Below are 238855 nucleotides of genomic sequence, written 5' to 3'. Positions count from 1 at the left end.
AATGCAATAATAATAATAATTATTATTATATACAGATGAAAGGGTCGCTAAAATGTTCATTTTCTATGATTTAAACAAGAATTAAATCTTTTCACATTTGTAACGTGGAATACTAAGCGGGGTTTTCCAGGGACCCCAAGCGCATTTTTAATTTCTAATTTTTTTTTTTGTAGAATATTCTATAAATCTAATAAATATTTTTTATCATAAGGTGGTGCGGGACACATACAAAAATTAAGAAAACAATTGTTCTTATAGTTAAAGCAGGATCACTAGAAATGTCACTCTGGGGTCCTTCGAAGACCCCGCTTAGTGTGTTAAGGGATAAACAAATACTTTTGTGCCAAATTTTTGAGACATAAAATGATTACCACATCGTGACTGCGGTTCGATGGGTTGCCATAACTAACTTGGCGTAACTAACGTGGACATAATTATACCGAAAAAAATACGCAAACTTGACGATAATCCCGAATCATGTCTTTTGTTATTGAACTTCGGCCAGGGATCACTGGACACTTCGCGAACTGGCTGGGTCAATATTTAACGAAATTGGCCAATTCGCGAAGTGGTCGGCCCCATCGCGAATTGGCTAATTTCGGGCTTTAGCAGTAACACATAAACTGTAGTAATTTCTGTTTCTTTATGGGAGGAGGAGACTTTTTTAATGGAGGAAAAGCCCTGCCCTGGATCTCCTCAAAGTGTGTAAATGTGTGTGGAAAAAGAATTTAAAAATAATCGTACAGTAATGAACAAGTTTTTGTTTCCAATGCAAATTTTTTTTCCGGAAAAAAAAAAGTAAAATAATTTCGGAACCCTCAAAATATATGAGGACATAAGGGAAAAATTTCGAAACGTATGAGGATGATGGAAAACAGTGATTCCCAACGTGGGCGATGAAATGTTTCAGGGGGACGGTAGAAGCTACGGGTATAACATAGGATCCCATGGGTTAGATTGCGATGGGGGAAAAAGGTTGGGAAACTATGATGTAAATGAATCAATGATGTAAAAAATTAAGACATCTAGCAATCCCCTAGTTGTAGAAGACAATAAAAGCGAACAGAATAAAAAAAAATCGCGTGATTATATATATATATATACAGAATGTGCAGGAACACACACGAGAAATACTTGGACAAAATACAGTCGTCCCTGCTTAATCGGAAACGGATACCCCGCTTAAACGAATAAAATCCTCCGGCATTAAAATTTCTCCCATAGAGACAATGTTGAAATTCCCCGCTTGTATTTTAATTTCTAGATAGATAGATATAGATAATTTCTACTTTTCCTCTTTTAATCGAATATTACGCTTCACATATCAACTTTAAATATATATCAACTACTATACTTACCATGATTTTATTGAACAAAAGACTTAGTATTAATGGGAAATATGTTACTAAGTTAAGATAAATGCATTTAAAAGTAAATACTAACTTCCAAAAGTTGTCTTCAATACGTACATATAATTACTTTATTTTTTGGCTTTTTCTAAGCCAATAGGTGGCGTTAACTTTATAATGAAAAGTAAAAAAACTGGTGGCGTGTGATCATTGTATTGTAATAAAATATAATTTTCATTTCATTTTTATGTCTGATTTATTCGAGAAGCTTTATTAATATTCATCCTTTTCATCAGTTTTCAATGTACAAACTTTGCAAGATGGCAATTGAATTGTTCCCCGCATAATCGAATATTGAGTGATGGAATCGTTGATATACGACTGAAGAGGAAATGTTCGAAAAATTAGAATTGATGAAAGAAATAAAATTTAGAATAAATTATTAGAACATTTCCAGTGTAAATAAATGGAATTTATTACGGCGTAAATGAATAAAACAATTCAAGAATAAATGAATGAAATACAGAATATAATGATGCGTATTTTACAGCCATCAATATTCTCTACAGAAGAAAACACGTGTAACTTGATAATAAATAATGCTTCAGAACCGAAGATAATTCAGAAAAAGGTAACCAGACCTGCCCTCTAATTTATGAGAACATGTCTTCATTTTTAGTCATCTTAAGCATTCTCGTGTTATCGAAATTTCTTCCTAATTCTCAAAATTCAATTTTTTTTTTTTTTTCCAGAAACAAAAGTCTGTCTATCAGCGTGTATTTGTTTGGTTTTTTTCCCCTCAAACATTTATGCCCTTTTTGGGTAAACCCGGGGCTGTACTTACCAAGATTTTTTTATGCATGGTGGCGTCATCTGTTGTGAACAAATGTAAATGAATCGTTACTAAGGCGGCACACACGTGCGTCCTCATTTTGGAGTTTCCGAACCTGGTAACCCTATTCTAAAATAAATGAAAAGTCAGACTAATTATAGAATTATTCCTCGTGCCGCCATCTGTTTTCTTTGATCAACACTCAAAAATTCAGCTCACTTTTATTTGCTCTCAACTGATTTCTGATTTCTTGCATTGATTCTGGATTGAGTATAAGTCTAATTTTTTTCATCAAATTTGAATTCACTTGAATTCCGAATTCTGAAATTATTTATTTTGAAAATAATGAATTTTTATTAATACTGAAGCTAATATTTTACATTAATTCTGGATTCTCGATGATTTCGAAGTTATTTGTTTCATTGATTATGAATTGTAAATAATTCTGAAATTACATCTTTCATTAAATCTGAATTCCCTGAATTCATTAATTTTGAAATTATTTAGTTTGAAAATTATGGATTTTAATCAATTCTTCTATAAATTTTTACACTATTTCACCATTGTCAATAATCCTAAAATTAACTCTTTCATTAATTCTGGATTGTCAATCACTCTAACAATGTCTCTCATTGATTCTAAATTTGTCGTTAATTCTAAAATTATGTGTCTATCATTAAATCTGAATTCCCTCAGAAAATTAGTCCTGAAATCACTCAATTCTGATATTATTTATTTTAAAAAGGATAAATTTTCATTAATTTCAAAATTATCATTAATTATAAAATTATTATTTTCATTAAATCTGCATTATATCAAATAATCAATTATGAAACTTATTATTTTAATAAGTTTTGAATTTTCATTTATTTCGAAATTTATTTTTGAATTAATTCGGAACTGTTCTTCATTAATTCTGAAATTATATTTTTGACTAATTCTGGAACTACATTTTTTTTTTCATTTTTTCTGAAATTCTATTTCTTAAATTAATTCTGAGTTATTATTTTTTCATTAATTCTGAAATTTTCCCTCTCATTTATTCTGAAATTGTCCCTCTCATTTATTCTGAAATTATTATATTTTCATTAACTCTGAAATTATTATATTTTCATTAACTCTGAAATTATTATATTTTCATTAACTCTGAAATTATTATATTTTCATTAACTCTGAAATTATTATATTTTCATTAACTCTGAAATTATTATATTTTCATTAACTCTGAAATTATTATATTTTCATTAACTCTGAAATTATTATATTTTCATTAACTCTGAAATTATTATATTTTCATTAACTCTGAAATTATTATATTTTCATTAACTCTGAAATTATTATATTTTCATTAACTCTGAAATTATTATATTTTCATTAACTCTGAAATTATTATATTTTCATTAACTCTGAAATTTTCTTTCATTTATTCTGAAATTTTCTTTCATTTATTCTGAAATCATTATTTTTTTTTGTAAATTCTAAAATATTTTTTTTTAATAATTCGCAAAAATAATTTTTTTTTATTGATTTAAATTTTCTCTTTTAATTCACAAATAATTTTTTTCATCAATATTGAAATTTTTTTTTCCATCAATTTCGAAATTGTTATTTTTCATTAATTTCTAAATTATTTTTTTTGAAATTATTAATTTTCTACTTTTTTATTACTTACAGTAATTTATTTATTTAAATATACCAAGCTACAGAAAACAATCCAATTAAAGCAAGGTAAGACATAGAAATGTAAATACTTTACAATTAAATAAGACTGCATAAAATTCAATACACAGATATGAAATAAAAAAATAAGAACAAATACAAGTCAACACAAAATAAGTAAAATGAAGGTCTGAAAAATCACCGGATCAATTAAAAATAAATAAACAAAAACCGAAATATTTTAACGATTTATAACAAATCATTGAAAGAAGAAAAAATCGCTCATCTCGGAGAGAAGAAACTTCTTGAATTTACCAATAAGTGATGCAAATATACCAAATTCGTCAGGTAAACTATTATACAAAATACAAAATCTGTTCACAGCACAAGAAAGACCAATCGAGGTCCTAAAGTGAGCTACATGAAATAATTTATTTGACCTAGTGTTGTACTGTGTGACCAAAAATTCTATTTTAGATAACAGAAAAGAACAATCGCAATTACCATTAAGTAACCGCCAGAAAATTTTCAAAAGAAAATTTCTTCTCTTTTGGAGACTGGTGATTAAAACAGTTTTTCGAAGGAAATTTGTTGAAACTGTAATGTCACACACGTTCTAAATTTCTTAAAATACAAATATCGCATAAATAAATTTTGTACAATTTCAACACCATCATTAGCATTATTGTAATAAGAATTCCAAACAACAGATGCATATTCAAGTTTTGATCGTATTATAGAGGTAAAAAGAACAATCATTGTATGCAAATTGGTGAAATCTTTGGTTATTCCTTTAACCCAACCCAGTTTGCGATATGAATTAGTACAAATGTAGTTAATATATATGATCATTATAATATATATAACATATTAATTCTTAAATCATTACTTTTTCATTCATTCTGAATTATCCTCTATTCTTAAATAAATTTTTAATAAATCTATAAATTCCCCGTTTCAATAACACCGAATTTTATAAACTCTGAAATTTTCTATTTCATTAATTCTGAAATTTTAATTTTCAGTGACTATATCTGGAATTTTGCCTTTCAATAATTAATTCTGAAATTTCCTTTTCCAATAATTAATTCTGGAATTTTCCCTTTCATCAATTCTGAAATTGTTTCTTTAATCAGTTTCAAACTTCCATTAGTTTTTGAATTATTTGTTCCGTTAATTGTGAATTTTTCGAAGAAAGGAAGTGAAGCCGGGATTATAATATAAAAGATCTTATATAAAACTTGAGAAATACCATCAATAAGTGCATCGGTTATGTTCGAATGAATGGGAACGATACGCTTATGGGATGTTTTTCCAAGTTTTATAAAAGGACTTTTATCAAACTTAGACAGTGCGATGAAATTCGATACGCATCCAATTCACAGCATAATCAACATGATTGAAAAACCATAATGAATGGGAAGACATATAAGTACTTTAGTGACATAATACTACTTCAAGCATCCTAATTCATTTCGCGCTATTCATAAAATCATAAAAGTTCAAAGTTCATATATACAGTATATATGTTACCGACATTATCCCAAGCTTTTCATGCAATAAATGACGAGTTTTTACACACTCTGCGGCTGCGATTTTAATCAACGAAATAACTCTAGAATAAGAATATCATCACAGACACCATTGAGATATTTACATCGTATTTTTTCGAGCGAAACCGAATAAAAATCGCTATAAAAGAGTGTAAAAGTGTTTTTTTTTAAGTAATTTCGAAATTTTTATCTACATTCGTCTCGGTACGTAGAACATAGAAATCACACATTCGCGTGTGATGAGCCTTAAAAGTGATATTTTAGGGGTGGAGATATCTGGATTTTCCTTTAGAAAAAGCTTCTTTCCTCTTTCTTAAAATTTCCCACGTGTTTGAATGACGGTATTAAGGATACTTTTGCTATTGACATCTCTAAAAACAACATTTATTGCGTTTTTCTTTTGGTCAACTCTCATCACTGATACATATAAATACTACTTTCTAATGTGAGGAAAATCATGTATAGTCACGGAGAATAAAAAAGAAATCGGTTTCCTTGAATTGGACGTTTTGGAAAACGAAAATTGATTAAATTTAAGGAAAACGTAAAAAAAAAAGTAGAAGAGAACTGTGCATTTTTGTATTATTTATCTCATTTCTGAAATTACTTTTTTCATTTCATTTTTTTTTTCTGAAATTCTTTTTTTTTATTATTTCTGAGTCATTTTTTTCATTTAATTTTGAGAGATTATTTTTTTCATTTAATTTTGAGAGATTATTTTTTCAACAATTCTGAAATTTTTTTCTCATTTATTTTGATTTTTTTTTTTCTTATTTATTTTTAAATTTTTTCTTTCATTTATTCCGAAGTTATTATTTTTCATTCCTTATGAAATTTTCTCTTTCATTCATTATGAAATCATTCTTTTCTAGTCTAAAATTATTTTTTCGTCCTGAAATTTTAAAATTATTTTTTCCATGAAATTCTAAAAAAATTTTTCACATGAAATTCTAAAATTATTTTTGCATGCAATTAATTCTAAAATTATTTTTTTCATGAAATTCTGAAAGTATTTTTTTCATGAAATTCGGAAAGTATTTCTTTTATTAATTCTCAAAGAATTTTTTTCATTAGTTCTGAAATTATTATTATTCATTAATTATGAAATTATTATTCTTCATTAATTATGAAATTATTATTTTTCACTGATTCTGAATTATCACTAATTTTGAAATAATTTATTTTCCATAAAAATTCTTATATATCATCAATTCTTAATCACAGACACCAAATATTTACATCGTAATTTTTAATTAATTTATAATTTTCATCTACATCCACCACTGTACGTAGAACTTATTATACTCAGTTCGTAGGTTATGATTTTTAAAAGTGATGTTTTAGGAGTAAGATTTCTGGATGTTTTTCCCTTTAAAAAAAAAAATCTTCTTTCCTCTTTCTTAAAATTTCCCATGTGTTTAAATGACGGTATTAAGGATAACTTTTGTGTGACATCACTAAAAATCCCATTCATTGCGTTTTTATTTTTGGTCAAATCTCGTCACTGATACATATAAATACTATTTTCTAATGTGAGGAAAATCATGTATAGTCACGGAGAATAAGGAAGAATTCGGTTTCCATGAATATTTCTTTTTTGAAAACGAAAATTTATTAAATTTAAGGAAAACGTAAAAAAAAAAAATTACAACTCTACTTTCGTGTATTAAACTTTCTTCGTATCATATCTCTCTGTAAATATTTGGTTTCAATAAACTTCCTTTATAGATTGATAGATCGATTAGTGCCACAAATGTCTAAATTTTCTGCTTACCGAGATCTTCCACAGAAATCTAAGATACTCGTCTAAAGTACCAAAGGATGTTTAGAGGTGTCGCGAGTTCGATACCCGATTCGTCCTTGTCAGAAAACTTTCCTGACACAGGGGTACAACAGAAACGGCGACATAACCACAGAAAAGATTGCTACCGCAGGGAGTCCCTCATCGAGGGGTTAGCGCACCAACCCCTCGACGAGTATAAAAAACAAGCCTGCCGTTCGGAATCGGCAATGAATCGTAGGTCCCGGTCTAATTAGCCCTCGTGTGCAGAAAATGACCGTGGTGCGATACAAATGATGAAATGATCCACAGAAATCCAGAAGTTGTTATTCAAAGTTAAAGATAACAGGACAGGGGTTCTTCACCTTTTTCAGCCACGACCTAATATTAACTACGCGATTGACTTCGTGAGCCATTGGTTTATTTTTAGTTCGAAAAATCTTGTTGAATATATATTTCTAATTAAAAAAAAACATTTCGAAATCAGTGAAACTAATCAATGTCGTCTCCCCACGGTGATGATCGGCTGAAGTTGGTTTTCTGCGGTTCCCAACTTCAGGACGCGAATGCGAGCCGATCTCCCCCACATTAAAAAGTCTCGCCACAAACATTTCACTTCCTTTTCATACCGTACACCGCCCAGGCTCCATCGACAATTGTCAATTTTAGCCATTGCCATGGATGAGGGGCTTTACGTGTTATTCATGTATAAATTACAAATGTGTTACATGCACGACGATGAAACCTATTTGAAAAAAAGAGATGGCAAGAGAAAATTACAAATAACAGAAAAATTTACAATAGGGGTCATTCAAATATTAAGTCATCATCGATGGGGGAGGGATTTCCGATTTGATGACTTTTGATGACGAGGAGGGAGGGGGGGTTTGGATAATGTTTACGTCATCAACCACCCTTTATGAAAATATGAGTTAGGATTCAGGGGGGCAGAGCGGATTACGAAATTTCGCTGACAAAAGGGGGGGGGGCTAAAAATTTGCTTACGTAATACTTGAACGGCCCCATACCAATAAGTTTACAAAAATTTACAAAACAGCTCTGATATCGCCACCACAAACAGGCCCCTCATTCAGCTCGGTTGTATGATTTTCAGTCATGTCTACACGTTGCCGACTGACCCAAGTGCTAGCCTTTGGGACTTTGTGTTGCGGGCTCCTAGCTGAGGCCCCCAGCGCTTGGTTGAGCTTTTGCTGCTATATTTCGGAGTTGCCGACTGGCCCAGACAACCGCAGGTTTCCATTTAAGCCTTAAGTGCCCTGTTAAGCTTTTTACTGTCTCGACGGTGCCGACTGACCCAGATGGCGACCATCAAGACTTTATGTTTCCTGCTCCCAGCTGAGCCCTCAGCAGTCGGTTGAGCTTTTGCCACCATATTTCGGAGTTGCCAGCCAACGGGACTTGCACGATCATGCAACAACAGGCCTACAGCGTACAAATCTCCAATCACTACACTTCACTATAGTTCGAAAAATAAATGGCAGATGGCAGCAAAATTTATAATCTTAGTATCAAAGCCCACAAAATCTCTGCTTCCAACGATATCTTTCCGCAAAATGTACTTCAAGCCAAATTGATGGCTCTGTATGACACTGATGCCAAGCTTTGTAAATAAAAAGATCTATGAAATGTAGGATAATAAAATAATGTTTTCAGAAATTACTGACTTAGTTCCATGTCAAATATTACTACAAAACGTATCTAAAAAAGTTTTCTCCAGAGATTCATGAAGTTTGAAATGGCTTGCTGATCCGTGGGCTGGATAAAAGGAGCCGTATTTGGGGGGGACTTTACTCTGCTGATGAAATCACGGCCGTAACTGGAGCACTGCCCCTCGGCAGAGAGCCGAATAAGGGGCCAAAAAAAGAATTCACTTATTTTGCATAATAACAACTCTTTCAAGAAGGCCCCAAGGAAAAGTCTGCTCAGGGGGCCCCGAAAAGGCACACTATGGCCCTGGCTGAAATATAATGCTTCAATCAAATTGCCTGTTAAAAAAAATGGTTATCTGAGACGTCTGTGAAGTGCTTCTTTCGGGATTTACACCATTTTGCCAGTTCTTAAACAAGAATAGTTCATGAGCCAAATTGTTCACAAACCGAGACTTTCGTAAACCGAGAGTTGACTGTAGTACAGTTTATACGTCGTTTATACGTCGTTAAGTTATACGACTTTCACGTGTAAACGACGTGTGGCTTCGTTCGCAATTGGTTCCTATGCATTTTAATGTAGAAATTATTCATTTATTTGACGTTTAGACTTCAACTCGAGCTCTGAAACACTTACATCCATCAAATGCGCACAATTTGTGTATGCAATGAAAACGCGTTGCTGCAACAGTTTTTCTAGCATACTGTCAGCGCAAATACCATAAATTTTTGGGTGATTGCTGACGTATACAAAAAACAGCGAGTCAGTTGGCTGATTAGAGTGGACACTTAAGTGATTTGTTTATTGCTTGTTTCGCAAAATACGCAGAAGCGGCGAGCCCCAAAGAAACGGGTTTCAATTGTTCTGACGGTTACGTCAAATTCACCGTTCGTGATGTCGAGAAAACGAAAAACGCTTTCTGTAAGAGCCAACTTCATGGCTGCGGAACTAATATAATTATAACTTAATTAAAATCATTAATTATTCCGGAGAACCTCACGTACCATGTGACAAAAAAAAATGTTTCTGTTCATGAAAGAAAATTCCATATCGATAATCAGGACAAAGTTTCTGAAAATGTTATTTTTTTTAAATGTAGGGTTCGGATTTCTATGACCTAAAAACATAAAAATATGGCCTTATCATTTTCCCGTTATTTTATATCTTCTTTTGCAGATATTGCTTCTTACCTTGTTAAATTCAAAAAATAGCTAAAACTCCATCTACATATACATATATGTATATTTCGTTATAATGGAATTTCAGGTTTTTGCATTGTTCCTACGTAAACTTATCTAAGAGATCAGAAAAGGGTTCATTAAAACGAGATGAGATTTTCGCTGTAACAGTATTCGTTAAAACAGGATTCGACTGTATATATATATATATATATATATATTAATTTCTATATAAAAAAGTAAAAAACTCACTTAGCCCGGAGGCCCATGATGTTTTTAAGACGGCCCTGACACAAACAGCTAAAGCAGCGGTTCTCAACCTTTTTTTGACTCGGGGGAGCCCTTTTTAGTAAAAAAGGAAAATTTTTTAATTATTCATCAAAAAGTTACTGATTTATTTTTACTATTTAAAAATATTTATATATTTTTTTCAATTTTACTGATTCTTTTTTTTTTCCTCGAGCGGCCGCGGAGCCCCAAGGGCACCCCGGAGCACCGGTTGAGAACCGCTGAGCTAGAGGATCCTCCAATAACGAGAAAGTGGCCAACTGGGAATACAAAAAAAGTTTCCCAAAAAAAAAAAGGAAGACCCAAGAATTCATTGTAAATAGGGTTGGAAATCGATTAAAATTTTTAACTGATTAATCAAAAATTCTTAATCGATTAATCAGTCGATTATGAATCACATATGACAGGCATAAAAGACAGCATTTTCTATAAAGAGCGAAACACTACAACGAATGAAGTTGGAATTCGGGTTTTTTTGGCCGACGTGATGTATACATCCCACCCCCGTCGGATAAAAAACACGAACACTTTAAAATTGAATTGTAATTTACATGATGACTACGAAAGCTTTTTAGTTTTATCAAATAATTTTATTATTATTTTTCTTCTAATGTTTTCTTCTTAAAATTTTTATCCAATTTCCCGGCCGTTTATTCCGTACATTGTGACCCACAAAATACATTTATAATAGATAAAAAATTGCCGGAAATCGAAAAATATACCGTATTATATATTTTTTTTCTGATCTGTATATGAAGTTCAACGGCCTAGAGAGAGAGAGAGAGACTATTTTTAAACACTTTGCCGGTAGATGGCACTGAAAAACTCAGTTAGAGGGATGGGGGAAAAGAAAAGTTTTGATAGAACGGGCGGGAAATAGTGGAAAATATAGCTTGTGTGTGATTGAGGTTTCAACAGTTCGTCAACAAACGTCACAGCGTACGTACGGTTTAACGTCAGCTGCAGTCAAAAAAACCAGCTTTTCTCTGAAGATTTCACCAAGGAATATCACTGTTTCTTCCGAGACATTACATCATAATATTGATGGTGTAATACTACTCTTATACATCCCCTAAAGGTATGAGATATCAATATTTATCATCGTGACTTTTATTTTGATGTAATATTCACTGTGATCACAATTTAACTACTAGAATTCACCAGTATTTTCACCACATTATAATTTTACCATCTACATTTCAACTTAATTATTCATAACACAGTATTTTATTAATTCATAATTTTATATTTTAATTAAATGAAATTGTTTATTTATTAATCGTAATTTTCGTTAATATTTTAATAATCTCCAAGTTTAATTGCAATTGAAACTGATTGAATTCAAATTATTTATAATTTTGAAACAGTTATTTATTCAATTTTATATGTATTTTATTTATCGATTGTGTGTGTAAAAAATTATCTTATATCGGAATTATTATAGTACAGATTCCGGAAATGAATTCCAAAGAAATGATAATAATGTGTGAACGGTTTTATCATACTATCTCATTTCCGGAATCTGTACTATAATAATTCCGATATAAGATAATTCCGAGCAGCAGAGAAATCAGTAATAAAACTTAAAAAATATATTAATTTTTAAATAATTTGATGTTATTCTATAAAATTATTTGATTTTTAAATAAATATATTTCATAAATTACGGGATAACAAAAAAATTCATTTTATTTTACGAAATTCCATTTCAAATAATCGTAAAAATACGTAGTTTAAAATTTTGATAATTTGGTGGAAAAATAATTTGTAAAAAATATATCAGTACACACTTTTGAAGTCTTTACACACACAATCGATAAATAAAATACATATAAAATTGAATAAATAACTGTTTCAAAATTATAAATAATTTGAATTCAATCAGTTTCAATTGCAATTAAACTTGGAGATTATTAAAATATTAACGAAAATTACGATTAATTTTCTATCTCCTCTCCGTTTCCGCTTCAGTGGAAAATATAACACTAATATGAATTTATTAGAACTAAAATTTGCGTTTGGGAGATAGCAAATTCACTGAAACGAATGAATTGCTTCAAGCAATGATGAATTAAGCGATTATTACCGAAAGATGTACCGCAGCACTTAGTAGTACCGTGATATCAACCAAGGATGCAACGAGTATTCAGGGGATAATAATTATATTGCAATTGAACGCTGATTACCAATCGATGTGTCACAGCATCACAGCGTTTTAGGATACTATGAGATCAGATGTGTCGTGGGGGTAGTATTTTGAATTCCGCTATCATTTCCGCGAATTCAAGGGCGTAAGCAAAATCGACCTTCGATATTTCAATTTTTTATCGAAATATTAAAAAAAAAATCTAATATTAGGAGGGGGAGCACGAAGCTTCTGTGTGCCCCCCCCCCTCCGCCTCTGCACGGTTTTTTTAGTGAATACTATATAGTGACAGAGAATGCAGGTGATATATCTTCAATAGATTTAAATTCTTGGATGAAGACTTGAATAAAAATAAGTAACAAGTCTTCCTACAGTATGACCTTAAAAACAGGCGCACATTCTAACTCATCACTTTTAACAAATATTGAATACACATTTGTCGTGGCATTAGTTTTTTATGCAACGTCTCAACACTTTTTTTTTCAAATAAATTACCATGTATGTTTTACTAAGATGCTTGGTGCATGCGGGGAGGAATCAAATGGTTATTTAGATTCCTTTCTATGAAATTCCAAGGATTTCGATTGGATTTATAAAGGGACTTGGTAAATGGCAATCCAGTAGTCCAATTGATAACTTTTGCCGTTTCAACCAATTTATCTACTTACTGTTTGAGACAAATATATTTTGTCATCGTCATTTTTCAACATGTCATCGTCTTTAAGGAATCACCCAGGAAGAGGGGGTTCTTAACCCATGGATCAGGACGCAAACTTGGATCTCAGGGACTCCTGAGATGGGTCGTAAGAACCCATTTAAAATCCGGATCAGCGAAAATGATTCTAGAATTGAAGAGAAATATTTCTAATGTTAATGAAAAATGATTAAAAATGAAAGAGAGAAATAATTCCAGAATTGATGAAAAAAATAATTCCAGAATTGATGAAAAAAATAATTCCAGAATTGATGAAAAAAATAATTCCAGAATTGATGAAAAAAATAATTCCAGAATTGATGAAAAAAATAATTCCAGAATTGATGAAAAAATAATTGAAAAATAACTGATGAAAAATAATTCTGGAATAATTGAAAATTAAGAGAAAATATTCCAGAATTTACGAAAAATAATTCTGAAATTAATGAAAGGTAATTGAAAATCAAAGAGAGAAATAGTTTCAGAATTTATGACAAAAATAATTTCAGGATTATTGAAGGCTTTCAATAACCTGGAGGTCCCCTGTTTGTTTCAGGTCCTTGGGTTCGGGCCCTCTTGGCCTGCCTACCCGTTAAGAAATCGTGGACTGGGTTTCACTAGGTTCAAAAACTTTTTTTTTATAATCAGAAATATTTACCACACAAAAAGTTTTAAATTAAAAATAACCAATGGGTCGCGAATTTGATCACGTTGTTGATTTTAAGTTGCGGCAAAAAAAAGGTTAAGAACCCCTGGAATAACCTATTGATTGGTGAGTAAATATGATCAATAAGCAGATCAACTCTGTTTTAATCAGACTTCATTTGTTGGGGTAAATCGAGAAGCTATCCATACTTAGAATAAGACAACCATAATATTCTTTATGGGCATTGTATAATATTTTATCATGTGTATATATTGTTTATAATTTTTGTGATTGTGTGTGTTTAATTGGGTTGCTGTATTTTTGAAATATATGACATCCATATTTGTTATGGGCATCTTTTTCTCAGCCACCTCGTTGGGTATTTTGTTTGTTGTGACGTTTTATTTGTATTTGTATTTTATTGCTGGCCCTTGTCCACAAAGAACAGGAACAATCCCAGGTTGTAACGCTTCTTCTTGAGTCTTGCACAGTATAGATGCAGTGTAATACATTACACTTTTTTTTCTTCATTTATCAAATTTGCAGTTTTCGTTTCAGAGATTTTCTACTTTTCACAAGATTCCGAACGTAACACGAGATTTTTTTTTCTAAGAATATTTTAAAGCTGCAATATCCTTAACACGCAAAATTAATTTATAATAATCAAATTAAAATCATTTCCAATTAAAAAAAAAGTTTATTCTCAGATTTAATGAGATTTATTTCTATATTAACGCCGCCTGGCAGTCGAGTGGTTAGGGAACTAGCTTCTCACTGTGCAGGTCTGGGTTTGAATCCAGGTCCGAGCATGGATGTTTATTAACACTAACAAATTCCCTGGACGGATCATGCTGATCCCTTGGGAATACGTGAGGATCACGCTATTAAATAAAAAAAAAATTACCTAAAACATGTGTCAAACCATCACTTACGAATTCATACTTTTCTTTACGTTGCTAACTTTTCTCAACATAAATTTCCAAGCATAATTTTGCATCGATAAAGCTGTTGCGAATAAAGTTTTATCTCGATATTTAAAATTCAGTTAAAACCCGTAATGACGAATAAGGCTTATAACGATAACCACGCTATTACGAGTGATTTTTGAGTGATTGGTAAAAAGCTAATGTTGAAGATGCAGAAAAATGTTCGTTTATAGCGACTTGAAAATTAGGAAGCTTCCGTAATAATATCAACAAAATTCTAATATACATACTAAGAAAAATATAAGTCTGTCCAAAGCGTATATTTTTGCAGACATATTTTTTCTTTCCGCTGAGCAACCGAAAGTTAAGATTTGGTAACCAATCCAAGTGGGATCTTGGGTCAGCGTGATATTTTTCATTCGTTGAAGACGATACCCATAGCGTGTCGAAATGCATAAGGAGTTTTATGTTTTCCTTGTATTTGCATTTTTCGTTGGTGATTTTTCTGAGTATTATTAAGCAAAGTTTGCCTACTCTTCCCCATTTTTTCACTGCTAGGGTTTATTTGACAGTAACTTATGTTGTTTACGAATTGATAGACATATAATGTTTAAAAAAAACAAAAACTTCTAATAGGCGCAAAGATTATAGAGTCCGTAAAATTGTCATGGAATTTAAAATAAAATTTTTTAAAAAATCTTCCGATAGGTTATAACGAATCTATAAATCATGGAATTGAGCAATGAGACAATAATTGAGAATCTCCATTGTTCGGTTGTTGGGTCAAATGGTTTTGGTAACACGAAATTGTGTGAAAAATAAGTTATATATATATATATAATCAACTTCTCTATGAGCCAAAGATTAGTTTCACGATTGGAATCTTGCTCATTCGCCAAGAACTCTGTTGTAACGACAATTTTTCCCGTTATTGTGAGTTGTCATTAAAACGGATTTTTACTGTACTGATATTACAAACAGTTGATATTTATAAAAAAAATTAAATAATTTCTAAAAAAATAATTAATTTCCCAAAGTTTAATTTTTAATTTCAAGAAAGTAATTTTATTATCATTATTTGAAAAATAGCAGCAAAAATGGAAAGAAAACAAATTCAGTGACTTTTAATGCACATTAAATGCAACTCAATTTGCACTCAACGCTGCTAAATTGATGGGTTTCTTTTCTACACTGTCTATTTCAAATAACAGTATACTTTAAAATAACATGTCGTAAAATCTATCATTGAAGCGTAAAAAGTTTTCTTAATGACTAAAGGAAGAAGATAGAGTTTTTTTTCTCTCTCTCTTGACGCCATTTCCTTATAAATAAAAACGTGAAAAAGAAAAAAACCGACCGATTTTCAATATTAACCGAAGCTAATAATTGTGGAGAGAGTGGGCAGAACAGGGATAAAAACTTTCTCCAACTCTCGCATTATGGTAGTTAGTTTTGCTTTTAGCAGACTTTCTAACCGAATGTACGTACGTCTCGTCCATAAAAAGATTTTTTTTAAACCGTTGAATGCGGTCTAAAAAAATAACTAAAACCTAATGAAGCCATTTCTAGATAATTTTAGAGTATTTTCAGTGGGAGGGAAAAGAAATGTTTACTTTTTGGATAATGTAGAGAAAGGGCAAATGGGATAGAATTGGAGCAAAAAAAAAAGCGTTGATAATCCTAGAGTTCGTGTAAATAATAATTTAAAAAAATTATTACGCATTCGATAGAAAGCCTTATATATAATCATTCAACTTTTATTGGTTGCCAAACACAGGTTGATGTATCCGCTGCGTACACACGCGCAAGCACGAGCAATAGCGTATCTCGATCTCAGAGTGACGGTTTTTCGAAAATTTCGAAAAATGTATTTACAGTATTACAGCATATAGCTGATTATGCACATCTGAACAGAATTGGAGCAGCGCTATCTGTCTATTAAATTTTAACTGAATTTGGAAAAAAAAGAGGGGAAATTGCCAATTAAATTCTAGTCAAAATAGAAATCACGCTTAAAAAATTTCGTTAAAAAATTTCCGCTGCGTACACACGCGCAAGCACGAGCAATAGCGTATCTCGATCTCAGAGTGACGGTTTTTCGAAAATTTCGAAAAATGTATTTACAGTATTACAGCATATAGCTGATTATGCACATCTGAACAGAATTGGAGCAGCGCTATCTGTCTATTAAATTTTAACTGAATTTGGAAAAAAAAGAGGGGAAATTGCCAATTAAATTCTAGTCAAAATAGAAATCACGCTTAAAAAATTTCGTTAAAAAATTTCCGCTGCGTACACACGCGCAAGCACGAGCAATAGCGTATCTCGATCTCAGAGTGACGGTTTTTCGAAAATTTCGAAAAATGTATTTACAGTATTACAGCATATAGCTGATTATGCACATCTGAACAGAATTGGAGCAGCGCTATCTGTCTATTAAATTTTAACTGAATTTGGAAAAAAAAGAGGGGAAATTGCCAATTAAATTCTAGTCAAAATAGAAATCACGCTTAAAAAATTTCGTTAAAAAATTTACTTAGTTTTTACTAGTTATTTTAATTATGGTAAGATTTTATTAAACTTGAAAAATTAGCAATATTTTTATTTTTTTTCAAATATAATTAGCTGTCATCATCATTTGAAAACGTAATTTCTACCGAGCTGTTCAGTATAGATCAGTGGGGTACCCAAAGTGTCAGTGAACTTGGGGGGGGGGGTTGAGATTCACCAAAATGGAAACAAAATAATGTCCAAATACATTCATTTTCATTTTAAAAATACATGTATGTAAAAACTAAAAAATGTCTTTTTCCTCACCTGAACTATTTACCATGTATCATACAATGATATTTTATCGATTATTATGCAAGTAGAATTGATTACTAGTAATAATAAATATATCAAGTTAATACTTACACTATTTCAAAATTGTATATTTCTTAAAAATTAAAAACACAGAATGTGTGATAAGTATATATGAATATAAGGGAGAAAATTTTCACGTTTTATGAACAATTTTTAATGGTCGATTTTTGAAGTGTAGAAATATTTTGAAATCGGATGATTCTTTCTTAATCACCCTGTATACGAAAATATACGAAAATCAAGGACCACACACACCTCTTTACACTTCCACTTTGCATAAAAAACGCAGTGCATAAATTTATTTATTTTTTAAATTGAAAAGCGTTAAAAGTCAATATCGTCCAATTAAAACCGAAACAGGCGTTCCGAAAAGTGCTTTCGGGACAGCAAACAATCGGAATGTTCCGGGACATACAGTAAGAGCATATGTGGAGGGTTTCCGATAAATTTGTTCGGTCAAAAGGGAGTCGCGCTTCAAAAAGTTTGGGAACCACTGGTCTAGTCTATCATTTACCGGTTTTGATTCTAGTGTGGATGTTTTCTTTCCTGAAGAGCGCTTTCCATGATAGGCTGATAACTCTTTTTAATGAAACAGTCGAGATTCGGCTGACAAAAAAAAAAGCAACATTCTTTGTCTCTCTATAAAAACTTTAGCTTTTTTAGAAAACTACTATAAAACTTCCGCATATTTCTCGAAAATATGAAAATTCTAGTTTCACTGATACCGCTTTTTCTCGATTAAATTTCTTATGGGATTGTCAATGTGTTACCAAACGTTGTTCAGTGAGATCTGATGAGTTGTATCTGAGAATTTCTCTAATATTTGGTCTCAGCTACATCAGATAATGTAACGAATTTCATCGTCAAAGGATTTGACTATGTTATATCTTCAATTTACAATCACATTTCCAGGATTAAAGTTGAACTCCAAGTCGAATTTGGTAGGTTGGAATTCCTAAAATCAACTTTTAAAAATTGCGTTATAGCGAAATTACGTAAAGTGGAACCCGGGCTAAAGCGAGGGATACCTGTACTACACACGTTACTAAGGAGATCGGGAGCTATGTGTGGAAGAACTCTGCTTTAAATACTCCTTAGAATTCAGATAATTTCGTGAGACTAGTGGGAAAGAAAACAATATGGACCGAGATATATTGGGTATCTGATGTGATTTTGAAAACAACAGAAAAGAGCCATTTATATATAAATGACCTTTTTTTCCCCAAATAAATTCTATGGCATAGGTTGGGATGTTTTAGCTCATCCATCATTCAGATTAGACATCGCACCGTCTATTTTCTTTGTCAACGTGAAAAATCATTCTTTGGTGGGGAGATACTGCCAAAAAGCCACATGATTAGTTTTTTATCTCCAAAGCAGCTAAATTCCATGAAAACGGGGTTTCAAAATTTCCGACAAACAGCTCAGATTTGCGAGAAAAGAAATTTATGTATTTCAAAAAATACACGTAGTCTCGCTAAAGAAAAATGCGTAAACTATTTATTTTCGGATGATAAAATTATCTAAAAATGTCGAAAAAAGAGCTTTGTCTCCAAACCAGCTAAATTCTACGAAGACGGAGTTTTGAAAATGACCGGGAAAAAAAGACTTAATTTGTCAAAAAAAATTATATATACTTTTGAAAAATACACGTAAAGCATTGCTCAAGAATACGCAAAAAGTGCTCAGTATTTATTTTTGGGACGATAAAATTGTTAAAAGTGTGGGAGAAAAATCCTTAATTTCATTAAAAAAAAAGAGCAATAAATTCATTTTTTCAGAAGAATTTGAGCGTATTCAAGAAAATGTCTAGACATTTTAATGATATTTTGTTTTCTCTTTCGGAAGTTAATGGTACTTACGCACAAGGAAAGTTTCACAAAGGGCGGTAGTTATCATAATTCAGTCACGGAAATGATTTTCTGTTTCTGAGTCCAAATCGGAAATTTTCAAATTCCAAACCCATGTACTACGAGTACCATTGGAATATCTAACTAGCGATTAACTTTAGAAATTTCCGAATTTCATAAGAAATTGGAATTCACGCAAGAAAAGGGAGAAAAACGAAATACTTTTCCATTGGAAATTGATCGTTTTTTCAGGCTCCAATGGCTTCGAAAAGAGCTAATAATGCTGCTATCCTGTATTCGAATATTCTTCCGTGGGAAATAGCGATGTTTTATTCTCACGACTGATTAGGAAGTGAATACTTCCACTTTTTTGTGGCTGTGACATGTCGTTAGTCGTCCGAAAAATAAAATGTCGGAAAATGTACTTTTTTTTCTTTCCCCTTCTGAGAATGAATAAAATCCATGGATGTGAAATTTTACGTATCATCGTTATTATCATTGCTAATCTACTGATCGTGTAAGAGAAGTTCAACTGACTTGTAATGTATTGGAAAAGCATGAGAAAGAATTTTACACGGAAAAAAAGAGTTTTTCCATTCGGAAAGATACATTAAGTTAAGTCTAGCATATGATTCTGTAAATTATCATTTCCTTCACCGAGAATATTTCCTACACGCCTCTTTCTAAAAATATGTTAATGTTATTTCTGAGATAATGATTAAAAAAACCTCCGCATAAATTCGTTTTCGATTCTAGATTAAAAAAAAATCGTGTTATTTCGGTCAGAGTTCAATATATAAAGTCTATCATTTTCAACATCACCCCGCACAAAGTCGGTTTCTTAAGATTCTACAGGACCACTACAGTGATACCTCGGCTTACGAATTTTTCGGCTAACGAAGACTTTTTCCACAATTTTATTGCTTCTGCTAACGAATACGGATTGGATTTGGCTAACGAACATTTTTATTGATATGTATGCACGTGCTAACCTAACACAGCCACGTCTCTCGTGAGCTAGATTTCTGCACCAATCATCAACAAAATTACAGTCACTCGAGCCCAATTAATTTATGTCCACCCCCATAATCATTTTCCAAATATATCTTCACTTGTCTTTTATAACGTTTTTGAATCATTTCATGTAAAATAAGAGATCGAGTTAAAAGAAAACGCATTAAAAAAACGGATGCCTGGACTTTTGAATGCTTTCAGTGCACACGGTAAGATTTGTTACTCCAAACTGAACGGTCTGGATAAAAGACTCGTAGCATCACACTGAATGGTCTGGATCAAACGCTTTGGTCTGGACTTCCTAGGAACTTGTCTTTTCCTTTTGCATGTATGACGCACGGAAATGAGCTGATCCAACCACAAATGCATGGGGTACTATGAACTCAATTGTGTGTATAGTGTAATATGAAAAGATCTTCAGTTCGTCAGCTTCTCGTAAATTTTCAAATATCCAATTTCAGATAATGACTCATAATCCTGACTATAGTCAGTTTCAGTCATATTGGTCAAGTTTTATTTATTTATTCTTCGTTTGTTTTATGAAATTCTACTTTAAATTTTGGGCAATGCCTGGAACGAATTAAACGATTTTCCTTAGAAACCTACACGAAATCACGTTTCGGCTAACGAAAATTTCGGCTCATAAATGCAGTTTCGGAACGAATCATCTTCGTTAGCCGAGGTATCACAGTAATGTACTTGGGTTACTGCTCATCAAGGCACCTTGCTTAGGGGCCGTTCAAGTATTACGTCATCATCGATGGGGGGGGGGGGTTCCGATTTGCTGACTTTTGATGACAGGGGGGGGAGGGGAGGTTTGGATAATGTTTATGTCATCAACCACCCTTTATGAAAATATGAGTTGGATTCAGAGGGGCAGCGCTGATGACGAAATTTTGCCGACAAGGAAGGGGGGGGGGGTCAGCGTTTTGCTGACTAGGGGGGGGGTCAAAAATGGCTAAAAATTTGCTTACGTAATACTTGAACGGGCCCTTATGAGGTAATTTTTACAAAATATCCGGGAGGAGAACTTTGTATCGAGATCTGACTGTATGAAGTTATAACGTCAAGACTTTTTTAATTGATATACAGTATGCATATACAGTACCTATTAAAAAAAAATAGTCAAGCGTAGACGGTCAGGGTCGTGATGGTTATCGAAACTCTTCCTTGTCAATTTCATCATGAATACAAATTTCAGAAATGTGTTCTGCCCCTTAAAATAGTCATGATAGCACCTAATTAAACTTTCGTATAAGTATTTGAAAATCCTCAACGAGTTTAATGACACAATCAATTTCGCGTCACTCAAATATCGTTACAACCAAATTAGGCTATTTTTATCATGGTGATTCGATTCCATAAAAATAACTGATTACTTAACCAAATACGGAAATAACCAAAAAAGTCAATCAACAGGAGTAGATAATTTGAATATTGTTTTTTCTTACGAGACCTTTCTCGTTCACGTGAGTGACCTTTTTCTTTTTTCTCCTAAGCAATTCCGATACCGTGTAATTTCGTGCGTAAAGTTATGTCACCGCTTGGCCTAATCAATATCGTAAATCAGTTCCTGGTTTGTTCCGTCTTCTCTCGATCGATCGCTTCTCTTGTTCTTTTCAATCAAGTATATACATAGTCATTTCGACCTGTCCGTCTCGTTTCCTCTCTCATCTTTTTCTTTTTTTTTTTTTCCTTACGCTGACCCCCACGCGGGTCACTCATTCACGTGGTGCTCGTCCTCGCCCGTTGCATGAGTTGATCATTACCGGCTTCTCGTACGGAAAACGGAGTTTACTTCATCGCCAATTTTCTTTTCTTCCCCTCTTTCTTACTTGTCGTAATAAGAAATACAAGAAAGAACTGGAACTATCAATATCATCAACAATACGAAGCTGCTCGATATTCCAGTAGCGAACTTTAGCTGTGATAAATATTCCGAATACACGACCGACTACTTCATTTGGCATGTATGTCAGACACTATTTTTCTTCTTTGCCCTGAAGAAGATTTAACAAAGCAAAGACAAAGATTCAGTGACGGATTCACTAAGAAAACAGAATTAATAGAGTCACTAAGAAAACAATTTCGAATAGTAGAGGAGCTGAATGATTTCCTTCCTCAATTAATATGCTTGAATTTTATCAGGAAAGAGAGTCAACTTTTCAAATTGTTCCTTTAAAAATAAGAGAAAAGCGGGTTGTTGTCTTATGTAATGCAGTTATTACAGTTGCAGTGATACTGGAGGAAAATAATTCCCACACCATTCGTCATGAATTACATCGGAACTTACGAGCTGCCCACCGTTCTTCAAATTACGTCCAATATTCAATTTCAAATCGCAAGAAATGTGGAAATGTTGCAACCAAGGCCGTTTCAAAAGCGTCATGTTCCTCCTAGACAAAGGATATTCTCCATCTTCTCCCCCTCTCGATTTCCTGAAATTGCCACTCACTAATTTACATGTCATGGTCCAAAGGGTTCCACACCACCGAAAGACAAACGGTCAGTCCACTTCCTAGTGGTTGCCTCCAAGTTTGTAAAGTGGAAAAGTTCAGGAGTGAATGTTATTAATTTTCTCCTGAATGTTGATCCGGTAAGAAAGTATAAAGCGCTAGATGGTTCCGTGGGTTTAGAATCTGTATCTAATCAGGAGATGTCTGTGTAGGAAAATAAGATATGGGCACCATATCTCGAATTAGTGCTCCGTCGACTATCGACTTGGGGGTTTCCTATTCCAGTTTCGCCTGGTCAGTTTTGTACAGAATTTGCAGCGTTCGGTTCTCGGTAATTTCATCCCGTATACTCTAAGTCTAGGTCAGAAAATGTATTATGAGCCTTACATACTTATTCTTTAAAAATAATATAACCAGATCTAATTATCATGGAGGGCCCTATGCACGTGAGGCGTCCGGGTCATGCATTAAGACGGCTCTGGGACACGACTGCTCTAGTGTATTATTTCCAGATCTCGGAAATGTATCGTCCAAACCGATTGAGCAATCAGAATCTACTAAGTCAGGATCCCTAACTGTTTGGTGTTTTACGAACCTGCTTTCACCAATAAGAGAGAAGTCACGGACTCGTTTCGTGATATTCAGTAGCTTTATACGAGAATAATAAGTTGATTTTTGTATCATCCAAGCTCTCCTCCCAAGGAATTCATGCACTTAATCTTTCTCTCACTTTTTCCATATTTCTAATGGAATAGAGACGTGAATTAGAGCACATGTTGCAAAGCAAAGGTCTTCGACTTTCTTCTACCTCTCATCATCAGAAGAAGAGCACTCATATAGCAACTCTGGAAAATGCTTAAATCCAAAACAACGCCCATTTTGGTATTGAATGTAACTTTAATTGGAAGGAATCGATCGATTTCTTGCGCGAGTCCGGAATTTATATTCGAGAGTAATTTAACGAGTTTAATATGATTATATTTACAGGATGAATGAATAGTTATCTGCCACAGGTCAAAGTAACATAGCATGTCAATGAAAATAATAGCTTACCGTATATACGACATTCAGCAGTTATTTTTCTCACTCGAAATTTCTATTAAAATTGAAAAAAAATGTCTTCAATTTAAAAGTTTATCTAAAAATCGGAATATTTCTCTATGTTCGTATGTCCTCCAATTTTTTATACAAATATAAAAATATCACTAGATTTTTTAGTTCGAAATATTTAAGATGCAATTTTTTAATAATACAATGTATTTTTAGGTTGTGAAAATCAGTAAAAACCCGATTCCCCATCGTTTTTTTTTTTTTTGCTCGAATTTATTTTACTTAACTATTCATTAACTATTTATGCAAGTTGCAGTAAATAACGCAAGATTCAGTGAAGAACAGTGACGCCTCTTCACCAATCAGTAGCACACAGAAAAGGGAAAGAAGAAAAATTAAATCACTTTCTATCATCGTTTCTGGTTCTTAAAGGTTCATTCGCCTCTTACGAATCCATTCAAATGCTTCTTTTCTGATGAAATGATTTTAAAGAAATAATAGATAAAACGAGGCAAAAAAGAAATAAAAAAAATTACATCGGAAAAGAAGAAGTAAAAGGATTATCTATAAGACTTCATTCATCAATAGAAGAAATTTTGGGAAATATATTTTTTTTTGTTCATTTTTTAGAAGGAAAAAAACCTGAAGCCATTTCAAGAAACATGTCGAATGAATAGAAGAACGGACGTAAAAATAACCTGTACATAAAAAGGCTTAAAAAACATGAATATTTTGTCGGTCGAAAATGGATGTGAGTTATATGGAAAGTAATTTTGATTTATTAGCATTATAAACTCGTCATCGTTTATTGTTAGTTAGTTCTGTGCTTCTTATAGCGGCGCTTGCATTTTCTAAAATATAATTTTAGACCAGTGGTTCTTAACCGGAGGTGCCCGTGTGGGAAGGCAGTTTTGAGGGTGATGAGGAAAAAAATTACATGTTGGCCATATGATTATATTCAGAGAAATTGAAACGATTGTAAAAATTGAATTTTTCTATTCTCAAAAAAAAAAAATGAATCTTGCAGATATTTTGGCACCTCTCGTCTCTTGGCTTTCACTTGCAGAAATGTGTCACTTGAAATTTGCTTCGTAAATGTTTCTTTTTCGATTAGCGATCGAGCTTATTTTCCAATACGATTGAGGAAAAATATTGTTAACACCTAAAATATGTCTGTTTGCATTTGTATCTTTGTGTTATGCTGCTCTTGGATTTGTTGCTGTTGTGAGCGTGACTCAAGAAAAACGGGAAAAAATTTAATCAAGTGCCAAACAAACATTTATTTTTCGTTATTCCTGCTGGAATCAATAAGGGTAAGAGGGTAATAATAATAATACGAGACTCTACTAGTACAGTAGAGTCTCGAAAATTCTCGAGCCCCCCGAGAATTCGAGTTTCCAGATAATCCGAGGCACTGAAAATTTTCGAATTGCCTTCTTGAGACCCCCACTCCTCTTTCTCTCGTTGCCCCTCGTTTCCCCCAAGAACCCAACTTCTTTATATTTTTTTAGCAGGAACACTACGTAGTACGTTACATATATATATATTTTTAATGAAAGTCATGTATTCCCAAGAGATCTTTACGATCTGTCCAGGGAATTACAGATTGTATAAATTGTATAGCAATGTCAGTTTGAAAGGGGCTAAGCAACTTTCCAGCCCTATAACGGGTAACTGGTTTAAGAAGATATTAGATCAGTGGTCTGTCCAGCTAAAATTTTGGTCCGGTTTCCGGACCCTTCACAATATCCGGAACCGAAAAACGGACCTTTTTACAAAATAAAAATTAATGAAACCATGAATTTGGAATTTCATTTCTTTTGTGATAGATTAAATACATTACTTCCCTTCCCACAAAATTACTTATTTTTCGCAAAATTAATGGTCACAAAATTAACTATTAAAAAATTAATGAATTTTTACAAAAATAAAAAAAAATTCCACAAAAACAGGATCCTACAAACAAATTTTAGACAGACCCCTGTAGACGCCCCTGAATGGACGGAGACCGTTTTAACTTGCGGGGGGCGTTGAGAAAGAGGAGCATTTGACCGTTTTCGTCTTTACGGTGGACAGTGGCGCGGTTCCAAATCAATCAAGTATAATTCGAGACACATTCAATAAGCTATGACTTAAACAGACCGCGGCACATTTCCAAATCACTTAAGTGACCCGCGGCGCTTTTCCATATCATTGAAGCACCTGCAGCACATTTCCACACCAATCACTAAAGTGGTCCGCAGCACATTTTCAGATCAATTAAGTGACCCGCGGCACAGTTCCAGATCAGTTAAGTGGCCCGCGACACGTTTTCAATCTAACGAAAAGGACCCGCACCCTCCAAAAGGTTGAGCACCCTTTCTGTAAGGCACTGCGCATGTCCAAAATCCGAACTAGCGCTCTTCAAAAAAAAAAACGTTACTAAACGGTCGTTACTCGAAAAATCGCCCTCGCACAATCCAAATGTGTGAACTTTCAGGTTATAATATGACCTTCTCTCGTATTATGTTTCATGTGTGACACGTGTGAATAACACATGCGTAACATCGTGAACTTCCTACTTCGGTTGATTTATATTATGTCCAGCGCGTTGCCACCAATACTTTCAGAAATAACTTTATAGAACAAGATGGTGGTAGAGCGTGTTATGGCAACGGGTAAAAAGTGAGATCTATATTATCATCGTGATAGATCCGCGCTTCCGATGGTGGGGAGAGATATATTTCGTTTTTATATGAAACAGAGAGATTTATTTCTATACGGTATAAATCAGTTATGAGAGATATACAGCTATCATAACGGTACCGACGGATTCTTTGGAAAACTGTCAGAGCGCGAAAAGGTCAACCGTCACACTCAAAGTATTTTAAAGCGGATGGACTCGCCTCTTTACGATTGGCTACTAGTCTGTGCTGTAGCTTTTGGGATTTATCTTATCGTTACAAAGTCCCACATAAAGATGACCATCATTGCGATTATTGCTTTTCTGATGATGGTTATGATGTTGTTGTTGTTACTACGGCTGGACGAGGACAGTCCCATATATTGTCCCGTAAAATAACCGTACTACGATGATGTCCTTGTTGAATACAAGGTAATGGAGAGACAATGACCGTGTTTAATGTTGTTGAAACAGAAATGAGCTGAAACATATCTGGACATTTTACTCAAAGTAAATTACTCTTTTCTTTCTGTTTTGAATCGAAGGATATAAAGTAGTAACTAACCTACATATTTTGGTGCAATTCATTTAACCTCTTTTCTTGTATTATTATCACGTCATTTAGAAGACATCCACGATATACTTTTTTGTATGTAGTATAATGTCTTATGGCAGCTTCGTGATGGTTCTATTATCCACAGTCGAGTGGATTTTGCACGGTGAGCCGTCATTTTTGTAGTCTCGGAGACGCGTAATTGTTCATGCAGACGCCATATTTTTTTTCCTATTATATTAAATTGGGAATCTCGTTCTCCCCGTTAATGTATATGATTAGTAACTATGATAGAATTTGTTTTCATCGATATCAGACTGAAATATATCTGAAGGATACATTTTCTTCGTTATCGGGTCACTGAAAAGTGTAAGCTTAAAGGCTCAAATATTTTTCAGGGGCACTTTCAGCTACCGTAAAAAAGCACTAAAATGCCCGGTCAATAATAAAGTGCAATGTTGCAGCAATAAGCATTTAAAAAAAATTATGAATCTTCAATGATTTTAGCGGGGCGCACTGGACAAAGCCCCGTCTGCCCACCCTTAAGACTTTTATACTCTATGACGGCTGGACAACTGTATCGGCCGAAATTCCCGGGGCATGTGAAATTTTGACCGAACACGCATTTTTTTTTCGATCTCATGCTCGACGTGACAACGATGCCTGTCAAACGAAAAATTTAAACATTTACGAGAAACTTCAGTGGAAATATACAAATCAGATACATAAGGTCAGTATAAGGTCATACACGGTTATAACAACTTGCGCTCCTAATCCACAGTTAGTTCACCATTATAAATTGTGTATGTGAACCTGCTGCACTCTGCCGCAGGATTTGTGAATCGCCTGCAATGTGTGTTATCCCCTGTGGTGGTACTTGTGTACGTCAGTGCCACCTATCGGCTGTTTTTTGAGTTTTTCCCTTAAAAAATGTCCCCTGACGTAGTTATGCAAACCCTGCAAACCGTTTTTTATTCCGGTTTTTATAAATTTTTTAGAGTTTTTACGAACTTTTTGCCCACTCTGTATAACTAGTCAGAAGGTTGGGAAATTTTCCTTCTAATATTTTTTTCTCCATAATTAAATTATTTTTATTTACGGCAGTTCGCAAAAGTGTTCGCTTAATTTTTTAGCGGTCATTGGTGACCTTTTCCGACGCCAATAGTGCGGAAAATTATAATTAGCGATTTGAATAATTTAAGACGTTTAATTGGTGACCACATTCCTTCTGGATTTTCGTATTTCTTTCAAAATTTTGATTTTAAAAAAGTGCACCCTTTTTCGATATTTTTTACGCAAATAAATCAATTCTTATAAATCATTTTTTTCTTTTTCACGTAAATCCAGTGATAATATTTTTCGGGCATCTATTATTTCAAGTTACATGCCCGACCGTGCACGTACATTCTTGGAGATTTGTCCAGCACTGTTGCGTACCCCCCTTGAAAATACTGTAAGAGACAAAAGCATGATTCTAAAAATGTAGCAAGGCAATACCACATCCCTAGATTTGTGGGAGAAGTGTGCGTAGCCCTTGAAATACTCCAGAGGTAGAATTACGCAGATGTTCGTATCATCAGTATCCTCATGATAAACTCCCCAGAGGAATGTTCATGAATTTCAAGTACGGTTAAGTAGTAGTAATGTTATCACCAGTATCCAGGGTATACTTGTAGAATGTGGGCATATTCCTAAGAATACGTACAAAGCTTACGCTTCCCCTAAAAATTCGGAAGAGACTTGGTTCATGTAAAAAATACGCAAAAGATCGTGTAGCACTCTTGAAATGAGCAGAAAACTACCGTATATCTAGATTTGTGTGTTAAATGTGCTTACACCTTGAATTGCTTTTCGGGGGAAGGAATTGCACAGATGTTCGTAGTAAGTGAGGTTACCACTGTGTAAAGTAGTAAGCAATATTGTTAGTAGACGTTTACAATAGTGTATCGAGACGTTCAAAATTAGGATATACTTATAGAATATGAGCGCACCATTGTGAGAAATGCGTATAAAGCGTGCGTATCCTTCGGAAATGCTTACGATGCTTGCATATTCCTAGAAATCCATAAAACCCCTCGAAATATTCTCCCAAATGCTCACATCGCATATCCCTTGAAATGCGCAAGAGGCTTTCGTAGTTTTAGAAAGTCTAGGAAACTTGCGTGCTCTGTTTCAACCGCTGTGCGGTCGTGTGGGCATCGTGCTGGTCTATCATCGTGAGAATCCAGGTTCGAACTACGTTAGCGGCAGAGTGGTGGTGGTCTTCGGCGGAACTTGATTTCCTCCGGTTTTCCAACTTCGAAACACGAATGTGCAGGCCAGGCCGGTCTTTCAATATAAAAAGTCTCTCTGCATGCATTATCAAAGTTGCCGTGAAGGTTCATGGGTTCGAATACAGCCAATAGAACATCAGAAGCCAGTTCTTTACCATCCGAGAATGGGGTGATCACCGCTAGATGGCGTCTTCATTTCCCGCCCAACTCCATTTGTTGAAAATTTCCGTATGGCGATATATGACCGGAGTTGCTGCATATGGTAAAGTAGTAGAGCAAGCAGACTTTCAACTTGATACTTACATAACATGAAAAATTCAAGAATTTACCATCTCCCCTTCAAAATATGGAAGACAGGTGACAGCACCATCAATAGCCCGAGTGGCGCAGTGGTAAAAATGCTCGTCTTCCACTATGAAGGTTGCTATCAAGGTCCATATGTTCGAATCCAGGCATAGAACATCAGAAGAGGTTCTTTACCTACCGAGTCTAGGGCGACCACCGATGGATGGAGGTTCTCCACTAACCCAATTCCACTGGTTTGAAATTGCCGTATGGCGATATATGACCAGAGTTGGTGTGCGGTCAAGTTGCACCATCAATAACACGAATCAAGTACAACGCTGACAATATAAAAACGTTAGGACATGGACACACATTCCAGCACGTACCGAATTATTAGAAATTCCGCAGAGGAATATGTACGAGGTGTATGGTTGACTCTACTAGGTACTACTCTACTTTGCCACTTGACGGTCGTCGTGGCCATCGTTTTGGTCTCTCGTCGTGAGCATCCAGGTTCGAACCCCGTTGATGCACAGTGGTGGTAACCTGAAATTGGTCTTCTGTAGTTTTCCACGTTCCAGTTGTGCCGGTCAAGTTCAAGCCGGTTCCCATTTGAAAAAGTCTCTACGCATAGAACAGGCAGACCTTCAATATGACACTTACATAACATGAAAATTCAAACACATTTGCCGTCTTTACTTCAAAATATGGAACACAAATGGCAGCACTAGTAAGAACGGGGGCTCAACTCTAACAACATGAATACGTTAGGGCCATGCATATGCATACACTGACACAACACGTACCGATTCGTTAGAAATTCCTCAGAGGAATGTGTACGAGGTGCATGGTCGTTAAGAATAAATACTATCTTTTAAAGGGGGGTTGGCTTCACATGCTTTCTTATGGGAAAAATTTATTTTCTTTAAAAAATATTTAAAAATTTTCTGTTCACTTTAGGCACTTAATTTTTCTTTCTCAAATATTATGGATATTTTTATACAATTTAACACTATCTTTTAGGATTTTAATTGTTGGTTATTTTTCCTCGAATTTTAATTTCAACAACATTTTCGAAAATCACCAAAATTTACCCATATTTTGCGCCATAAAATTTTTTAAAAATCATTTTAATAAAAAAATTTTAGCTTTAAAGTATGTAACGCCATAGTGTTCAGAGACACAAAGTTTCACGACACTCGAAGGAGTGGTGTTCGAAAAAACGTTCCTTATCTGACAAAAAGAACAACTTCGTTTGAGAAAATAGTGTTTTTTAGTAAATGGTAGAACAAAAACTCGAACACAATTAGACGCAGAAAATCTCATAGTGCGTGAAAACTGAAAAAGTGGAGAAAATGCGTTTTTTTAGAAAACTTGCTTGCTCCAACCCTTCCCTTAACTCATGTATAAAAAAAAACTCATTGAATTAGAAAACAAACGTAGGAGAAAAAAAAAAAAGCTCATCAATCCGTCACTAACTTGTGTCAAGTACTTCATTGCGTATGGCACGTGGTGTAGTAGTTAGACCCATGCCTTTCTGTCGTGCCATTGAAAGAAAAAAAAACAAGAAAGAGCGAATGTAGTATTCGAGACCGACTCGAAACCGTCGTTTTGGTTTTGCTTTCCACAATCTTCGGGGGCGCGCAGGAAAGAAAATCTTTCCTTTCTTAATGCTTTTTTAACGTGTTCCAAAAACAACTGAAGTCGAACCGAAAAAACTCCATTATGAAGTAAGGAAGCGAAAACTTCTCTCTCGCGTCATCATCTTATTTTCTTCCGTCTTTTTTCTTTAGCCTGTAGGTATTGAAACCGTTCTTAAGAGAGAGAGAGAGACGACGGAATCCACCCCCTTGATGATAATAATAAGAGACATGGTCCAGAACACATCTGAAACAGTTTAAACGGTTACTTATACGGTTAACTATGGAACTTGTTACCAGAAAAAAAATGTATATATATTCTGGGATTTTTCTTTTTATTCTTCTTAACCCTCAGAATCCTTTTTTTTTTACGGTTGAGTTCAGCATTTCTAGAACTTTTTCTTATTCTTATCATGTGTGCGTGTGCGTGTATTCAAAAAAGTATTCATTCTGTGAATACAACAACATTCTTGACAGTGTTTGGGAAATTCGCTGAATCGTATTTTTTTTAGAAGATAATGAGTTTTCTCTGTTCTGTTGTTGATATGCCCAAAAATACTCGGGATTTTTTTGTTTTTTTTTTTATCTTTCTAATGTTAACCGATACATGTGCATATCTTGTCGTTGGGAAATATTTCACCGTCCGGAACGCGTGTCCGTATCTGAACCCGGTAGTGTGTTTACGAAATTGAATTTTTCTTACGTCCTCCGTGAACCAGAGTTTTTTGAGCTGAAGCTCTTTTTTCTATCTTTTAGAGAGAAATTTCGAAGGAAAATGACTGTGACATCGAGATATTTTCGGATTACTATGAAAATTTTAAAAATAGAGTCGTGAATTGGTATTGCAAAAGTGCTTTCTGAGTAAGATAGTGAATATAGAGTTTCCCAAATATGACTGACCGTTTGTCGTACCACGATCATTTTCTGCACACGAGGGATAATTAGACTGGGACCTACAATTTATTGCCGATTACGAACGACAGCATTTATATACTCACCGAGAGCTTGGTGCGCTAACTCCTCGATGTGGACTCCCTGCGGTAACAATCTTTCCTGTGGTCATGTCGCCGTTTCTGTACCTCCACGTCAGGAAAGTTTCTGACAAGGGCGGACCAGGAAACCAGGAATCGAACTTGCGACACCTCTAAACATCGTTCATTACTTTAGGCGAGTATCTTATCGACCTGGGCTACAGCGCCCTTCAAATATGGAATTAGAATTTTATCAAAATGAGTAAAAAACTGTACCGGGTATCAGTACCGAAGTACACAACCTCTGACAGGTGTTCTGGTAAAAAAGTATCAATACACACCTCGCAATAAATACATAAGATGACCGCATTTTTCCTTCACAGAAATACGGAAAATCGGGAATCATACTATATTGGCTATAGTATCAATTATTATGGCCAAAAATTGTCAGAGGCAAGCAAAGTTTTCAATTATAGCAAAAACAAATTGTGGAAAGTAAAGTAGCTAGTCATAGCCAAAAAGTAGTCTAAGACAAGCGAGGTTGCTAAATTACGCCAAAAAATTGTCCAAGACAAGCGAGGTTGCGAATTACGCCAAAAAATTGTCAAAGGTAATAAAAGTGCGAATTATGGCCAAAAATTGTCAAACGCGAGTAAAGTTTCCAATCACAGCTAAAAAACAGTGAAATGCAAGTATCAATCATCGCCAAAAAATTGCGAAATGCACACATGTAAAGTTGCCAGTTATAACCAAAACGTTGTCAAAGTCAAGTAATTCACCAAAAAGAAGCGTATGTTTGGCAAATATGTGAAATGAATATATTCATATGACTAATTAATTATGCTAAAATCACAATTTTTATAGTTTAGTTAAAACTTAGTTGAATTTTGCAAATTTTAAATAAATTTAGTTAAAATTTTCATACAAATTTTAAGACAATCATAATTTTTTGACATAATTTAAGTCATAAAAATTAACCTAATTCTTGATTTCAAAAATTCAACTAAGCATCGTTGAAAATAAGGGAAAGAACGGGACACATTTTTCATAAAAAAGTTGGGATGCCGAAAATTACGGGAATGTCCCATTAAATATGGGTCATATGGTCACCAATTATATACAAGTATCTGGCCCCGCGAGTTAAAGAAATGCCGCATACCTGGCCCGCGAACGAAAAAAAGTTGTGCACCCCTGCTGAACATAGTCAAACACAGTTATAACGAAAAAATATAAATAACTTATAGTTAATTACTCCGAAATATCTCGGAGCACCTATCCCTCAGCCGCACTCGCGGCATAGGACTACTATCTGGGAATTAATTTCTGTTTATGTATAACAAAAAATTATTAACTAATGGATATAAGGCTTTTGGAGCTTATAATTCATTGATAATTATGTGTATTTTTTTCATGGAAATAGATAATTTATATCAGCTTACCAGCCTATGGTTTGCGAACCAGTCTACAGGCGGATTTGATTCTAATAAATTGAAAATTATTCAATTGTATGCATGTACTTTAACCCGGCAGTTCTCAACCTGCTCGAAAATAATAAAATAAATCAGTAAATTTAGTAAATAAATAGTAGAAGAGGACTATGGGGCTCTCTCCACCATTGAAATTATGTACCAAAAAGTGCTCGGTGAGTCAAAAAAAGGTTGAGAACCGCTGCTTTTTTTTAAGGTAACCGACTACCTTTCTTGGCACTTTTCTGTAAAATAGTACTGGAGTGAACATTAATAATATTTCTTGATAGAAAGCGTCCGAAAATGGTGAAAAATAATAAAAATTCAAGTAATATTCGAAACATGATTGTAAAAAAAATTCCATGAAGGGAATGTTTTGTTGTTTTCACAGTACATTCAGCCAGTGTTGGTGCAGGTTGTGAACAATTTAAATGGATTCTAAGGTTCATAAGTAACACTCAAATCTGTTAACGTAGGTGCGAATTTTTTGAAATTTTTTCTATACATTGTGTGTAAAACACTGTAATTAAACAAAAATACGCAATAGACCTTACATTTTGTGATTCATAACCTAACCTAACAAATAACCTTACCAACCTGCAAATCTTATATAGAAAAATATAATATATTGAAATATCGCAATACAATACAATTAATAGATTTTTAGAAATCTTCTCTCAAACACTCAAGTGAAATTCCAAAATAGTTTTCCTTCGTAAAAAACACGTTTCTTCCGCAGATTTTTTTGTATGTGAAAACGCAACACTGAAGTGGGAGTAACTTCGGTTTTTAGCGTCACATAAACAAAACAAAGCCTGTTTTGGAATCACAAAAAAAAAAATACAGCTTTTATAAAAAAGTAAAATATAAAATAAGATATTTTCCTCCAAATAGAAAAACAAAATTCTAATTTTTCTGCGTTTCTATGCGTAGTCGGATAGCTTAAGAGAGAGAAATTAAAATTGAAAATAGAAAAATTATTATATCAAAATATGTATTAAAATTTAAAAAGGAATTATACTCAGGGCCGGAACTAGAGGGGGGGAGGGGGTAACTGCCCGGGCGGAAAAATTTAGGGAGCGGCAGTTTTAGGTGGGAACAAAGAGCACCGTTATAGAATTATCAAATTTTAAAGTCGTGGGGGCGGCAAAATAATGTTTGTCCCAGGCAGCAAAAATCCTAATTATGGGTACAAAAATATTTGTACTCAACTTGAAAACAGCCTCCCACTCCCCTAAAATTTATGGGCCCAAAGCTTCCGAATTCGTTGATATGGTTCTGGATATATTTCAAGTAAAATGAAAAAGTGAAAAAAAAATGATGTTTCAGATAAATTAGGCAATTTTTCGCAAGTTTATAACGGTATAAAGCTACTGTGACTGTCAAATATCTATCTCTCTCTCTCCTCTGTATATATTCTTATAACTATTGTGGAATTTGAAAGCTTAATTGTAAATGTGAACTTTTAAAATTCTTATTTTAGTTTGTCGTATTTTTTAGGACATTTTACAGGTCCTTGGGTCTAAAAAGGTTGAGAGAAACGCTAATCTGCATCATCACGTATGATAAAATTTTTTACCCATTGAAATGTCTCTCACTAGACATTTATAAAAGTCAGACTGAAGGAGCATTAGGAATTACACAATAGCATAAATGCGCTTTATTCCAACATTAGTACAATAGCTACGGAGAAACACAACCGACCGCCATGGCCGCTAGAACTCGAATCCCACAGACAATCGAACGACGCGCGCTCATTTAAGCTCGCGCTATGCGCTGTTGCCAAGTCATACATATAAATATAACACATATATAACACCCATTATAACCCAATACATATTACAGCCATATTTCGCATGATGTTATATAATCAACATTAACATCTAGCGGGTAGATAGCGATTAAACCAGGTCAAAATCTGCGATTAACGGTGTCGATGATTCTATATCCAGTCTATACATGGATACGAATCCTCATAAACAATTACGGGAAAGAAAAATATTTTGAAATACAAATTATATATTATTACGATACCTGATTGTAGTTTAAACCACGTGAGAAAACAAAGAACGATATGTGATCATTGTGTGTTTGTGTGTAGCCAGCTCTCAATGTGTAATGATTCCTGCCAAAGAGAGAGAGAGATAATTTAGATCATCACATCACTGGGAAAATTATTACCCGTATCGAGAGAACTGCAATCATACGTATGGTCGTTACTCTGTATTCGCTGGCTTGAAACAGTGGAAAAAATATGATCATAAAAGGATTAATGAGCGATGAATATATTGTAGACATCCTCTTGGGGCGTGGTGTAATAAGGCGTTGAGTGTTAATGATTCGATTAGATGGATGGATCCCAGTGACTCAGATTCAACGGTGACTTTTTTGACAGAAGTTCTCACCTCGAATGTTGCCGTTCCTCTCGCGTATACATGTGTAATCATTATCTCACCTCACCATAACTTCGTAAGTAACGCTCTTTATTTGGTTCATCTCTTTTTAATGCGTTTAATTGATCCTCATTTCCATTCATTGGAGCATTAATAAGGATTGCCGCATTGCCCTCAAAGTTCTTTCGGCTAAGTAATGTAAATCGTATTCCATAAAGTGAGGCTGATATAGGAGGACACGTTAGTGATATCTCTTCATCTATCAATATGAAATTGAGTGGGCGGTTTTTTTTTGTTGATCACGTGTTTTATCAAAGCGTTTACTGTAATAAATTTTATAAAACTTGCTTATTGTACGAGTTTGAGATAAAACATTGAAGCCACCTTTATGATTCCCAAATACTTCCCGAAGGAAAAATATGGCATTAGGCCAATGTTATGAAAGTCGTGCTCTTACAGTCTCTCGTTTTGTTTTACAGTAATTCTTAAGTATCATTTAAAGAACTCGACGAAAACAGTAAGTAGATATTCTCATCTCGAAATCGTTGTTAGATTGAATGATACCTTTTAGCAGAATCGCATAATCTGCGTACGAAAGGATAACGAAATAAAAATAAAATAAATGAATAAATAACAATAATACCAATTGTAATTACTTATTGAACTACTTCGACATATGTAACCCTCCTCACGCTATACACGTTTTGGAGAACTCATGGTTTCTGAAATGTTCTGTAAAACTCGTTGGCTAAAGCATTATGTAGGAGTTACTCTGAAAAGAGCCAAATCTTGCTCATTTCATATTCAGTCACATTTTTAGAAACAAAATATTCTTGAAATGGTAGGTGCCCCCCCCCCTCCCCATTTCCTTTTGGCAACATCAGCACTTGAAAACTTCTGTTCTTACTGATAATTAGCACTTTAGCAATTCATCTAGCGGTCGAATGAAATCACAGCGCACGTTTTTAAAAATGTTCACCGTGGCACTTCCTTCTACTCGAAAATCCCCCTACATTGTCACTCGTCTTCAGGAAACTAGTGACCATCTTTCAGGTGTCAATAAATCTAAAAAAAGTTGTATGAAATAAACAATCATATCCACATGGGCTAGCTTTATCAATTCATAAGTTTTCAATACCAAAATCCTCGGTTTCAATAAAATTTGATGCAGCGCTCGCTCTCTCTCTCTCTCTCGTCAAAAAAGTCACGGGGCGAAAGTTCTCAAAAAGAAAAAAATGATTAATATTTTACCACGGAATGAAACAATCGAATTAATAAAAGGGATCTTCGATGAGACGATTTTCCGTTTTTAGCTCCATCTATGTTTTATATACTGTATATCACCACAAACATGACCTCCGAAAATGCAGTCCAAGACACTTTATCGTACATATGGAATACGTGTGCATACAGTAGAGTTTCGATAATCCGGCACATATCAAATCAGTGTGTGTCGGATTACTGGAAGTTAATTGAAAAATCCTATTTTAATAGTATAAACTTCAGCGCGCAGACATGCAGTGACATGTTTTCCTCTCAATAGGCTCGAAGAAACCCCTTACTTTTGACGGGCCGAAATAGCGGAAGGCCGGATAATCGAGAGTCTACTTTTTTGTATAATGAATCATTTCTCGGACACAGAATTACACCAGGATTACATTACAAAAGTTTGATAAACGATCTTTTACAAAACTTGAAAAAAAAAAATCAATAAGTTTATTGGTTAACATTCACTCGAATGTAACCGATACGCTTATTGATTGCATTTTTTAAATTTTTATCAAAAAAGCTTTTACAAAACTTTTATAGTGTAATCCCGGCCTTACATTCGTATGCGAAAAGGAAATAAATTATGTATTGTGAATGCAGTGGAAAAAAAGCCCTGGTGACACAGTCATTCACTAAAACAAAAACCACACACACTTTGATAGAGAACAAACAAAAAAGTCGCTGCCCTTCTCTCGATATCACGGTCGAATTTATTTCTCTTAATTAATGAAACAAACATTTACAATGACAAAAAAAAACCTGTTGTAAACAATATCTCTGGTGTGAAAAGTTTTAATTGGATACACGATAATCTTTGGCATTAACGTCGTCCTTCAATCACAGACACGCAAAACCGAGTATTTTTTATCATATCCCGTTTTCGGTATATAATAATGTCAGCCGCGCGTCACAGTTCTTTTCAATAATTACTGATCTGGTAAACTCAGTGTCACACCTTATCAATATTCCTTTAGCTGATCGTTCCCACGCACTTGTGGCACTACTCATTCATGGTTTCTATGTCCTTTTTTTTCATTGTGTATTTTTAGTGTAGAAGGTCGTAAATAAAATTGAAAGACCTGTAGGTTCGAAGGGGAAAAAAACGTCATCGGTCTGAAATCGATGAGAACAAGAGATTTTTGTGGAAACTATTGTTTTTCGAATTTACGGAATGTGTTTTCTCCGTCAAATGGTTGTTATTTATCGAAGGACGGAAAACGGCCATAAATTCGTGGTAACAGTTTGGAAATTGATTATTTCTACTTTCGGTTGTGGTTTCCATTCGACGTGAAGTTATTGCGAGGAAAATAGTTCCACTCGTGTTATCGAAGATACGGTTTCGTATCCGTCACAGGTATGTGGAAGTTATTTAGATATTATCGCAACAAACTCTCTAGATAATTTTCTTTTCATACGATGAATTGTATTCGAATTAATAGCTAGTGTTTTTTTTTATTTTGATCGATGCCTGAAACGGAACTAGTTGATAGGAGTGATTGATGATCTCTGGAAACGCGGAAAAAAATTGCATTTTGATCAATAGTCGGAAATTATATGAAATTATGAAAAAACGAAAGTTTTCATAGATTTTTTTCAATATGTGATAAATCTGTAATTATTCATAATCAACTATTATTTCAATTCATTAATTTCATTTCTTACAAAAATTCGAAATGAGAAGAAAAAAATAGGCCAAGATATAGGCAGAGATACACGTGGAAGTCTAGAGGGCACGGTCATTATTGCTGGGGGGAGCACGATGATTATGATGTCAATTCATCTATACATTAGATCAGTCAACTTCACCTTTGATGCCGTATCTCCGCCCATGGGCCAAGGAATCAAGAGACTGGTTCACGCGCACATTGCAAATTTATAACGAATGGAACGAACAAAAAGTACATATTAATGAACGCCTTGTTGGGCATTTTGCCTGTTGTGTACTTGTATTTGTATTTAAACAAAATAATTAACAAATGAAAAAATAAGACAATCAATTTTTACGAGAGAAATAAAAAAAGTAAGTAAAGTATAATATACAAGAAAAAAAATCAAATGTCTGTGTGTATAATACTTTCACAGCATTTTTGGCAACAGGAGGGGAAGTGCAGTTACACGAAATACACATCGCGGGATACTCGTGATTGGTACTAATAATAAAAATCAGAATAATAATGCAATGTGTACGACTGAATTGATCAATAATTCAACTGATTCTAAAGAGTGTAGAAAAAAGTCAAAAGAGAAACTCTCTCGATGTCATTGATTGAAAATAGATATTATCTAGTTGATATTAGTCATTAACAGTCTCGGTAAGTTTGATAAATTTTCTTACATTAAATTATTTTACCTGTGATTATCATAATTCCCGAATGAAGTTGGGGTTTAAGTTTGACAAATATGAAAGAAATCATACTGATTTATCAGTTATCTCTCGTACGCTCCGCAGAGAGTAGGCAGACCTTCAGCACATATATAGACATGATACAGACATAACCTGAAAATTCAAGTATTTACCGTATTCACTTCATAATATGGAAGTAAAATGTCAGTCAGCACTAGCAAACACATGAAAGAAGCACAACACTGGGCCTACAGCTGGGGCTATACGTACACTCAGACAGAGCACACACATTCCGACATCTACCGATTCGTTGGAAATTCCAAAGAAATGTGCGCGGCATGCACGTACAGTTGAGTAGTAGTATCACTCGTACGGTGACGGACGAACTACATATATTATTTTGCTATAAAAACGTAATTAAAATAAGTGTTACAAGAATAAAAAAACATAAAAATGATAACCAGTATTGCAATGTTAGCTTTCTGCGCATTCATCAACATTTTTGGACATAATCATCAGCAATCGAATCCATCATCCTAGGGTGAATATTAATCGAAATTTCCTGGAATTTCAAGTAATTTATTGACGATTTATCATATTTATAAATACAAGATAATCGCATAATCACCGTAAAAAAAATAATAAATTCGCGAAATTTATGAATCTTAACGTCGGCGATTATACGTAATCGCCGGATTTATCACATTTACTTTAAGACATGCATAAATAGGAGATACTGTTACTGAAAGGAATGTAAAGAAATGAATTCTTCCTCTGAAAAAGTTCGGATGTTGAATTTGATGAACGGAATTCTTCGTTTCATGTATTTATTATGTCACTCGTTTTTCCTTCCCGAATGCACTCGTAGAATACAAATTAGGAGATTCTGTGATGGTAAGTAAAAGAAATGCAGAAGAAAAAAGGTCAAATATTTTATCAAAGAAACCATCGACGAAAATATTAGAAACAATGAAGTTCAAATCGATTCTCAATTCACAGCTCTTCCGGAAAGCGAATAACGGACGATTTCTTTTAGTAGAGCAGGGATTCCCAACCTGTGCTATGTCCACTTTCCCACGGGATCTGCCGATCACTCCAAAAACATTAAAATAAATCAGCAAATATGATAAATAAATAAAAACCTGCAGTGCTCCGTCATAGAAATTTGCAGCCTAAAAAGGGCTCAGTGGGTCAAGAGAAGTTGAGAACCACCGTAATAGAGCTTCTAGGACTGGAACCAAAATCTATTTTGGTTCGCTCATTATTTTATGTATAGAATTTTATTTTGGAGCGACACGTGTGCGGCGTTGTGCCGCTATACGTTAGAACTCATCTCAACTCTTATTACATTTAATTTTCAATTCATCGTACTGCAAGTAAACTCTGAGATAGGCTGATTAGATTGAGTTGCAAAATTCAAAGCAGATTCTGAACTGGGCATATTTTTTGGCCCAGATTCAGGAGAATGATCACTATTTTTGTTATGACAGTGGCTTCTAAACTTTTTGAAGCGCGCTCCCCTTTCGATAAAAATTTATGGGACACCACGTCTGACCATATGTCCCGGTCTTTTATTGCTGCCTTGCAAGCACATTTACCAACAAAAGACAATTTCTGGGGGACTGTTTCTCTGTCTTTTTTTCTTTTTTGCTTTATCAGAATGAAGAATGAAATCAATTTCTTTTTCATATTTATAGTTGACAGAACTGTTTTATTATGAAATTTCGAACTACCAAAACATATTTTTAGCTTTGAACCATCCTGTGCACGATGCCATCAACACAGTCGCAAGGACGGAATGCATGTGGTGCATTGTAATAGCTTAAAGGCAATTTGGTAACCAGACTTAGGGTCACCATTATTAGATGCAAGGCCAAGTACGAAAATATTCTCGGGTACCCTCGTGGGAAGAATTATATATGTTTTCGTTGATTTAATATCTTTTTCTAAGTATTCAAAACATTTTAATATGGCGCAGCCAACCTTGCTTTGCTATACATTTATTATTATTATTTTTTTTTTTTCAATTACAGTGATATTTTCTATCATAACGAGTACTCGGTGCAGCTTCACTTCTTGCGCACTTCTATGGGCGTCTCTACTCAAACTTGAACACATGTTCACACAATATGGTGCCGCTTGATTTGTCTATGTTTCTTGATATTTTTGAGCCAATTTCTCCAATAATTTCACACACCCAAATTCATAGCCCCACAAGGGGTGGGCTGGCAAGGCTCCAGCCCTGGGGCCCGGGACGATTTTCATTATTTTTTGTTTTTAACGCTATAATCCATCATAAAAGGGCCCGTGAAAGTCTGGTCGGGGGGCCCGCAAAAGATTCCAGCCTAGGGGCCCTACTCCAGGATGTGGGGGCCATGCCCAAAACATCTATAGATCAGATCCTATCTACAGTGATGTTAACAAGGCCCAGGTTTTATCACCAAAAAGCAATTTTTACCATTGCCCCGCAATTAGTCACTGAAATTCACTCTGGCACACGATCGTCATACATGAATTACTTAGTTGAACGTTTTCATTTTGAAGAATCTCTCGTGACCGTCCCCATCCTCCAGTGTTCATTGACGCGACCCTCGCTTTGGGAAACACTGCTTTATGGTGATTTGAGTGCTTCCATTCTTTACAGGGAGCATGGTCGTTTGCGAGATTTATTAAGAACTAAGAACATAACATTGCAGTGCCACATACGCGCACACACCGAGTGTCCCATAAATTCGTAAATGTTTAAAAATTCATAAAATATGGGGGAATTGATGCGGTTTGCGGAAAAGTTATTCTCACGAAGGGGATTTTTTTTTTCAGGGAAAAAATATAGTTTAAATTTTGTTGATAGAGAGCACTGCTCGAAAGCGAATCACAGGAAATATGCAAATCAGAGTCCCATAAAATGTAGGATATACGATTAACAACTCATTTCTGAAATTTCTTGTTACTACATATGGTTTTGTGACATTGGTAGATAAAGCACTATTGAAGTTGTTTTACCTTAGCCATGAATCACCTACTGATATTTCATGAACGTTTCGGACGCAGAAGAGATTGAAAAAATGTTCAAGTCCAATCACCAATAATCTGCTCCCTTGTAGCGCCCTCTATCGAAAAAAATTTGAAATAAATGCTTTTACCCCACCAAAAAAAAATCCCCCCTTCGGTTTTCACCCCGCGAGGCTCCGTAGCACCGGTAGCACAGAAGAGGGTAGCATCACGGTGGAGCACCAAGGGCTTCCGTGTGCAGTCTCCAGGGGCTCCACAGCCGCTTTAGGAAAATAAAAAAAAGCAAGAAAATTTCAGAAAAACAATTATAAATATTTTTAATCATAAAAATAAATCAGTAACTTTGATGAATAAATAAAAAGTAGTGACTACGGGGCTCTGCCATAAAAAATTTTCACCGAAAAGGGCTCCGCGAGTCAAAAAAGGTTGAGAACCACTGCTTTAGAAATTTATGGTATACCCTGTACGTACACCATTTGCGTGAATTTACTGACTTATAAAACATGTAAATTTGATTGAAATGTACAATATCTTGTAATAATTCTATATTTCGTGTTATGTACAAATCGAAAGTTGAAACAAAATTTAAGCAGACTATTTTGTTAGTGTATCTGCAGCAGAGCTTACCAAACTTTTTTTTTCACTGCGTTGCTTATTAACTAGAAACATCCCATGTGGGATCCTATGTAATACCCACAGCTTCTACGCTTCTACCAACCCCCTGCATCATTACATCGTACCCTTTGGGAAATACTGATCTATTGGCATGGGTATGGAAACTTTCCTGCTTGCGGGCCATATTCTACCCAGGATCACCCAGCCTAGCGGGCCGTATAAGGGCTGAATTATTCATCCGAAGACGGATTATAAATACAACACTGATAAAAATCAGTATGACCATATTCGTTTTGTTTAATGCAGGGATCTTTTCTGCATAGTTATCGCTAAGGGGTCATTCAAGTATTACGTCAGCATCGGGAGGGGGGTCGGATTTGCTGACTTTTGATGACAGGGGGGGGGGGGTGGGTGAAGGTTGCTTACGTCATCAATCACCCCTTTTTGAAGATATGAAATATTCTAAGCTGCTGACGTAATTTTGCTGATGGGGGGAGGGGGGTCAGTGTTTTGCTGACTTTTGCTGACAAGGGGTGGGGGGTCAAAAATTGCTTAAAATCTGCTTAAGTAATACTTGAATGGCCCCTAATAGGCTTTACACAGTATGAATGATGCACCTTTGCAATATCAACTCCACGACAAAATTATGCTTCAATGTGTCACATTCCTTTGTTCGATTAATCAACTTCACACATCTTTTTTACAGTAAAATGATTTATGAAGCGATGAATACAATATTTGCGTGTTTGAAATCCTCACATCTTTATGAAGATTCTGTCTATATATATAGCCTATACCCGATGCAAAACTTCATGCATCTTGCAAGCACTTTTTCAGACGAACCGCAGCAATTTTCTTTCTTGGTTCAGGTTGGTTCTAAATAACGTTAGAGGTTTAAAAGAGATGTTTCTGCAAATGTTGAGACAGCATTGAATCATCATTGGCAACATCACCATTATCAAACTGTGTTCTAGAGAAAGATCATTATTCTTATTAAAAAGGATAAAATCATCAGTTCGCTCAAGTCTTTTACAAGAAAAACTGTCATCTCTTCAGCTTTATTGTGTATTGAAGCCGAGATAACTCAGAAATTATAATTTGATGGCACTATCAATGATTTTGCTCACATGAGAATGTGAAAAATCATTTATTGTAAGATATTTCATGGAGGATTTTACATTACATTTCTCATTGAAAATAGTGCATATCTTTGATGTGTTTTACAAACAACGTGTATTGTATTTGCTGACGTACCAAACCTCTTCGACCCCAGTCTGGAAGGGGGGAGGAGGATCCAATACCTCTTTTTCCCAGTGCCCCATCAAGTCGGGTCTTGGTTGTAGGTAGGTCTGTTGCTCTCTGTGGCGGACTTATCGACTGCTCGTATTCGCACCTCGAAGATGGGATCCACGGAAAACCAACTTCAACCGATCGTTTTTGTAATCTAGTACAGTGTTTCTTAACCTTTTTCAGCTCATGGCCCCCCTATGGATCACATTTTTTTCTCGTGGCCCCCCCCCCTGTCCTATCCAGGGCCCCCCTCTACCCTCATTCAAGAGTGAGATACTTTCTATTTTTTTCTTATGAATGGAATTTTAATAAATCAGATCAATCTCTGGAATCCTGGATAGGCATAATTAGGATTTAAAAATGGTGGATTATCATCCCTCCCAGGAGTCAAATTATATGGTAAAAAATGGTCTGTGTAAAATACGGGACGATCCAACGAACCTGCACGATAAATCGACCCTCCCAGCACATCAAATGTTGCTCTGGCGACCCTCCATACTTAGCTGGAAATGACAGCTTACATATGAAAATCATAGTACCAAATCCCATATAATGCAGTCCCCTCCCATTATAGACATGAAGACACGTATCATGCCCACATAGACCCAAGGGTTAAGAAAGAACCCCTGGTTCTATGGACGGATCTGATGAATTCTGAAAGTAGTAATATTTTTCAACCATGTTTCACTTTTAAACAAATAACTTTTCTCATCACAGCTCTCTATAACTCCCTTCACCACCTGTCGTGGATCACCTTTCTTCTGATTTTCTCCCGTGGCCCCCCCCCTAGAATATCCCAGGACCGCAAGGGGGCCATACGGCCCCAGGTTGAGAACCACTGATCTAGTACATAGTATTTATTACTTCGATCACACGATACATTTTTATATAGACTATTTTAAGACATGAAATGATTAATCTTTATTATCGGAACGAAAAGAAACGCTGTCTTAAGCTTCATCGGTGTCTGACCACCTCAAACCCACGCCAGATTGGACACAAACAATCACGTGGTATATTTCCTTTCTTTGAAGTGACTCGAAACTCTTTATTATAAATAGCTTTTCTCTCGTTTGAAACCCACGCGGAGTAATACGCTAAAGCGAAATTTCTGCCATTAGACCAACGAAAAAAAAAGAAAAGAAAAAAAGAGTCCTTGAATGGTAGAAGAACCTTTGTATGGTTAAAAGAAGCTTTTACTTGCACGCAAACATTGGAAACTGTGTAGGAAATCTGCTCGGAGAGTTCAAAGGTTACAGGTAATGAAGCATGGAAGCTCTTCCGTGGACTATGGAAGAGTACAGACCTTCTTTACATATGATTCGACATGGGTAGGCGAACATAATAGGTACAGTGAACCCACGAAAAATTTTGCTGCCTTTGACAAGTTATCTCTCCCTCTCCCTGTGATAGACCAACATGAGCCAGCGGGTCATCGGGATGAGTTGTCTAAAGAAGAGCTTATCCGCATAATTCAGCAACACTGTGAAATCTCCTCGATTGTACTCATTGCATTCGCCATTCACGCGATTCGAATTGAATGATGAATGGTCAGGTGTCCTGCCATCGACCGAAAAGCCGATAAAGCCCTATCTCGTGATACGTGGGTTGTCTGAAAATCACTGCTAGAATTGACGCCAAACAAAAAAAAGAATTGTGTCAATAAAAGCTATCTTTACCGCCGCAGATCTGACATTGTCTCACTTCGAGGTGTGAAAATAATATTGCTATAGGAATAGGAAACGCACTCACATCTAAGAAGCTCGAGAAACAAATTAGATGAGTGTTTCCCAAAGTGGTCAATACTGCCACTTAAAAGAGGGGGGGGGGGGGGATAGAACAAAAAGTTTGCGAAACTATGGTTTAGAACGGAGGTCTTCAACGCATGGCTCGCGGGTCACATTTGGCCTTCGGAGACTTTTGTCTTGACCCGCCTATCACTTTCAGGAAAAGGATGAAAACATTGAAAAACGATTAATTCCAGAATACTGATGAAAATTCAGTATCAGTGAAAAAAAAACTTATGAATCGATGAGGGAAATTGTTACGTAATTTCTGATCGAAATCATTTGACAATCAATAAAAGAACGATTCCATAAATTATTGAAACAAATGATTTCAAGATATGTATTAAGAAGGAAAATAATTTCAGAATTACCGAAATAAATAATTAAAGAATCATTTAAAGTGATTCCAGATTAAAACTAATCTCAGAATTAGCCGCTCAGAATCACAGCCGCTGTGGTGGTCGAGTGGTTATAGTGACGGACTCGCGATGCGAGGATCCGGGTTCGAACCCCACAGTGGTGGTCGGCTGAAGTTGGTTTTCTGTGGTTCCCAACTTCAAGGCGCAAATGCGAGCCGATCTCCCCGTTAAAAAGTCTCGCCACAGAGAGCAACAGTCCTACAACGATAAATCATTCAATCATAACACTTCACTCATAGTTAGAAAAACTAGTGGCAGATGGCAGCACTACACATAACAAGCATTACAGAGAAACAACAAAACTTCACGTCAGGTTTCACTATACGTACACGCGCATTCTCGTATGTACCGATTCGTTGGGGGTTTCGGGGGGGGGGGGGTAGTGGGCGGGGCGCATGTGTGGTGTAGTAGTAGTAGGTAGGGCCTCCAAAAAATGGCTCGGGGATCCTTAAGTCAGCCACCTCGTGGGGCAATTTGCCTCTTGTGGCGTTGTATTTGTAAAAAAAAAAAAAAAAAAATTAATTAATTTCATCAGCTTTTAAAGTGGGGGGGGGTGAATTTCGACGATATACTCTCAGAATCTATAGAATTGCTCATATAGTTCTAGTGCCATTAAAGCGCACGAGCCCATCAAGGTGTATGGTCCGGTAGACTTATGTCTATTGGTTGCTGGGGAAGGGGGCTGCATGATGAGATCTGCAGGGCTCCCACTGGTCCTACTTTTTGGTGAAATGTCCTACTTCTGTCCTACTTGCTCGGTTTTTTTTGTCCTACTTTTCCTACTTTTTTACCACACACACAAATCCTATCAACAAAATTTTTGTAATTTATTCTAAGTGAGCAGGGAATCATTGATATATTGCCAAATATTACAAATGTTGGAGATTGCAATTAATGATTCTGTGAAAGCAGAAATTGTATAATTTTTAAGGTTATTTGGGGGACGGGGTGTATGTGGACCATTTGGTTTATTAATTTTTCATTTGCTTAGTTTGAAGGTTCAACAAGTATAGCAGTCATTAAAACTTCTGTCTGGATGGAAGAAATTATTTTGTATTTATTACTTCATATGGTCTTGGACAGTAACTAACATTCATCATTCAAAGTTATGGTGCAAATATAGGTGAAACAACAGTTTGCATTACAAAGCAGTTGGATACATAGGCTTATTCTAGATTTGGTGATTCTGATACTACCCAATAGCATTCAGTTGTCTTCTGTATTTTTAAGGCATGAAGAGGCATAAACAATATTTGCAATGTGTGCTCAGCAAAGAGCTAGAAATGAAAGTGCTTCATTTGTCAAAAACGATTACACTGGCATTGAACAGTAAAATGTAAATAAATCCCTTTAAAAAAGGATGGACAACGCGGTAAAACAGGTTCACCTTGCCTTATTTATATCGGATCTTGTAATCTACACATTTTGCACACTGTGCTTTTGAAAGTGATCTCGAAGGAACGTCATTCTTAAAAAACATACGTCTTCAAAGTTTGCTGTGCATTGTCAAAGAGGGTTGACAAACTCTGCACTTTGGAAGACTCCAAAAAAGAATGTAATATACATGAGGAGAAACAGAAAAGAATTATCTGTGGTTGCTAAGTACACTGTTTTGACCAAAAACTAGTTTTGTAACCAAGTCATTTGTCATTTTGCTTTGGCTTGAGTCAATGTTATAGGATACTGAAATAGTGCTATGAAAAAAAAAATTGAAAAAACATTTTTTTAGGGATTTTTTTTCATTATCCTATGATTATGTTATCTAAGGGGGTTACCCTCCCCCGTCCTACTTCTTAGTCCTGCGTTTTCATACTTTTCTAACTTTTTGAGTGGGAGTCCTGGAACTGGTACCGTTATCGAGAGGGAATATATGAAAATGAAAGCTGTGTTATAGTATCCAACGGAGGGGGGGGGGGGGGTTGAACATCACTTTGCCCTAGGACTATGATGTTGAAAAGACCTTGGATAGGATTCCCCAGAAGAGGGAAGTTCACTGGACAGTCTCTTCTTCCTCCGGGACCCGAAAATTAAACGTATTTACAAAATTTTTGTTTACTTTATAAATCTGATTTTTAAAAAATCAGTCCAATAAGAAGAAAGGGTCTCACTCCTGGATGAGTGTTTGGGCCGGGGGTGGGGGGGGGAGCACGAAAAGAAAATATTGTCCAAAGCAAAGCCATGGGCGTTAAGAAACATCGTTCTCAGATGGAACTGTAAGCACTTCAGACGCCACTGCATATAGGATCCCACTATGCCCATCTTGTGTCCTATTACCTCAGGTTCATTTCGGCGCCCTCCGGAAAGCATTATAAGCCACGTGTTGTTTAACCGTAGGTGTATTCTGAAGAGAAAAAAAAAAACCCCCACACCCGGAAGCGCATTTCACTAGAAATCTTTGCTTCTCTTCAGAAATAAATGCAGAAATTAAAAAATAAAATAGCCTCCCCGGCGGGGAATCGAACCCCGGTCTCCCGCGTGACAGGCGGGGATACTCACCACTATACTACCGAGGAATAGACCATTGCCGAAACCCGGGATCGAACCAGGGACCTTTAGATCTTCAGTCTAACGCTCTCCCAACTGAGCTATTTCGGCACGTCAACCCGAGCGATAACAGCTTTTGCAACTACAAATGGTGGAATTCTTATCTGATTTTTCTTCGTGGGTTTATCGCCATTCATTGTTAAGCCGGGATTATACTATGAAGACGTTTGATGAAATATCTTTTACAAAACTTGAAAAAAAAAACCAATATCGGTTACATTCGAACGAATTCAAGCGAAAAAAAGTTATTGGTTGCTCTCTTTCACGTTTTATTCAAGAACTTTCATAAAACTTTTGTAGTGTAATCCCGGCGTGAGAAGGATTAGTGTACACTATGTTTCCAAAAGTCTGTGTCCTTTTAAAGTTCAGACATCTCTTCTCGAATTTCTAGAAAAATACTGGGCGAATCGTTCTGAAATTTCGGTCATTTTTACTCTGCCAGATATATATAGTGCAACTTATATGAAAATTCCAGCTATGAATGTTGTGAAAATTCAGGAAGATATAGGCCTACGCGATATTGTGAGTTGTAATTTCGAAACACGCTGAAAGTACCTGAATACTAAGAGATTTAATAAAAATTGGTTTTCCACTGGAAATGGTGAGAACTAATAGAAAGTAAAAATGACCGAAATTTCAGAACGATTCGCCCAGTATTTTTCCTAGAAATTCGGGAAAATGTCTAAACTCCAAAAAGGACACAGACTTTTGGAAACATAGTGTATATTCTCTCGGAGAATCTTTTCTTCCAATTATAGAAACCCTACATATTCGTCAGTGTTGACATGAATGATTTAGGAAGAGTCCAAACGAGACCTACTTGTGCTAATTTTCTTTACGTCCCGTATTATAAAAAAAAAAGGATCTCACTGCAGGGCTGCTTCAACAAGTTTAAGCGTCCGGGGCCCAAACATTTTTTGGCAACACACTTTTTTGCGTATTTACATATTCTTTTTACATATTTTCTTACATATTTTTGAAAAGGGCATTGAAAAATACGTGCTGAAATTCTAATTGTATAGAATTAATGAAAGAGAAATATAATTTGAGAATTAGAAGAGAAATTATTTTAGGTAAATTCAGCATTCGTGAAAGAAATATTTTCTTTGATTAATGAGAGAATTATTTTCAGCATTAATGAGAAAAGCAGTGCAGTATGTAACCACAGTGAGGAAGGGTGTACAGATTTTAAAAGTTGGGAGATGTTGTTATACTAAAATAGCTCTTGCGCCCCTGATATAGACTACAAATTAAGTGTTACCGAACTTGCATTCGTGGCACCTCTGCCCGACGTCGATGCACTTCGGTGGCATCTTTATTGTGATACGTTGGTTGGAAATCACAGCCTTTCTATAAATTGAAAATAATTATTTTTTTCAAAATAGCTCGCTACATTCTCCACCGATCTAACAAAACGTTGTTCTGGAAATTACTACTGTGGATGAGAAAATTTACTGTATATACTACTACTACAATGGTAAACCACACATACACACCTCGTCCACATTCTTCTGCAGAAGTTCTAACGAACTGGTACATGTTGGAATGTGTTTTATGTACAGTACAGGAGGGCCATTGAAGGTGACCCTCAAAGTTCCCACCCTGGGTATCCAGACCCTGTATGTTGGAAGCACTACTGATATACCATATACAATATACAGGTATATGGTGTCCAGGGCCCTAACCAGGCTGGGGCAATCGAGGCACTGCCCCAGGGCCCCAAAATGGGGCCCCAAAAACGTACATTTATTTTGCATAATAACAACCCTTTCAAGAAGAGCCGCGAAAGTAAAAGTCTGCCCGGGGCCTCGAAGAGGCACACTATGAGTTACTTACCCCGACCCGGCGAATGTGATTCGCCATACGGGGGTTCCCCGAAGGGAGCTTCGTTCCGATAGGTCGGACAGTTCCCGATATATTCAATGAAAACTTGACCCAAAATCGCGTAACCCATTTCCGTAAGGCCGGTATTACTCTATAAAAGTTTGATAAAAATTATTTTATAAAATTTGAAAACGTAACCGCACATTTGAAAAACAAAATTTGAAAACGCACATGTGTTACATTCTAGCGAACTTAACTGATCCACCTATTGGTTGCATTTTTCAGGTTTTATAAACGAACTTTTACCAAACTTTTATAGTGTAATGCCGGCCTCACAGATAGAAACGGCTACAAAACGTTGCATTTTACGAGTTTATTATTTTGTATTATAGAGTATAAATATTTACGGTGTCATTATACGACAGCAAAAGCTTTCCGCATTCATCAATATGGTGATGGTGCTGGAGGAAGCCCTATATATGTATAAGTAGGCTACTTCAAAAAAAAAATTTGTTTAGATTGATAGTACACAAATATTTTAATTATCTCGATCGTATTATGTGTTCTTACAGTTTTTCTTTTTATTCAGGAAATCTAAGAGCGAATCACGCGGAAAATACGTTAAACAACACAGGATTTTAGAATAAGGACTCGATTATGGCTGTCGTTCATTGTACCCTGGGTCTACCTCTTCTGCCGACTTCATTGGTGAGTTAATTAACGTTTTCACGTTACCGATCTTATTTTGGTTACAGAAAAATAAGTATATAAAAAAACCATGAAGAGTATTAAAACACTTTTTTTTGTTACATTTAACGTCGTTTTTTATCTAAACGTTAACTTGTGAGAATCAGTCAATCCGCCAAAAAAAAAGAAAAAAGAACTGGCCAGAAAAGAATAGTTTACATCATTTTATTCATGCCACCGCCTTCACATCCTAGTAGCTCAAAACGAATTAGCTTCATTCAGTTTTATGCTCCTCCCTTTCGGTTGATTGTATGTTTCTGAAAATTGAAATAAAATAAAAAGTAATACGCGTCGTCATGAATTATTTCTTACATTAATTCATAAATTACTACCGATTCTCGATCGATTCCATTTTCTCTCACTGATCATGAAATTATTCCTTCCACCAATTTGAATTTTCAGCGAATCTGAAATTATTTCTTTCATTGATTCTGAAATTGTTTCTTTCATTAATTCTAAAATTATTTCTCTCATTAATTCTAAAATTATTTCCTTCATTAATTCGGAAATTATTTCTTTCATTAATTCTAAAATTATTTCTCTCATTAATCCTGAAATTATTTCTTTCATTAATTCGGAAATTATTTCTCTCATTGATTCTAAAATTATTTCTCTCATTCATCCTGAAATTATTTCTCTCATTAATTCTAAAATTATTTCTCTCATTGATTCTAAAATTATTTCTCTTATTGATTCTAAAATTATTTCTCTCATTCATCCTGAAATTATTTCTCTCATTAATTCTAAAATTATTTCTCTCATTAATTCTAAAATTATTTCTCTCATTGATTCTAAAATTATTTCTCTCATTAATCCTGAAATTATTCCCTTTATTAATCTGAAATTATTCCCTTTATTAATCTGAAATTATTTCTCTCATTAATTCTAAAATTATTTCTCTCATTAATTCTAAAATTATTTCTCTCATTGATTCTAAAATTATTTCTCTCATTAATCCTGAAATTATTTCTTTCATTAATTCGGAAATTATTTCTCTCATTAATCCTGAAATTATTTCTTTCATTAATTCGGAAATTATTTCTTTCATTAATTCTAAAATTATTTCTTTCATTAATTCTGAAATTATTTCTTTCATTAATTCTGAAATTATTTCTTTCATTAATTCTAAAATTATTTCTTCCATTGATTCGGAAATTATTTCTTTCATTAATTCGGAAATTATTTCTTTCATTAATTCAAAAATTATTTCTTTCATTAATTCTAAAATTATTTCTTTCATCAAGTCTTAATTTTTATTAATCCTGAAGTAATTTCTATCTTCAATGCTGAAATTGTACATATTTTTTGTCATTGATTCTTTACATTCAGGATTTCTTCCAGTCTTTTCCAATGCCCTTCTCCATAATCGGTGAAGAAAACAACACCAGCTGGTGTTGGTGGAAGGGATTTCCTAAATTCCTTAATATTTATTTGAATGACGTCTGGCAATCCTAGTTTATCGACATGAAACCTACTCAGAAAAATGTTCACCTTTCAACAAACAGAAAATCGATAAACAGTAACAATAAAAGTCCATTACAAAAAAAAAAAAAAAAAAGAATTTCGCCATTTGTAGTTGTGGACGCTGTTATCGCAAGGGAAGTCGTGCCGAAATAGCTCAGTTGGGAGAGCGTTAGACTAAAGGTCCTTGGTTCGATCCCGGGTTTCGGCAATGGCCTGTTCCTCGGTAGTATAGTGGTAAGTATCCCCGCCTGTCACGCGGGAGACCGGGGTTCGATTCCCCGCCGGGGAGGTCAAATATTTTTTTTAATTCAGTTCTTTTTTTTCTTCCATGAAGAAATATTTTCGGCGGTAGGGTGTATTTCTCTGAATGTTCTAAAAAAGGTGGGGTGATTTCCATTTCTTATCGCCATCTGGAGGGAGCCGAAATGGACCAGAAGAGTGCTGGAACGTATCGGGAGAATAACGTTGGATCCAATGCTGTGGTGTATGAAGTGCTTAGAACTTCCATTAAAAAAAACTGTATTTCCTCAACCTCTTTTCACCCGCGGCCCTCCTTTGGACCATATTTTCGTCTCGTGGGCAACGCCCACACCGGAGTGTGGCCCTTTCAATTCATTGAATTTTTTTAGTAAATTTATAAAGTGAACAAAAATTTTATCAGTGAGATTAATTTCCGAGCCATGCCCCTCCTCCACAGGGGGGGGGGCTCTAGCCCTGCGGTCCGGAACAGTTCTCATCATTTTTTGTTTTTTTCACGCTACAAATTAAATACAGAAGCGGCCAGTGAAAAGTCTGACCGCGGGGCCCCACAAAAGATCCCAGCCTAGGGGCCCCGCTCCAGGATGTGGGGGCCATGCTCCGAGTACATAGGCTAAAGTTCGTGAGCTCTCCCCCAGTCGGGGATTCAATGCAGGCCCGTCTCAACACCGTGGGCCTCTAAAAAAAAGATATGTTCTGGGGCCTTGTTGAAAATAACAACTTTCAATTTTATATATTTACTCTCGAGTACCAGACCTCATCTTGAAGATTATAGAAGCCAATAGTAGAGACCCCCTCTATAAACATAAGGCCCCCGTGAAGGACCATAGGCAGATAGGGGGGATAATTGGTGTTACGAGGGAGGAGACCAAAGTAACAGAACAATAGACACTTAACCCCATGTTATTCCATATAAATCAACCTTTTTCTCAAATTTCGGGGGATCTCCTCTCGATACGGCCCTGCTCCTGCAGATGGCTCTGGTTCTTCGGGCAGTCCTACTTGATTCTGAAAATATTCGCACTCTTTTTGCTCTTCCATATTTCACTTAAAAATTTCAATACTTCATCTGAATTTTTTTTTTTTCGTTTTACCTCATAGCTCTCTGTGGCCCCCTCGGCATATCTGAAGTTGAGAGCCACGGGTGTAAAACACTTCTTACGCCTTTTGATTCTATGGGTTCTATCAATGGGCAGAGCGTAAATTAGGGGTGCCCGGCAACTATGATCAAAGATTTCCCGTTTATTTCGCATAATTTTGAGGGCTTCAACATTTAAATGAAATATATATTCACCGAATTATGGGCCCTGCATGGTCCCCTCCAAACTTTGGAGGCAGGAGGAACCCTGACTGCATCGCCCATTTCCCTTAGTACCTCTGCAACATCTGCCCCCTCCATACTGCAGCAGGGACCCCGGGCTTGAATCTTAGGTGAGCCTCGATCAGATTTTTCACGGGCCCCATTACACAACATTAAAAGCGTGAAACCAAAAAAATATATATATATAAATCGTCTCGGGCTTCCGTGCTGGAGCCCTGTCAGCCCTATCCCTTTTTGGGACCATGAGCCCGCCCGTGGAACCCATTATCCCGTTGCCAATATCTCTTCCAGCCCATGAACAGAGTCTATAAGGGGAACCGTTGACGAACGATCCACTAGCGCATGCGGAAATCGAGGCCCGTATATAGTTCAATTTCTCGCAATTTAGCGTTCAAAAGCACCCGAACAACGGAAATTACTCCATGTCCCATGTATGTACCCGACTTTTTCACTTTCAATTTTCCTTTCCTGTACGATTTTAAACGCTATTTGTCGACGCGATAACAATCGTGTTCCGTCTTCCGGGTTCGCCCCAAACAAAGATTAGTATTTTTTAACCCAGAGTCACGCTATTCGGTGTTGACCGAGTTTCGAAAAAACCATTGTGAATTTTTTTTCATGACTATAATAATCATGTATATAACGTTTTCATTTTCTCTATTCCCTCTCTCGTCATTTTGTTGCTCTATTAAAAATAAAAATAAAGTATAAAAAAACCGAAACAAAACACACACCAAGTCATTTCTAACGTGGTTCAGAGAGGGCGCACGCGACGGATTTTTTTCATTTTATTCTGGAATTAAAAGCCTTTTGTTCGACGACAGGTAGCGCGTGACGACTGACCCCTGCGTTCCAGACTATATTCACATTTGCCGCAAGCCATGTGTATTTGGAAACAGAAACACGCAGATTTTAATTTTAATGACTCGTAAAACGGGATAGAAAATAAGCTGATTGCGTATATCATTATGATTTCAATTGTTCAGGAAATTCGTCGATCGAGCGAAAAATATGTTTCTTACGCTCAGGGCCCGTCTATGGCATGTGGGGACCTGGGCCGGGCTAGATTTAGGTTCGATGGGGGGGGGGACATTAGGCTAGTGCCCGTTACATGTCCAACTCCGGTTGTCTTTTGTCAAAGACAGATTGCCGCTGAATTTAGTGTTGAATATAACTATCCCCAAAGCAGAATATGCCGAAATCTGCGACGTATGTCGCAGAACAATCTGGAAGAGAAAGTGCATAAAACACCTTTATGGAAATTTTTACCGCAGAACATTTCTAGTCAGCCGAGGGATCGTTGCAGAACAATACAAAACATTCTGCTTTAAGAATAACTTTCATTCTATTAGGTAATTCACGGAACCATATATCAGCCAATAATATAACAACCAGATATATGAGGCATCTGTATAAGCAAAAAATCTGTAGTGAGGTAAAAAAATTCTTCCTACTTCAATGCACTAAAATTTGATCTTTGAGCAATTTCTCCAGAAAAATAACAGCTTGAGATTTTTGAGGTCCTCTGCAGTCCTCGGAGCCCCTCGGCACTGCCCTGGGGGGGAAAAGGAATCAGGGAAAACTGTGACTAGAGTCAAACATGTCAGCGAACATACGCAGGGCTTGTTCCTCATAAGCTGGGGGCCCCTGTACAAACACGACTTTTTTGAGACACAGGCGTACGAAGGGCTTGTTCCCCCCCCCCTTCACAAGACGATCAAAAATTAAAAGTTTTCTGTAAAATTAAAATATCGGAGGAAGATGACAATTTTGTAATAAGAATGGGACCCGAAAATTCGTGGGCCCTGGACAGGCGCCCGTTTGCCCATGCGAGAAACACTTCCTGAATATACATATTTTGTTGGAATCGCTGAACTCGTTAAGACGACCCAATGTATACGCACGGCCTGTAACGACCAAGCGCCACACCTCCCACGGTTTCTTTTTTTTTGTTTTTTTTGTAGCATGGGACTAAAAAACTCCGGGATTAATTTAGAAATCAAAATCTTCTACATCAACAGTGTTTCCCAAAGTGTGCAATATTTCCTTTCGGGGCAATGAAATTGTCCAAGGAGGAGGTATAAGGTACATATATAACACAAAGAGCCTTTAGTTTAAGTTGATTTGGGCGGATGGGGGGGGGGGGTTGTGAAAAAAAAATGATGTAATGAACTTTTACCCAAAACAAGCCGAGCTGCCCCAGGAATAAAACACTTCTGATCCCTCCCCCCTCCTGCAGCAGGACTTCTAAGCTGGGATCTTTGGCAGGCCCTCTGCCAGTTATTTCATTTGGCCTTGTCCATAGTGCATTAAATAATTGTGTGAAAATACAAATAATGGAAGTGGTATCAAGCCTCCAAGCCAAGCTAGGAGGGGGGAGGCAGGGCCATCTTAAGAGCATCATGGACAGGCCCGTCATTTAGGGGGGTGGCAGGGAGGGGGCCGTTGCCCCCCTGGCTTTTGAAAATACACTAAAAATGATATATATATATATATAAATACAAATATGTATATACAAATATATATATATACATGCATTGAGTACATGTGCTTTGCCCCCCCCCCCCCCGGAAAAAGTTGAAATGACGGCCCTCAGATCATGGACCCCCCGAGATAAGTGATTTTTCTGAATCTAGCTGGAAAATTCTCAAAAAATGCAACTACTTCTCGTTTTTCTGAGGCCCCTCTTTTCTTGAGACACCCGGGCAGCCGGGTGAGCCCATGAGTTAAGATTTCAGTGGGGGAAGGGCATGGGCGGAGATACGGGGGACGGGCATTACCCCCAGCGTCGAAAGTGGAGTAGACAGATCTAATCTATGTATATATGAATTGACATCATCACCATCATCGTGCCCCCCCCCCCAGACTTCCAAGTCTATATTCCCTTCCTATGGGGAAGGGTGCGTTGCACATTCATTAATTATTGGGTTGGGGGGTCCCCTCACGAAATTTATTGGGGGCTCTTAAATAGCCTCGGTCCTCAGGTTACAGGACATGTGGCCCTAATCCAGAATTTTTCACTTGCCCTCTCTGAAGTAAATTTTGTAAAGTGAAAACACATGGAAATAATATGGGATTCATAATTGTTCTCCCCCTCTCATGTGGGGAACATGGCAGACAGGGTTCTGGACAGTTGTCAAGTGTTAGCGAATACTATTTGGTGATAAAAAAATCACTCCCTCCCCTTTGTTGATGAATTTTGCGGCTACCGCGTAGTTCACAGGATTAAAGATCCGGCCCTGATGGAGGTGGGACCGCATCAGCAAAAAAAAATTAGTTAAGCGGGACCAGGGCCATGGGCGAAGATACGGGGGGGGGCGTCACGGGGGGAGTCGACTGATCTAATGTATATATGTATATATGAGCTAACATCATCATCGTGCCCCCCCCCCCAGATTTCCAAGTCAATCTCCGGGCAAAACATAGATACATACATACGCATCGAGCTTATGTACGCAATTAACCACTTTCCGTTAGAAATTGTGGTGCTGCCATCTGCTGTTTGAGACGAGAACCAGATTTATTTGTTATCAGTTCATATCCTAGATGGCAGCACTACAGTCAACGTATAGACAGCGCGTATTTCTGACAAAATCTTAAAGAATTTTAAGAAAGGAACGAATTAACGAAATAAATATCGGTTGATATTTGTATAGTTTATTTTTTTATCATTATATGATTTGGTACAGGTGCAGTATGATCCTACACCTGTTTCTATGATTTTGTTGTGTTGCTAGGCGTCTCATGTATATACGTGAGTGATGGAGGCGCCGACTTGAGGAAAACATTGGGGTTGCTAGTTGTCTCATATGAAGTGGTACGCAGGAGATCATGAAATTATTTAGGAGGGGGGGGGGTGTCTCAAATGACCTCATCCCCTAGGTTCCGACACCTATGCATGAAGGGTGAGGTGCATTACATAATAAACTCATAAATTATTTGAGTAGTCGAATTTTATAACGTCTACGCCTCTACGAACGATCCTAGGTTTACGAACGTACTACATGTAAAATTCGTTCCGGAAGTCCGTTCGTAAAACGAATTGTTCAGAAACCGAAATAGTTGTTGTTGTTTTTTTTTTCATAAGAATTAATGTTATAATTCGTTCTTAGGATTTCAAATATTTTTAGTGCGAATTTTCACAGCAATGCTTTGCGGTCAAATAGCGTTAAACCGATTGAAATTATTAGATTAACACTGAAAACGCTCTTCCCCAGGAGAGACAATCCCAGTTTCACGAGATGAAGGTCTTATACAGGACCATAACTAGGCTGGGGCCCCGAGCCAAATAGGGGCCTCACAAAAAATGTACACTTATTTTGTATATTTCTTTTTTCTTTTTAAGAGTCCCCCAAGAAAATGTCTACCCCGAAAAGGTACGCTACGGTCTTGGTCTTATATATCCCATATCGGAGCAAAAGCGGGGTCATGTCTGCTTTTTTAATACAGAAAAATTTCTCTTTTGCGGACATCGTCGGAACAAAAAAAAAATCGTCCGTAAAAGAGGGTGTGTTCGTCAGGGTCGTAACTAGGATTTTTGCCACCCGGGGCAAACATTATTTTGCCACCCCCACAGCTTTAAAATTCGATAATTTTGTAATGGTGTTCTTTGTTCCTATCTAAAACTGCCGCCACCCCTCTAAATTTTGTCGCCCACGGCAGTTCCCCCCCCCCCTCTAATTACGGCCCTGGTGTCCGTTAAAAGGGAGTTTTACTGTATCATCAAAATCTCAGTATCAAAGTTCTCTCTCTGCCTCAAACAATCTGGCCACAATTGCTTCAAAACTGAATTCACATTTCTGTAAGTCCCTTCCTGCAAATCAATATAATCAATAAGTATACTGCCGTATTGATAAGAGCTGTCAGCAATGTAGTGTACAATGTAGCGCAAGCAAAAACCGGGACATCTGGCCACCCTACGGAGGAGACACAGGACATGTCCTCGTTTTTCGGTGTCATTTTGAGCGTCCTCAAACGTTTGTGAAATTTCTCCCCTTTGTCTGCATTTTCAGGGTTCTGGAATTTCTTCCTTTTTCTCTGTGAAACAACCACTGACATTTTTCACTGTGAACACCCGGTGCCGTCTTAAGGCATGGGGCCCACTCAGGTACGGCCCGGGGGCCTCAAGAGAAAAGGGGAGCCTCACAAAAATGAGATCTGGTTGAAATTTTCAAGAATTTGCCTGGTAGGGCCTCAGAAAAATCACGTGGCCAGGGGCCCATGATGTTCTCAAGACGGTCTTGAACACCCTTCGAGGAAACCCTGGGCGGTTCTTACCCTCCATTAAAAAGCAACCCCCCCCCCCCCTGCAAAAACAAAACATTGAAATCTCGTCATGACGATACTCTGTGGACCACGAAACGATATTGTTGTGGAGACATTGTCTTTTATCGAGAGGAAGCTGTTCAATAATAGCCTCTATAAGGCCTATGCAATTCTAAACAAGATTTATAAAAAAATTTTTAGAACAGTAATTCAGAAAGTGGTCAATCACCCCCGGAGACGAATGATCCAGGTGGCGATAGAATCCATGGGTACAGCATAGGACCCTATGGGTAGGGGGGGGGGCACAGAAAGAGTTTGGAAACTACCGTATATACTCGTGTATAAGCCGACTCGTATATAAGCCAACCCCCCCCCCCCACTTCAGGACCACCAAAACCGCAATAAATTGAAAATCCTTGTATAAGCCGACCCCAAAAAAATTCGTGCATTTCAGAGAAAAAATTCTTACATTTTTTCGCAAAATGAATAGCTTACGGAAACTGACAATAGAAAATGATTCAAACTTTTTAATGCGCTTCTTCTGAGTCTCGAAGCTCATGGTAATCCATAAGATCATAATAGGCGGTGCGGCATCTTCGTTTTTATCTTCATCGCCCTTGTCACTTTCAAAGAGGATATCATCTTCAGTTCCGTCCATCGCATTGCTGATGCAACACTTTTTGAAGAATCGGATGATAATTTCGTGGGAACAGAATTCTACGCCTCATGTACCCTTTGGCACACTAGGCCAATGTCAGGTTTCTTCAAGGCACCACTTTTTGTAGTTTCTTTATCATCGGAATTCATCAAATAGTCTTTGAGAGGCTTGTTGATGCTCATATCTAAAGGCTGTAGTGTAAAATCAACATTAGCCACCACCAACCAATGATGTTTTCGATTTCTTTGCCTCGGCTTTGACATTATCAGTTCTGTGGGGTTTATCCCATACCAATAATGCCGGTTTCTCGAACACAGCTACAAAAATGACTAGTGATCGCGGGAGTCGATATTTTCTCATCAAAAACTGACCCGAGTATAAGCCAACCCCCCCCCCCCCCCCGAACGAATTGTTCCACAAAAAAACTCGGTTTATACACGAGCATATACGGTATGTTTTGGAGGAATATATCGTTGTATCGAGTGTCGTTTCGAGGTTTCAATGTACTATGTACTGTTACATAATATTATGTTTTCGTTTTATCTGGAACAAACAACTCTTGTTCGTCTTTGTTGGTACAGTGGCAAGAGCCATCTTTTAAGAAAGAGTTTAAGTTGCCAAGAATGCTCGTGTTTATCTGAATTTCTAAGTTTCGAAATCCGGTAACCCAAATGGACAAGGTCGTTGTGAGCGAAAAAGACCAGACATCTTAAATATAGCACTTTTATGAAATAACATGCTTAAATCTATTTTTCTGTTTCTTTGTCCTCCCCCCATAGGCGGAAATGCTGATCGTTCCCCCCCCCCTTCGGAATAAATAAATTTTTGGCTACGGACCGGAAGATGGAAGGCAGTAAATAAATAACAATAGTAGTTCTGTTTCAATCGGAAATTGGGGAAATATTATATTTTAAGTATGGGATAATTGAGTCGTTACCAAGGTAGCACAAGCGTGTCTTAATTCGGGAGTTTCCGAATCTGGTAACCATGACCCCCACATCCTGCAACAAGGCCCTTGGCTGGGGGCAAAGCATGGAAAGAGAATCGTCCCGGACTAAAGCCTTGCCAGCCTTACCCTTGTAGGGGCCATGCTGTAAGCCTACCCTAGTATGCATATTAAGATTAATCTTAAGATAAAAATCTTTTAATTACGAAAAGTCCTGCGCATCTTACTAATTTTAGTTTACCACATACCAACAGCAACGATTAAAATTTCAAAGCAAACTTGATAATTAGACTGATATTATTGATCAAAAAATATTTATCAATATCATGCTACATTGAATTTTTCTATGTGCTGCGTCAAAAACCGGTCATCTCGATTTCAATCGAAGAATCACAACAGTTGCATTTTTTATTGGATAGGTGGCAGCAGTTGTTCTAGTATTAGAGCCAAGCGCAGATCCAGAATAATAAGAGGGAAATATATCTGTCCCGTAAACATGAGATAAGCCGATGCACATAAGTAGCTTTTTCGATATGTCGCCCTGGATCCACCTTCCCTCATTTCATTCGCAGCTGAAAATGCTTGCCTCTACTCATGGGAGAAAATAGACTTGAAAGTCTGGGGGAGGCACAATGATGATTTCTGCGGGGGGGGGGGGGAGAGGCACATTATGATGATGATGATGATGTCAGTTCTTTTTCACCCATATACATAAGATCAGTCGGCTCCGCCATTGGCGCTGGGAAGGGGGACAATGCCTCCTATGAACCCCCCCCCCCCCGTATCTCCGCTCATGCCTCCACTCCATTCACACCTGAAGATGCCTGCCATTGTAGCTGAAAATGTCTGCCTTCGCTCAAGCGCGGATCCAGAGGGGTCGATAGAAACGACCGCCATCCCAAGAGCCGAATAACGCATAACATGGGAAAATGTAACTATCCGTAAAATACGGGACGATCAAACGAACCTATACAATTCACCCCCTCCCGACCCATAGTTCTCGATCCGCGCCTGATCAGAGCACCCCATTACAGCCACAAAATTTATTATTATCACGGCTCCTCCCATGGATGCACATTTCTTAAACATTCCTCGCCTTAAAACGTGTCGAAGTTCAAAAAAGCGTTAAAAGGTCAGTCACAATCACTTTGTCAGCCATAAATTCCACACCATTCATAACACCCTGTCATGTGCATACACGCGCAACATTCTTTCCGCGCATAAAAATAAAATATTCATACTCATAAAAATGTCAGGTGCTACAAACATGCGCAGTTATTATTCTATTCCTTTTTACATCTTTCACGCACACCAAATACATATGGGAATATTCACTTGGAGTGGAACCTCGTTTATACGTCACTCAGTTATACGACCTCCATGTTTATACGACGTCCGACTTCGGTCGCAATCGGTTCCTACACACACACACACATTTTAGTATTAAATAATTCATTTTCATTCGACGCAAAACCTTGATTAATCGTCGTTTTCACTTCAAAACAAAATCATTTATATTCATCAAACACATGCAATTGCTGTGGACAGTGAAAACGTGTTACTGCCGCAGTTCTTAATGCACATTGTCACCGCAAAAGCCATAAATTTAGGGTAATTGCTGACATATAAGAAAACATTCATTGAACTTGCTTATGGTCACTTGTGTGATTTGTATCTGAGAATACGCGGCAGGCCCCAAAGAAATGAGTTTTAATTATTTGAAAGACGGCCGTATGTCCTTTCAGTTTTTTTCTCTCTCTCAACGTTTTCCAACGTTATTCCCAGAGGGTGGAAAAGTCCATTGAAAGCGTTTGAAGGTCTTTCAAACCGAGCACAACTCAGGTCTGCCGCCATGGGCAATTTACTACCGAGTGAGTTGTGCCGGAAGTGTGAATGCGTGTGTACCTAATAGTCTGAGTGCGTATATAGTGTTGTGTCTGATTTTTCGGTGCTGCAATCTATATTTCAAATACAAATACAACGCCACAACAGGCAAAATGCCAAAAAGAGGTGGCTGAGAAAAAGATGCCCATAATAAGTATGGATGTCGTGTATTTCTAAAATACAGCATCCAATTAAAAATGCAATTACAAATAACATATACACACTCCATGATAAAATATTATACAATGCACATAAAGAATACTTATGGTTGTCTTATTCTAAGAATGGATAGCTTCTCGATTTACCCCAACATGTTTATCGTATTTCTTTTCAAACGTGTCAATTGTGTTAGAATTTACTACTTTCGGGTGTAAGCTATTCCATTTATTAACAACCCTGTTAGGGGCCATTCAAGCATTACGTAAGCAGATTTTCAGCCATTTTTGACCCCCCCCCCTCTCTTGTCAGCAAAACTCAGCAAAACACTGACCCCCCCTACCCCCTGTCAGCGAAATTTCATCAGCAGCTTAAAATATTTCATATCATCAAAAAGGGGTGGTTGATAACGTAAGCAACCTTCAAACCCCCTTCCTCCCCCGCCCCCAGTTATCAAAACTCAGCAAATCCGAAACCCCCCCCCCCTATGCTGACGTAATACTTGAGTGACCCCTTAGGGAAAAACTCCCTGTGACACCATAACCTAGAATTGTCCCTTTCCAATCTATACTAGTGTGCCCTTGTAAAAGCAGTCGATTGACGGTGTACTAATAATTCATGGTCCATCCTATCCATCCCGTTGAAAATTTTGAATACTTCGATCATATCTCCCCGACACCTTCCAATATAAACATATTTAAAAAATGAAGTCTCTCTCTTCATAACTCAGCATGGCCCAGCCCTCCAGCATGGCCCAGCCGCATGGTAGCCTGCTTATATTCCACAAGGGACAGAGCGGGGGCCATGTTTCGTGTTTGCATAACTCAAGCCCCGTGTGCCAACAAGGACACGCGTAGCTCTTTTCTGCACCCCTTCAACGAAGTCTATGTCTCTCTGTAGCTATGGTCTCCAAAACCTTACAGCGTACTCCAGTCCAGGACGAACTAAGCCTTGGAAAAGCGGAAGAATCACTTTAGGAGAACGGGAATAGACCTTTGAAAATGACACACCGAGCATTCTATTCGATTTTTTGACCTCCGCTGAACAATATTCAGAAAATGGTCTCTTCAATGGTCAATGAGAATTCCCAAATCGGCGACCCTAGTTGCCCACGGTTATCTTACGAATTGAATGGTGTCACTATCCCGGATTTGCATCCGGGTTGTTCGAATTGTCGATGTTTCGGTTGTTCCGTAATTTTGAAACGAAAACACAGCTGATACAGCGCGCAGGGCACCAAACACCCCCCCCCCGCCCATAGGTGCCGGAACCCAGAGGCTGAGGCCATTTGAGCCCCCACCAAATAAATTTTGTAAGAGGGCTGAGCCCCCCCCCCCCACCCACCATTAATTTCTGAAAAAACAATGCAAATGCACCCTTACTCATCTGCGTACGCGCATGAGAGAGTCCCGTATATAATAAACGACCAGTAACTTATCAGCCCCCCCCCCCTTAATGTTTTCTTCATGTCGGCCTCTGTTCCCCTGCCCACTCATAATTGCGGTCCTGCCAGGACCGGACCTTGAATCCTGCGAACTACGCAGCCGCATTAGGCGCCAACCGAAGCCGCTTGAACGTTTATGAGTACAGTCGAATCCCGTTTTAACGAATACCGTTATAGCGAAAAAATCTCGTTTTAGCGAACACTTTTCTAATTCCCCCAGATAAGTTTACATAGGAACAATTCCAAAACCTGTAATTATTTTAGAACGAAATTTCATTATAACGAAGTGAATTCTCCGGTCTCTTGGAGTTCGTTATAACGGGATTCGACTGTATTACTCTTAATGCAGCTTTGGCGCCAACTGAAGGGGGGACCGATGGAGGGAGGAGGGTGATTTTTTTATCACCAATATATCATTCGCTTACACTGATAAAATGTCCAGAACCGACGGTTGGTCCTTCTCTCACGAGTCCCATATATACGGGACGACCAGTAACTTATCAGCTCCCCCCCCCCCCAATGTTTTCTTTATGTCGGCGCCTGTGCCCTTGGTCCTTTTCTCAAGCGTCATTGAAATGACTTTTTTTTTTAAAACAGAATTTGAGATGCAATAAAACACATTAAATTACCATATTTTTGTATGTTTGTTGGGAGGTGGGGACATAGGCAGTGATAGACTCGGAAGGCTGGGGGGGGGGGGCACATTATTGCTGGGGGCACGATGATGATGATGTCAATTTATATATACATATAAGCATTAGAGCAGTCGACTGCACCTTTGATGCTGGGGCCCCCTTCCCCCCATGCTGGAGCGGGGCCTCCAGGCTGGAATGGTTTGCGGGCCCCCTGTCAGACTTTTCACGGGCCCCTTCTGCAGTTAAATTATAGGTACGATGAAAAAGCACAAAAAATGACGAGAACTGTCCCGGGCCCCAGAGCTAGAGCCCTGTCAGGCCCCCCCCCTTTGTAGGGTCCATGTCCCCCCCCCCCCTTCCCTGTATCTCCGTCCATGGTGGGGGATAAATTTTTTTGAAGTCTTCAGTTGATACGACGTAACTGGGCTCTTGAACGTCGTATAAACGAGGTTCCACTGTATAATAAAGAACATCAGCCAAGCAGAATAAACACCTGATCCGTGACGTCACTGACGACGTGTCCCTCCCTTTTACTTTGCACCCGCTCCCTATTCACATATCCAGAGAGAGAGAAGGAATCCCCCCCCCCCCTCCCAACTCTACAACCAATGAGATTTTTTCCCAACGGTGAAAAACCGGTTGTCCCACAACCAATAACAACAACTAAAAAAAAAGTTGTCGTCTGGCCTCCGCATAGCCCTCCATAGCTCGAGGGCCCTCTCTTCCATCAAAACTCTCTCTTGATGTTCATTCGTTCTTTACATGGATATCTATCGCAAAAAGTAATGCGTTCTTCTCCCGAACAAAACTTAATTTATTGTGTCTACAAGCTCTAGTGTCTGCGGTGTGTGGGCGACACGTGATTGTGCCAGTGTTTATCCTCGAGTGTCGTCTTCTAGGTCCGCCATAATAAGATCGCGTGACTGCTTGAAACGCTTCCAAAACAAATAACCGCATGCAAGTGGCCAAGCTCTGATTATAAAAAAGGATGCGTTATTTTCGTCTTTGGTGCTCCGAGAGTTCCGCATGGCCCTCTTCATACCTTTACCGAAGCAGAACTTGGAACTCTATTTTACCGCCCGTTGAAGTTCGTCAATGATTCCGGAGAGGAGGTGCCGTCTATCCGTCCACGTGTGCCAATTAATAATTTCTAGTCGCCGCAAAAAAAACAGTTATTAATTGATGAAGTCATCTTCGCTCTCAACGGGTGCTCTATCGCTGCGAGAAAGCATAATTATTAATTGATTGTGAAATTCATCTTTGTCCTCAAGGGGTGCTCTCCATCGGTGCAAGAAAGAAAATTATCAATTGATGTAAAATTCGTCTCGTTATCAAGGTGTGCTCTATCGCTGCGCGAAAGCGAAATATTAATTGATGCGGATTCATCTTTGTCCTCGAAGGGTGCTCCATCGCTGCATGAAAGCAAATTGCTAATCGATGTAAAAATCATCGTTCTCAAGAGGTGCTCCATCGCTGCTAGAAATAATTATCAATTTATGTAAAATCATCTTGTTATCAAGGCGTGCTGCATCGCTGCAAGGAAGCGAATTATTGATTGATGTAAAAGTCATCGTTATGTTTAAGAGGTGCTCTATCGCTGCACGAAAGCGAAATACTAATTGATGCGAATTCATATTTGTCCTCGAAGAGTGCTCCATCGCTGCATAAAAGCAAATTATTAATTGATGTGAAATTCATCTTTGTTTTCAAGGGGTGCTGCTTCTCTCAAAAGATTGTTGGTGTGTAAAAATAGAGGAGGAGGAATAGTGACGTGTTTGTGTGTGTAATCGCTTTATAGCATCCGGCCATCTGTTTTAGGGTGCCCGTAAAAATATATTTTCGTAAAAAGGGCATTTGTGCGCGCGTGTGTGTGTGTCGTGTTTCTACGCTGCAGAGAGAGAAACATCGCGTGGTTGTTCGCGAGACAGGTGGCAAGAAATAATAATCAAAAAATATATTTTGAAATCGCGTTGTTTTTTTTTCCTACGTGGAAAGAAAAATGGTATTTGTGTTGGATTGTGGATGGCGTTTTGAAGCGTTTTATTCTTGACTACGTCGTGGGGTCAAGCGGCAGTGAATTTCATCAACATCATAGTCTTGTGTTTATATACGTATTCCGCGCGTGTGTGTGTGTGTGAAGCAAACATGGGTAACAGTTCGACGACGGTATCGCTTCAACACCATAATGATGGCAAAAAGTCGGTATGTAGAACTTGAGTATTTCGTGGAAATTTTATTCATTTTGTTGTACGATCAGAAGCGTGGTTGTTTTAACATGTTTTTTTGAATGTGATGTCTAGAGCAGTGATTCTCAACCTTATTTTATTAGCTCCATAGTTCTCCTGTGGACCATATAATCATCTCGTGCCCCCCCCCCCCTTTTCTTATCCAGGGCTACCTACCCTCATCCAGGAGCGATGAATTAAATTTAGTCAAAACTAACAATTTATAAAATTTATAATAAACAAAAATTCTACAATTGAGGTTGATCTGGACCCCCAGGGTCAGAAGTGGATGCAGGGCGGATGCGATCATTGGCTTACGCAAAGTGGGGGGGGGGGTTCTAACCTCCTCCCCCCCCCCCCCCCCCCCGAGCCAAGATTATAAAGAAAACAATCTGAAAACCTCCCCTCGAGAAAATTCTGCGTACGCCCATGGGTGCGATCATCCTTTCGCAAAATTTAAATGGGGAAATTGGTCTGTTTCTTATGATATGGGATGACCTAACGAACGTACACAAAAAATCGCCGCCTCCCGACACATCACCCTGGACCTGTGACTACCCTGGGAGTTCTGAGAGATTTCTTGTGGAGGGGGGTGATTTCAGGGATGTCTCAACATCAGAAGTAGCAAAGTGGTGTTCTGGGACCCCATACTTAGCAGGAAGTAACTGTCAGTATATATTTGCCTAATTATAAAGATCATAGTGCCATACCAGATCTCATCTTGTAGGCCTTCTATGGGCGTGAGACCTCCATGCTCTATGACATTCTGAAAGTAGGCCTTTTTTCACACCATACCTCATTTGAATGTTTTTTTTCCATACCTCTGTGGCTCCAACTACCTTTCGTATCTCCCCTTTCACCTAATTTTAACCTGTGGCTCCCCATCATAATATTCCAGGACTGCAAGGGGTCCATATGGTCCCAGGTTGAGAACCGCTGCTCTAGAGCAGGGAGTGATAAATCGAAAAAAATATTTAGGCGCCTGCCTAACTTCTTAAGAGCCATATTTTGCTCAAGAAAAAACGGTCGTGAATTTTTTCTTCTACTTTTCCCATCCTGTGCTTGTAATACATAAGGCAGGCCCTGAAAATTTTGGGCCCAGCCTTCTTTGAGGCAGAGGAGACGAATACAGGAACAGAGGAGCCCACAGTGCGCGTGTTCGATTGCTTGCTCGCGAGCACTTGATCTGCTTTCTAATTAAACACCTTGTACATATTGCATTCAAAGATTAAATTCATCCTGCGTATTTCCTGTATTCGTATGTCAAACTTGATGTGAGGGTGCTCGCGACTAGAAAATGGTTGAAGACCCCCCTATGCTCTATGCCCTTCTTTGTTTACGCCACTGCTGTCGGCCTTTTTTCCGTGCAGGTAAGACAAAGGTCGACCTTTGGAGGAGGGCACGTGGAATCACTTCCAGAGAAATTTTGAGTTACTAACGTCTATAAAGCATTTTAAATCAATAGATATCGATTTTTGAGACACTTCCTTACGATATTCGAATTTTTCTTTAGTAAAAAAATATTTTTTGATCATTTTGGGAGGGGGACCCGCTTACGACTTTGCTCTGGTGGGTCCTCATTCGGGTAGTTCTATTTCCGACCCCCGTATTTCACTTTGATGCGTGCATAATTTTTTCACATCTATATTTTTTTGTTGGCCCTTTCACTACTGGGTGGGCCTGTCGTAACTGGTACACCAACGGAGGTCTAGATTCTCAGATTGCTGTTCTTCCTATTTTTTTTATGCATTTTCCATCATTTACGGTTTTTTTTTTTTTTTCGGCCTTTTGGCTAAGAGATCAAAGTATCATTTACCTTTACGATTACGCACGATACCCAAGTGTCGTTGGTAAACATGATAAATCGTACTGAATGCATCACATTTTGCCAGTTACTATGCATAATCGACATTTCGTATTGGTAAGTATGGTAAATCGTTCCCATGACAACATTTATTATTCAGACGATCGTACTTGCGAGCCAGAATCTGCATTGGATAAATGAACTCCGATTTAACGAATTTTCCGAACATCCCCGAAATAACTACGTAACGAATTCTACAATCCGACTCCGATGCAACGGACTCCTATTTAACAAATTCTACTATTGTACCCCGACGTAACAAGCCATTTTATAAGAAATTTTCAATGGTGAACCACTTGGGGGAAAAAGGGCACTGAAAGAGGAATCGTCTCTAGTCAGAGGCATATACTGGGGGGGGGGGCGGGCATAGAGTACCTAACATTCAACCCCCCACCTTAACCAATTTTTGTTAATTTAATACCATGCTTTTTGAAGATTATAAACCAAAATTCTTTGAAAGAGATTACTTGTGACCCCCTCCCCTCTGAATCCTGTGTGCCCTTCAGAAATCAATCTTACGTACACCCCTGACTCTATAGTAGTGTGTTCGCAAAAATATGGATATCGTGCCCAAATGACAAATTTTATGAATTTAACTTTTTCTGCGCTTACGTATTTAAATAAATATTATCATTGTACGATACTGATGTCCAAAAAACAATTTCCATTATTTGTCGAATCTCTACCGCCGAGGCTCTAGATACCTGTCAGCCATGGGTAAAAAAATGTTAAAAGCAGTCACTCTTTTTCTCGACATATGTTATAAAACATACCTATGAATTGTTGGAATAATTGTGTGCCTAGTTGGGCAGGTGAAGGAAGCATTAAATGATTTGATTCCATGGATTGATTTGGTTGCGATACATTTAAAATAATTGAGGATAAATAGTAAATATGAAACACTTTCAAGGTTTGGAACAATCGCTTTAGAATGTAAATAAATCCTTTAAAATAATAAATAAATCCAAGAAAAAATCCTCGAAATACCAGTCTGACTCATCTGCCATTTTCGAGCAAAAGAGTAGTGTCAGTATTATCGCTATGCTGTTCCCTATTTTGCTTCTTTTTAATGATTTCCGAGACATCACTCAGAGAAGCAAACTTGTTTTTTGCTCAAAGATGGATGACGAGTTCACTCATCTTTATATGGTAAGGGGGTATATCAAAGTATTTTATGGGGCATGAATTTGCTTTGAATATGGTGACGTAAAAAATACAACTAGTGTATGTCGTAGCGGCTTGCATGTTGAAAATTGGGTTATGAACGTCGTCGGTACCCGTGTTTCCCATAGTGGGCAGTATTAGAGGTGCCGACTTTTTCCGGGAGGGGGGGGGGGCAAAGAACACACGTGTGTGTGTGTACTCAATGTTATTTTTCATTTTATATATATATATATATATATATATATATATATATATATCATTTTTAGTGTATTTGCAAAAGCCAGGGGGTCCCTCCCCCTGACACCCCCCCCCCAAATGTCGGGCCTGTGCCGACATAAAGGGAACAATGAGCGGGCTGAAAGTCTAAAATTTTTCTGGGTATATGGGACTCCTTCGTATATATTTTAATGTTAAAATATTTCTTTTATTTCACGCACAACCTCAATTACGACATTTTCATTTCGACTCAAACCACGGAATTAGATAAAATTTAATTTTTTTTTTTCAGATAGCACACTTAGCACGTTTTTCACGCGTCAATTGAATTAATCTCTTGTGAATATTGTCGCCACAAAAGCCATAATTTTCAGTCTGATTGTCAACGGTCACTATACAGATTGTTTTCTTAATTTCGGAAAAAGAGGAAAATGCCCCCTTGTCTGGAATGTAAAATGAAAATTTCGACAATAATTTTAGATGTATGAAAAAGTGGAAACTTGTAATATGATGATGATTAAATATTCCCATAGGTGTAAGCATCTATCCTGCTTATGCCCCCCCCCCCCCCATAACATTTGCCACCATCTCTATACAATATGACGTTTGAGCCCCTCAATAATTCTGAACCGTTCCAATAACTTTACACCTATGAATATTCAGAGTTACTTTTGGAGACCGTTGTAAAAATAGTCTAATGAAAATAAATCTTTTAATAACAGTTATTACTTGCAGAAAATCTTAGAAATTTGTTTTTTAACACTTTTTTTCATTTTTGAAAAAAATATCGTAAGAATCCTCAAGATTGATGTAAAGGCAAAGCCATCTTCATTATGACATTTTGAGAAATTTAATTTTATGATTTTTTATCCCAAGTATTCTTTATAGGTTAGGGGGGGGGGGTTAGGTTACAGGTTCTTTATATTCAGGTTATTTTTAAGCGAAATCCGAATTTGGGATAAGTTGACTATAATTTAAACCTAGGCAGGGTTGGTAAAAAAACCGGGTTTTTTTGGTTTAAACCAGGTTTTTTTGGTTTAAACCAGGTTTTTTTGGTTTAAACCGGTTTTTTTGTTTTAAATAGTATTAACATTAAAAACAATGAAATTTCTGAAAAATCATTCAAACTTCTAATAATTAACTGAAATAAAATGGTTATTAATGTAATTAACACTATTCCCATACTAATTAATCAAAAAATATTTCTTACATTTTAACAAAAACCAACTTTTGCAATTTAATTATTTTTTGCTTAACTCAATTTTTGCTTAACTCACTCATTCTGTGTGTTTGAAAATTCTTTTAATGTTATTATTAATCATATAATATATAAAGGTTTTTCTCCAGTTACTTTCAGTATACTTAAATAGGAAGCTATTTTGCAAAAAGTAATAAAAATTAGGTGAATATAATGTCTTTAATGAAGCATAAATAATTCAGATTAATTAGCAATGATTTACGATATACAAGGTGATTATAACGAAGGTTCTGATTTCAAAACACTGTAAAAAAAGAATGATTGTCAGGATGACTTGAAAATTGACATGAATATTCCTGAAAAAATTCAACTTTATTTGATAAGGGGGAAAAAATACTTAAAAATGTAAAATTAATGACATCATCCAACATGTGGGAAATTTGCTCGCAGAATGGAAACAATAGCCAGTAATGGCAGAATACCTTAATTATAGCATTTCACGATTTCATAATTCATGGAAACATCACAAGAAACGAAGTAATTGAACAAATAACTACAACTTACTTAAGATGTAAATATGTTGTCCACCGCGTGTTCTGGCTATGAGGTTGAAAGCACAAAAATTCTTGTTCAACAGCAGAATCGGAGTATGCCATGGTCATAATGTGGATGTGCTTGCAATTCAGCTTTATTAAACCAAACGCGTTCCGCCCCCCGCCCCCCCCCCCCCCCGTTAATATTCCTGAGGAACTTATAACATATAGGGAATGTGCTGGACCCCAAAGCAGAATATGCCGAAATGTGCGACGTATGTCGCAGAACAACCAGTGCTGTTGCAGAACAATCTGGAAGAATTTTAAGAAAAGTGTAGAAAAGCGCTATTATGTATATGTGAATTTTTACCGCAGAACATTTTCAGTCAGCTGAGGGCTCGTTGCAGAACATCGCAAAACATTCTGCTTTGGGGGTGCTGGAGATTGCAATTCACCAAAGTTTGCAATCTGACCACTGTTCATAACATTTTGAGATGCCCCCACAGCCAGAAGTTGCAAGGGTTAAGGTGCATCCTGTCAAAATGGGTCTTCAGCAGCTTTGCTGGTATTGCAATGTGCATCTTGATAGAAGTTCTATCCACACACTGATGCTGTGGAAGTGCCGAAATGATGTGGTTGCACAAAATAGATTATACTGCTGGCCAAGTACAGCATCATCTACTTGCACATTTTGCACGTTTTTCTTTTGCGAAAGAAACTTCCATTGCTTCAGGAGTATCCATGCAAATTTTCAAGTCATTCCGATCAGTACTTATTGTATAGTTTTGGAATCAAAACTTAAATTATAATCACCCTGTATATAGCTGATTATTTTTCATAAATATGTTATTACTATACAGTAGAACCTTGATTAACTGGGCTTAACAGTGTGTGTGTGTGAAAGTATAAAAAAACAACTATTGAATATTAAGACTGGGAGATATACAGTAGGAGATGTGCAACTTCTTATGGGAAAGAAAATGAAAATGTAAGTGAGGTAATGTAACTACTAGTACACTAGTCTTTGTCCTTTAAGGACAGCTGGTGTCTTTATTGGATTATAGGACCACCTGCCCCTAGCATGATGGTGTCACTACTGTTGCTGCTTCTTTGTGGATAGAAAAAGAAACCCTGTGAGATAATACACCACTACATTTAGATGTGTGATGCACTCCTTATTCATGAATTTGCCAGAATGTAGCAGAATCAGAATGTAGCCAAAGGTTAAAAAATGTTGTAAGAATGAGAAATTTTGGGTTTTATATATAACTTTAAATGACTAAGATACTTCATATGAAAAATCTATATATATTCTGGCCACTTTTATGAGACTTTTTGAAAAAAAACCACTTATAAAATCTTATGTCATTTAAAGATATACCATCAGAATGTACCCCAAGGATATAAAATGTGGTAAAAATTAAACATTTTGGCTAATAATGAACCAATATGATATTTTTCAAGGAAAAAAATGATATTTAGGCAACTTTTATTTGATTTTTTGAAAAAAACCAAAGTGGTTAAAACCAAGGTTTAAACCAAACAACCCTGATAGGTGTTTTTATAGTTGTGCGTTTTTTCACGTTTATGGGATGGACGTTTCGACTTCGCGTCTTGAAAGTCCTATACGGGTCTCTCTCTCTCTACACTGTATTTTTTTTTTCAAACCCCTTTTTCTGGATCCTGAAACCATCGAATGTGGAATTTGAATGGCTTTGTACTACGCTGATTGATGTTTATATTGTTCTAAAATAGGATATTTTACATTCCTCGCATCTTGGTGACCAACTGGTTAACTGTGGGTTCTCTTTACTCCTATAGAGTTAGTTATATAACTAAATCTTTTTTGTACTTTAATGAGCATTGAAAAGAAAAATATATCAATGCTCGATATCCTTCACCTCAGTGGTACTCCATCTGTTCTTTGTATGATAGCAAAAGCTCTATCACAGGAAAGTTGGTCCACGCAGTACCTTTTCAGTTCATCTGTGTCTTCTTTCTGTTCCCTCAAACAAGGTAAAAATCGGCCTCGCAAATGGTGGGACAAAACCGTTTTGCTTAAGTTTTATCGTTGACTCCTGTCATATTAGTAAGGTTTAAAGTTGAAGCGACTTGAGAAAAACAGAAAGGCTTTGCCCCACCAGTGGCCATTTTTTATCTTCACTGGTGGGGCAAATCCCACCAGTTAACATGCATGTAAAATAAGGCTTACGAAATAATGAATTCTTATTTAACGAATGCCACGATCGTACTCCGAAATCACATTTCATCAAATTATCATTACGCGTAATTTTTTTTAGTATTTATTAGCGACACTTGGGCATTATGCACAATCGCCGGTAAAAGTGGAAACTTTTTCAAACTTATCGAGACAATTGGCGATCATGCATAATAACTTATCACATTCACAACAACATACACGGTACATTACATCTTGACTTTTATTTCAAAATATACAAGTTTTATCAGCGCTGATATTGAATGGCGAATACAAAACTTTTAAATTTCGATATTATGACTAATTTGTTTTTCAATTTTAGTGACTAATGAAGTACTCGTATATTTTGGGGGGGGGGGCGACACCATTATTTAGCAGCGTTTTTGTTTCGCAATGACTGACTGCGACTTACCGGATGGCCGAATGGGTATCATTAATTATCAGCGTGGATTTTGTGGTTCCGTATCCGATTCGTCTGAGTTATTTCTAGATAACTCTGTTCGCTTCCGGTGCGTAGACAGTACAAAAAAAAAAAAAAAACCGACCGTTTCAGTTAATTTAGATTTCCAGTAGCAACGATATAAAAGCATTTTCAGTTTTATCACAAAACAGCGATTCGCAATGGGTGTAGATATTTCAGAGAGATATTGCGATATATTTTAATTATAAAAATTACAATGCCTGTTGGTTGTAATAACTTCTTACAAAATAGGTGTGTGGATCACTTCCAAGAAAATGAAATGAATTTGAGTTGCCCAATAAAAGACAATCTTTCTCCTTCGCGCCGGAACTTGGAATTTTCTGAGGGCGGACGAGAATGATTTGACGCCCACAAAACGGTGAAATTCGATTATTTTAATGTTATTTTTGTTTCCTAAACCTTTCCGCCTGGGCCAGTTGCCACCCCCCTCCTCCAGGGTCACAGCCAGGGCCGTCATTTCAACTTTTTCCATGGTGGGGGGGGGGGAGGGCAAAGCAAATGTACTCAATGTGTGTGTGTGTGTGTGTATATATATATATATATATATATATATATATATTTGTATATATGTACCGTTTTTAGTGTATTTTCAAAATCCGGGGCCCCCCCCCCCTAAATGACGGGCCTGGTCACAGTTGTGACCCTGCTTTCCCTCCATGTGAGTCATGCTTCTGAGTACAGTATAAAACTTCGAAAAGTGTAAGCGGTTTTAGAATTTAAGTCGCGATAGCTTAACGCTGTAAAATTCAGCTAAGAAATCCTCTATTCTATTGACTCAGACTTTTTAATAGTGATTTTTTTAGTGGGCTGACGCTAATAACATAGACGCTATACCTAGGTCTTGCTGTATTGGCAATTCTTAACCCTTACAATTCCGAATTTGCAATTCCGAAATATCTCGAGCTCTTAAAACTTTCTCAAAACGGCCACCTCGAGCCCACATACTGTTTAAAGTTTTTCCCCCTCCTGGTAACATGTTTTCTTCCCCGCCCCATCAATGATTTGCCAGTGGGTGGAGTCAGCTTTTGTTCAAAGTCTGATAACAGAAGGGGGGGGAAAGAAACTGTTTTCATTTTCCCTTCGAAATAGTATAGTACTTCGTACAGCATAAATAACAGGAAACGATAGTTTTTTTCCTAATACTTCCTTGTTTTTTTATTCTTATTTTATATTGATGAGTAAGCATTTATCAGCTCGCAATCGAAAAAGAAATTCTTAAACAGGTAGCAATTTCTAGAAAGTTTAGTGATTTCCAATGCGGCAGGTGTAACGTGGATCAGGAAAGTTTTAGAAATTTCTCGAAGAGTTGATCTGTAACTAGATGAGATCGATTTGTAATTCATATGGACCAGGAATACACGGGCCCCTTGGGGAGATTTTTGAGGTTGGAGCGGTATCTGAGCTTGGATGAGAAAATAACTCATTGTTTTCACATTTCTATTCTGTATATTGTAAGGCTTGATAAATCTCATTGGCGACTAGAAAATCTGTATTTGGCGCCTAAAATTTTCTTTGCGTTGTTGCTGAATTGGAGTAAAGTCGACCGGAAGTTTCAATAAGTCCAGGAAAGGTTGAAAAAAACATAATTCAGGCCCATTTTTGTTGAGAATAAACTAACCTTGACTAAGGGAATTTGTCGAGCTTGGGGTATATTGAATATAATTTTGTAAAGGGGTTCGTGGCTCTCATCTCGTTGGCGCAAAATAGTGACGGTTCTCCAGTTTTATGAAAATTTTAGAAAGCCAAAAATAAGTTTTCAAATCGTAATTCTAAGTACCCCGCCTCTTCGAACAAAAACGTTTTAAAATTGGCAACGTGAGGTTGACTTTTTTTTGTTTTTATGAAATCAGTTTTTTATTGGTCGGATTTATCTCGTGTGAAATCCGGCTCACCATCCACTGCATTCATTGTGTCCAGTGTTTTGTAAAACCACATTTCACTTTGTCCGGCACACTTTCAAGCTAATCCTCTCACATCCTAATAATTTTCAGCTGTCTGACCCGGACCAGCCTCATTCTTGGCCCAGATGAACAAGATATCCAGCTTTACCGATTGAGAGATTAAGAAAACTAAAGGTTACAATAACAGTTATTGGAATTTTTTTTTTTTCAATTATTAATTTTTTTTTAGGATTTCCGATCGTTGTAAAAAATGTAAAAGTACTTCTTTCTCCCCATGCCAAAAAATACGATTTTACATTGTTATTAATGAGTGCGTCAAGTTTGAGTTTCTCTCCCCCATGTATTATGAAAATGCGCTTTTAAACGTGCGGTCAATACCCAATTAGAGCACGCGCAAAATCATTTTTGCGATTGACCTCATTCACGATCAATTTACTTATATCCTAATGAGCTGTTTCAAAATCAATTGATCTATGGCGTTTCGTAATTTCCCATATCTAATATGCCACGGGAGGAATAGTAGACAACTAATGATAAAGAGTTGTGTAAATATGTAAGAGATGTTGACTTCATATGCATTTATGATCATAATGATGTACATCAGCGTTTCTCAACTTTTTAACCTTGCAGGCTGCAAAATCCGGGGAATGATGTATCGAGGCTCGTTCACACGCGTTCAAGTGATTTAGCAAACTAAATTTTTTAGTTGTCAAGTAGTACTTTACAGATCTAGATTTTTGTGAAGGACCTATGGAAAATGGACCTATATCTTGGCTAGACAGACCCCTTGCGTTAAGGCCCGTTTGCTTTAGTTGGCAAGTGATTTAGTGGTGAAGTAGAATAGAGTCCGATCTATTTTTTTTCTATTAACCTGTGGGCGTTTTCTCGTATTATCCCTCCAATAAGTGTTCACTAACCAATGAGCGATGATGATTTAACAATTTAGTTAACTTAACGCATGTGTACGGGCCTTTAGAATCGAGAAGAAAAGTCTCAACCGGTGCTTACTCGTAAAATGTTGAAGACTACCCCCCTGCCAATTTTTCTTTTATAACTTTCAGTAGGCTATCTGTAACTCACGCTCCTAATGTTTTTTGCGCTCTCTATGAGGAACCAAATCTGGTATCTTAGAAATTCCACTTATCTAAGAACAGTGCAGCAAACAACACCACTCGAGCACGCCTGCTGGAAATAGGAAATACAGGCAGAACGCACAGAAGAGACAACTTTATAGCCATATTTATATCCCTGACAACCATTTTCACTTTCCTCCGACCACATGGCCCTTTTCACATTTCCCCAATTTTACGCATAAAAAGAAATTCCTATTAAAATTCCCATAACGCACTCTGTCTAGATCTAAACGAGACCCATTTAGATAGTCTACGTAACCCATTATGATGGCTTAATCAAAGCAGTAGAAACGAGGAAAATAATTTGCATAAACATCCGGTAAATATGCACTCGCGAAAAAGAAAAAACAAAAAAAACAGAACTCGTAATTAAAATCATTTCCGCATCCAATTCGTCCGAGTTATTTTAAGAAATGCTAATTCTCCAACGCACATTGATTGACAATTTAATCCGATGGCAAGAATATTGATCTATTTATTGGATTACAATTGAATGGAATGTCTGGAAGAACGGCATGTGGGATGGATGAAAAAGCTTGAAGTGGGGGAGGGGGCACAAAATTTTTCTTCCGTGAAATCTGAAGTTATCCTTGAAAAAGCATTTAAAAAATAACAAATTGGCTAAAATATACTAGGTGAAAGGTATTTTCTTTCGATATTTTAAAATTTTGTCTCATTTTTGGCCTACTTGAGGGGGGGGGGTGTTGCGAGCCCTCCTATGCCTCTCGCGTACACCTCTGTCCAAAACTACCGCAGAAGAGTAAGGGAGGTATGTGATTTTCCGCCGCGATTACGACCTCGAAATGAGATGCTTTTTGTTTTTGGCGTTTTCTGTAAAATTTGTAACGCATGCTACATGTTCTCCTTCCAGACACCCATTAAATTGGTGAGGTTATTTTAGGGGAATCTCAAATTTCGGCCGCAACTTGCGGTTAACTGTTCTTCTCGATCCTAAGTCTCCCCCCCCCCCCTCCTCTTTGAACGTCTTTGAATTTTTCACAGTAAGATTTTGAAAATACTATATAACATACTTCTAGAAATAGAACGTGATAAGATGAACCCAGACATGGAGGAACGGTTGATAGCGATGTAGGTCCGTGGGGAAAACGATGGGGGGGGGGGGGGTTCCCCTGTAATCTGCCTGGTTGTAACCGCACAGTAAATACATAGGTGCAACCAGCGCTCAGGAGTTTGTGGAGGGGGAGCTCAACTCTGGACACAGCTTATATTACTACCAAGAGAGTCGTGAATTAACATCAGCTCGCTGCTGTCGGGGAGCTGCAGATTAATACAGCAGAACCAAGGTTGGGTTTTTGACGTCGAAAACCTAAATGGATGCTTTTGGGTAATGTTTTGAATTCAATAGGTATGTAAATGATGAACTTATCTTTTTGCATATTGCAGTGCTTTATTTTTAAACACTAATTTATTACAATAATTAAAATACCGGGAGCCCTTTTTCCCTCCAATTTAGGAGCCCTTTTTAGTAAAATTCTATGGAGCCCCGTAGGTCAATTTTTTAATTATTCATCAGTTACTGATTTATTTTTACTATTTAAAAATATGTATATTTATTTTTTTAAATTTTTTTTCCCTCGAGCGGCCGCGGAGCACCGGTTGAGACCAACTGGTCTAGAGCAATGGTTCTTAACATTTATGCTTTCCCGCAGCCCCTTCAAAACCTTTTTTTGATAATGCATTTTCTATTTGTTTTTTTGTAATTACATTAATTATCCATGAATTAATGTCTATAAACTCTTTTACTGATTTAATGCCGTCTTCGGCTATGGTTAATATTTTTGGCTTTTTTTCATAATTAGTGCCAAATCTAAGTGAAGCAAGCTAATTACGAGTTACAAATGTAAACAAACCGATAAACGTTTTAGGTATTAATGGTACAGCATTGTTTTTTAATCGAAACAGAATAAGTACGATTGCTAATCGAAAAAGAAACTTTTGCAACGCAAATTTCGCGTGACATACAGCAAAACTATGCTATATCTGTAAGCGAAAGCTAAAGAAACGAGGTGTCGAAATGCCAGTACGATTCATATTTCTTGAAGAATAGAAAAATTCAATTTTAATCCCTCATTTCAATTTTCTGAATAATTAGTCTACATGTCCAACATTTTAGTAACTATAAATAGTCAACAATAATTAGTCAACATTTTTCATCTCGCACTCCCAAAAAAGGCTCCCCTGGTGCTGCTAGAGGGACACTCCCGCACTGCTCTAGAGGTTTCGGGGGGGGTGTGTGAGCTTGTATGAGAAAACAATTTAACGTTTATTGTTGTGTCTGCGAATATATGAGTGACTTTCGTTTTATTGAAAGGGGGAGGGGTCTCTGGTCGTCTTTTTTTGGGGCATGGATGCGTGGAACCCCCTATATATTGAAGCAAGGGAGACGTGTCAAAAGTATGAGAAGCTCCGAACGAAACGGGACAGTTTATTGACCACGATTAATCAGTCATTACTACTGTGCTCCCTGTAGCACAAGTTAAAGATGACGTCTAGTTTATAGTCTCTAAGCATTGGTGTCTAGTATTTGCTGAGGTTTTTCAAATATCTTCTGCAGGGCCGCCTTAAAAGCTGCTTAGGCCCCCTGGTGAAGTGATTTTTCTTAGGCCCTTTCTTTTTTGCCTATAAATGCCTGTCTACCAATCTGCATGCTTAGACTCGAAATTTTTTTTAATCAGATCTCATTTCAATGAGGGGCCCGGGTGTGCCCATGCGTTAAGACTTCACCGTTCTTCTGGAGAACCATGAAGAGCTAACTGTATTCAATGCCACTTCCGCGCACGTTATACGCCGTATACAATACAACGCGTATTTTACATCAGGAAATCGTATCACGAAGGGGGTATGTTATCGCTTTGTCAGCTCTTTTTCTGTTATTAAGGGTCTTTGACCCCTGTTGAATCGTGATTTTCCAAAGAATCACGACGCGTGTTGAAATTCGAAAATACCATATTTAGCGGGATATGGGGGGAAAAATGCCGCGAACTATCGATTATTCTTGTCTGAAATCATAAAATTATTTCTAATTATGGTAATAATTGTACGTCTGGGAACTGCGGGCGCAACTTACGTAATTTATAATCTTGTCATGGTTTCTGCGGATCTCTCACGGGGCCCTTTTCTTTTTTCCATTCTCAGAAGGGAAGAGAAAGGGTGGTTTTTATATTATATTCTGGTGCATCGTAAAAAGCCTCGACTTTTGACCGTCCTCTCACCCGTGCATATCGCCGTGAATACTAAAGTGACCGTTGAATGAAGAGTCTGAAGGTAAAAGAGACACGGTGAAAGTATCGAGAAACAAGTAAAGAGACAGGTCTTTAGTCACGATTGCCTGCATTCGGCCTCTCGGAGATCGACCAATCTGCTGATCCCTTCGAGACGAAATGGTGATGAATCGCTGATCTGGATGATCCCTAAACTGCAAGGGGGAGTATAGGGCTCTATCACACGCTATATTGAGCGACAGTAGAATCGCATTAGCTTCAGCATTAGATCGTTATGTGTGCATATACATATGGTAGAACTGAGCCGGACTCCCCTTTTCTAATTGCCCATCAAGACGACAGATTTCCCCCCCCCCCCATAACTGGTTCGCGTGATCGAAAAATTTGTGGACTGCATCGCCGCTGTCTTCGGCAGTGGCGTACGCAGTTGCTAGAAATGGAAGTTGAGTTATTCAAGTGGTTTTTTTTTTCGCAGTAGCCGTTTTAAATTGATGAGAAAAAAAAAATTAAAAATGCGTCGCCTACTTACCAGGATAACAGGATTAAAAATTACTAGGATAACCATTAGCTATGGGAACTGTGCCGATTTCACCCTCACCCTTTGTGCGACCGCTCGGTCAGCAATAATTGAATGGGTGCCTGAAATGCACGCTGCTACTACTTAACTGCACATGCACCTCTTCGCATTCTTCTGCGGAGTTTCTAACGAATCGGTACATGCCGGAAAGTATAAGTGGCTCCTGACGTAGCCTAATTGTTGTCAAATTTATGCTTGTTTCGTATTCTTGCCGGTGCATACTTGAATTTTCATGTTACGTAAGTATCATGTCGAAGGTCTGCTACTCTCTGGAGGGAGGATGAATGCAGGACTGACAGTATTACTTGCGGTCCTGCAATATACGCACAGTTTCTCCCATAGTTGGCGATGGTAGGATTCAGGGTAGTGATGAAAAACAATGATTAAGTATATAGGATGGGATTCTTTATGGGCCAGCTCAAGATGATGTGGGGGGGGGGGGAATGATGCGGAAAAAAAAGAGTACGGTAGAGATGACAATGTCTGCTAGCTAAATTATCACCTTTTCCACTCTCTGGATAAATACCACTCTTCGGAGGAGCCCAAGGACTCCATTTTGTTCAAGATATCTGATTTTCATCGTTGGGGGTTGCACAGCTGTATGCATGTTGGTAAGAGGTAGAGCACCTTAGAATACCAGGCTGACTCATTCGCCATGTTTGAGCAAAAGATTGACCTCGGGGACAGCGATTGGCTATAACAATCCTTTTTTAAACTATTTCCGAGACATCGCTTGGGTTTATTTAGAACGGTTTCGGCAAACCTGACCTCTGCTCAAAAATGGAAGACTAGTCCACTCCCCTTTATCCCCTGAACGAGATAAGTCGTCCTAACGCAAATGTAAGAAATTCATTTCAGCTCACCCAGTTTTTTTTAACCTTTTCTCATCGCGAAGCTTCGTTGTTCGTTCTTTTTTGTTCCTGTTTAGTGATTAACCCCCTCCCGTATGATGCGTACCTTTCTACTGTATACTTATGAGAGAGAGAACAAATGAGGGAGGGTGGACGGTGGAAGAGAAATCTACTATACTCTTCCCCCTATTTCTAACATGCGAACAAGATAACCAGTTTTTAGAGTTTCACCGATATTTCAAATACAGATCATCCAAATTTGTTGCCAAAATCTGTACGTGAAGGAGTTAAAGGCGCTGCAGGAAGAATTGCTGAATACAAAACTATATTATATATATATACATATCACTGACATTTTGCTGCGGGTATTTTTATTTCTTACGATCGAAAACAGGAACCGTTTTTTGTATAAAACGTCGTACGTTTTGAAAGAAATTCGTTGTGATGCAGAAATGTCTAGAAATAAGAAAGAACTGTCTTTTTCATCGATGTCGCACGATCTCGAACCATTTCTGAACATTAATGATCTCTAGACGATGTTTCGCATTTTGTTATTCACTATTGAAATCTTGGGATATAGTTCCAAGAAGATCACTCCATCTTCTATGGAGTTCCATAGAAGATGGAGAAAATTCAGTGAAAGGTTTACTGCCGATTTGTTTGTGACCTTCAATGCATGCTGGACTGATTTTCTTGGAGATTGTTCACCTGTAACGGTAGAGAAACGTGATCGGTCGCTTTTTTTTGTTGGATAGAACAACCATGTCGTAAATACACCAACGTGACAACGATAGCAGTATTTCGCGTGAAATGTCGTAGGTCTGTTTCCAGGCAGGCCAGATGAAGTTGAGTCAAACTTCCTATTACACTGCTTTATTAAGGTTGCGTCAAAAGTACTCGGTTAATCGCTCCCCCGACCTAAAAAAACTTTTTTTCTCAAATCGTGAGCACTGTTCATGTCCAGGATCAAAGGATGAGCACCTGGGAGTTTTACGCTACCCTAATCCATCAGAAACTAATTACATTGTTACAGGCGTTTGTACGACTTTCAAGAAGCCGGTTGAAAACGTCGAATAAATGCTAAAGTCTACTTTTAAAAGAAATGCCCCCCCCCCCAAACAGACATGCAATTTAAGCACATTGAATTTTATAATATTGTGTCGCCAATTCTATTATAATTGAAAAAATCATTTCAATCATACCGGAGGGAAAAATAAACGGAAAATTTAATTTCAAATCGCTTAGAACTGTGGTTCTTAATCTATGGGTCGCATTGGCTTTCAAGAGAAGGGTCGTTCAAATTCACTAACAGCCAAGGATTTTTGAGCTAGCGATCATGACCCAAACTTGATTCGCAAAGTTGTTGATTTCGGGTCTGAAAACATTTAAGAACCCCTCACTTAGAGAAATAAAATTAGCTGAATTCGAGAGATAAACCTGTTTTTATCTCGATTATTTATGCATTATTCCTTTCAAGATAAAAGAAAAAAACATTCGTTTAAACTTTTTTTGACACAGCCAGCAAGCGAAGCATCACAGCCAGGGTTCGTAAATATCGCGACATATCCGATATTTTGATATATATCTGATGTTTTCGATAGGTAGTCAGTATATTATTGTTGGTAATGAACGTTTTTAGGCCTGATGTAAACTAATAGTTAAAAATACCCATTAACCTTAAAAGCATTCATCTAATAATAATTTTACTTTTTTAACAACTTTTCGCATTCAACATCAAAATTGTGACCTGATATTCTTTTCGATGGAATATTCAAGCTATTGTAAATTGTTTTCACAAACGGTGTAAAAACTATAAAATTTAGAACATTTCCAACATAATATAAAGATTTACACTTGATAATTATTAGTAATAATATTTTGAATCTTTATTCACATTTAATTGGAGAAGCAGGTTTTGTAAATATATTTTTGAAAATATCCTATACTTGAATGAAAATATCAGCCCATTCTTGACTGGGGCCTCGAGTGCATAAAGGGTCTTGTGATAATGAGATTCTGTGCTATGATTTTCGAAAGAAAGCAAACTTATAAGCAGGTACTTTAAGCTAATTAGGGACCCCAGAATATTACTTTTCCCGAGGCCATATCATTTTCATGATATTAAGACTGCCCTTGTTCGTACCCTCCAAATGCTAACAATGGACTTTCCCAGCTTCTGCCATTTCACTTCCAATTAATGTTCATTTCAAAAAAAATTCATTAGCGTGATCTACTGTTGAGTTAAAACACTAATTTCTGAATTGACGCTGAGCTTAATTATACAGATTTAATGCAGTTAAATCTTTTTTTTTTGTGCATTTTTTTTTTGTTGTGGTGAATAAATTTGATTCAGATGTGGTTTCATTATTAGTGAGTGCCAGAACAAGTTTCGGTTTCAACTTCATCTAACTTTGACTTTTTATTTATATCACTGTCTGCCACGGTATCTCGATTCAAATCAGCTTGATTTAAATCACGATTTTTTTTTAAATCGGGTGCTTTTGATATTTCAAACAATTTTGAACAATGATTTTTTTTCAACTTGTATAATGTAATACAAAAATAAATAAGAGATAGTAAGTTTCATATTTTAATTATTTATACTAATTAGTATCTAAATAAATGCGACAAAGATATTTGTTTTTTGGGTGAAGAGTCAGGTGGGTAGAATTCTTAGAATATTTTAGAGAGGTTTCTAAGGTCTATTATAATAACTTTCTTTCCTATGGAGAAAGTGAAGTCGTTAAAAAGGGTATTAATTTTATACAGATTTTTATCCCTGGAATGGAATTTACTACAGGCTTTTTGCAGAAGTAGGCAATACACTATTTGTGGGAATAATTGTCACAGTTGGTAAACAAGATAAGTTTCTTTTCAAACGCAATAATGAAAACGTATAATATTTTCACACCTCTAATTTCAACAAATTTCTCATAGCTCGTAATGAACACTTTGTTCATAATACGAGGTGATTCTTTTTGAAAGAAAAGTTTACGGTGGGGGGGGGTATCGCTGTAATATTTTATTAAGATTTTTCTCCAGAATACTTAAATTCATTAAACTGACGAATGTTAGTTGCATAATATGACTATGTTCTTTTGGATTTTTTTTTTTATCAAGTTTCAGTCTGTTTAAACGTATAATGATTTGTTCTTGATGACATTGGTATGATAAATGGGATTTTTATTAGTTTAGTATGCCAGTGGGATTCTTTTATAAGCAACATCACTAGAGCTTCAATTCAATTTTATTCATATAGAAAATATAGAACAGCATAAGGGGGATAAATTGTTTGATGTTTTCCCTTCATTTTATTCCACAATTTTGTTGAATTGAACTTAAAGTCAAAAGAAAAATAAACAATAAATAAATAAATAAATATAATATATATATAATATAAGTTGAAAGGGTTATGTTAAGAAGGTAGTCAAAAAAAATTAAGGAAAGATAACCCGTGACAAATGGAAAGTAATTCGATTTAGAAAAGGGGTCAGTGAATGCAAATTTTTTTAAAAGAAATGCTCAGTGTTAGTAGTAGTAAAAAGATGTTTTTTCAAGATTTTGTTGAAAGTAGATAAAGATGATGTACTGTTAATCATTTCATTTTGTAAATTATTGTAAAAATTTGGAATCAGGTGAAATGTTTTTATCAACTGTTTTATTAAATATTTTGGAATCAAACAAAAATGATTAAATCTTGGGGAAGATCTAAAGCTATTAGTTGGTAAGGAAAATTGGGTTTTTTTTTTCAAAATAAGAATAGATTGTAGAAAGTATAAATGCCGCAAAGAGCTTATATAGTCTAAGTTAAAATGGGAGCTATAACTGTAATGAAAACTATTTAACACTCCTGATAAGTTAGTTTTTCAAACTTGGAATTAAAAAATGAGTAAATATAGAATTTGAATTAAAGTCTGATTCAAATAAAAGTAAGTCCAGGGTTAATAAAAATCAAATAAATTAATTTCTGCTAATTTTATACTTATAACAATTTTCCCTCTGTGCAATATATATAAATAAATGTCTATTTCATGTATGACTATGCATTTATTTTATCATTTATCAAGTTCAATATTATCTGAAAAATCGGTGTTGGTCTGATTTCTATACTTGAAAAGTATACTTATCTTTATAATTTAATATTCTTCGGTCATACTTTTAGACAATATTTAAACCACTAACTGTTAATAGAATAAAAATTGGATTTTTTTCTGCATAAGTTAATATTTTTAGGTGAAAATTAAAAACTAAATAAAAATCTCATTTAAATCAAACAAATCCGATATAAATGGAAAAAAAATCGTGATTTTTATCAACCCTGGTCCCCTAACATAGGGTAGATTGCCATAGGGTTTGCCATGTCCTGGAAATGTTGGAAGAAACATATTTGGGCATGTTTTTCTCTCGAAAGAAAGTGTTTAAAATTATCTGACGCCTCTAATCTTTTTGTGATTTGTCAAGCCCTACTCTAGCCTCGGGACGAGTTATTTTTGGATTTTATTTTTGCATTGTAAATGTACTACAAACGGTTAAATGCTCATGATGTTAAATAATCCTCTTGGAAAAGATGTTAAATAATCCTCTTGGAAAATTCAGACCTGGAATGGAGCCCATCAAAGAACCCAGTCTACGGGCCTTGATTAAAATCGTGGCACGTGGGAATTAAAAGTGACACTCTCTTTATTTGAAACTGAAATATGTGCTTAGATTCGGACTGGCTTACTTCTTATTTAATGCTCGAATTAAACTTGAATTTAAGTGAGATGATTTAGTCGTCAAAGTGCTCGCGAGCCCCGAAACCAGGCACCGAGCACTTGTGTGTTTCAGTGAACGCCAAGCAACAGGTTGAAGATGCGTGTTACAGGTCGTTGTTCGTGTTCGTTGAAACTTTTTCACTAAAGTCGTCATCTTCAGTTATTTGAAGTTTTTTCCGTGGTAAATTTGAAAAAGAAATATTGCCTTAATGACCGTAATCCACCCTCGCGGATCGATTTCGTGTCTCTTTTTTTTCCTGTCCGCATGACCGGTTACGGAGTGTAGACGTCCGGTACAAATAGAATAAGCTGCTGCCGAGGTTATTAATTATGCATGCGAAGGAGAAGAAAACGCGAAATCGACACGAAGATCAAAAAAAGGCAAAAAATAACTCTTCGGCCCTAGAAACTTTTCGGAGTTGTAGGGCGTCGTCGCGTTAGCAATGTTCCGTTCTTGTTATGTTATGGTCGGATTGATGATAACGTCATGTTTCGTTCAGATCGAGATCTCACCCGTTATTCTCTATTTCATCGTATGATGAACATCCTGAAATAGCAACGAGGCGTTGCCCAAGTTTACCTCCATGCCCTTATTTTGGATACTTCGGCATTTTACCTCTTGACCATTACGTATATGCGTGAGTTTCTCGTTTCGGTCACTCGAATGTGGATCCGCATGTGACCTGTTGGGCGTTATTTTTACTCGACCCGGTCGTGTTTTTTTTACCCCCACGAAATTTCGATACCTTTTTTTCCCCAAAAACATTTTGACAGTACGTACTCTTAAAGTCAATGTAGCCTATATGTAACGGTCAAAGTCCAATGTATTCGCAAAGTGGCCTGCCACCTTGGTATGGAGATCTGTTTGAATAGGAATGAACAGTCGGCCCGCTTAAAACGGATATCAACGATTCCGCAAAAAAAAAAAATCCGATTATGCGGGGAATAATTAGTAGTTTTATAAAGTAGTATAGATTTTTATATTGAAAAAAATATACTCCATATATAACTATCATATCAGAGCAGAATGAGTTAAATACCAGATTTTAAGTTTAATATTCATAATTAATGATATGCCAATATCAGTGCGAAAGGCAGAAATAGAATATATAGTATAATTATATACGTATGACGAATTCAAAAAGCAAACTAGCCCAATGCTGAGAGAATCAACTAAAATAAAGTTTCAAATTGAAATTATGATCATGCGTTTTTATATTTTCGGAGTTTTCAAAATGCTTGTCGATTTCCTCTGTTTTTTGCCTAATCATGGCGAGGTTGAGAGATGCATTTTTGGCTTTTAAGACTGAAACCCATCGCAATAGAAATTATTCAACACCGTCGAAATTAGATTTTCCTCTTCCGCTTTTTTTGATAAGCTTACGTTCTTTCGCAAATCTTCAATTTCATCCACATTTTTTTATAATGGTACACGAGCTCGAGAAATTCCATGATCTTTGGCAATTTCAGTTTGAACGTTTTGAATGTGATAATAATAAAACTCAATCTATTTCACATACAAAAATTCTTTCTATTCGCGTATTTTTTTCTAAATTTAAGACATTGCATGAAGCCATTGCGTTTGTGAAAATTTTTGTTTTTTTCCTTGATTTGAAAGTTAGCGCTCTCTATGGATTAAACAAAGAACCAAAATGAAATAAATGTACCGAAGATAACTTTGACATTACAAGGCAACAATTGAAGATTTTTCATAAATTTTAACTGTTTACGTATTTTACCTAATTTCTAAATGCTACATTCAATAAAAATATGTACATAATGGTTAATGTGTACTCAAGTTGTGTGAATTCCAATATGCGATTTATAAGCGAGGAAAGCATTAGAAATTATCACATTGAGTAGAAAACTTTTACATTGTCTCAAAAGGTACATCCACGCTAAGCAGTTGAGCAACATTTTGCGCAACTTTTTATATAAGTGTGGACGTGTTCTGCGACTTGTTACTCAACTTTACAAAGTTGCTGAACACTTTCCCACTCATATATAAAGTTTGTTTCTCAACTTGTTGCTGAGTGTGGACGTAACTTTAGCGAGAAATTTTGGTTCCAGAGGATTTTACTAGAAAATCGAGATCGACTCTCTTTCTTTTCTGTACTTCCGAAAATGTCTTACGCGAGACATAAATATACGCGAGAGAGAAAGCTGTGTACTATGCCCATATTTATCTTACATAGAATTTTTTCTTCTCAACCCACAACACATCTAGGAAATAGACTTTTCTGTGTGACGGGCACCAAAAAAAAAAAAGTATGCAGAGGCAAACTTGTTGGAAAGAAAAGTAGTGTTCTTAGGGAAATCGATCCCGAGTCCTCTTGCAATCAGGGAAAACACGCTAACCAATTCACCGGAGGTACAACTTTTCTTATAACGCGCATTAAACCCGTGATGCTCGGTTCACCAGAGGAATACGCATTCCTATATAACAAAGTATTCTGTTTTCATAATTTTTGAAACCAGTCTGTATCATGTTAATGGGTGTGGCGATGGATTCTGAGCCCACGGCCTCGAATCGAACAGGGTCCCCGAATTATAGAGAGCTTTCACTGTTCTGAAATTATTTTTCATAAATTTTTGTTCTGGAATTTTTTCATTCATTTTAAACTTTCAGTAATCCTGGAATTATGTAATTTTTTCCATCAAATTCGAAACAATTCTGAATAATCATTTTTGTTTGTGTGTTAATGTTTTTGTGTAGATATTTTTGATTTCATTTTCATTCCGTAACGATGTTATGTCTTTTTGGAGGCCGACCCCTCCTGCCTCTAAATTTATAAAGTCATGAATGAGGACGGGCACCAAAAAAAGTCCATTGGTCCTATCCCAGACCGCCGTAATCATTAAGATGCAACGGAGACAATGAATTTTGGTCTTGTCTTCTAGAACTTTCATCAAACTCAATTTGAAAATTAAATCATCAGTTTTCGATGAATCTACCCGCAATGCTGAAAAATTTTATTATATAATATTGATTCCATTTCACTTATTCAAAGCATAATATATATAGTCCGTGCGGTCCCGTAGAAATTCTGCCGCCTGAGGCGAATAATATTTTGCTGCCCTTATAAAATACCGAGTTTTCTTCCTTCACCTCTATTATCTTGATACAGTGGTTCCCGAAGTGTTGATCATGGGGGGGGGGGGGTGTAACGTTGATAATTTGAAATTTCACGAAAGAGTCAAAAGCGTTCTGATGAGAGGGTAAATACATGAAATCTATTTTGAAAGGCGGTGGTGGGGGATCTCCCATAGTGGGCGCATTTGTTTACCTTTTTTTCTGGGTTTTAGAAAATGTCTGCCTTTCAGAGGATTGAGCTATTTAATTTAGCATATATATCATATAACGCATTAAATTCTACATAAAATTTACAAAAATAATTTGAGGAGAAATTTTATTCAACCAAGTATATCACAAATGTGCTTTTGTGATTTGTTTTATAAGAAAACATGGAAATTAATAAATTAATAATTTATATTTTGGATGCAAAGACAAAATGCACTTTCTGAAAATCAAAGAATCGCTCTCCTCATTTCCTAGTTTTCAATAATCGTGATTCTCCTCATTATGCTGCATATACACGCTTAGCATACAGATAAGTTTTTTGTTATTTTATACGTTGCTGTGAAATTTTCTACTGAAGTGATATCCCCGAGTTAATACGTTTGTGTACCTGTACCGTTATATAAAAGTTACGCAGCTGTACCTTCCTTTCTATCTCTGTCCGCAAGTTATTTCAGGTCAAAGGAATTTTCTTGCGCACCCCCTTTTATGTTTTTATTCCTTTTTTAAGAAAAATATGGGATAGGAAGCTTGTGCAATCGATGTTCGCTAATTATTTCATTAAATCAGTTCGCCTGAAATATTCCTATTAACTTATAATCGTTCCAATAAAAAGTGTTACACTTCCTCCTTATCATTCCTTTTTTTTTTCAATTTCATGACTCATTAAATAAGAATAAAGGACTCGCTGGAGAAAATTTCCTGTTTCCTAGGTTCAACATCCTGCAACTCAAGGTGGAAAATGTTTCACATCGCGTTTCCGGAATTACACACATCTCAAATGCAGTAACAGTGAAAAGATGATTTTCCACGTAAATTTTTCCTTGAGTAGGTGGTGCCTATGCTCTTCCGCAGGAAACTATTCGTTTCACGGCGCTGATGATGATCTATCTTTTAAGCTTTTAAATACCGTTGAAGCCAATGGCTGAGAGAAAGACAAATACTCGATTTGATTGTTGTGCGTGTGTGAAAGTGAAGATGGGGTCGTTCGTTCTTCCTTGTTAGGAAAATTTCTCATTCGCCGTGAGAAAAGACCTATTCCGTGTGAATTTTGTGCTTTTGTAGGATTTAGAACGTTTCTCACGCAAAACTGAAAGAATTACCTCGAGATTCGTGAATTTCGATCTTTACGGATAAGATTATATCACTTGATGAAGTATCTTACGTTTTATTGTTCGATGTCTTCTTTGCATGCTGTGTAAAGCATGTCAGTTCTTCTAAGTGTCTTTAGAATTCTCTCGCGGAAGTAATTTTTTTACTAAGATTAAGAAAAGATGTGAAATATTCGAGTGTCTGGAAAATGCAAGTGAGCTTGTCGTGTGCAATATCAGATCGACATCATTTTTTTTTAATCAAAAATTACCTCTTAATTATGTGAGGAGCTTAGTTTCATAAATTTCCACTTTTTTTTCGAAATTCACTTTTCGATGGTTTTTGAATCTTGGCTCAGCTGTCGGATTAGGGAACGGGATTATTTCAAAGTGGAATGTTTTTGTAAAAATTACAATAACAGGTAGTGGTTTCTATCAAAAAAGGAATTTATACACCTTGTTCATTTAGTTCGGTTTTTTTTTTTAAATTCAAAAGGGAATATAGCAATGCAGTTTTCCGATATGTGTTAATTTTTTTTCAAAACGGCACATTTATCAGGAGCCTTGAGTGTCGCATTTTACTGTAGAACCTCTCAATAACTGACATCCATGGGATCGGAAATGAATGTCCGTCAGTGACTAGTAAAATACTCATTTACCGTCGACGTAATTCAGAAAGTGTCCGTTAGTGAAGTTGTCTCAACTGGACAGCTTCACTAACTGACATAAATTGGCGTAGAAATTTCCAATTTTTCAGACTTATCAAGCTTTTCCAAACATTTTCCAAAATTTAAATGCAGATGTTGATCAAGACACTTAGTATTTAAATATTTTTATACCTCTCCTATATGCTACCTGTTGGTTTGTTTTTAAACTTAATATTTTCGGCATAGGCGAGAGGGCAGAGTGGAGGAGGAGGCCTTCCGTTCACTTCATACACCCTCAGTGATTCTTTCCCCCCCCCCCCTCGTTCGAGGAGACTGTATCCGCTTATGCGAAGCAGCGATACCTATATAGTTCGCCTTTTCCTAATGCTTGTCGCGGGATATTTTAAGGTTAAAATTGTTAAACTTTGAAAGGGATTTAAAACCCTACTACTTTGTGTCACGGCAATTTAGGCTGCCGCCGAGTCGCTAGGGCTCCCGGAATCCCAGACTGATTCATCCGCCATCTTTCATCCACGAGTCAGTATTACCGCTGTAGCCAATCGTTAAAAAGAAAAAGATTGGAGAATTGCAATGGCTATGGTGATGTTACTGACATCATACTTTTGCTTAACCCTCTCAGCGCCAATCCCGACATATCTCGTCGTCTTAACCCTCCTATTTTGACAATTCCGAGCTGAGCTAGCTCTGTATAAAGAGAGTGCCTGATAACATGTATTTCTTCCCCCGTCCTGTCAATCAACTGCCAGTGGGTGGAGTCAGTTTTTGTTCAAAGTTAAAGATAACAAGACAGCCGGTGTCGTCGTCCCCCCCCCCCAAATCTCTTTCGGAGTTGTATAATAGACGTGTGCAGACTGATAGAAACGAGATGTATAGAGCAGCGGTTCTCAACCGGTACTTCGCGGATCACTTGGGGCTCCGTGTGCACTCTCCAGGGGCCACGCGGCCGCTCGAAAAAAATAAAAAATACTGTTAATTTGAAAAAAAATAATTACAAATATTTTTTAACAATAAAATAAATCAATAACTTTGAATGAATAAAAAATAGGCCTGCGGGGGGCTCCACCGTCGAAAGTTTTCCCCGAAAAGGGCTCTGCGAGTCAAAAACGGTTGAGAACCGCTGGTACAGAGTATCTTCCTTTTTTTTTATCATTCTTGATTTCGGGGGGGGGGGAAGGGGAATCATTTGTCACTGCACGAGATCGGAATAAAATATCCTACTTGAAAACAGGTAGCAATTTCTAGGTTTAATTTCCATTGTGGCAGCTACAATGCAGATCAGGAAAGTTTCAAAAAATCGCTTAAAGTGTTAAAGATGGTAGATGAGTCAACCTGGAGTTTGAAGGAGCACTAGCCAATCACTGTTCTATCCTTGTCTAATCGTTTCGCAAAAAAAAAAAAACGTTACTTAGATCGGCAGAACCTCTGTTTTTTTTTTTTTGTTCAAAGATGGCGGACCATGAGTCCGTCCTCCTTTCTAGACTCCTTCCTTATTCGAGACTATTCTCTCGTAGCACGGCTAAAATACAGCCCAAGTGAACACAAATGGTGCTGCAATCATTCTGTTGATGTCACCATATTCAAATTAGATTTGGCCTACTTTATTTCAATGAAAGTATGTACTATACCGAGGCAGACTTATCATAAAGTCATTTAATCATACAATAAATACTTTTATATAATATTTTTATTGAAATTTTCCGAATAAGAGCACCTGGTATCGACCGAGAACGCTTGAGTGAACACATGGATCAGTGATTTTGCAACCTGGAGGCCTTATGAAAACGTATTTCATTGCAAAAGAAATCATGCCCATCAGTATTCATGTGGAAATTGAATATTTTGTTCAGATTTTCAAAAAGGGCTTAAGTTTATCTGGAAATTTTTCTTCTATTTTGCTTGGCTCTTTATATAAATATTACTAAACTCGTACACATTATAGTATACGGAATTTCTAACGAATCGCACATCGCGGAATGCAAGTTCTGAGTGTATGTGTGTGTAGCCCTAACGTATTGATGTTGTCGAGTTGCGTTTCTTTCGTGTTGCCATCTGTCTTGCATTTCCTGAAGTAAAGATGGAAATGCTTGAATTTCCGTGCTATGTCAGTATCGTGATGTAGGTCTGCCTGCTCTCTGCGGGGAGACTTTTTCTAATGGGTGTATTTTCTTTTTTAAAGTTTTGTCACAAAAACCATCTCCCTATGCAATACACTCTACTATGGATCTAATTCTCCGTTTGAGGATCCATTTTCATTGTTTTTCTTGTAGCGTTAATTACAACTTGGCGTCAAAACGATCCGCTTCTTAACCTCTTTCTGTATTCAGAGACCTTGAATTGATTTTTTTATTTTATTTTTTGTTCACACACTTGGGGGGCCATTCAAGTATTACGTAAGCAGATTTTCAGCCATTTTGCCCCCCCCCCAAGCAAAATTTCGTCAGCAGCTTATGATATTTAATATTTTCAAAAAGGGGTGGTTGATGACGTAAGCAACATTCAAACCCCCCTTCCCCCCCGTCATCAAAAGTCAGCAAATCCGAACCCCCCCCCTCGATGCTGACGTAATACTTGAATTACCCCTTTTTTTTCTTTCTTTTTTCTTTCTAACCGAGCACAACTCAGGTCTATTGCCATAGGCAATTTACTACCTAGTGAGTTGTGCCGGAAGTGTAAGTGCGTGTACCTAACAGTCTGAATGCGTATCTAGTGTTGTGTATGATTTTTCAGTGCTGCCATCTATATCTCAGAAGTGAAGTGAGTGATGTGTAGTGACTGAATATTTGTACTGTTTGTAGGACTGTTGCTCTCTGTGGCGAGACTTTTTAACGGGGAGATCGGCTCGCATTTGCGCCTTGAAGCCCCTTAGTGGCAACAGCGACTTTGAAAATTTCACACGCGCACAATCGTTCTTCTGAGGTGAGAACGATGCGTATTCAGAATGGACACGATCGCTTTTGAATCTAGACGGCTGTTGAATGGGAACAACATACAACTAGGGATTAAGTAACTAGGTACTAACGGACATGCCCTCACGGTGCGTTTCGCGTGAAGAATCGAACTCTATCAATCGCGTTGTTTTTTCTAGACCATGATTTAATGCGCAGTACATACAGGCGCCATGTCGACTAAAAAATGTGTGTTAGCATCTAAAATTTTCTGTATGCGATTGCTAAATTGAAGTTTTTAGGCCGAAAGAAAATTTTCTGATTCCATTACAGCACCGTCTTTTAACATGGGAAGGAGTTATCAAGTCCGGAAAGTCGAAAATGCATTATTTAAAATCGTTTTTCTCCAAAAAAAAAAAAACCATAATCGGCTCCTGCGAAATTAATATTACATTTATATTCATTTATAATATTTTTTCGATTTATCAAGCCCTGACATACAGGATAGGAAAAACCAACCAAACATTAGGATCGTTGATAAGTTGCCAAGAGCACGGCAACAACGAGGGAAGCGGGGAACAGATTGGTCTAGTGCCGGACCAGAGGGGGTGTAAATTTCACCCTTTAACCTCTCCTTCATTGTAACATGGGTGCCCAAAACTCGTACTTGCCCCCCGGCTGATCAAGCAACTACTTGCGGTCCTGGCTAAGAGCAGTTTAATCCTCACAAAATCCAAGGCAGACAAAAACAAACCATTGTCCAACAAGCCTGTTATTGAAACAATTGGATATTTATCCTCCTATTTAATTAGATTAGACCTTAAATTATTTTTTGAAAAATGCATTGTAGATCTACATAAAGCAGAGCTGGACAAATCCCGGTTACCAGGGCGACTAAAGAATAGGTATTGGCGGCTAAAATTTTCTTTGTGTAGTTACTAAATTGCATGCTGAGAGAGAAGCACAAAATGTTTGGAATTTGTAACGGCATATCTGCCAACGTGAAAGAGGGTCGCTATGCCGTGAAGAAGTCAAAAGAAGCATTATTTTGGACCTTTTTCCAAAAGCAAAAATGTTTTGGCGCGTAGATTGTTTTTGCAATTTGTCCAGCCCTGCATAAAGAATTGGAAATACCGACCAGAGATCATTGTACATGCAAGCAAAAAGAAAAATTCCACGGACCAGCAGCATAGTGATTAATGTGATATTTTGCATGTGCTATGTTATATTGTTCTGCCACGAGTTCTTCTCCAGTTACATGTAACTAGAGAGCCGTGCTCTTTGATAAACAGAATTCCCCCTCCCTCCCTTTTATATATTCCTATTTGCTGTTGGAGTAGTGGCGTAGTTCTTATCCAGAAGCAGCAATTCACGTGATTAAAAGCTCTTAGAAAGCTTTAAAAAAATAAAAAGCAACCGAAAATAAGCCTCTCGGAGCACTGAAATAATATTCATCAAGTCGAGGCTTTGTCTTGACAGCTGGAGGGGATATTTTTTTCCCCTTCGACTCGCCCAGCTTCGATCTCGGTCAGTATCAAATATTGTATGCGCGCAATATTCGTTTTCTGTGTTTTTTCCTATATACATAATGCCACAATAAATTTCGGCTGTACTATTGGACACTATTATTTCCAGGTATTTAATAATTTATATCCGTTTCAGAGGAATATATTTTTACAGGGTTTTAATTTTAGTTCTTTGCTGAACTATTTTGCGAATAAAAGCACAACCTTTTTGATGTCCGGTATTTTTGCCGCTTGCGGGCCAGAAACTTGCAGTGGTGACCATAAGACCCGTATTTTATGGGACATTCCCGTAATTTTAACCATCCGAACTTTTTGTTCATTGGACAAAACACGTTACAAAAGACAGATGACAAAACAAAAATGGACATACACATAACAACCACTTTGTGACTGTCAAGGGACTGCTTGTCCTTCCAGAAGGTCAAAAATAATTTATATCAACTTTCTATTTATGCCAAAGCAGTCGTCATACCATTCTATTATCATATACTGTATTAATTTACACACGTGTATATGCACAGTAATTTCATTTTTATAATATGTCGCACAAAAAATGTATCATAAAAATTGCAAATTAAAATAATTATATTCTGTTCTTAGTATAATCTTCAAACTTTGATAAGTGATCATACATTTTTTTTTTTAAATACACATATTTTTGAAAAATATCACTATTTTCAAAAATGAAACGTGCATCATAAAAGGGGAAAAAAAATTTAAATGCAAATATATTTATTGTATTAGTGCAACGAAAACAATACACTTTGCGTAACAAAAAAATATTGCAATTTAATATTGTTATTAGTATACAGTATTTAGTGGCTTGATATTGATTCAGTATTTTTGGAGCAGTGTATCTAAAACGTTTTTAAATACTGTTTTATTTGTTTTTGGTACTTGATCATCTCAACTAGAATAAGAATTGAATATCTATTTTGATCATCAACCATTCTTCAAATTTTGTTATTCTGTATATATACAGTTAAACCTCGTTAGTACGTCACCCGGTTAACACGTCACTCCGCTTACCGGATCACTTTTTGGAAGTCCCAATTGTCCTCAGGCAGGAATTGGCAAGCTATGGCTTACTCCGTTTAACGAGTCACTCCGCTTACTAAGTCATATTTTTGCTCTCCCAAGAGTGACTCATTAACGAGGTTTGACTGTATATACAGTATATAGTTTTGTCTTACGGGTAATGCACTCAGTTTTGTTTTGGTTAGTTGGATTATTTTTTATTGCTGATGTCGGATCTGATTTTAGTATATACATTATCTAATTTATTTATGTTAGTATAGTGTTCACCTCCCCAAGCACAGATTCCATGTTATAATTGAGTATATCCATGCCTAAAGTATATCTTTCAAAAATACAATAGATGATATTTAAGTCTGTATAAAACTGCTGCGAAAGTTCGAATCTTTTTAGTTATTTTTTAAGGGTGCAAATTCCATTTGAGGTCGTTCTGTATTAATATGCCCAGATATTTAGTCGAAAACGGTTTATTTCTTGGCAGTTACAGAGGGATATGCTTTGACTAGGGGAATAGTTATGAATTTTTATATTTATAGTAAAATTATTTATGTTCCTTGCCTTTTAGCAAATATATTTAATTTTCTGAATATTTAATTGCAGTTTGTTTTTACCTAGCTAACTGTTTATTATGAAAAGGTCGTCTACTTTTTTTAATAAATAGTTTCCATTTCTTCTACATACATAACTGTGTCGTCAGCAAAAGATATTGTTTCCATTAATTTTGCGAAATTCGTTTATGTATATGAGAAAAAATACATGTCCTAGAATTGATCTAAGGTGGGTGCACTCTTTTTTGCTTCCAAAAAAATGTACTAATTTTTTCATTTATTTTAACTGCTTGTTGTCTTTTATAATTATGTTTCAAACCACCTCAATGGATTGCCCCGTATGCCAGCTGAGTAAAGTTTCTTAGTTAGGATATTTAACTTTTTATAAAATGCTTTTTCTCTCTCTCCCCGTATTTTCAACGAAGCTTGCTTCAATTTTTTTTAAACCGAAATCAAGAATTAAGATTACTTTAATGAATTTTGGATGATAATATTATGATATATTCTTGCTATCATAATGGTTTTAGCCATGCGAATACATTATATAGCGGATAACATATACGTCTTTTTGGTGAATTACGTCTTAGAGAGCTAGTTGTATGTGTGCGTGCAGGTTGTAATGGATTATTTACCGTCATTGGTGCTTTTTCAACAATTTTTTAGCGGTAGTTGCAACTTTTCAAACTTTTGACAATTTGGCTTGGTATAATTGACAACTTTTGGCTATAATCGGCAACTCGACTTCGACAAATTGTTTTGGTTTTAAATGGCAACTTATAATTTTTTGACTGTAATGGACATTATGTTTTGGAGGGGGGGGGCTGATAAAATGCCCATAAAAAAATGAGGTAAAATATAACTGAAATACAGCAACCCTATATATATATAAAGCATACAGTCGACGCTGGTTTTTACGAACCCGTACGGACTAGATAATTAGTTCGTAAAATCGAGTGTTTGTGAATGGGGCAGACGATGGAAAAAGTGCAGGAAATTAAAATCTGTTTTCCACGTTTAAAAATTAATGATTTCCCAAAAAATCTTTTTTTTTTCATCCCAAAATTTCTGTAAATACAAGATTCCATGGAATCGATGTAGGATAAAATTTGGCCCAAATTTTACTTCTCTGAAATATCTGCGGGATGGCTGGAACGCCACTGAAATCACTTGCTTGAAGAATTAGAGAACTGCTTTGATTAGAGAACTGGACGTAATTTTTGGAATTCCATAACTTAATGTAAGTATATAATATACAAATACACACACAAGCTCTTTGTGACCTTTTCCGACTTCTCATATAATGTGGTTTGGTAGATAAACGCTTAAGAAAATAAAATTTTTGCATATATTTGCAATGCATCGTTAACAAGCTAATGTTAATCATTTGTAATAGCGAGATCCTCTTATAAATTGCATTGTGATATCGAACATGGTTCTATGGTTTTCAAAAGATGGGTCCGCGGACCCACGAGAGATTGCCTTGGCGGCACGCGTTTTAGAGGTCAAGAGGCTCTCGGGTAAGTGCTGATTGTTAAAACACTAGCAGACATTTTCATGAACATCCTCCAGTTTCTACGATATCCAATTTTTACTTGATCCCCCGGCATTTCCCGACGAGTGCCTCCCGTCTGCCACGCTCCGAATCGCCATTCACAAAACAGCTGACTGCTTACTCTATCTCCACCCAATCCCTTATGTGTGTTTGTGCCGCTCGGTGCCTATTTTTTTCTTTTTTCATTCTCTACTTCCCTTCAACCCCCTTCCTGGGACTTTTTGTGAACTATTCCATCCAATATGGCGTCAGCAACGCTGAAGAGTAGTAGTAGTAACGTAGTGAGGCGGAGGCGGCAATTTTCGTAGTAACGTTTTGTCGTGTTCCATCATCACTATTATTTTTCTTTCTCCTTCATAATGTGTTGTCTTCACTTTTGATTATTTCAGACGCACGGCACACCGGCGGCTGGCAGCGGCGGAGACAGCTGCTGCAAGAAAACCAATAAGAAGTCTTCCTGGAAAAGAACCGGTGAGTTCAGTTCTTTTATTTTGTCTATGTACTAACCGCTCAGTTTGAACTTTCACCTTTTATCTACGGTATTTATTTAAGAAGACCCAAATCTTTTTTGAATGATTGAAGCGTAACTCTTCATTATCGTGCTACAAGAATCTTATTTGACCAAATTGATTTATCTTTGGAAGAAAACCGGAAATTTACCAATATTTAAATAAAATAAAAATTTATTGTAGTAACCACATGGCATGATTAATATGCGTGAAATAACTGTAGAAGCATTTGATTACCTTGTTTCGTGCTAAATAGCTGCAACTTTCGTAAAAATCTCGTTTTGTCAAATAAATTGATTTACTTTACGTAATAAGTTTATTTGAATTCAATAATGGGCTTTTGGTGACCACTAGGAAATCATTCGTGATTCGGTTATATGATGTAGTCTTAGATTTTATTTATCATTATTTGAAACTATTTAACAGTACTCGTTAGAAGTGGGTTTTTATAATGTATTTTACAACATCACTTCATAATATGATTCAAGCAATACATTATTCTTTGATGCAGTGTGATCATAAATTAATCTCATACGCTGTATTTGCCCATGAAAAATCAGATATTATAGAAAAACACGTATGTGATTTTAAATTTCGCGTGTTTAGTGGGATCTCTGTTTTAATCGGGGTCCAGGCCCCCGATGGCTCACCAGTTATAATACCCTCCCCCCTCCACTCGCTCTTCTGTTTTAATTCTATCATAATCCGCAGCGTGACCAGACTGGTCCTTGCACCAAAAATACGGAAATCCAATCCAATCTATCACAGTTAACGTGTTCGATAGAATATACAATGTGGAGTAAATTCAACCCTTTCACTATACTCACTTTTACATTATGGAAAAATTATCATGGAAATTTTTTTTGGTATAGGTCATTTTAGTTCTAATTAAAGCCTAAGGAAAAATTTTTCAAAATATTATTTAGTGCACAATGAATTAATTAATCAGGTACTTGAAAGTTTTGTCAGCACTAAACGCTCACAATAAATATAAAAAATACCAATTCTCAAATGTGTCTGAATTTTTTCAATAGCGAATATTTATTTTACCACAAAGAAAGCCATTATTTGTTTTACATATTCGTATTTTGTAGTATCAGCATTTTACTGCATTACATAGATTTAAAAAATTGATAGTCTCACGCTTATGCTGTCAGCTGTAATTGTAGAGTAGTTAAAACAGCCTTTATATTTCCAAATACCAGCACCCAAAAACGTTTGCAAGGGATGTTATGTAGGTTAAAAAATTAGCTGTGCTTCAAAGTCCCGTCAGTAGATAAAAGGTTAAATGACAGCTGTGTGTGTGTGTCATAAGTTATTTTTGGAATAAATAATTTAGTATGATCTATATTTAATTTAAGGTTGAGGTTTTCGTCAGGACACGTGGACATTACTGTTTTAAATTGTCCAAAACATCAGAAAGGCTCAAGTTTGGCATGAAAAAACAAAAGATTTTCTTTTAATAAAATTTACTTACTAAAAATTGAATACTTGAAAACTAAAATGTTCAAATTTGTCAAAAAAAATTTAAACTTGCCAAAATATGACATTAAATCCAATAAATTTTTCCTTGGTTTGCTACTAACAAGTACAGCACTATAAAACCATTAGCAAATAATAATAAAAATTTGCCTAAAGCTTTCACAACTGTTAACATTCAAAAACCTCAATGTGCTACAAAATATGACACAAAAAGTAATAGATATTCTTTCAACTTCTTAAACCAGTGGCTCTTAAACTTGTCATCCGCAGCTCCTGTGCCCAATTCATGTGTTGTCTGAACTTCCCAAAATAGCTCACACAGTAGATATTTGCACCTATAAAAGAACCACTTCAAAGCATAAATAGGCACACAAATCAATATCTTCAGCTCGCCGTGACGCACACTTTGAGAATCACTGCCATTTATTTCGGAAAAATTTATCTAAAATTGAATTTTTTTTTCTTCCTGTTTAATTTTGTTTATATCAATAAAAAAAAGGTTTAAGAGAAGTGTTATTTTTTAAACAAAGTTAATTGAAAAAATTGATAAGCTAATTATTTTGAAATAACAAATATAACTATAATTTATTAATGATACTGTATACCATAATGCTGAAAATCACTCGCGGTTATAAAAAAACTGAATGCATTGAAAAAATGATAAAACTACCAAAGAATGTTCAAACGGTGAAGTTATGACACAAAAAGAATAATTATCCTTTAATACTAGAAACGACAAGCAGAATTTTAAAGCTTTCTGAAAGTTGGATTTTCTTTGCCATTTGCTCAAAAATTGTGGTTTTAAGCCGAAAAAAAGTTGTAATGAATCAGTCAATCATAAATGTTCATACAAACGATTGGTTTTCAGTTTCAGAATAAAATTTTTACTCTATATTCCAGGATTGGACAAATCTAGATCAATTCGTCGCGCTCAGCTTGTCGCGTTCAATTTGTCGCAGCGTCAATTCGTCGTGCTACAAACTCGCCGCGGTACAAATTTTTCGCAGACTCATTTCGTCGCGACAAATTTGAATTTCTTTAAAATTCGTGTGTTTGTTGTGATCTTATAAATAGGGTAGTTGCTTTAGGCGTAAAAAAAATGGAACTAATTTTTTTCTCATTTATTGGAAATGTTCCCCCTTCCCATCTGTTTTAATTTTTAACAAATGAAAGAAAGTATTTATTCATTGAAGTCATCGAGGGACATTGGAACGTACACCAAGATAATAAATTGGGATCCAATAAATTTTAAAAATTTAGTTTCCATCGTATAGGCCGCGCTTTCCGCTTTCTGTAGGGATTTTGCTTTCTTGCAACGAGGGGCGTTAAGGGTGTACATCGAGATAATAAATTGCGATCAACGTGCCTCCCCCCCCCCTCTCCCCAGCACGATTTCCGTAATTCACTATTAATTGTATCCATGCTGAGAACATATCTTTAATTTTTATGTGTCTTTAAGTTTTATGTGTAACAGCAGCGAAAAGTCTTATTTTCAAATTATTTTTTTTGCAATGTACATTTCAAATCACTTTGAATATTATTTCGCTCTGATAATACAAACACTCCGACCATATTTGAGCCCACCTCATTCCAATAACTCATGAAGCAATGCACAATTTCGCCTCCTGAGTACGTGTTTGAGTTCCATAAATACGGAATGAATGGCGATTTTCAGCCCCCCCCCCCTCCTCCTTCCTCAATGTTTCCTTCATGCCGACACCTTTGACTGGCCAAGGATGCCGGAAGTGTTTGGAACTTGTGGGTTCTTGATCTTGAAGTAGGAAATTTTGATTTCTGAATCATTTCTCTGGTGGTTCATACCCGTTCCATAAAGTACCCTGGGCACCCACAGCATCCCTGTCTCTGACACCACTGTAAATGTCAATCGATTTTTGAAATCAGACTTTTAATTAGCCCATTGTATATAACTTCATGTACATGACACTCATACGGCTCCAGTCCACGATTAGTAAAAATTTCTTCTTACAACACAAGTGAAATTAACATTAACAGACAATATAAGATTATATTCAGAGGTATATTTCCTGCGTGGGGGTATGAACGAACATGAATTAGAAAGGGAGAAGGTAAGCAAGGTTTGAATAGCGCCCACAGGTGGGAAAACTATAAATCCGCCTCTGATTATAGCCTACATTTATTACGATAATTTTAATTTTAAAAACAATTCGTATCGTACATATAAACACTCCACGATATCTAAACCTTTGTTAAGCCAGATGATTAATAGAATAGCACGTGATGCTATTTGAAACTATCATAATTTTTTTTTCTTTTTAACGATACGTAGAAGATTTCAATTTATTGCAATTTAAATTGAACTCAAACAATTTAATTTAAAAAGTACTACAGTATTTTTTGTCATCCGTATATAATCTGTATCCCTATTTTATGATACAACACAAAAAACTCAAAAGGTAATAGGCTAATTCATTCAATTTCATTAAAAGTTTTTCTAATTTCGGAACATGAATTATAGGGGGAAAACTTTTAAACACACACGCACAAACCAACATGATTTTCACGTTCAGTTTTGCAATATGCCAAGTTTTTGCCAACAGAAATATGTAGACCAAGCACACCAAACTTGTACCAAAAGCTTAGACGGTAATGAAAACGATGTGAAAATATTCAAACAAGCCAGCCAAAGATATGCGACTGATTATAAACATAAGATTAAAACTTATACAAAATAAGATGTTTTCCAGAAATCTTTTTTATATCCAAAAAAAACCAAAATCTTTGAAATCTTGGATTCATTTCTTGGAAAAATGGTTGTCAAAAAATTAACACAGTAGGCCAAAAGTACGGATCGGCATGTGTGGTGCTGTTATCTAGTGTTGATAACGGAAGCGTTAATACCGAGGTTACACTATAAAAGTTTGATAAAATATCTTTTACAAAACTTGTAACCAACAGGCTTATTGGTTGCTTTGTTTCACATGTTTTATAAATTCTTTATACTTGAAATATATTTCAAGTTTTATAAATGAACTTCTATGAAACTTTTTTACAGTGTAATCCCGGCCTTATATATGAAATTTTTTACCGCAGGCAGAACATTTCTCTAGTCAGCTGAAAGCTCGTTGCAGAACAATGCAAAACATCCTGCTTTGGGAATTGTAAATACTGTACACGATAAATTGCTCATTTTGTCATTGTGGGGGGAGGGGGGTGTTCATGTAAGAATGTATAAAACAAGCATGAGTTGTATAACAATACATCATTCATTTATCTTCAAGCTTTATCCATATTTTTCCGAGTACCATTCTCACTCCGTATTAATTCTTGTATTTTGTTTCACATCGGGAAGGTTTTTTTTCCAGCTATTGTGGAAATATACTACAAGTAATATAATGGTCCTGTGTGCATTCTCCACAGTGGCCTTTTGTGAAGAAATTTTGAAAAGGGCTTTTTTCCGTGAGGGTGATTCCCTGTTTTTCTCATTGAGTTCAAGGTTGGGTGGTGTGTGTCTGAGATCAATTAGCAGATATATAGTCCAGAACACAGGCACAAACACTTGAGATTTATATATATTTTTTAAAAATTGCATATAATATAATTCTACTCATTGTCGATTCGGGTAAACGCCCTCTTGTGTGTGTGCTAAAGCCGAAAAAAGGAACTTCGTTTTTTCTTGCTGCTGGTCCCGTTATTCGATATCATGGAACAGAAAGAAAAAAAATTATTTAAGGGGAGGGTTACACTAGGGTGACATAATTTAGCCTTTTGTTCGACCGTGACCACTTTGTCTCCTTTGGGAAAAAATACAGGCTTTGTTCTGTTGGGTGCTTCCGCCAGGATGTCTTTTTATGCTGCACGATCCCAATGCTAACGGTATAGAAGTTCAATTTTCTGCTGGGAGATGTATGGTAAGGGTCTTAAACTTTATAATTTTGAGCACCATCTATGATTAACGTTCGAAAGATTGCACCCACGTATGTCAACTTTGACCTAATCTCAAACCAATAGATGAACACCATGTGATTTCTTAAACAGGATGGTTCGATCATAACGTCGATCTAGACCAGCGTTTCTCAAAGTGGGCAATTTCGCCCCCCCCCCCTTCCGCGATAGAAGCTACGGATTTAATATAGAATCCTATGGGTTCACTTGAGTTGGGGGGCGATGAGAGAAAAAAATTTCTGAAGAAGGGGACGATGTGGAATGCAAAGTTTGGGAAACATCTAGACCTCCCCAAGAGTGCTCTCGGGTGCTTCAATGAACGCCGCGAAGAACAATGTGAAGATTCCCTGTCATTGCTAATCAGCAGCAGAAGAGCACCCGTAGGAAACTCCGATGCATGTTTAATATGATATCCTAAGGTGAATTCTAAGTGATTGCTTAGTGTGCGTCGTTCTAGACCTGTAGAGCATAATTGGTTTCTTCAGTGAGCACCGCAGGGGTCAAGAACAGCGTATTAAAAAAATGCTTAGTTTATATCCATCATAAGAGGAGCACCAACCAGCCGAACAGAAAGACAACGCGTTAATCGAAGATCATAATATAAATTGTTTAGTGGGATGATTCTGATTGTGACGTCGATGTTCGAGAGCACGAAACCGGGCAAAAACCACGAGCACCGCGGTGATCGCTAACAAGGTTTATCGTTAATAAGGTGTTAACTTTTTTGCATTCCATCGCCCCTTCAGAATTTTTTTTCTGTCATTTCCCCCCCCCCCAACTCAAATGAACCCATAGGATCCTATGTTAAATCCATAGCTTCTATCGCCCACTTTAAGAAACTGGTTTAGATCAACGTTACGATCGAATCATCCTGTTTAAGAAATCACAATGTTCATCTATTGGTTTGAGATTAAGTCACAGTTGCCATACGTGGATGCTGTCCTTCGAACGTTAATCATAGATGGTGCTATAAACTAAATAAAAAAGACCCTTACGATACATCTCAAAGCAGAAAATTGAACTTCTATACCGTTAACATAAAAAGACATCCTATTAGGGTGATATCGGGGTGAAGATGCCTAGTCCAATGGTTGCGCCCGAGTGGTGTGGTGGTAAGATGCTCGTCTGCCACTGTGACTGTTGCCGTCAGTCCCAGGTTCAAACCCGAGGGAGGATATAGATATTTTCCTTAACGAGTTTGAGGGGACACCGATAGACAGTGCCTTCATTTTCAACCCATCTGATTAATGGCAGTTAATTGCAATATAGTCATATGACCAGAGTTGGTGTTTGGTTTAGTAGTCCAATGGTTATCAACTGTTGGAAGCCCGCGGCTCTGTTGAAATCTTTGTGAGGGGGAAGGTCCTGTGCCATATAAATGACTGATGGGAAATAAATGAAGGAAAATGAGAGATGAATCATTCACATACACACATTCGGTTTGATTAGTATAAGGGCCTCTTATGGGCCACCCACTGTCTGACGGTTGAGGAAACATTGTCCATTCTCATCTGCGGAAAAAGAGTGACAATATAGCTACTCTGACATGCTCAGTCTAAGTGATGTGAATTATTGCATGATTGATTCAGGGTGTCGATCCAGAGCAGTTTTCCTCAAAATTAGCAATATATTTCCGGGTGGCAATGGAATGGTCCAGGAGACAAAAGTTAGGACAAGGGTGCTCTATCTTTTGAAGAGTCCGTTTATTGGTTTCGAACGGTGTCGCGGGCCACTTAATTGAACTGGAAATGTAGCGCGGGTTGCTTAAGTAATCTGGATATGTGCCACGCACCACTTAATTGAGGAGAATGTGTCGCAATCCATTTAAGTGATCTGGAACAACGTCCCAGGTACTTAAGTGATCTGTAATATACTGCGGGCCACTTTATTGACCTGAAATCAGCCGCGGGTCATTCGAGTTAGTTGTAAATTTGCTGGTGACCCACTTAATTGAAGTGAATGTGTGCTGTGGATCACTCAAGTGATCTGAGAATATGCCACGGACCACTTGATCTGGAAAAGTGCCGCGTGGTTCATTTTTACAAACGTAGGTCGCAGGCCACATCAGATTACTACAAGGGCCACAGGTTGAGCATATATGAATTAAGGGTATGATATAAGATTCTAGGGTTCGCTCAAGTTGTTGAGGAAGACGAAAGTTTCTGAAGGGGGCGATAGAGCAAAAAAGTTTGGGAAACTCTGATCTTTTTTTTTCAAACCGAGCACAACTCAGGTCTATTGTCATAGGCAATTTACTACCTAGTGAGCAGTGCCGGAATTGTAAGTGTGTGTACCTAACAGTCTGAGCGCGTATCTAGTGTTGTGTATGATTTTTCAGTGCTGCCATCTATATTTCAGAAGTGAAGTCAGTGATGTGTAGTGACTGAATATTTGTACTGTTTGTAAGCCTGTTGCTCTCTGTGGCAGAATTTTTTAACGGGGAGATCGGCTCGCATTTGCGCCTCGAAGTTGGGAACCACAGAAAACCAACTTCATCCGACCACCACTGTGGCGACGGTGGGGCTAGAACCCGTGTCCCCGCTATGCGAGTCCGTCACTATGACCACTCGACCACCACAGCGGCGAAACTCTGATCTAGACTTCTTGGTGAGCACTAAATCATACACAAACTTGTGCACTCGTATGATCAATAGCCACCACACAGTGCATCGGAATCAACTGCTTGAAGATAAGTTTCTAAGCTCGCTCAGTACGATGTCAAAATTTAGCCAACAACCATCGCGCATCCGCCAATTAAGGTGTCATTAATTTTTCCAACACGTCTATATTGTTTCAGGAAGTTCCAGTCTCGGTGGAAATTGTCAAAATTGTCTAATTTTCTTATTTCTGTCTTTAATGGAGGCTCTTTAACCCACCTAATAACATCAAGATGAATGTCGAGACGATTCTCCCCGACTTAAATAAGTGTCTTATAATTGACGTTGAGGTCACCTAATTCATTGCGACATTAGTTCATACACAGCAGTGGCACCCAAGCAGTATAGTGATTGTTGTCCAGCATGGAGGAGGGGAAGGTGACATTTTTAAGTTCTTCATGAGTATTTTTTTATTAGGTAATCATTTCAGGCGGCTCCATCTGGTCCAAGGGAAATTGCATTAGACGACAGACTGCTGAGGAGAGAGAGAGAGAACGTGGCTCCGTCTCCACCAGACATTCAGCTTTTTATTATTATATCGACCACCCATAAACAGTGCGGCCAATCTGTTCTAAGTTTTCTTAGTAATGAGTGAGTGTGTGCGGAATAATATCGCCACATCAGGCCAAGGCTCGGTTCGATACCAGGGAGCCTGTCAGTCTGACGCTACTCCCGAACTGCTAGACTCTAGCAGCGGTGAATGTTATGGATTTTCCTTTTTTATTACGCATGCAAGGAGACCAAAGGGGGGTTTGAAATTCTGATTAAGATTTCGTCGGATTTTCCACGACAAACCCATGAGTTGGTAACAGAATGGTCCTGGTTGAAATTCGCATCGGTATCATGTAGACCAGCGTTTCTCAACCAATGGTCCACAGGCACTTGATAAAATATTTTTCACTTGTAATCGATATTAGTAGCATCCATATGGGTTCAAATTAAATTATTGCTTCAAACTTAGGTTCAATATACATCATCGATTAGAATGCATAAAATTGCGATCGTAAATACGGGATATCTCTGAATATTGCCAGAAATTGCAATTTATTACTTTTAGTACAATTTGCTAATTACTGCTGAAATTACTGGAAGGGGTGGAAATAAAGGGCTACTACAAATCGCAGTAAGCAAAAATGCATTTCACGAAAAAATAGTCAAATTACGTGATTACCATATTTCACTGAGAAAAATACGGTAAAGTGGAATCTTAAATAGTAATCTATAAAATACTGGGGGAAACAAAAAACAAATCGAGGGAAAAAGTTTAGGCTCCAGCCAGATATTTTTAGAAGCCAAGTGCATTTCTCTTGCCTGAGCTAGTAATCACACATAGAGAAAATTTTATAGGCATCAATTTTTTAGTCGCCATGTTGGCCTTGGATTTTTTACACACTGCTTTATTTATAGAATTTTTTGTACGCTGTAATTTACTAGGAAATCAACTCAATAAGTAGAAAGGGTCTTGCTCCTAGAACTTAAGGGGACCCCTAGTTAAATGGGCGCGAATGCGAGCCGGACGTGTAGTTGAAAAAAATCTCTCAGCAGAGAACAGGCAGACATTCAACGTGATACTTGCACAACATGAAAAAATCAAGCGTTTACCATCTTCACTTCAAAATATGGAAGGCGGATGGAAGCACCAGCAAAGCACACGACACATTCACAACTCTGACAACATAGATGCGCCCAGAACACACATTCCGGTATGCACCGATTCGTTAGAAATTCCGTAGAGGAATGTAAGGTGCATGTACGGTTAAGTAGTTGTAGTTAAATGGGGATGGGGCATGAAATAAATATACATGCTTTGTTGTCCGACGTGCTGATTTTTGTCTCGTTCAAATTTGGTAACCCTAGCTACACAGATGTAAACTTTCGATTTTATTCTTGACTCAATGCGTTCAATCTACATCCTAATCGGAGAACTTGAAGTTGATTTGAGGTGACTTCGGAAATGAGAAAAGGGTGTCTTGATTCATAGAGTGCTTTGCTTGCATATACTTCTAAAAAAATGTATGTGCGGGCAAAGCACCAGGACCAGATATCTATCCTAGGGTCCTCAGGGACTGTGCTAATGAAAACATAGCTACGAAAAGAGATTTGATTTTCTGAATAAATTTACTTTGGAAGAACGCGGGTTTCTGGGGGTTATGATTGAAGTGTTTAGAATTTTCATTTTCAACGGGATGAATCACGAGCTATTTATACTCCGTCAATCAACTGCTTCGACATGGTGACACCAGTATCGTTTAGTAAGGGGCAGTTCCAAGTTGTGGGTTCGCAGGGAGTTTTTATCTAGTACTGTTCTCACTAAATGGAATAGCTTACCTCCGGGGATCGTGAATGCTAACACGTTTAAAAAGAAGTGCGATAGACATAGTGGGATAAGTCGAAGCTATCAATATTTATAATTATACCATAATTTTTTTTAAGGCAACCATAATCTTTTTTATCGGCAGTATACAAACACAACGCCACAACAGGCAAAATGCCCAACGAGGTGGCTGAGGAAAAGATGCCCATAACAACTATGAATGTCATATAAATGTATTCCAAAAATACAGCAACCCAATTTAAAACCAATCAAAAAATTATAAACAATATATACAATGCCTATAATGTATTTATGATTGTCTTATTCTAAGTATGGATAGCTTCTCGATTTACCCCAACATATTTATCGTATTTCTTTTTAAACGCGTCAGTTGTGTTACAATTTACTACCTCCGGGGGTAAGCTATTCCATTTATTAACAACCCTATTAGAGAAAAATTCCCTGCGACATTGTCCCTTACCAATCTATACTGGTGTACCTTTGGACACCAATATATTATTTTATAATATTACTTATCAATTTTTTTTCTCTCGTTATATGTTTTTATATTGGGTTGCTATCTTTGGTTATATTTCACATCTATATTTTTATGGGCATCTTTTTTCAGCCACCTTTCGGTGCGAACTGAAAAATATATATCCCACGAGGCTATTTTAATGGGTTCGAGAAAGCAAATTTAAGCTCACGTTGGAGGGGGTGGTGGAGCAACACCTATAGCAATCTGCTATAGAAGGTGTTGGGTGGGGTCTAGATCACAGATTTGAAAATTAAACTTTTCTTGGATGTGATTGATCATCCATCCCATCATCAATGACGATAGAATAAAGTTATTTACGTTCGTGCATAGCCCTACTGTTAAACTGAATCTTCATGCGCTATCGCACGGGGGGATGGATAATGTACCACCTCATTATGTAGTAGAAAAAGATTGTCATTGTCAAAGCTTTTTGGATTTACGCTTTGACGTCTTGGTGGTGAGACGTAGCAATGAATGATACGTTTTATATAATCTCGCGTGGGTTTTTCTCTTCTCAGTCGTGCTTTGTCGCACAGGAATGCGTCATCGGGATTACGAACTCAAAGAGAAATCAGCATGTGAGCGGGTTTTTGCTCTCGGAGAGCTGCTGCTACTGAATAAATAGTAGCTGCTTTTTTTATACATGCGTAAAATTTATTTTTGGGTTACGAATTTCGTCAAAAGATGAATTGTTCCCCGCGTATTTCATCGTGCGTTCGGTTCCAGAGTAATGAAGTAAATGTTAACTGGATGTGTGTGTGTGTGTGCATACTGTGCGAGAAACACTGTAATCGCAGGATGGAGCTCGAACACTATAAAGACCAAAGTCGGCTAGATCCGACACAGACCGTATTCAGTAATACCGTGAGCGTACACGGGCTACATTCTGTTAAGCAAAGCATAAACGGCATAAAAGGATCTTCTCGAACAAATGCAATTTTGTTGCTAGGCCTTTACGTAAAAAACACTTAATTTTCAATAGTTTCGATTGCATTGGCCTCGTTCCGAAAACAAAGATTTCGCGGGCTGTATCTAGTCCTCGGCTCCCAGTGTGTGGCCCTTGCTCTATCAGTTCAATTGCATCCGACCGTAGTTCAGATGTCTGCAATCGGCTGAATGCACTTCCAAGACAATGTTATAAATGCTATTTATGCAGTACTGCTAAATAGTGGTCCTTGTGTACTTTTTTTGTAGATGTTCGGTGCTAATGTCCAAATTTATTGTCAAAATGACTAGACTATTGTCAAACGTCAACTTGACTATCCTAACCACGCCCGAGTGGCGTGGTGGTAAGATGCTCGTCCACCACCGTGAAGGCTGCCGTGAGGTCCCAGGTTCGAACACGAGGGGAAGAATATAGATAAGATATTTCCCTAGTGAACTTGAGGTGACCACCAATAAATGGTGCCTTTATTTCCAACCCAACTCGTTAACTGCAGTATAGTGGCCGGAGTTGGTGTATGGTGAAGAAGCTGTGCTATAGTTAATGTTTTCCAGGCGTAAAAGAAAATCGGTGCAGGAGCCATGGTCCACAAGCAATTCCCGGAAAAATGTGTTCACATTGTTTTCCTTCTCTCGGACTGTGACGTGCATTGCATTGTACTTACCACAGATGTAATATACTGATATATAGCATATATAACTGATGTTTTCCCCCCACCCTTTTCATACATATGTACCTGGACTGTGACGTGCATTGTGCTTCCACAAATGTTTAATTTTCACATTATTTTGTGGTTACTATATATATTTTAATCCCCCCCCCCCCATGTACTTTGAAAAGTGTTCTCATGTTTGATCGGGCAGGGTGGATGGATTTGATGGGCTGGGGAATGTGTTGCTACTTTTCTAACACATACCATTTACGTTAGAGGTTTCGTAAGGAATATTAACGTGGGTATCTGTCTGGTAGTTCAAGTTCAAGCAATTCCCGGGTGGGAGAGGGTGGGTTCGCAATCCGTCCTTTTATGAGAATGGAGTGTACATGAAATCTCACCTGAGGGCCAATTCGGATCATTGGAGGAACTTATTAGACCAGGGAAGCAATTTTAAAAATATTTTGTTTTAAAATATGTACTTATAGGACGTGTAGTTAATGAACTTATTTTAAAAGGGAACATCTACTAAATTTACAGTTGAAGTAAAAAGCGTATTCTTCCGGAATGGACTGCTTCACAAAAGTGGAAATAGGCCAGCAGAGAGGTAGCAGCATATAGGAGTAGTAGAATAATATTTAAATACGATGTTCAAAAGGGAAAATTGAATAAAAAAACTAATTTTGAAAACTTTAAAGTCAATTTAAAAAAAAAAAATTTCCCTTTCAGAATAGGTTCGCAAGAAATAAGTTCAAATTATATACACACACCTTGTTATACACACGTTACATTTCAGGAACAGTGCTTGACAAATGTGAGGTGCCATGTCATAGTGGTGATTTAAAAAAAATCAGTGTTCGTACTTATAAACTTTTCTATGTGTGACAAATAAATTGGAGTCCGAGGAAAACGCAGGATTTCAGAATTCATGTGTTTCCACCAACACGGGGAAAGGTAATAAAGGCCCGAAAATCCTTAAAAATTTGTTTTGGCAGTTTTCCTGAGGGGGGGGGGGAAGTGCTTGGCTATAATCAAAAAAATTTGGCTAATGCCTAATTTAATTATTTTTCCGATTTACCTAGCCTTTATTTAGGTTCTCTGCGAATTCATAATTATTCAGAAAAGACTTATTCATTGATTCATCAGTATGGATTTGATCAGCCTTGTGAGATCTGATGTAACCTCATTAGTGATTTGAAATGTGTACTGCATCATCATAAGATAGCTGTTAAAAATATGTAATGATAAACAGAATATCCCACACTTTAGCCTGCTTTCTATAGCGAGCCAAAATGCACTTCTGTCATTTCGTTCGTAAAAATATTCCTGGGTGAGTAAAAGGTTAAAATTAAGAATAAAGACATTCTTATCGCTTGATCGGGTTTTGGTCGAGGAAATCGAAAATGTTTTGAATAGGAACGGAACCCCCTTCTTTTCTTATGTTAGATGTAAGCTGTTGATTTCGGTCGTGATTGTCCATACGTGATTCTTCGTGCGTGACATATAATGGTCACTTTTTTTTTGTTTTGCGGACAAAAACAATTACAACACTAATGATGTGGTGATGAAATTTAATAGTGATGGATCGTTTTCCCTCGTCAGTTTTGTTTAAAACCAACAAAGTTGTGTTGCATCATTCGAACGAATCGTGCCTCAAATTGATTTTGAAATTTTTCCAGCTCAAAACGTTTTGGTTTGACATTTTTATTTTTTTAACTTATCTTTTTGCTTATCTTATGCGTTTGTGAAACACGTTCCGTCGACGTTGACCGCAATCAATTTTTTTTTTCAACTCGAGATTCAAGACGATTGAATGATTGGTTTTTAAATTTCGAAAGTTTCATTTGCCAAATGGTTCCTATTTGGTATTGGCGAAAGTCACGAGCCTTTATCAACCATGACAAAGAAGAGACTTTCCTCCAATAGAAACGTGATCCTTTTCTTCAACTACGATATCGAATCTTACAGCCATCTCATCAGTGATATCGATTACTTTGTCGTACTGTGTATCGCTGGAATAAAGCCAATTTTTTGCTTCCCCTTCTAAATGATGATATTGTGACACGCATGGAGGTTTTATTTAGCCTACTGTAAATAAAAAGTCTTCAGAGATGCTAGCCATAAGGAAAACAATATAAATGAGAATGCGTACAGGTCCTCTAATCGATAGTGTAACTTACTGGAAGGTCAAGACGCCTGCTCTACATTATGGTTCCCAGTGTGTGCGCGTGTGTTACAAAAGGGGGGAGGGGATCACGAAAGAATTTCCAGAATAGCGTGGTGGGAGATTTATTTTCATCTTTTGCAATATAAGGGGCCGTTTAAGTATTACGTAAGCAAATTTTTTGCCATTTTTGACCCCCCCCCCTCCTTTGTCTGCAAAAATAAGCAAAACTCTGACCCCCTCCCCCGTCAGCACTGCCCCCCCCACCTCCTAACACATATTGGTGGGATCAGAAACTTACGTGGAAGAGGGGAGCTCGTGTGCCTTCCCCCTCCCCCAGACGAAAAAAAATTTTTTTAATGTAAAACATATTTTAAAAAAATACCTTTTATATGTAATTATAGTCAATTTCTGTTAATTTCAATGCTATTTGAAAGGTAAGAACTCAAAATTTCTCCAAGAAATTTATTTCGATCCACCCTTTAAGCCATATATGGTAAACCCTTGACCCGCGGACCAAATGTGGCCCTGAACGTTATGTGATGTGGCTTGCCCCCTCAAACCAAATTTTGTAAAAATGAAGTAAGCGGCACATTTTCACAGATCGCTTAAATGACCCATGGCACAATTCCAGAGCATTTAAGCGGCCCGTGGCACATTTTCAGATCACTTAAATGACCCGGGACACAGTTCCGGAACACTTAGTGGTTCTCAAAGTGTGAGTCACTGCTCTTAGGGGCGTTGCGAAAAGTTGTATTGATGTTCAAGGTTTTGAAATGCCTCTTTTTTGAGAATCTAGAAAGCCAAGGATAAACGATGACAAAGCTAAGGGAGTCGGGACCCCAAAGCAAGATATGCCGAAAATCGTGGCATATGTCGCAGAACAATCATTGCTGTTGCAGGACAATCTCGACAAAAGAACTCTTCTGTATAAAACATAAGATTATGGAATTTTTTGAAGAACGTTTTCCAGTCTGCTGAGGGCACATTGCAGAACAATGCAAAACATTTTGCTTTAGGAAGTCGTGGGTGGGTAAAGTTTGACAACTACTGCCTTGATTGCTTTACAGAGCTATCACTACATAGCACGAGTCTCTCTTGGATCCTTTGGATGGGAGAGGGGCTACGCAATATCAACCTTATGAGGAGGTACAAAACATCTGTTCCAGAAAAATTTCAGGAACTTAGAAAAGGCATTTAAAATTAACAGTAACTCTTTCTAAGGCCGAGATTACACTATAAAGGTTTGATAAAAGTTATCTTATACAACTTAAAAAATGCAACCAATAAGAGCATCGATTGCATTGGCTAGAGCTATCTTAGCCTTACTTTTACAGGTATAACTTTACTGGTTGAATTTTTCAAGATTTATAAATGAACTTTTATCAAACTTTTATAGTGTAATCTCGGCCTAAGGCCATGGTTCATCATTGTTGCCACGCATTTTTTTACGATTTCGAGCAGGTAACTGTTTCCCCCCCCCCCCAAACAAGGCATTTTACTCCATCCATCGCTTTTATTTCCCTCACTATGGCACAAAAATACCTGCCGTGATGTATGTTGTGGCTTTGTAGGAAGATAAATACTTTCAAGGAAAAAAAAGGAAAAAAATCTTTTTGTATTATTTATACTGAGCGTATATTTCTTTCCCACTGCTTTTTATCTATCCTTGAACAAGAGTTGACTCCGTCCACTGGCAGTTGATTGGTTCGGGGGATGGAAAACATGTTTTATTGTAAAAACAGCTTCATTTGCGTTTTTAGAAGACTAAATATTTCGGGGTGACAGAAATGAAGCAGATCAAGTTTGACGAGATATCTCGGTATTGCCGCTGAAAGGGTTGATAGGAAAATGATCCTTTAAAGGAATAAGGTGGCATATAAAGGCCTTTTCTTTCGATATTTTTTTTATAAAGATGCAATTCATGACCATCTTGGGCAGGAGGACGGTTACGAGCCCCCTCTTACGCGTGTGCCCCCCCCCCCCTCTATGTTGTGCTATATTCAGTTTTTTGCACGTTTTACTACTTTTCGCGTACTCTTAAATGGCCATCGCTTACCCCCAGGAGTTCGCGTACCTCAGGTTGGGAGCCACTGATCTGGAGCATAGGTTTCCGAAGCTGGGGTTCCACCGTATCAAATGCTATCACAATTTTCGACATTGTGAGAAATATTTGTTTTGGTTACGTATTGCATCTTCGGGTTTTGCAACCCATGTTATGGAAATTCTTTCGAGGAAACTCTTGAGAAAAGGCATTTTTGTTCTTAACGTCGGTGTCCGGATCTGTATATTTAGTTTAGAATATTTATCAGTGATTTAAGAGACTCCGGATCCTAGCGTTCGACTTTCACTGCGTTGTTAAAAATCTGGGGTATGTACGAGTCTGGTATTCGTTATGTCATCGGAGCTTTTACTGTTCTTGCTTCCTGTAATTTTAGTTTGACCTTGGTATTAAAAAATAAAGAGCGCGTTCGTTTGTAGTTTCCAGGAAAGTAGTGCCTCGCTATAGCAACCCATCCGAAGACAGGAAGAAACATGCCATCATTGCAGATTTACTATCTCTGAGCTCTTTTTTTGTTTAGACTGATTTGGCAGATGTCTGACAGACACATTTTTTTTGGGGGAAATGTTTTTTTTCCTATTCTTTAGGTAAACTAGTCTGGTTGTGTGAAGTGACGAGTGAAATTTCAGCTCCCAAAAATAGATGTAAGTGACCGGAATTAGTCTACCTATCATGTTAAATTTGAAATTTTTTGCTGAGAGGAAATTTCATGGTAGGTGAAAGCCAACATGCTGTTGAATACATTGGAGTACGCAAAGGTGGGGGGTTGTGGTTCTAAACACCCCCGAAGCCGAGATTATATTGTTATTTTGCAGGAAAAGTAAATCCCCTCCTGAGAAGGTAAGAAATGAAAATTCCCCTTGAGAAAATTCTGCGTACGCCTATGGTTGAATATGTCTGTCTAGAGGTGCATGCACACAACTTGCACGTCACTTCAGGTGGCTTAAGATCTCAGACATGATACGTTGTTTACACTGGGCTGATGTTCTAAGAGATGCAGCATGACATCTCAGTTTCCTCAGCGAGAAGCGTGTGATGGTAAAAGCTGTAAAAATGTGGTCCTATGATGAAAAATATGTGAAGAATTTGGTATAGTTCATTTTGGTATAGTCATGTCTTAAGTCAGACCAGTATTTCAAGAAGCTCTATCCCATGGCATTTAACGATTAGACTATCGTCTCCCACTGATAGGCATGTGTGCTATTCATAGCCGCTATTGCATCATTCCAACACTATTTCAATCGGATTGCTGTGCACCTGAATAGATAGCTTACGTAAATTTTTTTTTACCAATCCGTATAATGAAGGTTAAGTCTCAGCATGATTTTTTTTTCATCAGCTTGCAGCAAAATCTGCGCTTGTATAGTTTGAATATTTTTACCTTGTGCACGCGTGCGTAATAATACATACATGCATATTAATGAAGAAGGGGTGGGGGGGAAATCCACGATCGCTAATGAGTTTTTCACCTAAAGTAACGAAATGTTCTGTCGTTTTTCGGTATTTTAATTGCGTTCGTTATCATTAATAATTTCGGCGGCGTGTTTTCAATGCCGGTCGTGCGAAGTGAACTACGTTGACCTCGTCTGGTTATGGCATCGGGCTGCTACTATACCGCACTGTGTCATTAGGAATAAATATTAAGCTACCGATTACACATCTCTCGAAATACCGAACTTGCATAAATAAACTTGACTTTATTGAGGTTTTTTTTTAACCAGACCAAGTAATTTGCGTGTTTGCGTACAATTTGTCAGTAAGCTGCAAATCTTTATACGTACTTCAGCGTTTATCCATTATTTGCTCTTTTTTGATAACGTACCGTTGGTGTTCAATCGAACATTAATATTTGTCCTCAATTTTTATTTTACGTTCAGCAACCGTATACCCCAATAAGCTTGTGCTAAACTGCTTAGAATTATTAAATGCATCGTCCGTCATGTTCGCATAAAAAAAAAACTGGTTTGCCGCTCCAACTGACGTCTAATCGTTACAAAATGGATAGGGAACGCACCAAACACTACTACTGTAGGGCTCTTTTGAAATCCTGTGTTCACGGCTGACTTATCCGCTATGTTTGAGTGATATGTATTGTATAACCATTGTTGCAGTGTGTCGTTAACGCGATTGCACCAGGAATTAAAATAATTCTTATTTGGAATATCTTTTATCCACCTAATGTATTTATAAGTTACACAAGTATTTATAAGTTATTCAGTTTATAGCGTTGTCGATATATTCAACACAGTTCATTGCTGTCGCAAAATGTGGTCGGCTGAAGTTGGTTTTCTGTGGTTCTCAACTTCAAGACGCGAATGCGAGCCGATCTCCCCGTTAAAAAGTCTCGTCACAGAGAGCAACAGGCCTACAACGTTACAAATATTCAATCATTACGCTTCATTCACAATTTGAAGTATAGATGGCAGCATTGAAATATCATACACAACACTAGCTACACACTCAGACTGTTAGGTGTACACACTCACTTTGTTCCAGACTCTGCCACGAAGCTGGGCTGGAAGAGATCTCGGCAACGGGATAAGTCCGGTAGCAGAGACCCTGGCGTTCATTGTTGTCGCAAAATATTGTTGAAAAACCATTGTTGCTGTTTGTCGTGAGCATGATTGTGTCAGAATAAAATGTTTCCTTATATGGAACCTTAATCAAAAGATGCTATGTATTCTTATACTGGAACCCAAGAATGCGTGGCGCTCACTTGGAGGTGGGGCCAGCCTTGGACGATTATATGAAGGTGATGACTTAATTCCCCTTGCCGCATTTTACTGGTAAACCTTGATCCTGGAGACATACTGCCGATTAGAAAAATTATCCAAATAACATGTAAAACTTGTATTCGTCATTCATGTTTCAAGGGTTTGTTTAGTTATTAAAATAAAAAAAAACTTTCCAGGATAGTGTTCGAACACAATTAGGAAGTTGTTGCCCTGTCTCTCCTAATGCCAAAAAAAAAAACGTTTCTGAGTGCAATATTCGCAGAGATATTTGAATTTGATCATTTTTTTGTCGCACCACGGTCATTTTCTGCACACGAAGGCAAATTAGACCGGGACGTGCAATTTTTATTGCAGATTCCAGCCTTTTTTTTTATGCTCAACGAGAGGTTGGTGCTCTAACCCCTCGGTGTGGGACTCTCTGCGGTAGCAATCTTTGTCTGCGGTCATGTCGCCGTTTCTGTTGTACCCCTGTGTCAGGAAAGTTTTCTGACAAGGATGAAACCGGGTATCAAACTCGCGACACACCTAAACATCCTTTGGTACTTCAGGCGAGTATCTTATCGACCTGGGCTACCTTTGAATTCGAAAAACGGAAGAAAAAAAGTTGTCCGTTAAGGTTATGCTATTTTTTCCCAACTTAGATTTTTGAATTCAAATATCTCTGTAAATATTACACTTAGAAACGTGGGATTTTTTTTCCCCTCAGGAGAAACAACAGCAAAAAAAATTTTATTTGGTGTCCGAATAAGAAGTTTGTTAGTTGGTTTTTGTATTGTAATAACTATACAACCCCTCGCAACATAAATGACGTTTGAGTTTCTACACGTTATTAGGATACTTTTTCCTAATTGAAAATATGGCTCTAGAATAAACGGTTCGCCAGTGAAATGCGGCCAAGGGGAATTACGTAATCGACCTGTATATATATTTGGTTTTTGCAATGTAAAATTTGATATATATGGGGGGGAGTTGTAAAAACACATGTATCAGAGTTAACGAAGTAACAGAGTTTTTAACGCCAAATTTTTGTATGCAGTCACGTGATAAAATCATACATAGGTACAGGAACGTTGGGAACCACTATTCTTAGAACGGGATTGCAATGGCGAAAAAAAAACCATTGTTGCGGTGCGTCGCGAGTACGATTGTGCACACTTATCAAATCAAACAAATGTCTCCAAAAGGGGGCAATGGAACTGATCGGGGAAGAGGGGCGGAGGCCCCCCCCCCGTCAGCAGCTTAGAATATTTCATATCTTCAAAAAGGCGCGGTTGATTGCGTAAGCAACCTTCAAACTCCCCCTTGTCATCAAAAGTCAGCAAATCCGAAACCCCTCGATGCTGACGTAATACTTGAATGACCCCTGACAATATGTGAATATGTGCCTTTGAGTTGTCTTGGCAAGGGGGGTCGATGAAACAAATTTGAGACTCCGAATTAAACGATGCATCATCTATTTTTTGCGGTCGGGACAATCTTCGCATTGAGTGGTTGTCATTCATTCCAAATATGGATTATACCGTTGACAAGAGAGTTTTTAGCTGACTCATTGCATCATCATCTTGCCCGTTGCGGTGATGAAAAAGAAATTTAGAAACGAAAGACTTCTGTATGTGCTGGAATGAAAAGATAAACTGCCTCATGTGTGAAGGGAAGTCGGGACACAACACAGGATGTTTGAGATAGAATACGTCATTACGATTCCCGTACAAATCAAATGATACGAGAGACGAAGAATGAGGTTCGCATCGCGCAGGCAGGAATTATATTTTAATGTATACATTTTTTTTCGCTTTTTTTTTTCTGTCATCCTGTTTGTGCCCATGAAGTTGCTGAAAAGAAAGTTCGTGTTTTAGATGCCGGATAGGAGCTTCGTCAATAAGATATACCTCTTGTGACTTTTTTGGGACCTTTTCGTTCATACGCCTTAAAGTGAGTGTGAAAAAAAACAAGTATTTTCGTATAGTTTTCATCTATTTTTACTTGAAATGTGCTGAGAGATTAATATTAATATCGTTTTAGAGAGTGATGCATGCATAGTTTTTTGAAAACACAGTTGTTATAATGATCAATCAAGTTCCATTGAGATAGTGAGATTTCGATATCTTGGATATATGGAAAATTCTCATATAAAAAATCTCGTAATGAGATTTTCTTTTTTTGTTCGGACATAGTTGTAAAGCAAGAAATATTCAAATTGAATAGGTAAATGATTTCCAGGGGAAAGTACAGAATCCGGCAATCGATCATTGAGAATTAATCACCGGTAAATAAGATCTATTCATCTAATCAAATACAAAACATTTTGGGGCTAAACTGTTGCTCCAGCAATGAGATTGAGGTTTTAAAACATGAAGAAAATTAAAAAGATAAAACTGGTAGAGACGAGGATGCACCTGGTTTTTATTCAAACTACTTCCTTGTACATTTATATAGAAAGTGTCACGATCTAACTAAAGTTAATACGACCTCTGCCAAAGTTCTTGTGTGGTTTTAACCCTTTAAACGGTTTTTAAAAATTTACCCGATCCGCATTATAATGCCACAGTGGAAAATCACTAAATTTTCTAGAAATTGTGTCCTGTTTTCAAGGTTTTTTCCAATTTAGTACAGTGATAAATGCTCCCCCCACGAAATCGGGAATAATAAAAAAAAAACAAGGAAGAGAAATACTCTTTTCTTGTTATTCTGTACTCGTATTCCCATACTTCTCTGGAATGATTGGAATGATGGGGGGGGGGGAAGATGACATGGTTTTAGGGTAAGCTCTCAGTACAAAGCTAGATGGGTTCATGATTGCCGAAATGAGAGGGTTTTAAGAAGGCGGAGATATTTCAGGATTGTGTCGGAATGAAAGGCGCCAAGTTAAACGAGATGTCTTGTCATTGCCGCTGTAAGGGTTAAGAGACTCGATGTTAGGCTTTTTTTAATGTCTCAACTTCAGTGTTCTCTTCAATGATTTTCTTCAGTCTCGAAATAGGAGAGAATTGCATGGTGCCATCTGGGTAGTACGATGGATGATTTAGCTTAGTGTTTCCCAGAGTGGTCGATGTCGCCCATTGCGGTGGGTGTAATGTAAGATCCAATTGGCCTTATTTGGGGAGGGTTGTGATGAGAAAATAAAATTTCTGAATGGAAGGAGTAGGTGGAACCAAAAAGTTTTTGTGTGTGTGCTGCCAAATCAAAATTTCCCACTCTTTTGGCTAAATAATATTATATATGTGAGATGGCAGTTGAATATTTGTGCACTATATACAGTAGTAGATAAGTAAGCCCAATAAACGTGTCTCGTCACTCACTCCTGCATTTAAAGCAAATAACTCTCTTTACTGCTCTCGCTAACTACACGAAATGAATGTATGCTCCTCCGTCATATTTTGCAGGTGATATCGCCGTGCTGCCGAATCATAGGTGAAAGTTGGGAGGGGTTTATGACACGAGTTACTTCATAGGTGGCGTTTTTATTTTGGCCTCAATGAAATCAGTCTCATTATACTGTACATCACCTTTTGTTTCCCTAAAAAAATTCAATCCTCTTATAAATTAACACTATAAATCCTGCTGGGAAATGTTGACACTTTATTTCATGGTCGTCGGAAATCGGAATTTATTAGACGTTCAAAATCCAATGATGATGCAGAAGAGAGAAAACGTTTATCTTCAGAATTGAGAGCAGCAGATAAGAAATGGCTGCTATTGTGGAGTTTACATAGGAATGAATCAAACCATAAACCACTCGAGAGCGACTAAAAAAACGAAGTGAAAAAACTTCCTGATGATAACTGTTTAAACAAACATATGTTATAACGATAACACGTTAAAAGAAGAAAATTAATGAAAAAAAATAGACCCACTTGATCAGAGCAACAAGTACTTGATGACTTGGCCATTAGCCCGCTATGCGAATACGTAATTGTTCCCAATCACAAATTTGAAGGGCGCTTTACTTACCACCAGCTCTCTCTCATTGTGTTGTCATCTCGCTAGACTTATTGCGCAATAGTAGTTGGTATCAGGTGGTGCGGGCACTTCTATGATGCAACTTATAGGTGTGTGTGTGAATGAATATTCTACGGACTCTCGGCCTCAACGAGAATTCAACTAATTTCGTCGTTAACTCATCCTTTGAATTTCAACAAGATTGCTTGAGATTATGTCTGAAAACGAGGAACGTGAACCGGAATGTAAGTTATCAGCGTGATTTGTTTTCGTGTAGATTTCGACTGAATTATCATTTGCATTGTGTTTGTATTATACTTTAGTTTCTTATGTATGTGGAATACGTTAGATCTCATCAGAATCTCCCTCGTGTGGTTAGTTGATTCAAGTCTGAATTTGTGTTATTATGTTCTCTTGCCAAATAACATGGTATTGTATGATTGCGGAAACGTTTCTTTAATACCGGTAATTTAAACTGATTTCAATCACTTTGATTTCGTTCGAGAAATGATTTCGGACAACCAAATTATGGATATATTTTTAAATTGTTCAACTGATTTCTCACTGAGATAAGATCTAATTTTGTGATTTCTATCGGATATTTTGCTGGATGTTTTATACGAACCAATTACGATATTGAACGAGCAGGGAAAATCTGATTTTTGATCAGTTTGAGATGCTGAACATAATGTTTTCCGTCAACTAGAGATAAATGTGTTTTTCTCTGAGCTTTAAATTTATATTGAAAGTATTTTTATTCAGTAAATGGATTGAATGGCTTTGATTGGTTCGGGCATGGATCACTGTGTAGCATATTTTTTAGAATTGCATTTAGCAAAAAGTAGGTCAAAAACACAACGTTTACTGGATACTTGTTAACTAAAATATAACTCCTATTTCTTTTTGATTTTCTGCATACTGTGAATTCCGTTTCATATCACGCATTTGTATGTTACGGCCAAAGCCCGAAATCGGCCAGTTCACCAACTGGCCTATGTCCTAATTTGGCTTTCGCTGGCCCTTATATATCGATCCCTATGAATCTGGGTCATCGCCACGTTGGCGTATTTTTTTGTGATAGTTATGGTTAGCTATGACTATTTTAACGATCAAAAGAATCGGAGTGTCGACATCTCAGGGATTGGTATATAGGGATCTATATTTGGGGGTCGGCGAAGCCCGAAATTCTGAAACTGGCCGGCCAGTTGCGAATCGGTCTATTTCGGGCATTGTCAGTAACATATAACTTCTCGTATAGAGTACGTGATTGGTGTGGGGGTGTCGTCTTATTTGCGACCGGGACGTTTGCGACGCAAATAAGACGGCTTCCCGTCTTTCTGGAAATTTCTTTTTTCCGTCACAATCTCGTCATGCTAAAATCTCTTCGTTGACGAAGAAAGCCTAATTTATTTATTAGCATATAGTAACTAAAATAAAACATTCATTGTGTGAATAGTTATTTCATAAAACCCATGTCAATCTTAGTCTGATGGGAGAGGATTTTCACCGTCGTATTCATCGGTATTTATCGCTGGCATCAGTGGTATTCATCACGAATTTTCACATTAACACTGTCATTTTGGAAAGGATCGATAATTTGCTGATTTGTCACGTGGTGGACGCATCAATCTCATTCGTTCAAGATCTAGGAGGAACTGTGTAGACCCTGAACTGATAGGTAGTGTGCATTTATGGTTGAGTGCTAGGAATGAATTTGAATTTTTTATCGGTCATTTTTAAATGTTATTTGTAGCAAGCTAATTTAAAACATCTAATCAGTTTTTTCCAATAAATAAAGTTTGTGATTTTTAAGGCAAAATTTTAATCGGACCATCCTTAATTATGGTGCGACTGAAATTAACTTAAATTTCTAAAGCCGATTTTTAAACTTACGCTGTTATGTAATTCTATGTTGTGGTGTTTGGTACTGAAAGTATGAAGTAATTCCTCTCGTGATAGTAGCATTACCATTTGTGATTCTGGTACTTGTTACTTAATGAAAAATGTGTACAGAGTTTTGTGTAATTACTTTTTTTTGTAGATTTTCTTCAAGATCGAAGTAGATGCGCTTGAATAGTGACCAAAATTGATCATTTGGCTTCTGGGTCACTGACATGCCGTCGATGGCGCCGTCTGACAACTAGATTGAATTAAGTTCATTAACGTGTATACCCTGGAGCGGCATTCGTATTCGCCGGCCGGTATCCACCTTTGGATCATTAGTCGTGAAGAGAGAATTCCCAGGTGTATTTTACGAGTGACTTTCGCACGGTATTCGATATTCCTAGTTATCGCCTGGAATTTTTTTTCCCCTTCCTTCCATGCTTTGATGTAGGCCTACTTACTGTTCAGATAATATTCATTATTGACGGAATTTCGGCGCGTTTCTCATTTACAGTAAGTTGCCATCATAAATAGCTTGAGCTCTGATGCGCTACTTATAATTCAGACCACTCACGTCTCAATCTCGTACTGAGTAGACCACTTTCTTAATAATCGCTACTTACGACCAACTAGTCGGCCTTTTATGTCAAGAGTGTTTTATGATTGATCCGACTTAGGAAATGGGTATTTCTCCTTCAAAAGTAGAATTTCTACATCACCACTTCAATATTTTTCTCTATTTTGTGAGCCTGGATCAAATTGAAAAAAAAAAATTGTTCATCTCCCAATTTTCTTTCTAGCCGAGCACTGTTTTTACCGAAGAAAAACAGTCCTAAATAGTAATAAACGGTTTTTTCCCCCTCGGCCCAATATATCGAGGAAACATTTTCTGGATTTTTTTTCCTTATACCGAGAGGAATTAGGAAAGAATAGTCTTCGCTTGGATCTTTTGCATACCGGGCAAACATGTTATCATCTACATCGCTGGGGGCACGACCCTACCTTCCGTATTCTATGCACTCGCAAGAGGGTCTGGGTTCAAGTCAGGGCGGGGACGAGATGACTATCCGAATTGACCTCGGCATTTAAAAAAATCCATAAAATATGTTTCCAGTCTTAAATAGTGTTTATTTTCGACTTTTCAACCCGAGTCTACACCAGCAGCTGCTACCCGCGCAAAAAACCGATTTTGAGGTGTAGCTATGTGAAATCGACCATTGAAATCTCCCTCGACCTCAAAATCTGTTTTTGCGTGGGTAGCAGCTGCTGGTGTAGACCCGGCTTGATGGAGCTTCCGATGCTCGCAAACCAGCGTCGCACTTGAATGGGGCATCCGATGCTGGAAGCGACAATTATGAAATTAAATCATTTTCTTTTCTCTTAAAATCTAATTGAGCAAGCTCGTACGGATCAATTTAAGCGTCAATACAAATTTTCTAGTCGCCATGGTCACCTGGGATATGTCAAAGCCTGCACCTAAATGGTGCATTAGAAAATATTTATCCAAATAAATCGGACCCTATTGGATAGGACATGGATGTCATCCAGTCATGCACTAGAATTATTTTTATAAGGCTTGAATATTGTTTACTGCTGTCAATGTCCTGAGTGGATATATGCAGTAGATAGATAACAAACATGGTATTCAAGGTTATTACATTCTATCTTTATAGGTATGATTCCAGAACCCGATTACAGTGAGGGTAAGAGTGACCCACTGAGACTTTTTGGAGGTCGAAAGAGCAAGAAAGGTTCTACTCCACAAAATGGGGTCCAGTTCACAGAAGATGGATTGGTGGTGCCCAAGAAACCTACAAATCCTTGCTTGGAATCTTCTGAGAGGCAAAACCTGCACAGGGAGCTTATGTTCAATCAGAAAATGTAAGATTTTGTTTGTAAGATTCTTTTTAATGTATAAAATATAGACAGCCCAGTTCAAAGGGAATAAGCTGTTTGTAAGAGTATCGTAATGTGATGTTTTGACAGTTAATTTGACACCAAGAGGGACTTATGAGCTGACACATTGCGATGGAGCACCCATGACTGGCCTTCCAAAGATATGGTCACTTGTGTCTCACCGAATCATTCAGGCATATGAGGCCTCACTGGTCCCTTTTGGTGTCAGAATATCTGTCAAAAAACATCATTTTCTTGATACTTCCACAACCAGCTTATTCTCTTGATCTTGATACATGACTTTTCCTCTGATAAAAAATTTGCTTACGGGGCAACAATTCTCAGGTTTTGAAAAAATGCACAAAGGCACTGGAGGATGTGACAAGGAAAACGTATGAGCAATGGTAAAAATGCATAATTGCACAGGGTAGTTAATTTGAAGGAAACGCTGAATAAACAGGTTCTATCTGTAATCATTCTTCTGTGTTAAAATAAGTTCCAGAACATAGTAGTATATTTCTTTTAAGATAGTATGCTCTTTAATGTTATTGCATTGCCATACTCTATGTGCAAGTAAGTATAATTTTAAGGTGTAATTTTGTTGGTTGGTATTTTCAAGGGGTTTTTTCACTTGAACCCGCCCAGGTTTTTTCAGGGTGGGCAAAATCAGACCAACCCTGACTGAAGATTCAGACTAATTTTTGACTCAAAAGAATTCTTAATTCTTTTCCGTTGCATAAATTTATTGTCAGCATCTACAAATGCTCTGAATTTTTTTCAATGTGTTGAAATATGAATACCTTTATACATATCTTGTAATTTTTACAGTGGCAAGAGCGTTATAGGCCAGAAAACGGAACTGCAGAAAGCGATGGAAAAATTCAAAGAAGACCAAAAGAAGAAAGAGCTTGAAGAGGAGAAAACCCAAAACAAGTCAGCTTTTGAAAAGAAACTCGAAGAGCAAGCTAACAAGATCAAATTGGTGAGTTTTTGATTAATTTCTCATTCATTTGTTAAGAAATGCATTTTCATATCGTAGTTTCATATAAAGGATTAACTGTTTTCTTATATTTGTGTTAGTTTATGTCAATCTTCCTATGAGAATCATTGCATTTGCCATTTATCTAAATATCTAATAGATCTGTTATCTTTGCAAGTGATAACAGATGTGTCTGCTAATGTCGACGTAGCTGAATATTTATCAGAGTTAAATGGAATGAATAAAAACATGATGGCATAATGATGATATTAAATTACCATATGTGAGGCATAATTTTGTGCTTCCACACTGATGGTCTGTCATAGTTACCCTGAGTGCCAAATAGTTTAATAGATATATCTTTAGCATAGGTTATCTAAAAATTCAAGAAGATAAAATAGTTTTCGTTGGCAATGACTAAGTAAATTGAGGAAACAGTTATTTTCCGGATATTATGCTGATGTGAACTCGGAAAGAAAAGTCATCACGTCTATGCCGGGACAAGAACCCAGACCCTCTTGCATACCGATGACTTTTCTTTCCGAGTTCACCTCAGCATAATATCCGGAAAATAACCGTTTCCTTGATATCTCGGGCTGAGAAAAAGCCATCTATCTCTCTAAGTAAATTGAATTTCATAATATAATCATCATTCCTTTGCATTTAAACTAATTGAAACTAGTTGAAGTGACAGAAAGGCTGACAATTGATGTGGTTTCTTCTCTTTATGCAGAACTTATATAAAGTGCATTTTTATATTTTATACCTATTATTAGAATCTCTTGAAAATTGAACTAATATATTAGAACAAAGTATTCAGTTATATCACAGTTTCAGTATATCCTGCTTTTTCTTCATCTCCTTACATGCAAGATCTAACGCAGGGTCACTCCTAAAAACTGTACATATGCCAAATAATTGCTGTTACGATATGTCAAACCACAAGATGACAGTAGTATTTTGTTTTCAAGTGTTGATAATTGATCCATGAAACTCTCATTGAATAGCTCACAACTGTGTTTTTATGTATTTTTGATGAATCAAAATTAAATTTTCGTTACATAGTTTATTTTTAAGGGCACAGTATCAGAAAAGTGAAATGTGGTTTTTGTTTCTTCATGGTGAAATGATATTTTTTATAAAGTGAATATCTGTTATTTATTGAAATAAAGTATAAGGAAAGTACAGCCGATTAATAGTGTTAGTCCAATATTGAAGAAAAAGGACATATAGTACTCTCCTCCAGCATTATTTACAGAAATAAAAGGAATATTATGTGGAGAAATGAAACGTAGAAATTATGAAAGTTTATATTTCCTTCATAATATTGTTTTAAAAAGTACATTTTATTTAGGGAAGAATTGTACTTACTTTTTTTTTTAAATAATGAGATTTATTGTGATTGCTAGCTTTTATATGAAAGTATAGATATTCAATCAGACTGTATAAGAGAATGGACAGGTTAAGTTTAGTTTTTTTTTGTTCCGTCCCATTGATTACACTGCTCAACAAAAAAAAATCGTGTTATTAAGGGAATTTTATTGGTTTTAGAGTATATTCGGACTGATAATTCTAAGTGTGGCATTGGTTTTGTCAGATTTGCTCAAGTTTTTGAGATAAAGTGAAAATTAAATTTTAATAGTAATACATGAGAGCAGAGTATGATGATTAAGGATTTGATGGTTAATTAAAATTGTACAAATTACATTATTAAGTGTAGAATGAGTACAACTCGGGTCTATCGCCATCTATGGACAATTGACTACCTTGGGAGTTGTGCCAGAAGTGTGTGTGTGTGTGTGTACCTAACAGCCAGAGTGCGTATTTAGTGTTTGATTTTTCAGTGCTGCCATCTGTATTTCAGAAGGGAAGTAAAGTGTCATGATTGAACTACATTTGTACTGTTTGTAGATCTGTGGTGAGACTTTTTAAAGGGGAGATCGGCTGTCATTCGCGCCTCAAGTTGGAAACCACAGAGAACCAACTTCAGCCGCCGACCATTGTGGTGAATGTGGGGTTCAAACCCAGGACCTCGCGATACAAGTCTTTCACTATAACCACTCGACCACCACAGGGGCTATGTGGATACTTAATTTTTATGAGTGATAAATTTTAGGATAAATATATTCAAAGTTTAGCTATCGTCAAAATATTCATTTCAGAGATATTGTGGCTCAGTAACTCTTGAAAATTGTTGAGCTTGTTTATAGCAGTCGTTCTCAGCCATGTTAGAAGCCAGCTGCCCGTTGAATTTCTTTTTTTGTAAGTGAAAGGCTGGGTCATACAACTAATGGGAAGTTAATGGAAAAATGAAACTAAATCATTTTCATAGCCCATGGTGTAGATGGTGTCAGAGCTTAGTACCTAGCACATATCATTCAATAAGATGTCTTGATAATTAGTCTTTTAATTTTTAAGCAGTGAGATAGTTTTTGTGTATCTAATTTGATTAATTGCTTATTAATGCAACATTTTCAATAGAACCATGCAATTAAGTTTTCTATTAAAGAATTTTCTATCTAATGAAGAATGTCTTGATTTCTCAAATTTTTACATTTGGTGAATGCAGGTGTTGGGGGAGGAATATGATCGAACTGTTTAAAATTTTCAATGGGACGCACCATGAGTTATTAATACTCTTAATTATCCGCTCCAACAAGGAGACACCAGTATTGTTTAGTAAGTAACAATTCCAGATTGTGCTCCAGGGAGTTTTTCTCTAATGAGATTAATAAGTGGAATAGCTTACCTCTGGGGGTCATGAATTCTAACGCAATTGATGAGTTTAAAAAGAATTATGATGGGCATAGTGGGATAAATCGAGAAGCTATCCATACTTAAAGGCAACCATAGTCTTTTTTTGAGATATTTTTTATGGGCATAGTTTTTCAGCCATTGCATTGGGCAATTTGCCTGTTGTGGTCTTTGTATTATACAATTTTGAAGTGACTAATCTTGACTAAAGTGATTATTTGTTATTGATGAACTTGCCGACCCTGCTAGGAGGGGTGAAAAGTTTTTGCCGTAGTAGTAAAAACATGGAAAAATAGTTTTTGCAGTATTTTTGCCAATGGCAAAAATTGATAGAATTAAAAATTTACACTTATACTTTAATAGAACAAATTCAAAAAATCTTAACTTGTTCTGCAAAGATGCAATTAAATCACATGCTGCGGGCAACCTTTTAAAACCCCACTTATAAAAGTGCCAGTAATTCAGCCATAAACATACAAGGCAACAAATCTGCTGTAGGATGAAAGTACATTTATAGGAGCAGAGTTATACTAACTATGTATTTGTTATTTTTTCAAGTATTAAAATCATTTCCATTCTGCTCAAGTTGAAAATTGTAGGAATTTAAATTTGCCATCTCATAAGAAATATTTTGTTGTTAAACAAACTTTGAATAAATGTACAAAAGGTCAAATGATAATGAAAAGCTTTCACAAGCAATACATCTCTTCAATGGTATTAATAGGAAGATGAAAAAATAAACAATAGAAACTATTAAAATTATAATTCCAATAAAATAATTGCATAACATCTACAATGTAATATGCGTTTTTGTCTTTTTTCCTATTTTTGCCACTGTTCCAGCAAAAACCCAATCTTCCTATTTTCTAAAAGGTATTAAAATCATGAAACTGGAATGAGAATATTTTACACTAATGTATTTGCTTGTATTCTTTCTCTTAAAAGATTTTTTCTGTTTTCAGCAAGAAGAAACTGAAGCGAAGAAAACAGAGCCAGCTATTGAAGACCAACCAGAATTTCTTCGTGTCCATGCTCGGGTTTGTGCACAAACTGCTGAACCAGCTACGTAGCATTGCTATTTTTCATCCAAGAAGAGAAAAAACAAATCTCTAGAACCAAACCAAATACCTTGCCTCTGTACATAATTCAGTGAATATAAAATGACATTTTTGGTTTATGGTTGTCAAGCTTCTGCGAGTTAAGATGTGAGAAAATCGCTCATAAAAAAACTATTGGAAAAGAGAATCGTGTACCTGTGCATTTTACAGATTCGAGAGGATGCTTAGCCTCAATGTGTTTAGCATTTTAATTATTTTTATACATTTTCTTTTAAGCTGTGTTTGATATCTGTCATTCATTCTCAAATTGCATTTGGTAAAAGAACATTATGAAAGGGAAAAACCTGTGTGTATATGAACTACTGCTCAAGTCATATAATTCCTATACATTACAAAATCAAATGTTCACTTCTATCGTCTTAATGTTAAAGAAATAGCTTTTTAAAAACATGTGCCTGTATTTTGAATGGGATTTTTTCCAAATCAAACCAAAAGGTGTCTTGAAACGATATTGTCATGTGTGTCCATTAAAATTTAGAAATATGGCCTTGACTTCATGGAAGGGTTGTTCATCTTTCCATTTCCTAACTTTTCTCGATTATTCTGATTCATTGATATTTTTCTAACCCTCATGTAGATATATTTTCTGTACAGTTTTTGTTTTTTAATGTATAGTCAGTATCATAAGTGATCTTAAGAGCATCAAAATTCAAACCATTGTGCTTTGGTTGAAAATGAAGTATGCAAAAGTGTTGTTTAATTTATATAAGGATATTTTCGAAGAAGCTTATCCGTGTAGTTCACTATGGTGACAGCTTCATATGGTGCTTACCATATTATTTTTCCCCCTTTTTGTATATTTTGATTCCAAGATGACTTCAACCATCGTTTGAGTGACATATCACTGAGAATATTTGACATTTGCTTTGATTTGAATGCATTTCTGTGTTATATGTATAGATTTTTTTTTTTTTGCTGTTTTGTAGCTTTGTTAATATTTCATGAGTGTTCTTAAGCAAAAAAGCATTTGAAATTGTATTTTTCTGTATGTGTAAATTTGAATGTCGAAATGTATTTTGAATGCTGAGAATTTTATTTTATGGAGAAAAGATTTTTAAATGAATGGATATGATTTAAATAAATGTGTTTTCATTATTCTTGCGTTTTAATTCCTTCAATATAAAACGAGTCTCCACTTGATTTAGAAATAGCGTAATACCTCATACAGTGAAACTTCTCTGAAGATAACACCTGCCGAAGTACTAGTTCTTTTCTTGTTCCAAAATTTTCTTGCATATTATTGCATCACTTAAAATGGTCAAATTTTTTTCAAGCAATAGAAGATGGTCCTCTTGTTTAAAATTTTCAAAAAATTTCAGTATGCATTTTTTTTTATTATAAAATTTTTATGCAACTGTAGATCAATTTAGCCCAAGAATATTAAGACACCAACAAATAAGGCGAATACACGAAAAATTCAGTTTTTTGGCTTGTTCATTGGTGACTTAAAATTTTTATGCAATGAGAAAACTATAGCATTAGACAATGATATCCAAGGCAACCACGTTTTAAGAGGTGGCCCCTGGATAGTGGTGAACTAATTTAAGAAAAAAAAAAAACATATCCTCCCCCAAAATCGCTGTTATTTTATGGGTGAAGACCATGTCAATTAAATCGTTCAAAAGGGAGATGCTCACTTCACACTACGTAAAATTGATATATAGATTTGGTTTGTAGGAGGGAAAAAAAAAATCTAATTACATATATAAGTAAAATACTGTTTCGTAAAATGGAAATTTTTTCTTAGATATAGTTCCAACACGAGAGAAGAGAACAACCTGCAAGTCCTAATTTGGCCTTTATCTCATCAACCATTCGTCGTAGATTGAGCATTTTTAAATTAGAACCATACCTCTATGTCTACAAAAATGACTTTGCACTGATTTCGAGAGTGAAAATAGTGTGCCCTAATTAGAGACACAAAGGTGTTGCCCTGTCTCTCCAGAGGAAAACAAAAAAATTCATGTTTTCGAGTGCAATGAGATATTTGAATTCAAAAATCTAAGAAGTTTGAGAAATAACAGCATAAATGAGGGAAAGAAGCGTTATCCATTAGTTTATACTGTTCTTTCCCATTTCCTCCGATTTTTGAATTCAAATATCGCTCAGAAATGTGGAACATTTTTTGTTGGCCTCGGGAGAGACAGGGCAACAACTTTCTTAGTCGAAGTTAGACAGTGGTGTCATCACATAAAAATTCATTTTTTTTTTTTTTTTTTAGTTTATGACACGCTGTGTATTTTCACTCAAAACTAACACAGATTGATCTCTGAACACATTTTGAGCATTTCTCAAGTTAGAACCATAACTCTACGACGAATGGTTGATGAGACGAAGGGCGGATTATGACTTACAGGACCGACACATGTATGCAATTGCATCTCTTTTATCTCAGCTTTTCCCGCCAAATTCGTTAGAATAGAAATATATACAGGGTTCTTCAAAAAAAGCATCACCCGATTTGAAATGCGTATATTACGAAAAATATTGAACGTAGACACTTAAAGATTAATTTTATATTACCTGGCTAATCAGTTTTTTATAAACCCCAAATTAAAGGTGCTCAATATGTCACACTTAGGCATATATATACACACACACACACACACGTTAGTCAAATTCGCCCCAAACTTTTGCGAGCATGTTTGCATCCACTGCGAGTGAATTTCTGTGGACTACGTGTGAAACTGTCGGATGCCCTACACATTTTCGTCTGACATGCGGGGACGGCCAGAGAATTTCCCTTTACACAGACAGCCCGTGTCTCGGAATTGTTTAAACCATCGCCTAATACTCTGAGCGGTAGGAAGTTCAACACCAGGGTATTGTCAACGAAAAGCACGATGAACAGTTGTTATGGATTCACACTTCGCGAAGCTTAGAACACAAAACGATTTCTGTTATGCAGTCACCATCTTGACAAACACTGAAGTGGTGACCAAAGGAAGAGCGTTAGCGCTACCTGTCGGCAAGTGCGTGAAACTCGAAATTTCCCCCTCTTTCTACCTATACATTAGGGTCGTTCATGTAGTACGTCAGAAAATTTTTAGTCATTTTTGCCCCCGCCCGTCAGCAAAATTTCGTCAACACTGCCCCCACCTCATAACGCATATTGATGGGAACGGAAGCGGGAGGAGTGGGCCCGTGTGCCTCCCTCTCCAGGAGAAATTTTTTTTTAATGCAATAAATATTTTAAAAAAACAATTTCGAAAGAAAATATACCCTTATTATATTATATTATAATTGATTTCTGTTCATTTCAATGCTATTTGAAGGGTAAGAACTTCAAAATTTCTCTAAGAAATTCATTGCGACGCACCTTTTAAGCCATGGCTTGCCCCCCTCAAACCTAATTTTGTTAAAATGAACTAAGCGGCACATTTACAGATCTTTTAAATGACCCGTGGCACAATTCCAGAGCATTTAAGTAGCCCGTGGTACATTTTCAGATCACCGAAGTAGGCCTCAAAGATCACTTTTACATTCAAAGAGCACTTAAGTAACCCGCGACACATTTAGAGATCCCTTGAGTGACATGTGGCACAGTTTTAGAGCACTCAAGCGGGCCCCCAATGCGGTTCTACATCACTCAAGTTACCCGCGGAACATTCCCATATTATTTAAGTGATCCGTGGTATAATTGCGAATTACTTGAGTGATACGTAGCACAGTTCCAGAGCACTTAAGCGGCTCGAACACATTTCCAGAGCACTTAAGTGGCCCGAACACATTTCCTGAGTACTTGAAGGATCCTGGAAACATTTAGAGATCACTAAAGTAGCTCTGTAGGGGACTTATGAATAGGGGAATGTTAGTTCAGGTGCCCAATAACTATCGAAAGGTTTTTTTCCGTTTTTGACGCACCGAATAAGATGTCATGAAGAATATTTCATATCGTCATAAAGGGTGGTTAATGACGTAAGCATCATCCAAATCCCCCCCCCTCCTTTGTCATCATAAGTCAGCAACTCGGAACCCCACCCCATCGATGCTGACGTAATACTTGAATGACCCCTTATTCAATCGAAACGGATTAAAAGCTGAATAGTTATGTTTTTTTTTTAAATCGGATGATTTTTTTAAAATACCCTGTATAATTTAAAAGATTAATTTAAAAAATCAATTACTGAATATTAAGTTAATAGGTGGCGTATTTAATTATTATTTAATTACTATATAGATGGCGTATATAGATGCCTGTGTAAAAAAAATCAGAAATTTTTTTTAAGAAAAACGTGACAAAAAACACTTTCGACATTACTTAAAATTCCATCAGTGAAGAACGAAGTCTTCATATGCAGATTATACATTTCTTCTTAAAGTAACAAAATTTGCATCTGCAGAAAAAAAAATGTCAGAATATACATCCGTATATGCATAGACATAAGATTAAGATTGGTTATATTATATCTATGCGTATATGTGATATCTAAGGATTCTAGAATTTTCATCAATTCTGGAGTTATTTCACTCATTAATTCTAAATTTTCATCGAAATTCTGTTTTTTTTTTGTTTGTTTTTTTAAATTCTTAATGTTCATCAATATTCAGGGATTTTTTTCTTTCATCACTTCTGAATTTTCATTGGTGAGTAGATAATTTTTAGCATTACTGTATATTCCTGTAATAATACACCAATATATGAATCTTTGGATGCCCAATATTCCTCTCCTCCATAAAATATAAAAATATAAGGTTGTTTAGGATAGACCCTAAAATATTTTCTCACCGGGAGCGGGAGATCTGATAAGGGCGGCGCTGCACGGGGCCCGAAATTATGAGGAACAAGCATTCACCCCTGGGTGAACTCTGTCCACCCCAACCCTTCTGGGGAAGCATGCCAAGCTCTTTGCTGCAAAATGAGCACCCACCGCATCTCTGATGCTACACTGGTATAGATGGGCGGAGACATGGCGGGGTGCGGGGTAAAGGCGCATCGACTGATGCGTACGTATGAATTGACAAAATCATCATAACCATCATGCCCTCCCATCAATTATTATCGTATCCCCACCCAAGATTTTCAAGTCCATCTCCGTCTATGATTATACAAAATGAATAAAATTCAATTGGAAACAAAACGCATCAATTTGACAATGAAAATTAAGATAGGTGACTCAGTTTAATATTTTAACTGGAATATTTCTCACGGCCAGCAATTCGGGAACCAACTGATCTGACAAGACAATGCTCCCGGTCTTGCGATGCGGAAACAAAAATTGTGGTCCTTCACCTCTGCGCCCACATGTGATTCCAGAGAAAAAATGAAAATTCTACTCTTTTTTTTTTTGTTTATTGTCTGTAATACAAGTAACGAAGTATAAATATATATTTTTATTACTATTATTTGTTTATTCTTCTCTCTTCTTTCGTGATGAAGAAGAACTAGAGCTAATTATCTTCCACGCTGAGAAAACATCTGCAAACAACAATAATTACCACCCGAAAGCCATCTTTCAAGAAAGAAAACAAAACAAAACACAAGAAATTCCTTAAAAAGAAAAAGTGTGTGGAAAAACTTTTTCTTCTATACCTCGGGGCTGGCCATACCAACGCGGACTAACCCGATCATCGCATCGAGCCAATCACAAAAGCGATCTGATTTCACAAACAATACATTCCCGTTCAAAACTCGTTCTTGATTCGCCAGAGTATCGGCGCAATGCTTCTGGAGGTAGAAGATCCACACCTGGACGTTGGTTTCAAACGCATGCGCGGAAGAGTACAAATTTCAACTTTTCCCTCCGTCATGGCGCTCTGGCCATGAGGATTTTTAATTTGTTTTTATTTGTATATATTTTTAAAGTTTTGTTTCTTATTTGACGTTTCGTTGTTTTTTTTTGGGACGTTAACGTCTTGAGGTTTTTGCGTCTTTTGATCGCGACGTTGAGGAGTGAGAGATTCGGACGTCCTTATGATCTGAGCTTCCGGCGGAGATGTTTTTTCTTGTTTATTGAAACTTCAAATGTTTGTTGGACGGACAGGTAAAAAAGTCGTTCACCTTCTTCTTTTTCTCTCGCTCTCTCTTTTTTACGTGTTTTCATTTCCATATTTGTGTATGTTATTAACACTTTCACTTTTTCCCTAATTGATGTTCCCGATGAAACTTTTTATAATGAAAACTCTCTATTGTTTCCTCTGTAAACAATGTCACTGTTGTGATGATGATGACCTAATCAAAATAAAACTTTAATGTGGTGGGGGGAGAAAGAAATAACCGTTGGGCACATATGAATCGTTTATTACTTAATGATCCTCGATGAGTTTTTGATGGTGTTTATTTGTGTTTGTTTTTGATTACTTATGAATGAGGGAAGGGGTTTTAAATGGCTTCTCTGTGACAAAACTTGATTTAAAAAACAATACAAACTTTGGAGGATTTGATGTTTTAATTTGAAATAATTGGTTGTTCGGGCCATAGCCCCAATGCTTGGTTTTTTCTCCTTGGCACCCTATATGGTGATTTTACTAGTTAGTGTAAAAATATTATATGACGTAGCATATTCCCCCATATCTAGTCTAGGCCCGCATGTCTGATCCTACAGGTTCCCCAAGGCTGTGGCCCTGTCTGTCTTCAATCGTGTGGGTAGGGAGGCATTGAGTTAAACCAGTGGTTCTCAAACTTTTGTCACTCGCAGAGGCGCTTTTATGGTTTTGCTGCCTGTGCGTGACACAAATTTTGTTGCCCATTCATCTAATTTTCCTGACTACTTTTCCTCAAATTCACCACTCTGTGCTATAACCTGCTTCGCTTCCCCCCCCCCCAAAAATCCTGCAAGTACATTGTAACTCTAAAGTCACTCTTAGTCATTCACATGCTTGCACACTGTTTTGATTATATAAATCTTGGCACCCTTCTCCCATTCTACTAATTTTCTTGCTCACTCACGTACTTGCACACATTCTTGGTCACTCGTTCTGTAGGAGTCTATGAACAGGATTGTAGGAGTCTTTTGCTTATTCACGTGCTTACAACTGTTTTGGTCACTCACTGACCAAGTGACCAAAACAGTGCCTCTGCCCAGTCACCCTTCTGTCTGAGCAGAGGCACATTTATTTAAGGTTACACAAAAATATTGTCTTCTCCCATTGTACTAATTCTCTTCACCACTTGTTCCTTAAATTTGCTGCCTCTCTGAACTTGCCATCCTGGGCTATAGCCTGCTAAGCCCCTCGTAAATACTCCACTGCTCACTCATTGACTTTCTTGCCCTATTCATGGTTGGTTCATATGCAGGCCCCCCCCCCCCCCCCCGGGAGAGAATACAGTGAAACCTCTCTCTCTACAATGATACACGATGTAACAATAAATCCCTCTACAACAATATTTTTTTTCAAGTCTTGTTTGGAAATGTCTATGCTCTAATGCTCTAATGTTAGACTGCTGCCTCTCGCTATAACTATAATCTATCTCTCCTGATATTTTTTTCCTGATCTGCAGAGTATCATTATATGGAGGTTTTCACTGTAGTTTAGTAGATATTTGATTTAAAAAAGATCCACTTAAAATCATAAATATGCACTCACACACATCAATATTTCCAGCTCATCGCAACGTCTCTGACAAAGGTGGTGAGCATAACCTTTGTCAGAGGCGTTGTCCTACGAGCTGCGATACACACTTTGAGAAACACTAGGCTAAACTCTGAGTATTTTTCTTAACGATTCCGACAGTACAGGGGCATCTAAAATTGTGGGGAGCAGTTTCTCAAGATTTTATTGCGAGGCTTGGCAAATCAAAAAAAATTTCAGGCCCAGCCCTATTTCTTAGGAGCCAAGAATAATTTTAATCTGAAGCAAAATAGTTCTAAATAATTTGTTTTTCCCCTTCTCCAGAACTTAATATCCTTTATCTTTGTTGAAAGACACACTGTTTTAAAATTGAAATATTTTGTGTCGTTCATAGACTCCAATTTAGCAATCACATGTAATTGTGCATGCATACATGTAAAAATTTTCTGCATACATGCAGAAATTTTTTGGCACCAATTTAAATTTCATAGTCGCCATTGTGACTGACCTGGTATTCTTTTTTATTGAAAATCCCAGCAAGTAAAAAAACTTGTTCACTATGGTTTTTTTTTTCTTCTCTATTTTTTTCCTTGTTTTCATTTTCATACCAGCTATAATACCCTGCACTGCCCTTGTTTTCTCCATGTAATGGGACCATAACATAAGTGACAAAGCATTGTAAAAGAGTAAACATGTCTGAAATGCATTGTAACCAAAGTAAACATTCCAAAAAAGTCATTGTTGAGGCCCAAGAATCATTGTTTCCCAACATTTTTTTTGACCAGCTCTGGCAAACTTTCAAAGTAGCTTATTCAAGTCAAGCCCTGTTTGGTATATGTGCAAAATCTGTCAGTGATTGATCTAAATTTATGGATTTGTATTGAAGAACATACACACAAAGAAAATAAATTTTATATGCATATATAGATTTGTATATATTTTTAACACTTTTCTTTTTCCTACTTGATGTCTCGATGTAACTTTTTAATGCAAATTTTGTTTCTCTGTTGGCTGACTTATGGTGTCTGACTTAAAGTAAAACTTTATATAGCGAGAGAGAAATAATAGTTGTGTGTGTGGGCATATATGAATCGTATATACTTAATGATATCGTTGATGTTTTGAATGACCCTTGATGGGTTTTTGATGGTGTTTAATTGTGTTTGTTTTAATTACTTATGAATGCGGCTTTTAAATGGCTTCTCAAACAAAGTTGATTTTAAAAAACAATGGAAACTTTGGAGAATTTGATGTTTTAATTCACAACAATTGATTGTTTGGGCCTGCTCTCCTTGTGCAGGTCTTTTCGTTGGCCCTTTATAAGTGGATGTGAAAAAATTATACGATTTAGCCAATGCCCTTCCCCCAGGGGTGGAGCCCTGTCAGTTCCTCCCCCCCCCCCTATGAGAGGGACATAGAGCTAAGCTCTTTCCAAGAGCTTCTTGTCATGATTCTGACAATATGAGGCATCTACAATTGTGGGGAGTAATTATTTGACAAATATTTGTTGTATCAAAAAATTTTATAACTATACTGAAGTGCCAAAAGTCATGGGATACCTCTTAGTATCATGTGGGACACATCCTTTTACTGGGCAAAGTGCAGCAATATTAAGAGGTATCCCATGACTTTTGGCACTTCAGCATATATTGAAGGACCAGACATATATCTCACTATTATAACTGCTGTTATAACTGCAGTAGGATCCTGATTATCTGAGCTAGCATGGATCAGACCTACATTGAATATTCTGGATCTCACAAAAATAAATTAAACAAAGCTAATAAATAATCTTTAAATTAGCTTTTAAGTAAAGCTATAAATAGTTTGAAATTACATTTAAATAAAGAATGTTTTCAGTTGTTACAGAATACAATGAATTTAGGGTTTGCAACATTTCAAAAAAACATGCTATGAAAAATAGTCTTTCAATGTCTTCTGTCATCAACACTTTTATAGAGGTTAATCTCGATTAAATAATTCATATCACATGCCACAAACAAATAAAATGTTATACCAAAAGAGTTATGGCTATTCTGCTCCAAAAATAATGAACCTATATCATGTAATTCATCATACACACGAACCATCATAACAAGATGCAATAACAATATCTTTATATCTTCAATAAATATCAGCCTAGAATCTATATAATATAAAAATAATGCAACAACGCAATATAACAACTCATCTGCATGTAAATTTTCTTCATTTCAGTAATAACGAAAATTTGAAAAAATTCATACTTTATGAAACAGTAATCAAACTGTACAAATCACAATCATAAGGCTCTCTCTGAAATAATACCGCAGAGTAACCCTTACAGACCTGCTGGAGGGACATTCAAGTCCCTTGACGTCAATAGTGCGTGTATTGCGGGGCTGGACAAATTCCAAAAAGAACAATTTATTTAGGCTTAAAAAAAATGTTTACCTGAAGAAAAATTTCTGAAATAATGTTTATTTTGTCTTTTTTAAGGGCATAGTGACCCTCTTTCATGTTGGCAGATATGCTGCTATGAATTCCAAACATTTTGTGCTGCTCTCGGCCTGCAATTTAGTAACTAGGCCTATACAAATAAAATTTTAGCCGTCAATACTAACTTTTTATTCGCCATGGCGACCTGGAGCTTGTCCAGCCCTGGTGTATATTATCATATTACCCATTTCGAATTTTTTCCTGAATGGTGTCATGAGATATACCTTTACAGCCCAATTAAATTAATGACTGGATAAATAAAAAAACATGCATATTTAAATGTAGATTGGCTAACTAATTTTATTTGAGTAAAGATTTACTACTACTTTACCATACATGCACATGCTAATTTGAATAAAATTGAATTGAAGCCATTTAAAAACTTCAAAAATCAAAGAATAATCAATATAAATCAGAGTTGTAAAAAATTTTGGGTATTATAGTAAAATCCACAGTGGCCTATATACAGTCGAATCCCGTTATAACCAAGAGACCGGAGAAATCACTTTGTTATAACAAAATTTTGTTATAGAGGAATTCCACGTTTTAGCATTGTTCCTATATAAACTTATCTGGGGGATTAGAAAGTATTCGCTAAAATTAAATTTTTGCTATAACGGTATTTGTTAAAGCAAGATTTGACTGTATACTCTGTTTTATTATACTGTTCAGAACCCTTGTACCCTAAACTATACGAAACGTCTGACTCACTTGTAACCATACTTGAAAATATGACATGAAGTTAAGCTGTTTATAAGATGATGAAATGAAAAACGTGAAATTGATAAAAGAAAGAAAAAAAAAAGGAATAATGGAAAAATTAGTTCCTGCTTGTTTTGGTCGCATTTGAAGACACCCATGGTAAACTACTCAAAATGGTCAAAACTTATATTAACCCGGGGCAGTTGAAACAGGTTTTATGCATGGCTAAAACCAAAAAATTTATGTAACCCTGTTTTCTATATAATGTTTTCTAAATATTCCCACGCTTATTTAAAATTCAAAATTTATTTCAATTTAAAATTCAATATGAAGGAAATAGTTAAAACCAGGGACTCTTAACCCCCCCCCCCCCTGCAGTGCTTCTAAAAAAGGTTGGAGGTGCAATAGGATGTTGCAGCGCATAGTTTTAAGAACCTCCAGTTAAAACTATTACTGAATCAGTTTTAAGATCATTTCAGTAGCTTTGTGCACTTTTGACCACTTTTTGGATAGTCAAAACCATTTTTGACTAATATTCTGGTCAAAATTACAACCATGGTTAACGAGAGGTGTTCGTTATGGAGATTCCACTTTATGTGAGATTTATACATTGGGTATTGACAAATCACAGGTCATCACGGTTATTAAAAAAAAATGTTTGTGCCTAAACTTTTGCATGTGTGATTATTGAATTGATCTGTGGACATTACAAATTTTTCTAAATTTATCTTTTATCAGCATTTACCTGCTGAGAAAGAGGTTTTAAGTCCTGGAAAAATTTAACAATAGGGAGATTATTTTAGACTGCTTCTCAGGGCTGTTTTAAGAGCATCATGGGCCCTTGGGCCAAGTGATTTTCTGAAGCCCTACCTGGTAAATTCTTGAAAATTTCATCCAGATTTCAATTTCGTGAGGCCCCTTCTCTTGAAGTCCCCCGGGTCGTCCATGCATTTGGACGGCACTGTTTCTCCTCTCTCCTTCAAATCAGAATATGCCAAAATCTCTGACATCCGTTGCAGAATAATTAATGTAACGCTACTGCTAAAAAATCCGGAAGAATTTTAAAAAAGTGCAAAAAAACACTATTATGGGGATTTTTACCGCAGAACATTTCCAGTTAGCTGAGAATTTGTTGCAGAACAATGCAAGACATTCTGCTTTGGGACTTCCCTCTGGGAAAAAAAAGGCTCCTAAGAAATTCGTCTGGTGCCTAAATTTGCTTTATTTGTTAAGGCCTACTTTGAAATATGTGTATAATGCTTGTATATTAGATCAAACTGAAATAAATAAATTGCTGCTGAAATGTAACTTAGATCACTTTTTTCCAGGTGCGTGTTTTACCTAAGGAAATGCTGTTTGCTTAACAAAAGAAGGCCAGGTAAATTAGATTTTATGAATCTTTTGTTTCTCTGAAATTATATTACACAAGTTTGTTGATGCATGCAAAATTTTGTGATAAAATTTAAAACCTAAAGCCGGGTTCAGACCAACTGTGCAGTATCATGCTGAACTGACTGAAAACTAGTTTTGAGTACAGTACCCTCTCACTAATCCAGCACATATCACACCAGGGTGTGCCAGATTACCAAAATTGCCATATTGCTGGAAGTCTATTGAAAAAGCTCATGTAAATTATATATAGGCTGAACAATGACATGTTTTTCTCTCAAATGCTCGAAGAAAACCTGCCTACAAACGCTGGATTACTAGATGGGCTGGATTAGCACATGGCCGGATTATCATGAGTCTACTGTAATAGCAAAGAATGCATGAATATGCCTCTTTCTTTCATTTACTTGTACCCAACAGATTTTGCTTGTTTCAGTGCCGCATTCCATCATCATCATCATTTGGCGTCCCATAGGGGAAAAGCCTAGGCAAATTTTGCCCATTGCTCTAACACCAAGTGGTTCAACATGAGTTGTGGGTCATGTAAGAATGAAGAAAAATATTATTCTGTGGAAATACCCAGAGTTTGGTGACTGCTCCGGGGACGAGAGTTATGGTATCTATTACCACATTATACTGGGTCTCTGTATGGGACATTAAGGAGAACCGCAACCGGTAAAGCCATGTCAGAAAATTCGAGGCTGCTCCTGTCTGCGGTGCCCTTTTAGAAAAGGAGCAGAGAAGGTCTCAGGGATATGGCTGAGAACTCAACATGAGGTTATTAAATAGTAATGCATGAAAGTTCAAGTTAAAGCAGAACTGAAACTCACCATGAATTTAGGTGTTTAGTGTAATTTAGAAAATTTACCAAGTTGTAAATGCTGGGAGCATTGACAACTTCACTTAGTGTCATCTGATGATCACCGAAGTAGTTCCTTCTCGGGATAGAGAAGGCGGGACATCGTCCCACATAGTGGAGTGGAGTTTCGTCTTCTTCTCTACACGCAGGACAAATAGGTGAATCTGTATAGCTACAGTTGTGTAGGTGTTTCGCTAGGTTAGCATGACCAGTGATGATCTGTATAACCTGTCGAATTTGTTTCCTGTTCAATGAGATAAGTTTTTTGGCAATATTCGGATGGGTTCCCAAGGCCAGCTTGGCCTGTCTGCAGTCCTGCCTTGAGTTCCATTGCCACATGTGTTTGTCTTCTATCCATTGTTTGACATCTCCTTTGATGGTTGACATCGAAACAGGATAGAAAGGCCGCATTCCATAGTTCACTATCAAAATTGCCCAACTTTTCTGAGTCTCTGCTCCAACAAAAAGTTTTTGTTTGGTTCGGTATAGTGCTCAAAGCTTCACAAATTCCAGGTTGCTATGGCAAGTAGAAAATCCGTATTGACGCCTAAAATTTTCCTAAATGTGATTGCTGAATTTAAGTCCAAGAATGTAAACAAAATTTTCTGATAGGGCTGGACAAATCCCAGTTGCCATGGCAACTAAAAAAATTGGTATTGGCACAGAAATTTTTTATGTAGTTGGGCAGGGTAACAGGTTGGTAAGTTACTCAAGTACCAAAGGATGTTTAGTGGTGTAACGAGTTTGATAACTGGTTTGCCCTCGTCAGAAGCTTTCCTGACACGAGTACAACAGAAATGGCAAAATGACCACAGAAAAAGATTGTTACTATAGGCAGTCCTACATTAAGGGGTCAGCGCACCAACCTCTTGATGAGTATAAAAAAGGCTGCAGTTCGAAATTGGCAATAAATTGTAGGTCCCGGTCTAATTAGCCCTCGTGTGCAGAAAATGGCTGTGGTGCGACAAAAATGATCAAATGATCTTTATGTAGTTACTAAATTGCAGACTGAGAGCAGCATGAAATGTTTGGAATTTATGGCAGCATATCTGCCAACATGAAAGAGGAACACTATGCCCTTCAAAAGAAACATTGTTTTGGACTTTTTCCTTCAGGTAAAAATTGTTTTGGCGCCTAAAAAATTTTTTATTTTCCCTAGATTTTTTTGTGATTTGTCCAGCCGTACTTTACAGAGTGTCTTTGAATAACACAAGATGGAGTTTTTCCAAATTGGTGAATCATTTTTCTATCATAAAACCATGCTTGGCTCCCAAAAGAGTTGACTGGTGCCTTAATCATTTTTTGATTTATCATGCCCTGATGGTGTGCTATTTGGTCCTGTCGACCCGGCCTAACAGTACTACTTGTTTACTAAGTAGTAAACAAGTAATAGTACTACTATTAAACCATACATGCATCTTGTGAACACTCCTCTGAGGAATTTTTAATGAATTGGTGCATATCAGGAAACATAAGTACATACGAGGAAGGAGTGATTGTTGATGTGAAGTATGTGATGCTAGGTATGTGTTTTTAGCTAATCAGCCATTGCAGAAAAAATGATTCTGAAGTTCTAGAAAACAGCAAAATATCAGTTGGGGTACAATATGCATGGGTGTAGGCATACATAAGCTTTTTGTCACATTTCAAGGATTATGCACAACTACCACATATTTCATGGTCTTCTGTGCAGAAGACCACTTGTGCAGAAGTTTGGGAACACCATTGCTACCATTGCTTTGAAGGAAGGAGAGAGATATCAAAATAGCATGCAGCCATTTTTTTCCTTTAAACCGAAAACGACACCTAAAAAAATCTATTCCTCAATGGTACCTATACTTCCCCTAGACATACACCTCTAAAAATGTTACTACACCCTTCTAAGAAAGACTTCAGTTTTTCAATCATTTGAACAAAATATTTTGCAAATTTAGTGAGAGAAGGCCGAATGGGATCATATATGTTGGACATCGAATCAGAAAACTTGAAAGATTCAACTTTTGATACCAAGCTGGGAAATTGTGAATAAGCTACTTAGTCCTCTTTCAAAATGGCTATTTACAGTTTTCTTGGCAATAGAAAAGGACAATAACTATGTTTTCATAGTGAGTGATTTGTTAGTCAACAATAAGAACATGGTATCCGAGATGTCACTAAAAATTGAATTTTATTCTGATTTATTTCAAAAATTTTAGGTGCTTTTAGAACAGGAACGCTTTTATACAGGCATTTTCTCACTATGCATCACATCGTTATCAGAGACATTGGAGCCCTTCAATGATAAAGTATAACTGTTGGTTTTTAATCAGGGAGAATGATGATGTACTTCACAAGAGGAAAAGCAGTCTAATCTCATTTTTTCTAAATCAAATGCACCTAAAACTTTTAAAATATATTATTAATTTAAGTGTGCTTTTAGCATATGCATTAACTTGAAAACATCAGTAAACTGTGAGAGGTTTTTTAAATTTATTTAAAACCAGTCAACATTAGCCAATGTTGTACTTTTGTATTGTTGTGACAGGTGTGTATCTCATGCCCGAGTGGCATGGTGGTAAGATGCTCGTCTACCATCGTGAAGGTTGTTGTCAGGGTCCCGGGTTCGAACCCAAGGGAGGATATAGATAAGATATTTTCCCTAAATGAACTCGAGGCAACCACCGATAGACAGTGCCTTCACTTCCAACCCATCTCACTAATGGCAGTAAATTGCAATATAGCGATATGGCCAAAGTTGGTGTTTGGTGAAGAAGTAGTAGGTGTGTATCTCAAAAATGTGACGTGATAGAAAAAAACTGATTTTTTTTACTGGATTCAACATCCTAAAATTAGGTAAATTTGCCTATTTGCTTAGCAGATACAGAAAAAAAGTTTTATTTTGTTCACTAGTGTAGTCAAAGGCTGCATTTTAGAAAGTTTTTACTGTTCGTGCATGTAATTAAAATAACATTTTCCAGTAAACTCAAACATTTTCACCACTTATAAGCTAAGTTGCATCAAAAAATGTCATATAGGCGAATATATAAAAAAAAAACATCAATAAAATAATGAACAAACAAATATTATCAAGGAAACAGTTATTTTCCGGATATTATGCTGAGGTGAACTCGGAAAGAAAAGTCATCACGTCTCTGCCGGGACTCGAGCAAAATACACTCCTCAGCAAAATAAAGATTATGCTTAGGCATAAGACTAATCATTTGTGATGGTTACAATTCTGGGAATAGGACTATTTATATTTTCAAGTTAAAGAATGAGAGAAAGCTTTCGTAAAAATGAAAATTGAAATTCACTTGCACTCTAAAAAAAAATTGTATGGTTAGTTTGGTGATAATTTTAGACATTGACGCTTTTGGGCTAAAAGTAATTTTCTCAGTAGCTTTACTTCATTAGTATAGTTTCCCATATGGAAGGTGAAATTATGATAAAAGTTTAAGATATTTTCTTTTATTGTCAAAATTGTTTCATGTAGTCTAAATTTTGTAATTCGATGTTGGAGACTTATTAACTGCTATAGAGAGGAAATCCATGACCATGATGATCATCAACCATTTTCAATCCACTGCTGGACGAAGGTCTCTAAATTTTTCCATTTTGCTCTGTCTAATGCTTTAGTCATCCAGTTGACTCCGGCCAGTTTTCTGATCTCGTCAATCCATCTTTTGTGGAGACACCTTCTCAGACATTTAACACCATCGGGGTACCAATCTAGAATACTTGTGGTTCATCAGTTGTTCGATCTTCTTGCAATATGTTCATGCCATTTACATTTTTAGACATTTAATTCTTTCTATGATATCATGTACCTTTGTGTGGTTCTTTATCCAAGTGATTAGTTTCCTGTCTCTTCTTCTGGTGCCTAACATACATCTTTCCATGCTCCTTTGCGTTGTCTGTAGCCTCAGTGGCGGATTACCGCACAGGCGCATGAGGCGCGCGCCTGGGGCCTCGGCAGAGCGGGGGGCCTCGACATATTTCATCCCCGGTTCATACTTGGGCTTTTAATAAATGTTTCAAAAGTTTGATATGGAGAATTTGCAAATATAAAAATATATTCCTTCAAATGTCTGATTATTTTTACTTCTAATTTTTTATGAATTTATTATAAATGGTTGGGCCCCGTGGTAATTTGTACTCTTTTGGATGAGGTAACTAATTGGTTTTTTGCTAACACGTTATAATCGGGATCCAATGCATTTCATTCAAGTGTTCTAAAATATACATCTCGGTTTTAGCGTAATCACGTTAGTTTATGAATGTAATTATAACCGAGTTTTAATGTATGCTCATGTAGGAAAGCAAAAAAATTTCACTAGTTAGAAAAATTTAATTTTTTCTTCATTGGTTTTCTTTATTGTTATCAGTGCAAAAGCGCCAAACAAAGAATTAGCTTCTGTGGAATAGAACTTCACCATACAGTTCCCCGAATTTGTCTTCTCCCCTCATTTTTTTATGGCAGCCTGAGAAGGAGAGCAATTCCTTTGTCCAGTGCATCCGAAATCCCATCACCCTCCTTGTCAAACCACTTAATAGACAATGGATGAGAGCAACCGCAGGTCCAGCCGAACCGTCATCAGGGAGCTCAAGCCTTCCCAATACATGATGGCAGCTTTCCGGTTACCCCAACCGTCCAAAAAAATGTGGATTTTCTCGGTTGAAAAAACCGCGCTCAGCGGTTGCAGTTGTATCTGTGCGTTGACAGAATAAAACTATAGATGCTGCCTTCCCCCCCAACCTCAACCGCGTGCAACCGCGCCGTAGTCAGGTCCCAGCCTACGACAGCTTTGGTGTAAGCTTTTGTATACAGTATAATGGATGGCAAGATGGCTATCGGCAAGCGGCGACATCGACAGGAAGAGACACTCGTACTAATTAAAATGAATGTAGTAGAGCTCTTATTGTGATTTTGTCTCCCACTTGTTTGAATGAAATACTATAAGCTGGTTCAAACAACATATACATTTGCAATCTATGACTGGAACCATACGACAAAAAAAAAGTGGGGTTTGAAATGAATGCTGAATGACATGCATTCTGAATCACGTGATTTTTCTGTTTCTCTTTTAAACACTCCCTCTCCGGCTGAAAAAAATCAAGGGGGTTTCTTTTCCTTCTTTCTAAAAAAAGAGCTACATTTTTGGATTGGTCAAGGAGGCTTGGGTAGACAACATCTTTGTGTCAGACCGAAAAGTGTTTATTGTTAATGTAATTGTAATGTGTGTTATTGTAATGAAAAAAATTTTCATGCCGATCCTCAAGATTTCCTTTAGGATTTAGATTGCAGAATCTCCAAAAATAACGGTAAGCAAAACTAAAAATATATAAATTATCTGATAAATTTTTATTTGAGCGTTTCAATTCAACTACAGTAGTCTCTCGAGAATTCGGTCGTGCTCTAATCCAGCACGTCCAGTAGTCCAGGATATTTAGGTGGTGTGGTGTCACTTTTCTCCTGATGCCCTAACCCCTTAACACGTTCTAATATTTCTTAATTGCTGATCAAGTCCTGACTATGTCTTTGCACGAAATTTCATATATTATTTCAATGGGTTTCTTCAAAGTTAATCCAGCAATTTCGGTAAAATCTGGCACACCGTGGTCTAATACGTACCGGATTAGCGAGAGTCTACTGCAGGGGTCTTCAACCTTTGAGGCATAGCAGGCCATATTGAAACATTTTATAAAGTACGCGGGCCACAATGTTATACTGTGGCATTTTTCGTTATTAAACGAAACGGGGGGGGGGGGGCATAATATAGAAGATTTTTATTCACTCTGAATACAAATAATACAAAGGCAAAGGCCACAACAGGCAGAGTGCCCAACGAGGTGGCTGAAAGAGAAAATAATAATAATTAACATAATAATAGTAAAAATAAAATAGAATAAACTAATTCTGAAATAATTTCTTTCATTAAATTTAATTCATTCTGAACTAATTTCTTCCATTAAAAATATAATTCTTATATTTACTCTGATATAATTTCTTCCCTCTATTCCCTCTATTGAAGAAATGTTTTTCTATTAAATATTATCAGTATCTTTATATCAAATCAAATATATTATATTTGAGATATTATCAAATCTTTATTAATCAGTAATATTAAATTACTAAAACTATGACGGATCTCCATTTTTGCCGTGTGGCTGAAGGCACCAGGACGGACATCTTAGATTACTAAAAATATGATGCAGAATTTTACTGTGATTTTTTTTTTTTAATGGGAGTGTGATTATTTTTCATCTAGTACCAGAGAATATCATTATATTTCCTTATCTTATTATTGTGTTTATGGTTTTGGTGATGCAAAAATAAAAAAAAGTTATGATTTTCATAATATTGTTCATTTTAGTGAACCATCTCGTTCTTATTAGGGCCAAAAGGGTGCAGTGGTGGATAAACGCAAATTTGTGGGTGGGGGCGGTGGTTGTGACCATGTGTTCAATTTTTCAGGACGGTTCTGATTTTTTTTGGAAAAAATTCTGAATTTTCCCCCTTTTTTAAGCAAATTTATTTTCTTGGTTTGTTATTCTGTCAAAAACGTAGAAAACATTTTTTCCATTTAATTTTTCTGCTCTCGGGGAGGGGGGGGGGTGACAGACCCTACCTTTGATCCGCCCCTGATAGGGGGCCTCCAGATCAGGTTGCGCCTGGGGCCTCCCAAAATCATGATCCGCCACTGTGTAGCCTTTGTATCATCTTGCTTGTGAGTGTCCATGTTTCAGCTCCATAAGTCAGTGCTGATAGCACACACTGGTTAAAAACTTTTCTTTTCAGACATAATGACATGTGACTCTTCAGAATTACACAGTTTTTGCCAAAAGTGTTCCATCCAATCCTGATCCTTCTGTTTATTTCATTAATGATTCCATTGTCCATGGTAGTTTCTTTTCCCAGGTATACATAGCTTTCCACTTCTATCTCTGTGTTGTTGAGCGAGATTGTCCTCTTCAATGATCATATCATGACCATGATATGAACACAAATATAGCTGTTGAAAGTTACCAAAAAGATGCACGCTAATGAATTGGTTGATAAAAAACAACTTTGTGTATTCCCATTTTTTTATTCTACAATTTTAATATGTACTCAATCTTTATTATTATTATTATAATCAAAGTCGGAATGGTCTCCTAATTTATATAATTTAATACTTACCGTATATACTCGTGTATAAGCCGACCCCCCTACTTCAGGGCCATCAAAACCGCAATAAATTGGAAACCCGTGTATAAGCCGACCCCAAAAAAATCTGTGCATTTTAGAGAAAAAATTCCTATATTTTCATGCAAAATGAATAGTTAGCGGAGATTTATAATAGAAAATGATTCAAACTTTTTAATCCATTTCTTTTGAGTCTCCAAGCTCATCATAATCCATCAGATCATCATAAGGGGGTGCGGCATCTTCGTTTTTATCCTCATCTGGGCGGTCATTGCCATTGCACTTTCAAAGAGAATATCATCTTCAGTTCCGTCCATCGCATTGCTGACGCAACACTTTTTGAATGATCGGCACAAACAGAATTCCACGCCTCATGTACCTATTGGCACAATTGGCCAATGTCAGGTTTCTTCAAGGCATCACATTTTGTAGTTTCCTTATCATCGGAACGGAACTCATCCATTCGATCCCCAAATTTCTCAACTATTCTTTGAGAGGCTTTCTGATGCTCACATCTAAAGGCTGTACAATCGACGTTAGCCCACCTGGTATCAAAGCCAATGATGTTTTCGATTTCTTTGAATCGGCTACATTATCCATTCTGTAGGCTTTGAACATATCCCATACCAATAATGCCGGATTCTCGAACACTGCTACAAAAATGACTACTGATTGCAGGGGTAGATATTTTCTCATCAAAAACTAACCCGAGTATAAGCCGGCCCCCCCCCCCCCCCACTCGAGGAATGAATTTTTCCACAAAAAAACTTGGCTTATACACGAGTATATATACGGTATTTATTATTCAAAGTTTTGTGTAGGATTTATAATTTTCATTTAATAAATAGAAGAGTTCATGCTATGAGGATCTTTATTGTACTAGTGTACAAAATATTTCATTGAAGTAATATATTACTATGGAAATTGGAAGTAAATAAATGACTTGACTCCTTAACGGTCGACAAAATCTTACATGATCTGCTTCCCCAGTGCCACCCTTTTTCGATCACAAAGAGTAAAGGCATATAAATACACCCGTGGCAGTTAACGCACAAACTCCCTAGGGCATATATATATACCTGCGGCAGTTAAGGTGTTAACAAATAAATGAATAACTAATTGTTCATTGGACTATCAACATATTTATCACAAGTTAATAAATTAGTTTTGGGGGACAGTACACAATTTCTTCTAAATCATGTCAGTGTGTTTACCAATACAAAGAATGTTATCTAATTCCTCAAAAAATAAGAAAGACCATTAATTTTACTGTTTTTATTGAAAAGACTGCTTGGCCCCATAGAAATTTGGCTCGTAAAGAGTGGGGGGGATTTCTTGCTGTAAGGCCTGTCTATAAAAAATGAGAGTAACTTATGACTGTGACTCATGATCTAACCCATGGCATAGCTAATCCCAGGCGCCAGGTTACTATGGTCAGGGCCGTAACTAGGATTTTTGCTGCCAGGGGAAAATGTGATTTCACTGTCCCCCACAACTTTAAAATTTAATAATTTCATAACAGTGTTCTTTGTTCCCATCTAAAACTGCTACCCTCTAAATTTTACCCCTGCCCCCTCTAGTTCCAGCCCTAAAAAATTTATATCCCCCCAGTGACTAAAAAATTGATATTGATACCTAATTTTTTCATGTATGGTTACTGAATAAGTCTGATGACAGCATAAAGTTATCAGAAATTGTCAGTGTTTGCTAACATGGAAAGGGGCCCTAAGTCTTGAAAAAAGTCAATGAATTCACTGTTTTTGGACCAATTTCTTCAGAAAAAATACTTGGTGCCTTTAAAATTTTGTTGGCAACTAAATTATTTTTTTTTGTTGTTGATTTTTTTGATTTGTCAAGCTTCTATAAGCCTTCATTAGATTAAATTAGTCAGTATCTTTGTTTTCTTTATGGAACATAGGATGGCATTATTTTGTTTCTGTGAACTTAAACTCATATCATATTCCTATTGCACTGTTGTATTTGTAGAAAGATATTTATGAATGGTCATAAACGGGCCTTTTTTGTTATTTAGTGTTCTGACATGACATGGGGCAAAAACACACATCTACTCAGTGAGGGATTCTTTGCTTATGTTAAATTAAAGTATTAGAGGTTTTGTTTATGAATTAAAAAATTAATTGAAACTATGCATAATGGTATATAAAACATCTATGAAGCTTGTGCTGCAGGAAACAAGTTGTCTCAAACCAAACAGCCTGAATCTTCTCTCAACTTCAATGTTTTTCCGTAATGTTTGATTTTCTTTTTCTCCTAATTTACATAAATGAAAGAAAACGTTTATGCGTGTAGGCATAATATATAATGCATGGAAACAGACTGACATTGTTATTTATGCATGAGATAAACTTTCCATGAACCTAGCAGTATTGTGTAAAACAATCTGAAAGGAAGACAACTTTTTTTACTTTACTTATGCAACCAAACCTTGGTTTTGAATGTTGTTTTGAAAGATGTGTGCTTTTGAAAATTCTTTAAAAAGTAATTGATTTGAACAGCATCATTACACAAATACTTTTGATCACAACCTGCTTCTGAATTATCTAAAAACCTGCTTTTGGAGAAGAATTCCAAAGAAAAATGCTGAAAAAAAAGGGAGACTTTTTCTTTAATAAAAAAACTCAAAATATATTTTTTTTGAATTTGCTGTTTTGAATAAGGACCTCTTGAAGCCTGACCTTTTAGTGTTAGGTTAATTGGTAGAAGTGAAATCAAACAAAATGATGAAATTCATGCCATCCTTTATTCAACAGCTGGATTTGTGAAGATGTCGAAAGGGAAAGGCATTATTCCAAGTTTCAAAACATCCTTAAAAGTAAAACCATTCATATTTAAGAATATAATTGAAGTTGGGTTTAAGTTTTCCCAAATCTAGCTGTGATTTTCATTTACTATTTGGAAATACACAGATAATTTTTTCCCTTCTCATGTGCAAAAGTTGTTCCAAACAAATTTTTTTTTTTTTCAGAACCTCTTTCCTGATTATACAAACACTTGTTTTTTTACATTTGCGCTCCTCCCCCACCCACTGATATTGAATAGAAATTGAGCTTCGAAGGGTGTAATGTACAGAGTAACAAGGTGATTGAATCTAATCTACCTAATTATTATTGTTGTTACAAAATTTGATTTTTTTATGAATTTCTGAGACAACTTGGAGAAAATTCAGATCTTAAATTATTTCCGTTACAGTTAACATTTCAAAATATGTTTTTCCCCCCCTTTCCACTGTGTTGGAAACACATTTATTTGGAACACACATCAGTATTCTGAGCTTTCAAAAGCTTTTGGTTACATTTTGGAGGAAAATATTGTTTTTCAGTTAGAGACCATTAACCGGACCATCATAGTACACCATTATTTCTCTTGATCATTTTTGTGGCACCACGGTCAATCTCTGCACACAAGGACTAATTAGACTGGGACCTGCAATTTATTGTCGATTCCAAACGGCAACCTTTTTTTATACTCATCGAGAAGTTTGTGCGCTAACCCCGTAATGTGGGACTCCCTATGGTAGCAATCTTTTTCTGTAGTCATTTCGCCGTTTCTGTTGTACCAGTGTCACATGGGCGGACATACGGGGGGGGGGGCAGCGTCAAAGGTGTAGTCGACTGATCTAATGCATATATGAATTGACATCATCATCGTGCCTCCCAGACTTCCAAGTCTATCTCCTCCTATGCCGTGTCAGGAAAGTTTCTGACAAGGACGAACCGGGTATCGAACTCGCGACACCTCTTAATATCCTTTAGGCGAGTATCTTATTTCCTTTTCATTCTAGAACTGATAGAATTTGAATAAAATGGTGAAAGTTTTTCCAATTACCGTAACAAAATGGTTTCGTGCATCGGTGTGTATGTCTTCGTCGTTGAAATTTCAACGAGTCATTTTAAATTGAGGATGTTGTATTGTTTTTTTTACATGATATGTTTAATTGAAAGAAAAAGAAATCTTATCCGATCAATATTTGTTTTAAAAAAAAGTGAAAATTGGGAGTAAAGTCGAATCCCGTTATAACGAACTCCAAGAGACCGGAGAAATCACTTCGTTATAACGAAATTTCGTTATAAAGGAATTCGAGGTATTTGTATTTCTCCTACGTAAACTGATTTGGGAGAATCAGAAAAGTGTTCGTTAAAAAGAGATTTTCGCTATAACGGTATTCGTCTGTATATATATAAAGCGAAATTTCCACAAATATCTTTCACTTATTTATTTTGTCAATAAAATCGCTCATCTGCAACGATTTCCACTTCCGAGTACACTTGTTCCTGAAAGAGAAGAAAAACCTATGTAGTAGTGGTTGGTCTTGCGGCATAGCTTTCGGCATCCGTCTTCTCATTTTCTGGCATTTTATTATTTAAGACCTCATCCAGTGATTACGGTCAAGATCACCAAATAGCCACGTAAAATATTTAACGTCGTCACTCGTGCGTATCTTCTAGTTGCCACGCCGCTTTCAATTTTGCGGAATCGGACAACGCCCCCACCTCTTTCGTCCTTCCAGTATCGTAACATAACTACTGTCGCAAAAATAGTGGTCATCTTCACATCACGCTTCTAGTAGGAAACAGTAGTTTACCATCTGGTGCTTTGTGGGAGGGTTTATCCCGCAATCAATCCTTGTATGAAATATTACCTATCGTCGTATCAGTCATTATTGGTTCCGATATATATATACATCGTAACATCGTAGCTTTTTAATCTATTTGAAAAGTTCAGTGCTGTGATTTGATGATAAAAGTGATAGATTCACGCGGCAGTGTTATTGGCCTTCAGTTTACTGCTCGGTTACTGTACTGTTAACCTTCACTTCGTAGCTGCTTTGTGAATGTTGGGAATGTGCTTAGTTTTTCAAGAGTTTTAAAGCGAATTATGAAGTTCATATAGCCTGGAGCTTTCGTGTTTTTCCCAAGTCAATCAACTTTGATACCGCCGATTGGTATGCCGTACTGACGCAGTTTACAGTTCATTACTGTAAAATAGTGCATTATTCGGCGATTTTTGCATATCTAGATCAGAATAAATTCGATAAGATCTACTCATTTTATTCCATATCATAGATATGCTTTTCAACTCTTTGCCGACGACTATCTTTTTATTGTATCCTTGAGTGATTTTTCTATTGGCTTTGTGGATGCGAGTGATGAGTGTTTCAACATTCTCACCCTGAAATAATAATTTGCTGAAATGTTCTTACGATGGTGTGAAGAAGTGCGAAATTGAATAAGTTTCCTGTGTGCCGTTGCAATGCAATAGATTTTTTTTTCTCCTCGTCGGAAATATTTTTAAGGATGGATTGATATTGTTGAATTTTCTGAAAATTTACAAGTTGACAACATGGGAGTAATCCTGAGTCGCGGACGAAAATCTGACGAAATAACCGAAGTTCCTTCTCCTATTGCGGAAGATTCGGACGAGCCCAAAGCCGCGTCACCCGAAGAGCCCCGTGTCGAAGCCATGCCGCCTGTGGACGAGGACGGTCCTCTAGCTGGTATCATGGCACCGCGGCCAAACACTTATACTGTGGTTATGAGCCGTCTCGCTGGGCAGAAGTTTCTCGGCCTGAGGCTAGAAGCCAGACAGCGGGCCATGATGGCTGCTGCTACCAAGGAAGCCGTTGCGAATGCCGACCACCCACCCTGGGAGCCTGTCCAGGATTGAATAAGCTTTATTCGTGCTATACGTTGTGCCCAGATGTAAAACTGATGTTTTTTACTTTACATTGGAATTCATAGGTTATCACGTAAGCTCTTCATGTACATTATATATATTTGTATAGTCCGTATTGCGTAGACTCTACTTATATTCGGGTCGTTTGTGCAACATCTGGATGGTGAGTAATCTACAACACAGGATATAAAATTTTTTCAAAGCAAGTTCTGAAAATTTTCAGTAATTATCTTGAGTGATATTCGTCCTTAATAATTGTTGATTTCTTAAATCTGGATCTTATGTAATAAAGATTTTGATTTGGTTTTCTCAGTTTATGGAAAGACTAAAAGACTAATTCTAAACGTTTGAAATGTATTTTATTTGTGGGGAATTAACCTAATGAGGATATTATAAATATTAAATGAAGTTTAATACACCGGGTAGAGCTCAATGAGAATGGCCTACGTGAACTCTTTCAGAGATAAATGCTATATTGTTGCTTAGTTTACAATAACGTTGAAGTGTTTTCGCTTTTAGTTTTTCTGGGAAATCAGGTGTCAACATGAGTGGTTTTTTTTTCTTCCAACATTCGTTCGTCGAAGGCCGTGCAAAATTTTCGTTAAGGGAATCGAATGATCTTTATTATCTACTGTTTCTACTTGTTTTTTTAGTTTTGTTGGACGTCACTGAATTTGGCCTCCTTTATTTCTTTCTTCCTCTTTTTATTTTGTTATATACTTTCCTGGAAATAGCGGATGTATGATATCTCTACGAAACTATGACTAAAGCCTTGCTCACGTCTTTTTCGCATCAGTTTCGCATCCGACTGTTTGTTGTGCGCGCTGTACATAACAGATTCAGAATTATTATTTATTATTATTTGTCTGAAAATTATTGAATTTCGATGTGGTAATATAATTAATAATTAGTTTGTAATGAGGAATAGAGATTCTTCTCGATCCGGGAGTCCGTCCCGTCGACGAAGATTGTCTATAACTGCTATTACGACGCTGCTAAGGAAAAGCTACCACGTGAGTTAACTTATTAATTTTTTGACCCCCCCCCCCTTTATATATATTTACGTTTAATGAAAAAAAGTTAACATTTTTTAGCGTTCGATAGTTTTGTGGATCATTAGTGGTTGTGTACAACAAGTCATTCAGACCGGTATAATTAGCTGAAATTTCGAACTTTCAAGCTTTTCTTTTTTTAGATTCACCCAAAACTCGTTGATGACGAGATATTGATTAGTCGTATTTATTAATGCACTCGCGTCAATTAGTTTTTAATGTGATTTCGTGGTCTTGTGTTGGCTATTTATTGCATTTGCATGCGGACTCGTACGTTATGCCGTTCTCGCGAGACTGCAGTCAATCCCGAACAACGTGCCGCGGCTTCCCAGGTGTCGTTGAATAGAACGTATCTCAAAACGTTTTGGGAATAAAATTATACCGAGTAGGACTTGCGATTCTGAAAAACCAATCTGATAATACAATTTTTGTGTGTCTGTGTCCGAGATTGAGCAGCGGTGGCACAAGGTATATAAAATTATACTTAAGGAAATCATTACCCAATCAAAGAAATTGATTTTAAAAAAACCCAGTAAAATTTGATTAAATTTAAAATTTTTGAAATCGCAGGTATACTAAGTGTTTCATTCTCATTACCATATCATTATTGTTTTTTCTGATTTTAATGTTACCGTTCTATTTCAATAAGGACTATTTTTTCATTTAAAAAACTTTTTTTTTCGGTATAAAGGTGTATAGGAAAGTCTCGGTATCTTGGAATAACGCGTGAACCATTCATCCTAGAAGCGCACTTCCAATTAAAAAAAGTGCCCAAATAACTTGTATACCTCGCATACGTCATTCATATTGCGGGGGGGGGGGATTCTCAGCCACCTCGTTGGGCATTTTGTCTGTTGTGGCCTTGTATTTGTATTGTCATCAAAATGGGAAAAAACCTTTTTATTTGGTCACTCTGTCCTGAAATACCAATTATAGATACAAAGTTGTTGCCGTCTTTCCTTAACTCAAAAAATAGTAGTAATCGCTGAGATATTTAAATTCCAAAATTGATGAAAATAAAAAGGAAAGATCTGAATAAACTAACAAACAAGCTCATTCATATGCTGTTCTTTCCGTCATTTACAGCAATTTCCGAATTAAAATATCTCAGCGAATATTACCATTTTTGGGCTAAGGAGAGACAGGGCGACAACTTTCTAATTGGTTTTTAGGAAAGGGTGACCAATAAAAAGTTATTTTTATTTTAATTACCATACAGCCCCTGACGATATAAATAACATGTCTGAAGTCAGTCCACACATTTTTTTGGGTACTTTTTCCAACACTGAGAATATGTGACTAGCATTTACAGTTCATTAGTTATTCCAAGATAAAGGGACTTTCTTATGCATCCTGTATATGAATAGAGACGAATATGATTGAAACATCATGCTTTTTATATATTTTAGTTTTATTATTAGTTCCTTTCATGGGAAGAGCCTTTCAAAAGAGCTAAGTGCATATATACAGTGAAATATCTCAATAAGGGACATCCACTGGACTAGATTTTTTGTGTTTTAAATGGAGATGTCCCTTATTCATGGGTAAATAGGTGCATATTCAAATGAACAGGACACCTGTTCTTTAAATAGAGGCATCCTAAAAGCATCATGTTTATAAAAAGCATCATGTTTAGATTATCATTTGTAATCTAGTGGTGTGTAAGGAGTTCTAAATTAGAAACATATTCTTTATTTATTTTAGATGAGTGAAGGCCGTCGCAGCCAAATAGTGCTGCTTGATGAGAGACGTTTGGACTTGGTGATTCAACCAAAACTATACGCTGGAGAGTTACTCGATTTGGTGGCATCACATTTTCATTTAAAAGAAAAGGAATATTTTGGCATTGCTTATTATCCTCAAGACTCGTAAGTTTCTGGAAGCTATTTTTTATTTTTTGTTTAATTCATAGACAAGGAAAACCATGTTTTATTTATTTTTTCCATTCTCTGAATTGTATCAGACCAATTATATCTTGACAAATGCAAATAAAATTCTGGCCCCAACCGAATTTCTTAAGGGACAAGCATATTTTTTGTTCATGAGAAATTGCCAAAAAAATTTTTTTGGTGACATTTTTTGTGACACTCCTGTGAGTTTGTAACCCCTTTCTATATCAGTAGACACATTGACATAAATTTCGAAAAATGTTTGTTCTCATGCTCAAATTTAGTAATCCACATGTAGAAAGTTATGTATGCACCAATACTAGGTTTTTAGCCATTGTTGTAACCTTGTGCTTGGAATTTGTTGATCCCTGTTGTAGAGTCCAGATCTTCCAGCGTTCATGAGATATGAGATTTAATAATCCTTGATGTCTGATTATTAAGATCTTGTTATAAGTTGGATCATTAAAATTTTGTTATAAGTTGAATCATTAAAATCTTGTTATAAGTTGGATCATTAAAATCTTGTTACATGTTTAATTATCAAAATCCTGTTAAACAACAAGAAGGATATATTATCAGGAGAATTCTCTAAGTGTACAAACATTACACAATAAATATAAGTACAGTAAATAAAATAAAATAGCCAAGGTTGGGGATTAGATGAAAAGTATGAGGAAAAAAAGTTGATGTAGGTTTTGGTTTACCAGTACCATACCTACAGCCTGCTTGAAACAAGTTTTCATATCATAAAGTGAATGTTACAACTGGTTAACTTTATTGATTTTTATGTGCTTACAAAAATTGAGCACCTTATCAGGTTCAATATATTGCAACTTGTAACTGCTCTCAAAGTAGAGGAATTAGTGTGTCAGTTTGCCAAAAAAATACACCTTCTTTAGTGGTAATTTTTTCCTCAAAACATTCAGAGGTGAGTTCCTGAGTTGTTGCATTCACATGACCATGACAATATAGAAGATTGGGGGGGGGGGGGTTTAACCCGAGTGTCTTTAATCAAATTCTAGTACAGTAAATAAAATAATGGTAAATATTTCAAATTAGAAATTGAATACTGGATATGCAATGATGTTTAAACAATAAGTGCTTGCATAGGCAGAGATAGACTTGAAAGTCTGGGGTGGGGCATGATGATGTCAGTTCACAAAAACTGCATATACATTTCATCAGTCAGCTCTGCTTTTCACATTGGGGGGGGGGGCGGTGGCATCCCCACATATCTCCACTCCATTCATTTACTCTGATTCAAAACAATATTACATACCATTTTAACTAAAAATGTTAGAATGATTGTTTCTTCCGCAGGGAAAAATCTCAGGTGCCTGCTCTCCATAGCAACTAAAAAATTAGCATTGCCGCTTAAAATTTTATATGCATGGTTATATATGCATGCATGCATATTTCAAACCTTTTTTGCTGTTTCAAAATTTTAGTTCCAAATTCATTTACTTTTAATTTAATTATTTTTAGTCTTGGCAAAAAATTAAATTGTTTCAGAATGCACTAGTTCATTCAGAATAATGTTATCCACCACCAGTTTTAATTAGTGTAAGATTTTTTAACCAAAATTCTGCATATTATTGGTTTTACTGCCTTATATTTTATTTTCTTCTGTTTCTAAAGTTAACTTTGCAATGTATTTCATGTCTGTGAGTAATTATATCAACCTTAGTGTGGGGCTAAGTTGTTGGCTAGAGTTGGAGCATTGACTGAACATTTCTCTAACATGAGTAGTTTTCATCATCATTTAGGAAATATTGTATGAAACTGACTGAAACGAACAGGATTAATTTTGTTAAGATTTATTAGTCTAATGCTTTGTTCTGACAGTTTCATCAAATTTCTCCTGATGACAACTGCTGATGGCAGACAAATGTTAAGTTGATAGTTAATGGCACAGTGGTCCCCTTAGTCTCAAAATATTTTATGCATTGAATGATGGCTGCAAAAAAAAATTCCATAATTTGAATACTTCAATACAGATAGCCATCAGAAATGTGCATATGTTTTCATTACATACTGTGGTGGATTATTCGCAAAAAATTATGATAATTTAGAACTCGATTTTTTTTGTTACATCATTATTCATTTTCAGTTGTTGTCATACCAAGTTTGAAGCACACATATTTCAGTTTTGCTTATTGGTATAACAAGCATAGTACTTATCAATTGCATCATTTTTTTTTCTTCATATTATAGCAACCAGTTTGCATGGCTGCAGTTAGAGAAAAGGGTTTTAGATCATGATTTGCCGAAAAAGAATTTCAATTCAAACCATGCACCTCCACCAATTTTAAACTTTTACTTTCGAGTCAAGTAAGTTTTTATAATATTATTCTCGATGAAAAACAATAATTTAACCACTACTTGATTGAAATACTACTTTGATTCAATTTCATAAAAACCATATTTATATTTACTGAATTTTAATGTTAATTTTTTTCTTCTCAATTTTTATCTTGCTGGTTTAAATGAAACAGGTATTGTCTGACCATCAAAAAATGACTTACGACCTTTATACAGGTTTCCCACTCATCCTACTTTTCCCACTTTTTGGTAAAATGTCCTACTTTCTCAGTTTAGTCCTACTTTTCTTACAAAAACCTGTCAACAAAATTTGTATAATTGGTTTTAATTGAAGGAATCATTGATGTAATGCCAAATAATACAAATGTAGTAGATTGCAATTAATGATTCTTCCAAAGCAGAAATTGTATTGTTTTTAAAATTATTTGGACCATTTGCTGGTTTATTAATTTTTCATTTGTTTAGTTTGAGGATTTAACAAGTAGAGTAGTGGTTAAAAACTTCTATGTCTTTTTGAAAAAAAATAATTTTGTACTTACTACTTCATGGTCTTGGGCAGTAATATTCATCATTCAAAATTATGGTGCACATTTTGTGTATAGGTGACACAACAGTTTGCATAACAAAGCGGTTGGGTACATAGGCCTATTCTAGGTTTTGTGACTGATGATACCCAATAACATTCAATTTTCTTCTGTATTTTTAGGGCATGCAGAGGCATAAACAATATTTACAACACTCAGTAAAGAGTTGGAAATGAAAGTGCTTGATTTGTCAAAAACGGTTACACTGGCATTAAACACTAAAATTTAAACTAATCCTTTTAAAAAAGGGATAGACAATACAGTAAAATATCATCTGGTTCACCTTATTTATGTCAGACCTTATAATTTGCACTGGGCTTTTCAAAGTGGTCTAGAAAGGGTGTCATTCTTAAAAAAACTTACGTCTTCATAATTTGCTGTGTGCATTGTTGGAGAGAGTTGTGACAGACTGGACTATGGAAGATTCCAAAAAATAATGTAATATATATTGTGAGGTGAGACAGAAAAAAATTATCTGTGGTTGCTAAATATCCTATTTTGGCCTAAAATTGTGTTTTTAACCAAGTCATTTCTGGGCACAGTAACCCAGGTTGATAAGATACTCACCTGAAGTACCGAAGGATTTTTTAGAGGTGTCGCGAGTTTGATACCCGGTTCGTCTTTGTCAGAAACTTTCCTCACACAAGGGTACAGCAGAAATGGCGACATGACCACAGCAAAAGATTGCTATTGCATGGAGTCCCCCAAGGGTTAGCATACCAATCTCTCGATGAGTATAAAAAAAAGACTGCCATTCTGAATCGCCAATAAATTGTAGGTCCCGGTCAAAATTAGCCTTAGTGTGCAGAAAATGACGGTGGTGTGACACAAATGATCAAATGACCAAGTCATTTCTGTCATTTTGCTTTGGCTTGAGCAGGAGTCTGTTCAGCCAAAATTTGGATCTGTTTCCCAAACTCTTCACAAAATTCTTAATCTGAAAAACGGTCCTTTCACAAAATAAAAATCAATGGAACCATGAATTTGGTATTTCATTTCTTTCATGATTAATTAACTAGATTATTTTGCTTCCAACACAATTACGTATTTTTCAGATAATTGACTCTTTTCACAAAAATGAAGAAAATTTTCACAAAACCAGGACCCTACAAAAAAGGTCTAAACAGACCCCTGGGCTTGAGAGTCAATCTTACAGGATACTGAAATAGTGCTATAAAAAATAATTAAAAAAATTTTCAAAAAAAAAATTCAGAGATTTTTTCTTTTATGCTATGTTATATATTATATGTTATCTGGGGGATACCCTCCCCCGTACGTACTCTAATTTTTTGAGTGAGAGCCCTACCTTTATCACAAAGAGAGAGGGTTCGTTCTTTAGTAGGGGGAACCTGATATCTCTGATTTTATGATAATTTTTTCAGTTTCTACAGCAATCACTAAATTGAGTTTTAATTGTGGATGTTACATAAAAATTGAGAAATTTGTGATTGTGTATAATCGTCTCAGTATAAGTTACATAAATTTCACTTTATTTAAAACTGTTACTGGTGATTTTGATTGATTTCTAAGTGATTTTTTAAGTTTGAGACATGGAAATATCACCTTCATTTAACTGCTTATCAATTTTGCCCTTCCCATGTGTGCACTAGGTGTAAAACATGTATATGTGTAAACTGAAGGTCTCTGTATAATGTCTGATAAATTCGAGTAATTTATTGAGCATTTATTTGAGTAATTTATATTATCATATTTACCAATATTGACTGGGAATTTTACAGCATCATCAACCATTTTAAATCCACTGCTGAATGTAGGTCTCCTCTAATTTCTTTCATTTTACTCTGTCTGATGCTTTAGCCATCCAGTTGACCCCAGCCACCTTTCAGATCTCATCGGTCCATCTTCTTTGGGGATGCCTTCCCAGATGTTTAACACCCCAAGGGTACCAATCCAGAATACTTGTGGTCCATCTGTAGTCCTGTCTTGCAATATGTGCATCCCATTTCCATTTTAGATATTTAATTTTTTCCATGATATCATATACTTTTGTTTTTCTCCTTATACATATGATTTGTTTTCTGTTCTCTTTGTGATGCCTAGCCCTCATTTTTCCATTCTCCTTTGTGCAGTCAGTATGTATATCACTTTGCTTGGGATTTTAAATAACCACTGGTAAATGCCATAAATTTGCAATAGATGAACAACATCAATCAAACTTACCAAAATGGTTGGTGATTATGCATTATTACTAGATTTATCACTTTAACCGTAACAAACACATATGATGTTACCAAATGTAAGCTGTTGCAATAACCTTATAGATATGATGTGTTGTGCTTATTAAGGTAGCTTACATTGACGTAAAAAATGTTGAGTAGTGTGATATCAAAGGGTTGGTTATAAAATACAAAGAAGTTGATAAGGCAATATATGGTGATTCAGAAAAGATGGGGAAAACTTTAAGAGGTGGTAGTACACACAAAAATAATTTTCATCCAAGACTGCATGGTCTGAAATGAAATGCAAACGTGCTACAGGATGCAACATAGTACAATCGAGGAAACGAAGAGAAAACACAAGAATAACGTAAATGTTGAAAAAGCAATTTCAATGAATAATTTACAATAATTGCTCAGAAGATCGACCGCCAACGGTGATGCAAGAAGAACAGTGGCGAAGGAGGGATTGGCAAACTCTGGAATATTCCAGGCATATAGCGAACAGCAGCCGAAAGTCTTGCGATTAGATCCTCTTCACAGTCAAGAGGAGTCTCATACACCAGACTCTTCAGCTGCCCCACAAAAAGAAATCAAGACACGACAGATCGGGCGATCGTGGTGGCCAAGCTACAAGACCACCTCCCCCGATCCATCGGTTTGGAAAAGTGACATCCAGATAGTGCCGTACCTCTCCCCAAAATTAGGCTGAAGCTTCATTGTGCTGGAACTACATATCCCACTGGAGGGCAGTTGGAATATCCTCCAGCAAGTCTGGCAGTACCTCTTCCAGTATTTTGCCCTCGTAAAGGCATTCAGGCAAAAGATACGGTCCTATTAGGTTGTCGCAGATGATTCCTGCCTAAACATTGATGAAGAAGCATCGCTGATGCGCATTTCGATATGCGTTATGTGAATTTGCAGATGCCCAGACATTGTATATGGTGCATTTAATACCCCCATATTGTGGGTATTAAATGCACCATCTTGTGCTAAAGTGCCATTTTAACGTTTGCAGATCTGCCATTTCAAAATTCGCTAGCACGTTTGCGTTTCATGCTAGACCATGCATTCTTTAATGAGAATTGTTTGTATTGGTGTGTAATATCACCTCTTAGAGTTTTTCCCATCTTTTCCGAATCACCCTGTAAACATACAACAGTGAAGCAAGTACTGGATCTTGAGACATTGTAACTTTGTGTCTGAATATCTGTATTCTTTTTTTTTTAATTTCAGATATTTGCATGAATTTTCAGTACTAAATATATAGGAGTAATTTAGGATACACAAAAGTGTGAATATAGCACCAGATCTTCAGACACCACATTTGTTTCTCATGCAAACAGCCATAATTTTTGCTAAATTTCATTTTTATTGTAGTTTTTAAATTACTACAGTACACATTTTTCTGTGAAAAATGTCCATTCTTGAAATTCAAGCATAATCACGGTACAAATGCTGAAGCAATATAGTCAAATAAGAATTGTTTGATTAATCAGACTATTAAAATATAAATGAATTTACACATATATGCGAAAGCAGTTTAAGCTGGGAAAGTTTTTACTTTGCCATGATTTAGAAATGGAATCTTGAAGCTCGTGTGGCATCTGTCATTTTCCAGAATAGTCATGGCTTCAAATGTTATATAGTCTTGTCTTCAAACGTTTTTTTAATCAAAGGCCAACATTTTTGCCAGTCGTAAAAAAATTTTGTTTACAATTTGATACTCATTATTGACAACTCGCATAGCCTGCAACCTGATTTACCCATCAGGGAAAGTTATTTTCTTGCCTATGAAGCCAATTTTGTAAAAAGCCTTTAAAGCAGATTAAACATGTTCATTTGTACAGATTTTGGGGATATATGGACTTTTTTTAAGGACCTGATTGCGACTATGAGGCAACTTAGATTAGATTTTCTGAAACCACTCTTATAAAAATATCCCCTTCCCCCATTTAATATGTTGTGGAGGAATAACTGCAGTTTTGATTGCAGTTTTGACCAAAAGACAGGTGTCTTCCTAAATTTTAGTTCTAATTAACAAATATTCATGTTCAAAATTATATACATACATATGCAAATTTGACTTAAGTGGTTATCATTGATCCTACCTATCGTGTAACTTCAGGGTATTACTGCATTTATGATTTTTTTTTCAATTTGTTATATTTTCCTTTGCTACTGGATCATTAATCAAATAATTTTGTTTTCACTAGTGCTTGCTTAAACCTTTCAGATTTTAGTAGGCATGATGTTTCCCGTACACTCATTTAAATTATATTTACGTCATCAGGGGAAAAAATACCCTTTGTTATAAATATAAGATTGTATGAAATCTCTCATATTTCTTGTGATTCTTTAAGATCAGGCAGTTTGATGTTTAAGAGACATGCTTTTACTTCCTTACAATGGTGTGCCTAATCAATTACATTGATTGTTGCCCCCCCCCCCCCACATTAGTGTAACAAATCTTCTTGGGCTTTCTGGTTGAGTTAAACAAATCACCACTGAAGTGGTTGACTAATGACATGAAATTTCATTGTTTTACGCATAGTTTTACTTTCTTGACTTGACAAGTATGGGTTTCATCTTGTTTTTAATTAATCATTTGTTTTGGCGCATTTTGACCTTATTGGTCCTTGCGCCAATATACCAAAAATCTAATCTAATCTAATCTGTGAAATGAAATTAATGGAGTGCTGTATGTTGAAAGCTTCATTTTAGATTCATTACATACATATTAAAAAAGGGCTAATTGTTGTTAGATCAAAGTACTTGAATAATATTCTGAATAACCCATAAATAAGCAGTTAATTAGAAAAAAAAATTGACACAAAACCAAAACAACTCTTGCTGAATATTCATTTTTAATTATGTTTTAAATTTGCATCATGAAATTTCGTTTTCAGGTATTATGTTGAAAGTATCACTCACTTGGGTGATTCAGCAACAGTTGAAGCATTTTATCTGCAGGCAAAGTCATTGCTGGCGAAGGTAGGTTAAAGTTTTAATCTTTTTTTATCTTTTCCAGTGGTAGTCAAATATAATATATGAGTAAGTTTTTTTAATCTCTCTCACAATGTTTGCATAAACTAATTATATTTGTTTATGTATTAAAGTTGAGCTTGGTTACTATAGGATCAGCCCTGTTTACATGTGCAAGATTTGGGTTTGAATGGAGGGGGGAATGGTTTGGTGAATATAAACTTCCTTGAAAACCTTTTGTCCTCATGGTGGGGGGAAAGAAGGGAGGAAGATTTACATTTTCTTCTTGATTACTTCTACTTTCTTCTATTGATTCGATAAGTTCGAACTCTACAGCTGGGTTGTATAAATAGTTTGAAATAAAAAAAAATCAAATTCTCTGTCTTTCTTTAATTTACCCATCTGGTAGTGAATTTATTCATTTTACCTTTCATTCAGTTTTTATTTTTTTATAATGCTTATTATTATCTTACAAAAGTTATCTTTAAATTTTGGGCAGTACCTAAAACAAATGGAATTATTTCTAAACGAATGAGATTCCAGAACGAATTGTATTCATTAGCCAAGCTATCACAGCATAGAATATCATTGCACAATGAAATGCTTATATAAGGATAATCAAGAGACCAGAGAAATGTATAGTTATTTATTTATTTATTTAAGCTGCAGGTTTAAACCCAGTTATAGCTTGCAGTAAAAAAATTATAAAGGAGTTATATCTTAATGCACTACATAGGTCTGAGTCAAGCACAGATCTATGTATAGATGGGATATATTAACATTATCAAAAGTGTCAGGACCAGAGAGTAATATCGGCCTATCCTTTTCACATCTGAGCCAAAACTGACAATTGAAAAAAAACATTTTTTTTCATTAATTTGTGTTTATTGTATGTCAAAATGCCTTTAAAAAAATGATTGATTAATTAATTTGGATCTATCTTTACTAGAATCTTGTGAGTTAGGTACACATATGTGTACCTCAGGTCTTAAATTGAAAAAAAAATATTTATTTCAGTCAGAAAAGTAGTAAAATAAATGCCTGGTTTTCGGAAGTAAGTGATAACCAGTGCAGGAGAAGCAGAAAATTCAAATCACAGATAAAGCTTATAGCCAAGTCAGAATAGGCATTTAAAAATGCTAGTGAGTCGATTCTGCTGTATTACTATGGTGGCTTTAATTTACTGTATTACTAGATTTTTATGTTATTTAGAGGCAGAGAGGAGTTTTTTCCTTCCTTAAAAAAAAAAATTAACATCTCAAATAATAAATATCTTCACAACATCCAGTCTTCTGCATATCTTGTACTAGATTTTTGACTGAATAAATGGATTGTGACCCCTGTAGTACATAAAATTGTATTTATGCATATCATTGCCCACTATTATTTTTTAGAGGGAATCAAGGATCCCACTGTATATATGTTGATAAATATTTCCTTGTTCACAATTTTCAATTTCTCCCTGAGTATATTAGGCATGCAAAACTCAAGGGTGGTTTGTAGAAGTTCAAATTGCTAAAAATTTTGAATTAACCATGGTGGAATACCAAGTTCTACTGTAGTTATTTTAGATGCCATAAGTTTTATATGCCTACATTTTACATGCATAAACATATATTATGATATCATACTATATTTTTATGTTACACTTGCTTTGTCCACTATTTGGGTGTTAATATTTTTTCAATTATTAATATTTATTATGGTTACCATTCAATCAAAATTTACGTGCTTAACAGTTACTAGTACTAGGAAGCTTTATACCATAGTCTCCCAAACTTTTTGTTCCATCGCCCCCTTCGTCAGAAATTTTTTCCTCTCATCGCCCCCAACTCAAGTAAACCCATAGGATCCTATGTTAAATCAGTAGATTCTATCGCCCCCTTGACAATTCCATCACCCACTTTGGGAAACACTGCTTTATACCATCAATAAACCTTTGCTTTTGTATCATAGCTTATCATAGCTTTAGGACTCTTTAATTGATCATTCCTGTTGAGTTTATTGATGAATTTTAATGTACATTATCAGTCTGAAGTTTTATTATGGCCAGTATCTAAGAAAACCAGCATCGTATAAAAATATATTGTGAACGAAAATGCAGTAAAAATTCTCTGAAGCACCACATTTGTAAAAATATCACCTCCCTCTGATGCCAATTTATTTCAAGTCAAGAATTTTTTTCCCTAATGGTCCTTTTAGTGCTATTTTTGATGAGAGGAAATGATATTTTATTTTCTTCTTGACTTCTCTCTCGTATTTGTTTGGCAGACACAAAAGGAGTAAATCCATTCCATATGGTTTTCTTTTTTTTTCCTTTTAGGCTGTTCATCGTCCAGGTGCTATTTACAATTGCCAACTTTAACCATTGCCCTGGTTAACAACCATATAGTTATCACTTAATTTTATAGTTCAAAGTTTTGAGCTATAAAGTTAATAAATATTGCTTCACATCTATTGAAGGCAGTTTTTACACCAGCGCATTCACATCCACAAATAGAATGTTTTGCAAATTTTTGCTATCCCTTATCACCTAGAGTGGAATTATCCACAAAATTTTATTGTCCCTGATCGGCAAGCAAGGAGAAGAAAATCCTGCAAAATAGTGATTATTTTTTATCATTGAATGGAGAATGGTCAACTCACGTTAATGGTTGCTTTGCATCAAATGTGAAACAATCTGTGTTTATTTCTGGAGGTGAAGACTTGTGCATGGAGGTTCAACTGATTCAGATGAGTTCAAATATTGTAGTTTCACCTTTCTTAGTCAAATCAAATCTACCAAGGTTGGTATATTATTGGTATGAAAAAAAAATTACTGTTGATGAACAGAGATACCAACTGATTATGAGTTGAGTGTATCTGATTTATGAAATAAGTAACATATTTTGAGCTGTTCAGGGGTAGATAATGTTATAAATTTTACCAAGCACACCAACTCTGGCCATATCACAGTTTGCTGCCATTAATGAGATGGGTTGGAAATGAAGGCGCTATCTTCTGTGGTCGCCTCAAGCTTGTTAGGGAAAATATCTTATCGTATCCTCCCTCGGGTTTGAACCTGGGACTGTGACAACAACCTTCACAGTGGCAGATGAGTGTCTTACCACCACGCCACTCGAGTTGGGTAATGTGATTCAACTATGAAAGGAGACAACTGAATTTGATAATGATATCCAAACCTCATGAATGTGAGAGAGAGAGATAGTCTATGATACATAACATCATGATATACACAACGTAAATCATGGATGTTAAGGGGTTATAATTGAATACTAATATTTAAGAACACAATTTTTAAAGATTTGCATCAATATGTACACACCTACTAATCTGAACTAATTGGGACTGTGACCTGTTCAAATTAGCAAAAAATTTGAATTACAGGGTGAATTTGATTACAGATTTGCGCTCAGGCTTCATCTTTTAAGCACCGTTTTTTTTTAAACTAAAAATAGTGAGTTTCCCTACTAGTGGGATAAGAGTTACAGACCAGATAACTCAGTTTAACGATAACAGAAAGTCGATACAATCGTATGCTTTTCTTTCTTTTTTCCTGAGAAATGCAATAAATGCATTGAATCAGAGTGATAATGGGCATTAGGTGGACATGCAGCACTCATAGCTGCCAAGTCTCCCGAATTTTTCGGGAATCTCCCGAATTTTAGCTTCATCGCTCGACCTCCCGAAAAGTTCTTAAATCTCCCGAATTTTTACGAAAATCACAAAAATCCCTAATTGTCCCTAAAAATTCCCTACTTCATTAAAAAAATCCCCGCTTATGAAAACAATCCCTAAGGAATTTCTTGTGGGGCATGAAGCCTCTTTTTTTTTCCCTTTCGAAATGACGTCACACGTCGTAAATGGGGAAATTCCCTTTTTAAGGAAGTTTTACAAACCCTCTGATGGTAACAAGAAAGTTGTTTGTCTTATCGTGCAGGGAAATGGCTTAGCAGCCAATAGTCCTGGATAATAATTGAAGATTATAGTGACGCGTATATGGTCAAAATTTCTTTTGTTGAAGTTACGTACGTGCGATATAACAAAGCATGAATAATGATAAGCAAAAACATATTTAATCAATTTTAAAGATACTTATTCCGATGAATTTCTTTTCATCAAACGTTCCAGAAGAGGGCCTACTTTTCCTTTTTGTACAAGTTGTGTTACGGACATAAACATCGGGCATGGAAAGACTGCCATCATCACTCATGTGAAATTAAAAAAAAAGCATCGAGCAAGTGTCACAAAAAGTCAGTGTTCTTCAAAAATTGACGGTGTTTTCCTTCATCTTCCGATGATTTTGGGGTCATTCGCGCAGATTCTGATTGTGTTCACAGCGTTTCTGATTGAACACAATATTTATATTTACATCATTGAAGTTTTGGCCTCCAATTTCACTTGTTTTTTTGCGTAGGAATTTTATTCCCAAAGGTTTAACTTCCATGTGTGTAAAATCCCTATTTTAATTTGACTTCAGTAGGGATTTTATTCCCTACGCTTTAACTTTTATGTTTGGAAAATCCCTATTTTATTTGGAAAAAATCCCTATTGTATTTATTAGGGAGTGGTTTTAGCATAAAATACGGGTTTGCGAGAAAATCTCCCGAATTTTCATTTTCAAAAGTTGGCAGCTATGAGCACTGCATACACTACCCCTTTTGCGTTCCTCTTAATCATCATTTTCCCAATCAGCAATCTGCGCCACAGCCACATCAAATTCATTGCATTTTGTTGTGACTTGATTGTGTCAAGAGTCCTTTCCCATTGGATATATCATTGCTTTAAAATTGTGTTTCAAGTTTTTTCTGCAAAGGAAAATCCAGGAATACCCGGTTGTGTGAGAAAACAGAGGATAAAGATGTGGGGGTAAAATGTTATCCTTATAGTCCGTTTCAGGTTAACTTTGCAGTGAAGAGGAAGCTACGAGGGAACCGCATCACTCGTTGTTATGGCAACGAAAGCCTCTTAACCTATGTATCGATGCGCGGCCTCGGTAAGGTATGGCCGATTCTCGCCAATCTCGCAGAAAAAAATATTTTTTACGTGTAACGTAATGCTTGTAGAAAAAATTGCTGTCAGTAACAATTAGCTAATGAAAAAAAAAAACCATCGTCGATACTTTCAGAAATTGAAGTGCGGTTTTTGAAAAAATTTTTTTTATTGAAAAGTATCTTAGTAACTCCTATTAACCCGGTTTTCACGTTTGAATTTGGGAATAGCCCCAAATAATAATAATAAAAATGATAAGGCAAAATTTAGAATTCTTTTACTCACTTTTCTTGCCGAAATTTCCGTCGCTCATCCACCCGAACGCATATACGTCGATGCCACTTGTTATCACTACAGTTTTAGTCATTTTTCACGGATTCCCATTCTATGGAATCCTCACTTGACGTTGTAGAACTATCTGATTCTCTATTACTTATTAATTGTTGTTGCTCCAACATGTGTTCCATCAGGCCACCTGCAATCCAAAATTCCTCTTCTTTTCAATAACGTGCTTTATGCATTATTGCCAAAAAGAGCGGAGAACGTTTTAGCGTGTCTATCTCTGGTGCAAAGCAAGATACAACTGTCACAGAAGAAAAGAATACACTGCAAGCCTAAACCATTGTGGGTCTCTCTCTCTCTTGCTTATTTATATTTATCTGGAGAGACACTGAAGGGTCATCTGGAGGAACAGCCTCTGCTGTGGGGGAGGAAGTTGGTGTGGGTGAAAAAGAGACATTACTTATGTCAACACCCTCCGCTATCGGCTATTGGAATCAGAAACCACCCCTATCCTACGAACACGGCAAGAGATAGATATAAAAAAAAAGGGGGGGGTGCCTGGAACCGTAACCTACCCCCATAAAGAGAGCCTCTCACAACGGTATCGGCGCTGTCGTGAAAGAGGGACACTTCCTGTAATCTATGAGTGAATATCTGAATTCGTTGGAGGTTATTTTCGCGAGAAAAAAAAAACCTGATTGAATATTCGTCTGGGTGTGTAGGCCTATAACTACATGCAAAACTGAATGGAAAAGTGTATCTATTGGAAAATTCAACAAAATGACGATATAATATATATATATATATATATATATATATATATAACTGAGCAATCAAAAAAAAAAAAAAAAGCACGATAGTAATATTGGCGGGGAAAATTTTTTGGAAATCGCGCCAAAATGTTCTTGAGCTCGCCATGGATTTTTGATAATGGTAACCAATATTTTTCTAATTTAAAAATTTTAAACGAATATACATTGGTTCAAAATGGTATTTTTTCAGTATCTTTTTCGAAATCATAAAAAAATTTGAAATATTCTATATAAATGATCATCATAAACCTCCGATGTATGGGAACTATATTTTGCGGCGAAGGAATAAACTCTCTACCTTTCTCTCCACTGCAAAGTTAACCTGAAACAAACTATAGACTCCAACAGCTGTAAAATTTTCATGGATGCAGAAATTTTCTCCAAAGTTTCAACTGGCAATGATTCATCATTAAGAGATGGGTTCGATTTTGATATTGTTTCACTACCAGAGACTCGTTCAGAAGCTGTTGTTGCTTTTTAAACTACCCTTCGATACATGAAGTATGGTACAGCATGATAATGCAGCCCCTGCAGACATCATGTTTCTAAGACGATGGCAACAAACCAGGCCCATAGCCAAAAATTTCGTTCAGAGGGGGACAACTTGCATTTTGGGAGGGGGAACCAAAGGGATATAACAATAGATTTGACCATCTTTTCAATCATTTTCTTACATTGAAATGTAAAAAAGGGGGACCCCCCACCCCCGCCGCTATGGCCTTGCTACAAACTGCATCATCTGTGGAAGATGGAAGATTTTTTCAAGGCAATTATGTGTAATTCATCATTATGGGGTATGATCATGTATTCATTGTCCACATGTGAAATATAATGTGCTGCAATGCAGAATTTATGAATTTAGTGGGTTTTTTTCTAAGAGTTGTTCAGATTGAGTGGGGTTTGGATTAGTAGGGTTCTAGCAGGGACGGGCTTAAGTATTTTGCAGCCCTCAAAAACACTGTTTCCCAATTCCACATTGACTCATGGTCAATAGGGAATTGGGACGCCAGGTTCACATTGGCATCCAGGAATGAATATCGAAGTACTATTTCATATAAAAATTAAATAAGCATTTGACAATAAATTTGGACGATAGTGCCTGCTGCCCCTAAAAAAATTGCTAGTGTGACTCCAGGCACTTGAAGGTTGGAGAGCTGTCAGGGCTAGAGAGCCCAGGGTCACAACCAGATGCTCTTTCAACCAGAAAAACATGCATTATGCCTCTCGTGTAATTTTAAAAGTAGAATTCAACGCCACCTCTGATCCAGCACTAGGGGGTGCTAGATCCACCTGCATCCTTCCTGTGGCATTGGGGGGGGGGGGGTTCTGTGAAAATTCTAGGCCAGAGGGTTCGATGTAAGAATTTCAGAGGTCTTTAACAAAATTTTAAGCTTTGCTTTGGTGAGAATATTAACATCAAAAAATTTAGAAATGTTTTTATCTCGTTCTGCGGCCTCTTAATATTTATCGGCATGGTGCTGCCGCAACCTTTGCACCTGCCTAAGTCCAGCCCTGCGTTCTAGTATACATAATTGTACCATAATTTGTAATAACTCAATTTATATTTGTGATTGAGTGCAATGAGATTGACTATATGGTTTAGGCATTTTATTGATTACTTTTCTGTATATTGAAGGCAAAAGACATGACATACTTTAAATGATCAAAATATTTTATTTCCGCACATTTTTATGTCCTAACAGGATTCTTTTTTTACCTGTCCTCCTCTCTAAAGTTAAGTACAGAGTTAAAAAAAGAAACTGAATGGTAATCTTTGGTTTCACTGTATTCAAGTATTGTGTCAGCATGGAGGGTGGGGTGGGGTTTTGGATTTGCTGACTTTTGATGATGGGGGGAGGAGTTGAATGATGCTTACATAATGAACCATCCTTTATGAAATATTCTTAATGGCATCTTTATTCTCCAACTTTACTAGGATTACCAAACACAAGAAAAACCTTTCCCTAGGTTGTGAACACCTGAACTAGTATTCCAGGAACAACACCTACTAGAGGACTTATATATATATATAAGTCCTCTAGTAGACCTCTCAAACCTTTCTGAGACCTCTGCAGAACCCCCTCCCCCCACAGTCCTGTCATACTTATGGAGAGTGTCAGCTAAACTGTTTTGTGTCCACTCCACGCATCTCGGCATCTCGTGCATTGTCCTTCAATGATTTATGGGACTCTCACACATAAGCAGATACATGCTTTTCAAACTGGGAGAAAGTTGGTTCACCAAGTGAGGATTGTCTATATTTGCCCTTCCCCCAATGCCGATGATGCAATTTCTTGTGAATGGTGCATCACCACTCCCTTCCAACACCTCTGTACCATCTTTGCTCCTGTATGATGTGGATGAGAAAGCAAGCTGTGGAATTTATGAGACAAAAAAATAAAAACTACTACTACTGAAAATAATTTTCTTGTATGAGTGGAAAGCTGTGGTTGCAACGGATTTGTGCATAGGTGGCATATTAAAAAGAAACAAAAGTGCTGCTCCCAGTATGTATTGGGAAGTCGGGGTGAAGCTGATGAAATTTTGCTGACAAAGGGGAGGAGAGGGTCAGTGGTTTGCTGATGGGGGAGGGTAAAAATGGCTGAAAATCTGCTGCCATAATATTTGAATGGCCCCATATGTGTTTAAAATGTGTATTGATAGTTGAGTGGTTATACAGACTTGAGTTTTATAAGGAATCTCAGAGAAATTCTGGTGAATTACTCACCTTCCAAACTACTTTTGTTACTACCTTTTAAAAGTAGCAATATAAATTAAAAGGAATTGAAACTTTACATATATAGAGAGAGATTTTGTTTTGATGCTTTTATTTTATTTTTTTTAAACTTTGTTTGTTTGTCACTCCCAGTACTGTGTGCCAATCAATAATTTTTCTAATTATGACCAGCTAGTTATGGCCAGAGATGCTTAGATAAAATAATATCCATTTCCATGCCATAATAAAGTACTACTACAGTTACCTAGTATTGGACCTTCAGACTTTCTCACAATTCCAGAAGTTTAAAAAGAATTGTGAACATTTTCCCTCAAAATACATGAGAAATTTAAAATAACAGGATAAAAAATGATTAAGTTTATATCAGTAACGGATTTTGAAGTAAGAGTTTTTTGCTTGGCTGTGTTTTTAATTAGCATGTTATGAATCAAAAAACAAATAAAAAGTGTATATTGTTTCGGGCCAACATTTAAGGTTTCAAATATGTGTATAATACAGATTCAATGATTATTTCAAGCGACCAAAGCCCCACACTTGCGGTGTGAAATGCTAATTTTGTAATCAGATAAATATTTCACAAAATATATTGAATTCAATTCAGTTGCAATGTGAAGGAAGGATTACCATCTGTCTTCTGCGGCAAACAATACTCGGCTGGTTTATTTTTTCTATCACATTATACGTGAATTTTTAAATGGTGTAGATCTGAATGGTCTCTGTGGAAAGAATTTCTTCTCTAAGTGTGAAAAATCCTCCCGCATTCGCTCTTTGAAGTTTGAAAACCACAGAAAACCAACTTCAGCCGAGCACCACTACGGATCCTTGCGATGCGACTCTATCACGATGCCCACACGACCACATAGCGGCGATTACAAACGGACTCGATTGTTTTCAACTTCCACGTAGTGATGCATTTTTTATAGCGCTTTTTTTTTTAATTGTGTGTAGCTACTTAGTATGAAGATCGAAATATTATTTCGTATCCTTGAAGTGGTTTGTGCTATTGAACTCCGACCACCCGTGATTTATGTCGGACTTTCTTCGTAAGAGTTTGTGGTCTGGTGGAAAATCGGTGCAGATTCACCTGATTCTATTATTCCATTGTGGTTTCATATATCTGTGGGAGGCACAAAGTAGGAGGTACGCCTTTTTTATGCATCATCAACCTTTCCTTTTTATATCAACTCACGTTAACGTTACTGTGAATTTAAATACAAGCAGGTGTTTCGGAAACGCGTATTCACCACAATAATAGCTTGATAATGATGACATCGGGTGATGACGTCGAGGAAAACCACGGGAAAATGGTTTATTCAGAGATGTGCTGAACAGTACAATTAAATCATGAATTCAATTCGTGCAAATGTTTCTCTGGTGTATTTTTGAGCTTAGATGAGAAAATCGCATTTCTACGGGTAAACAATCTCAAATATCAATTGAATTCATTTAAGATTTTACTATTTTTGTATTTTATTTAGTCAATCAGATATATTTTGAAATTGATATAATTTTGAAAAGTAATTTTACTCCTCTCCAAAATTTTAAGAGATAGTTTTGTTAAAAGAGGAGGAATTTTTTTTTTCTAATGAAGAACAGAGAAATAACTCTTAAAAAAAAATTACCTCAAGTGTGAAAGAGTATATTTTCACTCGTCAACGAAATTTAGAATAGAATAAAATAGAAGTTTGGTGCGTATTGTGAACATTGATCAGGGCCGTAACTAGGATTTTTGCCGGCACCAATTTTAAAATTTGATAATTTTATAACGGTGTTCTTTGTTCCCACCTAAAATTGCAATCCCTAAATTTTGCTGCTAAGGACAGTTACCCAATCCCCTCCCCCCCCCCTTTCTAGTTCCGGCCCTGACACTGATTACAAGTAAGAAATGGAGTGAAGTTGTTTAATTTTGTGAATCTCATATACGTTTGAGTTTCGACAGATTTGCAAATTTTTTTAAATTCGTATTTATCTGAATTTGAAGGCAACAACGCGTTTGGTTTTGTTCTTAATATTAAACCATGGCTTAACAGCTCAGAAGAATCATTGTGTTGTTAGACTGCAGACGCTCTTTATACTGAATAGGTGAAGACAGAATAAATGGGGAGAGAGTGAAATTCTGTTGGGAATTTAGACGATTGGAAAAAATTATGTCAAAGCTTGTGTACTCTCAAAAGTTGTACTTGAATCACGAATGAATTGCACTGAAATCAAGCTCTCGCGGACTTTAAAAAGTGCAAAAGGAAAATTGTTTCACATACAGGACAAGATATTTCAGGGAAAATATTCATTTGATTCGTACCAAATTTTCGAATATATTTTTATCTAGAAAAGGTAATGAAGTACCCGAGTGGCACCAAGTAGTTCATACTGCAGTTAAGTTTGAATATAAATGATGTCGGGAAAAGGAAATGGGGTCGCGTTTACTTTGATTTTTTTTCTTCTTCTGCGGTTTTCGCATGGTGATGTCGGTACGTCCAGCAAAAGCTTGATTGCAATGTTTTCTCGAGACTGAACACCGAGATTTTGACCCGAATATTAAGATTGAGGACAAGCACGATTTCCAGAAGCGAACGAGTTGCTAGCTCCTGCCATGCCGACGAGAAAAGAAATGAGAAGTCGTGTGGGGTGTCTCGTCACATATTAGCGTGGTTTTCATTTTTTTTATGTGTTTTTCTCACCCGGGAGCTTTATAGCGTCGAGATCCACGGACCGGAATCTGTTTTGTTTTTTATTTATCATAAAATATAGTTAGTGAATTTAACCGTTTTTCTCTAGTCCACTATAAATTTGGTTTGTGTATAATTCACGCACGATTGAAGGGGATTATATATGAAGTAATACACAAAATCTGAATAAACGTTTAATTTTGGTTATTTTTTGGGCGTGAATACGTCTTTCAAATCATCTGACGATACTGGGTGGTGCATTCTCAAAAAGTTTCTTTGCCGAAATAATTTAACGCTGATATCTCAGGAAGTGTTCAGAATATATCGGTGTTTTTGATGACTAGGTAGATCTCGTCAACACAAATCCAATGATTTCACTCAGGATTTTGATACCTTTTACGCGGTCTGGGCACCAGGCTCGCTGCCCGCTTTCGTAACGAAATCGTTTTACGGTATATCTCGAGAGATTCGTAACGCAAGTAGACGATATTGGTATCGTCTGTTAGCTATTCCAAAGGAAAATCCGATGATATCCATCTCATTAAGTCAGTACCTACCACTCGATTCGGGGCAAAAAGAACGTATTCATATCAAAACTTGTGGCCGTGTCTGTGCCACAGCCCTACCCCAATTATTTTCATACAAATCTTTCCCAGTCATTCAAATGAAAAATGATATAACATTACTGTAAAAGACGTGAAACTTCGTCAAGGCTTGGAATTTTTCTGGAGTTTTAAATTACTACACTTCCAGAGCAATTTTATTCCTTTTTCCTTTGAAATGTACAGATTCGAAAATAGTATTAAAATCGCGAGGCGTATCAGCACATAACCTCGTTTATGCATATTAAAGATGTTAGCTAGAATAAAGTCATGCCGTTGGGTGGGGCAGCCTCGATATCGTTCTCTGTGATAGCATGATTAGAATTTTTATGCACATATGGCGAAATTCATGACCCCGATATCTACGTCTTTTTTTTATCCTCCCTGTTATCGGTTACGCTTTCTTAATGCATCGTTTTATAATAAAATAAATAACGGTAATGGATCCATTAGGGCCATTAATGAATCATCCATTTGATTGATCTTATTGAAGATCTCTGTTTTTTTTGTCCTCCATCCATTAATTTTCCACTAGAATTTTTTCGACTCCACTTATGTTTTAGGATCAACTATACTAAAAAACAGCAAACGAAAATGCAAATCGCACTTAAATTTGACCAGTCAGGTAGTCCAGTCTTCCAGTGGAGTATCAGAATTTTATAAATGCTGTGTTAAATCTAAAGCTTCGTGGCAGAGTCTGGAACAGAGTGTGTGTACCTAACAGTCTAAATTCTTATTTAGTATTGTCTCTAATTTTTTAGAGCTGCCATCGATATCTCTAATTGTGAGTGAAGTGTAATGATTAAATATTTGTACCATTTTTGGCCTGTTGTGCATTGCTCTCTGTGGCGAGACTTTTTAGAGACCGGCTCGCATTTACTCCTCGAAATTTGAAACCACAGAAAACGACCACCTTCAGCCGATTGGCGAAGGTTTGAACCCGGGTCCGCGCGATGCGAGTCCGTCACGACCACTCGACCAGCTATTGAGCCAGGCTGGACACGAGTGTGGCCCTAGCTTAATGATGTGTTTTCAACATTTCCGTGTAAAACTTTGTTTCCATCAACGCGGTGTTTGTGGTGAATAGAATAAAGGGGAAAAATATTCACATTATATACACAAGGGTCACATTGATCAGTTCAGATAGATCTCTCCAAGTCTTTTAATTGTGGCATTTGACTTCCCGTGGGACAATAACGTCAAAACCTGTCGTCTTAATCATCATCAGGTAAAATCGAGCAGACATTAGAAGATCGTCCGATTTGCATTTCTGTTTCTAGAAGCCTCCATAGACGGAAGTGTCATTAAATTTTTATTTCATTTTTTTTAAACACATCCAGAAGATATCAGTGAAAACGAAAAAAAAAAATCTATACATGCATTTATAATCTCTTTCTCCTTCAAAAGATGTCCATGAATGAATGATACTATAATTTTCGTCCGCAAATATCATCTCGACTCATTTACCTGTAACTGTAGGAATTGTTTGCACCCGAAAATGGAAGGTTCAAGGTAAAAAAGAAATTAAAGGATGGAGAAGAGAAGAAAAAAAAAAAATCTCTGCACAAATCGATCATTTCTGTCCTTTGTTGCTCACCCGCGGCGAGAGATTGAAGATGATGATGGCCGTCGTATATTCTCTTTATTATTATTATTTTTTCCCTTATAGTAGTATTATTATTATAAGCTGACTACAAGACTTCTCTTGGCCGCAGGAACCGGTCGCATCTTTTTTGGAGCTTCTTTCTTTTCTTATATTTTTTTCCCCCTTATTATTTAAGGGTGTTCCAAAAATATATAATTTTTTTTTCCTTCTTTGCTCATTTCTTCATTTGCTGCTGAGATGTTTCTTTCGTTGCAACTCTTGTTGGTCAGGCAGTATCAAGCAGGTAGGTTGCTGCTGCCGCCAATTTTTTTAGTTTTTTTTTTCCTAACCTGCTCGTGCTGATGGCGATATGCAACCAGGTTTGTGTTGTGGCGCTTTAGGGGAAACTGCTGAAATACCTTTGCTTCTTCGGGTCGTTGTTGTTATTATAGTGTGTGTGTGTGTCTTGTTCCGTTGGTGTTAACGTTCGTCTGTGAAGTATGTGTTCTTCGTCTGGGAATAGAAATGCTTGATTTTTGTTTTTTTGAACGAAAAACATGTTGTTTTGAGTGGATTTATTAGTCGTCATTGTTTTGATGTCCTCGTGAACTTTCCGTGTGTGCATTTGTGTTTTTCTGTGCGTGAAATTGATATTTGAAATCAAAGAGGAGTTCATGCCTGTTTCGTCCCAAAAGTATGAATTGTTTACTTCTAATGTGTGCACTATTTTATGCTGTTTGTGATTTTTTGAAATTAATTCGAGTATGAAAATCGTTATTTCCGCTCAGGCTTGTCAAACTTATACATGCTCATTACGGGGTTTTTTTTTATGAAAAAATTTTTTTTATGGTTTTTTCAGTGATTTTTTTCCCCTTCAAAATCCCCTTTTTTTCTAAAAAAAGGGAAGGAAAATTATTTATGTTAAGAATGACTAAGATTTTATGAAGGAGGTTTTTTTGAGGTTCCGTTTTTTTGTTTATGTTAGTGTTTTTCACTAAGCGAGGCCTCCGGAAATGTTTTGAAACTTGTGTGTGCTCGTCTTGATCTTTGCACAGGAAATTTCGGTTTCTGAATCAATTGTGTAAGTGCTCAGAACCATGCCATAAATGACGACGCCACTGTCATTAAGCACTTGCCCGAGGACCCCTCTTTGTACTCTTTAGCGAATGTCACAGTTTAGTGATAACGAATATTTTTATGGCGAACTAACTCGTACCACAGCTTGGCCATCCATCACTTTCCGGATGTATATGTATGGTGTTCTGGATTTACAATAATTTTACACTTATTTGGACATTTTAGCAATCTCTTGCGGAACACCCATTTAAACCACTAGCTTAGTGTTTCTCGAAGTGTGCGTCGCGACGAGCTGGAGATATCCATTTGTGTACCTATTCACGCTTCGAAGTGGTTCTTTTATAAGTGAAAGTATCTACTAAACCAGTGATTCCCAACGTGGGCGTAAACGCCCCCTAGGGGGGGGATGGAATTTTCCAGGGGGGGCGGTAGAAGCTACGAGTGTAACATAGAATTCTATGGGTAAGATTGCGTTGGGGGCGATGGGGGAAAAAATTTCTGAAGAAGGGCGTGATGGGACGAAAAAGGTTAGAAAACTATGTACTAAACTATTCTGAGGTATCGTAGATGAGTCATGAATTATGCAAGGAGCTTCGGATGACAAAAGTTTGAGAACCACTACACTAACTTATGTAATCGATGTTATACATTATTAAAGATATTGGAGCACAACTCCCGTCTCAAGGCCTGAGGTCACGCGGTATGTTATTTAAGATATGTGATTCATCATTGACTTCTATACGTATTTCTGTTTTTTGAGGGTCGCGGTAGTCTAAGCGAACTGAAGATACTCGCCTATTGTACCAAAGGATATTTTGAATTATTGCACTTTCAACACTTTATTAGCACTTATCAGAATCTTTTCTGAAACCTAGTTACAACAAAATCATTGGCAATATTATCATACTGCTGCTGCAAGAAACGTCCTTCCCCTAGGGGTTAGCGTCCCTTTCTCGCCGTGACGTATGAAAAAAAAAAAAAAACCAAAAAAATTGTAAAGCACTAACGTTCGGAATCGGCTAGATTGTCAAATGATCTGTTTTGAAATTTTGGCTGATTGATTCTTGTCCAATAAGAATTCGTGAACTGTTTTAATCCCTATTGATTTGCGGAGAAACGGCATCCCTATGTATAATATCGGCCTAGTGTTCACCATTCTGTTTCATTATTAAAAAAATTTCACTTTTTCATTCGTGTAATATTTTGTATTACACGAATGAAAAAGAAGTGAATGTAATACTTTGAATTACATTCATTGTAGTTCAAAATACTTCATTCATTGTTTTTCAAGCTTTTGATATGCTCTGATGATTGATAATTTCTGATCTTGCTGTTCTATTTATTTTCTCTGGTTCAGTTGAATAATTCTGAGCCAAATAAGTTAGCCAATAATTCTGAGGAAACCGACAAAATTTATTCAGGACTGTGATATTAATTCTTGTATGAAAAAGCATATTATTACTATTATCATTCTATCGTTGGAACTCAGTGTTTGTGGTTTTATACTTTGTGATGTTTCATAGACATCGATGATAATTACTTTTTAATTCTCATGTAGTCTTTCAGTAATTCTAAAATCAAACCTTGACTGTCAGATAGAACAGACAGAAAGCGTTTGTGAAAAAAAAGCACATGGGTAAAGGCATTTTCGTGCTTAGGAAAATGATATTTTAGATGTTTGCGAAGTACTGTAATGTTTTTCCAAGCACTTACTCAAAAAAGCCGTAAATCACATCTCAACAGCAGCAGTTGTTATTTGGTATTCAGTTGTTTTGCGAAGCTAACCAGCCTTAGTCGTTGAAACAATAGATGTCCCTGAGCTGATCATATTCACAACCTCAAACAAAGGTCAACCTTAAACGGTCTAGTACTGTGCGAAAAGGGTGAGTGGTAACTTTCTCATTCCGTGTACTATTTCCACATTCTACTGTACCCATCGAAAAGTTGATAGATAGCGCAAAAAAGGAAATAATAGAAGTGGAATATTGAAAAATGTATTTAGGTGCTCATAATTACGTTTATATGTACATTTAGCCCTCGTTGCATGCCGGGAGGCGAAGAAAAATTATGAATTCATTTACGTTGTAATGCTAGGCTCGAAGTATTCGAATGCGCGTTATAACAAGGCAAGGTGTAAGGAGAGGCTTCTACACACATCCTAATATGCAGAAGCTGGAATTTTATTTACTTTAAAAGAACCGTAGCATGATATTAATTCTTTTAAGCTATTTTTAATCATACATAAACGTATGTTTAATAACGATCTAGATTAGAAATGATTTGAGTGTAAAAATAATGAAATTTTCCCAAGCATTTGCTGTAAAAATAGTTTGTGTTAAATCTATTTAACTAACTTGAATCTATAGAATTTTCTTTTTCAACTCGATATTCCCCCTAATTTTGAAGAATCTGGAATGATCATTCACCAAATGTTTAATGTGAGAGATGTTGGATCATAATTTCCACGTGGAAATAAATGCCGTATTTTCCCTCGCACAATCCGCGGATGATACGTTAAAAAAAAGATCGGAATTAGTTGGTGTGGATTATATACTTCTTCAACTTATCTGTTGTTTTAAAGTTTGTAATAAAAATAAATATTTAAAAAATTTGTTTGTGGAAAAAATAACTTTTAAAGGGTTTTTGTGGGTGGGCTTATGTGTGTTGCGAGTAGAAAAATCGATTACAAAATCAAAAATGCAGACTTGATATTCTTTTCGAAATAGGGAAATTTGCATATGAGTAGTATACGCAAAAAAAAAATCACGGTACATATCGGCGGTTATATCTGTATGCCATAGGTAAAAGACACCATTTCCGTCAGTATTGGAAAAACGCTATTAATTTGCAGTACTTTCGATACAATACACATAGATATAGGAAATTAACCCTTAAATTTATTGCTTTGCACATATGTGCAAAGGGTCCTCTAAACATTAATTTCTGTAGCCACTTTGAAGATTAAAATTCAGAATCGACTTTGCATGCAAGCTGAGGTCATTTTCTTTCCATGTAATATTTTGCATTGGTTGGTAGATGTTCCAATCAACGAAAACAACTCTTTACTTCGGAGCATGTGTGGCTGTGATTTTGCTAATTTGTTAAAGTGTTTTGTTGCATTTCTTTTTTTTTCTACTTTGAAGTTTGCAACCCGAATTTTTTTTCCTTACTATAATCACAGGAAAGTATTATTACTTCAACACATTTATTTTATGGGTGATTTTTGAGGCTGCATACGGCTTCTTTGAGGCTCCGTATAATCAGTACAATTCGAGTTGGATTTCTTTTTTAAATTTTCAGGCTTTCTATTCGCGTCAAGTAACTATGAAAAAAAATTCAGCTCAAAAAAAAAAAAAAAAAAAAAAAAAATGCGCATTTAAGGGTTAAGTTCTATCTCAATAAGTAACGGAGCTATTTAATTTAAACAAGGGAGCTCCATGGAAAGGTATGCAGTATTTAAAAAAATATTTGAACGGCTCTCCTGTAATATTTCCCTTTGCGATGTAGTGCCCTCTTTACCTCAGGTATACAGATATATACTTGATATTTCCATCTTTAGAGACTTAAAAATTCCCAGATTTACTTCGAAAACACCATTGCTCATAACTATCAAGTCACTTATCCATAAGTGGGCCAATGGTTCCTCGAGTGATCAACGTAATTACGTACTTATGATTGTCATTTGGAGAGGAAACAGAACAAATGACCAGATAAAATGTCCGGTTACATGGAAGCCTCACAGAAATAACTGAAGAAAAAAAAAATTCCTTTGGTCAGTGCCCGAAGGCCATTAATAACTAGAAGTTAGTTGATCAACTTCCCTCCTCTGTTCATTCTGTATTTTTTTTTGTTTGTTTTGTCGCGTGTGCGTTGACCGTTAGGTTTTCTATGTACGTGCATTTTACACATAGCTAACTTTTCTGCCTCCTAATTTCCCCTTCCGCACAACTCTTTTTATTATTATTTGCTTCTGTCACGGTTGACTAAATGAACACAATGGTTTACGAACGTCCTCTATTTTTCTATTTTTATTCTACCTGTTCACGTGTTGTATGTTATGAGCATGTAATATACCCAAATTCACGTGTCCAGACTGCAATGGCGCAGGTGTAAAGATTATTTCGTGAGTCGGGTACGGAAAATAATTGTGAATGGAAGACGGTTTGTCGGACGTGCTAACAGCTGATTTAACGGCGTGATAATATTGATAAGGTAGAATCGTATCAGTGGTCGCGGAAAATGAAGTCTGAAAGGTTTGAATTTTTATGTCCATATAACATTCTTGAGTGCACACCTTCTACTGAACTCTTGATACATCGAATACTCTTCTACTGTTTATTTTACGTTACTGCACTGAGCTTCATTTTCGCATGTGCTAGTGGAACACTTCTCCAGGGATTCTGTAATTTGATGTGTGTCAAAAATTTAAATATGTATTCACATTGCCTAACGAAAAAAACCATGGTCCCCCCCCCCCAAATGCCTGCTTCATCTAGGGTCCCCTCAAATCAAAGTCTGATTCAACGCAGTCGGTAAAATGCCAGACTGGGAACCTAAAGACTCTAGTCCAGCTCTGTGGAGCCATCTTTTTTTAATTTCAGTCGATAAATACATTCAAAACAAACGTAAGGTACATGGGAGACAGCAAAAAGTGGGACAATCTTTGGGAAACTAAGGCATCCTTAAATTTTCCTTCGGGAATTCTCACAACTTTGGAGCGTGGGGGAGGGAGTGTTTTATACAGCCACCTATGTGGACCAATCGCTTGCTGTGACTGTTGAATATTTTATTACAGCCATTGCAGTCACATATTTGAAAAAATGAAAGGGAATTTTGTGGGTAGAAATATTATTCCAACTGGTGCTCAAAAACTGTGCATTTGTTATTGGTATTGCAACAAAAGTATCTATTGGAGAAATATGTTTGTTTATGTTCCCCCCGAACTGAAACGTTTGAAACCTTTCTCTATTACAGTTCCACGAACCCCATTTATTCCTCATATAAAACAGACTCCGATGCCTTTCAACGTGTGTTAAAGTTACTGGAAACGGGGGAGGGGTGTGCTTATAGGTTACTGGTATAGGCTATATGTTACGACCAATATCCGAAGTCTATTCGATTCACGAAGTACCCATATTTTAGACATCGCTTTCATCGGGACCTGAGGACTCACTTCACTTGAGCCCCCCACCCACTTCAAAAAAAAATCAATCATGAATTGGCCCCAATAATTTTTGGATAAATAAGCCCAGGCACTCCCTCCGCCTGTGCTTATTGTCTCGAATCCCGCATATTCGAAACATTTTGGAAGCTTCCCCCCAATGTTTCCTTCGCATAGCTGTCTCTGTTGGTCATAGAAATAAAAAGAAATTGAGAAATATTGTTAATTATTTCCTCATCAGTGTGAACTCCTTAATAGTGTATGGTTATTTTCGAAGCACTACTTTTCAGACGAAGACCTGAAGAAACCCAAATTTACTTGATGAAGAACGAATTAAAAAAAATGGCGGTTTGCTGTGTATATTACATAGTTTAGGAAGCGGATGGCTGTCCGAGCAGTTGAACATCTTTACTTAAGACGTTTCATCTCCATTTTATTTTCAATTTTTAATTTAATTCAAATTCTTTAAATGCATAGAAACAAGAGACTTGAATTTATTTCAGAAATTCAATCAATTGTGTAATTTTTTGTTTTGCTTTATACAAAAAACAAAATCTCATCAAGTCGGGAACGTGATTGCAATGTTCTTTCATGCATGTTACACGTTTAATAAATATAATAATCAAGCTCACACACAACCCTCTCGTGTCGCTGAAGAAAAATCAAGAGTAATAATAATAAAAAAAAACAAATCACTCAGAGTCGTTGACTTGAACTGGATTTGCTATGGGTCGCTGAGTTCATCTTATATACATGTGTGTGTGTGTATACGAGTTTTTATATGTATTTTTGAGGAGTGCGTATGCGTTGTGTCAATCTCATGTTTTCTTTCTGTCCCCCCCCCCCCCTTCCTCGTCTATTTCATAGTGAAGAAAGAGAGAGAAAAAACCACTTTAAATGGTTTTTTAGAGTTCTGGGAAAACCGGCGAAAGTGTGTGTGTGGGATTCGTTGACTGTTTGTTGATTGGCTAAGGTCGACTGCTCTTTCCCATTTTCATCATCATTTTTTTTATGGGAATGTCTTTCGCTTAACACTTACAGAAGTTCTGTTTTCAAAACACGTATTTCTTTTAAACTCCGAAAAACCGTGGGAATATTTAATGTCGGATCTTTCATGTCGCTGATGAAGTTCGGTTTAACGTGATTAAATTGGGTATTGGTGATCGTTTATCATTTCCTTCTGCTGTCAACTTATAGATCTTCGAAAGAAATTACTTTTTATTAGAAAAATTTTCTGCTGTTGATGAAAAATAAAACTTCCAATTTGATCGGAAACGGTTAAGTTCGAAATTTCGCAGAATTTAAAAGGGGAAAAAAAAATTTCCTTTTCGAAGTTTTGTAATGTTAAGGAAATCCATCGATAACTCAATTATGATTAAAAAATTGAACGAAAGGCAAGAATTGCACCACAGTTTATTTCATAGAACGTTGTTGCCCTGCCACTTCTGAGGTCAACAAAAAAATCCAGGTTTGTAAGTATAGTATTCACTGAGATATTTGAATTCAAAAATCTGAGAAAAGTTGGGAAGGAACAGCGCGAAAACTAACGGACAGCGCTGCTTATCCTCGTTTATTTTGTTATTTTCCCAACTCTTCGATGTTTGAATTCAAATATCTCAGTGAATATTGTATTTACAAACCTGGATTTTTTTTTACCTCAGAAGTGGCAGGGCAACGACTTTCTAATTGTGTTTTTGTGGACCTGGTATCCGTATATAAAGTTACTTTTTTTATTTTAATAACTATGGAACCCTTTGCAACATGAATGACATATCTGAATCCTACACGGTATTTGGATAAGGTAAGGGGAATCACTCTAGTATATGAAAAAAAATCTTATTAATTCATTCCGATATCGAAAGGGGTCGGCAACCAGTCCTACTGGTAACTTAATCTGATTTTTGTTTTCTCGCTTACCAAAGATTGACTTCGATGTATGATATATATAAGAGTCCCTCCTAAATATCACCAATTTACCCGAAAGCTACCACGTTTTGTCTTTAATGGGAATCATTTGAATAACCAACCATTGACACTTGGAAAGTTGGGGGAAATGAAGAATGATTAGGAAAGATAGAAAATATTTAGCAAAAGTGAGGGGAAGATTCTTTTTGAAGGGGGGGAAAACTCTCTTCAAAAACATTTGGAAGGTTACGATTTTTTTTTTAATTATGCCTTTCTTCAGCAAACTTGGTTAGGGAAATGGTCAAGCAGATTTCACTGAAAACTCTGTAATGGCTCTTGAGTTTAACTGCAAATATCTTTGTTATTCGATATGTTCATAAATTTCTTATTGTTACGGTTGCATTTCAATCGAATGAGAAATACTGAGACATTGAACGGCGTACATCCCACCCGTTGATTGTATCAATCCTTCATTTTGCTATGTAACTGATATTCCGAATGAAAGTAAGGTTAATTTCTAGTTGGCACTGTGTATAACAGCTGCTTATGCTGTATATACTGTAAAATTCGGGACTAAAAAAGTAGAGAAAATATTTAGCCGCCAGCCAAATTTTTTAATATTCAGGCATGGTTTTTCTGTCTTAATGAAAATGTTTTTTCGACACTTCCTGAGACTTGATGACCTCCTTTTATTCAGAAACATACTGGAACAAAATCCGAAAATGTATTTTTTCCGCCCGGAATATGCTGAGAAATAGAATTTTCGTTATGCCGAAACGAATGCTTCCAAAGATTCATTTCGGCATAACATCCAGAAAATCCTTTTTCTCAGTTCCTATATTTCAGTCCGAAAAAAATAACATCTCTTAATATTAACCCCACCTTGGGCGGAAATGACTCCACTCAGCGCTTCACGCTAATAATGCGTGCTATAAGGAAATGAAAAGTGTCTCTGGTGTATTGGCTAGCGCAATTTGTCCGTTATGAAAGCGGGGGGGCGGGTTCGATTCCCGGAGGAGCAGACAAATAAATTTTCTTTTCAAAGATTCGTTTCGGCATAATTTCCAGAAAATCCTATTTTTCAGTTAAAATCAGGAAATTTTGTGTCATACATAAACTCCAATTCAGCAATAACATGTAAAAAAATTTTTGGTGCCAGTACCGATTTTCTTGTTGCCATTGCGACCTGGGATTTTTCCAGCTGCGTCGGAACCGCAGTATTTTGTAGCAGGGATTTGGGAAATCCCCAGAATTAATTCAAAAATTGAAATTTTGTGCATAAATCTTAAGACGAGTACCAACAGGTCTGAAAAAACTTTCAATGTTCATGAGTGTTAGGAGATTTCTGAATTAATTCTAAAAGACTGCTGGGTCCCGTGCTACGAAATACCGTGTGTGTTCGAGCACCCTCGTCTCCGACACCAATAAATTTGTGTCAAACACTCTGATTTGAATTAATTCTCAGTGTTAATTAAATACTGTATTTTATTTGCTTGTTGAATTTAGAACTGAACTTTTTGACTATTTGAGATTTCTGGCATTGTTTAGCTCGTTGTGAGCTGTCCAGAATTTCCTTAAAAACTGCCTGAATAGTCATTGAACATCCACTGTACGGCAAACTAAATCAAAAACAAAAGTTGTTTATAGTCAACCCAGTGTTCTCCGAAAAAATAATTTTGAAGAGTGATTTCATTCCTCTTTTTCAAAATTATGAGGGGGTGTTTTTGCAAAATGAGGGGTTATCTTTTTGTTTTCAGTGAGAAATAACTATATTAGAAAAAAAAAAATTATCTAAAATTTAAGGAGAATCAATTAATAAGGAGTATTTTCACTCCTGAATGAAATTCGGAAGAGTAAAAATTGAATTTTGATGCTTGAATTGTGCATATAAATGCGTGTTGGTTCCATCCCGTCTAAAAAAAAAAAAAAAAAAAAATCGAAATTGAGCAGCTGGTTATTTTTATTCCTTTAATTTTATCCCTTTCAGACCCTGGTACCACTAATGTGTAAGTTCCTTTTTCCTCACTGTAAAATTTTTGACTTCAGGGAGTTAAGTCCTTACATAAGGATTTGCGTAAGTTTTGAGTTAGAAATATTCTGAATATGAACTTTTGGGGGCTTTCATCAGACAGCAGCGCAGCACTTGAACTTTCAGGCGTTCTTGAAGATGGCTTCCAGGAGAAAGTGCTTCCGGCAAAAGTGTGATTTATTACTAGGCTCGGAGGTTCAGAGAAAATGCCATAAATGCCTTTTTTATTGCATATTTCAAACTTTTTTTTGTAAAACTGCCGTTTTGAATTTTTCCTGCCGTAAATGCATATTATATTTTTGTTTATTCATGAATATGCCTCGAATATGCCTATATAATCATTGCCTTACTGAATTTCAAAAGGATCTACACAGTAAGGCTTACTGTGTAGATCTTCGATATTTTTAGTATTGAGAACTAACTTCAAAAGGAATTTTTATGTTTAAAATCTTCAATCCCTTAGTACTAATTAAGTGGCTTGGTTGATTGCATCAAAATGGAAGAGTTTGAATTTTCGTGTTTCCTCGCCAAGAAGTCGATTGCTCTCAGTCTGATTTTCGTCATTGTAGGTGTAGAGAGAGAGTGAAAACTTCTCAAATATTATTTGAGTAATCAGCTGTAAAAATTATATGCAATTTGGTTAAGAAATTTCTCAGATTGTGGGGGTGCGTGTGCCATTGAAAGAAATATTAGGCTAGTAAAAATGTTTTCACTATCATCCTCTGCTGTTGGCTGAAGGCAATAATTTCTGAATTGATACATATTTTAGCAATATATATATATATATATATTGCTAAAATATGCATATTTTTCGATAAATTCAATTTATTTATCCACGTTATAAAATCCCATTAAGTATAAATGGTTTTTTTTATTGCCTATTCAGGGAATTCTTAGTGCCTTTTTAACTGCCTACTTTGACCATTTTTAATGTCCACCTATTCCGGACTCTATTGCCAAAAATTTTTATGTAATTGATAAATTTCTAGAAAAATTGTATGTAAAGATGAATACACCCTGCATCATCTTGGCTGAAAAAAAATTTGAACGAGGTTAATTCACAAAAAAAAAAAAAAATTAATAAAGATTTGCTGACGTAGGTTTTTAATTATCAAAAATGTAAAAACCTTTTGAAAATTCCAAAAAATGAATGTTCGTGTCTGAAAGGGTCATAAATTTTTCTATTTTTTGATTGTTAAGCATTTATCTCACACACACACAATCGTGCCTCACCGTGCACGGTTCTTTTTCTCTCTATATTAAGGTTATTGTCCGTCAGTCTAACAAACGGTAGACCCTGCTCGGAAGTTTTCGCATTTAATGTAATGCGAAAACTTCCGAAATTATGCGAAATTTTCCGAAACCGCGAAAAATATTAATACGCTTTGGTTTGAAAGCGTTCATTCACTTCATGAAAAATTATTTCAGAGGTTAGATGTATGTGTGGTGTGCGTCGTCCCCCGGTGAATTTTCTCATACTGTCCGAGCGACTGGTAAACTTCCACGAAACAACCTGTTGCCCTCCCGCATAAAAGACGCACAGGTGCGTTTTCTTTTGTTTACTTTTTTTTCTTCTTATTTACTTTATTCACCTCGAACTCCTCCCACCGTCTGACGTCACTGCCACTTGCAAGGAAATTCGTCACGCGATTGGCTGTGATAGAACTCCCTCGCGGAAGCATCAGTGAATGTCGAGTAGTAGAGTGTGTGTGTATCAACAATGGCGGATCACGTCCGTGGGATGGTGATTTTAAATATCGGGCTGTGAAGTATCTATTGTTCTTAGAAGGTATTTTCTTCCGTCATGAAAAGAAAAAAAAAATCCGTGATAATCTCCTTTTAATCTCTTCCCGTTAATCCTTTCTTCGGAGACTTATTTTGTGTTTTGCGTACCCGTGGGAAAATTGTTTTTTTCCCCCTCCGCGGTTAGAGAAAGTTTTGTGTGGCCACGGGACGGTATTTCGAAATTTTATCGTGTTAAGGCGTTTCTTGGTACTTTGGGGTAGACTATTTTTTTTTCTCTGTGTTGGAGAAACTTGTAAAAAGCTTTACTTGTTTATTATGTGTTTCCTAAAAATTTTTTTTATGTGCTGGTAAATGATAAATTTTTTATGCAAGCACAGAATTTTATGTTAGTTTAATGAAAACTACTTTTCTAAAAATAATTTTCGATCTTTATCCCCAATTATTTGTTGTATAAATCAGTTGAAATTTCAGAGCAGATTATATTCTGAAAATACATATTTTTTTTTTTCAAAAAAAATTACCTATTTTTAAATCTTTTATAAATATTATGCTAGATGGTCATCCTATGTTTACCCAAAGTATTTCCAACGTAGTTATTGTACAGAACTTGGTTAATTTGAATTTTGGATAATTCAAACTTTTTTTTACAAACTCACCTTCGAGTTTTCTATCTAATTTAATGTAAAATTTCTTGTATTTAATCCGATTTTTTTCTCGAATGTTTTGGATAATTTGAAGTTAGAGGAGAAAAAAATCATGATTTCTGTGTGAGTAGATTTAGTTTGGAAAAATTCTACAAGAAGTCAGACTTTGCTTTTCTCGACCAAGTTGTGAGAAAAAAAAACCAAATCTTTAAAGACAAATAAAACTTTCAAAATTGTTTTTTTTCTACTTTTTCTCTGATAAATAATTAAAATGTCCATTTTAAAATTTTTCAGCTTCAGTGCATTGAGACTGTGTGTACCACTTAATACCGATAATGTTTTTTTAACCTATAGATCAAGGTGTGACATTCAAAAAAATCTGAATTTTTTATTGTTATTAAGAGCATAGAAAGTACAAATAGTGTAATACGTTAATGAAAGTATATTTCTTTTATAGCATAAGAAAGATAAGTAAAATTTGGGAAATAGTTTTGTAATGGATAGTTATGAATTGTTTTAATAAATCAGGCTTTGAGCATGATCATAAAATTCTACTGACAAGCTGATTCCAGAACGGGAATAGCATAGCAGATATTTGATCAATTAATTGTAACTACAAATTATTAAAATTTGTGAAAAGTTTAACTGATGATAAAATTTTAACAATTGATAATTGTTATCCTATGTGAATGTTGATGATTAAGTTGCACAATTCATAGTCTTTTCATGTATCCGGAATAGTTAATTGAATAATTAGAATTTTTGGATGATTTAAATTTTTTTCCAGTGATTTTGGACTTCGGAATTAACCAAGTGTGACTGTATATGATATGATACAGTGCTTGTGCTATGGGATTTGTCAATCCATAGTTGGATAAATAGAGAAGCTATCCATATACTTAGATAAGACAACCATAATCTTTTTATGGATAGTGTGTTGTATATTGATTTTTTTTCTTTTGTGATATTTGCTTTTAGGTTACTACTTTGGTAACTTTGAGTTAGTGTATTTTGGTTACATTTGAAATCCATATTTTATTTATATTTGAAATCCATATTTTTATGGGTATCTTTTTCCAGCCACCTCGTTGGGTAATTTTCCTGTTGTGGCCTTTGTGTTTGTATTCGTATTTATATAATGTTTATCTGTTTCCCTCTCAAAGTATTGCAGAGAGATGGTACTTTTGGATAATTTATTGTTTCAAATTTTGTTTTGGAAATTTTTGTCATTTGGGATAGCATCTATCTTTTGTCAGCGAAATGAAAGATATTTGCTTCTAGATTCTAAAGTACTCTTCTGTGATTATCTTTGACCGCTCTTTTTTTTTTTTAATTGAAGGGAACAGCCTAGCTTTCCCTATTTTGTTTGGACTCCAGGAGAAGATTATCACTGTAACTATGGTCTTTTCTATCCATCCATCATCTCCAACTTGCAAGACCAAGGGTGATTTCATTTCACCATATCATGACTGCAAAACTAGAGACTGATTTAAGGTTTTGCTGCCCCTCATGTTCTAGTCTAAATTTCTTGATTACCCTTCTCTCAAATTAGCTGTTTCATATATCTACACGTAACCTAGAAGTTCTTAGATTTGAGGATATGCATTAATGACGTGACAACGGAAGGAGTTTAACATAGCATAAAAAGGGCTTGCTATTGAAAATGAATATTTTGATAATTCTGGTCAAATTTTCCAATGATGAAAAATAGTCTGTCTTTCTTAAATAGTCTTAATTATTTTTCTGTTCCCATGGACAATGAAGGAGGCTTCGGTTCATTTATCATACATGAAAAAATTATGTGCCATTATCAATTTTCTAGTCACCATAATGACTAGGATCTGTCAGGCCCTGGCTTAGGCAAATGTTTTGAATTTTCCATATCATAAGTATACTGTAAACATTTTGGGAATTGTACATACTTGATTTTTTTACAACTTTATTTTATAAAAATATTTTCTATATATTTTTTTCATTTTTAGGGAGAGTTAGAAGGAGACTGTGAAAGTGTGTTCCAGCTTGCTGCTCTTGTACTACAAGCTACTTATGGCGATTACCTTAAGTAAGTGTCTTTTAAAAATTACATTTAAAAAAGAGTGTCAAAATAATTCTAGAAATGTAATATATTGTTTCTTTGAGTTGTATTACAACTTCACATTGCTCCTGGACATTTTTGTATTGACTTTTTAATCTGTTAATTTATTTTTCATTTGTTTTCTTCCTTTAGCGAATCCGTATTCCGAACTCAACTGAGAAGACTTCCTATATTACCAGCATTCACTTTGAAAGAATCTCCATCCATAAGTCAGTGGTATGTATATAAATATAATTTCGTAGCTAATTATGCAGGACTGCAAAGGTACATGGCATGCCGAGGTAGATAATTCGTGCCCTCTTCATCAATATATACTTGCATAATCATCAAATACGTAGTTAAAATATTAACAAATTTGATAAATATATTAATTTTTGTAATTATCAAAAAACATCAAAATTACACAAACAAAAGTATTTCTTTTACTATATTGAACATAGATAATTCATGAACACACTGTAGATTTAAAGACTCGGAAGAAATAGGTAATTTTACTCATTAAATCGGGGATCAAATTAATCAGGATCATAAACACATTTGAAATGTCAAATGTTAAAAGCTACTCGCTTTTTGGGTTGCTGATACAACTTATTTCTGATAACAGTTTGAAAAAACAAACATAAACTAAGAATTAAGTCAGGATTCATGAAAAAGTAGGATATATCAAACTTCTATCGAGCAACATTTTTATCAAATTCTGCCGAAATTGTAATTTTTTCACTAATCAAAAAACTTCATCTCTTCAGATGACTCACCATTCTTTACTTGTCAAGGCTGAGTATTAACTTAGTTACTTCATTTTTTTTACTGATATCTAAACATGCAGACAGCACAATGATTTAGGGTATTTGTGTTACACCAATTCTGAAGCCATCCCATGTATATTCTGAATGCCTTTATTGTCTATTTTTACTCAAAAAGGAATCAATTTCTATTTTCCCTTTTTTTTTGGTTTGTCTCAGATCTTCAGATATGGTTTTGGGCGACCAAAAATAAGAAAAAAAACTTTTGGATGGTTCAAAAAATATTTGTTATATCAAGGCTTTTTTTATTTGTTAAATAAAGGTTTGATCTCTATTTTTGCCAGAATTTTAGAAAAAAAATTGTTAAATTAAAGAATATGTCGAGTCAAAGTTTATTGAATCAAGGTCTGACTAATAATACTTTATACTTGAAGTTAAATACATATTCAATACTTATTAAAAAAATGTTTCTTGTAAATTTCTGAATTATTATGGTGATGTTAAGATAATTACAGTCCAAAGACTGTGATACAAACATGTTAAAAAGTATTTTGTTTCACACATTTATTTGCAGTGTTAGAATCATTGCCAATATGTATAAACAAGCTCTGAACATGACAAAATATATGTTATTGCAACCGGTAAATAACAGATTTTATTTAAATTGGTAAAAAAATTAAATTAGATTTTCTATGTTTTTAATAGTTTTTTTATTCCTTTGTCCTCAGTGAAGAAAACGTTCTACATCATTACAAAAACCTTGCTGGTCAACCACGAGGCTCAGCTATTGTTAAGTAAGATATATTTTTCTCCATATCATTAGTACCACGTGTACAGTCGAATCCCATTATAACAAACTCCAAGAAGACCAAAGAAATAACTTTGTTATAACAAAATTTTCATTATAAAGGAATTCCATGTTTTTGTATTGTTCTTATGTAAACGTATCTGGGGGATTAGAAAAGTGTTCATTAAAACGAGATTTTTGCTATTACAGTATTCGTTAAAATGGGATTCTACTGTATATGTGGGGACAATTTCCAAAGTCTGGACGGTTCATGAAATTACTGGTCATTTCAGATGTTAACCCCCCCCCCCTAGTTACAAGTTCAATTCATTAATGAAAGTTTATCATTTCATGAACAATTTGTTATCTAAGTTTTGCATGTAAAAAATAATTTTAGTCTCTAAAATTCTTTCTACTTTTTTAATATATCCCCAAAATATTAACATTCATGTCATAAAAATCAATTAGCGTAGCATAGTGGAATGCTGTTCTACAGGGAACAAAATTATTCTATGTAAAAATTATGAAACTATTGTTTTGCTTACAAGATAAATACACAATTAAACTCTGACAACCATTGTCAACTTCAAGTTGTTAGTATTCCAGCTTTGACGCGCCAAGTGAGTTTTCTTCACATGCTTCAAGCTTGTAAATTTAACTTTTACTTGCAAGTTGAAACATTCATGGCTTAAAATACCAATATACACTGAAGAGCCAAAAAAACTGGTACACCTGCCTAATATTGTGTAGGGCCCCCCGCGAGCACGTAGAAGTGCTGCAGCATGACGTGCCATGGACTCGACTAATGTCTGAAGTAGTGTTGGAAGTAATTGACACCATGAATCCTGCAGGGCTGTCCATAAATCCGTAGGAGTAAGAGGGGGGTGGAGATCTCTTCTGAACAGCACGTTGCAAGGCATCCCAGATATGTTCAATAATGTTCATGTCTGGGGATTTATGCGGCCAGCGGAAGTGTCTAAAGTCAGAAAAGTGTTCCTGGAGCCACTTTGTAGCAATTCTGGACGTGTGGGGTGTCGCATTGTCCTGCTGAAATTGTAAAGTCTGTCGGAATGCACAATGGACATGAATGGGTGCAGGTGATCAGACAGGATGCTTACGTACCTGTCACCTGTCAGAGTCGTATCTAGAAGTATCAGGGGTCCCATATCACGCCAACTGCAAACGCCCCATGCCATCACGAGCCTCCACCAGCTTGAACAGTCCCCTGTTGACATGTAGGGTCCATGGATTCATGAAGTTGTCTCCATGCCGTACACGTTCATCAGCTCGAAGCAATTGGAACAGAGATTCGTCAGACCAGGCAACGTGTTTCCAGTCCAATGTCGGTGTTGTCGAGGCAAGGCGTAAAGCTTTGTGTCGTGCAGTCATCAAGGGTACACGAGTGGGCCTTTGGCTCCGAAAGCCCATATCGATGATGTTTCATTGAATGATTCGCACGCTGACACTTGTTGATGACCCAGCATTGAAATCTGCAGCAATTTGCGGTAGGGTTGCACGTCAGTCGTCGTTGGTCCCGTTCTTGCATGATCTTTTTCAAGCCGTAGCGATGTTGTAGATTTAATTTTTTACCGGATTCCCGATATTCACGGTACACTCGTGAAATGGTCGTACATGAAAATCCAAATTTCATTACTACTTCTGAGATGCTATGTCCCATCCCTCGTGCGCCAACACCATGTTCAAACTCACTTAAATCTCGATAACCTGCCATTGTAGCAGCAGTAACCAATCTAACAACTATGCCAGACACTTGTTTTGTTATATAGGCGTTGCCGACCGCAGCGCCGTACTCTGATCGGTTCCATATCTCTTTATTTGCATACGCATGCCTGTACCAGTTTTTTTTGGCTCTTCAGTTTATGTAAAACACATGTTCATATATCAGATTATTTTGTTTTTTATGGATGACCATTTACTTTTTGTTTTGTATTTCAGCTATCTTACTATTGTCGAAAGCTTGCCAACTTATGGTCAGCATTATTATGAAGTAAAGGTAAATTTTTTTAGATATACTAATTTTCAAATAAAGTAGTTGATGCTTCATTAATTTTAATGGCTTAAATTTGATGGTGATTTTAATTGAATAGTTTTTATACATTGGTATGATATATTCTAATGTTTTGTGTCATAGGACAAAACCAATACACCATGCTGGCTTGGCTTGAGCTACAAGGGGATTGGCCAATATGATCGAAGTGATAGACGTAATCCTAAAAGAGTAAGGGGTTTTTTTACTTGTAAATGTTGGTGGTGTAATTTAATAGATCCACTTATTAATTCGTAGATCTGATCACAATATAATAGATCTCGTAGTAGAGATCATGAATTTAAAAAAAATTTTAAAAAACTGTACTCAAAATGAATTTTTATTATTTTTCAGGTATTTCTGTGGAAGCAACTGGAAAACCTATATTACAGAGACAAAAAATTTACGATCGAAGTTCATGAGGCTCGAAGGTAAGTTTTTCAATCAAGGTATTTCTTCCCCAAGATAAGCTGGTGACTATTTAAATTTTAATTAAGTGGAACTGTATTTGGAAAATTCTTGTTTGGTGTTAATTTTAGAAAAAATTTTCCTTCAATTAGGGTTGTTCACACACTCAGTAGCTTCAATTTGTATGAAGATGCTATAGAAGAACCAGTTGAAGACTATGATGATCTTTCTGATGCTATATGTGACCCAACGACACAGTATGTGACTCGTTTATCTTAAATCAATTTTTTTAATGTCTTCTGTATGCATCGTCAACACAACAGAATTATTTGTATGTATATATGTTATTTTTCTGGTGGTTGTAGTAATATGTAGAATCCTCAAAATAGGTCATTTGAAATTTTGTTAATTGAACTTTATAAAATCATATTCTTGTATGCTATAATTTATATTTCTAGAGTCTCTGTGAGCAGGAGAACTTTAGCTCCAGCTAATGTTACGGTTTATGTTTGGTATGCATCATCACCAAGCGTTGCAAAATGTATCTGGTCTATGGCAATTGCTCAACATCATTTCTTTTTGGATCGGAAACATCGAAAAGTGAGTAACTTTTCATGATTTTAAATGAAGCATTGCGACAAGTATTGATTTTTATTAATAAAGAAAAATATTTGGATTACTGAATTTATTATTCATTAAATCTTGCTGTGAGAATCATGTAATTCTGTTATAATTTTTTTTTATTCAAATGTTTCTTTTTAAAAAAAATTAAATATTGTCCATGATCTAAAAAAGTAGTTTAATTTTCTGAACAGAGTCAAACAAGTGTTGTTCCATCTTTGAGCCAGATCGCATCAGAACTGTGCAAAAGTGTCCAGTCTTTGTCATCTATAGGATCCCATTCCAACATCAGCAGAAGTGCTAGTACCAGCAGCTTGCCAAGCACCATCCTGGGGGGTAAGTTGCAGATTTAATTGTATTTGTGTTGTACTACTCTCTTTCAGGTTACTTTGTCTTTAGCAAAAAAAAAAAAGTTTTTATTGAAAACTTTCCATGATGTTAAATTATTCCACAGGTGAACTCAGTGAAGAGAGCAAAGCAGCAACAATAGAAATGCTGGCAGCTTTGCGAGCAAGAAAGGAGGCCCTTGATGAGGCACTCAGAAAGAAAACAGAGGAATTGAAAAGCTTATGTTTGAAAGAAGGGGTAAATTATCATCCTTGTTATTCATTTATGCTAATCTATATGATTTTGTGTGTTCATAGGCTAATTTGAAAAAAAACCAATTGCTGTATAACCTGTTTTGAAAAGTTGAGTATGCAATAACTATTTTTGATATTTTGTTCTAAAAGGAGTTGACAGGAGAGATACCAGCTGAGTTACCTCTACTGCCTGGTGAAAGCAAGCCACAGGTCAGAAGACGTGTCGGAACCTCTTTCTCTTTGAGTGACAAAGTCATGTGTAAAGTTAAAAATAAAGAGGTATGTGTAGATTGAAACCTTAAATACTTATTATTTGCTAGAAAGTATTGCAACTTCATTGAAAGCACTCCAAAATGTGTTCATAATTTTTATTGCACATAATCATTCTTTTCCCTCTTCATCATAGTGCTAACAATTTTATTTATAAATTGTTCTTCGACTCTTTTCTTAGAGAGAGACGCTCAGTGATTTAGAATTGGAGTATGAAATTCAGAGTAAAATTGCATCTGCAGCTTTTCAACTGGCTAATGATTGTACAGCAAGGAAGAGTGTTAGGAAGCAAAGGAAAATCTCTTACATAAAGGCTACAGATAAGGTATCAATTAATTTTTTTTCAACCTTGATCAATCAGAACAGTAAGGAATTGAAAAGTGAAAGTAGTGAATGATATAAGTGGCAAAAGAAAAAAAAAAATTCAAACACTGCTTTTTACGTCAAAGTGTCAAATGAACAATGCTTTATAATATGATTAATTTGAGAAGTACCTGGTAGTCTTGTAAGTAGTTCAAAAGAGCATGGAAATAGATCACTAGCGCGAACATACAATCATGCTAAAACAGTTTTTTTGCAATTTCTCAACATTTGCATTTGATACTTACCACTTTTAGTCACAAATTATTGCTGACAAACTCTGAAAATAGTTATTAGATTGCTTTAAGCGCAGTGTTGCTGTGGGTGATATGCATTAAATTTTTAATTTTAGGGAAATTAATTTCACAAACTGCATTTTTGAAGGCGCTTAATTTTAATTTTTGGCATTTAATATTTCTGCAGTTTCACCTTGTTGTAATGATAGTTGCTGCATATTCAAATGAATTGAAAAATTAAGTGCACTCAAAATTTTTTCTTAAATGTGTGAGTGTGAAGAAGCTTGTAAGAAATTAAATTTAGGTTAGTATGAGACTGGGAAGATTTTCCCAGCACACACACACTTTTGTTTTACATACTTTTTTATAAGTAGCAATGGCTTTGTTAACTCTTACCAGTGGCATGGAATTCAAATGATATAAGCCCCCAATAAGACACCAGATGTATCGGACAAAAACTGGACATGGTACATCAAGAGGAGACTTTTAAAGAAAATTCAAAGAAATCTGTAGCTCTTAACTTTTTTTTTTTGTTGCATGAGAAGTAATTTTCAATGTAAATACTAGATAATTATCAGATATAGGCCTAGTGAGCACAAATTGACAATTCCGCGCCCCTCCCCCCTCAAATCTTGTTATAATGGGATTTGGCTGTAGTATAGAAAAAAACAAATTTAGTTTGAAAAATCTATTTCCTTGGTATCATTGGTCTATCAGTCTTTATAAATTAGATTATTCACCGAAGTATTTCTTGTACATTATATTTTATTTTGCCACAATTTTTCAGCAAAGAACTATAACACAATTTGTCAATTTAAATCTCTCACCAAGATTCAAATTGAAATGATTCATCACCATTTTTCATACAGTATGAAAATGCTGTTAAAAAAATCTGTTAAGACAATTTAGAACTAATCCAATTGAGTGTTTCTATTTATGTAATTTCACACAGTTGCGGAGTATTGAACAAAAGATTTATGCCCTGCAAAGAGAGAGGAAGAAAGCTGCTGAAAAGAATGATTTAAAATTGTTGGAAGGTAATTATATATTTTTTTAAATCTTTACTTTTGTGCTTTTTCATATTTCCTTTATCAAAACAGTACATTTTTAAATGGATGGACTATTTTGATTTTGCAATTCCTTCATTTTTTTTTCTCAGGAGTTGATGAAGTTGACTCTCCTGCACGAAAAGGTATGTATTTTTGCTTGGTATTTGCAATCTTATTTCTTCTGTAGTAATTTATAACTACAGTTTTTGAACTAATTTTTTGTCGTGCTAATGTTTGGATTGATTTGGGGAGCTAAATCTGTCAATTTCATGAATTGTCAGTAATTTTTATTAATCTCAGAAATGAAATTTTCTTTTTGCTGCAATTTTTTTTTAGTTTTAAAAATTGCAATATGCTATCTTTAATCTCAATAAATTCTTTTTAATATTCAAAATTTTTTGAGTTTTTCATCTTGAGCAAAAATTGATGAGAAAATGAAAGGACTCGTCAAATTCTGATAAACTAGAAAAAAATTTTGACAGGATAATAAGCAAATTGAAACTTATTTAACACATACACATTAACACATATTACTTCCTAGATATTACACCCAAGGGATCACTTGATCCATCCAGGATTTCATGAATTAGTATATTCTTGGCAACAGACCAGCTTTATATTTGTTTTTAATCAAGTTATAATCATGAAATATAATTAACACATACACAAAAGAAAAAATATGCACATATTGGTAGTTAATTAATAATCATTAAAATTTTCTACTACATTTCTCTGTTTTTATTTCATGATTTAAATTGTTATATTCGTTAGGTGCGATGTATAAAAATGGTTTTTTTAGTTACTGTTTTATTTGGTTTTATAACTTCATATTGGATTCCTGTGTGTCTCACTGTTTTATTTTGAGCTAGATAGGTTTTTCTGAAAAAATAATGTTTTATAAAGTTTAGGGGTATTGAATCTGTAATTGTTATTGCAGTCCTGAATCATGGAAATTTTTTGGGATATATTATTAGTTTTTGCAAAGAATTTTTGATCGTGTCGATATTAGTCAGTCTCCATCCTCAAACTGTAATAGCATATTGTATAATTGGCAGAACCCAAGCAAAATACAGTGAAACCCATGTAAGACAGATACTGTAAGAATGGAAACCTGTCTTAAAAACGGAATCAAAATATAGTCTGTTCAATGATTAGTGTTTTTATTTTCATCTTTATAAAACAGAAATCCGTCTAAAACAGAATATTATTTCAGTCTATTGACGTTCCGTTTTGTACAAGTTTCACTGTATATTCGTAAGCAGATTGAGGAGATGGTATTTTTCAGTGAGTGTATTCTAATACTGATAAATTTCAGTTCATTACTTATTGCTTGGGATTTTCGCGTAAGGTTTTGTTAAAAGTAATACCCATATAGCTAAATTCATTGGTTTCTGATAAGTGTTCACATTTGCAACATGTTCTCTCGGGCAATCTTGTATATGATATTGGATTGTGATAGGCTCTGTTTTTATTGGTGCATAATTGGAAATAAATTCAGTTTTTTTATGTTAAATATCTTTTCTTTAATCTATTTTAGATGAGCTTGATTCCGCTTCACTGCATGGTACACAAGAATCCTCAATATCCTCCCATAGCAACAGTACAATCAAGAGTGCTAAAAGTGTAAGTAAAATGTGGGAATTAGTCCCTTTGGTGTTAATGCATGTATATATACTAACATTTTATTGTACCCAGAACACTCAATACCGGTCAAAATGACCAGAGCCATATATTCATTATTTACTCCCGATTTTAATGTTTAAATGTACATATGACTGTGTAGGGGTAAGTCGTAAAATATGATTTTTTTCAAAAAAAAAAATTATTTAATTCAGTTTTCAATTCGTTGTTGCGTATGATAAAAAAATGTTTACATTCTTAACATTATTACTCAGATGCATTCACACAACCACTTTCTAAATTTTTTAATATCTTCTTTTTGAATTAAAAATGAATTTTTCCCTCACAGATTTCTTACTCATCACCAATGTACTTATTTTGGTTTTGCATGGTGTGATCTGACATAACAACCTTTTTTTCTTAGTACAATAGCTCTTGTTACCAGAATTCTGATTGCTGAACAAATGAAGTTCTCTAAACTTTTTAGCTAATTTCAAGAAGAAATCAACTTTCCATTTTATTTATTTTTTCTACAAATCAGCCAAACATGTTTTGAGGCTAAGTCGAAAAGAAAACGTGCTCTTGCAAATGAATGATATTTGCACAGAATGTTGTGGAATCATCCGATCACCAGAAACTTTGTTTCGTTGTGAAACTCAATGATTTCAGGAATTTATTTCCACTTTGAGGATCTACAATGATCTCTCACTTATGTTTCTCTCAGTCAATGAGATGATTTTCTTCACTCCCTGTCAAAGAATATAGCATAATAATGCTATTCACTTATATGCTTCTCTCACTTGTGCATCCCTTTTCTTTGTACCTTTTCACTGATGCATACGTGAGAAATTGTATATTTCAACCAACATTTCAATGCATTGAACTTGGTAGAAAAATATTTTCTTCCTTACTTTGAAAACACAAGATGCAACATCTTTAACCCTATATATACACTCATATACAAATTCAGGCTCAAATGATTGTGCGCGTGAGATACAAAAATTTCCCATCTTAAAGGGTTATGTGTAAATGCATCAAAAAGGTTCCATAAAAAGGGGTCCTTGTTGAATTTCATGTGAAATTTCATTTCAATCTTTTATTATCTAACTCACCTAGGTAGTATTATGCTGTTGCAGTTTTTCAACACGTATTGGTGAAGTAAAACAATGTGCAAGTGCTCACATTTCCACTAGCTTTCAAATAAGATTCAGTAATTTGCATTACTACATTTTTGACCACACACACACAAGTATTTTTATTTCATCATTAGTTGGTCATTAAGAAAGCTTTCAATTAGCCTAAGCAAGAACACCTCTATTAGAGGAAATTTGATGCCACAATTTGACTAAATGTTTATTGTGTATACAGTAAAAGTGTCAAATGGACCAGTCATGGTCCTTTCTAGGTAAAACTAAAAATATCTTGCTTTTTTTTTACTGATGACACTTGGACAGCATAATGTTGTGGTGTTTTTAGGGGAAAAGTCCTGGAATTCCAACATTCTAAACAATCTGGTTCATTATGAAAACAGAGAAAAACCATGACAGTCAAAATGACAAGCGTGGTCCTTCTAATTTGATAAATCTAGGAAAATACTATAAACACATTACCATATAACATTTAAATATCAGTTAATCAAATTGCATTTTAGCTATTCTATTGCTAATGGGTTTATAGCAAATATTTATTTGTACAATATAAGAAAACAAGGTGTACCACATGAACGAAAGATTTTATCTTGGAAAGGCATGACTTATACAGCAATATGCAACACTTGTGTTAAACTCTCAAATATGTTGTGTTGTTTTACATTGCAGCACTTTTGCCAAGAAATATGATTTTTTTTTAAATAATAGTCTACTGAAGTTGCTAATCAGTGATAGAAGAGCACAAAAAGATTCTGAGTTTGAATCATAAGCCTGTGTAATCTTGATTGCATTTGGTGTGAAAACTATTGGTAAATGAAGTTTTTTTGAAGAAACCAATGGTGAAGGCAAATACCAAGGACTATGCCACAAATTCCTTCAAAAATTGTTTTTTTCCTTGTTATTTGCCTTTATCATTGGTTCTTTGTTACATCAGGCAAAAAAATATTACTCCGTAAAATTGTTGCTCCTTTAACTTTTGAGACTAAAATAAACTAAGTTCTGTATGTAAATTAATTTGGTAACAATTTCAGTGAGAGCCAGTAAATGTTTTTTAGCACCCAAAGAACATCAGACTTTTCGGAAGTTGTGTTTAATTAAAGAAAATATTCATTGCCACTAAAATTTGAAATGTTGATAATGTTTTTTCCCCTTCTTTAGAGCTCCAGTGTTCCTCATTTGATTGTAACACCATGCGAACAACAGTCACCAGTTCCACGTGGTGAAAGCTACTCGCGGCAAAGACACCAGTCCTTGCAAAACATTCCGTCCCTATCTCCTGCTGAAAGAGGCATTAGTGTGTACGATTCATGTAGCTGGAGCATTTCATCTTCATGTTCGCCAAATGTTGAATTTGATTCTGTGAGCTGTAACAGCGGGACACTTCAGTCACAGAGAGCTCCTTACAGGAACAGGTAAGTGAATGTGACGTTTCTCTATTTTGTCCAAATCAAATTATTGAATTGCATTCATAGATAAATGTGTGTATAGTGAACAGCAAGATAAAGACTTGCATATGAATATTTCTCATATAATTGCGGCTTGATTCAAAAATAAATTTTTATAGTTCAAGACTGTAGGATCTATAGCAGGGGTGCGCAACTTTTTCAGTCTGAGAGCTAGACTACCACTTGCGAGCCAGAAACTGGTGTACTTATCGTGTTGTATGTATTGATACCTTTTTTCGGAGCACCTTTTGTGAGCTGGATGAAACCCATTAGCGGAAGGTTGTACACCTCTAATGATCAATTCGTGCTTAAAAATATGCAGTCGAACCCCTCAATATTGTGAAACTCATGGTTTCACATTAACCAAATTTTATGTTAAGCAATAAGCATGATGGAAAAAGAATTTTTTCATTCTATTTGCATTAATCTGAAATTTAATAGTGTAAATTTATACAAATGTAATAAGCTTAATTGATCAAGTTATCTTTTAAACACACTTTCTTTCACAATTTTTTAAATGAAAAATTATATACTAGCAGCATTCAGTCATTTTTTTAAACTACCATCACGTTAATTTCATTCAATATTTTTTGCTTAATATGAAGAGGAATTGATTGCCGGTTCCGACTCATGGTGAAAGAACAAGCATCTAATGATCCAGAGCATGTGCACAGCGTAGTAGTTATGCCAAATGTTTTTAGGTGGACAAAGCAGAAAATTTTAAACAATCACAGCATTCAATGAAGAAAAACACATTAAATTTGGCATTCACACAAATGAAAATTACAGACAATACACAACACAACATTCAATCGCCAACTACATACAAGAAGAAAAAGCATGGAAACAGCAGCACCACCTATGATGTTAAATAGTTACAACAGCTTTTGAAAACAAGTCGACTCAGAGATAAGAGTGTGTACACACACCCCCCCCCCCATCTATACACACTCTGTAGCAAAAAACTCTTCCCAATAACAACTAAGGTCGTGCCTCTAGTTATCTAGTCCATTAGCATTCACCCCTAGTCCATTAGCATTCACCCCTAACCCTTCCCGGAATTTTTCTAAAAAGCATATTTTTTATTCAGGTTAACAAATCTTTTCACGTCAAGCGATCTTCCATTTAAAAAAGTTCATGTTTAGCATATTTTTAACATGTTGCAAATTTTTTAACATTTGTATTTTTAACATTTAAACATATTGCCACAGAGCAGCGGTTCTCAACTGGTGCTCCACGTGCACTTCTCAGGGGCTCCGCGGCCACTCGAGGATAATAAAATAAATCAGTATATTTGATAAACAAAAAAAAAAAAAAAAAAGAGGAACAAAGAGCTCCGCCATAGAAATTATATACTGGAAAGGACACCGCAAGTCAGAAAAGGTTGAGAGCCGCTGCCATAAAGAATGAGAGGACCAAGAATTATTTTCATGTTAACAAGGAGGTTTCCCGTAACTGTAGATACGGGAAATGGTTGCAGTAACAGAAATTGTACCCTTATCACAAAAAGCCTTGAAGCATTTTCCTTAGCATTTGGCATCGTGTGATGTTGTGATTTATGATACGTAGAGTGGAACTCTTACACAGGGTTTTATTTTATTCCATTGGTAAGAGTCTTTGTGAATGTCTTCAAAATGTGCTTCTCTGGGATCAGTAGACAACCTTTATCAAAGTTTATATCTCAGATATTACCATATTTCTTGCATTAGCATCAATTGTTTTTATGGATCAGTGATATAACAATATGTTTCGTCTTCCAGATTTGAATGCAGGCTTGATATTGATGGTTCCAATTTGTACAGTGTTCCAAACAGGAGAGCTAGTCAAATATTTGACAGCCAAGATGATTTATTAATTAATGGTAGAAATGAGTTTGAGCGCAAGTCTCCGGCAGCGAAAATCCCCATCAATCGCTCTGAATGTTCTGGCAGTGGTGGTTTTCCTTTGTCTTCATCTTACGATGAGCACAAGTGGTATGGAAATGTGAAACATGCAGAGTGTTTTCCAAGTCATAACACTTCCTTTGAAATTAACAATTTTGAATACGATCGTGGCACCATTAATTCAAACAAATATGACACATATCGTCCCAAAAGGACACCTAACAGTTCTCAGAGAAATTCACCAAAGTTGATTCACTTTCGTTCGGAAAATTGTCTGCAGAATGATGAACTGAATTTTTGTGGCCGTCATCTAGAAAACTCACACATAAGTGAACCAGATCTCGTTGATCCCATGCAAAGGAAGATGATGCATGTCCAAAGTGTACCTCACCTTCATAAGGCATCATCAGCAAGTTCTGCTAGCGAACCACATTCTAAAAAAGATGCTAATTGTGTCAGTAGTAGCAGTCATAGCATAAAACAAGTCGCTGATCTAGTTAATGCCTCTATGTTACTACAAGATAGCAAGCGGTCTGCATCAAGCTTTAATATCGGTTATTCACCATCGAAAGTGAAAACAAAAGAGTGGATCGAAACATCGCTTGATTCGCCAATACCTATGAGAAAGCATAAGCCAAAACCTCTTTATGAGAATCATCCTCTTCCTCGTGACCTTCAAAACAATTCATATGCAAATACATATGACGTGCATAATGTCCATAGCCCCACTTCCAGAGGTGATCCGATTTCTGTGGGGCAACAATTTTCTTTCGATGGCTTGCCTCATGATAGAGAATATCCTTCACCTTACGGTGGGCAAAGTCACTTGTATTCCAATTCTGCCAATGCAAGAACCATGGATTCTTGTAGCAGACATAGGCCTAGTAGAGATGACGAGATCTCTAATGCATATAGTCCATATACTCATAGGGAAGTTGATGAGAATTACAGACATTCCAATGGATTGTCCAAAGAAGCCCTCGTTTATCATCAGTCAAGTAGTGATGATTCTCATAGAGATGTTTCAAGTGCTTATGAATATAACACAGCTGAAAATGCTCGCCCAAAAAGTCCTTATTATGTCAATGTTTATCATGACCCACCGGCAAATAATGTGATCCATTCATCAAATGCATCCCGCGAAGACTTGCATCCATGTGTCACTATGCGTCATCCTTCTCATAATTCCGAAATCTCACATGCATCTAATGATCCACTTTCTCACCCATTGAACCATAACGTTGCTAATCACCACTTGCAGACAGCACAGAACATTTCATCTCATCACGCTCAGAATTATCCTGCATCCGAAAACACGGAACAGTTATCATATGGTGAAGTTCAGTGTGTGCCTACATTAAATGAGCCGGATGTTACAGCAGAACAAGAGAAGTCGAAAACATATTCTCCGTCGTACAATTACAGCACCGAAACTGTGATAAATGTTCCCCAGGAAACTATTGTGCCTTTGCCGTCATGTGATGGTACGAACTTCCCGTATCCTGGTAGCGTTGAAGTTAATGTTGTTACTGTAGGGCATTTCCAACCCTACTGGGAAGAGACGAAGCCTTATGAAATTTCAGATTTTTACAAGTACAGTACTAAACATAGGAAGTCTCAGCCCAAATCTAACTGTAGTGATAACTCGTCTCATGTGGAGAGCGACCATTCAGTCGACAGTAGGTTCCAGGAGGCAATGGGACAGGTTCCAGATTGTCAAGCGGCAGCGAGTAATTATTCCTTCAGGAATGTTTGTGAAGATTTGACGTTACAGTATGCGCCCAGCCCACCGAACTCTGAAATGATAGTCAATGCACATCCTGCCGTCGTGGACAACAACAGTGACGTGGAAAACCACAAGTGAGTAGAGTATTTGTATCTTGGATTTCTTTTTTGCATTATTTCAGTGTGTTTATGTTCAAGATTACTTTTTTTGGGACAACACAAAAATCATCTGAGACAGGTCTTTTAAACTTAAAATCTCGTTACTCCTATTGTGGCGAAATTTTTATGGAGGGGTATATTTAGGAGTAAAGCCTCTATGCCAGGATTTTTTATTTGACAAAGTTCCCCCGATACCAATTCTCTAATAAACTCAAGGTGTGGAAATTGAAGAAAAGGGTCTGATTTCATAGACCTTCAAAGCTAAATTAAAAATTCATGCATGATATGTCAAGCAAAAATAAACCAGCCAAATTGTCTGCTTCCGAATTCAAAAGAGAGATGGCGGCACTATTTGAACACGTAACAAACATTCTTAAAAAAATAAACTTCACATCAGATTCACAATGCGTGCAACATGTACCAATTCGTTAGAAGTTCCTCATAGAGGAATATATTACTTCCATTTCACCAAACACCAACGTTATGTCATTTTGTCAAAAATGAAACTGCGATGGCACTCAATTACATTTCCTGACTCATCAGTCTGCCAGCAACTGGCAGCTTTTGCAGGCAGGAAAACATTCAAGCACACCCTGTAGGACTGTTTACAGATGTGTACCAAACCACATCTCCTTAGCTTCATTGGTTCACACATGGAAAGTTATGGTCGGATACTTTTAAAAAAATCCTCGTACATTGACCACATCCTGTTTTTTTGTCCTGATAGCAATATGTTATTCTACACATCGATTTCAAAGAATTTTGATTTATATTTACCAAAATATGTTGCAATGAAGCAAACAAAAAGAAGCGATTTTTTTTTTTAAATCATTAATAAAAGTAACTTACACATTTCTTTTTCCTTGTATTTTTTCATTGTTTCTGCTATTTACGAACTCTCGATTTTAGGAACTAATTATCAAGTCTGTACGAGTTTGTAAAAATGAGTGCAGACTGTATAACCTGAAAAATTTTCTAGGTAATTGCTACTAGTTTTTGTCAGTTTGGGTTAACTTTCTCTCGCGTTTGGCTTCAATCTTTTTAGTCAGATTTTTCTTTTTTATGCAGTTTTAGATCATCAAAGTTGTTTGCTATGATTATTTCACTTGATCACAAGGAAAAATCTGCTGTGTGGCTTTATTTTCGTGTATGGAAAAAAAAAATCCTATTGTGTTTATAAAAGTCATTCTTATATTTGTCTGAGTAGGTTTATTTTATAAAGAATCGAGAGCTGTGCCGGAAAATCTCCATGATTTTTATTGTATGAGGTTGGCAGCTATGAATTTTATTTTGTAGTTATGATAACCGTATTTTAACATGTGCAAGGAACCTCTTTGCTGCTGAAAATAGGTGGGTTTTCTTAAACATGGTATTAATATATAGGTGTTAAAGAATTATATATGTATACTAAATTCCTCGAAACTCAAATCTTCATAACTTGCAACACTGCAAGAAGCAAGGACTAGTGTGATGTATCAGATGAGAGTGGATGAGGAATTTAGTGGTTTTTATGAATGAATGAATGAAATCTCTTTTTTTTTTTTTATGTATCTTAAAATAAATATCTTTGATCAAAACTATTTTTTTCAAATTTTAAGCCCAAAAAAATCGGGATTTCTTGTACATGTTAAAATACAGTACACTAGAACCCCACTAATCTGAAAACCCAGTTAATCTGAATGGCTCTTAAAAAAAAAAAAAAAAGATGCTCAAGAAAGTTGAAGAATCAGCGATAGAGAAAAAAAAAATTTTTGCATATTACATATGGACAATGAATACATAATCATACCTCATAATGATGAATCACATAGTGGCCTTGAAAAAATCTTCAATTTTTATTTCAAGTGACATATAGCCTACCTAGTGGACAACGCAACTCATAGTCAGTCTCTGCAATATGTTGTCAGCAGGGTGTTGCTGCTCCGGCATGGAAAGGCAGTTTCAGAAGCTATCACAGCTTCTTTGGCAGTGGATCATCATGATTTAATCTAACCTGGTGGTTCTCACACTTTTGCCATCCATTGCTCTGACAACGTTTATCCACATTGCCCCGGATTGTCTGAGAAAGAACCATTCCAAAGCACTTAATAGGTAATTATCAGTGTCCGCATCTCACAGCAATGCCCTTGACCAACGTTAGTGACATGTCTAGGAAAAATGACAAACACTTTGAGAACCACTGTTCTAACCCATTGCTTGAGGATGAGTCATTGCCAGTTGAAACAGAGACGATTTCTACATCCATGGAAATTTGATGGCTGTTAGTCTGATATAATATATTCCACCCACATCTTTTTCTTTTGGTTCCTCGCAACCAGGAATTTATTTCAAGAGCTGGAGGATTTCGTCGGATTCCTTTGTTTCTTGATTATTGTCAAAAGCAAGTCTTGATCATAATTTTTCTGAAGTTATCTTTTGCAAGGTTTCCATCACATATGGTCCTGCAGGCCAGTAAATGACATTTTTCACCAAATTTTTCCCCCATTTTTTTGAAGAGTGGAAAGGGTCTTGTTCTACTTTTCAATAATATTAAAGCAACATTTTTATTTACACCTGTTTGATGGATTGTAATCATAGGCGGAGATAGACTTGGAAGTCTGGGGGGGTGGGGCGATGATGATGATGATGATGTTAATTCATATATGCATACATACATTAGATCAGTCAACTTCACCTTTGATGCTGCCCCGTATCTCCACCCATGATTGTAATGCCCTTTGGCTCGTTAGCTGAAGCAAAAGTGTAATATTGCAAAGGTAAAAAAAATCACTAATTTCCCTGCAATTGTTTCCATCATTGTTAAGCAGACTTATCTGGTCTGTAACTCTTATCATCCATAGGGATACTAACTCTATTATTATAGTTGAAAAAAGCCATGTTTAAAAGACAAACCCCGCTAATCTGAACAGGTCACAGTCCCAATTAATTCAGATTAGCTGGGTTCTATTGTATTTGATGCCATTTATTTTTTTCTTTTGGTGTGATTTTAATAACTTCTTTTAGAAAAAGGATCACTTTTTTTGTTCTTTTACAGCATCTATAACCAGGAACTAAACTTAAATCCAGTGAGCCCGTCTTTACCCGGTGATCCAAATGGTTCTTTTGGCGAAATTTTTGTGCCAAATTCATTGGCAGACTCGTTCCAAAGGGAAATGATGGCATGGTACAACAGCCGCGAAACAATTAAAAAAGCTACATTAGTTTAAACTGGAGATGTACTTAGAATGAGGTGAGTTATCTAATTTTTCTTTATCCTATTTGAGTCAGGTTAGATAAAAAGTTGTCACCTTTCATAATTATTACAGCTACTTGACCACTGCTGCTTAACTGTACATGCATCTCTTAAACATTCTTCTGTAACGAATTGGTACATACAGGAACATGTGATCTGAGTATATGTGTGACTAGTATTCGTCAATACTCATCTAGATGCAGGATTCTCGCATCAAAATTCAATTTTACTCCACCGAATTTCGTTGGTGAATTGAAAAATACTCCTTCAAATTTTACACTTACTAATTCTTTTATGCTACAGTGGAACCTTGCTGCAATGATATTCAATATAACAATAAATCCCTCTACAACGATAAATTTTCTAATCTTGTTTGAATTGCATAAAGTATAGTCTAATAATAAAGTCCTCTCTATTTAACTATATCCTTTACTATGATAAATCTCTCCATAATGATATTTTTGAAGAGATTTTGAAATCGCTACAACAATATTTCATTGTATTTTGCTAAAAATCGTTTTTTATATAAATTCTTAACTGGTTTTTGTTCTTCTGAAAGCATGTGATAACATGTGTTTTGCGCAATGTTCTTCTCAGGGCTTCTGATAACTTCAGTGTTTTGCTTCTCCTGAAAATGCTAATGAAGTTCCTGTGAAGCTACTTTTTGAGCAGTACTCAAAAGTGTAATGCAGTAGACTTTTTACAGGGCCAAAACATCTAACTGAATTTTATTAACTACAATTTTTTTTGTTGCGAGTAAATATTTATAAGTGCATATGCACTTATATGGTTTTTGCGGCCCGGGGACCCAGGTGATTTGGAGTGGGACACTCATACTTTCGCCACAACTCAATCGGTAGTAAATTGCCTAGTGCGATAGACTGGAGTTGTGCTCAGTCAGTTTGAATAAATGTGAATGGTGGTAATAATGCAGATTGAGAAGAGGTGCCAAGAGAGAACATAAATTTGGTAGCGCATGATGGCAATGCTACTTCTCGATAAAACAATAATTCCTCTACAACAGTATTTTTTGTGGGTCCACAGAGTATTGTTATATCAAAGAGTTTCACTGTATTTCATAAAAAAATACCCATCTCTTTACATTAAAATTTTTAATTCCCCCTCTCTTCTCTTTTTAAAATTTTGGGAAGGAGTGAAATTACTCTTCAAAATTATTTTCTAGGATAATACTGTGTGTGTGATCCTATCATATATTATGTTTGCCCCATGTTCTACTAATGTTCTGATCTGTCTTCTGTACTTTGAAGCAAAGATGAGAATTTGAATGTACTTTGACCTTTGAAGACCGGACACACCCCGCTTCCCATCTCATAGAGATATCGAAGCGTTCCCGAAGGGTGGGTGTATCCGGAAAGTTTTATTATAAAAACAAAACATTGTCGCCTCATACGAAGGCAACCAAAAATATATATATATATATATATGAAGACGATCGTCAATCTAAAATCATATAACAGGTGATTAAACTCTAAACATAAAACGCCAATCGACAATCGAAATTATAAAGAAGATTATGCGATGATAGCCCTCCCATAAGAATCTTGCCATTGTCAGTTAATCGAATGATTGTCAATAATCTAAATCTAATGATTGTCAATAATAAATATAAAATTTCGAATCGCAGAGTAAATCAGCTAATCACAGCCATCCATTGTCCAGCTCCCACGTATCAGTTCGATTGTCGGTATCGGTCTTCAGTAGTGAATCGGTCTAGTATCGATCCGCCGTCGTCTAGGCCGCAAGTTGTAAATAATCGCCTGGCTGCCGCTCTCTCGCGAGGGCGGGTGCCTGACGTCAGTAACTCCTCTAAGTCTTGGCCGCAAATCGTACTGTCTCACCTGACTGCTGCACTCCCTTGATGGCACATACGTTGGGTCGGTGCCTCCTCTCGGTTCACGTGCTCCTCTGGTTTTGTCGTGCATATGGTGAACGTTCTGCTCCAAAAACCTGACAAGACCTATGAGGCGGTGAAAGTTCGTAGGACTACGAAGGGTCCTTATCTTCCAGGCTAAGGTATAAGACTCTGGCATCTTACCAAAGTGGAACTGAGCCGTCATTGGACACTGCGTCGCATAGTGCCAGAGAGATCCAGAAGCTCCACAATTACAAGCAGAGTGAGTTGAGCGCTTAAACCGGAAATGGACCGTGCTCTGTTACCACTATTATCTTTTCTCTGGGCCAAACATAACTGTTTATCCCAGTATGGGACATGTACTGCTGTCTGCTTGAATCTGGATGAATGTCACAACCTTCTAGTATCCTATTGTTTCTTGCTATTGTCTTGACTGCACAAAACATTTTATCAGGATATAAGCAAGTGTTCACATTACATTAATGTGAATGTACTGTGTATTATTTAAGCATCGGGAACAAACAATAGATGATATTGATTTATTGACTGCTAGACTGCTGGAATAGTCGCAAAAATGCTGCTCTGACAACAGCTGGATAAAAAAAATTGTATAATACAATTATATAAGAAAAAGTGTGATGCAGAGATCTGGGTTTGAACCCACAATCACCAACAAAAGAGTAATCGGGGCAGGCAGGCACTCTACCACCACTCACCAATGTACAACCATTCTACATTCAAGCAAACCTGTTAGAAAATAGAGAAATAATTTTAAAAAAACCTGGAATATATATATGTATACGCCATCTATGTATCCTTTTCAGAACTTTTCCTTCAAAAGGAAAGAAATGGAAAGTGGCCATTCGGGTGAAAATTCTTGAAGTGGGTTTCAAACCAGCTTTTCTATTTCCCATATAAACAGGGTTATATATGTTAAACCTTGGAAATTTGTTGGTGATTTAGTGATACTACTTTGTAATCTTTAGCAAAACATCAGTTGTTGCCACATGACCACAGTTTTCTATGAGGCTGCCTTGTGGAAGAGAGAAAATGATAGCTTCTGCATATAGACCTGTGAAAGGTCACTTTCTCATTAACGGTAAAATTAAAAAATACTCACATAGCTGCCAAGTGTTCTGGATTTTCCAGGAGGTTCTCAAATTTCTACTCCATGTCTCAAACTCCTGAAAAATTCTTATATCTCCAGAATTTTGCTTTTGATTGTAAAAATTCCCACGATGGGGAAAAAAATATTCCCAAAGAATTTACACGGAAAAAAAAAACTGTTGATAACTTGTTTTTAATCCTCAATGTAAATTGTCACCATAAAAGTTTTCCAAACATCCAACATCAATTTGGCCTTTTGACATCTGAAATTGGCGACTTTATCTGCTTTGACGATATCCAGTCCCGCAACTAGATACTAGCTGGGACAAGCACACATTTTGGCACCACGATGTAATGTTAAGGAGCAGTTAAAAGATGAATTTGGTACCCCCTGTCCAATGCCTGGAACACAGGAATTGCCTGCTCCTCCCTAGTTGCAGCCCTGATCATGTGAGTTTATATGTCTCGTTTTGGGTGAGATTTGATTTGAGTAGTAATGATAAGTAACTTTACCTACTGGTTGGTGACTTGGCGTGAATCAGCGATAGTTTGCATAATGTCAGGTTTTTGCAAAAGAGAGAAAAATCCCTATAATTTTACTTTCACTAATGGAAATCCCTAAAATGTTTTCAAAAATTCATTTCATATTTTTGACGGAATTTGAGAATTAGGGAGGTTTTTTGTGGTTCCATTCTCTGCAACATTGGCAACTATGTACTTTGCAAGCTTGTAGTTTCTGTAAATGACTGCTTTTTGAAAAATGCTTTCCTTTCTAATATTTTCAATTATGTTCATATTTTCTGTGGGATTTTCATAGTAGAGTAAAACCTCCCATAAACAGTACCGTAAAATGTGGCCATTGTTGGGAAGTGGATGTTATTGGGGGGAGGAATGGCCATTATATTTCTAAAAAACTATAAAATCTGTGATCTATGTAACATGAAATGATAATCTGTTCCGTGATTATGATAATTATATAATTGATTACATTAGAATGTATGACTATATTGGCACTGTAATATAATTTATTAATCGACAGGGCCAAAATGTGTGCTTGCCCTGGCTAACTAAGCATCTAGTTGCAACTCTGTTAACTACTACTACTGAACCCAGACATGCACCTCGTCCATATTCCTTTGCGGAACCTCTAACGAATTGGTACATGCGGGAATGTGCGTGTACGTGTAGTGAAACCTGATGTGAAGTTTGTTTCTGTGTAATGCTTGTTATGTTTAGTGCTGCCATCTTCCACCAGTTTTTTCGAACCCTGTAACTGATATTCAGCGCTATTTTGGCATACTAGATTTTAGGCTTGCAGTGCAACACAACAGAAACGACTTGGCGAGGAAAAACTGATATGGCCCGAGGCTGTGTAACGGCAATCCACAATTTATTCCTACTGACAATCAACTAGATCATACATGCTCGACTCATGATGCACAGGCCAAATGTAACCCTCCGATTTAGCTAATCTGACCCATGTTCTGAAATCTAATTTTGTAAGAATTAACTAAGCAGCGCATTTAACGATCACTTAAGTGACTCTTTTTCCCTCTCCACTGCCTTCAATGTACCCATCTAGTATTTATATCCAGGAAAAGAAAGCTAACATAATTTTTCCCCTCATAGAATTCAGGGGAATAAACTCTCACGAAAATCTGCTTGAAAATGGTTTTTCTCATAGTGATACACAGATTTTTTTTCTGACCCCATGTCCAAAGTGGACATTGTTCAGAAGTTACCTGTAATGTTAAATCTATGGGATGCATTCTAACAAAGTGTGGCTGTTGTTCGGAGATGGCCATTAGAGGAGGTTTTACCATATATTACTTGATCCTTTTAAGTGAAATAATTTACATTTATGTATTTTTTTTTTAATGTAGAATTTTCTTTTTCAGGTTTCCGCTGTTCTTCATGATGAAATAGTTATGTTTCGAAGCACTATTTATTTTGTGAACATGTACACATTTCATAAAGTAATCGTTTTAAAAAGATGAAATAAATAAATAGTTATATTTAAAACCTGAAACTGTGAGATTATTCTGATTGTGGTTTTTTATCTTCAGCCGCTGTTCATTACATTAAATGACTTGTAAGTAGTATTGCTTGACACTATATTGTAACTCGCCTAGGTCCCAGAATCAAGTCTTTTACGAGTGCAAATGCATCATAGTATTCATGATACACAATATTTTATAAAATTCTAGGTGTTTGACACCCTACTCAGTGGTTCTCACCCTCTGGCCCTGTTGATTTATTTATTTGCAAGTGGAAGGCCCAGTCATACACATGACTAATGGGTACAAATGAAATGGTAAACCACTCACAGCCCACTTTGATGTCAGGACCCGGCGGTTGAGAAACTCTGCTCTACAAGGTGTCAGTAACATTTTTGTATTGTGGATAATGGTGATTGCACATAATGGTAGCTTTACTACTACTTAACTGTACATGCACCTCATACCCATTCCTCTATGGAATTTCTAACGAATTGGCACATGCCAGAATGTGTGGCCCGAACAGATTTATGTTGTCAAACTACGCTTATTTCATGTTCATACTGCCATCCATTTTGTGAAAGATCACAATGCTTGAACTTTGATGTTATGCCAGTATCGTGTTGTAGGTTTGCCTGCTGTCTGCAGAGAGACTTTATGAAATGGGAAACTAGTGGTAGCTTTGAACTAATTTTAAAAATGGGACAGCATTTGTTGTACTGACAAATTAGTAATGTTCCACAGTGAGAAACAAGGAAAATTCTTAAATTTGAATTGAAAACCATTTGTTACAAGTAGTCCATCATTATATTGTTCATGCCTGACGAGTAAACATTAAGTGTGATAAACTAAGCATAATATACAGTGTAAAACCCCCACCCCAAATAATTCAAGATTCCCAGCAAAGTCTGTTTGATAATCTTCCCTACTTTCCTTGACTAAAAAAAGCTAAGCAGGAATAAAAATGATATAAGTTTTGATAACCTTGTTCTGATGTAATGGCATGTTAAAGAAAAAAGTATATATCTATAATACTTTATACCCACAATCCCTTATCTATATATTTCTCTTTTTCATCCTCTTTTTTTTCTTTCTCCTCTTATTCATGTATATAGTACAACCTGTATTTAACTGCAGAAGTTCTTCCTCATCAGGAAAACAAAAAAAAAGAGAGACTTGTTTAAATTTATCCCCCTGGCATTTGGACCCAATATTACGTCCTTGATCTGATTGTAAAGTGGCTAGATTTCTGGAAGAAATATAATTTAAGATCTAACCCTTTAAAATGTCGAAGTTTTCTTTTCCTGACTTTAATCAAATATTCCCTTGGCTCTTGCCACATTTTATATTTTTCCTGACAATTTTTCAAGGTCAAAGGGACCCCCCTCTAATTTTTTTTCAATAATAACCTCGGTCACCCATTTTACGGACACATTTTGTCCCGCTGGTTGCCTGCAAAAGGGGTTTTACTGCAATTGATGCATTCTTGGAGTCATTCATATGAAGCTGTGGTGATCCAGAGAGTTCTCATTGGTATAATTTTCTTTGTGATGCCATCAAGAATTGCAATCAATGTGTTAGTGTAAAAAATCAATGGCTGATTTTTTTTTAATTGTGTTAAAACACTCGTTATAAAACAGATCGTCGATGCTGTAAGGCACCTATGAAGATAACCATTATTCTTTATCTTTCAACAAAAGACTTGTTGCTCCAAGGGATGTTGTATCGTTGAGAAAACAGCAGGATAAGGAACAGAAATTGGCTACAGTGATAATATTGTAACAAGATGGCGGATGAGTCAGCTGAGGGTTTCACACCTGAGTGGTAAGATGCTTGTGCACCACCAGATTTGTGGGTTTGATCCTAGGGAATCTTGTAGACAAGTTTTTTCCCTACTGAATCAGAGTTGACCGACCCAACCTGTAATAAGATCATATGACAATATGACTGGAGTTGGTGTGCGGTAAAGTAGTAGCTTAGGTTTTAAAGGAACTCTAGATTGCAATAATTCACCCAGCTCAGAGTTGATAACATGTGAGCTTCTCTCCAACTTCCAAAAAATTGTCACAATGAGTAAACCTTACAAAAAAAAATTGCACGCATAAAAATCTTTATCATTTTTATTTATAGATGATTACACTTGCATGTAAAAAATTCAAGTTCCTTGATATTTCCAACACAACCATCTCTTTTGTGAATAGAAATTTTGAAAAATAATTTGTAAAATCGAAAATTTGTTAATGGGTAAGATGTTGAAAGAAATAGTATATTGTTTGGGACTATAAAGAGATTAGTTAGCAAAAATATGAAGTTTGTAAATTGGAGATTCGTAAAATCGAGTGTCAACTACACATGATAATAAGTGTGTAGCTCTCTCATCATGTGTTTTTCCCAAAAAAAAAAAAAATGAGAGCTAAAAGTTTGTGCATTATTCATTTACATTCTCAAATCCAGTAGCTTGTTCTCAACATTAGAAATTAATTCTGTAGGCAGTGATTTCTTTTAAAACTTGTCAAAACCATGTTATTCTGAAAATGTGTGTGAAGCAAAGGAATACCTATATTATTATGACAAATTAACAGCTTGGAAATACAACAAAAATAGAATTGGTTTTACCAAATATTTTATTTCAAATTAAGGCAAAACAAGGTCACATGATTGCACTAATTCTACTCGGAGGAAAGCTGCTTTTGAAACATTTTTCAGCACATCAAACTACAACTACTCTCAGAACATCCAAAAAAAACCATAAATAAAGAATATATTTTGCAAATTTTTAAAACTCATTGCATTTTAATCAGTAACAGTAAAGGAAATATAGATGAGTATATTACAGGAAAATAGAGTAACTAAAGTATAAAACACACAGAAAGAAGCTTGCAGCTCATTAAAATGTGAGTCACAAATTCCAATAGCCAATTTAAGATTAATATGATTTCAAATAACTAAAATTAATTAATCACACAAGAATAATATCATGTCTTGCATAAAACACTTGAATGTATATAAAAAAATCTTTATCAATTTCTCTTTTCCTAACACATTGTTATATCACCGATTAATACTTGCTCGAAAAATATGAAAACAGTCCACAATGCTTTTTCTCCCTTCATCACAGATTTTAAAGCTAGAAGAAAACATTAAAGAAAATTTCAAAATGACTTAAAAACAAGATATAAGAGATTCTCACAAAGTCCACAAAACCAGACATGAATACAGATTCAGATCACATAAATCTCACTAGATTTTTCCATTAAGTAAAATAACATCCTGTTTGCAACACTGACCAGAAAAGTCACGGAGAGACATACAAAACATCAAATAACAAATAAAAAAATATATATCTTTTAAATATAAAAAAAATATGAAACTTAAGTAATGCCAAATGTAAAAAAAGAAAAACCCCTGAAATAATTGTCAACAGTTTTCACAGGTTATATTTTGAACGTACAAAAAATTCAAAAGGCTTCTATTAAAAAATAAACTAGCAACAAATAAAAATCCGCAGCAGCAGGCAAAAGTTTTCAATCTTTATAGCAAACTTTGATTCCACAGTCAAGGAAAATGTCCATTCAGAGTCGAACCTCTTTAAGATAGTAATAAATAGATAATAAACCGAGGAAGAGAAATGCTTCAAATGGGATTTTTAAACACCATTTCTTTCCTCCATTATAAAAATGTGAACAAAAGCTGATTCTGCCCATTTGCAGCTGCTCTAACAGGTTTTGGGTGGGGAAAAGGGGGGGGGGTCTTCATTCATTAACAAAAATTGATTGATAACAACTTCCGAAGAAAATCTCGGTTGTAAGCATGGCAACCATTTGGTCTAACAGGATGTATGGGCACAGAACAACTGTTTTTCCTAACATAACAGGTTTCAAAATGTTAAATTACGTTTTTTTTTTTCGATTGTTCTAAAACAGGATTTTTTCCCTTTTAAAAAGCTAAAAGCCTTTTTTTTCACATTCAGAAATCACGAGTCAAAACGGAACTGTCTAATGTGTATTATGAATCACAATACCATCTTTTAATGCATTAAAATTCATTTTCATTGAAATTATTAAATTCAATAATAGGAAAATATGTCCTGATAAATGTAATGCAGGGATTGACAAATTGAAAATAAATTAGGTGCACCAAATTTCTTAGGAGTTGGACACATTTCTTTAGCAGACTTTTTCCCTGTTGATAAGCAAACACATAAATTCCTAAAATTTTGTGTTGTCCTGAGCTCCAATTGATAGAAAATTTTAAGTGCTAAGGTAACCTGCAATTTGTCAAGCCCTGGTAACCTATACAATGGAATTAGATTGATGCCAAACCTTCTCAACGATTCAGAAAACACCTGATAGCTATTCATGAGACATTCACCGATCTATATACTCATGTTACATACACATATGCAATGAAGATTTCACATGTGCAACACTTATCATTAATTCCCTCAGCGAATACTGTTTTGAGCAAATTTACACTGTACAAGTTCTTCAACGTCAATCCAAGCTGCACACATATACATATATATTCATTACAAAATATTCCTGGTATATATATATTTATTTAAAACACTGATATGGATGTAAAACATACGCTCTAAAACTTCAATAGGGACACCGGAATCCATCTTTTTTGGAGAACACCAGATAATTTCAGATACCATAATTTTCAATGACCATAATAAATTTTAGTAAGCAAACAATGAGTGACCAATGAAAAGTACTCATTAATTGAAATACACACAGATCAACCAAAACATAAAACCTCCTTTAGTATGTTTTCAGCTTAACCCTTATTTTAATATTGACAAGCCTAAATATTTTGCAAAGTTGATATCTCAATGGAGCACTTTTTTCCACACCCCTTACTTTGCACCTGCTAAAAATCAGAAGAGACCCTACTTCACATTCAAAAAGATATGACATTTTACAAGGGGGTTTAGTGATTTCTACTGTGCAGCAGAAAGGGTTAAGACAAAAACCATCAGTGAGGTTGTCCAAACAACCCTCTTATTTTCCATAGCAGTACAATACACATTTTACGTGCCCACAGCATGAGTTAACTCTGGCGAATTACAAAATTGCAATTAATATAGGTACAGGAATAAGGGGGTCAGCTATTCAGTCCCATAGACTACAGTATATGATATACATTCCCGCCTTCACCACCTTTGAATTCACTGGTATATATGCATATAATAGCAGTCTTTCCCCCCCCCCCCCACATATTTATCTGCATAAACAAGGAAACAGAGCCTCCATTGTGTGACCTCTGCCTTGTCTTTGGCTGAATGTCTCACCCGTTTTGACATGTGCTGGTTGTTGCATATTGTGAATAGCGGACAAGAATCACAGCTCCCAAGATGCTTTTATCTAGCTGCTACTGCTAGGCCGTCGTCATTTGTGGAACGGAATACATCAATGTGGGAATTGTTATAGTTGGCGCTTCCAAGAATAACTGAGTCACTTCCTGTTGTTTTATAAATTTTTCCTCAATCAAAGTCTTATAAATTCTCATCTTTGCTCAATTAAGCCTGATGTCTACTACTGCTGTACAGGGCACAGTCTTAGACAATGGTTCTCAAAATCTTTTGAAGCGCGACTCCCTTTGATAAGAATCCTGTAATTCTCCTTCTTGACAAGAATTTCATTGAAAACTTCCTTTTTTTTTAAAACAAGAACTTTATCAGTGACCTTCTCCCCTTGCATAATTGACTTCATTCGAAATAACTCAGTGACTGCATTATACATACCATCTACCAATCAAATAGTATATATTTATTTATTGCAAAAGATCTGTAGAATGTTTTTATTTTGAAAACTATCTTGCTACTTAATAGTTCATTAACGTACCCCCCTCCTTTCCCTTAGGGAGAATAACTGGTCTTGGGCATTTACCACGAACTATTCCTTCTGTTTGATTGGCCCCACAGACAACTTCATCTGCTTAATGTACAGATAGTTTTATTTTGGATGATCTGTGTATATATCCAACAGATATGTTTTATTGTGAAATAATCATTTGGCATTACATAATTATCATGCCACCCAGATCAAATCCATTCACCAATCAACCTTTAAATGATCCTCTTGTTTATGATCATTGCATGTTCTTGATGCCATACTTGAAATGACAGCATTTTCTGCTCAGCACATTCCCCTCTATCACATTGTTTAATGCATTTCTACTGATTACATACTCTCAAGAAACTGCACACTAATTGTTTTTGTGCAGTGAATGCAGATGAAGTGACTTTTTTGCTTGCATAGCCAATGACATAATACATTACAAAGACCTGAACAAAAAGCTCAGGTATCGTAAAGGCCCATTTACACGGGTTAAGTAGTTGACTAAATTTCAAGTAACCATGCACCTTAGATAGTATACTAACACATTAAGGTCTATTTACACATGTTTAGTTGGTGAGTGGTTAAGTAAAATAGAGTCCCGCTTATTTTTCTGATCAAGTTGGCACTATGCGCCAGAGGCATGGCCTCATATTACTTATTCAATGAGCATTCACTCTTTGATTATTTACTTACTTACCTTGGAAAAAATTTCAGAGCACTTGAGGACTTAAAATTCAGTTAACTACTTAATCACTAAATTCATGTAAACAAACCTTAACATGCAGAGGCACTATCCACTAATGCAAGCATCTTCAGCCTGTTGCTCACAAGCACCACAGTGATTTATGCCCATGTCTAATTTCGTGCTCACACAAGCACTTAATCAACTTCCAGATTAAACATCTAAATTCAAGAACTAAAATCACCCTTATTTTTCATGCATTCATATGTCAAGCTTTCCAGGTGCTCTTCTTTTGACGATGGGCAGAGCTTGTGACTAAACAAAAGGTTGAACACCTCTACACTAACGGTTAATTGGTGGAAAGTTTTGATCTGAACAATGGAATATTAATCAAATTATCTAGTAACAATAATGCACTCCAAAACATCAAATACTTCAGTTATTGCATGCAATATCCCCAATTAATAAACATTAAATTGTAACAATGATTGAAGCAAGTTTCGCGAATGTCAGTTTATCGTCACTATTCCCGTTTTAGAGCATACATATATAACACCTGAACCATAGACTCTTATTGCTGTACTACATCATAATACCATGAATTATGCATACATATATGATAATATACTCGTACAATCCCATGTATGAATGTTCCCATAAAATAATAACATAAGTAATAAGTAACAGGAATGTAGCGATAATACTTCTTAGACTACTATTCATTCACATAAATATCCTAAATACTAAAACTTGCTACACAATTAAGTAAAATAAAGTTCCGATACTGTTAAAAATATTTTAGGGTAAAAAAACCACTATGTTGTAATATCCCCCAAACGGAAAAAAAAGCATATGCGTGAAACATCTATATAATGAATAACCGTAGACTTAAAAGCTTAACGAAGCTAAATATTGCACAAAGATAGGGTGAAGAATGGAGCCGTTTTGCTTAAACCTTATAATTTAAACCAATGACATTGCGAGGGAGGCTACACTCGTTAATATCAACGAAATCACAGATGATGATGTTCAGGCCTCTCGGACCAGGCTTTTTGTCTTCCAGCCATTTAAGAATCTCCCTGTTAGTGCTACTAGCCAAGACGTTCCTCAAATTACCAAAGAAGTGTCGCAAGATGAAGAATAGGGTCGGGGTCAGTATTCCCTGCGAAACGTAGAACTTTCCAGCCTCCCTGCCCCTCTCATAACCAGCGGTGAGAAACGACAGCAGGGATTTCATGCTGGTGGTGTTGGGCCATGGGTTCGGGATGCTTTCCGACGGCCACAAGAACGGATGATACTGAGCTATGGCATTCCGATAGAACACTACGACTTGGAAACCCCTCTCCCACAACCAGGTCAGGGTGAACTCAGTGAGATCTCGAATGAAAGGACACAGCAGGGGGCCAAATATTTCCGCCAGCAAATATATGAGCTTATGGTGCTCTAGCTGGGTCATATCATAGAAATGTTGGAAATCTAACAAGATGATCTCCTTGCTGTGACCGTCAAGGAACTTCCTCATAGATCTGAGAACGTCGTCGATAGAAGTACCATACAAGCCATGGACGATGTATAAAGAGTTGTCACTTGAGTTAAGTGCTACCCGGAGATCGAAATATCTAATGCCAGATTCCAGCTGCTGCTTGCAATTGAGGCTCTGTGTTCTGCACCAGTTGTAGATGATGTGTCTCGAGAGGCAACTGGTGGCTCGAATAAACCACGAATTGTAGAGCTGGGGATCATCTGGTGCTATTGCTGAATGTGGTGTGATCGATGAGCTGACAGAATCGTGAGAACCTGTAAATTTTCAGATATCAATCATTAGACAGGAAAGCATACCATAAGCACTGATAGATCATAAATAGGCTGCTACTAAACCAGACACGCACTTCATCCAGGTTCCTCTGCAGAACTTCTAATGAACTGGTATATGCTGGAATGTATGTCCGCGTTGTGAACTTAATACAAAGTTTGTTTCTGTGTAATGCTCTGTTATGTGTAGTGCTGCCATCTACCATCATTTTTTTTAACCATGAGCGTTAACCATGATCCTTTGTCAAACCGCCTAATCAGGATATGCAATCTGCAACTATGAAAAATTAACATACCTCGACAGACATCTTACTTACATAACAACACAGCATAAAATGATGTCATATGGAATCCAGGCAACACGAAACAAACTGAAAACATTGGAAACCTGGTCAAGGTCTACAATACCAAGCCTACTGCACAATGAAGAATTTCATGATGTTATTAACCGTAAAATGGTCAGCGGCCCACAGACGGCATGAATGTAAATTATAGCACTTTTACGTATAACATTTTTTTACCAATAATTTGTGATTTTATATTGCACATTTCTTTTATCACATTTTAACCAAGGTCGATGATGAACCCTCGCAGAATCCCCACCCGCAATTTGCGGGAACCTCCCTTATCATAATATTGTCGATTTTCGGGCCCCTCATGTTACACATTGTTCAACTTTGCACCATTTCACTTTCATCACGCAGTGGTAATGTTGCTGAAACACTCACAGTCGTGTTTCAGCACAAATTTTTTCCCCATTGTTTACTGTGTTAAAATTTTTCTGTTGGGCTGGAGCCTAACAACTTCAAACTCTGCGGAATTTGTTTTTCCAGTGAATTTTAATTTTGCATTTTTGTTATTTTAAAAATTTGGTTGTACCAGTCCATTCAATTCCGTTGATGCGCATGTAGATATATTCCTGGTTATTTTGATTTATTAAGTGGATTATTACACGTGTGTACGCCTTAAGGATTATTCTGATTCATAACATACATAGAATATTACTGTGCCGCCCCATAGCAGAATATGCCAAAATCTGCTATGTGCATCGCAGAACAATCAGAGCTACCGCAGAACAATCTGGAAGAATTTTAAGACAAGTGTAGCAAGCACTATTGTGGTGATTTTTACAGTAGAACATTTCCAGTCAGCTGAAGGCTTATTGCAAAACAATGGAAAACATTCGGCTTTAGGGCTGTGCAATGGAGGAAGGGTGAAAAAAAAACAAACAGGTGAGCGGTAAAAGAAACACCTTTTTATTTCTCTACGTTATGCACTGGATTGCATTAGGATTTCAACCCAAGGTATTGAAGTCCTTAAGTTTTTAGTTTTCACCCATGAAAATTAAAGCGCTTATCACCATTACTTCAAAACAAGGAAGATAGATGGCAGCACTAGCAAGATAACAAAGCAAACACACAATTCTGACAACATAAATACATTAGGACAATCCGGCACACACCGATTCGTTAGAAATTCTGTAGAAGAATGTATACAAGGTGTACATACTGTTAAGTAGTGGTAGTAGCTAGTGTGCATGGCATCAAAGTATCGAACGAACTTGATGCTATCGTAACAACGCTTTTCTACCAAATATAATTATATCACCCATACAATGAACATTTCATGTCAACTAAGTCATATAAAATAATATCTCGAAGGCTCAAACACAATGCTCTAACTCTTCATAAATATTGGTAATAACTATAAGCTTATTATAATAATAAGCTATATATTTCTCATTGCTAATAATTCCCTAATACAGTCGAATACCGTTATAGCGAAAATATCGTTTTAACGAACACTTTCTTAATCTCCCAGATAAGTTTACATAGGAACAATGTAATAACCTGGAATTCCTTTGTAACGAAATGTTTTCTCCGGTCTGCTGGAGTTCGTTACAACGGAATTCGACTGTAATGCCCCTCCTCATCCTCTGAATGGCATCATTCAGCTACAGTAATAAAAATCAGTCTGTGTACATAAATTTAAACTTGTTCCCGATGGATTCAGCTCGGCAAGTACCGAAGCTGAATAACGCAGTAATTGATATTATGGGGAAAGTGCCCTGCCCATCTAGTAAATAGTAAGATGGCTCCTCTCTCTCTCTCTATGGGGGGAAAAAACGATGATGGTTGGATAGAAATCTTACCGGGAATCGCCAAGCAATGCAGAGGCAAAGCCTGTGCAGACGGAGGCAAATTCTCCATCCATCGATCCAAGTTCTTGACTTGATTGACTTCAAGATCGACTTCGACGAGATCTTTGCCGTCCATTTTGTTGTTGTGTCGTCTGTATGTTTAGTGTTGTTGTCCTTGCCTTTTAATGCGACGCTGATATCCATAAATTTCTGATAAGGTATTTTGTTTTTCACACTGACAAAATTAACACTTAACCATATCACCCTATTTTCTTCATAGATGCTTTCTTAAATTTGTGATGTTCATTGAAATCGTAAATGGAGATAATTAGATATTGTAATATTAATGTAATATTATTATAAATACTGTATGACACTCATTTCACATATCGCAGTGCTAAGATTAAAAATTAGCATCTGTGCTGCCATCTAAAAGTGAATTAAAGAACATATATTTCGAAATTATACTGATAGATGGCAGCACAATTCCAACTGGAAGAAAATTGACGCGCCAATTTCAAATCAAATTCATTCATTTTCACATACAGAAAGATTTAAAATTATTTTTTGTGAAACATATTTACCATCCAGAGATTATAATGCCTGTATGGATGATTGAAATTTTACATGATAATTAAGGAACAGAATTAAATATGCGGCATGAACAGAAACATTAAAAAAATATTAATCCCCAGTAGTGCAACGATATCGTGAGTATATCGTGCCGATACTGGTCCGACGTCGAATGAATATCGGATGTCGGAAATTTTTACGTGTCCGATGTTAAACGATATAGTAAAATGTATTCACTCAATAAACGCCAAAATATCTTCATTTTTTTCCTCTAAAATAGTTTTGCTCTTATTTTTACAGCATTTCGTTTCGAAGGAGAATATCTTGTATGATAATTGGTCCCTTTTGAAATAATCCAAATTTCTCTATTTCAAACTACGTCTACAAATGTATGCCATTTCTACGTCGAACGGTATCGAAATATCTACGTCGTTCTTGGGGCTACTGGGAGGGGGGGGGGGAATAAAATATTATTACTCCTCCTAAATATTATCATTAAGTATTAATCGCACATATCATTTGAATCTCGACGCGATCACTCTTCTACTCCGTCACACACAAAAACACTTTGCATGAAGGCCCGTAATGTTCTTAAAACGACCATGACAATGGGCCCCAGATGAAGCGATGTTCTGGAACCCCACTAGTTATAACTCGAAGTACTACTTTTGCCTGCAAAATTTTATACTTGATCTGGAAAATCATAGTAACGTATATAATAATCACAAGAGATCTCTCCCCCCCCCCACCACCACGCAACCCCTATATTGTGGCCCCGGGGCGTGTCCGGGTGCGCTGATGTGTTAAGACAACACTGCTAGTTCGTACAAGTAAAACCAGTACGAAAAATAAGATTGGTTTTTCCCCCATTTACACCCGGAAACAAAATATCGTCCCCCACAACCCTTTGAGTGGTTTTTAAAATTTTCCTGATTTGCATTATATAATTGCCACAGTACAAATCCCTTAAACATTCTAGAAAAATTTCCACCTATTTTCAAGTAGAATATTTTTTCCTCCGAGAGATCAATCTTTTCTTTTTCTTTCTCAATCGATCTTTTTCCTCAAAACATCTTTCCTCTCCCTCTTCTATAGTCAGACTTTCATCAAAAGCTGACTCTGCCTACTGGTAGTTGTTCGAGAGGTTTGGGTGGGGGGTGGTGGCAGAGGAAAACATGTTTGACTGTAGAAACAACTTCAACGTAGTAGTTGGGCTCGGGGTTACCGAAATGAGAGAATTTTAAGAAACCGAGATATTTCGGGAGTTCCTAAATAAAGCGGATGAAGTTAGACGAGATATCTCGGGATTGCCAGTATAAGGGTTATGAAGAGAACAAGATAAAATGATGATAAACCCCCTCCCCCCTTTTTATACCGTCCCCGTATGCTCCCAAAACCCAATTAGAAAGTTGTTGTCCTGTCTCTTCTGGTGCCAACTACAAACATTGCACGTTTCTAGGTGCAACATTCACCGAGATTTGAATTAAAAAATCGGAGAAAAGTTGGGAAAAATGAACTTTAAATACAGGTAAACCGTTTCGCCAGCATTCAATGCTGTTTTTCCCCAAATTCCCTCCGTTCTTCGAATTCGAATATCTCAGTGAATATTGCACTTAGAAACGTGGAATTTTTCTTTTGGCATCAAGAGAGATAGGGTAACAACTTTCTAATTGGGTTTTGGGGCACACGGGGGACTGTATAAAAGTTAATTTTTTTTATTTTAATAACTATACAACCCCTTGCAACATTAACAACATATCTGAATACTAAACGTTATTTGAAAACTTTTTTTAATTGGACCTATGCCTCTAGAATCGACGGTTCTCCACTAAAATGCCATAAGTCCTGTTTGCTATGCACCCTGTATATTGGTTTGGCGGGCGAGTTATACTCTGCTGGGGAGTTAAGGACAATACTTAGCCAGACTCAAAACAGCGACACAAACATTTTTAATGCTGTCCGGCGGAGTTGCACTAGTACCACATCCAATACTTCATACCAAATACGTATGGACCCAAACTGAGTATTCACCTCACAAGAGATACAGATGTCTCTATCTGCATACATGCATCGTCCGACTTACGTGAATAGGACCGCGATACACGAATGGCCAAAATTTAACTACAGAATAGAGCTTTATATGTATTTGTCTTCGAGCAAATCATGCTATTAACAATGAACTTAACAATATAATTTTTTTGTTGTTGGGGTCATTAGAGCAAAAATTACTGTATATGTTGGGAAGCAATCAGTGTTAACAGACTGCCAAACAATGTTGAAAAATTATCGGATAATTTCTTTTGGAGTGAGATTTCTTCAGGAACGTTGTGAATTTTCAGATCCACGCCAGAAAAAGTGAAACGGAGGAACGGAAATGACGTAAGCCTTCCTTTCCTTTAAAAACGGTTCGGTAGACGGATTTACGTTGGGTTGGTGTTAGTGGTGGGGAGAAAAAAATCAGGGATTGTCTTGGGGGGTTGCCTGAACCATTTTGGTTTTGTGTCCGATAAAGAGTTTATTATCCTTTCCCACCCCTGTGACGACGCTGGAATCGTAGAACGTCTCCCTTTAGAGATAGTAGGAGAGGCGATGCACGCAATTTTGGAAGAAATGAAAATTGATTTGGTGAAGGAGTGGGAAGGAGTGCGTGTGTATCTATTTGTACGACACATATTGTATCTTGCGATGCGAGCATGTGAGGTTTTTTTTGGTTTTTTTTTCTCCTGCAATGAGGATGCTGGTGTTCCCTCTCTGTTACAGTATACACTCTCTCTATGTATGATTTATACTCATAATGTATGATTTACTGTATATACTCTATGCACAGGGCGTCCATAATTAAAATACCCTATTTTAAAGTAGCCTGCAGGCGAAACCAATCATCAGAAAAGTGTGAAATTTGAGGACTTAATGAAGTGAAGGTAATTTGTTTCAGGGGGAAAATATTAGTTGCACATGTCGCCACCAGAAAGCGTTCCACTTTGAATACCTGTAGTAAACATGTAAATTTATGTGAAGTCACGCAGCAGCTGTTATAAATGTCAGGCGTGTAGCACAGGCGTTAGATAGGCCAAGTTCAACTGTCCATAAGATCATGCGGAATATCCTCCGATATTATCCGTACAAGCTGGTTGCTCCCACATGATTATGACGCTCGACTCCGGTTCTCACTGCAGTTTCTAGCTCGCGTTGAGGTCGATTCAGAATGGCCTTTGAGTATCCTCTGGACAGACGAAGTGCACTTTCACTTGGATGGTGCAGTCAATACTTACAATTGCCGAATTTGGGAGTTGAATTTTCTCTCTTTCCAAAAATTCATCTTCGAAACAGACAGTTGCTAAAACCTTCGAATTGGTCCTTGCCAGAATGTGCACGTGTAGTGAACCTAACGTGAAGTTTGTTTCTGTGTAATGCTTGTTATGTGTAGTGCTGCCATCTGCCGTCAGTTTCTTTGACCATTAATCTATAATTATATAGTTCCACTAATAGATTAATTCTTTGAGAACCGCTGCTTCAAGGGATGGTAGAATAAGCGATTAATATATTTTTCACCACAGAATACGTTATCATGGGCGGAGATATGGCGCGTCAAAGGTGGAGTCGACTGTTCTAATGTATATATGTATATATGAATTGACATCATCATCATCATCATCGTGTTCCCCCAGCAATAATGGCTGTGCCCCCCCCCCCAGACTTCCAAGTCTATCTCCGCCTATGTACGTTATCCAATCAGAATCAGGAAGGCAGTAAGAAAGTGCATTGCAGCGAACTTGAAAACAGCATGGACTTTTGGTTCTTATTTTTGGAAATATCTGAAAACGTTTGTAAATTGCCATTGGCTATTTTCTAAGCCAGCGGTTCTCAACCGGTGCTCCGCGGAGCCCTGCGGCCGCTCGTGGAAAATAAAAAATCCAGTAAATTTGAAAAAAAATATATTATTTTTGAATAATAAAAATAAGTCAGAAACTTTGATGAATAAATAAAAAATAGGCGTCCAGGGCTCCGCCATAGAAATTACATACCGGAAAGGGCTCCGTGGGTCAAAAAGGTTGAGAACCGCTGTTCTAAGCGATTTTAGTGATGGTGGGCAACTTTGTTTGCCTTTCACGACAACTGACAACACATCCCGTATTTAGAATCTCAATTTGTCTTATCTTTTCGTGAAAATATGGTCAGCTACTACTGCGTTTGCAACTCGGCAAATGTGCAAAAAATGTGTGATTTACGCTAGCTGGGAAGTGCCTTTTACTGCCGTAGCTGATCGGATTGAACAACTACTCAACTGCACATGCACCGCGCAAACATTCGAAATTCCTCGTAGGAATTTCTAACGAACAGGTACATGCTGGAACGTGTTGTATACGTGTAGAGCTAACATTTTTATGCTGTCGGAGTTGAGCTTGTTTCGTATTCTAGCTGGTGCTGCCATCTGTCTTCTATATTTGGAAGTAAAGATGGCAATATTTGGTCTGGTAATGCTTTAATTTTCCTGTTATGCAAGTGTCATGCTGAAGGTATGCCTGCTCAACTTGATTTTATCACTACCTAACCGTAAATGCATCTCGTAAACTAAACATTCCTCTGAAGAATTAGTAATAACAATTCGGTGTGTGTTGGAGCGTGTTGCGTGTGCATCCAATCGCCTTAAATATTGTCAGAATTATGAGTGTTTCGTGTTCTAGTTGTGTTATTTGTCTTCGATATTGAGTGAAAATGCTAGATGCTTGAATTGGACTCTAGAGCTCGAAAGGTTTTCCAACCTTTTCGATGTCGCGGACCCCTTTAGTGAAAGGTCAATGCTTCGCGGACCGCCTCTGGCACTCGTTATAACGACCATTTCATTACAGCGACCTTTAGGATAGGTCCTAAATGTTTTCTGGAATGACTATCATATCATGTTTTACATTCGATATAAGTATCCTCTCAAGATAACGCCCCTTTTCAATGGGCTCGTTATATCGAACATCGACTGAGGTTTTTATTATTGTTGGCAGTGTTTTGTTACCTTTATTTTTTTCCTTTCGCTCTTTTCTCTTTTCCTGTTCCCTTGCTTACCTGGCCGGATTGCGTAATTACAATCCCTACTTTCTTACTAACACAGGTAACATTAGCACTCCGGTGATTGGTTACTGCGAGCAAAAAAGCTATCAAGACGTCACGAGAGGCGGCGTTTTGGGCGAAACTGAATTTAAAAGTTCATTAACGAAAAATGAAAGCATTTTGTATTGAATCAGTAAATGATAGCTGGGCCCAGCTTCACGATCCGTTACTATTGTCTTCTTGATGCACGAGAACCGCATTTGATAAAATCAGAAACAAAAATGGAAACATTTTTTAGTAAATCAGTAAATGACAGCAAAAAATTTTGGATTGGTTTTTCAGACCGAATCGAACGCGCAACTTACAGTAGGTGAATCTTGTACTATAACCATTACTCCAACGGTGGATGTCGGGTTCAAGCACAGTAAAATGTATCTATTATTAAACGTCGCCTGCAAAAATTTAACCCAGAAGTGACGTAATGGTTCATCACTCATTCCGGCCAATCACGATGCGCTAAATTTCTATAATGTCGCTGGAAATGTAGGGATTGTTTATAAGAGCGGCCAGATTATTACCGACTGGAGTTTTTCTGGCACGACCACGCTCTTTGAGGCTCTGAGCTTACATAGCTGATACGCGGTGGTACTCAGTTTCTTTTTTAGTTCAGCCTATTTTGTAAAGGGTTCCGTATAATCCATATTATTGGCACAAAGGGTCAGTGAAACACGAAATTTT

The 238855-nt window shown here is 36.2% G+C and overlaps 3 protein-coding genes and 3 non-coding genes across 9 annotated transcripts; 3 read left to right on the top strand and 3 right to left on the bottom strand.

The window, feature by feature from the left end:
* Positions 1–11221: 11221 nt before the first annotated feature.
* Positions 11222–134686, top strand: LOC149075624 (uncharacterized). Of its 3 annotated transcripts, XM_089243113.1 has the most exons (6): positions 11222–11385; positions 51891–52009; positions 101429–101510; positions 128516–128723; positions 129567–129720; positions 133434–134686. In XM_089243113.1, exons 2-6 carry the CDS (start codon positions 51959–51961, stop codon positions 133539–133541), a joined length of 603 nt encoding a protein of 200 aa, XP_089099239.1. In that variant the 5' UTR covers positions 11222–11385; positions 51891–51958; the 3' UTR covers positions 133542–134686. The 3 variants fall into 3 exon arrangements, with proteins under 3 accessions (XP_089099239.1, XP_089099238.1, XP_089099240.1); XM_089243112.1 differs by lacking the exons at positions 11222–11385; positions 51891–52009 and adding an exon at positions 66623–68281; XM_089243114.1 differs by lacking the exons at positions 11222–11385; positions 51891–52009; positions 101429–101510 and adding an exon at positions 124334–125203 and having other exon boundaries at positions 133434–134685.
* TRNAD-GUC (transfer RNA aspartic acid (anticodon GUC)) lies at positions 49375–49446 on the bottom strand. The gene has a single exon. It is a non-coding gene; the product is annotated as a tRNA-Asp (tRNA).
* TRNAF-GAA (transfer RNA phenylalanine (anticodon GAA)) lies at positions 49456–49528 on the bottom strand. The gene has a single exon. It is a non-coding gene; the product is annotated as a tRNA-Phe (tRNA).
* On the top strand, positions 53730–53801 carry TRNAD-GUC (transfer RNA aspartic acid (anticodon GUC)). The gene has a single exon. It is a non-coding gene; the product is annotated as a tRNA-Asp (tRNA).
* A 4622-nt stretch (positions 134687–139308) lies between the features above and the next one.
* LOC149075623 (uncharacterized) lies at positions 139309–222053 on the top strand. 2 transcript variants are annotated; one of them, XM_089243110.1, is made up of 24 exons: positions 139309–139573; positions 145610–145659; positions 162145–162308; positions 164544–164660; positions 170322–170406; positions 198618–198697; positions 198863–198946; positions 200202–200267; positions 202217–202274; positions 202413–202499; positions 202662–202738; positions 202868–202972; positions 203174–203315; positions 203531–203672; positions 203791–203921; positions 204068–204196; positions 204369–204512; positions 205736–205820; positions 205943–205975; positions 207370–207455; positions 209759–210012; positions 211806–213788; positions 216847–217041; positions 221923–222053. In XM_089243110.1, the coding sequence occupies exons 3-23, from the start codon at positions 162145–162147 to the stop codon at positions 217016–217018; spliced, it is 4224 nt and encodes a 1407-aa protein (XP_089099236.1). In that variant the 5' UTR covers positions 139309–139573; positions 145610–145659; the 3' UTR covers positions 217019–217041; positions 221923–222053. The 2 variants fall into 2 exon arrangements, with proteins under 2 accessions (XP_089099236.1, XP_089099235.1); XM_089243109.1 differs by lacking the exons at positions 139309–139573; positions 145610–145659 and adding an exon at positions 160209–160401.
* Positions 222054–224627: 2574 nt separating this feature from the next.
* On the bottom strand, positions 224628–232675 carry LOC149075622 (PI-PLC X domain-containing protein 3). Its single transcript, XM_089243108.1, has 2 exons — positions 232514–232675; positions 224628–230346 (listed from the first exon to the last, which is right to left on the bottom strand). The coding sequence occupies exons 1-2, from the start codon at positions 232635–232637 to the stop codon at positions 229499–229501; spliced, it is 972 nt and encodes a 323-aa protein (XP_089099234.1). The 5' UTR covers positions 232638–232675; the 3' UTR covers positions 224628–229498.
* Positions 232676–238855: the final 6180 nt, after the last annotated feature.

Source organism: Pholcus phalangioides, unplaced genomic scaffold, assembly GCF_987345545.1.
Source record: "Pholcus phalangioides strain wild (caught in Gottingen) unplaced genomic scaffold, Ppha-v1.0 ptg000015l_1, whole genome shotgun sequence".
Lineage (NCBI taxonomy): Eukaryota > Metazoa > Arthropoda > Arachnida > Araneae > Pholcidae > Pholcus > Pholcus phalangioides.
The sequence above is the reverse complement of the archived record's forward strand: the minus strand, read 5'-3'. Positions and strand labels throughout refer to the sequence as shown.

Coding starts and splice junctions, on each gene's coding strand:
- LOC149075622 (XM_089243108.1), bottom strand. CDS start 232,637: ATGGACGGCAAAGATCTCGTCGAAGTCGATCTTGAAGTCAATCAAGTC. Junction 230,347..232,513: donor GCATTGCTTGGCGATTCCCG/GTAAGATTTCTA, acceptor GAAAATTTACAG/GTTCTCACGATTCTGTCAGC.
- LOC149075623 (XM_089243109.1), top strand. CDS start 160,306: ATGAGGAATAGAGATTCTTCTCGATCCGGGAGTCCGTCCCGTCGACGA. Junction 162,309..164,543: donor GCTTATTATCCTCAAGACTC/GTAAGTTTCTGG, acceptor TTCATATTATAG/CAACCAGTTTGCATGGCTGC. Junction 203,316..203,530: donor TGGATCGGAAACATCGAAAA/GTGAGTAACTTT, acceptor TTTTCTGAACAG/AGTCAAACAAGTGTTGTTCC.
- LOC149075624 (XM_089243112.1), top strand. CDS start 68,225: ATGGGTAACAGTTCGACGACGGTATCGCTTCAACACCATAATGATGGC. Junction 68,282..101,428: donor ATAATGATGGCAAAAAGTCG/GTATGTAGAACT, acceptor TGATTATTTCAG/ACGCACGGCACACCGGCGGC. Junction 129,721..133,433: donor AAGCTAACAAGATCAAATTG/GTGAGTTTTTGA, acceptor TTCTGTTTTCAG/CAAGAAGAAACTGAAGCGAA.